The sequence below is a fragment of the Trichomycterus rosablanca genome, chromosome 13 (assembly GCF_030014385.1).
Source record: "Trichomycterus rosablanca isolate fTriRos1 chromosome 13, fTriRos1.hap1, whole genome shotgun sequence".
In the NCBI taxonomy this organism is placed as follows: Eukaryota; Metazoa; Chordata; class Actinopteri; order Siluriformes; family Trichomycteridae; genus Trichomycterus; species Trichomycterus rosablanca.
The window spans coordinates 32,838,413-33,054,500 of NC_086000.1; the positions used below are offsets into that span (position 1 = coordinate 32,838,413).

The 216,088-nt window shown below is 40.9% G+C and overlaps 1 protein-coding gene across 1 annotated transcript; it reads left to right on the plus strand.

The window, feature by feature from the left end:
• Window positions 1–17,871: 17,871 nt before the first annotated feature.
• On the plus strand, window positions 17,872–190,447 carry foxn3 (forkhead box N3). The gene is made up of 6 exons (XM_063007057.1): window positions 17,872–18,056; window positions 72,845–73,407; window positions 101,338–101,474; window positions 131,111–131,178; window positions 181,277–181,385; window positions 189,824–190,447. Exons 2-6 carry the CDS (start codon window positions 72,859–72,861, stop codon window positions 190,308–190,310), a joined length of 1,350 nt encoding a protein of 449 aa, XP_062863127.1. The 5' UTR covers window positions 17,872–18,056; window positions 72,845–72,858; the 3' UTR covers window positions 190,311–190,447.
• Window positions 190,448–216,088: the final 25,641 nt, after the last annotated feature.

Genomic DNA, 216,088 nt, shown 5'->3' on the forward strand with positions numbered 1-216,088 from the left:
AATCATAACTGGACAATGGAGCAGTAGAAGTAGGTGGTGTTGTTTACCCGGTAAAGAAATGGCACCAGGATGCACTATAAGAAGAAGGCAAACTGGTAAAGGCTGTGTGGTGCTCTGGGTTATGTTCTGCTGGGAAATGTTGGGTCCTGGAATTCATCTATACATTACTTTGACACATATCACATACATAAACATTGTTGCAGACCAAGTACATTCCTTCATTGCTGTGGTATTTCCTGATGCCAGTGGCTTCACTGATTAATGGGACCAGCAATGCATGAGCAAAACCCCAACCACACCAACGGAATCACCCTGCACATAACATAGATTTACAGGTGGTGTCTGCCCCAGAAAAGGGACGTCACCTGACACTGGGAGGTTTCTTCATGAGGCCTAAAACAGTGACACCAGATCAGTTTCCAGAAAAAGATAAGTATGCTAGTATTACACACAATCGAGAAGCCAGACTGAGAAGCAGCTGAAACAGCAGCTTGGTATTAGAGCTTCAGACAAACAGCAGTTTTGCCAACTGATTAGCTGCAAGTGTGAGAGTTAGAAACCGTGATATATAGAAAAACTCCCACCTGGAACAAATTAATGCTCTCAGGATGCAGGTAATTGTCAGTAAGAAGAAAGTGACACAATCATCTGCGCCTCTGTGTCCCCTTAGCTGGCCGAAATAGCAACACAGAAGACACGACTCTTAAGATGGCTTACTGTTGAGCTACTTTACAGCTGCCACATTACAGTTTGAACATTAAGGCTGATCAGTGTATAATATATTCACTCACTCATTCTATTAACAGCTTATCCAATTAGGGTCGCGGGGTTGGGGGGGGGGGTTGCTGGAGCCTATCCCAGCTCTTCAATGGGCACAAGGCACACAGTAACACCCTGGACAATTCAGTGTCTCCAATTAACCTGACTGCATGTTTTTGGACTGTGGGAGGGAACCGGAGCTCCCGGAGGAAACCCACACAGACACAGGGAGAACTTGTAAACTCCACACAAAAAGGACCTGGACCGCCCCGCCTGGGGATCCAACACAGGACCTTCTTGCTGTGAGGCGACAGTGCTACCCATCGAGCCACTGCGCTTCTCTGTACACTATATTATACAATATAAAACATAAATAAAGAGGGAACTGAGTGTTAACAGTAAAGAGCAATTATTAGGGTAAAATGTTTGTATGACAAACAGAGCTTAAGTTTAAGAATTGTGACAGGCGTAGGTGGAAGGGTCCAAAAAATGTTGGCTGGTTTTATGTATGTAGGTGGAAGTATGTGCCAGTCTTTGCCCTCTGGTTAGGAGCTCTTGCAGATTAAGCAAATGGGTGGCAGCTAAATATGACCAAATTAGAGGAGAAATTCAAACAATTTAGGGCAACATTATAACATATCAGTTCAGTTCTGTATTTAGATAGCTCAAAGGATGAAGAAATAACATATCGAAAATTAAATTTTATTAGTGAATAATGTATCAAATCAATTCCAATCTCTGCTGGGTAAAATTAGATCCCTGCTTACCACTGGAAAAAAACTCAGTTTATGTTCTTACCTGCTTAAACTTCAAATTTTAAATCAATATATTTTTTTCTTTTTTTTGGTCACCACAGCAGATTCTGGTCTGCATACCTGATTTGGCAGTTTTACACCAGATACCCTTCCTGACAGAATTCTCCTTATTTTGTCCAGACTTGGGACCAGCACTATGAGTGCACTGACTGATAAGTGCATCTTATAATGTGTAGGCTGCTCAGCAATAATACCCACTCCCCAAAGACATAGCCCTCACTGAGATTGGACAAATCTTAGCAGAAGTGGGCAAATGTGGTATATTGATGCACCACCTGTGCACATATTATATAAAATCCATAAAAGCCGAGATATGTTTTAATTGTTTATTATTCTACTGTATTTACATTCAAGGTCAGAGGAAAAACAACATATGTACAATTTTTAAATGGCTGTTTACATTTTCCATCTAAAAACACAAATCAAGAACACGCTTAAAAAATAAAATGATGCTTCATTGACGTGATTCTTATTCTATTAAATATTACATGCAAAGAATTTATACTAAGTGTAAATAAGCATTTATCTCAACACATGGCGGCATGCTTAGTTGAAAGGCCAGTGGCATGTAAGCAGCATGATGGAGGGGAGAGGGGCAGAAAAAAGTGGTTCATAATGCTGATCAATAATAAAGGATCAATGCTTTTGTGAGGGCTCATGCACTCTCATGGGATGCTCCTGGCTGGAGAACACGGAAGATGAAGTATCATGTTGGTAATCCTCTCTCACTATTTTCAGAAACGGCTTCAGTTGGAGACTTGCAGCACGCTGGCCTAGTGCTTATGGCTCACCATCAAAGGAAACAGTTTCTCTACTTTGGGCTCAGACGAGAATGAGTTTAAAGGAGAAATTTAAAGAAGCTAAAGAACCGGAAGAGTCCTGTCTGGTTAATGCCTCGTGCCCACGATATACGCAATGCTGGGAAATAGGAAAGACATGGCTTAAAGTGAGAATGATAATGTAATAGATACGAAAATGAACGAGTCAGCCCACTGCGGCCGGCTTATGGGAGCGTTTGGGTCATTTTGGCAAAGGAACAATCTTGGTAGATGGAAAATGTGATAAATATCTATTCATTTAGCTGTAGGCTATGAAAATCGACACGCGCAGTAGCACCAGTGCACAGGCTATGGCCCCAATAATGCCTGCTCTCAATATGATTTGCAGAAAATCAATGAGTGAAGCACATGATGACGATTCTTAGTGCATTGTCAGAGTTACATCACTGCATATTTTCTCTCTGCGTATTGAAAATATTAATACAGTAATTTGCTGCTGACATACTGAATGGATTATAGTGATAGTAAACATTCTGATGTTTAATGGCAAAGGAGAAAGAGTTTAGTTGCTATAGAGACAGCTCTGTTGGTGTGCACTCAGTGTCTCATCGTCTTATTTATTTATTTTGTTTAACCAGAGGCATCTCAGGTGGATGTGATTTTATGAGTGACTCTTCTAAGATGTTTCTCAGTAATTATAATAAACTGTACTGGTAATGTAGTGGGTTAGAATAGTTACACCTAAAACCTGAACCTAACTAAACTCTTTCTCCATATTATTCTGCTTATGAATATATTTATATTAGTAGTAGATTAGAGTAGATATAGTAGATATAGGTATAAAGATTACATGAGTATGATCTTGCTTATAACATACAAAACATTTGCTTAAAATAAAGCTAAAATCTATTAACAAGCCTAAAATGATTACAAAGGAAGTTAAGGTCGAGACTAAACCTACTTATTAAGAAGTGATCTTATTTTACTATTTAAGGTTATCAGTTTAAACCATATGGCCAAAAGTATCTGGACTCCCCTTTTTATCATTGCATAAAATCAAGGTGTATCAAATCAATTATATTAGAAAAAATTATATGCTTTCAAACTTTTCTGTTTGAAATAATAATGACAATAATATTAGTAATAATAGTAATGACAATAATATTAGTAATAATAGTAATGACAACAATATTAATAATAATAATGACAATAATATTAGTAATAATAATAATAATAATAATAATAATAATAATAATAATGGCAATAATATTAATAATAATAATGACAATAATTATAATAATAATAATAATATAATAAGAATTACAATAATATTATATTTATTATTATAACATTATTATTATTATGCTTTCCTTTTTTGTGCAGTAAAAATATTAACAACACCACCTGTAATTAATAACACTGTCATACTGGTTATGATTCTGACATCAGAACTGAATGTTAATACACCCTGTTACCCTGTTGTTGTTGCCATCAAATCACGGTTATGCTTCACCAGTTTTACCACAATCCATTAACTCAAGCCCTGCCATCACCCTGTGCCAAAATGCCAGTGGCAGGCAGGCTGTTGACATTGCAGCGCAATAGGTGACCAAAAGCTGTGTGTGTGGATCGAGTTGATGAAAGGCTCTGCACAAATGACCCACTTGGGCTTTAGTCAATTAGCTTGTTGTGGATCTGAACAAATAATGACATCGGCACTTTGTGGACATTCTGAGCATAGACAGAACAATGGATGGATTTGGCTGTGGTTCACATGGTCACATTGGGAGGTGGTTTGTTTAAGGATGCAAATGTTGCCAATTTGTTTTAAACCAAAAACTACTTGTTAATCAATAACGAGCAATCATAAAGAGTCCCATCAAAGTATAAAAACATCACTGAGTTTCATTTCAACAAACAGGAGGATGAACATAAACATCAGCAGAATCACTTCAGCATTCAGAATGTAGAATTCAGTAGCGATCAGGTCATCACAAGCACAAACTAAACATGCTAAATAAAAATAATACAGATACATTTAAGAGCTTGCTGACATTATTACTGTGGTTATTATAAAATAATAGAGTTTTACCTTCATACCTGGGTATGATACCAAGGTATTTATGCAAAATATTCACATCATTTTGAGCTCTCTGTTGTAGAGGGCTAGTATTTATTTATTTATTCATTTATCAGGATTTACATTCATGACAGAAACGGTAGTTACTTGTTCATCAGTTCACAAGTTTAATATGAAACATAGTCATGGACAGTGTAGTGTCTCCAATTCACCTCACTTACATGTCTTTGGACTGTGGGAGGAAATCGAAGCTCCAGGAGGAAACCCACGCAGACACAGAGAGAACATGCAAAATACACACATAAGGACCCGGACCACTCCACCTGGGAATCGAACCAAGGACCTTCTTGCTTTTTGCTACCCACTGAGCCACTGTGCCCCCCCTAAGAGAACTAGTATGTTTACAGTGCTGCACCACCTGAGTGCCGTAATAATGTACTGTATATGTTTGATTTTAAATTATACTTATCTGTAAATAAATATAAATTGTAATCATTTTTATGATACAATATGTTTTAAATGGAAATCATCTGAGTCATATCTCTAGCTGGAGCTCTGTAGCACTTTTTTCACTTTAGTCTATTTATTCTCACACAGTCTAGAAAAACATGGAAAGGATTTTGGCTTAAAGTTTAATTAGGGCAGAACCAAAATACATTTCAACCTTATAACAGTGGTAGCTCAGCAGTTAAGGTACTGGACTAGTAATCATGAGGTTGCCGGTTCAAGTCCCACCATTACCAAGTTGCCACTGTTGGGCCCCTGAGCAAGGCCCTTAACCCCCAATTGCTTGCAATGTATTCAGTGATAATTGTAAGTCTACTAAATGTCGTAAATGTAAATGTAACATAAGACATCCCATGCCTTTGAAGGTGGAGCTTAAGAAAATAACTGTGATTAAAATGAGATGTGTTCCAAACCACACCCTGCTGTAATGGTACATCTCCATGGTGCAATACCAATGGTATACTTTATAGTGTACACAGTGTAAAAAGCTTTGGAACATGGGTGGCACAGTGGCTCAGTGGGTAGCACTGTTGCCTCACAGCAAGAAGGTCCTGGGTTTGATCCCCAGGTGGGGCGGTCCGGGTCTTTCTGTGTGTAGTTTGCATGTTCTCCCCGTGTCTGCGTGGGTTTCCTCCCACTGTCCAAAAACATGCAAGTAAGGTTAATTGGAGATACAAAATTGTCCATGACTGTGTTTGACATTAAACTTGTGAACTGATGAATCTTGTGTAATGAGTAACTACCGTTTCTGTCATGAATGTAACCAAAGTGTAAAACTTGATGTTAAAATCCTAATAAACAAACAGACAAACTTTGGAACACAGCCAGGAAATCACTTACATGTAATCAGTTTTAATCTGCAGTAAAAAAAAATTATTTGCAAGGCTTAAGATTGGTGTTTACAATTAAGACCATACATCTGGAGTGAATGTATGCTAATAGAATTAATGATGAAGGAATTAGATTGGGCGTCAATTTAGATCATTCATGGATACAAAATTCCAGACAATGAGAGCTGCTCTACTTGTCCAAGTCAATTGTTTTCATGCTTGGAGCACGTAAATAGTACAATAGATATAACCCATTTAATTCATCCTGACTGACCGTGTGATTGGGTTCTAGCTGAAACACTATTGGCCTCATTGTGTACGGAAAGTTACCAATTAGGCACAGAAAACAATTAATCATTTCATTTATGTTGCAGCTAATAAAAACGCTGGAATGTATTAGTATGTTTTATGTGTTTATAATAATTGCTGTAATTAAAAACCAATTCTTAATTGGTGTATCTCTAGTTAAAGCTCAGTCGTGTCTTGGTCCTGACTGAAACAGTCTTGAGTACAACACTTCAAATTACACGACTATTAGAGATGTTGTTATGTTCATTTGGGTTGTGTTGTATGAATAGTGGCTGGAAATCATAGCTGGAAACATGAATTTTCTACTATTAATAATAGCTTATAACCACTCCAGCGATGTGTCATTACACCAGGGAACAACTAATTTCTGACAGTAGTTAATACAGCCTCTCCGCTGTCATACCTCTGGAACAATGAGCGCTGAGACAGGGTGTGGGACTGAGAAACTGATGGCTGTGAGACATTAGTTTTTCATTCTCTAAAAAGTGGCTTTTTTAATGAAAAAGAATCACACCGCGTTTTTATTGTTTGCATATGATATTAATACTGCGCTCTGTTCTGCTGGGTATTGTCATGAAAGCGACGGCCATTACACTGATTGATTCTTTTTGCTTGCAGATTCGGGGCTGTTTTAGATCCATCACTTATTTTTCCTGCTCTTTGCTCACATCCTCTCAGAGAGTGGGAACCGTCGGCACTGTTCTCCAGCAGTGTACCTCATTTAGTTCTGGGTGTCTATTAAAATCACAGACCTTAATAGATACAATAATTTGAATTGTCTTGAGACACATTCTGGATGTGATCTGGTGCTGCTTTCCTCCCTAAAAGAGCATTTTGGCTCATGGTAAGAGGCTAGTTACCCATCTATACGTCCCAGTGGGGGGATTCACAGCTAAAGATTTTAGCACTGATATCAATTATGGATGGGGAGAACATTATGTGTGCTTTCCTGGCTTGTTTTCTTAATAAAACAGTGATGTATGAGGATAAATATGTGAAGTTCCTGGCCTTGTAATACAAATGGTTTAGAGAGCATCTATTTATTCATAAGTTTAGATTTCAGTTTGCTTTTACTGGACTTTGCTGCATAATGTTACAGTGTCTTAAAAAGTATTTTCCCCCAAACTTCTTTTTCTACATGAAAGGTCACAACCTGGGATTTGAATTGATTTTTATATTATATTATATATAATATTTTTATATTATATTTTATATAATTAATATTACATCTTATTATAACAGCTCAGTGGAGGTTCAGCAGTTGCTTGTTTCATTAGAATGTTGAGGGTTTGAGCCTCACCGTAACAAGCTGCCACTCAGGCAAGACCCTTAACCTTCAGGTTTTTTTTAAGTACAAGTGTCTGCCAAAATGCAAACTGTAAATGTAATTTGTACGTTTTTATTTTAATTTATTTCAGCAATGAGCAGTTTCGGCCCATCCCTGTTCTTGGTGTACAGCAAATGTGAGAGATCTTTAAAAAAGTTAAGATCAGGACTCTGATTAGGCCACTCAATGACTATACTGTATATATATATACACACACAGATCAGCCATAGCATTAAAACCACCTCCTTGTTTCTACACACATTGTCCATTTTATCAGCTTCACTTCTTCACTTACCATATAGAAGCACTTTGTAGTTCTACAATTACTGACTGTAGTCCATCTGTTTCTTTACATACCTTTTTAACCTGCTTTCACCTTGCTCTTCAATGGTCAGGACCCCCACAGAGCAGGTAATATTTAGGTGGTGGATCATTCTCAGCAGTGACATTGACATGGTGGTGGTGTGTTACATTTACATTTTCAGCATTTAGCAAACGCTTTTATCCAAAGTGACTTACAGTACAGTTACAGTATACAATCTGAGCAATTGAGGGTTAAGGGCCTTGCTCAAGGGCCCAACAGCAGCAACTTGGCAGTGGTGAGGCTTGAACCAGTGACCTTTTGATTACTAGTCCAGTACCCTAACCACTAAGCTACGGCTTGTTAGTGTGTGTTGTGCTGGTATGAGTGGATCAGACACAGCAGCGCTGCTGGAGTTTTTAAATACCGTGTCCACTCACTGTCCACTCTATTAGAAACTCCTATCTAGTTGGTCCACCTTGTAGATGTTAAGTCAGAGATGATCGCTCATCTATTGCTGTTGTTTGAGTTGGTCATCTTCTAGACCATCATCAGTGGTCACAGGACGCTGCCCTCGGGGTGCTGTTGGCTGGATATAGTTTTGGTTGGTGGACTACTCTCAGTCCAGCGAGGACAGTGAGGTGTTAAAAAACTCCATCAGCATTGCTGTGTCTAATCCAGTCATACCAGGACAACACACACTAACACTATACCACCACTATATATTACAGAGGATGTTATTACTTTACTAACATGCCTTATTTGACTTATGCTTAATGTACTGTGTGTTTTGCTTCTTTGCTAAATTATCAAAATAATGGTCTTTTATTTTTCTTGATATTATTGATATTATTCACCACCACAAGGTTTGGACCCAAAGAGCAGACAGAATTGAAATTCAACATGTGAGAGCTTGTGTTACTTTAGTGCTTATGTGGATCGTCCTGAGCCGGATTGTGGGGCTCAGGGAGAAGTGAATGCGCTTCTCTCTACCCACTAAGCTACAGCAGTGGTAGTATTGAAAATATAATCTCTTGCCGAAGATTCTGTACACAAACACTAAATACTAGAAAGTATGGAGCACTCAGGTGCGATAGAGAGACACACTAGAGAGTTCTTCTAATACTGAATAAGCGATCAGGCTTCGGGAAAACCCGACAACGCTGACTGCAAACACGCATGTGTCAGTGGGCTTGGTTAGTAAATCTAACTTTAAGTGAACTCTAAGTGAACGTGAGCAGTTCCTGAATTCCCTCGGTAACACTGCTCACATTCCAAATTAATTTTGTGTTTCTACCATAAAGCACATCGGCTCAGTCAGTGGGAATCAAAGACTCAGCACTGTGTTGTTGTAAATGTACATTAATATAGTGCTGTGCCCAGGTGTTGTAAATATTGATTGATAAGCATGGTGATTTGTGGGAAATGTAGATATTTTGAACTACAGTGTGCCATTTGGTGCGTTTCATTTCCCGGAGGGTGTTACACCTCCCTGCATCTTTTCCATCAAAGCTTTTGGATAATCTTTCTACAAATAAATAAGCAAAAATCTTCTAGATTTCTTCATAGAACACATTTCAGCCACATTTTTACACTCACAAATTAAGTGAGCTGTGAATGTAGTGTAAAATTAAAGCTGTCCTACAATCACTAGGCATATAAACATAATTCACACTGTTTATAGATTAATTGGACCAAAACATTACCATGTGTTGAATGTGCAAGTAAACCAGACACAATAAAATTTAGAGATTGAGTTTAGAGATTGAATACTTTTAGTCACTCTGCATCCCGGGCTAATAATTCCAATTATTCCTAATGTTTAGATAATGCAGCTGACCTGCATGGCATTCTGTGCCTGTGCAGTTTCTTTAAAAACATCATTGCAGTTATCAGATTAGCGAATCTATTGTGTATGAATAGTAAAGGCTGGACAGTGATACAACAGTGGAGGTCATTAAATAAATGTTTTAGTTTATGTCACATATGACTCAAGCAATTGAAAAGTAAATCTGACCTACATCCGATAGCTCCTGCAGAAAATAGCTAAGGAAAAATCAGACCATCAGGCAGGTTGTGTGCAGTGTATCGGTCAAAGTGAGCATATCTGACCGTTTTCTATAACACTGGGCTTTAGCAAGTGTCATAGCATCTAAAATGCTTTTTTATCAGTCTGACAAAGTAAGAAGCATTTTGCAGTCTCATTCTGTAGTCTGGTAAAAGCTCAGAAAAGAAATCTGGACAGCCTGGGCAAAAATATGTTAACGGTTTCTCACAAAGTGTAATAAGTCTTTTAATTGCACCAGGCAGGACGTTTTATTGGAATCATGCTACATTAACTGCCTAATGCAAAATATTAAATAAAAGAGACATCCGTCTGTGCTTTATTTTTCAACTGCTTTCAAAATTATTAGAGAAAGGAGTGCAATTACCACTGTCACAATCAATGGAGTTTCTGGTGGGTCTGAAGAATTTAGGTTGTGCAGTGGTGGTTGTTGGTCTATTTATATAAAAGTGTTATTTCTTTACTAGTAAATATTGACATTTGTATGTTTCAGGGGGTAAAACAAAGTTCACAGTATCTACTGTCATGTGGTGGTGAGTGCCTCAAGATACTGTAACCCCTGACCTTGAGTTGAACCCAATTGCAGAAGGCATGAAATACACTTGAAAAATACATAAAATAAAATAAAATTAAACCAAACATGCAGCACGTAGCAGAACTTGAGATTAGAAAAGACCTTTCCAGTGGAGCAGATTCATGGATAAATAAGTACAGACTGAAAAATAAACAAAAAAGCATTGGGGTGCATCTTTGCCAGCTACTTAGTTCACCAGTGAGCTACAATCCAATAATTTGCCAGAGAAACACACAAAGCTGCCATGACACCACTGGACAAAGCACTAGTCCAGAATGGGTTCATGTAACAGCTACAGACAGGAAAAGCTGCCATGGTCCACCAACTCAGCTCCTGGAAACCAGAATAAAAAGTATGCCAGCAAAAAGTCCAGCAGAAGAAGCCAAGCGGGTCAAGTTTAACTATTAGCCCGGTATATTAACCAAACAAACAACAAACAGAACTAACAAACAAACAGACACACAAGGAGTCAGAAAATCAAAAGACCTAGCCTAGAGTCCAAAGCACACTCATGAAGAGCTATCCTAAATGTGAAGCAAGTAATGGTTGATTAAGCACAGAGAATGCTTTTGGATTTTGAGTTTTTGAAGAGAAGCCTTCAGTCCCTTGTTGGCCAGCATGGGCACAACAGCGCAGATGAGAATCCTACTGTACCCCCTTTCAAAGGAATGGCTCCTGATGTTCCAAATCCTATCCAAACACTACCATGAAATATCCTTACAGAAGCCAAGACCCAAGTATTTAGAGATGGGAGGGAGGGGATGGACCAAGTGCTTTTTGTATTTCTGTTAAATCCTGACCAACCAATTTCAGTCACACTGAGTGCCATGAACAACCATGTTGCTGCTACCTCAGGCCCCACTGACCAACCATGTTGCCGTCATCTTGGGTGCCATGACCAACCTGGTTGCCCTCACCCCTGGTACAGTGACCAACCTTGTTACCGTCCCCTCAGGTGCTGTGACCAACTGTGTTCCCATCATCTCAACCAAATCCATACAACATTTATGAAAAGTCATTTCTGAACACAGCCGGGCTTGATTTCAGCAGCAATGTAGAATTTGAAGTGGTTAGATTGTGTCACTTAAGTAAGGGTTGCAATGCCAAGGATCTAGGACTTCACAGAAACACAGTGAGAGCCATTACATCGAAATGGAGCATATTTGTAACAGTGGTGAATCTACCCAATAGTGGCAGGCAGGTTAAGTTTTCTCCTAGGACTCAGTAATAGCTCATTCATGAAGACACAAAAATGTAAAACATGTAATAATAACTCCCCAAACCTTTTTGGTAATATTCTATGTACACATGAATTAAAGTTGGAACATTTAGACATTAAGAATGTCATTATGTTCGTCCTAAAACAAGTAGACAATTTTATGGTGGTAGTGTAATGATGTTGAAGGAAGGGCTTTGTCAGGACCAGTCAGTAGTTACTTTAAAAAGCAGCAGGAACAACAGTTACACAATCAGTAATAAATTGCAGCAAAACCATCTCCACACCTAAAGCCCAGGCAAAAAATGGTTGTTTGTTTAATCGGCAGGAAGAACATTTCCACAATGATGTTTGGATACGTCTTCCGAGGTGGCACAGTGATGCAGATGGTAGACATGGGTTCTGGTGGCCTGGGCATGATCCATTTCTCCAGTTACTGTCTATGAGGTGTTTTCTGGATACTTTGGTTTTTTCAAACCTCTTAAAAACATGAATTATACCTACATTGCTCCTGGAAGTGAGGGAGTGAGTAAATTATATTCTGCAATGGATTGGTGCCCTGGGTGTATTTCTCTTTTCACCCACTGTTTCTGGGTGATGCTGAATGTATAACAACTCTAATTCTGATACTTCCAGTTAGTGCCAAATAAGTTAGTCAACCACTGTCTTTTTGTTTTTATTATCACTGAATACTTCTATAGCACTGTCGCCTCACAGCAAGAAGGTCCTGGGTTCGATCCCCAGGTGGGGAGGTCCGGGTCCTTTCTGTGTGGAGTTTGCATGTTCTCCCTGTGTGTAAAACATGCAGTCAGGTTCATTAGAGACACTGAATCGCCCTATAGGTGAATAGGTGTGTGTGTGTGTGTGTGTATGTGTGTCCGCCCTACCCGTCCAGGGTGTTACTTTGTGCCTGTGAGTGAGTGAGTGAATACTTCTATCCATTCTTGTAAATGACAATGTGACATACTGTATATTCTTACAAACAAAAAGTATCAATGGGTAATTGTTGTTTTTGGATTAGCTGGTTTTGACTGTTGAGTTTGAATTTCTCCTTTTTTTAGCCACATTGCATGAATCGTATCTCATCTAGCTCTGGATTACTTAGGAATTTAAAAGCTCTGACTGCTTGACATATTGATTTTGTGTTAGTTTTATAGCTAACTGTTACTAAACTGTTACTGAACACAATTATCTTTTCAAACTTAAAGTATACAGACTTAAATTGCTGTCACACTACTGACTTAGGTTAGCATATCAATGACCTAGCTCACTTCCTGAGAAATATGCACTTTTTTTAGTAACGCTCTGTGGGAGAAGAGCCCATGGGGTGAGGTTTTGGTGATGTTATGAAAACTCTCACCTAAATGGGGTCACAGCCATCTTCTTTCTCACGCTGCTGACTCTAAGACTATGGTATTATAAAGCCTGCTTGACTGTAGACAGGGTCACTTGTGTTCTAGCATGTTGGTTAATGATGACACATGGTACTTGCTTGGGTGGGATTTTTCATTACATTTGACTATCAAAACATCATTTAAAATAACTTGAATATCTGAAAAAGCACTAATAATGCTGTAAAAAAGTACATACGCACTCTTTTTGTGAACAATTGTTTTATTGTTTTTAAACTTATATGTTGACATACATGTTATCATGAACACATACGAACATAGAACAAACATTTAAAAACTCCATCAGCACATCAGTGTCTTATCCAATCATACCAGCACAACACACACTAACACACCACCACCATGTCATGGTCACTGCAGTGCTGAGAATCATCCACCACCTACATAATACCTGCTCTGTGGTGGTCCTGTGGGGGTCCTGACCATTGAAGAACAGGGTGAAGGCAAATTAAAAAAAGTATGTAGAGAAACAGATGGACTACAGTCAGTAATTGTAGAACTACAAAGTGCTTCTATATGGTAAGTGGAGCTGATAAAATGGATAGTGAGTGTAGAAACAAGGAGGTGGTTTTAATGTTATGGCTGATCGGTGTGTATGTCCTTGTTCTAACTTTTTGGAACTTCTTGCTATTTCAGAGATACTTTAACCCATCTGATTGGCCATAACAAGTCACTCAAGGTCTCTAAATTTACTGCATTCAACATGTGTACTACGTGTAACTACCATCAATCCAACCCATCTCCTTCTTCTTTTAGCTGTTCCCGTTAAGGGTGGCCACATAGTATCATTCATCTCCATCATACCAACCTCCTGCATTTCCACTCTCCTCCTCCTGTCTGGTGGTTCCATCCTCAGCATCTTCCTCCCAATAGAACTCTCATCCCTCCATCACCTGCCTAATTTTGTCTCCAAAACATCCTACCTGTGCTGTCTCTCTAATAAACTTGTTCCTAATCCTGCCCATCCTTGTCACTCCTAACAAGAATTGGAAAATTGTTATAAGTATGAGAGGAGCCCCCAAATAAATAAACAGCCTAAACTAGTGGGTGTATGGGAAAAATAATTAATAATTCGAAATAGAAGGATCATTTAATGACTTTTACAAGGACTGTTAAAAATCTCACCTACATCTCAGGTGACCCTGTATGGGTTTGTGAGCCCAAGACTGAGTGCTATTGCCATATCATATCACAGAAGCAGACTTCTCTCTCAAGGCCAGTCTTACTCAGCTAAAGTTACATTATAGCCCTTTTTTGTCTCAGTTTACACAAGTCTTGTTAGATGAAGACTGTTAAGATAAAGCTTTCTATTTTGAAGAAAATATCCATGTTTACTTCTCAGAGGGGGGTCCCTAATTGTGTAGGTGTCCCTAAACAAATTGTCTGATCTACCAAGACACATTTCAGTTCTGGGTGTGTGTTTCGTGTGAGACTGGAGTGTGTGTGTATGTAGAAGAAAAGCACTTATGGTTGGTAAAAGTGTAAAAGTGCACCCTGCTGAGGTGAGGAAGCGCACTGAGCCCCCAAGCGGATCGTATGATTGGAAACCTTCACCCTGAGTCTCCTGACAGATTCAGACAGCCCGAATTTCCCTCGTTTTAGCTCCCGCTCCTGTCTGTTGCTTGTGGTATTTATAGACTCGCTTGAAGTAGCTGCGCACTTCCTAATGGCTTCATCACTAATAATGATCCGCTGCTGCTTTTAAACCCTTTTGATTGGACAGAAAATATAATTTTAACAATGTAATGTAAAATTACAGACTCATTTACCCTCCAGGCCAGTTTTATTACTGGGCGTCAAAAATAACAGGAGCCCCAGTAAAACCTAATCCACACATTTAAACTGCATCCTGCCAAGAGTGTTGCACCCTTCAGCTCTTCCTGATTTATAGTTTATAAGAGCTGCACTGTTCTAGATGGATAGACAATTTGCTTGTATTTCTTGAATTTAGACACTTATGGCTATGATGGCTCAGTTAATTGTATTAGAACTGGGATTTTTATGTTCTCTTAATGCATTTGTCCTGTTTTCCGCCAACCAATCAGATCCAGTTACCCAGTTGTCTCTTTCCTCCACTGCTACAGACACCTACCCTGACATACACCATCCAACACATGTACAGTTGCCAACCACTCCTTTTTTCATCTTGCCAGAGTTGGGTTCACACAGAAAGCAGTACGGCATGCAGAGTGGCAAGCACTGCTCTCCATTATTCACCATCTCCTGGCATGGGCCTTTGACCGGTCAGCAGAGACCGCCAGTGCAGCAGTACTGAGGAATCCCTTTGACCATTGCTCCCAACAAACTCCCAACAACAGTCATGTCTGTGTATGATGGGCAATAACAGATCTAATACGTTTTTATTAAAGGTGACAATTTTTTTTGCAGAATTCTGGTTAAATTTTTATCTAAAAATGTATTATTAAAATTGTTTTCATTTCCCCAGTGGTCCCTTTATGAATGATATAATCAGGAGATTGGCTTAGCCATGCAAGTACATTTGCTTCTTTTAGAAAAGTCACTCAGGTGGGCGCTCAGGTGGTGCAGCGGGATATTCCGCTAGCACACCAGTGCCCAGATTCTGAACTCCTCGGTTGGAAACTCAGCGTTGCCACCGGTTGACTGAAAACCATCTAGCTGGCGTAATTGGCTGTGCCTGCAGCAGACACGTTTCTGCTAGGGCGGGATGACCGGAATATATGGGTGGGGGTCTTCAAACGTTGTGTAAGGACCCTGATTAGCAGATAGAAAGGCGCCTGTGTAGAATGCATGGGTGAAAAAGGGTTCCACTAAGGGCTGCACGTGGGTCGGAGGAGGCGTGAACAGCAATATACTCACCTCGACTGCAATCAGGGATCAACCAGCAGCAGAAGACAAATTTATTATGCTAAAATTGGGAGAAAATGGGAGAAAATGCATAAATAAAATAGAAAAAAAGAAAAGTCACTCAGTTGTTTTGCCCTGTATGATCTTTTTGAAACATCCAGATTTAATACCATACATGATGAGATTAAATTATTAATAATATGTCCTGGTACATCACAGTATTCATGTTTTTTGTTTATATTTTTCTGACGACATGTAATTCAACAGCAAAAAAGCATTTTCATATTATGATGCTCTCACCACCATACTTTACATGTAGCCATTTTACTTTTTAATCATAAAAAGCTAAATTATTACCAATGATTGGTAATATTTATGATTATGAATCATCTCAATGCTTATGACATTTTTAAATACATCTCTTTTAGCAGAGAAGTATTGCATGGGCTTTAGAAACATTCCATTACATTTACGGCATTTAGCAGACGCTTTTATCCAAAGTGACTTGCAGTACTGTGACAGTATATTGTCTAAGCAATAGAGGATAAAGGGCCTTGCTCAAGGACCCAACAGTGGTAACCTGACAGGGGTGAGGCTTAAACCAGCAAGCTTTGTATTACTTTGTGTTACTAGTCCAGTACCTTAACCACTAGGCTGCAACTGCCCTGCTACAAAGTCCCACTGTATTTTATGTTGTTCTAAAATTTTGTTCTTAATTTATAGCATGTTGTGAATTCCTGTTTTCTTTACCTGTCTAAAGTCGTTTTGTGCTTCCATGAACTTTCTTAATGAGGATTGTCAAGTGGTACTGACTAGGATGTTTATGGTGTTTGCTATTGCTTTGTAGCTTTTTTAAAAATGTAAGTGTTGGTTCATATTTTGTCCCTACTAATTTAGGGAGCTCCTTCGTCTTTACCAAGATTGGAAAACCATTTCCTGTCTTAAACAGATCCACCATCACAGCTGGTGTTTCGAATACATCATATCGAATCTCAGCTGTGCCATCCGGCTGGGCTGGGCGGCTGTATGAACAACGTTTGGCTGTTGTTCATCCAGGGAGGTAAATGCCGGATAGGGACCTCATAACTGATGCAATTTCGACCTCTGCTGACTGATTGATGGCGCCTGCACAGAGTAGAGGAATAATGCGATCAGGGTGTGTCTCTTCATGTACAGGGCTGATTCGCATGTGAACTCGCATCGTGCAGGTGAAAAAATGCAGTTGGCTACTGCACACGTGTCGGAGGGTGCGTGTGTCAGTTCGCTCTCCTCAGTCAGGGGCGGGGGTCAGCACCAGTAGAGAGGAAGCATAACGCAATTGGGTAAAAATTGGATGCGCTAAAAATCGGGAGAAAATGCATAAAAAAATAAAATAAAACCTACATATACCTACATTGCTCCTAGGAGTAAGTGATTGAAGGAGTAAGTGAATGATATTTTGCAATAAATTGGTGTCCTGTGCCAGGGGTATTTCTCCATTCACCCACTGTTTCTGGGTGCTGCTTTACCTATTGCAATACTAATACTAAATCATATTTTCGTCCCTAATCATTTAGGGAGCTATTTCGTTTTTACCATGATTGGAAAACCATGTTGTGTCTTGAACAGATCCACCATTCAGATCGTTTTCAGCATGACTTGGTATGACGACAGTGAGCCGGGCCTTATCGCATAAATAGTAAGTGCCCAAATTTAGTAACATTTCTTGTGCCAACATGAAAGCAAATTTTTGTAGTCATGTACCATCTAGTGGAAAGCCTTTTTAGAAGCAAAGGGGAATTTAAAATGTTCAACAAGCACACACAAGTGAAATGCTCAGGTGTCCAAATACTTGTGGCAGCACAGTAACAGAACTCTGCATTTGTTGCATATTATATACACTCATTTAATACTGACATCCTTACTGGTGTGCTGAGTGGTAGCTGAGGGTCACACATGGAACAATGGCATTCTTTCAGTGAAAACCAAGGAGCACTAGGACCAAGGGAGCTTCTGCTGCTGCTGCTACCCTCCTCGTCAGGCTCCCTTAGTTCCAGAGCTCAGTGAGACAGAGGAACAGAGTGCAGAGAGAGAAGGAGGGGGACAGGGTGAGAGCCAAAGAAGAGGGAGACCGAAAAGGAGCGAATGTTCAAGCCCACATTGGTTCCTGTTTCAATCCTGAATCTGAGTGCAATGGAGGGATTTACCAGTAGGATTTAATTTTGGAGCTGAAGCTCATGAGGAGGCAGCCTATCAGGAGAAGATCGGGATTCAAAGGTTTCTATTGTTGATTGTTGATTCTTGCTGTGATCTGTGGGCTCCCAGGGTTGCCCGGAGTCTGTCCGTGTGCTCTGTGTGTGTGCGTGCGTGTGTGTGTGTGTGTTTTGGTAGAAGCTTAATAGAGGAGCGTGGTAGGGACATGTGGTTCCTCTACAGGGTGAAATATTGTGACAGTGGAGAGCATGCAGGGACCGTGCTGCTATCACTGTGGGACAGAGGAGATAATAGACCCTGCATGTGTAAACAGTGAGGTCCACACCACTATTGTGAGGAACTGAACTGAGTGTGTCATGATCTTTCTCCTGCCCTGCCTTTTTTCTCTCTAGATTTCTCACTTTTTTGTAGATCATCTTCTTGGCAGGTTGTAGGGGTTGAGGGGTTGTGCACTGTTGACTGATTGTCAGTGTTCAGATCGGCGTGTTCAAGGTCAGCGTGTGCCCAACTTTGCTCTGACTTTTGTCAACAAATCAGTTTTCAGCAAACTCTGGGGCTGAAGACGTGTGGAAACTTGCAGAGAAGCAAGACCGCTGAACAAACTGCTCAACCAAAGTGCAAAATGTGCAGAGTGTACTCTTAAACCTCAGCAAAACGTCTTTGTGGTTGATTTGCACTTTCACTAGATCTTCTTGCTGGAAACAGAGTCATCCTCCTTCTCGGCAGGCTCTGCTTCTAATCAGCATCTTGTTTTTCTCATCAAGTTCTCAGCTTGATTGGTTTCTCTTACCAGAACCTTGTGTCTCGATCAGCTGTTAGTTATTGCGGTCAGACCGACTTGTTGGCCGACTCTGTTCTCCTTCAGGAGTTCTGCTTTTTTCTTCTGGTCTCTGCTTTCTTTCTGCTAATCCTGAGCGTGCTCTGTAACTAGTACCCAGCAGCATTAAGCGGCGTGCTCAGCCTGAGCCTGCCAGTGTTTGGCTCCAAAATCAAGTGCAGGAATGTGTGAATACACGACACGGCACACAGCATCAGTGCTTTAATACCGTCAGGGGTTTAACATCGTCAAGGCTCGACTTGTCCTTCTTCTTCTCACTCACTCACACTCTCTCTCTCTGTCTCTCTCTCTCTTTCTCAGTGGTTTGTTTCTCAGGCTCTCAAACACTGCAAGTTTTTTCCTGGAATCTGACATGCTGAGCTTGTGTTTTCCATTAAGTCTGGAAACAAAATAAAACAGCAATGTCCTTGTGGAAAAAGAGAGACAGTCTTTTTGGCATGGACGATCCTCTGGCTAAATTTAGGCTTGAAAAGTGCCACTTTTGAATCTGTTTGGAAAGTTCCATTGTGGACGCCTCTGGTCTCAGGGAGTTGTCCTCTTGGTCTGTTTATGCTTTTAGACTTTTTGTACCATGCTGCTTTGGTTAAAGCATGCATTTTCCCCAAAGTACCCCACCACCACCACCACCCCCGTTTCTATGGCCCCCTCATGCGGCCACTCTCGGCTGCCTATAGCGCCAGTTCTCCCCGCCTATGAGCATGCTCTCTCTGATTGGCTGATTCTGCAGAAGCACAGGAAGTTCAGGGTTTCTAATAACAACCCAGAGACACAGTTACCATAGAGACAAAGATAAGCCCCTCGTACTAAAAAAAAGTGGCTGCATGTCATCACACAAGCCCGCAGAAAGCCTGCTCACTCTCTCTCCCACTCTCTCTCTGTCTCTCTCTCTTGCATTCTCTTCCTCTCTCACTCGTTTTCTCCCCCTCTTGCATTCTGTCTCCTACTCCTGCCAGTTCTTCTATCAGCAGCTGTTAAAGCTTTACGAAGGTCAAATTCAAACAGCACTTTACACGAGTTTGAGCAACTTTTCTCACTCTGTGCTTGTTTTCAGTGCCGAGTTATAAACGGGCCTGAAGGCAGGTAAGCGCACTTGAGGCGTCTGGCTGCATGCAGCATCTGAAGAGTTTTATCTGGATTGTAAGGAGATGATCCATGCTAAAAATCTGTGAATGACTGTTTTTACCTGTATGTCAATACTCCAGCATTTTCTAACCTGATTTATAGCCAGTAGATCTGTAACACTGTTACCGTCGACAAGAATTTCAACTTGTCTTGTATCAGGAAAGGACCAGGACAAGTTTACTCACATCTCATAATACAAGCTCAGCTGTTATTCAAACTGGCTGCTTTTTAATGTGGAAAAGAATTGCTGGCAGAATTGCTGATGTAAAAAGGCCACTTAGATGCTGTTACCACAGCAACCTTGTAACCAAGTATCCTTTTCCATCAGCTAACTAGCTAACACAGCAGCCTACCAATTTTATATATATATATATATATATATATATATATATATATATATATATATATATATATATATATATTGTTTATGCATTTTCTCCCCCTTTTCTTCCTTTTAGCGCGTCCAATTGCCCGATTGCGTCATGCTTCCTCTCCACCAATGCCGATCCCTGCTCTGATTGAGGAGAACGAAGCTAACCCACGCCCCCTCCGACACATGGGCAGCATGCTGTATGCATCTTGTCACCTACACTTTGACGAGTGCAGTGCAGATCAGCACTGTGTACGGAGAGACACACCCTGACAGCACTCTTTTCCCGTCTCTGTGCAGGTGCCATCAGTCAGCCAGCAGAGGTCGTAAATGCATTAGTTATGAGAGGGAGACCTTATCTGGGTTAATATCCCACCCTTATCTGAACAACAGGCCAATCGTTGTTCATGCGGCTGCTTAGCCCAGCCGGCAGGCAGAGCTGAGACTTATATTTAATCTAACCATGGTCTGATTTAGACTTCTTGGTGACTGAGGTAAATGACAAACAAAACCAATTTCCAGTACAAGTCCATAACTTTGCATTTTCGTCAAGGTGTTTATAAAGCAGTCAGAACCAGAATGCTGCTAAACTTGAAGTTAGCCACCGCTAAAATACACAGCTTTAAATTTTCAGATAGAGCCTCATGCCTCCAAATTAGTTTGCCATTCCAAGCTGGTAAATTATGAAAGTTATAAAAGTTTAATGTGTTTAAACATCTGAAAGAAGATTAAGTTTTATCTTGTAAGACTGTCTGCATAAAACACTGGGCGCAAGGCAGGAATACCCTGGACAGAGAGCCAGTTCATCGCAGGGCTTCGGCCGACCCCCCCACTCAGACATATTCAATCATGTCGATAGCACCACTGAGATTCAAACCCAGATCTCAGAAGTAGTGAGCTAGTGTAATAGACCGCACCACCCGAACACTTACAGTATTTTTATTTCACATATTTGTCTCATCTGTCAGGCCTCAGGGACTAGAGTTGAACTTTAGCCAGCTGGATAAGACTGTTTATAATGGTGCTTTGTTTCTGATAAACAGATATAAATAAAATAATGCAGCCAACTTGCTTTATTTTTCTCTCTCGCTTTTCTCTCTCGCTTTTCTCTCTCATTCCCACGTTGGTCTCGTGTATTTTGCAAAGCACCAGCGATAAGTTCTTGGTGTGATTGTGGCATGAGCGCTAACAGTTTCAGTTTAAACTGCAGTTTCTGTTTTTGTTCATTTTCTCAGTAAAGCAAAATGTGTTAAAATTCCTGTTTGTGGTTTATTTATTTATACTTTGCAGATGTATAGAAGTAGGTGGAGGCTGAAAATCAGACGAGTTTTACTTGAACATGGTGCACCTTTTTACTCAGGGGTTATTTCTGTGATCTGAGGTAATGGGAGGCAGCGTGTAACACAGATACCAGTCACTGCACGTTAATTGATTTCAGAAGCCGAGTGCAGGCTCTTTAAAAGCCTTCCTGCTTCTCGGCTCAAGAGCGTTTGAAGGTCTCTGGCTCGTACACGCTGGGGTTTGGTGACCTGGTGCTTCTTCTCATCTTTTTACCTGCCGCGCTCATTCCTGAGTGGCTCTGCTCCCCTCGACCGCTGAGGAACGGGGGGCTGGATGTGAGCAGAAGAGAGGCAGTGCTTCGGTTAAAGGACTTCCTGTTGACGTGAGTGTTGTGCTATCAGAGGAAGGGCCTGTTGGCAGGAAATGTGTCAGACACTTGTTTTCTTAAAATGTGGAGGATGTGTTGGGTTACATCTTCATTCAAAACTGGTTTTGTAGACGTGTTGTAGGTAAAACCTTGACATTTTGAGCCCAGTCAGAGCTCGGCTGGTTTAGTCCAAGTTCCATTCCAACTTCCAACATCTACAATGTAACAAACATCCACAGTTTTTATATGCAAATATCAAAAAAATTCTCATGCAGAAACAGTCCATTATTTTTCCGATACGGTTGTCAGTGTGGTCTGATCAGCTCTTAAGCGTGTCAGTTTAAACCACGCTGAGTCTCTTTCAGGCCTGGATGCAGCTTCAGCTTCAGCTCCTGAGCTCTTTCACAGATTTGCATTTTGAGAGACGGCAAGCTTAAAGTTTCCCAGTCTCGGCTGGAATCGTTGCTGGTGCGTGCAGAAGAGAGGGCATTATGAAAGCGGGCAGGGGCGTCTGTCACAGTTCAGAGGTGAAAAGCAGATGAGAGGGAGGTCAACAGCACTTTTTATGAGCTTTTTATTTTGGGGCAGTGGAGTGTGGGACTGCTGCAGCTTGCCTGATTTTCTTTTGTCTGCTTCAGATCTTGTAACAACAGTCAGCAGCTTGTCAAGGACCTGGGTTACTTGGGTAAAAATTAAACAGCAAATCAAATCAAAGGGGAGGTTGTGTAGCTTTTTGAGATTCCTGAGATTGAGAGAGTGGTATCTATAACACCTTTACACCCATAAAGCTATTCACCTCACCTAGTTGACGTCACTACAGGGTTGCCAGGTTCAGAATTTTCCAGCCAAATTTATTTATGTGAGGATACTTTCTTTATTTGTATTATTCATTTATTTATATAATGTGGGATTTGTTTTAAAATTTCATTTCAGTTTTTTTACACAGTAGGCATTATTTGGCATAGTTTGTACCCACCTCAGAAATAAAAGGGCATTCATTATTAACATAAATAAAAGAGAAATAATAAAAGGAAACTTTGTCATAATTTGTCTTCAACTTCATTTTGTTTAAAAAATCCCATCAAGACCATCTTAAATGCAACAAACATCCCTCAGAACATAGTTTAGTCTATCATGAAGTGAAGAAAGTAAAACTGAAGCCACACTGCTTAGGTCAGTAATGCTTTTTATATTTTATGAATGATAAGATTACACATTAGAATGGCTACTGAGGCACCACCTGCCATTAAGACAGAGATGCAGAAGTCCGTACCTGCACCTAAAGGTGGCATTTATTAACTATATTCAAGATAGTAGGGACAGTGGTGCCCTAGTGGGTAGAGCTTCAGGCTACCAACTGAAAGGTTGGGAGTTCAAATCCCGGCTCTGCCCTGCAGCCACTGTTTGGCCCTTGAGCAAGGCCCTTAACCCTCTCTGCTCCAGGGGCATTGTACAATGGCTGACCCTGCGCTCTGACCCCAGCTTCCAACACAAGCTGGGATATGTGAAGACAGAATTTCGTTGTACTGTACATCTGTACATGTATATATGACAAATAAAGGCAAGATGTTTCCCAGAGAGACCTTTTAGAAGTCTTGAGAAGACTTGAGGTCTAATAAGGCTACAACTGACCGAAACTTATCAGCTTTTAAGCGATGTGTAGCGTACATTTTGCAAGCCACAAATGCCAGCTGATGCCATTCTAATTTTGCTCTATAGTAATAATCGCATCACGTTGTTTAGCATGCAGGTTTAGCAGCAGGGTCTGGTCAGGATTGATGGGAAAATAAATGGTGCAAAATGCTCCATCAGAAAGCTTAAATTGCCAATTTGTTTTTAGCAAGACAATAAGACAAAGCAAACACTGCTCGTATGACTGGTGTGGTCTATAATAAATCTCATCCTTGAGTGGTCCTGTCAAAGTCCTGACCCCATCAAACACCTCTTTAATGGCTCTCTTTTAAGAGCTTAAGATTTTGTGGACACCAACAACCATTAACTAATCTTGAGTGCTTGAGGAATTCTGTGAGGAGAAATGGGCCGGATTTGCTCCATTATGTGCAGAATAAAGGAAACTCATCAAATAATTGCATTACATTTGTAGCATTTAGCAGAAACGTATTATTCAAAGTACTGTGACAGTATACTGTCTAAGCAATTGAGGGTTAAGGACCTTCCTCAAGGACCCAACAGTGACAACCTGGCAGTGGTGGGGCTTGAACCATTGAACCACCACTTTCTATTACTAGTCTAGAACCTTAATCACCAGGCTACAACTGCCCTATTATCATCATCAAATAATACTACTAATAACCAAAGACCATGTGTTTGAAAAAATTAATTGCATTTACATGTTCTGCATTTAACAGATGCTTTTTATCCAAAGTGACTTACAGTACTGTGACAGTGTATTGTCTAAGCAATTGAGGGTTAAGGGCCTTGCTCAAGGGCCCAACAGTGATACCCTGGCAGTGATGGGGCTTGAACCAGTGATCTTTTGATTACTAGTCCAGTACCTTAACCGCTAGGCTACAACTGCTGAATTGCTGATAGTTCTTTATTTTTTGTATTTTTGGCCATTACTTGGAAGTGTGTGTCTGATTAGATCTAAATCCTAGACTGAATACTTTTAAGGCATTGTATTATAAAAATTCCCATTTGTTGTCACACAACTGGCGCTTTAAATCTGAATCTTTCAGCTCAGCGCCAAAGGTCCACAGTCATGCTGCATCCTGTGCCGCTGTATTGCGTGACTGAAAGCATGGCACGACGTTCTCTATCAAAATGAGGCCACACATCATCTCACTGTCTCTTCCTTCCTTTATCTTCCACCATTCCGCACTATGTCTCTCTTCCCTCAGTGACCTTCACGTTTTTTCTTCTGTCCTCGTGATTAAGTGTCTCAAAGGTGTGAGATGATAGAGGCTGCCTAATGAATGATAGACCCTTGACTGCTTCCCCTCTGGGAGACATATTAACTGCCTTAGCTAGAAGCCTCGTACCCACAGAAAGCCGTGGCGTAAGCTCTGCTCTTGTATTTCTCTCTGTAACTTCATTCAGCTGAATTTAAACCTCGTCGACCTGCTTCTCATATCTTATTTCATTCCTCTTCTGTTTCTTACTGCGTCCACATGCTAAAGTCTCCCTTTGTACATTCCTGCTGACTTTTTGGCAGCACTTGGGGGGAAAAACTAACCGTGCACATGATGTAACTCCAGCTGAGAAGAATTTAAAGTGCAGTTGATGCAAACCTGACCTGCTTCTCTGGTTTCATATGAGCTGGAGCACTTTTAAAAGCGCCGCAGTGACATGTGACCAGAGTAAAAAAGTGCTGTCCAAAAAAACACTCACACCCTGGGTAGTGTTGACATCATGATCCTTCACTAAGGTAGGGTGACCGTACGTTCTCTTTTTCCTGGACATGTCCTTTCTTTTAGACCTAAAAAAAACCGTCCAGCTGGGATTTTTAAATCACCAAAAATGCCCAGGATTCGGCTTTTGTAGTCTGGGTGAGCACTTTTTTCACTTTTCTCTTTAGGTCCTGTCTTCTCGCACTTTTCTTTAAAAATACCCGAACGCATATGAAAATTAACAGACGAATTACAGAAAAAAATCTGTGTTTGTGTCTCGGTTCGGGATTCTTGGTCAGAATGCATGACCTGCAAAGCTGACATGTACAGTACATGTCAATGTTAAATAAAGGCGCCAGTGGCGAAATAGCTCCACTGATAACCTGTTTTATTTGTTGTTTTTATGGTTTAGGGCCAAAGCTGAATGGAAGGAAATAAGATTATCTGACCATTAAGGCATTTGTTAGCTGTCTTGTTAAAAAGTAGCTGTTTATTTATTTAGGTTTTATAACATAGTTGCATGATTGATGCATTTGTCAAATATTTAAACCCTACTTTATACACATTACCATGGTGCCACCAGTTACATGAAATTACTTTGCCAATCCAAATCCCGGCACCCCCTGACCAAACCTTCGACCCAGTGCAGGTGTCTGTCTGACCATGCTGCCATCCTCCCAAGTGTCCTCTTTTTTGAAAACCAAAATGTGGTCACCCTAACTAAGGGTCGGATAGGTCTGATTTGCAGACCGGTCAGAAAGGTGTCAGGAAAAGTCAGACAACAGACTGTCTAATGCTCAGTGCCTTAATGTGGCTGGAACGTCGGACTTTATCACCATTTAAATGACATGAATGGTGCCATTGTATTCAAGACTGTTGTGTGTTTTGTGCTTCTCTGTTTTTTGACCTCCCACTGTAATGTTTGTGGCATAATTCCTATTTATATGGGCATAAAGAAGTGAGCTGTAGAAGATCGTAATTTTAACAGGGAAAGAGAAAACCATGGACGGAGCTCTTAATTATTATAGAATTAAGGTGTTTTGCATTCAGTGTCATTGTTGGAGGCGTTTAAAATCAAGCACCTACCCATGTAGTCTGTCTTTACAATAATTTTTAAAGGAATGGGTCATTTTAAAGAGTAACAACCATCAGCTGGCCATCACATTTAACTGTTATGAAACAGCCATTGCTGTACACATTTTTGGTGGGTGGTCTTAATGTTTTGGCTAATCAGTGTACAAATATGTAAACACTTGTCTGGAACACAAAACAACAGTATTCGATTGTGTTGTAAAACAGGCTGTACTGTTTACTTTGACCATGTCCTTCTTTAAATATCAAGGACATTTGGAGCTCTAGCACTACAGCCACAGCCGCTCTCCACTCCTGCTAGGACTCTTCAGGTAGATTTGCAGTCTGACAGGGTCTCGTCAGCAGTGTGTTTTGTGAATCGAGCAGACTATAGAAGAGGTTTATTAACAGCGCTGTTCCTCGTTCTACATTAAATTTCCCTCAGACCTGCTTCTCATTTGCTGGTACTCCCAGCAGAGTCGACGTCCTGATTGTCGAAGAAACCTGACAAGCGGAAACCGGTTCTGAATTCAGCCCCGGCTCATCTTCGCCGGCCGGAGCTCGTTCGGGAAGCTCGGGAGACTCGAGTCATTTCCATTTCCTTGCTCAGCCGGTCGTCGGTGTCATATTTCATTCATATTGCTTTCATTTTTGCTCCGTCAGAGAGGAGACAGGCTGACTGTCGAGTACATAAACAACTATATTTTACCTGGTGCTGGGCTCTCCTGAGTAAATGGCTCTTTGCCATTTCCGCTCCTGTGCCCTGTGCACTCATCTGTCTCTCACTCCCTCTCTCGCTTTTTCATTCTGTCTCAGGCTCTGCTATGCATCCACTGGGCTCTTGAGAAAGGCCCAAAAAGGCGCAAAAATGCGCAAGCATAGTCATTCTAGTGTTAACCCTGTCTGCTTCAGGGGCGCCGTACAATGACTGAATCTGCGCTCTGACTCCAGCTTCCAAACAAGCTGGGATATGTAGATGAATATATGACAAATAAATGCATCCTTCTTTATTCTATCTCATCTTTATGAAGTGCAGGGCAGTAGCCAATCCACCCTCCTCATGTGTTAAAGAGGTGGAAAGAAATTACAGACAGACTTGAGGCAAGACTCAGATTCCCAGTATTCATGTTTCCATGTGGCACCTATTTCACCAGCCGTGTCACCGTGCCAATCTCGACACATTGGGTCTGTTCGAAAACCTAGTGAGCTGCCTTGGTGCCTACTGCCTACCTAAGCAGCTGCCTCAGTAGAGCGGATTCTAATAAGACATTGAACTTATAAGGCAGATTATTTAGACGCACTATTTAAACAGCGATTATGTCACTGCATTTTTCACTTACTAAGCTAACATAGTTAGCCTCAAGCTATTCAACCAATGGGCTTGCTAGCATGCCAGGTAACATCTCCTTCTGTGTACCGAAAACAGTTAAATTGTCACTGACGAGCCTGAATTTGCAATAAATTACACTTGTGAAAGTTTATACAAATTAAAAATCAATTAGAATTTATTTACATTTGAAAAGAACTCAGTTGGTTGCTCTGAATTCATCCACCATATTTGAAATCTTTGGCAAGAAAAGTTGTGCCACACTAAATGCTGGGATTGCCTTCACCGCTAAGGAAGCATCAGATGCTCCCTCATTATTCAGTCAGATTATTGTTTCGAATTAAGGCACCTTAGTAGGCAGCATTTTAAGGCATCTAAGAATTCGGACAGCCCTCTTCTCGGGAGAGTGTAGGATGACGTAAAATGCATCTATGTAAAAAGATCACTAAGTTTTCGGACAGACCCTTCGTGCCCTCCTTTTTGCTTTTAACAAACATCATCACTAAGCCTCTCTATGAACTGAAGGGAAACACACTCACTAAATCTGACTGACATTTCTCCGCTCAAGCATTGATCCCATCCAGGACTAAACCCCCCATTGATTTACAGCTCAAGGACTTTGCTCAGAAAAAGTTATGTTTTATCACATTCAACACTGGGTTTTGTGTCAGACTTCTTTATTTATTTAGAAAGTGGAAATTTCTGCTGCCGGCATCCTCAAAGCTGTGCTACATTTTCGGCTTTTAATGTGCAAATCAGGCCGACGTACTGCACCCGCTCCGTACGCACACACACAATATCTGACTCTCTTCAGTTTAGCTCTCCTCAGTCCTCACGTTTCTTTTAGCATTTCTTGCCGAGTGGCCTCGGCCCTCTTGACCCGCATTCGCTGAATGGTTGTTCATTTATCTGGGAATGGCGATGGCTTTTTTGGCGGCCCTTCTGCAACGGCTGCTTTGTGAATGAGCTCATCAGATGGAGAGCGACCGAAGCTGACTCACTCGGTGCAGTTCGAGGCCACAGAGACGCGCCACTTATTAAAAACCCAGCGAGGAGGCAGTCTCCTGATGAGCCGAACTCCTCAAATTAGCCCTCTTCTGTGCCAACAGATAGACGTAATGCTCATGCGAATGGAACGGAATGGGAGATGGGAATTGTAGCGCAGCCGCATGCTGTTCACAGACCCCACCAACAGCTCTAATTTAAGTAACTGAAAGTCAGCAGTCTAGGAGTTGGAGCTAGTGTGTTTATAAAGAAGCAGAATGAGTTTTTTCCTGTACTGGCGACTGAATAAACTCAGGAGAAGAGGCTGGACACATGCTAATAAGGGACATGCGCAGTAAGCATGAGTCCACCAGACCATGAGCTTTTAGGAAATCTACTTCTAAAGTCATGAGCTTTATAATATTTGAAGTATGGAGTTACTTTTTCCCCTACCACCTCTCCTAACTGCTATAACAGTCTCCATTCTTCCAGGAAGGCTTTCCACAAGATTTAAAAATTTATGTGGAACATATTTAGACAAAAAGAGCATTGCTGGGTTTATGCTGGTTCCCAACTTTCCAATTAATCTCAAAAGTGTTAAGTAGTGTCTTAAGTCGGCGCTTTGTGAGCTTTGAGTTCCTCTACGTAAAACTCATCAAAACATGTCTTTGCACAATAGGAAAAGGTTTTCCCCAAACTGTTGCCACAAAGTTGAAAGCATATAATTTATTTGATATCATTGATTTCATTTATAGTTTTTATGAATTGTAACCTAGGGGGGAGGTATTTTGTCTGCTGTTTTATGAACTTTAACAAGGGTGGGAGAATGAAAGAAAACGTATGTGATAAAAGAAGAACATGTCAAAACCCTCACAGATATAACCAGAGAAAAAGACCAAGCCCAGGTTTTTTACATCCCTTAAGCTATCAGTTGTGCCACCATGCTGCTCCACTGCCATAACTGATAATCACTAATATCAATTAGTATTAATAATCATATTTCAGTGTGTTATTATCATGTCATTTAGTATACTTCATACTGCACAAACTGTATACTGCATACTGGTGCCCGTAATAGTATGCAGTATAGTATCGACAAAAGCAAACCATATTATGGGCACACAAACATGTAGGTTCTGCCCACTTTTGAAAGACTTTCCACCACTAGAGTTTAGCTCTTCTTTGAAGTCCAAAAAATGTCGGACCATTCAGTGGTTTTGAAAAGAAACAAAGAGAAAAGGGGGAGAAAGGCTGGAAAGCTTTTAAGAAGCTACCATTATATAAGCTACCATTATAGCTTTCAGTTTGGAACAGGACTTACTTTTTTGTATTACTTGTACTCAGACCGCTAAGAATAGCCTACCATAGGGCTGAATACTAGTAGCCTACTAGTAGTCTTTTTTAATGGATCGGAATGTAAAAACTGACCGTGTTGCTTGATGGGATGCAGTACCTCACAAAGATAGCTCTGGTCATGTACTGGAATATTTGGCTACAGTAGTACGTCATTTGGGTATCTTTTGCGTACTGAGAAAAATAATTTTGAATATGGTATACTGATTTGGGGCTCCATTAGTACGCGAGTAATATGAAGTTGTGAGACTTCATTAAATCTAAGCTTAGAATGCAAGTTTGATTAAACAAGCTTATAAAGCCTTATTAATTTGTGAGCATCCTAAGGGTAAACTGATGGGACTCCATTTACTGGGATATCAGTGGTTTAAATCCCAACAATGTTACAGCCACCTCTGAACTGGCTGAAAATCTCCTACATCTGTGATGTATTGATTCCGCAAAGTAAAAGTGACATATATAAACTATATCATAATACTGTAAATGTTCTCCTTTGTTCCTTGATTTGCTTTTGACATTTGTACCTATCAATATTAGTGTACACCAATCAGCCATAACATTAAAACCACCTCCTGTTTTCTACACACATTGTCCATTTTATCAGCTCCACTTACCATATAGTAGCACTTTGTAGTTTACAATTACTGACTGTAGTCCATCTATTTCTCTACATACCTTTTAATCCTGCTTTCACCCTGTTCTTCAATGGTCAGGACCCCCACAGGACTACCACAGAGCAGGTATTTTTTAGGTGGTGGATCATTCTCAGCACTGCTGTGACACTGACATGGTGGTGTGTTAGTGTGTGTTGTGCTGGTATGAGTGGATCAGACACAGCAGCGCTGCTGGAGTTTTTAAATACCGTGGTCCACTCACTGTTCACTCTATTAGACACTCCTACCTAGTTGGTCCACATTGTAGATGTAAAGTCAGAGACGATCGCTCATCTATTGCTGCTGTTTGAGTTGGTCATCTTCTAGACCTTCATCAGTGGTCACAGGACGCTGCCCATGGGGCGCTGTTGGCTGGATATTTTTGGTTGGTGGACTATTCTCAGTCCAGCAGTGACATTGAGATGTTTAAAAATTCCAGCAGCACTGCTGTGTCTTATCCACTCATACCAGCACAACACACACTAACACACCACCACCATGTCAGTGTCACTGCAGTGCTGAAAATGATCCACCACCTAAATAATACCTGCTCTGTGGTGGTCCTGTGGGACCATTGAAGAACAGGGTGAAAGCAGGCTAAAAAACTATGTAGAGAAACAGATGGAGTGTAGAAACAAGGAGATGATCATAATGTTATACCTGATCAATGTATAGCCGCATTTAACATTGTTCACCCTCAGGTTGTCAGGTTCTGCATTTGCTTTGGAAGGAAAATTTCACCCAGGCTGACAAGTGATCTCTGACAGGACGCAGAGTGACTCTGAAATCCCACTAATGACCCTAGTTATTCCTAGATTGTTTCTCTTCGCACTTTTGACAGCTCTTGACAGAAGCATCAAGCAGGACAGGAGGGTGATGCAGTAATTGCTGGGCTGGTTGCTATTGGTTACGTCTGTAAAGACCCGCAAATCGGTGACGTTTCTCTGTACAGCCGGACACAGGATAAGCTAGAGCTGCATAATTAATTGTATCTTAATCGGGAGCACAATTTTCAGCTTCCTTAATGAATGAAACATAATCGCTGGGATAATGGTGAGCACAGCTGCTATTTTAGCTGCTACCTGACTAACGTTTTTATTGACCCTGCCATATTAAATCACAAGCTCCTCGTTCCCCATTCAGCCTAAATTGCCTGAATGCCTGAACAGCGTTCGGCCTATTTAAAGAACCGCTGATTAAAATATGACATTCCTGTATGAGGCTGTCGGGTCATTCTGCGGACAACACGATCTTAAATGGTGAGAAAACACCAAATCTGTACAAATCTCTCCAAGAAAACTTAAGACTTCAATAAAAAATAATGTATTTAAACACAATAGATTCAGCTTTTTCTCATTAGAATTCCTGCATATAATTATGTGAACTCAGGTTTGCATAGATAGAGAAGCTAACAGATAATGAAGATTGAAAAGGAAATGTTATTACAGTTCTTTTTAACCTAAACTGAGACAAACCAAGTCATAAAGTAGCATATGTACCTTTGAATGCAACTTTTGATTGATAAATGATTCCTTTTGGCTGTTCCTGTTAGAGGCGGTACGGTGGCTCAGTGGGTAGCATTACAGCAAAAAAGATCCTGGGTTCAATCCCCAGGCAGGGCGGTCTGAGTCCTTTCTGTGCGGAGTTTGCATGTTCTCCCCGTGTCTGCGTGGGTTTCCTCCGAGAGCTCCGATTTCCTCACACAGTCCAAAAACATGCAGTCAAGTTAATTGGAGACACTGAATTGCCCTATAGGTGAATGGGTGTGTGTGTGTGTATCTGCCCTGTGATGGACTGGCGCCCCGTCCAGGGTGTTACTGTGTGCCTTGCGCCCATTGAAAAGCTGGGATAGGCTCCAGCACCCCCCGAGACCCTAACTGGATAAGCGGTTAAGAAAGTGAGTGAGTGAGTGAGTGTTCCTGTTAGGCGTCTCCACAGCAGATTCTGCATCTACATATTTGATTTGGCACAGTTTTTACATTGAATGCCTTTCCTGACACAGACGTTTTATTTATCCATGCTTGGGACCTGCACTAAGCATAACGCCATATGCCTTCTGTGTTTGTAGGGCAGTTGTAGCCTAGTGGTTAAGGTACTGGACTAGTAATTGAAAGATCGCTGGTTCAAGCCCCACCACTGCCAGGTTGCCACTGTTGGGCTCTTGAGCAAGGCCCTTAACCCTCAAAGTCACAGTACTGGGTGGAACTGGGTGTAAGTCGCTTTGGATAAAAGCGACTGCCAAAATAAAATAAAAAGCCGAAAATGTAATTGTAAATATTTTTGAGTCCAGTTTGGGATTCAAACCCCGGGAACACAGACACTGCCATCACCAGCAGTGTGGCTCATACAATTACACCACAAAGGCTTACAAATTAATAATTTGTATTGCTATAAACTGTGTGTAATTACAGGTTGAAGTGGTTGGGTAGCTAACAAACAATGTATCAGACTTGTGAAGACCTTATTCAGGCTCTCAGGTGGTGCAGGGATCTATAAAGCTAGCCCACCACCGGTGAGAACTGTATAGACAAGTAGAAGCTGAAGCAGATTCTGAGAAAGCTATATTTGTAAATATCTTATTATAGTTGCTTGTAGTGTATTCTCTGTGAAAACGCTGTAAAAATGTGGTAAATGTGATAAAGGCGAGTTGTTCGCGCTGGGCAATGATCCAAAGGGAGTGGAGCTATGCTGCTCGCTGTTGCTATGGAGTTATCAACAAGAGCAAACTTTGGGCCGGTGGTGGTGCGCCGACCCCAGTGTTTGCAGAAGATAAGTTAAAAGTGGCACAGGCTGTAGAGATCTGAGTGGCTGGGTGTAATAGAGAGAATAGAGTGAATGGAGTCAATAGAAAGAATAGAGAGGAGACGCTTCTCTGGCCGGCCTCGCACTGTTTGGAATGTGGAATTGTTTTCGCTCTCCAAACACAGTCTGTGCCAGGCCTGGACGTGCAAGTGCTCCCGACTGCTTTGTACTATTTTAACTCAATTATCAAAAGAAAACGACTGTGACACGGCCGGTGGGCCACTCTGTCCTGTAGGCTACTTGTGTGTGTGTGTGTGTGTGTGTGTGTGTGTGTGTGTTGTCAGGCTGTGAAAAAAAATTCAATTGGAAACGTAATTTTGTTTGAGAGAGAACTGATTAGTGGAGCTGTGTTTCACTTGGGACGGTTTATGGTGCAATAATGAAATGACATGAGTTAATTGTCATCTGACACAAAGATTAAACACGGCACTGAACCGTAAACTTCACCTCAGATTTCTGCTCGTGTACGTTCAGCTGTAACCTGTAACCTCTGTTGTATCGGATATGAAGCGCTGCAGAGCTGTTAGCTTGGTTATAAACCCTGTTGGAGGTTTACAGCCTGATTACAACCTCTAACCGCTGTTTTCCATCCAGTGGTTTGCAACATTTTAGGCAAATTTGTTTAGTCAGCAAATAAAAATACAAATCCTTTGTGTTTAAAAAAAGCTTCAATTAGGTGAAAATGGCTCATTCTTACAAATGTCTCCTGTCATGGTATTCTGGGAGGTAGTTGTTATTGATTCATTACATTTACATTTTCAGCATTTAGCAGATGCCTTTATGCATCTTACATTACAGTACAGTCTGAGCATCTGAGGGTTAAGGGCCTTGCTCAAGGACCCAACAGCAGAAACCTGGCAGTGGTAGGGTTCAACTAGCAACCTTCTGATTACTAGTCCAGTACCTTAACCACTAGGCTACAGCTTGACCACACTGAAAATATGTTTGACATTCATCAATAAGAATTTTAATCTGCTGTACTTTTAAATCTTTTAAAATCAATACTAACCACAAACCCTGAGATAAATAAATTTTAATTAAAACAATTAATTTTAATTTAAAATTTAACTGTAATATAATTCTCGCTTATTTTGCTTACATGATTAATCAGCAAGTAAATACAAACAAACTCTTTGTCATAATCTAAAAAAAAAACTTTAAATAAATTAATTTACTTACTGGAAATATTTTATTCAAATAAATTGTAATGTAAATTTAGATCCAGTTATTAATTATTTGCATTGTTTTTAATGTGCAGTACTATTTTTTCCTGCAGCCATTACAATTGTAATACTCATCAATAGAAGTACGTATATGTTTGTTGTAGATTTTAACTTACTAGTTAATTTTATTACATATTTTAATGAGTATGGAGACACCACTTCTGCTGTGAGTTTACATTACTGAACCAGCATCATGATATATTTAGCAATAACATCATTTAAAAGAAAATGAAATGGAAGCTTGCATGTGAAATGATGAAAATCATAAAAGGGTATTAATGTACTAATCTAATGCACAATTTGCACCATGTTTTCAGTTACCGTGGCAAGATTAAGGCTATGAGAAATAAATCCCTAGAGATCAACAAATTATCATACACTGTATGGCTAAAAGTATTTGGACACCTGACCATGAGTTTAATGGACAACCCCTTTTTAACAAATGGTATTAAAATACGTGACCTCAGCACTCAGGTGGCACAGTGGTAAAACACGCTAGCACACCAGAGCTGGCATTCGAACTCGTCGGTTGGAAACTCAGCTCTGATACCGGCAAGCTGGGCGCCTACATGAACAACGATTGGCTGTTGTTCTCGAGAGGTGCCAGACAGGACCTCATAACTGATGCAATTACGACCTCTATAGAGTGACCTATATGTCATCTTTTCAGCTATAACAACAGTCACTCTTTTCTGACCATTAGCTAGCCATGATAATAGCCAAAGCAGCTGAAATGGTGTTAAGTATTAAACGACAAACAAACAGACAAACTCTTTTCTGAAGGCTTCTCAAAACTTATGATGTATGGCTGTAGGAATTTGTACCCATTCAGTCTAAAGAGTGTTTGTATGACTGTGCACTGATGTTGGTCAAGAAAGCACCAACTTTCTTGCTGTTGAGTGGGGCTGAGGTTAGGACTCTGTACAGGCCACTAAAGTTTTTTAAACTGAGCTTTTTTTCCTGTTTTTATAGACCTTGCTTTGTTTACAGCTGGAACAGGAAAAGGCCTTCCCTGAATTGTTACTGCAAAGTTGGATGCATACAGTGTCATGTACATAATTGATTTATGACAGATGTTTGCAATTGCTGTGGCTGAAACACATGCATTTAAAAATTAGAAGGGGTGTCCAAATACTTTTGTCTATATACTGTATGAACCACATCCTGTCAGTTTAAAAGTTTTATTCCACTGTCACCTACAATCCAGCTGAAAAAAAAAAAAAAATTGCACCAAATTTGAACCCGACTTTAATTACTAATTATATTTCTTTCTCCTCTAATATAACAGGAGGTTTTACCACTCACACACATGCTGTCATTATTTGTGATACCGGAAAATACAGCACAGTCAGGTCATTAAATTATATTAAAATAATTGTTTTGCAACCATAAACCATGATTCTTGCACAAATAAAAACAAACATATGTTTGATGCTCCTTTAAAGGTTGCTGTAATTAAACACATGGCAAGCAGCTGAGTAAGACTGGTGTGTAAGGCTTGTTTTTTAATTAATTAATTTTTTATTTCAAGTCTTTATCAGGCTTGTACTCATTCTGCAGCTGTGTCTGACTGAGCTGAGGTGTGTGTATACACACCTGGCTGCTACTCCACCAGTAATCAGCACAGATTACAGTCTGCAATTAGTCTCCAAACAGCTTGTCTCATCATGCCAAGTCCAGAGCTCTTATCCCCTCTAAATCAGCCCTCACTTGGCTGGTAGAGCAGCTGCCAACTACAGGCCATCCCAGACATGTCAAGAGAGAAAAGAACCAAAGCCAGACACAATATGAAGACTTCAGATACCATATTGTTGTGTTCTTCTCCACAATGACCTGATGTCCTTTATATTTAGACTCATACATGTAGCGAGCTCCGTGAGTGCACGTGACTGTGTAAATCCAGCGCGGCTTATAGCTAGTTAATCTGTCCCAATCAAATAAAAGTAGTCTGTGATGATAAAGACTCCCCAGCTGCAGTGTATTCACCCTCAGCTGGAGACCAAGCTATATCGTTGCTAGGTAACTGTGTCAGAGGAGGATTGTGGGATTGCATGGCAATTGCATGCCCTAACAGGAAGGTATTAACACCGTGCACAGATCAGGCTGCCTTTTAGAGGTATGTATCAGATGCTGATCTGTGCCAGGCTCCAGCTGTGTCAAGGTACATGTTTGTTGTGGACATACTGTACACACACACACACACACACACACACACACACACACTATGTAGCCAAACGTTTGTGAACATCTGACAATAAGTCTGTTGGAAGTCCTATTTCAAAGCCTCGGGCATTAAGATGGAGTTGCCCACCATCCTCTTTGAGGCTATAACAGCTTTCTTCAGCTTTTACTTTCTATTTTTTCCAAGCTTTTGAAGTTTGTCTGCACCAATTCTTTAAAAAAAACATTTATGCATTTGTTAGTATTGGATGAGGTTGAGTTTAGATAGTCTGTCCTTTTCTGTAGTACTTTTTTGAGATCTTTGGAGCTTCCCTCTCCAACTTTGACCCCATGCTGCAGATGTTTAGATTTTTACCTTCACTGGATTTTTAAGATCAGAAGACTATCTATTCTGGAGGATACATCATAAAAATGTGGTTTAATGCCTTTAGCGTAGAGCAAGCTGACAGGGCATTGGCATACGTTAAACCTGGCGCTCTGAGATCCTGGTTTGAGTCTAAGCAGTGCTGTTTGCTGGCTGGTTGTCTACACAGTCATGATTGGCTTTTTCTGTAGGGTCCTTTTCCATGTGATGAATTGGAACTTTGTCCAGAGTATTCCTGCTTTGTGTTTAGTGTTTCTAATGGAACTGGACCTGAGGGTATTGGGAACCCAGGGTTTCTAAAAACGTACATTGTAACAAAACTACAGTTGCCTAGTGGGTAAAGCTGTGGAGTACCATCTGAAAGGGTTTGAATCCCTGATCCATTATGTAGCCACTGCTGGACTCTTGAGCAGGGACCTTAACTCTCTTGGCTCCAGTGGGGCCTTACATTTACATTTTTAGCATATAGTCTAAACAATTAAGGGTAAAGGGCCTTGCTCAAGGGCCCAACAGCAGCAACCTGGATCTGGTAGGGCTTGAACCTGTGAACTTCTGATTACTAGTCCAGTACCTTAACCACTAGGCTTACAATGGTTGACCCTGCGCTCTGACCCCAGCTTTAGCAGAAGTTTAAATTTCAGTATACTGTATGTATATGTGATGAGTAAAGGCATTCCATCTGCCCTAGTTTATCAATATTATGATTATTTTTATAAGCTTTTCATCAAGGATTTTTAATCTGAGTCCAGCTGTTAACACATTGTGGCTTTGTTTCCAATAAACTCAGGAGCAGACTGTTCCAATAATTAAAGCTTTTCTCAGCACTCTCAGGTTTTAAATCATGTTATTGGTTTGTGATGTTGTGTTACTTACTGTTTTCATGTTTTAAGGATTTTTATTTGATGGTATTTGCAGAATTTGTTTTAGTTTAAATTTAGATTAAATGTTCAGTGTGAATATAAACTGAAGCTCTTGGTCGGTGCCAATGATTTTATGCAGTGCACAACTTCTGCAGGACTGGCTGGTTTGATCATTTCATAACTATGCAGTCAACATTTTTGGTGCAAACATGCCAAGAGTCCATCCCATCTAGTAGGAGCAGCATTGTTGGCACTGCAGTCTCGACTTGCAGTCTTTAACCTCAAGAGGGTAAACAGGTTTCCGTCAGAACCACCTCGGGGTAAAACAACAGCAGATGTAGTTACAATGTGAAATTGTTAAGAGTCAAATGTCAGTTTTACAGAGAGTAGGTTTAGACTCCGGCACCCCTAATCATTACAGCATAACTAAAAGGGAGAGCGAGCAGGTAACAAGGTCAAAGTCTGTGCCTTTGACTATATATATATATATATATATATATACTGTATATATATATATATATATATATAGACTGTATATATATATATATATATAGACTGTATATATATATATATATATATTAATAGACTTGAACATAGAGACTGTGTCCGAGTCCCGGACAGAGGCAGAGAGGCAGGTGTACACGTTTCTAATAAAGTGACCAGTAAGTGTGCTTAGAAATCTGAAATGAATTTAGAGTTCTCTGTAGCAGGCACCCAGGTGGTGCAGCGGGACACTCCACTCCCCGAATTTGAACCTTAGCTCTGGTATCGGTCAGCTGAGCACCCACTAGCGGGCATAATTGCCAGTGCCTGCAGCAGACAAAATTGGCCATTAAAGTGGGAAAAGACCGGACTGAATGTGTCACAGCTTCAACGCTGTGCAGGGACCCTGGTTAATAGCCCGAGGCGCCTATGCAGAAAGTGGAGAAGCATTGAGGCAGGCAAAAATACCCTCATCAGACACAACCGGTGTATCCAGCAGCGGAGGACGATTTGGCTACGCTAAATTGGGAGAAAAACAGAGAAAATACATAAATAAAATAGCAAAAAATCAGTTCTCTGTGAAACAAACCTGCCTTGATGATGGCCTCCCTCATTTAAGCCTAGATTCTGTCTTTACTCTGGTGTAAAAAGGTGTGAGTTATCTTCAGAAGCAGGCTGTGTCTGTGTTTGATTCTGGATTAATTAAGAGCTGAAATTAACTTATCTAAAAACAATCACGTTTAATTACAGCCACTCTTAATCCCTGCACATGTTGTCATGTTGGGAAAGCAGTTGTTTGCTTGTTTATTAGCAGAGTTCGTGACATTTTCACCCAGGCTACGTGGAAGAGTTGGTTGTTTATGGAGCACCATTTGCATGCAATTTACGTAAACTGTTGACACGAGTATTTATAGTGTAATGGTGTTCACCTTTGCGCACATGCTAGTCATTTTCGGAACGACTCGTTTGCACGTGTTTAACCTTATCCGCGAATCAACAGCGACGGATTGTAGTTTAATTATACAGCGACATTCACAGCAGATGAAAATGTCTCTGTGTGTGTGTGTGTGTGTGTTTCTGAGTGTGTGATTTGATCTGTATAATGTAATAGTGAGGTGCAGGGTGTAGCTGCGTCTCTCCCCTCATTAACTGCTGTGTCCTTTGCTGTCGAACAGTATGACACGAGTGTACAGCTACTGGTATTTCATTAACACACTTGCAGACATTCCCTCACTTCTTCTTTGCGCAAACATAACCTCTCAATCATGTCGAGTCCATTATGTGTGCGTGACTGTCTGTGCAGTCTGAATGGCTGTTGCGAGTGCCCATTTCAAAGATGAGCCGGATGAATGAACGGAGATGCTTAATGGTGTCTTGCGCGTTTGTAGCGAGAGGGCCATTTTCTCTTCTGCTATCGAGGACACAGCTTTGATAAAAATAAACTCGTTTAGCTTCGTGTGGGTTTATAATGCACCTCCGTGAGGTAGCTGGACCTTGAGTTTTGTTTAGTTGCATCACATAGATTATGGCACAGCTGGCTGATGAACGAGCTTGTGAACGAGCTTACCTTGTGATGACTGACCTCCGAGACCCTTTTAACCTCTATTGCATAGATGCGTATAGATTTAGCTGACTGACTGTTACAGGATGAGCAGGTTTTGTGATTAGCAGAGAAAACCGATGGGGGGGTTGCTGTACACAAAATACGACAGGACAGAAGGTGGCATTATCAGTCGTGCGTGAACAAGCGCTCCTGATCCAGCAGCACTGATTAAAGATTAAGACTACTTCACAACCTCATCTAGTGGGATTGCTTTCTCAGCATCGAGCACTGATTCAGCTCCACGTCACGCTCCATGAGCACAGGAACTGTGGTATAAAATAGGGAGGACCTGAGTTACTCCCTCTCTCGGTCTCATTCGTAGTCCCTCGAGCTTCCGTCCTTTATTTATCTCCTTCTCTTTCCACCACTCTGAACTGGACTACCTGCAGGTTCCAGTCCACTTTGTGTGATAGCATCAGTCCCCACAGTGGGAGGCTTATCACTGAGCCACAGTGTTTATAACCATGCTTTGGATCAGTAAGACCGTGCTGACATATTTATCAGCCAAGCTCATAAAAAAGCCAGCGCACTTCCTTTTATTGACTCTGCCAAAATGCACCCTGGACATAGATCAAAGAGGGGCAACTGGCATTAATGCTCGCAAGATGGGTAGTGGCATGTATGGTGATCATTTTATTCACATTGTGTTGTTTCAAGCTGTCGTCTCCTTAGTCCAGTGTTAAGCAGTGGTCAGACCGTACATACATCTTTAATAACTGTCTCAACAGGGTAAAGAAACAATGATGACACAATGCTACTACTGGCATCACACACTTGCTCGGTCACATCTAGAAACAATCAGGACTTGATATTTTACCCACTTAGAGTTTGGATTTTCAGATGTAGTAGGAAACAAAGTACCCTGACCAACTCTACACCAGGGGCTCTTGTCAGGGGAGTCTAATGGTTAAGGTACTGGGCTAGTAATCAAAAGGTCGCTGGTTCAAGCCCTACCACTGCCAGGTTGCTCCTGTTGGGCCCTTGAGCAAGGCCCTTAACCCTCAATTGCTCAGACAGTGTACTGTCACAGTACTGTAAGTCTCTTTGGATAAAGGTGTCTGCTAAATGCAGAAAATGTAAATGTACATGGTATGGGGAGAACATTATATCGGACCCAGATATCAAAATGAAATTACATTTAAGCATACAATCTGAGGGTTAGGTGCTCTAGCTCCCTAGTCCACTGCTATTGCCTAACTGTGAGTCTACACAGACATGAATTGCTATGTCTGACAGAAGTGGTGAAGCCCTGCCATAAATTGACACCCTGTCCAGGGTATACTTGCATTATGCTTAGTGTTCCCAGTGAAAACAGACCTACAGCGACCCTGACCCGGATAACCCGGTTAAAAAATAAGTCAATAAATAAATAATCTGTGGATTAAGTACATTGCTAAATGGCCCAACTGTGTCTCTCAGGTAATCTCAGGATTTTAGCATAGCTGCACAGGGCTTTTTAGGGCTATGGAAGGTCCAGTCCCATTAAGAAACACTGGGCGCAAGGCAGGAATAACTTGGACATGGCAACAACCCCCAGCTTTGACATAGCCAAACATGTCTGTGTAGATGCCTGGCTGACCAGTAGCACCACTAAGATTCAAACCCAAATCTCAGCAGTGTAGGCTAGCATAATAGACTGTCACACTTATTAAAGCGAACTTTATTTGCGAATTTTTTAAAGAAAGTTGCAGACATTAATAAATTATAAGGCTGCATTACGCTCAGTGTTTCCCGCTGAAACCAGACCTGCAGCAACTCTGACCCAGATGACCTGGTTAATTAACAATAAATAAATAAAGAAAGAAATAATCTGTGGATTAAGTACATTGCTGAATGGAACAACTGTGGCTTTCAGGCAATCTCAGTATTACTGATCACAAGCTCAGCAGGATTTCAGCACAGCTGCACAGGACTAACTTGGGTGGGGACACTTTACCACAAAAACAAACAAAACAAGAAGCTGAATGAAAACCATTTTTATTCCCAGAAGACCTACAGCAGTTATACTTTTCTGGCGGCTCTGAGAGTTTACGTTGATGTTTCTCAGCATGTTGAACCAATAACATTTATGCATTTTCCTTACACTCCTCATCAAAAGATGATATATTTTAAACAGTTAAGGGCTTATGGGTCTTGCTTATGGGCCCAACAATGGCACTTTGTGTTGGAGCTTAAACCATCATTCTGTCTTTCAATATCCATTAACCTTAACTGCTGAGCCACAAGTGCTTTAGAAACTTGGTTTTTAATCAATGTTAAGTTGGATTCTGGTGTACGTTTAGTCCAAAAATAACATTAAAACCACCTCCTTGTTTCTACACTTACTGTCCATTTTATCAGCTCCACTTACCATACAGAAGCACTTTGTACTGTATTACTGACTGTAGTCTATCTGTTTCTCTACATGCTTTGTTAGCCCCCTTTCAGGACCCCCACAGGACCACTACAGAGCAGGTATTATTTGGGTCGTGGATCATTCTCAGCACTGCAGTGACACTGACATGGTGGTGGTGTGTTAGTGTGTGTTGTGCTGGTATGAGTGGATCACACACAGTAATGCTGATGGAGTTTTTAAACACCTCACTGTCACTGCTGGACTGAGAACAGTCCACCAACCAAAAAATATCCAGCCAACAGTGCCCTGTAGGCAGCATTCTGTGACCACTGATGAAGGTCTAGAAGATGACCAACTCAAACAGCAGCAATAGATGAGCGATCGTCTCTGACTTTACATCTACAGGGTGAACCAACTAGGTAGGCGTGCCACTGCAGTGCTGAGAATGATCCACCACCTAAATAATACCTGCTCTGTGGTGATCCTGTGGGGGTCCTGAGATTCAAACCCAACTCTCAGCAGTGTACACTATAATAGACCGTCCCACCTATTATTAAAGAACTTAAATTTTTTTCCCTCAATTTTCCTCCCAATCTAGTCGTATCCAATTACCCGATTGCACTACTGATGTTGACCTCCACTCTAACTGAGGAGAGCCGTGACTGACACACACCCCCTCCGACACGTGTGCAGTACCGACTGCATCTTTTTACCTGCACTAGGCGAGTTCACATGGGGATCAGCTTTGTGTACAGAGAGACACACCCTGATCCTCATTATCCTCCGTCTTTGTGCAGGTCTCTGTGCTGGATGGCAGAGCTGAGTTTCAAACCGACAAGTTTGATGAGATGTCAGCTCTGGTGTGCTAGCATGTTTTACCACCGTGCCACCTGAGCACCCAGTAAAATAACTTAATATCTGAACAGAGGAGTCAATCAAGGAAGGTTGCATTACTAAAATCATAAAGCTGCTTTCACATGCAGATCTCTCATAAACAAGTATTTTTTTACTTCAGCTGTATCAACATATCTGAGAAAATTGCTTATATTCTTAGAGTTATATAGTGCTTTTATTGTCACTAATCCGTGTAAAGTACTACATGCTAGCTAGGTAAATTATTAGCATCTGTCAGCTTATCCGCTTATGCTTAGCGCTCATATTTCCCAGTTGCCTAGTAACAGTTTTCTCAAGACTTTTACCACTGGAACAGCAAGTGTATTGTACGTTTACCTTCTCTTGTCAAAATCACAATTTCACAAGTTCCACCTGAACACACCATGGAACTCTGGGAGAAAATTAGAAACTCCTTATTGAACTTGTTTGTGCAGTGTTTCTGGCTCTGGTTCTTTCTGTTTAATAACGAGCACTCATTGCACCACAGGCAGTCAGACTGAAACAGTTCTAATCTGCACAGTGCGCTGGAGACACCGTCCTTACCTGTGTGGAACAATATTAATTGCTTGGTTACATGTTATTGTAGAGAGAGATGCTGGCTCCTCGCTTGCTGTTTATTAATAAAGTATTTTATTCACTGGCACGTTATGCTTATTTAAATTTCTTGTTTTCTGGAAAAGGGGACTCAGCAGCAGCTCCGGTTCTGGGCTGCTTTGCTTGGGGGGTGGGCAGTAAAACAAAAAGTTTTACATAAACATCATTTTGCATTTTTCTCAGCATTTTACCAACTTTTTAATGCCATCAACAAAAAATGTTTTTGGTTGAGCATGTAGCCACTGATGCACCACTGCTTTTACATCATCATCACATGAAAACCTTCTTCCCCTTCAAGCTTCTTTAAGTGGTTTGAAAAGGTGGAAATTAGATTACACTAAATCCAGACTATAAGATCTCTCTGTCACTCAGACACGACCAATTACTCCTCCTCCCACCCTCACCGACAAAAGTGCGAAAACTTTTTGAAGTTCCCACGCATATAAACATGGGAAAGCACTTTCTCACCATGGTTAGAACCTGTTGTAGACACACATGTGCAGGATAGAAGCTCTCGCTTTGTTTGCCCATATGCAGTTTGGGTGGCACGGTGGCTAAGTGGGTAGCACTGTCGCCTCACAGCAAGAAGGTCCTGGGTTTGATCCCCAGGTGGGGCGGTCCAGGTCTTTTCTGTGTGGAGTTTGCATGTTCTCCCCATGTCCACGTGGGCTTCCTCCGGGTGCTCCAGTTTCCTCCCACAGTCCAAAGACGTGCAAGTGTGGTGAATTGGAGATACAAAATTGTCCATGACTGTGTTTGGCATTAAAAACTTGTGAACTGATGAACCTTGTGTGTAATGAGTAACTACCGTTCCTGTCATGTATATAACCAAAGTGTAAAACATGACGTTAAAATCCTAATAAACGAATAAATAAACCGTATGCATTTTAGCAGCTTTTAAGTCCATGGTAATGTAAACCTTTTAAGACTCAGCATCTCCCTTTCACAGACTGCATTCAGCCCGTTGAATCAAATGAGTAAGGACCAGTGTCTTCATTTTCATTAAGTACCCGTATAATCCTCGAGGCTATGTAACTATGGATTTGGCTCCTAACTTGGTTTCCCTTGCTGCAAGTACGCAGCCAAATTCAATTTGGTGTCTCGTGGGTGCGCTTTCCCTAAACTGAGCTTCACAACAACAGGAACTTGTTCAATCATGCAGCCATTGTGAGACAGGACTACCTGTGTGGCTTTAGGGATGCATGTTTTTTTTTTTATTATTTATGAATGGCATGGAACACCAATATAAACCATACATTCGGGCCCTCAAAGAATGACTCTGTAACTGGTATTACATTTGGTTTCTATCTGTAGCTAGCTGTGTTAGTGAGTGTGAACTGAGTCGTAGTATTCATGATAAGAAGGATAATTTTGCTAGAAAGATAATAACACTCTGCTTACTGACCTTTAGTGAAATGTTAGAAATTTTCTTGGTCCCACTGAGGCATGATTCTGAATTAGATGGCTTGTTCACAACCAAGATACTACAGAAACTACAAGACCTAAAATAGGAATGTACACTATGGTAAAATCACTTTTGCTTTTTGACAAAAAAACAAATAAATAATAACTGTAATTTGAGTGAATACATTTTGTCATTCACCCTAACATTAAGCTCAAAGTTTTTAATTCCCCAAAAACTCCCTCGTGATCACTCCTTGTTGGCTGACAAAAATACCCTTATGTTAAGTATGTTTTTACCTGCCAGTGGAGTCTCACAGACAACCATGTTGTGTATGGAGACAGAAAGCAGAGGTCACAGCAACAATAAAACCCGTCAACCACCCTCCCTCAGGTACAGCCAGTTTGGACAGTTTTTAAACTGGAGAACTTAGGATCTTAGTAATGTGGGCTGGTGCCATCACAGTTAAACTTTGCTACCCCAATTGACACTGCTGACCAACAGCCCAACTGCTTTTCTGCAATAACACATTTTATTTCTACTCAGTAACAGAGTAGATCTAAAACAGAGGAAGTGCTAAATCAAGAAGTGTAAAGTCATGAGTTCGTAGAAAACTTCCTCACCGATTCCACACTTAGAAATTATTCTAAACAATAGACTGCTTTTTTGCAAGTTAGTCAACTGAGACAAGCAGAAACTCACAATGTACAAATGTTTGTGTGTTCTCAAACTTCTATTATTAATTCTTAAATGAGAAGTTAGTTTTAGTCACGGATGAAATGTTAAGTCATTGCTGATTGGATTTGTTTTGTTGACAAACTTATTATCCAGCCTTGTTCATGATTGTTTTGTGAAAGTACACAGACTGAAGGACTTTTAAGGGCTGTTCTCAAGTCACACCAATTTTCCCCACACATACTTCCAAAAAAAAATAAAAAATAAATAACAATATTTTTTTTTCATAGGAAGTCTGTCTAAGCATTTTTTTTTGCAATTATTCTTTTATCCATCTTCACATGCCACTTCATTGGTTAATAGTGGGAACACAGGCCACTCAGGTGGCGCAGCAGTAGAAACACATACTGGAACCAGAGGTGGGATCTCGGATACATCGTATCAAATCCCAGCTCTGCCTACCGGCTGAGCTGAGCAGCCACATGAACAACGGTTGGCCTGTTGTGCAGATATGGGCGGGACTAAGCAGGATGGGGTCTCTCTCTCTCGTGACTGGTGCAATTGCTGGCTGATTGATGGCGCCTGCACAGAGATGAGAAAAGAGTGCTCTCAGTGCTCTCCGTACACAATGCTGAGCTGCACTGCACTCATCAAAGTGCAGGTGATAAGATGCATACGGCATGCTGCCCACGTGTCGGATCGGCATTGGTGGAGAGGAAGCATGATGCAATGGGGCAATTGGACGCGCTAAAAAGGAGAAAAAGGGGAGAAAATGCATAAACTAATATATATATATACAGTGTATCACAAAAGTGAGTACACCCCTCATATTTCTGCAGATATTTAAGTATATCTTTTCCTGGGACAACACTGACAAAATGACACTTTGACACAATGAAAAGTAGTCTGTGTGCAGCTTATATAACAGTGTAAATTTATTCTTCCCTCAAAATAACTCAATATACAGCCATTAATGTCTAAACCACCGGCAACAAAAGTGAGTACACCCCTAAGAGACTACACCCCTAAATGTCCAAATTGAGCACTGCTTGTCTTTTTTCCTCCAAAATGTCATGTGACTCGTTAGTGTTACTAGGTCTCAGGTGTGCATAGGGAGCAGGTGTGTTCAATTTAGTAGTACAGCTCTCACACTCTCTCATACTGGTCACTGAAAGTTCCAACATGGCACCTCATGGCAAAGAACTCTCTGAGGATCTTAAAAGACGAATTGTTGCGCTACATGAAGATGGCCAAGGCTACAAGAAGATTGCCAACACCCTGAAACTGGGCTGCAGCACAGTGGCCAAGATCATCCAGCGTTTTAAAAGAGCAGGGTCCACTCAGAACAGACCTCGCGTTGGTCGTCCAAAGAAGCTGAGTGCACGTGCTCAGCGTCACATCCAACTGCTGTCTTTGAAAGATAGGCGCAGGAGTGCTGTCAGCATTGCTGCAGAGATTGAAAAGGTGGGGGGTCAGCCTGTCAGTGCTCAGACCATACGCCGCACACTACATCAAATTGGTCTGCATGGCTGTCACCCCAGAAGGAAGCCTCTTCTGAAGTCTCTACACAAGAAAGCCCGCAAACAGTTTGCTGAAGACATGTCAACAAAGGACATGGATTACTGGAACCATGTCCTATGGTCTGATGAGACCAAGATTAATTTGTTTGGTTCAGATGGTCTCAAGCATGTGTGGCGGCAATCAGGTGAGGAGTACAAAGATAAGTGTGTCATGCCTACAGTCAAGCATGGTGGTGGGAATGCCATGGTCTGGGGCTGCATGAGTGCAGCAGGTGTTGGGGAGTTACATTTCATTGAGGGACACATGAACTCCAATATGTACTGTGAAATACTGAAGCAGAGCATGATCCCCTCCCTCCGGAAACTGGGTCGCAGGGCAGTGTTCCAGCATGATAATGACCCCAAACACACCTCTAAGACGACCACTGCTTTATTGAAGAGGCTGAGGGTAAAAGTGATGGACTGGCCAAGCATGTCTCCAGACCTAAACCCAATGGAAACATCTTTGGGGCATCCTCAAGCGGAAGGTGGAGGAGCGCAAAGTCTCGAATATCCGCCAGCTCCGTGATGTCGTCATGGAGGAGTGGAAAAGCATTCCAGTGGCAACCTGTGAAGCTCTGGTAAACTCCATGCCCAGGAGAGTTAAGGCAGTTCTGGGAAATAATGGTGGCCACACAAAATATTGACACTTCAGGAACTTTCACTAAGGGGTGTACTCACTTTTGTTGCCGGTGGTTTAGACATTAATGGCTGTATATTGAGTTATTTTGAGGGAAGAATAAATTTACACTGTTATATAAGCTGCACACAGACTACTTTTCATTGTGTCAAAGTGTCATTTTGTCAGTGTTGTCCCATGAAAAGATATACTTAAATATCTGCAGAAATATGAGGGGTGTACTCACTTTTGTGATACACTGTATACATATATATATATACATATATATATATATATATATATATATACTGTATATATTAGTGGGAACACAGACACCCTAATGTCAAGAAATATGTGATAATATCTAGAATGTTTTGTTTTCTTCGGTATGTTTATAGCTTTTTATGTATGTATGTGTGTGAATGCATACATGGGAAAGCATTTTCTCATCATGGTTGGAACCTGTTATAGATGCTCTAACTGAACTTGGTTGTAATCTAAACACCAATAAATAAGACAGAAGCTCAATTACTCAGTAGAGGGTAATAAAGACACTTAACATGCTCATTATTTACAAAACCCCATCCTCGTCTTTGTCCTTCAAACCAGAGTCTTTCCTTTAATTCACTTCATTCATCTGAAAGTGGAGATCACAGAGCCTTTATTGTGCCTTATGTCCACATTGCCCTTGGCTTTACAAAACCTGCTCCCACAGCATGTTCTCATGTGCCTGAAGCCAGACAAGGACACCAGATAAACAGCAGCAGAGGTCAGGTCTTCTTTATAGAGTAGAAGACCTCACGTTCCAGCCTGACACTCCTGGAGGTGATTAGTTGTCTTAGTGAAAAAGAGCAAAGATTTGAGGTATTTTGGGTAGACAGTATGACAAAATGTTTGACATATTCAGAATAAACATAAAGCATAATTCTTGCTATTTTTTATTCATCTGTCTAATTAAATCTTTCACGTATTTACACATTGACAATCACAAATCTGAATATATGTTTTTATTAACTACTGCTATGTGAAGAATTAAGTCCTTAGTCGTTCTTGCTAAGCAAATTCCTACTGAGTTATACTAGCTGGCCACTTGTGTTTAGCACAACAGTCTCTCAAGGAATGATGATCACTAGCAGATTCACACAAATTCAATAATCAATCATTACAGAATTTCCCATGAAAGTATTTGGTGAAAAATACAATTATACATGCATAGCTTAATTAAATATAAAGAATATACACCGATCAGCCAATACATTAAAACCACCTCCTTGTTTCCACACTCACTGTCCATTTTATCAGCTCCACTTACCATATAGAAGCACTTTGTAGTTCTACAATTACTGACTGCAGTACATCTGTTTCTCTACATACTGTTTAGCCTGCTTTCACTCTGTTCTTCATTGGTCAGGACCCCCACAGGACCACCACAGAGCAGATATTATTTAGGTGGTGGATCATTCTCAGTACTGCAGTGACACTGACATGGTGGTGGTGTGTTAGTGTGTGTTGTGCTGGTATGAGTGGATCAGACACAGCAGCGCTGCTGGAGTTTTTAAATACCGTGTCCACTCACTGTCCACTCTATTGGACACTCCTACCTTGTTGGTCCACCTTGTAGATGTAAAGTCAGAGATGATCGCTCATCTATTGCTGCTGTTTGAGTTGGTCATCTTCTAGACCTTCATCAGTGGTCACAGGACGCTGCCCACGGGGTGCTGTTGGCTGGATATTTTTTGGTTGGTGGACTATTCTCAGTCCAGCAGTGACAGTGAGGTGTTTAAAAACTCTGCTGTGTCTGATCCACTCATACCAGCACAACACACACTAACACACCACCACCATGTCAGTGTCACTGCAGTGCTGAGAATGATCCACCACCCAAATAATACCTGCTCTGTAGAGGTCCTGTGGGGGTCCTGACCATTGAAGAACAGCATGAAAGTGGGATAACAAAGCATGTAGAGAAACAGATGGACAACAGTCAGTAATTGTAGAACTACAAAGTGCTTCTATACAGTAAGTGAAGCTGATAAAATGTACAGTGTGTGTAGAAACAAGGAGGTGGTTTTAATGTTATGGTTGATTGGTCTATATTAAACAGAAAAATAATAATATAATAAATATTAAAAAATAATATTCCTCATTAGTTCATACAATACTGCAAAGCAAGGTTTTGTATGTCTTGCAGCATTGGCTGATAAATAAAATGTCAATCAATGATTAATGCCTGAAATATATTGCTTTATTTTACATTTTTCCAATCCTTTTCAATATAATAAAGAAGAAATAAACAGTTGCACAGATTTTGGGGAAAAAAAGCTGCTGCAAAATCAAGCTATTCCACCAAAATCCCCAAAAGGCAGTAAGATCCTAAAGTGACCTGTGTAAAGTAGTGGAAACTGCTATAACACTTACAGTGTATCACAAAAGTGAGTACACCCCTCACATTTCTGCAAATATTTCATTATATCTTTTTATGGGACAACACTATAGACATGAAACTTGGATATAACTTAGAGTAGTCAGTGTACAGCTTGTATAGCAGTGTAGATTTACTGTCTTCTGAAAATAACTCAACACACAGCCATTAATGTCTAAATAGCTGGCAACATAAGTGAGTACACCCCACAGTGAACATGTCCAAATTGTGCCCAAATGTGTCGTTGTCCCTCCCTGGTGTCATGTGTCAAGGTCCCAGGTGTAAATGGGGAGCAGGGCTGTTAAATTTGGTGTTTTGGGTACAATTCTCTCATACTGGCCACTGGATATTCAACATGGCACCTCATGGCATAGAACTCTCTGAGAATGTGAGAAATAGAATTGTTGCTCTCCACAAAGATGGCCTGGGCTATAAGAAGATTGCTAACACCCTGAAACTGAGCTACAGCATGGTGGCCAAGGTCATACAGCGGTTTTCCAGGACAGGTTCCACTCGGAACAGGCTTCGCCAGGGTCGACCAAAGAAGTTGAGTCCACGTGTTCGGCGTCATATCCAGAGGTTGGCTTTAAAAAATAGACACATGAGTGCTGCCAGCATTGCTGCAGAGTTTGAAGACGTGGGAGGTCAGCCTGTCAGTGCTCAGACCATACGCCGCACACTGCATCAACTCGGTCTGCATGGTCGTCATCCCAGAAGGAAGCTGACGCACAAGAAAGCCCGCAAACAGTTTGCTGAAGACAAGCAGTCCAAGAACATGGATTACTGGAATGCCCTGTGGTCTGACGAGACCAAGATAAACTTGTTTGGCTCAGATGGTGTCCAGCATGTGTGGCGGCGCCCTGGTGAGAAGTACCAAGACAACTGTATCTTGCCTACAGTCAAGCATGGTGGTGGTAGCATCATGGTCTTGGGCTGCATGAGTGTTGCTGGCACTGGGGAGCTGCAGTTCATTGAGGGAAACATGAATTCCAACATGTACTGTGACATTCTGAAACAGAGCATGATCCCCTCCCTTCGAAAACTGGGCCTCATGGCAGTTTTCCAACAGGATAACGACCCCAAACACAACCTCCAAGATGACAACTGCCTTGCTGAGGAAGCTGAAGGTAAAGGTGATGGACTAAACCCAATTGTGCACCTGTGGCGCATCCTCAAGTGGAAGGTGGAGGAGTTCAAGGTGTCTAACATCCACCAGCTCCGTGATGTCATCATGGAGGAGTGGAAGAGGATTCCAGTAGCAACCTGTGCAGCTCTGGTGAATTCCATGCCCAGGAGGGTTAAGGCAGTGCTGGATAATAATGGTGGTCACACAAAATATTGACACTTTGGGCACAATTTGGACATGTTCACTGTGGGGTGTACTCACTTATGTTGCCAGCCATTTAGACATTAATGGCTGTGTGTTGAGTTATTTTCAGAAGACAGTAAATCTACACTGCTATACAAGTTGTACACTGACTACTCTAACTTATATCCAAGTTTTATTTCTATGGTGTTGTCCCATGAAAAGATATAATAAAATATTTGCAGAAATGTGAGGGGTGTACTCACTTTTGTGATACACTGTATATACATGACATATGTATACATTACCAGTGGGTATCATTTTACCAGCCACAATGGAAGCAGAACAAATACCACAGCACACTGGATAAAATAGATCCTTCTCAATCCCTCCTCCAGTAGACAAGGATCAGGATTTAGTAAACTGAAGCAATCATTATTCACTGTGCTTCAGATGCTTATTCAGAGTTTTATTTTAATTCCAGCACTTATGTTTGTTTTAGAAATTTGCTCGGAAAGCTGATTAATAAACTCACAAACTTTTTAATCTTATTCAAGTGTTAAAACAGACGTCTTATAAAATTCCCTTTTTTATGTTATTTTCATTTTCAAAATTTGGAGGTTAAGAAGCACAAAGGGAAACCTCTGTTACAGTTCAGTATGCGTATGGTGGTAATCGTAGATATGGACACTTACTCACTTTCTTAACCAATCAGGGTCACGAGGGGATGCAGGAGCCTATTCCAGCTTTTCAATGGGCACATGGCACACAGGAACACCCCGGACAGGGCGCCAGTCCATGGCAGGGCAGACACACATACATACACACACACACACCCAATCACCTAAAGGTCAATTCAGTGTCTCCAATTAACCTGACTGCATGTTTTTGGACTGTGGGAGGAAACCGGAGCTTCCGGAGGAAACCCACGTAGACACGGGGGGAACATGCAAACTTTTCACAGAAAGGACCCGGAACGTCCCGCCTGGGGATCAAACCCAGGACCTTCTCGCTGTGAGGCGACAGTGCTACCCACTGCCTGTAGATTTGGACAGAATAATGGAAACCTGTTAGAATATGTCATTATATAATCTAATGAAACAGCTTTACTTTACTTATCTTTCTAAAGAATTTCCAGATTGGTGTTGGCACAGCCTTTGAGAAAACTCAGCCTGTTCTTTAGGTGCTGAAGGAGCTTGATAACTACTTTTAACTTCCTATGAAACTTTATATCTTGAATTCCACAACATACAGTACTTGTTAAATGTGGTGTCAGTTCCTGTGGGTGAGTCGGTGACCTGCGGCCACTGGTTTTTTTTTTGCCTCTTTTTTGTCCATTGTGAAACAAAATTTCATGATTAAAAGACTGAAATTGTATCTTAAAGAGGTGCTTAATCTTTTATAGATGCCTTAATTATTTATTAGTTAATTTTTATAATAAGAGATGATGGAAAGCGGAGTCCTGTTATCTTATACCAAGCCTGTTATATTTTTATAAGAGGACAGTTCGACCGCACCCATCTCACTTAGGACTTGTTGTCAACATTAACAAACAAGAGGTTTTGCATACCCATAACTAAAACAAAACATTAAACATATTCAATTCATAAAGCTGTAAAGTCCCTTACCTCTATTACTGCCAGTATTTACTATTGTTAGCATGAGTTTTATTGTAACAAACCATTATTTCTATACATAATTGCTTCTACTCTTCTATATTATTGTTATAATTAATTATTTCTCATGAATACTTATTTAGCCTTTTCTTTGATATTGTCTCAACATGTTGTAGCTTCTATAAACAGAATTAAATTGATGCCCGAATCCAGAATTTCTTTCTTGTTAGTTTTCATTATCGTTAACATAAACCATTATGTTTTATTGTAATTAGAGTGGTACCTTGAAACTTAACAACACTTGGTTCTGGAAGTGGTGTTGAGTTCAAAAGCTGTTGAGTTTAAGTATTTTTTCCCATAAGGATGTATGAAAAACCTGTGAATGCGTTCAATGGTCCCATGAAACTGCATATATTTTAGGCTAATATTAAATAATGGGGTTGTTTTTGACACTTATACACTGAAAATAACACAAATATAATATAAAACACTGAAATACTTCTTAATTAGTGAAGAGAACTTATGAGTAGTAATAATTAAGAGAGATTTAGTGTTTCTATGTTGTTCTTTTAATACATTAAGTCACTTTTTTTTCTTTTTTTTTTACAATAAGAGTTTTAGACTCTCGGAGAAGCTGATTCTCACAATTTCTCAGAACTCCCGAGCTGTAACACAAGTTTAGAAGTGAAACAGTGAGAAAAATCCAGATTAATACAGATACATGTGAAGCTTTTTGATGGTAATTCCACACAAATGCAGATTCGTCTCATGTTTGCATGACGTTTTACCGCACCGCTCAATCCGAGCGCTGAACAACGCTGTTGAGTTTAAGTGAAACGTTGAGTTTAAGGGTACAAATTTCTCGACGAAGTGCATCCAGTTTCAAAGATTTTGAGTTTAGGGGACATTGAGTTACAAGGTACCACTGTATTACATTTAAACACTGACATGTTTCATTACTTGCATTGATTTAGAACTGTGATTAAACCCTTGAATGCAGTTACATTATTATTATTATTATTATTATTATATTGTGGCTATGCTATAATGTAATATAATGTATTGCCTAATTTATATAATTTAGTAAATTTTTCCAGCCATTTGTTCTTTGAATGCCATTTGCCCAGATCTAAAATGTGCAGGCATGTTTAGAAGCGAGCTTTTAGGATTTTATTATTCCATTTATTTAAAGGCTTTTCTTCAATTTGTACCATTTTGTTGGGAAGCGTTTACAATAAACGATGACAGATTGTGTGAAAGTGAGGGTAATAACTCGAAGCTTGGTGCAAAAATAATATTTTTAATACAATGTCAAAGACCAGCGAAAACGAGGACAAATGGTGCGATCCCCCGGGGTTCACGGGCGAAAGGATTAACGAAGCTTGTCACCCTGACCCAGTCGGCACCGTTACTATAGAAACGGACGCCCGGGCGCCTCTGGGTAACCGTGGTGACACCGTTGCCGCAGCAGCAAGCCTGCACCTCAACTCCTAGGCAACAGCAATCGGTGAGAAGAGCGCAGATTAGAACCTGAATCTGTAACAGTACAGGCGAGCTGTAACGAAGCGTAATGACGTCTACAGGGAGAGTCTATGCTCTTACACACATTAACATGTCTTTGTCTCAGTTGGAATGAGCACCGGGGTCCTGAAAGTAAAACTCAACTATAATCAGCTTACTGTATCACGCCAGATAAACCATGATTGCAGGGTCACGTCGTTATAATCCATGACTACACTGAGCACTGATAGGTTAGCAAGCTGTCATTACAGGGACTTATTAAAATCTTTCTTCCTGCTGAAACATCTTTAGAGAGGCTCTGTGGCACAGCAGGTAGTGTAGATGTTGCACAGCGATGTTGCACAGCGTGAATGGGTGCATTTTCTATAAACAGCCTTTAAACATGTAATCCCTTTCCAACCATTTAGTCCCTTTTTAATCATTCTAAGACTCTACAGAAGCCTTTGGACTCTGACTCGGTCTTGTTTTGGTATCAGTTGGAATGGGTCTTGGTGTAGGTTTCATCTCCACTGAAATGATCTTGGCAACACACGTGATATATATTATTTTTTTATTTGTACCTTGTTTTTAAAGCAGCGTTACTGATGCTGGCTGTATGCATGTGTGCTGTATGGTTCTCATATTCAGATAAGGGGGAACAGTGGGCATTTCCCAGCTCCAAAGCCTCTGGCGTCTCAGGCTTAGCCTGAGAATCAAGGCTGAGGGGTCTCAGGAAACAAGCTAAAATAAAAGAGAAGTCAAGCTCTGCCAAGCCCCCATTGAGGTCCCAGCTGTGTTCACTTTAGTTTCTGTCCCTTCTCACCTCATTCAGACCGAGCAATCTGAAGCACGCTCTGTGCTGCTCAAAAGTCAACAGTCATCCGAGCCTGCAGGAGAAACTTTGCGATGGATCATATTACCTTCTCAGATCCGGCTCTGTATGAAAGACCGTTGCCAGATCACTCAGCGGATCAATTTCCTACAAAACTCTTTTACAGTATCAGGTTGAAAAATGCAGTGTTTGAAAGACTCGTGGGAGAGAAGCAGAAAGTATGTGTGTGTTTGTCTTTTGATGTCATTTAGAGAAGTCATTTAGTCGGGATTTTTACTAAATGCTTCATGTGAGTCAGGTGTTTGGTTTGATTAAAGGCACTTGGTGAATTAATCAAGAGACAGATCATAAATCATCTCTGTGCACTCCAGCTTATAGTAACCCAACCTGCGGCTGTGGAAACTCTTACTCACCACTTGGATCTGAACATAACAGGACAAGAGAGAGAGAGTGCGAGCAAGCGAGAGAGAAACAGAGGATCTGAACTCAAAGTTGTTTTTTTTTGCTTCTCCTACCGTTTGATAGATAGATAGATAGATAGATAGATAGATAGATAGATAGATAGATAGATAGATAGATAGATAGATAGATAGATAGATAGATAGTGTTTGCTCTCTTTAATGTATGTTTGTTAACTACTATTAATCTTATTTGATGTAGATGTTGGAATAACCCAATGCAAATTGGTACGAAGGTCTCCTCTGTCATGCCAATACACCTCCTTAAATTGAAAATAAAAATGACAAAGGAGAGAGAGAGAAGTATGCTAACATTCTGCCATTTGTTATTGCTGGTAAGCCATTTTCTGTTCTGTCGGTTTTGAGATATAGGTTTTGACACAACTTTAGCTTTAACAGGGTTACATTATACCCTGTAGGGAGTCAAAAGTGGTGCTAACATTGTTTACGGACTCTTATTTTGAAATGTCGATTGGGAAGAATTTTACAGTTACAAGGTAAATTGCAAACACATTAAAGTGATTTAACTTCATGATGAGTCCAGCATGTTTGCACTTGAGGATTTCTTCGAGTTTGCAGGGTTTCTTAGAGTTTGTCTTTAATGCATCTTATAAAAGGAATGTGAACACTACTAGAAGTCCAACCCAGTTGTCTTTTAAATCAGTAAACTTCATTTGGAGTTAAATGAGGTGATTTTGGAGCTTAAACAAACTCTACTTACACCGATGATCCAAAACAATCCCTCTACATGCTTAATATGCTGTAAAAAACATCAGGACAATGACGCCACAAGACATCTAAAGGTACCAGGATGTTACCAGCAAGTCTTTTAACTTCTGTACTTTGTGAAGTCTACAGTCATATTGCACTTCTTGGTACTGTCTCTTCAGTAAGTCCACGTGATCTAGAACTATACAGGATTTGTGTGTGCATTGTAAGTGCTTTCAGTGGTGGACAGGAGTTAACATGCACACAGAAGGGTTTAAAGCATTGTTCCGCAATTGATCCGCAATTGTAGCCTCATTAGCTTTTTTGTTGGTCATTAATAACTTGAGGGCGGGTTGTGACTTGTCCATCCTCAGACCATTGTCAATGGGTACTCACCATGATTGCCTGTGAGCATTCCTTGCTGTTTTGGACATTTCAAGGTAACTAAGGTGTTTTTGCTGACCGTATCCGCTACATCCAGCATGTGAGCTCTGAGTAACTACCAGCAGCCCATCAGCAGAGGGGTTTGGTCCTGATGTTTAAGCTTATCGGTGTATATTTAAGCAATAGAACACTTGAGGTCGTGTGTTATCGCGAATAACATCACGGCTGTGACCAAATCACAGGCGTGATGTTATTCGCGATAACACACGACCTCAAGTGTTCTATTGCTTTTATACAACAGTTTATACAAAATAAAGAAAGAAAATAAATCAAAGAAGCCCTGAATTTCATAATAAATATGCTTTAATTTTGACAATACCTTCCGACAAAAAGTAGTTCCACAACGAATATAAACTTTAACACTACAAAGCAAACATCCCAAGTTGCAAAAACTCATTTCAGGGAGGTAAGAACAACAAGAAGAAAAAGGCAAGAACCTCCGAAGGGAAAAAAGAAATAAAAAACCTCTCGCACACACCAAAGGATTATGGGTGATAACAGAACTTTTAGGAGCTGCTAACTGGGCTATTAAGCTAACTGTTCACGTTACAAACACATTAATGTTCCCTACATAGTGCACTAGATTGTGTATCAGATCACGGACTAATGTTCCCTACATAGTGCACTAGATAGTGAATTAGACAATTGGTTATGTTCCCCACACAGTGCGCTAGATTGTGTATCAGATAACGGATTTAAAACGCGATCGGGAAAAAAGTCTGTGTCGCCTGCGTGCACGTTTGTGTGCATAAAGCTTGTCGTTACTGGCAACGCTTCAGCGGAGTAATACAGTTGTGGTGTGAAAAGGCCGTGCTGTTATCACAAATATCAGCACGGTTAGAACGCTTCTCAACCAATCAGATTGTAAGGTCGGAACTAACTGTTGTATAACAGTATGTAATCATAATCTCTAATGAGGAATTAGGATGTCATGTTAAATTACATTGAAGAACTTTGTACACCTCTAAATTAATCATGTAATTTGCTGTGTGTGACCCCATCTGCATCATGTGGGGTCCTGAGCCCAAGGATGTGAACCGCTGTGTTAAGTTTGTCAAATATACTATATAATATAATATAATAATTTAGGTTGTTGTGCATGCATTGTTTTTGTGGACATGATTTCTTTGGTAGATACACTTCCATAAAACACTTTTTAAGAAGTATTTGCAGTGGGTTTGGTGTGACCTTTTAATCATGCTAAACCAATTTCCTAAGTTTTGATTAATAAAGACTTTTTTTTATTTTGCACAATAAAAAAAGGCCACACCTGAACCTGTTGATATATTCTGTTCACATAGGAAGCAGTAGGAAGTGTAGTTAACGCTGCACAACAAAAGCCAGTGGCATGGAGAGGGAGAAGGCCTCAGGCAATCATCAGCCCAAAACGGATCCCAAAAGCCACGTCTTTCCTGTGTTTGTTTTTCCCATGTTAATGCCTGACATCACGGCTTTGTTTGCTGGCTGCAAGTGGCCGCAGCGTGTAGAAGACTGTCAGTTTCCTAAATAGCCGGCACTCATCACACTAGTTTACTGGGGCATGTGACATGTGACATCTATTGAGGTAGGATTTTGCATTGGTTACTCCCACTGCCTGAATTCTCACAGGTTAACGCGGGCTGGATGAGTCGAGGCTTGCTGAGAGGTTTGACGTAGACTCCTGAGTCTTCCTGCTCTCTGAAAGAAGAACGAGTTCTCGGCTTCTGTGGTGTTTGTACTAAATAATCTCCTGATTGAGTAAAAGAAAGGACTGACTCGCAGACAGGCTAATGAGATGCGTCTCAGTACAGGTAGACAGATTTTACCTTCTCTGGGTCACTTTTCTCTCTGTTAATGCTTTAGTAAGATGTTTTGAATGGTCAGGAGATAGCAATCCTGGGTTAAAGTAAACAGGAGCAGCCTATCCGACCTGTCAGTGCAGCGTTGTGGTTTGCGTCACTGCATTCCTCTGTTTGTTTATTCTGAACTCTGCTCGGTGCTGAAAGCCTCATGGCCGCATGCTCTTTCTGGTTTTCGCCAAAAAATAAAAACAGGAACACATCATTAGCTTCTACACTTGCAGACGAATGAAGTCTGAAGAAATAAAGAACGTGTTTATTAAGCGTGTCCTGGTTTGTGTGACTTTCTTCTGTCTGGTTTCCAGAAAACGATTTAACACCAATACAAACAGCTTGTTTGACTTAACTCTGATTATTACAACACAGCTCCCTTGTAGTGGATGACTTTGTAGCAACTGATAAAAATAGGCTGCATGTCCTGTTGATGGACAAAACACTTCTTTGGCAGGCACGTGGATGGCGTTATTAAGATGTCAAGGATGATTTAAAGATATGCTCACTAAACTAAAAGTCTCTTGTAATTAAATGTAAAAATTCACAGTGTACAAACAATTTTGGCACTTGATAATGTTTGTTCAGTTGGCTAGTAGTCCAGTATCAAAGGTTTCTGGCATGGCCTCTGGTCTCTTAGATCACAGACAGGTCCTAATCAGGGGAAGGACTACACAAGTCCTAATCAGGGGAAGGACTACACAGGTTGAACATAGTGTACAGCAAAAAAAACCAAATAATTCTGAGAAGCACAAGAAAAACTAATCTGTGGCAACATGGTGGCTCAGCATTTAGTTTCTCCTCTGCACAGATTATGGTCCTGGACACCTCACTTTTATTTACTGTCTGTGTGGAGTTTGAAGTGACTCTCTAAATTGCCCTCATGTGTGAGTGAGTAATTCAATAAGATCTGTGATGGCTTGTGATCGGTTGGTGTCCTGTTTATTGTGTATTATTGCTTTATGCTCAGTATTTTTGATAGGCTCTGGACCCCACGTAACCACGATCAGACTTGTTAGTGAAAAAAGATTAATAGAATAAGATGTAAAATAAAAAATAATAATAAAAACAGTGGGTGACATGGTGGTTAAGGACCTTGCTCAAGTGCCCAACTGTGGCAGCTTGGTGGTGGTGTGGCTTTAACAAGCAACCTTCTGAATACTAATCTAATACCTTAACCACTAAGCTTCCAAAGTGAACATAGTGGTTAACAGGATTACTCATGTTTTAAAAAAAAAAGTAACCAAACAATTTCAAAAACATAATGTGCTTTACCTGAACTGGTTATGCCTTAATACACATTGTTTTCATTTTTACCACATTGTTCTCTTCACATGCGAGACTTTCAGCCATGCAAGCTACATCCATGACAGGTGAACATGCACTGCAATCTGTGTGCTACACATTGTGTATCTATACTATACTGTGTGTAATGCACCAATTCGACATACAACTTAGTACTGTAGTATGTGATTTGATTTGGGACACAGCCACCATTGCTATTTAAAACTCTACTTTCAGTCCTAGCAAGACTTCATTCCCACCCTCCTGTTCTTTACTGTTTAACAATAAATAATGTTTTTAGGTGTCATTTGTATTGTAAATCCCTAGGTATTATTGCTTGGTAATATTAGGGCAAGCTGTAGCCTAGTGGTTAAGGTACTGGACTAGTAATGAAAAAAGGTCACTGGTTCAAACCCCACCATTGCCAGGTTGCTGCTGTTGGGCTCCTGAGCAAGACCCTTAACTCTCAATTGCTCAGACTGTATATTGTATTTGTAATGTAAGTCGCTTTGGATAAAAGCATCTGCTAAATGTCAAAAATGTTAAATGTAAATGTAAATTGCTCACCTAAACCATAATGCTGTTGTATTATCATTATAAACTAGAACCTCACGTTCCGTTTGGATCCGGTTTTTTTTTTATGTGCCATAAAAAGAAGCCCAGAGAACTCACTCTGTGCTATTTACACTCATAGCTGTTTTGGACAGACAAAAAAAGAAAATCAATGGATTCAGTAAATGTCACAGCAAGAAAGAGATCAGCATGTGAAGAACTTCCACCTTGTTTCTCTAAATATCTTGCTTGTGAATAAACACTTTAGTTTTGATTTGGCAGAAATAGCATGGTAGATACTTAAACTGCTGACTTTTACTTAAGTATAAAGTGTATACGTGCAGTTTAAAGATAACGCTGTGTTGTCCAGATATTTTTATATGCGGATAAAGGCACAATATTAAAAGCACACAGCACCGCTTTATCTCAAAAAGCACAAACAACAGTCGAACAGCCCTCTGTAACGTGGTAGATTTACTTCACAATACTCCAGAAGTGTGCTAATTAATATCTTGATAATCAGCCTCCCTCACACAGACCTCAGACTTCAGCACAAACAAATGTTTTAGGGAGGCAGATGGTGTTTGGGCTGCTAACAGAACGTCATGCTTAATTACCCACTCTCAAATCCAGAGCGCGCCTGCGTTCTGGCCGGCCCAGAGCCTTTTCATTGCCATCTACAGGCTGTTGGTAAGCACTTTTTTGTGGCATTAACAGAGGAAGCGCAGCGGCCATAAATAAAGTTTGTTGTCGACAGTTTATATACAGGCTCTTTCACAGCAGTCCTGTTTGTGCAGTGATGTGTGGGTGCTTTCTCTTGTTCTCGGCTTTTCTCTGCAGAAAGACTCTGTGGTGTCGGTGCTTTTAGTGCAAGTGGACAGATTCACTTTTTCAACTCAGTTTTTGAAGGTTGGCCTCAAGGCTTGTTACGGTTTAATGGTTATTGGGTTCTTTGTGATTTAAGATATGACCCTCGCCACACCTTTAGGTTTTTTGAGATGTGGATTCAAATGTATATAAACATAAAACTATCAATTATTTGCTGTTAGTTCCTTTAACACAATGATCTACATACACCAATTAGCCATAACATTAAAACCACCTCCTTGTTTCTACACTCACTGTCCATTTTATCAGCTTCACTTACCACATAGAAGCACTTTGTAGTTCTACAATTACTGACTGTAGTCCATCTGTTTCTCTGCATGCTTTGTTATCCCCCTTTCATGCTGTTCTTCAATGGTCAGGACTTTCCCAGTGGTGGATGATTCTCAGTACTGCAGTGACACTGACATGGTGGTGGTGTGTTAGTGTGTGTTGTGCTGGTATGAGTGGATCAGACACAGCAGCACTGATGGAGTTTTTAAACACCTCTCTGTCACTGCTGGACTGAGAATAGTCCACCAACCAAAAACATTCAGCCAACAGCGCCCCGTGGGCAGCCTCCTGTGACCACTGATGAAGGTCTAGAAGATGACCAACTCAAACAGCAGCAATAGATGAGCGATCGTCTCTGACTTCACATCTACAAGGTGGACCAACTAAGTAGGAGTGTCTAACAGTAATTGTAGAACTACAAAGTGCTTCTATATGGTAAGTGGAGCTGATAAAATGGACAGTGAGTGTAGAAATAAGGAGGTGCTCTTAATGTCATGGCTGATCAGTGTATAAAAATAGATTAAAGAGTCTAAAGGTCACCTACCTGTTAGATCGTACTAACCTTTAATTACCTATAAACTGCTAGCTCTATTTAAATTACATTCATCTGCCTACACTATCAATAAGTATGTGGCCGAGTCAAAATTCTGACTTGCATCCTATTGAGATGCTTAAACAGGCAGTTCATTTTGGAAAACCTCCCAATGCAGTTGAATTAAACAATTTTGGGCCAAAATTTCTCCATTGTGATGTAAAAGACTCGAGTTATCACACTCGTTTGCAGTTGTTACTTCCAAGGGTGGCAGAACCTATTAACAGGTTTAAAGGAGCCATTTCACATGGTTAATATACAGTTTGAATGAATCTTTATTTTCAGTAAATTGAATAATCACTTAAAAGCTGCATTTTGTGTTTTCTTGTGTTAACTTTATCTTGCACTTTTTTTTAATAAGTGCAAGTTCTAAAACATTTATATTTAATTTACAAAAAGTAGCAAAAATAAAAGAAATCGAGTGAGGGGTAAATACTTTTTCACAGTACTGTGTAAGGTGGGTAAATTGTCATAAAGAATTGCACTCGTTCAGCAACAACTCTCAGACTGTGGCATTTAATCAGTGCTAGATTGGTATTTGGGTGTACAATGTGTGAAAAGAACACACAACCCACACCATTACACCACCACCAGACTGTAAGTTCATACAAGACAAGACATTGGTTTACACCCTCAAGATCAATTTTTGACTTTACCAACAGTGGTAGCCTAGTGGGTAGAGGACAGTGGCAGGTCGGGCAGGGTGTCTTCTCATTGCCGTTGTGATAAGTGATCTTCGGGACTGATCCAAATTCCTACACAAGTGGGGAAGAGTTGTCACATGGAGCTTAGCGTGGCTCTCCATACACAATACGGCTCTTTGAAGGAACCAAACACTGACCCCAAGACTGGTTTGTTGGTTCGTTTGTTTATTAGGATTTTGACGTCATGTTTTACACTTTGGTTACATTCATGACAGGACGGGTAGTTACTCATTACACAAGATTTTAACATTTCACAAGATTACTGCTTCTGTTTTGTTTAAGTACTGTTTTATATTTTTATATATATATTTGTGTATAGTACTTTTATTGTTTGCTGTTTTTTCTTGCACTGAGAAGGGGGGGGGGTTGTATTCCAATTCCAATTTCGTTGTGCAAGTGTACAAGTACAATGTGCAATGACAATAAAGGATTCGTATTATATCAAACACAGTCATGGACAATTTAGTATCTCCAATTCACCTCATTGCATGTCTTTGGACTATGGGAGGAAACCGGAGCACCCGGAGGAAACCCAAACCCAGGACCTTCATGATAGATAAATAGGGATTTTTTTTTTACAAGTAATTTTAATATAAACAAATAAATTGTTTAATTAATGTCCTGATGGGCAGAGTTACACAGTCCAGGTTCAGATCCTTTCCAGGATTTTGTTCCAACTCCCTCATTTGGCAATTAGTGCGAGCCAGCAGGTAGAATTAATTAGTAAAATCAACAGGATGATAGAAAATTCTGGCAAAACCATTTGTCACACAAAATCCCTCATCTGGGAACCTGCCCAATTGGTACAAAATATATCTTTTACTTTTGAAGTCTAAATTTTCTTTCCTCTGCTAATGAGAAATTGATTTAAAGAACACGCAGCACAAAGAGTGAAAGAGTTTGTTTGACAAATGTTTTAGTGATTTAATAGGTCTGCTAATGGTGAAAACTACTGCCAGTACTAGACATGATAAATCAGTTGTTTAGTTAACAACACGTTTAAACAAAAAAATTATTTGTGCAGTGTCATGTGACAGGATTCTTACACTACTCTACTCATTTTATTTATTAGTATTTTAACGTCATGTTTTACACTTTTGGTTACATTAATGACAGAAACGGTAGAAAGGACCCGGACCGCCCCACCTGGGGATTGAACCCAGGACCTTCTTGCTGTGAGGCGACAGTGCTACCCACCTAGCCATCGTGCCGTCCCACTAAAAACTTTGAGATTTCATTATTGCAGCAACAGATTTTTCAAACATGAAATGTATTTATAAGCATGTTATTAGTTGTGGTCGCACTGTGGAATAAATTTTCTCTCTCTGGGTTCTGGGTTCTTTTTATCCTGAACGTTCTATAATGTATGTTCACTTAATCTGGTTGACAACTGCACCTACACATAAACTGGCTCACCAATTCACTTGTACTGTTTAGTCAGAGATCTATTTCTTTTGACATGAGCAATATTTATTTTGTGTTGATAGTTTTATATATTAACATTAAATAAAGCAGGTTCATAATTACATTATGGCAAATAAAAAGCCTCATAAAAGCTCTACTAATGTACTCTAATTTACTGATGACTGATAATCATGTTGTGATATTTACAGTTATGACATTAAAATGCTTTTATAAGGCATTAAGAAGACATCAAGCAGACATTAATACAAAGTGACTTACAATTCTGACAAAATACTAGATGAATAGAATAAATAGAAAGCCTTTACTTGTCACATATACATATACAGGTGCACACTCACTCACTTTCTTAACCACTTATCCAATTAGGGTCACGGGTGGGGGGGGGGGGGTGCTGGAGCCTATCCCAGCTTTTCAATGGGCGCAAGGCACACAGTAACACTGTCTTCATAGGTGTCATTACTTATTACATAACTTTTGTCCGCACTGTGCCTTTGTGCACAATTCAAGTATAAAGACATGATTAGATGAGTCTGATTAACAGAAACTCCAATGGCTTGCTCAGAGCCCTGTCCTCAACCCCAGTGGGCACCTTTGGGATCAAAATGAACATCAGTTTCAAGTCCAACATCATTGCATTACCTCATTGATGCCCTTTTGTCTGTGGGCAAAAACTCTCACATACAAGAACGAAGGCTTTTATAGCTGCAAAAGAGGACCAATCTCATAGTCTTGGCAAGTGCCTGTTGGAATGGGATGTCCAACAGGCACTTGGTCAGGTGTCCACATACTTGTGGCTATATGGCGTAAATGAGACTCATAAGATAAAATGCAGCAGCAGTAATTTAACACAATAATCAAATAAAAATAATCAGCATTAAGAAATAGTTGACTGGTAATCAGAAGAGTATTGTAGTCGTTGTAATTGTGTATTTATTGGATTTTTAATCTGTCTGATAAGTAACAAGTTAATTTTATTTCTGTCAGGGTGCTGCTGAACAGTCTCCTGGAATTTCTGATGAATTTTTGTGCACCTGGTCTTTGATGGTGTGTTTCTAAAGGATTTGTAGCATTTTCCAGACTATTATAGTGAGGATAAAAAAATCTTGATAATGGCTAGCAATCTGCCATCCTCTTCTCCTCTGAAACTGACTTCAGACAGTCTAGTTCTCATATAATGACAGGGGTGGATTTCTTGTGATTCACCTACATCAATACCCACCCAGTCAACAGCGTCCACTCACAATTCCATTCTGCACAGTAGCGGAACTGTCCAACACCACCACAGATACCACTTTAATCTTGTATCATAAGATGGATGGGATTCCTTTACTTATTTTCACACTGATTTTTCTTCTGGTAAGGTCACTTAAAGCATGATTTTGTGATGTGGACGGAAACTGGAAACACCAGAAGAAAACCTGTGGGGACAAAATGAGAACATGCAAAACTACTTAAAGACTAACTAGGGGCAAGGATTAATCCCAGGACCCATGTTTGCTGTGATATAACTTGTTACATGCCACAGCAGATGTTGCATAAGGTCTTGAGGTGTCACATTTTACATCCCATTATAGAATAAAATGATTAGAACGCCTTTACTCAGCAGACACCGACCAGGCATACCATTATGACCACTGACAGGTGAACTGAACACTGATTATCTCTTCATCACGACACCTGTTAGTGGGTGGGATATATTAGGTAGCAAGTGAACATTTAATCCTCAAAGCAGGAAAAATGGAGAAGCGTGAGGATTTGAGCGAGTTTGACAAGGGCCAAACTGTGATGGCTAGACGACTGGGTCAGAACATCTCCAAAACTGCAGCTCTTGTGGGGTGTTCCCAGTCTGCAGTGGTCAGTATCTATCAAAAGTGGTCCAGGGAAGGAACAGTCGTAAACCGGCGACAGGGTCATGGGCAGCCAAGGCTCACTGATGCATGTGGGGAGCGAAGGCTGGCTTGTGTGGTCCGATCCAACAGACGAGCTACTGTAGCTCAAATTGCTGAAGAAGTTAATGCTGGTTCTGATAGAAAGGTGTCAGAATACACAGAGCATCACAGTTTGTTGTGTGTGGGGCTGCAAAAAGGGGACAAACACAATGTTAGGAAGGTGGTCATAATGTTATGCCTGGTCGGTGTATATACATATACAGATGTACAGTACAATTAAACAAAATTCTTGCTTCGCATATCTCAGCTTGTTTGGAAGCGGGGGTCAGAGCGCAGGGTCAGTCGCTGTAGTCCAAAGCTCTACCCACTAGGTTACCACTGTCCTAATTATTATATAACTATAATACTATAATATAGTACTATATTACTAACTATAATTATATTACAGTTTGTAGCTGTTATAGGCTGTATTATGTAACTTCAGGGCTGGAACTACCTCACTCACTCAGATGGATTTGCATCTTCAAATTGTCCCTAACTTTAAGTTAGTGTGACTGAATAAATTAATATGATCCCTTAAAAAGGACTGGTGTCCATCTCAAGTCTTCCCGCCTTGCACCCTATGTTCCGAAGATAGTTTTTTGGACCCACTGCAATCCTGATCATGATAAAGTGTTCACTGAGGATGAGTGATTTGTTTTATCAAACATTTCGGAGATGTTTGTCATCCCTAATCATTGCAACACATGACAACATGACAGCTGCCATAACATTATGACACGATTGTGACATGGTTGTGGCATGGTCATGCCAGAGTTATAATTTAGGGTTAGCGCAAACTGTTAGCAACAAATGTTATTGTTATTGCAAGTGTTAAATGACAAATACAAAGTGTCATCAGCGGTTTGCTTTGAAGTAGGAAATTTAGTCAAGAACAATTCTCCGAGTCTTTCGGAATGCAGTTGGTGGTAAATTAGGCACAAACAGAGCCCGGCGTTGTCATAGCAACGGCACAATTAAATTACTTTCCTGTCAGTTGTAATATAACGCTCAGTGCGGAGACTCGCGAGACTGTAACTCCCCACCGGAGGCGACGCTACACCAGTTCTCCTCACTGGAAAGATGCAAAGCATTGATTTATCCTAAACGATTCCAGTTACGTGTTGCACCTCAGTCTGACGGTACAGAGCTCACCGTCTGAATAAAGTGTGTTTTGATTCTAGATTGCCAATGTGCAGGCATGAATTGAAAACTTCTTTGAGCAGTTTTCTACAATCAAGCCAAGCCTTTGTTTTCTGGTTTATTCTTTGCTTAGCGGCGTGCTCGATCACTTTCATTACAATAGAAAAGCCAGGTCTGGATTCTGTGAATAAAGCTTGCTTAAGTCGCAATAGATTTTTATTGTTAGCTTATCTCAGTGTTTCCTGTGAGTACTTTGTCTCCTATTGTAAACCTGTAGATAGTTGTGAACCAACCTACATAAACATGCAGAGCTGAAAAAGAAAGTGAAAGGCGAGGAGGAAAAGTAAAATAGACAGTTAGAGAAGAGATAAAAAAACAGCATGTGTTTACAAGGCGGCTGCACATAGCTCAGATTGATCACTGTCACCCAGTCACAGAGGATTTAGAAGGTCACGGACTCTTTCTGCTGTTGTATTCTTATCGTGTGATTTTGGATTTGATTGAACTCCCATTGCTAGTGGCCCGGTGGACTCGGCCATGTCAGAAAGAAATGGATCGCTGTGATGGTACTGATGATAAAAATCTTCTGGAGTTACATGGGGATTTGCCTTGGACGTATTTCAGCGCTGATTGAGCTTGTAAATATGTCTCATTTAGTCATTTGGCAGATATTGTTATCCAAAGAGTGCAAACGTACAAACCGCTTCAGTAATCTAGAAGCGTTCATTACTTCGATTATCTAATATATTTAATGTGACTTAATGTGAAGTAATAAAGTGGGCTAGTGTGTAAGTAATAAATATGAGTAATGAAGTGGACGTAACTGTGTAAACAATAAATACAAGCGAACACAAGTTCAGAGAGAAGTTTTGCTCAACTTAGAAGTCTCAGGAGCAACTAAAAATATCGGTGGAAAGCCTGGAGCTTCTATTTTCCATTATTAATAACAACAGTAGGAGGTTCTTAGCTGTCCTGCAAATCAGAGCAAAGCCAAAATCACAATATTTATTGAGGGGGTTACCCCCCCCTCCCTACACTAAAAATGATAAATAAACATATTCCATTCACTAGCTTTGGAACCTCGCAATGTTCAATTTATGTCTACACCCTTGAAACTGAAAAACTAAAACCGACACTGAAACCACTTTAAGCTTTTGTTTTTTTTAACATTAAGTGTTTTGAATGTGTTGTAAAAGTTGCACTTTCACCCATTACTACTGTGTTTTTACCACTCCCCCCCCTCCCCCTCAGGCTTAATAGAGACATAAGAACCTCTGACTGTTTTCATGAACTATAAATACTGTATGTCATTTGGACACAAAACTTACACTAGCCCACTACCGCTGGGTCCCAGGGTTCAAATCCACAGCAGTGCTATCAGCTGGTTGTGTTACAGACATGATTGGCTATGTCTGGGGAGGGGGGTGGCTAAGGCCTCTTAATGGATTGTGTCCTGTCTGGGGTGTCTTACTGTGTTGCTCCCAGTGATTCCTGGGAAATTAGACCCACCACAAACCTAACCAGGATAAATCAATGGTAAAACACAGAAATGCAAAACACAAAGCCAGCTGTTGTAGCTCATTAATAATTGGAAGGTTGCTGGTTTAAGCTACACAACTGCCACATTGTCAGTGTTGGGCGCTTAAGTCATGCCCTTGACCCTCAGCTGCTTGGATTGTACTTGGTCACTGTTGTAAAATGCTTTGAATAAAAGCGTCCAATAAATGCCATGAATGTAAAATGTAAATACAGTGGTACCTTGAAACTCAACGTCAGTTGGTTCTTGGAGTGGCACTGAGTTTAAAAGGCGTTGAGTTTAAGGTATTCTTTCCCATAAGGATGTATTGGAAGCCTGTTAATGCGTTTGATGGTCCCGTGGAACTGCATGTAAAATAATGGGGTTGTTTTTGACACTTATACACAAGAAAAACGATAAAATACAGTTAAAAATTAATAAAAAAAATTGAGTTTCAAAGATTTTGAGTTTAGGGGACGTTGAGTTACGAGGTACCGCTGTAGATATAAATTGAAAGGTTAATTTAGATAATAACAGTGAAAGAATTGTTATAAAAATGTTTTAGCGGAGGCTTTTAAGAATTGAGAGAGAATAAAGTGCTTTATCTGAGGGGAATCAGTGCTGAACTGTGTATGGTTTATAAGAATATATGTTTATACTGTATGTGTGAAAAGCAACACTTAGGGCTGTAAAAGTCATCATTACGACTGGTGTAAAAAGCAGAATCTGGAAACACTGCTGATTGATTGTACCGTGTTTCACACATTAGATCCACAGTCAGTGTATGTACCAGTAAAAATGATCTTTGTGGGCATGTCTGGGTGCTCCTCATTCCTAAGATGTGTAAGTAAACTGGTTCTGTTACTGGCTTTTGTGTTGCTGAGAAGGCAGTGAGCTCAGATTCTTGCTGCCTCCACATAACATCATCACACTGGAATTTCAGTCATGCTTAACTTCTTTATGATTGATCTATAAATCTCTCCAGCACGACTAGCCATTGTGACTCACTTTCTTGTGTGTGTGTGTGTGTGTGTATTTCTGTCTGTTAGCTTATTTAAAACTAGTCTTACTTAGGATTAATGTGCCCTGATCCTGGACTTCTTTCTTTTGCTTTCGTAAGTCCAAATTATTGAGTTTTGTGGGGTCACCATAATTATTGTATAAATAAATATTTGTTTTATAGAACTATTGTAACTTGCTGTGACAACTGTTTTTGAAACGCACTTTCGGACTGCTGTTGTACTGGGTCTCCAGCATGCTACCAATTCTACATGGAAGTAACAGTTAGAAATTTGTTTAGAAAAATAGATGTTTAATTAATGATCCAGGCATATTTTTTTATTAAAAAGTTATTATTATATGACTATATGACATATTATATGACTTAATTTCATTATATGATTTCATAAAATACACTTTATACTACTAGGTAACACTTTTAGCACAGTTGATGCTTATTTCTCACTTTTTAGTCTTGGCCTTGTTTTGGTTTTGACCATTAAAAGTCTTGGGTTTTTAGTGGTAAAGGTCTGGTTTGTGGTTCTGGCTTGGTTGTTATGAGTCTAGTTTGTGTAAAGCTTGGTTGGTATGGTTCTAGTTATTGTTCTAGTTTGTGCTTTGGGTTTGGTTGGTATGGTTCTAGTTTTTGTGTTAGGATTGTTTAGTATTGTTCTAGTTTGTGCTTGATCGGGTTTGGGTTTGATTGGCATGGGTCTGTTTTTTTGTGTTGGGCTTTGTTGGTAAGGGAGTAGTTTGTGTCTTGAGCTTGGTTGGTTTTGGTCTGGCTTGTGTCCTGGGTTTTATTGGTTTTGGTCTGGTTTGTGTCTTGGGCCTGGTTGGTATGGGTCTAGTTTGTGTCTTGGGCCTGGATGGTATGGGTCTAGTTTGTGTCTTGGGCCTGGTTGGTATGGGTCTAGTTTGTGTCCTGGGTTTTATTGGTTTTGGTCTGGCTTGTGTCCTGGGTTTAAAACCAATAGTAAAAACATTTATTTTTTGTTACTGTTATACTTTCATAAAAGGACCAGATGGTGTAACAAGTTAAAATGCTGGACATTCTGTTAAATTCTGTGCACAGTGAAAGTCTATTAAAATGGTTGGTTGGACTTGTTCTTTAAATAACATGTTTTTATAATGAATTTAAATCTGCAAGCTGGTCAAAGTGTGGATGGACAATAACTGGAATATTTAACACAGTATTGAAGACGTGTTATTATAAAATATTACATCCTGTCATGTTTCAGTATGCACTGTACACTGAAAGTAACACTGAAAGAGGAAGGGTGGGTGCATTTAGTGGTGTGAGTGTTAATACATGAGTTTGTGATGCTGTCACATATGTTTTTATTGTCATTTTCAGACACCAAACTTGCAGCACATTAGAGTACTTTACATGTTTCCGTGTGAAGTATGTCGTTTTCAGTTCCTGTTAGTTAAAGCATTGAATTCTTAAAATTCTTAACCTATTACCTTTTCAGCTCAAATTTGGTAAAAGTCAGTGGGAAACATGGAGATCAGTGTTTTCAGTTCAAAAGCATCTTAAAGAAGTCAGGTACTTCATTACAGGCCAGCACAGATCTAGTTCTAGGATGATCTCCTAGGAAACTCCAGCAAAGCAGCCCTGATGTGGTTGAAAGTGATGTTCATAGATGAATCATATCCAATGTGCCAAACTTAAAAGACCTTTTTAAAAAGGTCTTATGAAAAACCCCTATGAAAAAAACATGAAACATTTATTAGAAATCAAAGGAGCAGTAAGACTTGTGGTCTAATGACACTAATAAAACTAGTGTGAAACTTTTTGACTGAAATTATCGGAGGCATCTGTGGTGTAAACCAAATGAGATCAATAACACCATCTTTACTGTAAAATATGGTGGTGGTAGCATCATGTTATGGAGGTTTTTAGCAGCAGGGACCAGCAATTTGGCCAGGACTTTTAAATTAAAACCTGCTTAATTATGCAAAATTATGGGTTTTTTTTGTTAATTAAAGCATTTAGGTAAATAAACTCTGATATTGTGATATATTGTACATCATGCATGACTACATACCATTAGCTGTGTTAGATAAAATTTAGCCGACCAAAGTTCTAAAGCATTTTATTTTTATTTTGTCTCTTCTACAGGAGCCTTGGTCTAAATGGGTCCAGTCATGCCTCCCAGCAAGAAGCCGGAAGCTTCCGGGGTGAGCGTGGCAAGTGGCCTAAGTCAGCTGTACCAAGTGGGCTCAATCACGCGGGCACTCTGTGAGGCAGAGGAGCTGGAATTGGCGCTGCCCGTGCCAGCCATCAAACTGGAGAAAGTGGGTGGCGAGGATGAAGAGCTGACAAACCTTAACTGGCTGCATGAAAGCAAGAACTTGCTGACCAGCTTCGGTGACCCCGTGCTGAGGAGCGTGAGCCCGGTGCAGGAGCACGACGACGACCCGCCGCCCTCGCCCGCCACGTCCGACCTTGCCTACGACGCCAAGCACAACCCTAACTGCAAGCCACCCTACTCCTTCAGCTGCCTCATCTTTATGGCTATCGAGGACGCGCCCAACAAGAGGCTTCCAGTCAAGGACATTTACAACTGGATCCTCGAGCACTTCCCATATTTTGCCAACGCACCCACCGGGTGGAAGAACTCAGTCAGGCACAACCTCTCGCTCAATAAGTGTTTTAAAAAAGTGGACAAAGACAGGAGTCAGGTAAGAAAGCTTTCAGTACTTAGACTCAGCACATTATTTTTTACAACGGTGTGGGAGGTACAGAAATACTGAATTCTGGGACTTCCAAAGTCTAGTCCTATCTCCTATCTCCTAAAGACTTTTTACTGAGGTGTGGTCAATTTGAAAATGGTACAAACAGTTGAATAGAGGAAAATACATTAAAGTGTCAGATGAGTCAGATAAAATAAATATTTATTTATTTATTAGGATTTTAATGTCATGTTTTACACTTTGGTTACATTCATGACAGAAACGGTAGTTACTTGTTACACAAGATTCATCAGTTTAAGTCTTTAATTTCAAACACAGTCATGGACAATTTTGTATCTTTAGTTCACCTCACCTGCATCTTCAGTTCACCTCACGTCTTTGGATTGTGGGAGGAAACCCTCACAGAAAACTCCACACAGAAAGGACCTGACCACTCCACCTGGGGATCGAATCCAGGACCTTCTTGCAGTGAGGCGACAGTGCTGCCCACTAAGCCACTGTGCCACCTGATAAAATAAATAAATGTTAATATACTGTATAAAGTGAATTAATTTGCTTTGACTCATTTTCTTTGACCTTTTTAAGTGCAACCTTGGCTGGTGTGTTTGTAAAAAATGTATTACATTAATTTTGTCACTCCAAATACATTTTTGAATGTTTGATTTTATTTATGAAGCTGCCAGGGTGGCAGAGTGGCTCGGTGAGTAGCGCTGTCGCCTCACAGCAAGAAGGTCCTGGGTTCAAATCACAGTTGGAGCGATGCAGGTCCTTTCTGTGTGGAGTTTGCATGTTCTCTCCGTGTCTGTGTGGGTTTTCTCCGGGAGCTCCGGTTTCCTCCCACAGTCCAAAGACATGCAAGTGAGGTGAATTGGAGATACAAAATTGTCCATGACTGTGTAATGAGTCACCTGTCCTGTCATAAATGTAACCATGTGTAAACATGACGTTAAAATTCTAATAAACAAACAAACAAATGTCGATCCTGACTCTTGACCATCCGTTGAATAGTGTTTCTCCAGAACAACCTGACACTGTTTGAGTCTTTAGGCAATCTAATGGCTCATTTACAGTTCTTTATTTACAAAGCATATGGGGTGGCACAGTGTCTCGGTGGGTAGCACTGTCACCTTACAGCCAGAAGGTCCTGGGTTTGATCCCCAAATGGAGCGGTCCGGGTCCTTTCTGTGTGGAGTTTGCATGTTCTCTCCGTGTCTGTGTGGGTTTCCTCCGGGAGCTCCAGTTTCCTCCAACAGTCCAAAGACGTGCAAGTGAGGTGAATTAGAGATACAAAATTGTCCATGACTGTGTTTGACATTAAAAACTTGAACTGATGAATCTTGTGTAACGAGTAACTAAAGTGTTTAAAACATTATATTAAATTCTTATAAAATAAAATATAAAGCTGCTAAAATTCCTACATTTCAAGTTTGGTTTAGCTACAATGCTATTTTATAGCTAAATTGCTATCTAAACCACTAGAGCAAACCATTTCTCGTAAAACCTCCTTTTTTCAGTCCATTTAACGTTGCAGATAACAAGTTTCTGGTGTGACTGAGACTGAATTTGACACTTTCCACTGATGTTTTCTCACATTGTGTCACTGCCTCTGTGAAAGCAAGGTTGGTATTGCACTGGAACGCTGGAGCTAACGTTGCTAACAGAAATTGTGTTTCTTTAAAATGATATGTAATTCCATTTTTGGCCAAATTTTAATTTAATAACTTTAGTCATATTCTTAGTTATTATTTTAAGTCTGTCAGTGCTTGTTGATCAGATCTTATTTCTGATGAAGCTCTTAGAGAAGATAAAATACATTAATTAGGACTCATTAGGTTCATTGAGCAATTTAGCCAATATCAACTTAGTAAGTATGTATGCCTTTAAGTGTGTGTGTAAGTGTATGTTGATGACTTGTATCTGCTTGCCAGTCAGAACAGTAAAGCCGTTCCGTGTGACTCTCACACTGCCATCTGGTCTGCGGCTGTGGTGCAATGATTTTTTTTGTGTATAGGTCTCCATAGAAACAGCTTTACAGTTGACACAGAGAGTAAGATGTTGCTGTAGCAACAGAGAAACTGCTGTGTGTGAAGGTGTGTGTGTAGGTGTGTGTGTCTCTGTGTCTGTGTATGTAGACACAAACATGTGTGTAATTGTGTATGTACTGTATGTGTGTAATATTGTGTTTGTGCAAGTTTTCTGGGGGAGTAATTGTGTGTGTGTGTGTGTGTGTGTAGACATGCATGCGTGGGGGAGTAATTGTGTATGTGTGTGTAGACATGCATGTGTGGGGGAGTAATTGTGTGTGTAGACATGCATGTGTGGGGGAGAAATTGTGTGTGTAGACATGCATGTGTGGGGGAGAAATTGTGTGTGTAGACATGCATGTGTGGGGGAGAAATTGTGTGTGTGTCGACATGCATGTGTGGGGGAGTAATTGTGTGTGTAGACATGCATGTGTGGGAGAGTAATTGTGTGTGTGTGTAGACATACGTGTGTGGGCAGTAATTGTGTGTGTAGACATGCATGTGTGGGGGAGTAATTGTGTGTGTAGACATGCATGTGTGGGGGAGTAATTGTGTGTGTAGACATGCATGTGTGGGGGAGAAATTGTGTGTGTGTCGACATGCATGTGTGGGGGAGTAATTGTGTGTGTAGACATGCATGTGTGGGAGAGTAATTGTGTGTGTGTGTAGACATACGTGTGTGGGGAGTAATTGTGTGTGTAGACATGCATGTGTGGGGGAGTAATTGTGTGTGTAGACATGCATGTGTGGGGGAGTAATTGTGTGTGTGTGTAGACATGCATGCGTGGGGGAGTAATTGTGTATGTGTGTGTAGACATGCATGCGTGGGGGAGTAATTGTGTGTGTAGACATGCATGTGTGGGGGAGTAATTGTGTGTGTAGACATGCATGTGTGGGGGAGTAATTGTGTATGTGTGTGTAGACATGCATGTGTGGGGGAGAAATTGTGTGTGTAGACATGCATGTGTGGGGGAGTAATTGTGTGTGTGTGTAGACATGCATGCGTGGGGGAGTAATTGTGTGTGTGTGTAGACATGCATGTGTCGGGGAGTAATTGTGTGTGTAGACATGCATGTGTGGGGGAGTAATTGTGTGTGTGTGTAGACATGCATGCGTGGGGGAGTAATTGTGTATGTGTGTGTAGACATGCATGTGTGGGGGAGTAATTGTGTGTGTAGACATGCATGTGTGGGGGAGTAATTGTGTGTGTGTGTGTGTGTGTGTAGACATGCATGTGTGGGGGAGAAATTGTGTGTGTGTGTGTAGACATGCATGCGTGGGGGAGTAATTGTGTGTGTGTGTAGACATGCATGTGTGGGGGAGTAATTGTGTATGTGTGTGTAGACATGCATGTGTTGGGGAGTAATTGTGTGTGTAGACATGCATGTGTGGGGGAGTAATTGTGTGTGTGTGTGTGTAGACATGCATGTGTGGGGGAGTAATTGTGTGTGTGTGTGTAGACATGCATGTTTAGGGAAGTATGTGTGTGTCTGTGTGTGTAATTGTGTGTGTGTGTGTGTAATTGTGTATGTAGACATGCATGTTTGGGGAGTATGTGTGTTACTTTGTGTATGAATATGTGTGTAATTATGTGTGTAGACATGCATGTTTGGGGGAGTATGTGTGTACTTGTATGTGTGTGTAAGTAGGTGTGTAATTGTGTGTGTGTAAGTATGTGTGTAATTATGTGTGTGAGTATGTGTGTAATTGTGTGTGTGTGTGTGTGTGTGTGTGTGGACATGTATGTTTTGGGGAGTTTATGTGTGAGTATGTGTGTAATTGTGTGTGTAAGTTTTTGTGTAATTGTGTGTGTGTGTGTGTAAGTATGTGTGTAATTATGTGTGTGAGTATGTGTGTAATTGTGTGTGTAATTGTGTGTGTGTGTGTGTGTGTGTGTAAGTATGTGTGTAATTGTGTGTGTAGACATGTATGTTTTGGGGAGTATGTGTGTGTTCCAGTGGGGTGTGAATATTTGTGTGTGCATGTGAGAGTGTGACTGTGTGCTGTGTAAGTGTTTTGCTTTCATGTCTGTGTGTCTTCATACATGCATCTGTGTGTGTGTGTGTGTGTGTGTGTAAGTGTGTGTGTGTGTGTGTGTGCGTGTGTGTGCGTGTGTGTGGTGTTAATCTGGTGGTAATAGAGCAGTCATGTTTAGGCAGTAGGGTGGGCTAGAAGCCTCTGCCCCTCACCCAAAATATCACATCAGGCTTGATCTGTGTAACCCTGTTAACCCCTCACTGTTATCTGGCAACACACACACACACACACACACACCCTTCATTTATCACTTCCACAGAGGCCCTTTACTTGAAACAAGCGCTTATGACATCCTATTATTTCCTCAAGCATTATTTCACATTCCCTCACAATCAGCCTGGAGTCAACAGCACAGAATTATAGGATATAATAATATACACAACCACAAACCAGAAAAAGTTGGGACAGTATGGAAAATGTAAAAAATATATTTATTACAAAAAAGATATTTATTTCATTACAGACAGGATGAACCTTAGATATTTCATGTTTTGTCTGGTCAGCTTCATTTTATTTGTTAATAAACATAGATTCCTGCATTTCAGGCCTTTCCTCTATTGGGGACAGGTCAGGACTGCAGGCAGGCCACTCCAGTACCCGTACCCTCTTCTTCCGCAGCCATGCCTTTGTAATGTGTGCAGCATGTAGTTTTAAATTGTTTGTTGAAAAATGAATGGACGTCCCTGGAAAAGACGACGTCTTGAAGGCAGCACATGTTGCTCTAAGATCTCAATGTACTTTTCTGCATTAATGCTGCCATCACAGAAGTGTAAATGACCTTTGCCAAGGGCACTGACACAGTCCCATACCATGACAGTCCCTGACTTGTTGCTGATAACAGTCTTGATGGTCTGTTAGTCTTTGATCTGGAGCACTTGGCGTCCATTTTTCAAAAAAAAAAAAGACCTGGAATGCTGATTCATCTGACCACAATATACGTTTCCACTGTGTGATGGTCCATCCTAGATGCCTTTGAGCCCAGAGAAGTCAGATTATATTGTTTTACCCAATGTTTCTTGTAAAGCTCCAGATTCTTTACCTCTACACTGGATAGTATGGTATCCTGACCATGCAAATGAACTTTTCAAGCTCTAGGTAATATATATATATATATATATATATATCAGTGGCGGCTGCTGGTCTTTCAAAGAGGGGAAGCTCATTGTCGGTTTACATCATAAAATTTGTCAATTTATTTATATATAAATTCTACCCTCTGTTCCTTTTCAAGAAAATGGCCTGAAATGGGTTGCAGTTTGTCTTCTGACTTCACTCGCAAAATCCGCGATGGGACGGAAGCTCTCAGTGATAGCTGTCAATCAAAACGGGATTCAGCCTTTTGACTGATCCTCCAATCATCTTGCGGAAGCTCAGCGTCCAGACCCGCCCACAGCTCATTCACCTCCAGAGACGCTCAGCGTCTGGGGGCGGGACAAAATCGTAGCATTTATCCAATGAGCGGCGATGAAAAAAAAGCTCAGCGTCCAAACCCGCCCACAGCTCCATTCACCCCCAGAGACCCTCAGCTTCTGCGGGCAAATGCATTGACGCTCCGGGAATGTATGAGAAGTTCGAGTCAGTCGATTTGTGATAAGTAGCTGATTCTGAACGAACTCGTCTTCAAGATGAACGTGTTCTAACGCATTTGTAGTCAATAAAATGTTACACAACTGTACATATTTGACCATTTAATTTTTGACATTTTAGGGGAAGCTGAGCTTCCCTTGCAGTCTTAGAGAAATCGCCACTGATATATACTGTATATATACAGTATATAGTATATGTGTGTGTGTGTATACACACCGATCGTCATAACATTAAAACCACCTCCTTGTTTCTACACACATTGTCCATTTTATCAGCTCCACTTACCATGTAGAAGAGCACTTCGTAGTTCTACAATTACTGACTGTAGTCCATCTGTTTCTTTGCATGCTTTGTAAGCCCCCTTTTATGCTGTCCTTCAATGGTCAGGACTCTCCCAGGACCACTACAGAGCAGGTATTATTTGGGTGTTGGATCATTCTCAGCACTGCAGTGACACTGACATGGTGGTGGTGTGTGAGTGTGTGTTGTGCTGGTATGACTTTAAACACCTCACTGTCACTGCTGGACTGAGAATAGTCCACCAACCAAAAATATATCCAGCCAACAGCGCCCCATGGGCAGCGTCCTGTGACCACTGATGAAGGTCTAGAAGATGACCAACTCAAACAGCAGCAATAGATGAGCGATCGTCTCTGACTTTACATCTACAAGGTGGACCAACTAGGTAGGAGTGTCCAATAGAGTGGACAGTGAGTGGACACAGTATTTAAAAACTCCCGCAGCACTGCTGTGTCTGATCCACTCATACCAGCACAACACACACTAACACACCACCACCATGTCAGTGTCACGGCAGTGCTAAGAATGATCCACCACCTAAATAATACCTGCTCTGTGGTGATCCTGTGGGGGTCCTGACCATTGAAGAACAGGGTGAAAGCAGGTTAAAAAGGTATGTTGAAAAACAGATGGAACAACAGTCAGTAATTGTAGAACTACAAAGTGCTTCTATATGGTAAGTGGAGCTGATAACATGGTCAGTGAGTGTAGAAACAAGAAGGTGGTTTTAATGATATGGCTGATCAGTGTATATATATATTTAAAAGACACTAAGCAGGTCTCAGCTGATTTATTAAGCTTTAAATTTGGCCAAACAATTGCTCTAGGATTAAACCATGTACACCCTTAATAAGTTCTCAGAGGATCCTTACAGCTTTTTTTTTCTTAAATGATAAGTGGTTTGCTTTTGTGTCCCAGTGCTGGTAACGGTACCTGTATTTTGACTGATTAGTTATAAACCACTGCGGACATATCATTGAAGATAATGCATGAATGCAGCAGGATTATTTCCATAGACTTCTGATAAATGGTGCAGCAAGATCTTCCCTCATCCTGCCCGTACCTTACAGAAAGGTTTTAATGAGACATTGTTTGAAATGAAATATTCTGGAAGGTCACATGTATGCTTTTTGACTTCTTATTTTTGCCTCATCCACGTGGCCTCATTGGCCTCCTTTATTAATGAGACGCACTAAGTCTGTTTTAATTTCAGACTCACGGCGGATGTATTATGTATTCATGCGCTGCTCTTCATATCGAAGCAGTGAGTGGCAAATTAAAAAAGCAAAATAAAAGAGTAACTAAGTAAACATTTGATGGAGGCACAGGTCTCCAGGGCCTGCCGAGCTACGCTGCCTAATTAGTTTTCTCCAAGATGAGATGAGATTGAGAGACGTGGGACTTTTTTGCGTCTCCTACAGAATCACTTCACCGCTCTTTCACGAATGTTTGCCGATAATTTAAGTGTTGGCTTTTCATCTGGCTGGTGTTTCACGCCTTGTTCTGAAGTCCTGATGGTGGAATGAGATTGATCAGGTTGATGTTGCGTGTTTCCATGGCTCTGTTATGAGCACAGTGTAAACTTGGCACCTGAGCACTGGAGTTTTATGGGTAGATCAGGTGCTCTTGTGGACCTTGTAGAGACACCCTCACCTACAGGCAAATACTAATGTGTGTTTACGCCACATCTCTGACAAAGCGGCTGATTCATACTGCTGTTCCAGTGTTGTTACGGTCACCACAGTAACTGAGTTTAAAGTAGCAGGCTCAGGATCAGCGCTGTCTCCATCTGTGTGATGTATAAATACATGACCACCTGACCTCCTTTTTTGACATTACAAACTAAAACTATGGGCATTTATATAGTGTCACCTCCCACACTGTCATTCTGCAGCTATAACAGCCTCCAATCTTGTAGCTGATACTTTTATCCAAAGCGACTTGGATGACCAACTGTGACCAATTAGGGGTTAAGGATCTTGCTCAAGGGTCCTACAGTGGCAACCTGGCACTCTCATGTTCTTTGTGTCCGAATGGGTTTCTTGTAAGTACTTTAGTCTCTCCCACCATCCAAAAAATTTAAAAATGTGAATTGTCCACTCAACCCACTAGGGTACCACTGTCCAAGCTATAGTGTTCTTGGTGTCTGGATTCAAACTTGGCCTTATGTCACGGTCTGTAAGGAGTTTGGCATGTTTTCTCTGTCTGTGTGGGTTTCCTCTGCGAATTCTCCTCCCCCAAAATTGTACTGGACTGTCTTCTCTAAATTGCCCCTTGGTATGGGTAAATAAGTGAATAGGTAGATGTAATGCCATGAATTAGACTGGCACCCTATTTTGAATTGGATTCCTTTCCTGCTGGTAGTATTTCCTGGGTGTAGTTATTAAACCCAGTGTAAACCTGCTTGGGATGAGGCAGCTTATAAAGTAACTACGTATAAATAAATAAATGAAAATTGACCTTTTGTACATGTATGTATATTTTAGGTAGCTTTTCAAACCCTGCAGAGTTGGTCAAATGTATTCCTTTTATAAAAACTACAACATCATCGTCTCTGTCAAATCATATCAGTGTTTTGTTAGAACAGACAAGACAAGATGTGCTTTTATCCGTCCTCTTGTTTGATGGACAGCTAATAACATCCTTCTGTTGTTAAAACCAATAAACCCTTCAGGCTTTCCAACGTTTTATTTGGACGGCTCTTCGAAACATCTCTGAAGAAGCATAAACCAGACAAACTCAGTTCTGAACCACATCGGTCTGTTAGAGCTCAATGACGACCTCTGATGAGGCCCAGCTGTTAAGTAGCTTGGCATTTTTTCGCGCCGCAGTGATGTGTGTGATCAGACTTTGAGAGGCGAGTGGAGGGAGGGGTCTGGGGGACGGTCTCAGCGGACAGTTGGTAGCCCCCCTCATACTTTGGGTTATTGCGGGTCACTCAGCGAGGTTGAACATGCTGACAGCGCAGCCCCGGCTGATCGATCCTGCACAAGCTGCTCTCCTCCATCTTTATGTGTCAGCAGCTTCAGCTCTCCTTCTATTTTGCTCTTTATTGCCTACAGTGTAAAGTTCAAACCATCATGCGGATCGGCATAAAACTCTAATTACTTCCAAGCGTGTGCCTAAGCAGACATTTCTAGAAAGGCATGCGTCAGGTCAGTGCTGATTAGTCCAGCCTTTTGCAACCCGCTCTTTATCCACTGCATCTGTACAGTATTGGTCATTACCATGGACATGCATTTCATGTTTTTTTGAGAATGGAATAGATCAGCTTGTTTACTGGATGCTACGTACACTGTATGGCCAAAAGTAGGTGGACACCTGACCGTAAGCTGAGAGGACATCTCATTTCAAAACCATTGTGCATTAATATGGAGCTGCCTCCATTTTTACTCATAATGACCCCCACCTCTCTGGTAAAGGTAAGACCAAGGCCCTGCATGGTGTCCTGTCCGGGGTGTGTTTATGCATTGCACCCAGTGATTCCAGGAAAACCAAGCTCACCACGACCCTGACCAGGATAAATTATTATTTCAGCCACAAAATTGCTAACAGGTGTAAAAAAATCAATTATATAAAGGAAATTATATGCCTCCAACTTTGCAGCAACAGTTTAGGGAAGGCTCTTTTCCTGTTCCAGCATGACTGTACACCTGTATACAAAACAAGCTCTATGGCCTGTACAGAGCCCTAACCCCAGCCCCACTGACCAGCTCGATCGACACCAGTGCCTTACAAATGCTCTTTTTACAGAATTGGCACAAATGCCCATAGATATACTTTAAAGTCTTGTGAAAAGCCTTCTCAGAAGAATGGCTGTTGAAAAGATTACATAGAGGACACTCTGTTTTAAGGCAGTTGTAGCCTAGCGGTTAAGGTACTGGACTGGTAACCGAAAAGTCGCTGGTTCAAGCCCCACCACTGCCAGTTTGGCACTGTTGGGCCCTTGAGCAAGGCCCTTAACCCTCAATTACTTAGACAATATACTGTCACAGAAAATGTAAATGTAAATGTTAATAGTATTTGTTGTGTCCAACAAGCTCATGGTCAGATGTAACAAATGCTGTGGGATTTTTTAATACATTCCAGCTGGTCAGTGGGGTTTAAGATGCAATTCACAATAGCGGGAGACTTTGACATGCTGGAGTATTTTGCAGTTTTGTGTTTAAAGATGAGTTTGGCAAGTCTATAAAATATTACCAGAAAAATAAACAAATAAAATTAAGACCACAGTTTGTTGCAATGAATACACACACACACACACACACACACACACACTTCCCAATTATATACTGTTTATGGTAATTTAGTTATTCAACAACTGTCATAAGACATCCATTATAAAAGAGTTTTAAGTCAGTACAGAAAACAAGTGGAATTGAACGTCAGCTGTATTTACTCATAGTATTTTGTAAACTGCTTTGCTCAATATGTTAATTAATAATCTAGATCTTAGTAAATTTGAACCCTATTAGTCAGAATTGGGAGATTAAAGAAAGAAGTCAAATGTTTGAAGTCACATTGTTCTTTTTAGTTGTATTGTTAGTGGTATTGTATTGTCATTGGTAATATTGGCTGTTTTTTTTATAGATTTCTGTTCTGTTTTGTAAGCAGTAATTGATATGATTTGTCCATTCTATGTGACAGCAGGAATTAGCGATTAGAAGCCCGGCCTATCAGACAGTCACTGAAAGAACCGACAGCAAGGGTGCTGATGAAGGGAAAATTACACTTAATACCACCATGATAGAATGTACAATTGAGCAATTATGGAGATCACTTGGCTTGTCTGATGCTCAGTCTGTCACAGACTTTTAAATGTGACACGCGGGGTTTTGATGTGACAGAGCGATGTGGCTGAATATCGGTTTTGCATTCTAGGCTGTCCGTATGAAAAGAGTCCATCATTTACTGGTCTGAATTTAAAGATCAGGAGTCGTCTGAAATGAATGCTTGACACGTAAGACTGAATAATCATTTCATTTTTGACATCCTAATACTTTAGTCATAGCTTACTAATTCAGATAGCACATCAACATTGACAATTTATTTGATCATACTGGCGAGCAGATCGTTTGCTATTTAAAATACATCAATGCCATTTATATTCATTGTCAATGCAATGATGATAATACATTGTATTACCAAAAGTTTGTAGACAGCCCTCAGAATTACTGCGTTTAGGTATTTTGGCCACACCCATTACTAACAAGTGTTAGTAAACAAAAATAAATTATATGCTCTCTGACATTTTTACTCTTTGGTGTAGGTCCTTTCCTGTTCCAGTGTGACTGTGTCCCAGTCTACAAAGCAATATCCATAGAGACAAGTTTGGCATGGCAAAACTTCAACAGCCCACGCAGAGCCCTGACATGAACCCCACTAAATATCTTTAGAAAAAGTGAAATGTTAATTGCAAACCAGGCTTTCCTGTCTGCCATCACTGTCTGATTCACAAATGTTTTTTTAACTGTTAATTGAGTACAAATTTACACATACACACTGTGAAAAAAGGGGGGAAAAGCCTTTTCAACAAATGGAGGCTGTTATAGCTACAAAGAAAGGACCAACCAACCAAATAGTAATGCCCATGCTTTTTGAAAAAGACAAACAACCTCATTTCCAGGTCAACATACTGTACCTTAGCTCAACATACTGTACCTTAGCTCAACATACTGTACCTTACCTCAACATACTGTACCTTACCATAGCTCAACATACTGTACCTTACCTTAGCTCAACATACTGTACCTTACCTAAACATACTGTACCTTACCTCAACATACTGTACCTTAGCTCAACATACTGTACCTTACCTCAGCATACTGTACCTTAGCTCAACATACTGTACCTTAGCTCAACATACTGTACCTTACCTCAACATACTGTACCTTACCTCAACATACTGTACCTTAGCTCAACATACTGTACCTTACCTCAACATACTGTACCTTACCTCAACATACTGTACCTTACCTCAACATACTGTACCTTACCTCAACATACTGTACCTTAGCTCAACATACTGTACCTTACCTCAACATACTGTACCTTACCTCAACATACTGTACCTTACCTCAACATACTGTACCTTAGCTCAACATACTGTACCTTACCTCAGCATACTGTACCTTAGCTCAACATACTGTACCTTACCTCAACATACTGTACCTTACCTCAACATACTGTACCTTACCTTACCTCAACATACTGTACCTTACCTCAGCATACTGTACCTTACCTCAACATACTGTACCTTACCTCAGCATACTGTACCTTACCTCAACATACTGTACCTTACCTCAACATACTGTACCTTACCTTACCTCAACATACTGTACCTTACCTTACCTCAACATACTGTACCTTACCTCAACATACTGTACCTTACCTCAACATACTGTACCTTACCTCAGCATACTGTACCTTACCTCAACATACTGTACCTTACCTCAACATACTGTACCTTACCTCAACATACTGTACCTTACCTCAGCATACTGTACCTTACCTCAGCATACTGTACCTTAGCTCAACATACTGTACCTTACCTCAACATACTGTACCTTACCTCAACATACTGTACCTTACCTCAACATACTGTACCTTACCTTACCTCAACATACTGTACCTTACCTCAGCATACTGTACCTTACCTCAACATACTGTACCTTACCTCAACATACTGTACCTTACCTCAGCATACTGTACCTTACCTCAGCATACTGTACCTTACCTCAACATACTGTACCTTACCTCAACATACTGTACCTTACCTCAACATACTGTACCTTACCTCAGCATACTGTACCTTACCTCAACATACTGTACCTTACCTCAGCATACTGTACCTTACCTCAGCATACTGTACCTTACCTCAACATACTGTACCTTACCTCAACATACTGTACCTTACCTCAACATACTGTACCTTAGCTCAACATACTGTACCTTACCTCAACATACTGTACCTTAGCTCAACATACTGTACCTTACCTCAACATACTGTACCTTACCTCAACATACTGTACCTTAGCTCAACATACTGTACCTTACCTCAGCATACTGTACCTTACCTCAACATACTGTACCTTACCTCAACATACTGTACCTTACCTTACCTCAACATACTGTACCTTAGCTCAACATACTGTACCTTACCTCAACATACTGTACCTTACCTCAACATACTGTACCTTACCTTACCTCAACATACTGTACCTTAGCTCAACATACTGTACCTTACCTCAGCATACTGTACCTTACCTCAACATACTGTACCTTACCTCAGCATACTGTACCTTACCTCAGCATACTGTACCTTACCTCAACATACTGTACCTTAGCTCAACATACTGTACCTTACCTCAGCATACTGTACCTTAGCTCAACATACTGTACCTTACCTCAACATACTGTACCTTACCTCAACATACTGTACCTTAGCTCAACATACTGTACCTTACCTTACCTCAACATACTGTACCTTAGCTCAACATACTGTACCTTAGCTCAACATACTGTACCTTAGCTCAACATACTGTACCTTACCTCAACATACTGTACCTTACCTCAGCATACTGTACCTTACCTCAACATACTGTACCTTACCTCAACATACTGTACCTTACCTCAGCATACTGTACCTTACCTCAACATACTGTACCTTACCTCAACATACTGTACCTTACCTCAGCATACTGTACCTTACCTCAACATACTGTACCTTAGCTCAACATACTGTACCTTACCTCAGCATACTGTACCTTAGGTCATATAGTTTTAACTCAATAATCTGTTATGATTATTGATTAAACTATAAATACCAGCTGGTAAACTGATCTAACTTTGTAATTGTGGAGGTGATCCTGTGCATGTAGCTTATCTAAAACTACCATAATTACAGTGATGGCTCAGTGGTTGGAGTACTGGATAATTGATTTAAAAGATAAGGGTGTAAGCCTTACCATTGCTGAGCTAAAATATTTGTACCTTCAGCCTGAGTTGCAAGCATAACCCCAGAACCAAAGACCTCCGCATCCTTCTTGCGAAACTAAGTTCGCGAGCGTTGCACAAAACCGAACGCGCCTTCGCGAGCTTACAAGCTGGCAAACTTCTAGCCGTTTTGTTTTTCCTGCCGCATCTGCTCCACAGCTGCAAGTGACGCTGTGACATTTATGATGTTAAGTTCCATGACTACCGAAAAACGATGGCTGTGTTCAAAATCGCATAGTTAAACTGTATGGCTGAAAACAGGAACATTTACTAACATATGCTTCCTGTACGCAAAGATAAATTCATTAAAAGATTAGAATGTTTGATATAAAACGTAAACCTACACACGTCTGGGTGTTTTAAAATAGTGCAATTTTGGGTTTTGGACATATAGATCCTATAATAACCCAGAATCCTGACATTAAAAATTTTTTTCATGTTATTTTTATTTTTAATGTTTTTAGTTATTTTGTTATTAAGCATTAATTTAGTGGCTTATATATAAAGCACACACATTATACATCTCAACTGTTACCCTTGAGTTTAAATAAATAAATAAAAAACACACACAGGTGTATTCAGCCCAACATTCGGCTCAAGGGATTTAACAATAGCTCAGGATTTGTTGCTTTTCTGCGTGATATGTCTTTTTTATTTTTATACTTTAGCATGGGAATTGGAGGCACATTACCTCAGCAGAAATAGTGCTACTCTCATTAGGTTGGCCTTTCAGAGACACCGTACTCAGCATAACCACTTTATTCTCACACTGACGCTAAAAAACACTATTATGCAATGAAGAGGTCATTTGAGTTGCTGTGTATCCAATATGAGTGAATTTGGTTACCCAGTACGTTCTCTCTCAAATCTCTCACAGTGAAATTGAAAGCCTCGTTTGTTGTAGAGCTTTTTTACGTAGTAGAAGAAGAAACCTGTGTGATGGAGTTGACTCAGAAATGCAGTTCAGAAGCTCTCCTCGTGGCTCTTGGCGTATGCTGAGCTCGTGGGGGAGGCCATATTGCTTGGGTATAATCGCAGCATGCGGCGAGTGTGTCAGAACAAACATGGTTTGCGAATGCCAAGCGAGACCATAGAGGCTTGTGAGTGTGTGATTTAGCGGGACTGCATCTCAGCGGGCACGGAACGGGCATGCACCCACACAACCACGCACGCACACACATACTGGTACTGACTCATATGCCGTCCTGGGCATCCTTCCGGGACAGGCAGTGCAGAGGAAGCAGGCCTTGTCTCCGTTTATTAAGTCATCGCTTACTTTTGTGTCCCTGCCGTACTCAGGATGACTGAGGTCTCTGAAAGGAAATTCTCTTTCGTTAGGATTTGATTTAGCAGGTAATTACAAACATCTGTATTTATTCTGCCCTCTTTTATTTCTGATCTTTAATCCTGGAACAAATTCAGCAAATAAACAGAATCATCTGAACCAAGTCACGCAACCATGCTCAGGTCAATCTTTCCCCAAACTTACAGCCCCCTTCACATTTATAGGCATTTTTTAAGAAATTCATCCTTTGGTGAATTTGGTGAAAAAAAATCAGTTGAATTAAAGTTATTCAGAGAAAAAAGTCCCTCATCCAGAAATAGTTGTATTTAACGCTTTAACAAAATCACTTGATCCATTATTATTGGTTCCCCTGCATTTAATACTTCATACAACCTCCCACTGCTAATGCTAATTGCAGCTAATCACTATGTAGTCTTTTTATATAACATTTCATTAATTGTATTAATACAGTGCAGAGAATTTGAGAACATTATTCTTTTCAGATGCTCTCCTGATTTTCTCCTGAGTTCTAGGTTCTCTCTTGGGCCCTCTACTCTTTTAGCTCATCCCACAGGTTTTGTATGGGGTTTAGATCAGGGGACTAAACTGGCCATGACACAGGCTTGTGCACTAAACCACATCTGTGTTTATCTGAACATAAGTTTTGGATCATTGTCCTGCTCCAGTGGCGATCCATTGACGGCCCATTTTTAATTTCTTGATAAAGGTAAATAGATTTCACTTACATACACTAACGTGTCCTGGTATTTCATGATGTCCTTGCTGCCATGTACAATAACATTGGTCAAGGCATCTGGAAACGTCTACTTAAACTAGAGTAAGGTAATGTTCACCATGAAAGTACCTTTGTAAGTCGATCTGGATAAGAACGTCTGCTAAATGCTGAAAATGGAAATTGGAAAAAAAGCCCTAAAACATAACAGACTGTTCTTGACAGTTGGCATCATTTTTTGTGGTCACCTTTCTTTTAACACCAAACACAGCTTGACTGTTGCCAAAATGCTCAGATTTTGTTTCATCTGACCATAGAACATCCAGTTCCAGTCAAAGTCCCAGCAGCATTTAACAAACTCCAGGTCCTTAAGTTTGTAGTTAGATGACAGGAAAGTTTTTTCCCCTGCAAGCCTTCCAAATAATCTGTTGGCAGTGAGCTAGTGTCTGTTGCTAGTTTTTTTCTGAATCTCTCCAACTATCCCTTGGACTTTTGCCTCTCTTACCATCTTCTGCACTGTATGTGGGGCAAAACAAACTTGAGTCCTGGTACAGGCAAGTTTAGTGCCATATCCCTGATATCCATGTGTCACATGACCCTTGGATTGAGTTCTAATATGTGTTCACTTGGCACCTCATTAGGATCGACCAACCTCCCCACTTCCTATCAAATCTGTAAGTGCAAACACAGACACATTCTTCTTCAGATGCACATGATTTTATAAGTTTTAGTAATGGCCAAACAAACACACACACACACACACACACACACACAAACACACACATACACATGCAGACTATAGTCAAGTTATAATAATGACGTAACAGTCATTGTTGCTGTATTTTAGTACACTTGTATATCAGTACTTTAGCCTGGACTACACAGTCAGGACTTTTACATTCATGGTATTAAGCAGCCTTGGTCAGGAGATCAACAGTGGCGAACTTGCAGTAGTAGGGCTCAAACCAGTAACATTTTTCCCTCAATATGTCAATGCACCACACTTTGTTGACTCATCTCACTGTGATTTAAAAAAGAGAGAGTACTGGCTAGTTATTCACCTTTGGATTCTAGCATTGTAGCAGTTGGAACTTGTAAATTATATTATGGTGGATGTTTTACTTTTGTATTACAGTTGCTGCCAATATTCTTGCTATTGCTATAACTGACCGGCGACGCAAGAAGGTCCTGGGTTCGATCCCCAGGTGGGACGGTCCGGGTCCTTTCTGTGTGGAGTTTGCATGTTCTCCCCGTGTCTGCGTTGGTTTCCTCCGGGTGCTCCGGTTTCCTCCCACAGTCCAAAGACATGCAAGTGAGGTGAATTGGAGATACAAAATTGTCCATGACTGTGTTCAATATAATCTTGTGAACTGATGAACCTTGTTTAATGAGTAACCACCGTTCCTGTCATGAATGTAACCAAAGTGTAAAACATGACGTTAAAATCCCAATAAACAAACAAACTATAATTGACCCTTATAAGCTTAAACCATGTTAAGCCTGGAATCGTTACCCCCAACACGACCCTTCAGTAAGCAGGGAATGTTTGAACTGTCTGACCTTGCTGATTGGTTGTACAAGTGCATTGTTTACTAACACCATTCAATAAATTGTTGTTCAATGTCAGGCCAGTGTGCAATCAGCATGTCTCTGCTAAAACCTCCATTTATTTAGGCTCAACACAACTCCGCGGTCAGAGCCGCATAGTAAAAGAAACGAACATGATGAGTAACCTAGCTAGTTATTAGCTGTTGATTACTAGAGGGCTTTGGAGACCCAGACACTGAGACTGTCTGATTTATCAGTGTTGTGGTTGAGTCGTTATAGATTGCTATTTCAAGAAACACATAATAGTCCTAATTTAGTGAATCAGTGCTTTGTCTAATTGATATGATGAATTGCTGACCGTCAAGGGCAGACAACAAAGCATAACTCGATCAGGTCTGAAGGGCTTCCTCTGTAGGGATAATTGCAAAATATGGAAAAACTAAAAATAGCGATTTTTACACACAGCAATATTAACTGCTTTATGATGAGACTGCCAAAAATCCAACTTTTGGACACATTCATTTGGCATGCCGATAATACCCAGGCCTTCATTTTGCACGGGCGCTGATAGGATTAGCTGGGTTGGTTATGATGGAGCCCACAGTTCTTAGTGAAAATGAACGATCCTTCTGCCAAGACTATCAAACCGCCTTTATACACTCTGCTATTTCCTGTTGCCTAGGAAACCAACGTAATCCACGTATTTCTCTCTTCCGTCGTCTCTGTCTTACCTCAGCACTTCGCTCTCGTCTATCTTTTTTTCCTCTCTGATTGGAGACTCTATTGACTCGTGCCATTGAGTCGGGCTTCAAACCCGCTCAGCAGCTGTCAGGAGATGAAAATAAATAAGAGGGAAAGTTCTCTAAAACCTATTGATTTTTCCTGATTACAGAACATTTAGAAATTTAGACCAGCACAGGCGAGTCAACGGGAGGCAAATATGAAGAATCTGATGCCTCAGATGTCGTTGATATCTCACACTTCGAGGACGGCTGTGTCTCTGTTTGAAGTTTGATAACTTGGCTATATACAAACATATAAACACATAATAAGAATGTGAGTACAATGAAAGCTTTTATTGATTAATAGTTGATTTGCTTTTTTAAAATTCACTACAAATCAGGCTACCTCAATTTTGCCTACATTTCCATCTGGGACGGCACGATGGGTAGCAATGTTGCCTCACAGCAAGGAGGTCCTGGGTTCGATTCCCAGGTGAAGCGGTCCGGGTCCTTTCCGTGTGGAGTTTGCATGTTCTCCCCGTGTCTGCGTGGGTTTCCTCCAGGAGTTCCGGTTTCCTCCCACACTCCAAAGACGTGTAAGTGAGGTGAACTGGAGACACAAAATTGTCCATGACTGTGTCTGTGTCTGTAACCAAAGTGTGTAAAACATGACGTTAAAAATTCTAATAAATACCGCTCAGGTGGCACAGCAGTAAAAACACACTAGAGCTGGGGTCTCGAATACATCGTATCGAATCTCAGATCTGCCATCCGTCTGGGCTGAGCGGCCACATGAACAACCATTGGCCTGTTGTTCATATAGGGGTGGGATATTAAAAAGCCAGAAAGGGACCCTCTCATATCTGATGCAACTACGACCTCTGCTGGCTGATTGATGGCGCCTGCACAGAGGCGGTGAAAGAGTGTGTTGATCAGGGTGTGTCTCTCCGTACACAAGTCTGATTCGCATATATGCACTTGCCTACTGTGGGTGACAAAATGCATACGACTGCTGCCCACTTGTCGGAGGGGGCATGGGTTAGCTTCATTCTCCTCAAATCAGAGCAGGGGTCAGCATTAGTGGAGAGAAAGCATGACGCAATCGAGCAATTAGACGCGCTAAAAAAGTCGGGAGAAAAAGGGGAGAAAATGCATAAACCAGTGGGTATCACTGTCACTTTACTGCAAGATAGGCCTGGGTTAAATTCCCTGTGTGGGCTAGGGTCCTTTCTGTGTGGAGTTTGCATGTTCTTCCTGTGTCTGTGTGGTTTTTCTTCCGGGTGCTCCAGTTTCCTCCCACAGTCCAAAGACATGCAGTCAGGCTAGTTGGATCTACTATAAATTACCCCAACTGTAAATGTGTGTGTGAATGTGTGTGTGTGTGTGTGTGTGTGTGTGTTTGCGTTGTGATGGACTGCTGACCTGTCTGGGGTGTTTCCAGCCTTTTGCCCAGTGAATCAGATCCACTGTGACTAGCGATGTAACAATGCACCACAAGACAGTTTAAAATCGGTGCACATGTGCCACGATTCGAATCGGTTATTCATTTAAGATAAATCGATATTTACTGTAAACAGCAGAGGGCACTGACGCTGTTCACCTCGCCTGGTTGACGGCACTTCACAAAGTTGCCAGGTTCGGAATTTTCCAGTCAAATTTATTTATGTGAGAATACTTTATTAATTTGTATTATTCATTTATTATTCATTTATTTATATAATGTTGGCTTTGTTTTAAAATTTCATTTCAGTTTTTTTACACAATAAACATTATTTGGCATAGTTTGTACCTACCTCAGAAATAAAAGGGCATTCATTATTTACATAAATAAAAGATAAGCAGCAATACAGTATTTTGTTTTATTTATTTTTTAAGAGAAATAATAAAAGCAAACTTTGTCATAATTTGTCTTCAAATTCATTTTGTTTAAAAAAATCGGGAAAAAATTGTATTGTGAACCCAGTATTGTGAACCGTATTGCATCGTGGGTAGAGTGTATCGTTACATCCCTAACTGTGACCCTGACCAGGATAAAGTGGTGGCAAAATGGACCATAAATAAATGAATTAATGAATGAATGATTTCTCTAGGGCTTGTTTTTCTCAGTTTATAATGTTTTGGTAATTAGAATCGATTGCCATTATTTGATTGTGAATATTTTCCTCCGATCCCAGGAGATGAACATGCATGTGTCGATTCCTCCAGCCTTCAGTAAAAAATGAGGATAATTGTTTTATAAAAAAAATAAAAGATTTTGAATAGTTTAATGGAGAACACACACTATATTTTGTTATTTTATTGAAAGGACCGTGTAAATCCAACAGTTTTAAAATGTAATCAGTGATGTTACTGTGTGTGTATCAAGCAAAGAGGGACTTCACTTTAAAGAATTCATGTTATATATATATATATATATATATATATATATATATATATATATATATATATATATATATATATATATACTGTATATATACTGTATATATACCGATCAGGCATAACATTAAAACCACCTCCTTGTTTCTACACTTACTGTCCATTTTATCAGCTCCACTGTAGTCTATCTGTTTCTCTGCATGCTTTGTTTCCACCCTTTCATGCTGTTCTTCAATGGTCAGGACCACCACAGAGCAGGTATTATTTAGGTGGTGGATCATTCTCAGCACTGCAGTGACACTGACATGGTGGTGGTGTGTTAGTGTGTGTTGTGCTGGTATGAGTGGATCAGACACAGCAATGCTGATGGAATTTTTAAACACCTCACTGTCACTGCTGGACTGAGAGTAGTCCACCAACCAAATATATCCAGCCAACAGCACCCCGTGGGCAGCGTCCTGTGACCACTGATGAAGGTCTTGAAGATGACCAACTCAAACAGCAGCAATAGATGAGCGATCGTCTCTGACTTTACATCTACAAGGTGGACCAACTAGGTAGGAGTGTCTAATAGGGTGGACAGTGAGTGGACATGGTATTTAAAAAACTCCAGCAGCATTGCTGTGTCTGATCCACTCACACCAGCACAACACACACTAACACACCACCACCATGTCATTGTCACTGCAGTGTAGAGAATGATCAGCCACCTAAATAATACCTGCACTGTGGTGGTCCTGTGGGGGTCCTGACCATAGAAGAACAGGGTGAAAGCAGGTTAAAAAGGTATGTAGAGAAACAGATGGACTACAGTCAGTAACTGTAGAACTACAAAGTGCTTCTATATGGTAAGTGGAGCTGATAAAATAGACAGTGAGTGTAGAAACAAGGAGGTGGTTTTAATGTTATGGCTGATCAGTGTATATGTTTTTTGTAAACGGTTTAATTAAAAAAGGTAATAAAAATAAAGCATGCTTGAATTACACAGCCTTTTCTATTACTGAGAAATTGTCAAACATAACTGTCTACCATTGACACTGACCATGCCATGTGATTTCCCATGTTCATACTAATCAGATTATTGATTGCCGTCCTTGTGCTTTGTGGATAGTAGTAGTCATTCTAAAAGGAACCACTTTCATCAGATTAGCAGCGCTCCAACAGATTTATGATGTGGCCGGCCAGGATCATTCTGTATTGATTTACAGCGACTCTTCAGGAAGCATCTGCACTCGTAATCCTTTTCATTTATTCAAGCATTCTCTTAATTTGTCACCACTTTATAAGTAATAACTTCATTGGTGGTCCGATGGTGGTCTCTTTTCATTAATTGACAGGATCTAGAGGCAGACCGATAATGCATAGCAACAGGATGGGGATTTAGCATAACCATTGTCTGTGTTTTTTTACAGAATGATTTCTGTTTGTTCCCAGCAGGTCCGTTCTGGTAAAATGTGATGTACATTTACCTGTACATCAGCCAAAACCTTTTATTAAAAAATACATAACCTGCGTTACCTAACCTATATAAGCTATCAGAAATGTAAACTAGTAAAAGTGATTTGTCCTGTGGTGGACTGATGTACATGGAATAGGACAGGATACAGTTTGTACATTTCCTATGTTCAGGCATACATTATTATATGGCTGATCAGAGGTAAAATGCTGTGGAAAAAAAAGACCTTAATACCTAATTAACTATTAAATTATTTTTTCTTTTAATAAAAGAAAATGAGACAATTTGAACTTGAGTTTTAAATTAGTTAATTCATTAGAGTCCGATTTATTTAACATTCATGTTATCCATGTAAAAAGTAATTGCTCGCTTTATAACTATTTATACCACCTTTGACAGCAATGACTGCAACTAAACACTTTCTATAATTTAATATTATTCTAATTCTTATGAATTAATTAATTTATTATTAATTCACATTGCTGTGAAGGAATTAGGCCACTTTCATTTTGTTTTTTATCAGAACTCCATCAGCGCTGCTGTGTCTGACCCACTCATACCAGCACAACACACACTAACACACCACCACCATGTCAGTGTCACGGCAGTGCTGAGAATGATCCATCACCCAAATAATACCTACTCTGTGGGGGTCCTGATCATTGAAGAACAGCATGAAAGGGGGCTAACAAAGCATGCAGAGAAACAGATGGACTACAGTCAGTAAGGAGGTGGTTTTAATGTTATGGCTGATTGCTGTATTTTATTACAGTTTTCTTTCAATAAACAGATCTGGAATAATTTTTATTATTTAGTTTAGTCGTGGGCTCGGATGCATGATTTTCCGTTTTAAACAGGAAATTGTGAAGTACTGATTTGGGTAGTAGGTGTGTAACTTCGTCTTTACGAGGGTGACATTATTTAAGTTGCACAGTCATGAACCAGTAACAAGATATTGAAATCATTATTTAAGGATGAAGCACTGTAAAAGCTTTCCACCCAGAATAAATCTAAGCTTTGGCTTTTTTAGCCAGCCTGATATTTTTCTCTGCCAACTTTCTTATATTTTTTTTCTTTTGGCTGGTTCTGTACTTAGGGCTTGTCACAGTGAATCTGTTCCACATGCTTGCTTCAGCACAGATTTTATGTCGAGTGCCATTACTAACTCTACCTTCCTGTTTTTATCCGGGCTTGGGACAGGCACTTAGAGTGCACTGACAAGTGCAACATCTCCCGATGGCTAGGCTGTTTGGCTACCCACCTCCCCCCTCAGACGTTAGCCAGTCATGTCCACACAGATGCCCAACTGGCTGATAGCACCACTGAGACTTACTTACATAAAACCATCAAATGAAATATTTGAATGTTTGGCGGCTATTTAATAAGTCATTAAAAATGTAATATTAATTAAGATTCTGCTACTGCTCTCACATTTATTTGTACCTGTAATCAATGCAAACAGGTACATTATTTATTAGCTTGCTGACTGCCACCAACCTGCCTCCCTGATTTACAGGGTTGCACGTCTTGTTCAGATTTATTTTACCTTCATGCTAACTGTGCTATTGTTGTGAAATTCTTTGTAATATTTGTTTACTTACATTTATATTTACATTTTCAACCTTTAGCAGACGCTTTTATCCGAAACGAATTTCCCTACAAACAACAGTCTAAGAATAGAAATGGGCTGAAAACCTGTTAGAACAAAAAAATAGGTAGAATTTCTATATGATCCTATATAAAATTAGTATGTGCATGGTAGTTCTCGGCTTAGGGGCCTCTTAAGTACAGAGGTGATGAAGGTCTTTAGTCGTCTTTTGAAGATGATGAGAGACTCCGATGTTCAAACAGACAGGGGAAGTTTGTTCCACCACTTGGGTGCAGGTACAGAGAATAGCCTAGATGCTGATGCGTGTCTTCCTTGAGTTCTGGGTGGAGTATCAAGACAAGTGAGACTTGTGGCTCGGAGGTTGCGTGGTACAGAACAGGGTTTGATGAGTTCTGTAAGGTAGATTGGAGATGGTTCATTTTTGGCTTTGTAAGGAAGGTTTATTATTTTAAACTAAATGTGGGCAACTATAGGAAGCCAGTGAAGAGAGCACCAGTGGGTTGATGTGGCAGCAGGAGGGTGATGTGGCAGCAGTGGGCTGATGTGGTAGCAGTAGGGAGATATGGCAGCAGTAGGGTGATGTGGTAGCAGTGGACTGGTGTGGCAGTAGTGGAGTGATGTGGTAGCAGTAGGGAGATGTTGCAGCAATAGGGTGATGTGGCAGGGTGATGCAGCAACAGTGGGGTGATGTGGCAGCAGTGAGGCTATATACAGTGGAATGGAAATGTAACAGTAAGCTAACAAACTTCAAATAGAGAATTGTGCATTGGAGAAATTGAAGTGATTATTATTTCAAGTAGTAGGGTAAGGTGCTTATGTGTGCAGGAGATTATGGCATGATATATACAGATGATACAAATGTACAGCAAGTGTGTTAAAGTGCTAAAATAGGGTGGTCAGTATTAATGCTCATGGTTTTTATAAGCAATATTAAAGAAGCTTCTGCTCAGATGTTCACCTAATTTTACTGTTTAGTGCAAATATGTGCAGTTTGGGATGCAACATGGTAAATGTTCCAGTTTTTAAAATGTATAAATATCAGATCTTAGTATTCTTTAGTTCTGGGATCTGTTTATTTTTACGCATAAAAAGGTCATAAATTCACACGGGCTGCTTGAAAACACAGGCTTTTTAGTCTGGCTGACATTGAATCAAAGGGTAAAATGCAGATTTTTGTTCCAACAGTCAGCAATAAATGTGCATCATAAAACAGATCCTTTAATTATCAACATGCAAACATCAGTCAAGAGCGAAAGCCCTCAATTTTCTTCTTTGTGAATTTATAATCAATACAATGCACAGCGTTTCCCAACCCTATTCTCACTAGATCCTTATGAGAGAGACACGCTGACGCTTTTCTGTTTGAAATCAGACCTGTCTGCAAAATTAATTTGTCTCTCAAGTACATCTTTTCCGTCTCCTTTTAGAAAGCGCTGACTCTGTCAGACAGCTCGGTACAGTGTGCAATTGTTCTTTAGATGTATTTGGGATCTTTTGTGACTCCTTAAATCTGAGTCCTTGGAGAATTTTTTGCAAGGTGGTCACTTCATTCAGCTAATGAATAAAAAAAGAAAGAGAGGGAAGCCATATTTAGATGTGCTTAATATACACTGATCAGCCATAACATTAAAACCACCTCCTTGTTTCTATACTCACTGTCCATTTTACTGGCTTCACTTACCATATAGAAGCACTTTGTAGTTCTACAATTACTACATTTATTTCTCTACATACCTTTTTAGTCTGCTCTCACCCTGTTCTTCAATGGTCAGGACCCCCACAGAGCAGGTATTATTTAGGTGGTGGATGACAGTGTTAGTGTGTGTTGTGCTGGTATGAGTGGATCAGACACAGCAGTGCTGCTGGAGTTTTTAAATATCCATTCACTGTCCACTCCTAGACACTCCTACCTAGTTGGTCCACCTTGTAGATGTAAAGTCAGAGACGATCGTTCATCTACTGCTGCTGTTTGAGTTGGTCATCTTCTAGACCTTCATCGGTGGTCACAGGACGCTGCCCACTGGGTGATGTTGGCTGGATATATTTGGTTGGTGGACTATTGTCAGTCCAGCAGTGACAGTGAGGTGTTTAAAAACTCGATCAGTGCTGCTGTGTCTGATCAACTCATACCAGCACAACACACACTAACACACCACCACCATGTCAGTGTCACTGCAGTGCTGAGAATGATTCACCACCCAAATAATACCTGCTCTGTGGTGGTCCTGGGAGAGTCCTGACCATTAAAGAACAGCATGAATGGGGGCTAACAAAGCATGCAGAGAAACAGATGGACTACAGTCAGTAATTGTAGAACTACAGAGTGCTTCTATATGGTAAGTGGAGCTGATAAAATGGACAATAAGTGTAGAAACAAGGAGATGGTTTTAATGTTATGGCTGATCGGTGTAGATGATATTTTAGCTTATTTTCACTTGAAAATGATCAAAACATGAAATTTGACCAAGTATTTCTCAACTTTTTCATAAGTGGAGTTCTTATGTATCTGTCTCATGTTATGATATGTCAGTTACTGACAGGACTGTTAAAGGGGAAATGAGGACCAGTCACATGTGGCAGTTTCATTTCAGAAAAAGTCACTTAATGCCAGATCTTTTAAACCATCACTAAAAAAACCCTAGAGTAACTAGACCCGTGTCGTCACTGGTCTGTTTCAAGCAAAATAAAATGTAAACTTTTTTCTCCAGACTGCTTTTTTTCTGTTTTCTTTTTTATTTATTTATTTTTATGCATTTTTTTCCATTTTCTCCCAATTTAATGTAGTCAATTTGTCTTCCGCTGCTGAGGGATCCCTAATTGCGAAAGGAACCCTTTTTCACCTATGCACTCTGCACAGGCGCCTTCAAACAGCGTTTGAAGACTCCGCTCTCATAGTCTGGTCATCCTGCCCTATCAAAACCATATCTGCTGAAGGCACTGCCAATTATGCCCGCTAGATGAAATCCAGCCGACCGGTGGCAAAGCCGAGTTTCGAACCGAGAGTTCAGAATCTCGGCACTGGTGTGCTAGTGGAGACTGCTTTTTTTACTTATATATTTGGACCTTTTAGTTTAATCTACTACTGTGATTCTTGCGATTCAGACACTGTTCTTTTGGATGCCGTCCATTTTTTTTCTGGCCTTTTCTCATAAATAGTGATGAGTAATAAACAGTAGGAGTAAACCTAATTAGTCATTTCTAATCCAATATTTTAATTCCTCTGCTGCTTGCATAATCCCCATGCTGAGTGAGCTGTAGCACATATAGAGGGTCACACTATGCTCTGCATGTTCCTCCACTACACGTGTCTCGACCAGACAACACACGCGAGACAGATGAATTAAACATATTTTAACAAATAGGTTAAATGTTTAAGATTTTTAATCATTTTTAACATTACTTTTAAGATATCTAAAAGATGGCCGCTCAGGTGGCGCAGCGGTAAAAACACATGCTAGTGCACCAGAGCTGGGATCTCAAATACATCATATCGAATCTCAGCTCTGCCATCCGGCTTGACTGAGCGGCCACATGAACAACGATTGGTCTGTTGTTCATATAGGGGTGGGGAATTAAGCCGGATAGGGTCTCCTCATAACTGATGCAACTACGACCTCTGCTGGCTGATTGATGGCGCCTGCACAGAGGCGGGGAAAGAGTGCGGATCAGGGTGTGTCTCTCGGTACACGGTGCTGAGTGTGGATCAGGGTGTGTAGGTGACAAAATGCATACGCCTGCTGCCCACGTGTCGGAGAGAGCGTGGGTTAGCTTTGTTCTCCTCAATCAGAGCCGGGGTCGGCATTAGTAGAGAGAAAGCATGACACAATCAGGTAATTGGACGTGCTAAAGTCGGGAGAAAATGGGAGGAAATGCATAAACAAGAATATATATATATATAAAAAGAAGTTCAAACTCCCTGCAGTGATGGGATAGCGTAATAGACTACTGCACCACCCGAGTGCCCAAAATAAATGGAAGTGCACTGATATTTATGAGTGCAAACAAGCTGAACGTTTCCTTGGACTACTAGTTCACTTGAGCCATCTAGACATGCATTATATGAAAGAATCTGGCTGCATTTGGCCCCTGGGCCAATTGATATCAGTATATGAGAGTTATGGTTATCGAGCCTGGAAAACGTAAAACCTTGACCGCTACTGTGCTCACAAATCTTTAGCCTCTTGTCTTGCCTGAAGTGGTTACTCTGAACTGACTGGTGCTGTTTGTACTTTTCCTTCCTTTGCAGAGTATCGGGAAAGGCTCCCTGTGGTGCATAGACCCAGAATACAGACACAATCTCATCCAGGGGCTGAAGAAGACGCCTTATCATCCCTACTCCCAAGTGTTCACCACACCTCCCACTTCTCCTCAGGCATATCAAAGGTAAGCAAGTGCCTCGGCAGAGATATTGATCCTCATACCTCTGCTCTTCACTCGCTCTCTCGTCCATTGTCTTGCTCTCTCTTATGTGTGCTAACGGTCTCTGTTAGCTGTGGCATGTTCAGGTACAGAAGGGCTGAGCAGATCTGTCAGAGAGGCCCGGAGCCGGGCTGGCGAGCCTATGCCTTTCCCGCTCTGTTTCATTTAGCTTGAGCGAACACGTCTGCGCGCTCACAGCTACTCAAGTGTGCAAGACAGAATAATTGCTTTACTGTAAAACCTAAACTTGGTTCCCCCGAGTGCGTTAATGTGTGCAAGTGCCTATCCAACCCAGCTGTGCGATTACTTTTTTAACGTAAACCGCTGTACCCTGTGGTTACTCAGATGATTTTGTTTTTGTTATGTGAGTATTATTATTATGACTGTATCAGTTGTGGTTTGACAGAATGGCTTGCGACATATTTCTAGCACTCCTGTGCATTCACACTTAATCCAGCTATTGTATTTATTTAATTACTCAGTACTTAACACATCCACTGTGACATGAAACAAATATTCATCCCTTGATCCATTTGTTGTTTTGAAACCTAGGATTTGTAGCAAGTAAAAATACAAAAACTTTAAATTCTGCCAGGGACATTCAGTGTAAATTTTAGGTATGTTGGGTTGGGCAGCATGGTGGCTAAATGGGTAGCACTGGCACCTCACAGCAAGAAGGTCCTGGGTTTGATCCCCAGGTGGGGCGGTCCAGGTCCTTTCTGTGTGGAGTTTGCATGTTCTCCCCGTGTCTGCGTGGGTTTCCTCCGGGTGCTCCGGTTTCCTCCCACAGTCCAAAGACATGCAAGTGAGGTGAACTGGAGATACAAAATTGTCTGTGACTGTGTTTGATATTAAACTTGTGAACTGATGAACCTTGTGTAATAAGTCACTACTTTTCCTGTCATGAATATAACCAAAGTGTAAAATGTGACATTAAAATCCTAATAAACAAACAAACATGTTGGGTCATTGTCAAGACAAACATACCTCCCAGTCTAAGCCTGCTTAACTCTTTTAGATTTGCAGGCATTTTAATGAATGACCTTCTTTGATCCTTTGTGACTTGGGTGATTTGGTTCTGACCTAGGCAGTGTGGCTAGAGCTTCACATTTTCTCCACATCTTTATGATGGACTAAACTGAGCTTAAATGGTTGTTTGCATTTTTTTTTCTTCAACCTACTGCACCTCCAGGATGAGATTCCTTACTTGTTAGAAATGCACCTTTGACTTTGATTCATTATATCCTGTATAAAGTTATTACTAATGTTTAAATCAGAAGTTACTAAGACTTTGGAACCATGATCCACAAGTGGAGAAATTCTGGAACAGTGGTGAATTTTTCCAGGAGTGGCCCAAGAACGCATCAACAGCTCATCCAGGAGGTCACAAACGAACCCAGAAAAACATCTAAAGAACAGGCCTCAGTTATGGTCAATGTACATGATTCCACAATTAGAAAGATTCTGGGCAAAAATGGCATCCGCTACAACCAAAAAGAACACAAGGACTCAGCTCACATTTGCAGAAAAAGATCTAGATGACCTTCAACACTTTGGGGACTGATGAGTCAAATGTGGAATTTTTTAGAAGCCATGAGTAACATCTGGTGTAAAGCTAACAAGAACATCATACCAAAAGTTGAATATGATGGTGGTAGTGGGATGGTCTGGGGCAGCTTTTGATTTGAGAGGTAAAATGGAATTTGTGTAAGGAGATAAAATGAGTTTAGGTTTAAGACATGTTGAGAAGTTAAGAAAGTGAAATTATGCCGCTCAGGTGGCGCAGTGGTAAAACACACTAGCACACCAGAGCTGGGATTTGAAATACATCGTATCGAATCTCAGCTCTGCCATCCGACTGGACTGGTGTGGCTTTATGAACAACATTTGGCTGTTGTTCATAAAGGGTGAGAGCCAGAGAGGGACCTCATAACTGATGCAATTACAACCTCTGCTGGCTGACTGATGGCGTCTGCACAAGGCCGACTGGCATATGAACCCGACTCGTGCAAGTTGAAAAAATGCAGTCTGGTACTGAACACGTATCAGAGGGGGCGTGTGTCAGTTCACTCTCCTCAGTCAGGGGTGGGGGTCAGCACCAGTAGAAAGGAAGCATAACACAATTGGGTACAATTTGGAAAAAGGTAGAAAATGCAGGAAAAAAAATTGTGAAAGTGAAATTATGTTTGAGGAAGTAAACATGGTGGATTTGTGTTACGGGTTGGGTGTTTGGAAGGTACAAATAGTGGGTTTAGGAGGTATAATGGAGTCATTTTAAGGATTTTTGGGATGAGTTGAAGTTTGGAAGGTAGAGTAGAGTTTGTGTAGGAGGGGGTTTATGTTTAGGAGGTGGATCACAGTTTATGTAAATGTAAATGTATGGTGGTAGGATGGAGATTGTGTAGAAGGGGTTTAGGTTCAGGAGGTGGATCACAGTTTATGTATGGTGGTAGGATGAAGATTGTATAGAAGGGGTTTAGGTTTAGGAGGTGGATCACAGTTTATGTATGGTGGTAGAATGGAGATTGTGTAGAAGGGGTTTAGGTTTAGGAGGTGGATCACAGTTTATGTATGGTGGTAGGATGAAGATTGTATAGAAGGGTTTTAGGTTTAGGAGGTGGATCACAGTTTATGTATGGTGGTAGGATGGAGATTGTGTAGAAGGGGTTTAGGTTCTTTAGGTGGATCACAGTTTATGTATGGTGGTAGGATGGCGATTGTGTAGAAGGGGTTTAGGTTTAGGAGGTGGATCACAGTTTATGTATGGTGATAGAATGGAGATTGTGTAGAAGGGGTTTAGGTTCTTGAGGTGGATCACAGTTTATGTATGGTGGTAAGATGGCGATTGTGTAGAAGGGGTTTAGGTTTAGGAGGTGGATCCCAGTTTATGTATGGTGGTAGAATGGAGATTGTGTAGAAGGGGTTTAGGTTCTTGAGGTGGATCACAGTTTATGTATGGTGGTAGGATGGCGATTGTGTAGAAGGGGTTTAGGTTTAGGAGGTGGATCACAGTTTATGTATGGTGGTAGGATGGCGATTGTGTAGAAGGGGTTTAGGTTTAGGAGGTGGATTACAGTTTATGTATGGTGGTAGGATGGCGATTGTGTAGAAGGGGTTTAGGTTTAGGAGGTGGATCACAGTTTATGTATGGTGGTAGGATGGAGATTGTGTAGAAGGGGTTTAGGTTCTTGAGGTGGATCACAGTTTATGTATGGTGATAGGATGGCGATTGTGTAGAAGGGGTTTAGGTTTAGGAGGTGGATCACAGTTTATGTATGGTGGTAGGATGGAGATTGTGTAGAAGGGGTTTAGGTTCTTTAGGTGGATCACAGTTTATGTATGGTGATAGGATGGCGATTGTGTAGAAGGGGTTTAGGTTCAGGAGGTGGATCACAGTTTATGTATGGTGGTAGGATGGAGATTGTATAGAAGGGGTTTAGGTTTAGGAGGTAGATCACAATTTATGTATGGTGGTAGGATGAAGATTGTATAGAAGGGGTTTAGGTTTAGGAGGTGGATCACAGTTTATGTATGGTGGTAGAATGGAGTTTGTGTAGGAGGGGTTTAGGTTTAGGAGGTAGATCACAGTTTATGTATGGTGGTAGGATGAAGATTGTATAGAAGGGGTTTAGGTTTAGGAGGTGGATCACAGTTTATGTATGGTGGTAGAATGGAGTTTGTGTAGGAGGGGGTTTAGGTTTAGGAGGTAGATCACAGTTTATGTATGGTGGTAGGATGAAGATTGTATAGAAGGGGTTTAGGTTTAGGAGGTGGATCACAGTTTATGTATGGTGGTAGAATGGAGTTTGTGTAGGAGGGGGTTTAGGTTTAGGAGGTAGATCACAGTTTATGTATGGTGGTAGAATGGAGTTTGTGTAGAAGGGGTTTAGGTTTAGGAGGTGGATCACAGTTTATGTATGGTGGTAGAATGGAGTTTGTGTAGAAGGGGTTTAGGTTTAGGAGGTGGATCACAGTTTATGTATGGTGGTAGAATGGAGTTTGTGTAGAAGGGGTTTAGGTTTAGGAGGTAGATCACAGTTTATGTATGGTGGTAGGATGGAGATTGTGTAGAAGGGGTTTAGGTTTAGGAGGTGGATCACAGTTTATGTATGGTGGTAGGATGAAGATTGTATAGAAGGGGTTTAGGTTCAGGAGGTGGATCACAGTTTATGTATGGTGGTAGGATGGAGATTGTGTAGAAGGGGTTTAGGTTTAGGAGGTGGATCACAGTTTTTGTATGGTGGTAGGATGAAGATTGTATAGAAGAAGTTTAGGTTTAGGAGGTGGATCACAGTTTATGTATGGTGGTAGAATGGAGTTTGTGTAGGAGGGGGTTTAGGTTTAGGAGGTAGATCACAGTTTATGTATGGTGGTAGGATGGAGATTGTGTAGAAGGGGTTTAGGTTTAGGAGGTAGATCACAGTTTATGTATGGTGGTAGGATGGAGATTGTGTAGAAGGGGCTTAGGTTTAAGAGGTGGATCACAGTTTATGTATGGTGGTAGAATGGAGATTGTGTAGAAGGGGTTTAGGTTTAGGAGGTAGATCACAGTTTATGTATGGTGGTAGGATGGAGATTGTGTAGAAGGGGTTTAGGTTTAGGAGGTAGATCACAGTTTATGTATGGTGGTAGGATGGAGATTGTGTAGAAGGGGTTTAGGTTTAGGAGGTAGATCACAGTTTATGTATGGTGGTAGGATGGAGATTGTGTAGAAGGGGTTTAGGTTTAGGAGGTAGATCACAGTTTATGTATGGTGGTAGGATGGATATTGTGTAGAAGGGGTTTAGGTTTAGGAGGTGGATCACAGTTTATGTATGGTGGTAGGATGAAGATTGTATAGAAGAAGTTTAGGTTTAGGAGGTGGATCACAGTTTATGTATGGTGGTAGAATGGAGTTTGTGTAGGAGGGGGTTTAGGTTTAGGAGGTAGATCACAGTTTATGTATGGTGGTAGGATGGAGATTGTGTAGAAGGGGTTTAGGTTTAGGAGGTAGATCACAGTTTATGTATGGTGGTAGGATGGAGATTGTGTAGAAGGGGCTTAGGTTTAAGAGGTGGATCACAGTTTATGTATGGTGGTAGAATGGAGATTGTGTAGAAGGGGTTTAGGTTTAGGAGGTAGATCACAGTTTATGTATGGTGGTAGGATGGAGATTGTGTAGAAGGGGTTTAGGTTTAGGAGGTAGATCACAGTTTATGTATGGTGGTAGGATGGAGATTGTGTATAAGGGGTTTAGGTTTAGGAGGTAGATCACAGTTTATGTATGGTGGTAGGATGGATATTGTGTAGAAGGGGTTTAGGTTTAGGAGGTAGATCACAGTTTATGTATGGTGGTAGGATGGAGATTGTGTAGAAGGGGTTTAGGTTTAAGAGGTGGATCACAGTTTATGTATGGTGGTAGAATGGAGATTGTGTAGAAGGGGTTTAGGTTTAGGAGGTAGATCACAGTTTATGTATGGTGGTAGGATGGAGATTGTGTAGAAGGGGTTTAGGTTTAGGAGGTGGATCACATTTTATGTATGGTGGTAGAATGGAGTTTGTGTAGGAGGGGGTTTAGGTTTAGGAGGTAGATCACAGTTTATGTATGGTGGTAGGATGGAGATTGTGTAGAAGGGGTTTAGGTTTAGGAGGTAGATCACAGTTTATGTATGGTGGTAGGATGGAGATTGTGTAGAAGGGGTTTAGGTTTAAGAGGTGGATCACAGTTTATGTATGGTGGTAGAATGGAGATTGTGTAGAAGGGGTTTAGGTTTAGGAGGTAGATCAGAATCAGAATCAGAATCAGAATCAGAATCAGAATCAGAATCTTTTTATTCGCCAAGTAGCAGATGTACAAGGAATTTCTTTTGGTGCAGGTGTCAACATACATACAAGTTAAATAGTAAAAGGTAAACTATATCTAGATCACAGTTTATGTATGGTGGTAGGATGGAGATTGTGTAGAAGGGGTTTAGGTTTAGGAGGTAGATCACAGTTTATGTATGGTGGTAGGATGGAGATTGTGTAGAAGGGGTTTATGTTTAGGAGGTAGATCACAGTTTATGTATGGTGGTAGAATGGAGATTGTGTAGAAGGGGTTTAGGTTCTTGAGGTGGATCACAGTTTATGTATGGTGGTAGGATGAAGATTGTATAGAAGAAGTTTAAGTTTAGGAGGTGGATCACAGTTTATGTATGGTGGTAGGATGGAGTTTGTGTAGGAGGGGGTTTAGGTTTAGGAGGTAGATCACAGTTTATGTATGGTGGTAGGATGGAGATTGTGTAGAAGGGGTTTAGGTTTAGGAGGTAGATCACAGTTTATGTATGGTGGTAGGATGGAGATTGTGTAGAAGGGGTTTAGGTTTAAGAAGTGGATCACAGTTTATGTATGGTGGTAGAATGGAGATTGTGTAGAAGGGGTTCAGGTTTAGGAGGTAGATCACAGTTTATGTATGGTGGTAGGATGGAGATTGTGTAGAAGGGGTTTAGGTTTAGGAGGTAGATCACAGTTTATGTATGGTGGTAGGATGGAGATTGTGTAGAAGGGGTTTAGGTTTAGGAGGTAGATCACAGTTTATGTATGGTGGTAGGATGAAGATTGTATAGAAGAAGTTTAAGTTTAGGAGGTGGATTACAGTTTATGTATGGTGGTAGAATGGAGTTTGTGTAGGAGGGGGTTTAGGTTTAGGAGGTAGATCACAGTTTATGTATGGTGGTAGGATGGAGATTGTGTAGAAGGGGTTTAGGTTTAGGAGGTGGATCACAGTTTATGTATGGTGGTAGGATGGAGATTGTGTAGAAGGGGTTTAGGTTTAAGAGGTGGATCACAGTTTATGTATGGTGGTAGAATGGAGATTGTGTAGAAGGGGTTTAGGTTTAGGAGGTAGATCACAGTTTATGTATGGTGGTAGGATGGAGATTGTGTAGAAGGGGTTTAGGTTTAGGAGGTAGATCACAGTTTATGTATGGTGGTAGGATGGAGATTGTGTAGAAGGGGTTTAGGTTTAGGAGGTAGATCACAGTTTATGTATGGTGGTAGGATGGAGATTGTGTAGAAGGGGTTTAGGTTTAGGAGGTGGATCACAGTTTATGTATGGTGGTAGAATGGAGATTGTGTAGAAGGGGTTTAGGTTTAGGAGGTAGATCACAGTTTATGTATGGTGGTAGGATGGAGATTGTGTAGAAGGGGTTTAGGTTTAGGAGGTAGATCACAGTTTATGTATGGTGGTAGGATGGAGATTGTGTAGAAGGGGTTTAGGTTTAGGAGGTAGATCACAGTTTATGTATGGTGGTAGAATGGAGATTGTGTAGAAGGGGTTTAGGTTTAGGAGGTAGATCACAGTTTATGTATGGTGGTAGAATGGAGATTGTATAGAAGGGGTTTAGGTTTAGGAGGTAGATCACAGTTTATGTATGGTGGTAGAATGGAGATTGTGTAGAAGGGGTTTAGGTTTAGGAGGTAGATCACAGTTTATGTATGGTGGTAGAATGGAGATTGTATAGAAGGGGTTTAGGTTTAGGAGGTGGATCACAGTTTATGTATGGTGGTAGGATGGAGATTGTATAGAAGGGGTTTAGGTTTAGGAGGTAGATCACAGTTTATGTATGGTGGTAGGATGGAGATTGTGTAGAAAGTAAAATGTGTTTGTCTTTGTGAAAGGAAGTAGGAGGAACTTATGAGTTAAAACCTTTGGGTGAGAAAATGGATTTCTAACTGATGTTTTTGTTTATTATCCCACCACTTTAGTTTCTTTCATGCTGCTCCACTTTTCACTAATCAGAATTTTAAAAAAGCCCCAGCGTCGACTCACTGCTGCGACTTCAATGCAAAACTCCTCATAATTCCAGGAAAACTCTAGACAAAGCCAAACTCAATGAGGTCAGCTATTAAAAAGTTACTACCTAAGCGCACTTGTGGAAGACGCTCAGCTACACATTCTGCTTAACATGCAGCAAAAACAGCTTTCTCCTCATATTAAAGATTTTTAGTAAATTCCCAGTGGTAATATGAAGCTTACATGATGTTCAGAAGCTAAAGTACATGTTCATAAAATCAGATGACATGTTTCTTAGAGCTTGTTTGTGATGGGATCTCTGTTGCTGTGGTTGTGAATGTCATTTAGCAGCTATGCTGAAAGAGCAAATTATTTCCATATCCTCATTAATCCTGGGTTTGTTTGGGGTTTTTTATTCATTTAAACTCAATCTGCTGCATTTATAATGTATGAGCGAATACCACAGACAATGATGTCAGCACTATTCCCTGTAAAATCACATAAAGCTGTTTATAATCAGTTATATGGAAGTGAGTAGAAGTTGAAGGGTCGTGGTTTTAACAATTTATAACCCTTTATGTAAAACACATTTGTGTAAAGCAGTTAAATCAAGTCCAGTCCATTGCAGGGCACTGCACACACATACACACACCAATTTACCTATAGGGCAATTCAGTGTCTCCAATTAACTTGACTGCATGTTTTTGAACTGTGGGAGGAAACCGGAGCTCCCGGAGGAAACCCACGCAGCCACGGGGAGAACATGCAAACTCCACACAGAAAGGACCCGGACTGCCCCGCCTGGGGTTTGAACCCAGGACCTTCTTGCTGTGATGCGACAGTGCTACCCCCCAGTCACCGTGCCGCCCTGGTCTACATCTGATTTCTCCTTTAGAAGAGGATTATTTTTCTGGCAGGAGAATTTGCATTTACTTTTAACATAGTAAAATTTACATGATCCCCGGGCGGGACGTTCCGGGTCCTTTCTGTGTGGAGTTTGCATGTTCTCCCCGTGTCTGCGTGGGTTTCCTCCAGGAGCGCCGGTTTTTTCCCACAGTTCAAAAACATGCAGTCAGGTTAACTGGAGACACTGAATTGCCCTATAAGTGAACGGGTGTGTGTTTGTGTGTATGTGTGTCTGCCCTGCAATGGACTGACGTGTTACTGTGTGCCTTGCGGCCATTGAAAAGCTGGGATAGGCTCCAGCTTTTAACACTTATTAACACTTTGACTCTAGTGTATGTCCAGGTTTGCTTAATACAAGCAGACTAGCCAGGTCGCTGGTCAGTAACACATAGGGCATCTGGGCTTGTAACATTTACTGTGACTATACCAGTAAAAAGATGTTTAATTTCATTTTTATGTCTTTTAAAATTGATTTCTATTTTTTTCAGGACTAAAACTTTACACTTGTTTTTAATAATAAACAACACACTGTATACCCTGTGAATAAATATTACTTTACAACACTGGAAAAATATAATGTGCAATTATCTTTACGACTTTTTGCATTTATCTAGGAAGTTATTAAATGATTGTGTGTACTTTTGTGTACAGTTGTGTGTGTACGTGCACACAGCCTGCGCGAGGACACATGGGGGCTTGGCTTCCTCTTCTGCTCTCAGGCCAGATGGTGGATCGGCATGGAGCAGCGAGTAATAAAGTGTTTATCTGGCCACTGCGGCTTGCAGGAAGCAGAATGGAGCTTTTTATAGCGGGACACGCAAATGAGCTGAGTCACCCGCGGCCACTTTGTGCTCAGGTTTAAATGAACCCTGGGTTTAGTTTTTAATGCTAAAAATCACAGCAATCAAAGCGTCCACACACACGGATGATCAGGTAATATACACGGGGAGTTCAACCGTGGCTGTGGTACTATAGAGGTGTTGAGCCACACCAGCAGCTCTAGTCCAAGGGCAGCTGTAGCCTAGCGGTCAAGGTACTGGACCAGTAATCAGAAGGTTGCCTGTTCAAGCCCCACCACTGCCAGGTTGCCACTGTTGGGCCCTTAAGCAAGTCCCTCTAAGGGCCTTTAAGCAAAGCCCTCTGAGGGCAGCTGTAGCCTAGCAGTCAAGGTACTGGACCATTAATCAGAAGGTTGCCTGTTCAAGCCCCACCACTGCCAGGTTGCCACTGTTGGGCCCTTAAGCTAGTCCCTCTAAGGGCCCTTAAGCAAAGCCCTCTAAGGGCAGCTGTAGCCTAGCAGTCAAGGTACTGGACCAGTAATCAGAAGGTTGCCTGTTCAAGCCCCACCACTGTCAGGTTACCACTGTTGGGCCCTTAAGCAAGTCCCTCTAAGGGCCCTTAAGCAAAGCCCTCTAAGGGCAGCTGTAGCCTAGCGGTCAAGGTACTGGACCAGTAATCAGAAGGTTGCCTGTTCAAGCCCCACCACTGTCAAGTTGCCACTGTTGGGCCCTTAAGCAAGGCCCTCTAAGGGCAGCTGTAGCCTAACAGTCAAGGTACTGGACCAGTAATCAAAAAGTGTGGAAGTATAAGACGGTCCCAGCCGAGCCACATTCCTCAACACGCTAACTGTACAGCATCAGAGACCGAGTGAGGAAGAGCAGGTGGAACAGCCGGTCCTCCCGAGTCCCGCCACACAAGTTTGCCCTTGTAGGGTTACGAGCGTGCTGGTCGCCACGGCAACAGGCACGCCTCCATGGTAACACATCTTGCCGGAGACAGGTGCAGTTGCATCACGAGGCTATTTGTTGCCTGGCAAAAGGACAGGCCATTAGCGCGGGAGAGAAATACGCCATCGCCCTGGCAACACGCAACTCTCCATGGCAACGCTGCATGGCTTTCAGCCTATTTTGGGGGGATTTTTCTGTACCTGCTTTCTTCGGTCTTCGTCAAAGAAAAAAGTGCACGCGTGCGTGAATTATCCGAGATGACAAGCGGAGGTCCGGTAGCTTCAGGAGATTAATTTTAAATGGGACTTTGTGAATTGAAAGTGCAGGAATAAAGAAAACAAGTGCACTAAGGCAGCCGGGTTTGTTTTGCCTGGCTGTCCGTTCTGTCCTCCAGGCAAAAATGAAAGATAAAAGAAACAGACCAAGAAATCATCGTTGGTGGAGTCGAAAAGCTCTGTCCTGTTGTACTTGTGTATTGTTTTGGCATAGACCTCCCCGTGTGTGTGTGTGTGTGTGTGTGTGTGTGTGTGTGTGTGTGTGTGTGTTTGTTTGTGTATCTTAGACTCAGTAAAGCACAGTAAATTGATCTTGTAATTTACTGAGTCTAAGATACACAAACACTGTGTTTGCTGCAAGTGGTATGGGATCATGAATGCTGAAAAGGTTTTCATTTTTCATGCTACTCCTTTTGAAAAGCGTCTGTTTGGGAATGGGTTTATTTTTTTACCATAATTATGATCCCAAGCACACTGCTAATGCAGTGAAATCATAATTGGAGTAAAAAAAGCACTAGCAGTCATGGACTGGCCTCCACAGAGTCCAGATCTAAATATTAAATTGCGAATAAATTATAAAAAGAAAACGTATTACTAAAACATATAATGTTACACATCATCAAACTATTTAATAGTAACGCCAAACGGTTAAATAAATGAAGTCATTAATATCGAGTTGTTAGCCAGTGCATGAAAATGTAGAATTGTGAAAACTGCTGATGAATTGTGGTTATCTAAAATAATCCTGATTAGCCCAAATCATTGTGAAACTTTTCATTAGATTGTGGAATAACTGTAACACGCTGACCTCATATTAAACAGGACAGTCTAAAGTCCAGCCTGTTAAATACATCCTGATTTTATCTTTCCTTTGACATCTCTTATATAATACTTTATATGTAGAGTATTTTTGCTTTGTACTGTTAATTCTGAAAAGCTGGGTGTTTGTGATTAAATACTAGAACTACTAGTAATACTAGTAATAGGTTTATAACATAGTAATACTAGTAAGAGGATTATAACAGTGTCTTATCACATCTCTCCTCCCCTCCTTTGTCCTCTTCCCTTATCTCGTCCTTTGCTTTTTTTTTGCTTTTCTACTCCTCTTCTTTACTGTTTTCCTTGATCTCTCTTATCTCCTCTTGTCCCTTTTCTCTTTTTAATCTCCTTTTTTCTTCTCCTTTTCACGTCTTCTTTCTCTTAGCGTTTTTGTCCTTCTTTCTTAACTCTCAGTTCATTTATTTCTGTCTTATCCTTCATGTCATCTTTGTTTCTCAGTATTTTATTCCTATATTTTATTTACATATTTTTTTATTTATTTTATTTATTTTCTTCTGTCTCTCTTGGTGAAGGACACAGTTCTCACATGAGCTCAGCATCTGCAGACGAATTGACCTACACAGATCACATTTCACGTCTCCATAAACGCTAAAAAGATCTATTATTTTGTATTTAGTTTCAGAACTGTGAAAGTGAAAAAGACTTTTGGTTTAGCATTTACAGAATTAAACTTGGCACTGGATTAGTTGTTTCCTTTGAAAAACTCTTTGGCTGAATGGGAGGTTATACTTTCTTCTGGGCACATTGGAGAAAGTGTAATGGCTCTTTTGTGGGTGCGGGTATGCACTGAATGGGCACGGATGGGATCATTTTTCTGTACATTTATTGTTCTTTGGGGCTGATTTGTTCTTTTGGAAGGCTGCCTTGTTTTCTTGTGAAAGACTCATGGAAAATACTCCAGCTGCCTTCCATGAACTCAATTACTCTCAGAGACACACACGGTCTTAGCTTTGGTCTTGCTGTATTTCAGATGCCTGCACTTGCTTCGGTGAACTTTAAAGGCCCAGATACTTATTTAAGAACACGCTCTTTCTAAATGAGTTTTAGAGATACCTTTGTTATCGTTATGCAAAGGTCGAACTCATTGTAATTAGGAAATTAGGGAATAAATACAGTTCATTTAGACAATTTGTTCTCTGACCTAGAATATAGTTAAGACACAACCAAGCTTCGCCCTGTGTTAAAAATTAGTTTCTTAAGTTTCACTCAAATTAACTGTTTAATTGACTTATTGTTACACCAAGTAAGTCTTTATAATCATTGTGTAATAGTTTGTGCTTGTGTTTTAAATTCAAATCTTTGCATTTGAATTTAATTTTTGTTCTAAATTAAAAAAAATAAAAGTTTAAACAGTTCGCTCAGGTGGCACAGCGGTAAAATATGCTAGCACATCAGAGCTGGGATTTCGAATACATCGTATCGAATCTCAGCTCTGCCATCGGGCTGGGCTGGACGGCCACATGAACAACGTTTGGCTGTTGTTCATCCAGGGAGGGAGCCAGATAGGGACCTCATATCTAATGCATTTATGACCTCTGCTGGCTGATTGATGGCATCTGCACAGAGTCGGGGAATAATGCGATCAGGGTGTGGCTCTCCGTGCACAAAGCTGATCCACATATGAACTCGCCTCGTGCAGGTGAAAAGATGCAGTCGGCTACTGCACATGTGTCGGAGGGGGCGTGTGTCAGTTCACTCTCCTCAATTGGGGCGGGGGTCAGCACCAAGTAGAGAGGAAGCATAACGCAATTGGGTAAAAATTTGACGCACTAAAAATTGGGAGAAAAAGGGAGAAAATGCATTAAAAAAGTTTAAAACACTTTTAAACACAAACTTCAGTATCATGCTTGTTTTGGTAAGGTTTTGGCTATTTTTATTTGAAATCCACTGGGATACCATCCATAGTTAAAAATTGTGCACAGAGACAAAGCTAATCAGCATAATAATAATTAGAAAAAGAAAAAGAAGAGGAATTTTGAATTTAGTGCCTTTCACATACCCAAGGACGCTTCGTTTTACAATACATTAAGAGGTGAAATAACAGCTTTTAATTTTTTGTTTTGAACTTTTGTTTGTCTGATTTTTTCTTTCTTTATGCTTGTATGATCATTCCGAACTTTTTCTGGAGTTTTTTGCAAGTTTGCTAGTTTTTCTTGCCTCTTTGTTGGTTGCTCTGTGTTTGTGCTTCCAGTTTTTCCTCTCTTTCTGTTGTGAGCTCACTTCTCCTGGTCTTGCACTTTTGACTACTTCTTTGTTGGTGTGCAGCATAATTACAGTCAAAAAAGAAATTGTGAGGAAGTGAATACAATACATGAAATTTGTTCATTATTTATTAAAATACACATTGAAATGGTAGAAAATTAGATTTCATGTCAGTAGTAGATGAGGTTGGTCAGAGTATGCAAGATCTAACAGGGCAGCAGAGTGGCTTAGTGGGTAGCACTGTCGCCTTAAAGCGAGAAGGTTCTGGGTTTGAGTCCAAGGTGGAGCAGTCCAGGTCCTTTCTGTGTGAAATGTGCATGTTCTCCCTGTGTCTGTCTTGGGTTTGAGTCCCAGGTGCAGCGATCCGGGTCCTTTCTGTGTGAAAAGTGCATGTTCTGCCCAAGTCTGTGTGGGTTTCCTCCGGGAGTGCCGGTTTCCTCCCACAGTCCAAAGACATTCAAGTGAGGTGAATTAGAGGTACAAAATTGTCCATTGGGCGGCACGGTGGCTAAGTAAGTAGCACTGTTCCCTCACAGCAAGAAGGTCCTGGGTTCGATCCCCAGGTGGGGCGGTCCGGGTCCTTTCTGTGTGGAGTTTGCATGTTCTCCCCGTGTCTGTGTGGGTTTCCTCCGGGTGCTCCGGTTTCCTCCCACAGTACAAAGACATGCAAGTGAGGTGAATTGGAGATACAAAATTGTCCAGTGTGTGTGTTCGATATAACCTTGTGACCTGATGAACCTTGTGTAATGAGTAAAATCCTAATAAACAAGCAAACAAAATTGTCCATGACTGTGTTTGACATCCAACTTGAACTGATAAATCATGGGTGACCTGTAACTACCTGAATAGAACTAAAGTGTAAAACATGATTTTAAAATCCTAATAAAACAAAACCAAATCTCTTTACTAATATCTTTACTGCCCAGAGAACCTTTAAGAACAATGTCAATGATCTCACTGGAAAAAACTACGTCACTAATTAAAACAAAATTAAACTGGAAAAAGAACCAGCACGTGTCCCCCCAAAAAGCAAAAGTAACTGCCTTTTGCTTGGAAATGAATTTATAAAATTTCTGATCCTGGTCTTGCTCAGGAGTAAAGGCGAGCAGCTTCTCTGGAGCTGTTTGCATTAACAGACCCAGTGCGCAGGGCAGCAAGTGTTAAAAACAGCCTGGGCGTCGACCCAGCAAGAGTTCTGCCAGTTGCACATGTAGTTCAGATGGAAAAGCGAAGCTGAGGAATGCTTCTTCCCTCGAGTCCGGCGGTTGGTTAACACTTTCTCAGACATTACGTTGCTCATAGATGTCTCCTGTAGCCCCGCACGAAGGTGTGACTCATTGTCAGATTGAATTTTGGTTAGAAAGGTATTCTGTGTGGACCAGAGTGGAACATCTTCAGCAGCTGTGGGATGTGCATGTAGACGGCATGCTCAGATTGTCTTTTCTTCTGCCAACAATAGCTCTGTTATATCTGTAAGCCCAGACAGGGATTTCATTACTGGCTGTTTCATTGTTCTGCTCTCTAAATGTGTTAAATTTTACTGTCAAAACCAAGGGCCAAATAATTGCAGTTCCAGAACCCATTCAGCTTTATGATGTTTATAGCATGGTGGGAGCGTAATAACAATAAAGAGCTGTTTGCCTTTTTTTGTCCTTGCAGCTGATTAAAAAAAGAGCCTGGGTCGTCTATCCTGAGGTATGCGGTGACTATGGCAACACATACCGTAGATGTAACCTGATGCAAAGCATATGTGGTACAAACAGCGCTGGAACTTCTGAAAGCTTGGTGTGTGTGTGTGTGTGTGTGTGTAGCTGAAGTCAAAAGTTCTAGGGGACGTATTTTATGATAGTCCTGGGATTTTAATCACTTCTATTGTTTATCTGTTTGTGACTGTTTTTTTATGGCAGACTTTAAGCCCAAGGCTACATAAAACTCATTTGACTGTGGACAGTTTTCCCAGGTTTTTTTTTGGCAAGAAACCATGAAACCACTAATGATGTGGGCACAAAAGATCACCAGCTACCATCATTTCCATGCAGATATTCTAAAAACTCACAATAAACTTATTTTTTTTACTTTGTTCCAATCATTTGGTTACAGAAAAAGATCAGTTGCAGTTGAAGTCAAAAGTTCTAAGGGACATATTTCATGATAGTCCTGGGATTTTAACTATTTCTTCTTTTTTTATTTTCTGTGATTATTATTATTTATTTTTTTTGGCAAACTTCAAACCCAAGGCAACATAACTTGAGCAACTCATTTGACTGTAGACAGTTTTCCCAGTTTCAGCATAATTTATTTCATAGAAGGCCTGCTTTTGGTTATTCTTGAATTGTTTTTGATGACCTGGACAAATTTACTTTAAGCATAAAGGTTTTTGGGCAAGAAACCAAGAAATCAAGAAAACATTAATTATGTGGACACAGAGAAATCACCAGCTACAATCATTTTCATGCAGATATTCTGAAACCCAAAATAAACTTATTAAATAACCCAAATTCATGGCATTTTAAGTATGTTCCAATGTTTAGTCACAGAAAAAGAATCAGTGGCAGAAATTAATAAAATTCCAATTAAAATGTGTGTGTGAGTGTGTAGCTGAAGTCAAAAAGTATTTCATGATAGTTCCGAGATTTGTATCACTTCTTCTACTGTTTATTTTCTGTGATTAATTTTTATGGCATTTTTAAGCCCAAGGCAACATAAAACTCACTTGACTGTGGACAGTCTTCCCAGTTTCAGCATCATTTATTTTATACAAGACCTGTTGTTAGTAATTCTTGAATTATATATGATCACCTGGATGAATTTACTTTGAGCATAAAGTGAAGTTCGGGATTTCTGTGCAGAAACCAAGAAATCAAGAAACCACTAATTATGTGGACAGCAAAAAATCACCAGCTACAATCACTTTCATGTAGATATTCTAAAAACCCACAATAACCTTATTAAATAACTCAAATTCTTGATATTTTTATCAGTATTTTCCAACCATTTGGTTACAGAAAAAGATCAGTTGCAGAAATCAATAAAATTCAGTGATTACAAAATTCCAATTAAAATGTGTGTGTGTGTGTGTGTGTGTGTGTGTGTGTGTGTGTGTGTGTGTGTGTGTGTGTGTGTGGAGCTTACGTTAAAAGTTTTAGGGAATGTATTTCATTATAGTCCTAAGATTTTAATCACTTTCTCTACTGTTTATTTTCTGTGATAGATTTTCTTTTTATGGCAGACTTTAAGCCCAAGGCAACATAAAACTTACTTGACTGTGGACAGTTTTCCCAGAGTCAGCATCATTTATTTCATAGAAGCTCTGTTTTTGGTAATTCTTGAATTATATTTGATCACCTAGATGAATTTACTTTGAGCATAAAGTGAAGTTTGGGATTTCTGTGCAGAAACCAAGAAAATCAAGAAACCATTAATTATGTGGACAGCAAAAAATCACCAGCTACAATCACTTTCATGTAGATATTCTAAAAACCCACAATACATCTACAAAACAACTTAAATTCTTGATATTTCAGGATAGTCCTGGGATTTTAATCATTTCTTCTACTGTCTATTTTTTTGTGATTGATTTTCTTTTCATGGCAGACTTGAAGCCCAATGTAAAACTCACTTGACTGTGGACAGTTTTCCCAGTTTCAGCATCATTTATTTCACAGAAGATCTGTTTTGGGTAATTCTTGAATTATTTTTAATTACCTGGGCAAATTTACTTTGAGCATAAAGTGAAGTTTGGGTTTTTTGGGCAAGAAACCAAGAAATCAAGAAACCATTAATTATGTGGACAGCAAAAAAATCACCAACAACTTAAATTCTTGATATTTTATCAGTATGTTCCAATCTACGGCTACAGAAAAAGATCAGTTGCAGAAATCAATAAAATTCAATTATTCCAAAATTCCAATTAAAATTGTGTGTGTGTGTGTGCGTGCGTACGTGCGTGCGTGTGTAGCTGAAGTTAAAAGTTCTAGGGGACATATTTCACGATAGTCCTGGGATTTTAATAATTTCTTCTACTGTTTATATGTGATTGATTTTTTTATGGCAGACTTGAAGCCCAACGTAAAACCCGTTCATCATTGCTGTAATTACTTTGTCAGTAATTCTTGAATCATATTTGATTGACACGAATTTAGGCATAAAGTGAAGTTTGGGGGGGTTTTGTTAGCAAGAAACTAAGAAATCAAGAAAATCAAGAAACCACTAATTACGTGGGCACAGCTACAATCATTTCCATGTAGATATTCTGACCCACAATAAACTTATTAAATATCTCAAATTCTTGATATTGTTAAATATGTTCCAATTATTTAGTAACAGAAAAAAGATCAGTTGCATAAATCAATGAAATGCAATGATTCCAAAATTCCAATTAAAATGTGTGTGTGTGTGTGTACCCATACCTGGCTTGCCATGACCTTCTCATCTAAAAAAAATCAAAACAATATTATTATCTGTCTCAAACTTATTGGGCTGAGTGACAAATTAAAGGAAAACATAAATACTAGCCTTAGTCACATCTTGTGTTGTTCTGACCAACCAAAAACATGCAAGAAGGTGGATTGACTGATGATTCATTTGACCATATCACACAGTTTACAGATTTCACATTAGATCAGTACAGACTGTTTTTGCACCTGCCACTTTAATCTAAAATCAAGGTCACCTGAGCACGCTCAGCATTCTTTCCATGCCACAGAGCATCTTATTGCTAACATCTGCACCGGTTCTACCTCCAGTTATTTTCTCAGCCATTTTCTTTACATGTCACCGTTCTGTATATAATACAGCACCACACATTTTCACAATGAAGGTAAATCCAACGGTAGTACAAGAATGTAAAAGTTGGGAGATGTTTTAGTTGCTAGGCGACTAGTATGCTAATGAAGATGCTGGTCTCGAGCTGCATCTGAGCAGTGCTGAGATTTGTTTTAATCACTCTCGGTGAGAAAGAAGAAGAAATCAAGCAGACATTCTGATGAACGCTGTAATTAAAGTATCTATAAAGTAGAGGAGAGGCTCCATTATCCCTCACTAAATTATTAGGAAGTGACAGGTCAGATCTGGGTTGGTGGCAGGGTGGGTGGTTAAGATCGGAGAGAAGACATGAGCAGTTGGTGCAAAGTACCTGGCTGCTGGGCAACAGTGCTAACGGCAATGAAAATGTATAATTTATTTCTTCTGTGATACGAGGAGGTGGTTATAATGTTATGGCTGATGGCTGAAGTAAAATTTATAATAAAAATGGAATCAGTATGAATTTTAAAGCTTTTATAAATATTTTATATTTTTGTTATCCATTTTGCACTTTAAATACAAATTAAATAATTTTTTTTAATATATTTTATCCAATTAAATCTGAGCTTTTTTTTTTTTTACAATTTATATATTGCTGTATCTTGCAGCTTTTTCCCTTTAAAAGCAATTTTTGAAAAATTCTCACTTTTGTCTAAAGTTTCAAGCACACCTGAAGATTATTCAAAATTAAACACAACAAATTATATTCATATAAATCATTTCTTTACAAAAACCAAAAGAAGTGATAAGCTAGGAGTCAACCCAAACAAAATGTCATGTATGTGTGAAGTAGTGTAAACAAACAGGCTGCTCCAGCATAATTACTTCCTCTTGTTTATGGTTGCGGTGGATCTGGTACTATCCAAAAACACGGGGCACAAGCCAGGAAAACACCCTGGACAGGACACCAGTTCATGAAAGAACAACACTCACAAATTCACTCTCTTATTCACACGTAGGGGTAATCTAAAACAGATATATTTTATACTGGCATGATTTTGGAGGTTGGAGAAAACCAGAGTACCTGAAGGAAATGTCAAAATTCATACATACACTTCATACATACCGACTGTTTAAGGGAAAAAAAGATGATCTGAATTCTTGAAACTGATTTGCAACTGAGCAATAAAACTGTGATAAATGCAGATTTTTATTTAAAAATAAAGTATTTAATTAAATGAAACATAAATAAATGACAGTGTTTATTATTTTCACTCCGGCACTGAGATTCTTTTTTTAGAAACAATAAAAGCAGTTTACCCTGCTGCATCTTGCTGTGCTGTTGTTACTGTAAACACATCCTGCTGGGTCCATGACCATTTTCAGTGAGCTATTTCTGCTTATGAATCAGGATTTTTTTTTTTTTTTGCTTCCTGTCATAATGGGGGAATAAATAATCTTACTTTGAAATTACGTTGGCTCTATTATCACCACATGTACTCAGTCTGCTACCTCTCAAAACCTCATTTATGCTTTATTTTTTCTACAACAGTACACACTACCTGTCAAAAGTTAAAGAACACCTCGTCATGAGAGGGATTATTTTCAGGATAATTTACATTTTTGAATAATAGTATTTCAGTGACCCAGAAAAATCAAAAACACCCTTTAACTGAGATTCATGTTTTGTGTGTTGTAGCCTAGTGGCTAAGGTGCTGGACTAGTAACCGAAAGGTTGCTTGTACAAGCCCCATCACTGCCAGGTTACCACTGTTGAGCCCTTGAGCAAGGCCCTTAACCCTCAATTGCTTAGACTGTATACTGTGACAGTACTGTATATGGTTTTGAATAAAAAAGTGTCTGCTAAATGCTGAAAAAATTTATATTTAAAGTTTTATTTATGCCATACAGCTGTTGGTTCGAAACTCGGCGTTACCACTGGTCGGCTGGGTGCCATGTAGCAGGTAATTGGTAGTGCCTGCAGCAGACACTAATTGGCTACTGTGTCTGCTATGGGGTGAGATGACTAGACTATGTGTGGGTGGGGTCTTCAAACGCTGTGCAAGGACCCTGATTAGCAGATAGAGGCGCCTGTGCAGAAGCATGGGTGAAAAAGAAAGGGTCCACTAGGGACTGCACACAGGTTGGAGGAGGCATGAGCAGGAAATATACCTTCCTTTAATGCAATCAGGGATCCCCAGCAGTGAAAGACTGATTGACTATGCTAAATCAAGAGAAAAATGGCAGAAAATGCATAAATAAATAGAAAAAAAAAAACACAACACACTCAGATTCATAATTTTATTTAATATGGAACCTCCCATTTTAAAATATATACTCTTGTTAGCTCCTCTATAACAGCTATAAAGTTAATTCATTAATAAAGTACAAGCAATGTCTCAAACTGTATGCTAAATATGTAAAAACAATGATAGATCAGGTACCATGATTGTATGATTTTAAATTGGGCAGTCCGGTGGCTCAGTGGGTAGCACTGTCACCTCACAGCAAGAAGGTCCTGGATTCAATTCCCAGGTGGAGCACTCTGGGTCCTTTCTGTGTGGAGTTTGCATGTTCTCCCTGTGTCTGTGTGGGTTTCCTTCGGGAGTTCCGGTTTCCTCCCACAGTCCAAAGACGTGCGGTGAGGTGAACTGGAGATACAAAATTGTCCACGACTGTGTTTGAAATTAAAATATTTGTACTGATTAATCTTCTGTAACCAATAATTACCTGTCCTGTCATGAATGTGACCAAAGTGTGTAAAACATAATGTTAAAATCCTAATAAATAAATGAATATGATTTCAAATCACACCCCCTGTCAACCACCCAATCAACCCCAACTGTCACTGAGCTGCACAAACTGTAAACACGTCACATCTAAAGCAAGGCTTTTAAATTCTTTGGGTAGACGAAAGCACTCAAAATTTCACATATTTGCCTTTGTTGCACTTATTTTCAATGAGTTAATATACCGTAAGAAGATTAGAAAGAGGAAAATCACAGTGCCAATGCCTGCCAGTGTTAGTGGTGCCACAGACCCTGCTGGGAATGCAAGGATGGCGAAACACACTGCGTGAGAAAAACAGCCAGTCTGGTCAAGCAAACACTTCTCTATAATCACGCTGGTGATACCTCAACATCTGCAGTCAATCCCAGGGTGCAAAAAACACCTCTCGCAAAGCATCAAACAAATTGACCTTATTTCCTGTAGGAGACAAAAAGAACTAGTTACTTTTTACAGATTATGAAACTGAGTCTGTTACATTCTTCTGAACTGCCGTCCAGATTTTTAGGATGGTTGGATGTGCACTTGGATAGATGAACAAAGACGCTTGTTCATTGATTCTTCAAAACAGAAGTGTTTAAACTTTTCACGCTGGACTGAAAAGACTGAGTATTGATTAAGAATGAAGCTTCAACTTAAGCAAGGGATTTACTCACCTGAGGCTGAGATAGAGCATCAGGATTAGGGAGATGCTGCTTAAATGTTTGACAGTGGTTAGATTTTCCAGTACCGAATTGTGACAATTGGTAAGAATCTTGTTATACAGACGTGCCAGATGTAATCATGCACCTAGGATATTAGATAATGAATCTAATTGCAGGAAACAAAAACTAACCAAAAGAATAACCTAATAAACTGTAACATGTTCACCTGGTGTAGAGATCAGCAAGGACATGTGTTGCAGAATCATACCAACCTGCTATTATAATAGAATAGAATGTCTTTATTTGTCATACATACATATACAGACGTACAGTACAATGAAATTCTTTCTTTGTGTATCCCAGCTTGTTTGGGAGATGGGGTCAGAGCGCAGGGTCAGCCATTGTACGGCGCCCCTGGAGCAGAGAGGGTTAAGGTGGCTGTATGGCAGAGCTGGGATTCGAACTCTCAACCTTTCAGTTGATAGCCCAAAGCTCTACCCACTAGGCTACCACTGTCCCATCATACAGTCTCTGTTTGGGAGTGCCCTTTACATACCGGCTATGTATTTATATACTGGCCTCGTTATGGTTGACTCACTGACATTGTGCTATATGGTGTTTACGCCTTTTGACACCTGCAGGCTCTGCAAGGTTGGTACTTTTGTTTTCACCCATTCATAAGCTGGTATTCTGTGATCAACTTTCAGAGGAACTCGGCCAGTGCCCACAGATAGAGCTACACTGGACACAGACTGCATTAGTGATGGAGTGGCTGCTCTGCTCCTTTTAAATTTCCACCCGGGGTTCCTCTGTTTTTTATGTCATTTTTTCAAAAACGTGAGTTATCATATGCTGGTGGACTGAGTAGCTAATGTTGTGATAACTTTTTTGTGTTATCTTTTTCCTTTTATCTAATCTTCCTACTTTCCTCAGCGGCCATACACTGCACTGGGGGCTTATGGCTGATGCCCCTGATGAATGAGCGTATGGTCTGAGTTTTTTGACATTCAACAGGAACAGCGTAGGCTTATGTCCTACAAACATTCCTTTTGTTCTGGGCAGGCATGTGTAACATGTGGAAACTACACTTATGCATCAATCTGCAACATCCCCCCACACATACACCTGCCATACAGTGGAGACATGGCAGGTTGGGACATTACATACAAATATTGAACCTACATGTGATACCTAGACTACATCTTTTTAGGTAGATTCAGAGGAGAACTAGTCAAGTCACATTTCTCATGTATTACAACAAAATTGCAGCATAATGGAAGTGCGCTCTTAGGTGCTAGACTGTCCTGTCTGCAGTTCAGACATTTTTGAGCATTATACAGCATCAGTGGCACCATATGGTTGTGCAGCTGAAGACTTGCATAATAGAACAATGGCAAACAATTTGCTTTAAAATAGCATCAATGGTTGCCTTTAGTCACATATTAAAAAAAAGAAAATGTGATTAACACATTGGCTTAGGGCAGTTGTAGCCTAGCGGTTAAGGAACTGTACTAGAAATCAAAAGGTTGCTGGTTCAAGCCCCTTTACAGGTTGCCACTGTTGGACCTTTGAGCAATATACAGTCACAATACTGTAAGTTGCTCTGTATAAAAGCGTCTGGTAAATGCCAGAAATGTAAATGTAATGCTTAGCTAGTAGAGTGTGTGCTGAACATCAACATGTTTTCTGAGGTCCAGGGTTCGATCCTTGCTTCCATTCACTATCTGTAAAGAGTTTCTGATGTTCTTCTAATGTCCAGGTACAGTTTTCTTTCACTTCCAAAAAACATGAAAAGGATGAACTGGCTACTTTTAATTGACCCTAGGTCAGGTCCCTAGGGTTGTGTATGGGTGTGTGTCCTGTCCATGGTGTGTTTCTGCCTTGCTTTAAATGTTTGTGACCCTAAAATAGACAAAGCAGTTATTGAAAATTTAATTATATGTTCAAAAGAAAGTTAATTCTGGAAAATCTTGGAAAGACCCTTTTTATTTCAGTATGACTGTGCCACTGTGCACAAAGCACAAAGGTTTGAAAAGCTTGATGTGGAGGAACTCCAGTATTCTGCACAGAGCCCTGATGTCAACCCCACTAAACCTGAATGTGCTGCATCTGTGTATTAATGTTCATGGTTTTAGAATGTGTTTTCCACCAAGCTCATGATCAGGTGTATACATACTTTAGGCTGTATAGTTTAAATTTTGTTGTTAATCCCTAAAACAAAATTCTTCTTGTTTTAATTTCCATAGCTTAAAGTTCCTGATATAGCTATGTATAGCTATAATGCTTATTTATGGCAAAATTATTAAATAAACCACAATGGCAAATCTTTCCAAAGTGAACGGTTTTATTAACAGTTTGATGAGGACTAACTCCATTTTATCGCCCATGTGTTCAGTTGTAATGTTTTGGTGTCCAATTTGTTAGCCATATAATGTTTGTCTGTTGTCTTTATGTCTGTGTTTGTACAGTGGTGGAAAAAAATTCAGCCTTCCTGTTCTATTTCCATAGCTTGTGTAATAACCAACCAAAAACCTACTGTTTTAACAACAATAACCTCTCCATAGTCCCAGAAGTTTGTTTTTAGTGGCTCTCTGAAGCACTTTAGGTAAAGAATAAACCAGGATTATAGCAGTCTGTTATTTTAACCCAGTTTTATTGAAACTGCACATTGCTCAACCTTGTTTTGAGCTACTTTACAAACACTGCATGTGAAACGTGTTATTTTCCTGCTGGATTGAAGCGCTGAGGGCTGACTCAGTCCTGCTGAACGTTGAGTTCATTTCAGTACAATAGTGTGACCAGTGCAGGCTGTAATTCAGTCTGAAGAGCGTCCCACTGTGCAGCCTTATGCCTCGCTCCTGAAGCCCAACGTCGGCAAGCTTGTCATTTTAGCAAGTAAAAGCAATGATTAACACTGCTAAGGGTCCATTTAGAAATATAATATAACAACTACCTTCCTCTGTGATCACGTCTAAACACTGCATATCACTTTATGGGAATAAATGTGGCTTTTTTTTACTACGACTAAGACTCAGACTGTTTGTTATATGTTTGTTTTTATTTTGTCACATGGCTTGTCACACCGGTACACAACACTACATAGCCAAAAATATGTGGACAAGCATTTTGAGTAGTGCATTTACATTTTCAGCATTTAGAAGACGCTTTTATCCAAAGCAACATACATCACTGTGACAGTATATAGTCTTAGCAACTGAGGGTTAAGGGCCTTGCTCAAGGGCCCAACAGTGGCAACCTGTCAGTTGTGGGGCTTGAACCAGCGACCTTCTGATTACTAGTCCAGTACCCTAACCGCTAGGCTACAACTGCCCTATTGGCTGTTTCTGTCTTATTTATTGCTTTCAGGTGCAGAATCATACACAAGTGCAATGCCCATGGATAAAAACTTGCAGCAGGTATTAAATTCATATCCTGTAAACTAAAAAAAAATGGTCAACTATTATTGTAAAGTGAACATGTCTAGGCACAGCGACATGTCGTCCATAAAAGCACAAGCCCACAGACCAGGACCAGTAACTGCTTAAGCACATCAGCCCAGGATCTGTTCACACTTAGCTTTCTAGGTGGGTTTTCCATCGCCACGCTGTCACAAGCAAGATTATCATGCACAGTGGTGTAAAACACATCATCATAAAACACAGTGTCTGGACGTGCGGATGCCGGGAGAATAATGCATTCAATAATACGTCGGCTGCTGTAGTGCCAGCCTTTTAGAATGGCAGAGGAGAAAAAGTAACCTGAGCTTATCTGGTCATTTGGACCCCTTTGTTTCAGTGACAGAAAATCTTGCACTAGCAGCCAGTGACATTTAAAAATGTAAAAAAAAATGTTAAAAAGCGTGTTGTTCCTTGTTTGTGGCAAAAGTTTGGAAAAGTCATTACCTGAATAATGTCCTGTGCACAAGGTAGAATCCATAAAAAATAGTATGCTGAGTTGAGCGTGAAAAAGAAATTGACTGACCTCCATAAAACCCGGATCTCAGCCCCATCTAGCAGCTTTGGAATGAATTGAAACTCAGACTGTGACCTCACTAATGCTGCAATCGCACCATGATTTAGCATGTCAGTTTTTAAAATTGAGTTTATGGCAAAAACCGATGCCAATTTCCAGTGTGAATAACATTTAACATTTAAACCAGGCAAAATTTCATAGAGTTTAAGTATGTGAAAGGTTTTCCTGCAAACTATCGTCTGTGACCAATAGTGCAACTGCTTTGCTCTGTTTATCTTTGGAGTGGTGCTGCCTGCTTCTCATAACAAAAATTGGCAAAAGCATTTACTGCAACAGTGCAATGAGATTCAATACAATAACCTGACTACAAACTATTCAATAAAATATTATGAAAACTATTTACAGTAGAACACACACACACACACACACACACACACACACACACACACACGTGTGTGCAGCATGTGGTTTTGCATTGTCTTGCTGAAAAATGCATGGACGTCCCTGGAAAAGATGATGCAACATATGTTGCTCTAAGATCTCAATATACTTTTTTTTCTACATTAATGCTGCCATCACAGAAGTGCAAATGACCTTTGCCAAGTTTTTTTTGCGAAATGCTGATTGCTGGTCCATCCTAGATGCCTCCGAGCCCAGAGGAGTCGACGTCACTTCTGGACATGGTTAACATAAGGCTTCTTTTTTGCACAGTAAAGTTTTAAGTGGCATTTGTGCAGTAACTCTGTATTGTAGAGCTTGACAAAAGTTTGCCAAAGTAATCCCTCACCCATGTGGTTATTTCAGCTATTGTTGGCGATTCTTGATGTGGCGCCGTCTGAGGGATCGAAGATCACGAGTGTTCAGCTTAAGCGTGCGCCCTTGGCCTTTACACACTGAAATTCCTCCTGATACCTTGAGTTGTTTAATGATATTATGCAATGTAGTGGGTAAATTATGCAAATCCCTTCCAATCTTTCTTTGAGGTTCATTGTAACCCTAGATTTTAACCCATACTAGATCTTGGGAGCACATCACCCCAACTTTAAAACACCTACATTGGCTTCCAGTACAATACAGAATACAATATAAACTGTTGGTGCTGGTTTTTAGATCTCTAGGCCTCGCACCTTCATATCTTGGAAGTCTGCTAACATCATACTCTCCAGCTCGGTCTCTTCGCTCTTCCACCCGGCATCTGTTAAATGTTCCCCCCTCTAAATTACGTACAATTGGTGATAGGGCATTCAGTGTCGCAGGCCCCAAGTTGTGGAATATTCTCCCTCTTGAGCTACGTGCCTGCTCATTTGCAGCTGTGTTCAAAACCCGTCTCAAAACTCATCTTTTCCAGCTGGCTTTTGGGTGACTCAGAACTGTGCCACATGTTTGGTGTTTTCCATGTTTGTAAATGTGTATTTTATTTATAATTTTGCTTAGATTTTCTTTATTTTTATTGTACAGTTTCCTTGGGTGTCATGAAAGGTCCTCTGATCATCTTTGCTCATCAAAGACTCAGCCTTACCTGGATGCTGCTTTTGTACCAAACCATGATTACAATCACCTGTTGACATCACCTGTTTGGAATCACATCATTATTTAGTGTTTTCACCTCATTACTAGCCCTAAATTGCCCCCGTCCCAACTTTTTTTGGAATGTGTTGCAGGCCTGAAATGCAGGAATGGATGTAAAAAAGTTGAGCAGACAAAACATAAAATATCTTGAGTTTAGACTGCAATCAAAAAAAGTAAATGTAAGGAACACTGTGTTTTTATTTTATTTGCATTTTCCCTACTGTCCCAATTTTTTCTGATTTGGGGTTGTACTGTATATATATATACAGTATATATATATATATATATATATATACAGTGTATCACAAAAGTGAGTACACCCCTCACATTTCTGCAAATATTTCATTATATCTTTTTATGGGACAACACTATAGACATGAAACTTGGATATAACTTAGAGTAGTCAGTGTACAACTTGTATAGCAGTATAGATTTACTGTCTTCTGAAAATAACTCAACACACAGCCATTAATGTCTAAATAGCTGGCAACATAAGTGAGTACACCCCACAGTGAACATGTCCAAATTGTGCCCAAATGTGTCGTTGTCCCTCCCTGGTGTCATGTGTCAAGGTCCCAGGTGTAAATGGGGAGCAGGGCTGTTAAATTTGGTGTTTTGGGTACAATTCTCTCATACTGGCCACTGGATATTCAACATGGCACCTGATGGCAAAGAACTCTCTGAGGATGTGAGAAATAGAATTGTTGCTCTCCACAAAGATGGCCTGGGCTATAAGAAGATTGCTAACACCCTGAAACTGAGCTACAGCACGGTGGCCAAGGTCATACAGCGGTTTTCCAGGACAGGTTCCACTCGGAACAGGCTTCGCCAGGGTCGACCAAAGAAGTTGAGTCCACGTGTTCGGCGTCATATCCAGAGGTTGGCTTTAAAAAATAGACACATGAGTGCTGCCAGCATTGCTGCAGAGGTTGAAGACGTGGGAGGTCAGCCTGTCAGTGCTCAGACCATACGCCGCACACTGCATCAACTCGGTCTGCATGGTCGTCATCCCAGAAGGAAGCTGACGCACAAGAAAGCCAGCAAACAGTTTGCTGAAGACAAGCAGTCCAAGAACATGGATTACTGGAATGCCCTGTGGTCTGACGAGACCAAGATAAACTTGTTTGGCTCAGATGGTGTCCAGCATGTGTGGCGGCGCCCTGGTGAGAAGTACCAAGACAACTGTATCTTGCCTACAGTCAAGCATGGTGGTGGTAGCATCATGGTCTTGGGCTGCATGAGTGTTGCTGGCACTGGGGAGCTGCAGTTCATTGAGGGAAACATGAATTCCAACATGTACTGTGACATTCTGAAACAGAGCATGATCCCCTCCCTTCGAAAACTGGGCCTCATGGCAGTTTTCCAACAGGATAACGACCCCAAACACAACCTCCAAGATGACAACTGCCTTGCTGAGGAAGCTGAAGGTAAAGGTGATGGACTAAACCCAATTGAGCACCTGTGGCGCATCCTCAAGTGGAAGGTGGAGGAGTTCAAGGTGTCTAACATCCACCAGCTCCGTGATGTCATCATGGAGGAGTGGAAGAGGATTCCAGTAGCAACCTGTGCAGCTCTGGTGAACTCCATGCCCAGGAGGGTTAAGGCAGTGCTGGATAATAATGGTGGTCACACAAAATATTGACACTTTGGGCACAATTTGGACATGTTCACTGTGGGGTGTACTCACTTATGTTGCCAGCCATTTAGACATTAATGGCTGTGTGTTGAGTTATTTTCAGAAGACAGTAAATCTAAACTGCTATACAAGTTGTACACTGACTACTCTAAGTTATATCCAAGTTTCATGTCTATAGTGTTGTCCCATGAAAAGATATAATGAAATATTTGCAGAAATGTGAGGGGTGTACTCACTTTTGTGATACACTGTATATATATATATATATATATATATATATATATATATATATATATATATGTATATACCTGTATATATATATATATATACAGTATATCCAGGTACACAAATCCACAAAGTTGAGTCAGTTCATCTACACACAAAGTTTGGTGTGGGGATATGTTTCGTCACTCATCCAAGTGACTTCCCCAGTCAAAAGAAGCATTCTTACTAGTGGTCTGAGACTTAAGATACTCCCTGTACATCCACTTATGCAATTACATACAGTACATTATGTTTACATTTCATCTCTTTTCTCTTTTTCAGCGTGTCCAGTCCTCCAATTTGGCCAGGGAATCACTTCTACAGAAAAAACAAGGGGGTCCTCCTACCAGGTACTGTGAATCAACCTTCTTCCTCTCTTTTTCACACACAAAGGCTGATTTGGTTCTGCGAAATCCAAACCTGTATTTCTGATTCACTTCAAAGAGCCGAAAACAAGGAATCTCAGTTTTATTTGCACGGTCTTTAGACAAGCTCGAACAAAACAAAGGGCTCACATTCACGCACCTGGCTGCCTCATAGAGGAATCAGTGCAGAGGGTGCGTGTTATGTTTGTTCTGGATTTAAAAGAAGCCTCTCCAAATCCGAATCCATTTTTCCTGCCTGCTTTTTAATTTGGTTTTTGAATTTACATAGTCGTCTCCTTCTGTTACTGTAATCCAGCCGAATTTCTCTTTTTTCTGTGTTTAACTCAGAGCTATCAGTAGCATTCAGAGGGGGATTAGGTTTAAACCAGCGCTTTGCTTTTGTCATTGACCAGTTGGTCTGTATTCTGAGCTCCAGTCATCCTAGAGAGAAACACAGAAAGCAGATCACTTCTGTAGAGAAAAAATAAAGCACATGAGTCATGAGAGCTCAGAGCCTCGGCTTTGTTTTACAAAAGTTAATCAAGTATCTGGACTTTTATTTAAGTCACCACAACCTTTATAAAACTTTTTTATGTTATTCATTTAAGTTTGCTGGCTGGTCAGAATGTACAACTAATATATTTCTTATTATAATAGTATATATACTGTATATATATATATATACCGTATATATATACAGTGTATCACAAAAGTGAGTACACCCCTCACATTTCTGCAAATATTTTATTATATCTTTTCATGGGACAACACTATAGAAATAAAACTTGGATATAACTTAGAGTAGTCAGTGTACAACTTGTATAGCAGTGTAGATTTACTGTCTTCTGAAAATAACTCAACACACAGCCATTAATGTCTAAATAGCTGGCAACATAAGTGAGTACACCCCACAGTGAACATGTCCAAATTGTGCCCAAATGTGTCAATATTTTGTGTGACCACCATTATTATCCAGCACTGCCTTAACCCTCCTGGGCATGGAATTCACCAGAGCTGCACAGGTTGCTACTGGAATCCTCTTCCACTCCTCCATGATGACATCACGGAGCTGGTGGATGTTAGACACCTTGAACTCCTCCACCTTCCACTTGAGGATGCGCCACAGGTGCTCAATTGGGTTTAGTCCATCACCTTTACCTTCAGCTTCCTCAGCAAGGCAGTTGTCATCTTGGAGGTTGTGTTTGGGGTCGTTATCCTGTTGGAAAACTGCCATGAGGCCCAGTTTTCGAAGGGAGGGGATCATGCTCTGTTTCAGAATGTCACAGTACATGTTGGAATTCATGTTTCCCTCAATGAACTGCAGCTCCCCAGTGCCAGCAACACTCATGCAGCCCAAGACCATGATGCTACCACCACCATGCTTGACTGTAGGCAAGATACAGTTGTCTTGGTACTTCTCACCAGGGCGCCGCCACACATGCTGGACACCATCTGAGCCAAACAAGTTTATCTTGGTCTCGTCAGACCACAGGGCATTCCAGTAATCCATGTTCTTGGACTGCTTGTCTTCAGCAAACTGTTTGCGGGCTTTCTTGTGCGTCAGCTTCCTTCTGGGATGACGACCATGCAGACCGAGTTGATGCAGTGTGCGGTGTATGGTCTGAGCACTGACAGGCTGACCTCCCACGTCTTCAACCTCTGCAGCAATGCTGGCAGCACTCATGTGTCTATTTTTTTAAAGCCAACCTCTGGATATGACGCCGAACACGTGGACTCAACTTCTTTGGTCGACCCTGGCGAAGCCTGTTCCGAGTGGAACCTGTCCTGGAAAACCGCTGTATGGCCTTGGCCACCATGCTGTAGCTCAGTTTCAGGGTGTTAGCAATCTTCTTATAGCCCAGGCCATCTTTGTGGAGAGCAACAATTCTATTTCTCACATCCTCAGAGAGTTCTTTGCCATGAGGTGCCATGTTGAATATCCAGTGGCCAGTATGAGAGAATTGTACCCAAAACACCAAATTTAACAGCCCTGCTCCCCATTTACACCTGGGACCTTGACACATGACACCAGGGAGGGACAACGACACATTTGGGCACAATTTGGACATGTTCACTGTGGGGTGTACTCACTTATGTTGCCAGCTATTTAGACATTAATGGCTGTGTGTTGAGTTATTTTCAGAAGACAGTAAATCTACACTGCTATACAAGTTGTACACTGACTACTCTAAGTTATATCCAAGTTTCATGTCTATAGTGTTGTCCCATGAAAAGATATAATGAAATATGAGGGGTGTACTCACTTTTGTGATACACTGTATATACAGTATATACAGTGTATCACAAAAGTGAGTACACCCCTCACATTTCTGCAAATATTTCATTATATCTTTTCATGGGACAACACTTTTGTTAAATTTGGTGTTTTGGGTACAATTCTCTCATACTGGCCACTGGATATTCAACATGGCACCTCATGGCAAAGAACTCTCTGAGGATGTGAGAAATACAATTGCTGCTCTCCACAAAGATGGCCTGGGCTATAAGAAGATTGCTAACACCCTGAAACTGAGCTACAGCATGGTGGCCAAGGTGATACAGCGGTTTTCCAGGACAGGTTCCACTCGGAACAGGCTTCGCCAGGGTCGACCAAAGAAGTTGAGTCCACGTGTTCGGCGTCATATCCAGAGGTTGGCTTTAAAAAATAGACACATGAGTGCTGCCAGCATTGCTGCAGAGGTTGAAGACGTGGGAGGTCAGCCTGTCAGTGCTCAGACCATACGCCGCACACTGCATCAACTCGGTCTGCATGGTCATCATCCCAGAAGGAAGCTGACGCACAAGAAAGCCCGCAAACAGTTTGCTGAAGACAAGCAGTCCAAGAACATGGATTACTGGAATGCCCTGTGGTCTGACGAGACCAAGATAAACTTGTTTGGCTCAGATGGTGTCCAGCATGTGTGGCGGCGCCCTGGTGAGAAGTACCAAGACAACTGTATCTTGCCTACAGTCAAGCATGGTGGTGGTAGCATCATGGTCTTGGGCTGCATGAGTGTTGCTGGCACTGGGGAGCTGCAGTTCATTGAGGGAAACATGAATTCCAACATGTACTGTGACATTCTGAAACAGAGCATGATCCCCTCCCTTCGAAAACTGGGCCTCATGGCAGTTTTCCAACAGGATAACGACCCCAAACACAACCTCCAAGATGACAACTGCCTTGCTGAGGAAGCTGAAGGTAAAGGTGATGGACTAAACCCAATTGAGCACCTGTGGCGCATCCTCAAGTGGAAGGTGGAGGAGTTCAAGGTGTCTAACATCCACCAGCTCCGTGATGTCATCATGGAGGAGTGGAAGAGGATTCCAGTAGCAACCTGTGCAGCTCTGGTGAATTCCATGCCCAGGAGGGTTAAGGCAGTGTTGGATAATAATGGTGGTCACACAAAATATTGACACATTTGGGCACAATTTGGACATGTTCACTGTGGGGTGTACTCACTTATGTTGCCAGCTATTTAGACATTAATGGCTGTGTGTTGAGTTGTTTTCAAAAGACAGTAAATCTACACTGCTATACAAGTTGTACACTGACTACTCTAAGTTATATCCAAGTTTTATTTCTATAGTGTTGTCCCATGAAAAGATATAATAAAATATTTGCAGAAATGTGAGGGGTGTACTCACTTTTGTGATACACTGTATATTTACACCGCTCAGCCATAACATTAAAACCACCTCCTTGTTTCTTCAGCTCTACTTACCATATAGAAGCACTTTGTAGTTCTACAATTACTGACTGTAGTCCATCTGTTTCTCTACATACTTTTTTAATCTGCTTTCACCCTGTTCTTCAATGGTCAGGACCCCCACAGGACCCCCACAGAGCAGGTATTATTTAGGTGGTGAATCATTCTCAGCACTGCAGTGACACTGACATGGTGATGGTGTGTTAGTGTGTGTTGTGCTGGTATGAGTGGATCAGACACAGCAGTGCTGCTGGACTTAAATACTGTGTCCACTCACTGTCCACTCTATTAGACACTCCTACCTAGTTGGTCCACCTTGTAGATGTAAAGTCAGAGACGATCGCTCATCTATTGCTGCTGTTTGAGTCGGTCATCTTCTAGACCTTCATCAGTGGTCACAGGATGCTGCCCACAGGGCGCTGTTGGCTGATACTTTTGTTTGGTGGACTATTCTCAGTCCAGCAATGACAGTGAGGTGTTTAAAAACTTCATCAGCGCTGCTGTATCTGATCCACTCATACCAGCACAACACACACTAACACACCCCCACCATGTCAGTGTCACTGCAGTGCTGAGATTGATTCACCACCTAAATAATACCTGCTCTGTGGTGGTCCTGTGGGGGTCCTGACCATTGAAGAACAGCATGAAAGGGGGATAACAAAGCATGCAGAGAAACAGATGGTCTACAGTCAGTAACTACAGAACTACAAAGTGCTTCTATATGGTAGTTGGAGCTGATAACATGGAGAGTGAGTGTGGAAACAAGGAGGTGGTTTTAATGTTATGGCCGACCGGTGTGTGTGTATATATATATATATATATATATATATATATATATATATATATATATATATATATATATATAGGCTTATTATAATAGTTGGTATTTCAAAAATCTGATTTGATTTTTCTTTAATTTGTTAAAGCACATTTGTAAGCACAACTCATTATCTGGCAGTTTGAGTGCAGTTTAAGACATGCAGACTCACATGCAAACAAATTTTATATATTAAAATTTGAAAATCAGAATGAATTCACAAATTGCAACTTTTAAATCTCTTGAAAAGTACTAACTGCTGGCTCATGTTATTAACATCACACTATCAAACACAGATCAGGCAAAAAACATTGACAATTTGTAGAGCAAAGCACATCCAATAGGTGCTGACTGATTCAGATTTAACACCCTTACCCTTAAGATCAAGTCAGCTTTATTTTTATAGCATGGCGGCACAGTGGCTTTGTGGGTAGCACCGTCGCCTCATAGTGAGAAGGTCCTGGGTTTGATTTCCAGGTTGGGTCTGAGTCATTTCTGTGTGGAGTTTGCATGTTCTCCCGGTGTCTGGGAGCTCCAGTTTCCTCCCACAGTCCAAAGACGTGCAAGTGAGGTGAATTGGAGATACAAAATTGGCCGTGACTGTGTTTGACATTAAACTTGAACTGATGAATCTTGTGAAACCAGTAACTACCTGTCTTGTCATGAATTAAAACAAAGTGTAAAACATGACCTTAAAATTAGTGTGTGGCTCTCCATACACAAAGCTGATCTGCATATATACTCACCTCGTGCAGGTGAAAAGAGGCAGTCGGTACTGCCCATGTGTCAGAGGGGGCGTGCGTCAGTTGCGAAGCTTCTCAGTCAGCAGTGGAGGGTTGTATCGATAGAGGTGAAGGTAATTGGATACGACTAGATTTTGGTGGAGAAAATTCGGGGGGAAATCTGAGAAAAAGAGAAAAAAAAAGCACATTAGAAAACCATACTGACTATAAAAAAAAGAAAGGAAATCACTTGCCTACATTATTTGTTTTATAGGAAGTCTTAAAACATTTAACATATAATTAATATGCACTCCTGTATTGCTGGTTTGTTTGTTTTTAATTAAGTCAGTATATGAGGTAATAATTACTGACCTGAATTGATTCTGGTCACCTAATGTTTTCATCTCTGCTTTTCTAATAGAGTTTCTATTTCTATTCTGTGAGTGAAGTGTTTTCAGACGTCCTCAAGTCTCGATTTTCTCTTGTTTGATTCCATCCACTGTTGTTTTGGTCGTTGTCTCTGGGATTTAATTAACCTGCTGGCATTTTACAGTGGCTAATAGATCATCTGTGTCAGTGCTGAAGGAGATTTTTACTGTGATTGAACAGTGTGTGTTAGCCGTGCTGTTTGACAGCTCGTGCTTATTTTAATTTACGTCTAATAACACGACGTGAAACGACTTCGCTTTGCCAGCTTTCATTTTAAAGACGAATTAGGGTAGAAAAGTGGGTCGTAGTCATGCACCTTTTTTTCTTACCATTCTGCGTATCATTCTGCTGGCATCTCTCGCACACACTTTGAATAATTCAGCCTTCGTGACACACTCGTGGGAACGCTACCTTTAGAGAGTTGCAGAGAGGCGCCCGTGCAGGCGTCGGCTTGCTCGCTGTAATTGGTAGTTAGCAGAGTGTTTTGTAAACTCCTTTGTGGCTGTGATATTATACGGAGCGCGGGGAGGCGACCGTGGCCCAGGATGCACCTGTAACGTCTGCCACGTGCGTAGGAGGGCCATCTGCTGGGTGCAAGCACTTAGCATGCACATGCTAACACACCTCTGTATGCAAAGCTCAAAGAGTTAAGCTTAGCCCCCTGAGCCTTCACTTTTATCTGCCTCCAAAGCCCAGCCGCTGCACACCCATTATCTATTATCCATTCTTCTAATTAAGTAAGCGCAAAGATGCTAGCTTGTTGTAATTAGCATAGATTTTGTGAAGTGTCTCAGTGAGTAATTCATTAGCACAAACCTGTTATTTCTTCTTCTTTGTTTTTTTTTTCCTCTTTGTGACAGGGTGCAGGGAAACATTTGGTACAGATCACAGACAGAGAGCTTCAAAGCTGTCTGCTTAATGCTAAAAACAATGCATTAGAAAATTCTGCTAGGAAAAGTGCACTGCTGTGTCACTCAGTGTCAGTTAGAAGCAGAGTAGGTAATAGCAGGCGGAGAATCAACTACCCGACGTGACAAACTTGACATTTGTACAGTGGAAGGCTGGAATAAGGCCAGAGAAAATAGTAAACAAAGACAATAAAATAGCTCCAATTTACACAATTTTCCACTTATCCCAATAGCAGTCAAACAGCCAAGACAGCGAAGTTTGGTGCCCAGATTTTTCTCTTTAGTTTCTGGCACCGTGAGGCTAATACATGAAGCTTACGGATAAAGGCCATTTATCACACACATAAATCCATGTACCCTAAACCACATTTTGTACCTAGAAGGAATCCAAGCAGACACAGCAGAATATGAAAAACTCCTCACAGACAGTGACCAGAAGCAAAGCTTAGACTTTGGTCCCCAAAACCTTTGCAACACACACTCCTTTTGTTTTGTTGCACTCATTTTCAGCCCCCCAACCTCAATACAGAGGTACCTTGTAATACCTTGTGTTTTTTAAATTTAATTTCAAATTAACAATAAACAGCGCTAGGCTTGAGCGGTGCGGTGAAACATCATAAAAGTGTGCGTATGAGACGAATAACAATCAAATCCACTCTGTCGCTTCTCATGTGAGAGTAACAGGCAAGGTCGCCATGCCACTGAAGCACAGGTGTAAACCTATGACTTCAACTGCTGGCTAAAAGGCCACGAACAAAAGAGAAATGACAAAGTAAAAGGTGGCCAAAATAACAGAAACAAATAAAACAAAAGGAGCCGACTAAAAATGCAAAAAGGTGAAAGAACAGATAGACAAGTGCATTAGGGGAGTATGGAATATCACACTCTACATGCTCACCCAGAAAAAAATGAATGTCCCATAGGAACATAGGCCTAAGCGATCCCCAGAGAACATCAGAAAACCCAGGTGGCCATGTGGTTTATGTTCTCACCTCTTAAGAGCACTGGCAATAAACCTCCAGTAAAATACAAAACCAAAGAGGAAAGTGGGAGTTATTAACACTAGCTAGCTATGGTCCAGCATATTATAGTATTATCAGAAAAAGACAAAAAAGAGAGAAAAAGAGAAGCATCCATCTATGGTGCCCTCATACCACTTCTGGAGGCAGCTTGCCCATCCACAGCGGTTGCACTTTGATGGCTTAGGCATCGCAACATTGACTGAGAATGTTGGCATGTGAACCAGCGGAAACAAAAGTACCGACCTCACAGAGCATTTACGTGGCGAAAAGAAATGGATACCATACAGCACAATCCCAATGAGCCAGCAAAACCGGTATATAAAAGGCTGTTCCAGCTGCAGCAAATTAACTCCATACCATAATGGCATAGCAGGTGGGCATCATTCTGCGAACGATGGCCACTGCCAATCTTCACAGCAGCTGGACCTGTTATACAGCCTCACACAAAATTCTGATGCTCTTAAAAACAAAAATGTTAACCATTAAGGGATCATTTACTTACTTCAAATATCACTAAAATGCTGCCTGTATATTTTCTTTTGGTGCTACGGATACCAAAAAGCTTATGTGGTATTTCTCACATTCAATAGCATTTGGAATACAGATAAGGCTGGTTAGTAAAATGCATCAGCCTGTTAAAGCTTGAGTGCTAGAAATGGCAGGGATTTACCCCAAAATGGCTGAGGGGGCGACTGACAAATGAGCAGTTTATTATTTATTCAGAGGTGCTTCATTTCCTCTATCAGTCATGTATCACTTTCAGTCACTCTCGGATTCTCTTACTCTGCAGGTACAGCGAGAGATAATGTACACGATATTATATCTCAGGGATAGGAAGCTGGGTGTTATTTATAGGGTCTGTTGTGGGTTTTTGAAGAGATTGTGTGTCATTTATGATTTAAGAAAATAGCAGGGGTTTGTTTAGAGCTGTGTATTGGAAAAAAGACCTTTAGTGTCTCTGGAGACTGCCAGTCATTTCACTCTAGAGTATACGGAGCATTAAAATGATTTATAATGGCTTTGCTCTGGAGTCTAATAAATTACACAAGTTGGAGAAACTGGGGAAAATTGGAATGACTCTAACATGTTTTTCTTATCGTGATTTAGTTAGCGCTGGGTCATTTGTGAGCGCTGAATATTGACCAGTTGCCCCATGCAGTAACACTAAATGTGAGAGTTATAGCCCGTCCTCATTATATTTTAATGGAGTTTGTGGAGTGTACCAGCAACCAGTGGAAATCATTGTGTAAGATTTAGACACACCAGTGGTAATCATGTCAGTGAAATTACTGAAGAAATTACTGGCTGCAAAATGAGCTATAATTTTGCCTTTTAAAAATCTGCACGGTCAGAACATTTAAACAGTTTTAATTTGAGATGTTTGAGTAATATTAGAAAAAAGGAAACTCCCAGTGAAGTCAGCCTGCCATGTTATCGAAAACCAGTTTTATTTTTTTTGTTTTCATTAAATCCAAAAAGGTTGAAAAATGAAATGCCGAAACCTGAACTGGGCTTTTAACAGCATCACTGAAAATAAAAGCTTTTTTCTGCTGGCATCATGTCATGCATGTTTTACATGCATCCTTTAGTAAATGTTTATTTATTTATTTATTATTAGGATTGTGCCATCATGTTTTACACTTTGGTTACATTCATGACAGAAACGGTAGTTACTCATTACACAAGATTCATCAGTTCACAAGTTTAATGTCAAACACAGTCATGGACAATTTTGTATCTCTAATTAACCTCACTTGCACATCTTTGGACTGCCAGAGAAAACTCATGCAGACACGGGGAGAACATGCAAACTCCACACAGAAAGGACCCCGACCATCCCACCTGGGGATCGAACCCAGGACCTTCTTGCTGTGAGGCGACAATACTACCCACTGAGCCACCGTGCCGCCCCTTTAGCAAATGTCTTACTCACTCACTGTCTTAACCGCTTATCCATTTATGGATTTTCAATGGGCGCAAGGCACATAGTAACATCCTGGACGGGGCGCCAGTCAATCGCAGGGCAGACACACATACACACCCACACACACATACACCCATTCATTTATAGGGCAATTCAGTGTCTTCAATTAACCTGACTGCATGTTTTTGGACTGTGGGAGGAAACCGGAGCTCCTGGAGGAAGCCCACGCAGATACAGGGAGAACATGCAAACTCTGCACAGAAAGGACCCGGACTGCCCCACCTGGGGATCGAACCCAGGACCTTCTTGCTGTTAGGTGACAGTGCTACCCGCCCCTTTAGTAAATGTTTATTTATTTATTAGGATTTGTAACATCAGGTTTTACACACTGTGGTTACATCAATGACAGGAACAGTAGTTACTCATTACACAAAATTCATCAGTTCACAAGTTTAATATCAAACACAATCATGGACAATTTTGTATCTCTAGTTAACCTCACTTACACATCTTTGGACTGTCGGAGGAAACCCACGCGGACACGGGGAGAACATGCAAACTCCACACAGAAAGGACCCAGACCGCCCCACCTGGGGATTAAACCCAGGACCTTCTTGCTGTGAGGCAACAGTACTACCCACTGAGCCACCATGCCGCCCCTTTAGTAAATGCATTATTATATAAACATTTATTTTATAATGTGTGTCTATGTTTTATTAATCAACAATGAGTATAACCTGTTAGTCACATTTAGTTTGTTTTGTTAATAAGCCATATTTGTATTTGTTGTACGCAAATGTTTGAACACCCTGGTCAAATTCCAAGTTTTGTTGATTTTGCGCGAGGGTTCAAAGTTCAGTTCTCAGGGAACAACCCTCTGCACCATTGTTTATTGATTTTTTTTATTAACTATGATAAATTCAGCAGATAAATAGATACTGTTCATTAGAGAAAAAAACTGTATTTGTAATAGGGAGGGTTGCAAGAATTAAAAGAAAACTCAAGCCGAAGATATTTAATCAAGGGTAGAACAAGCCACTAGCAAAAAAAGACACATTCACAGTTAAATACAGTGAAAAAAAACAAAAAAACAAAAACAAAGTAACCAATAAAAGAGACAAGAACATTATTAGCCACGACGGAGAAAGTGGACAGAGCAGGGATAGCGCAGAACTGAGAACTAGATGTCAGGCTGCTTTGGCCATCCGCGACGACTCAGTTCTCAAAAAAAGGAAAAACATTGCACAAGTGGAACCCCCACACACCAACTGGCTTAATTCATGCATAATGTGGATTTACAGGCGGGGTCCTCTTTGAAAAAGGTATGTCCCACTGCCTTGGAAGTAATCCACTCTTTCATGGTGCTGTGAAGCCCAAAAATGCTGCCCAGAAAGCTTTAGTATGCAAGCATGGCACACAAGCAGAAACCTGACTGTACTGAGCAGCCCAGTGTCACGTTTCAGTAAAAAAGCAGAAGTGCCAACAAAGGAGCTGGCAAGTGTAAGAAGGAGAAACCGTGATATATAGAAAAACTTCCACCTGTAACGAATTAACACTAAACACTAAATAGTTGCAGGTGATGGTCAGTTAAGCAAAAGTTACATCAATAATCTGCACCTCTGTGCCCCCTCTGCTGGCCAAAATGGCAACATGAAGGACACGACTATCTAATTCATTCAGCCTCTGCCACCGCTGAATAAATCAACAATACATTGACTTTGATTTGTAGTGTCTATGGGACTTTACATTAGACCATATTTTATTTTCAGTAACTATTTTGTCCGGCACCAGCCAAAACACTAGTGTAAAGGCAGAAATGAACCCTGGAAAACATGCTCCGTCACACACTCAACCAATGCACTCACAAATGTTTCAAGGATTTAGAAAAGGGTAAAACCTTGCTTGGTCTGCTAAATCTCAGTTTTTCTCTCTGACGTGTAAATTGAAGGGTCGGAATCTGTTGTACACTGCTTGAATTCATGAGGCCAGTGTGCAGTCGATCAACAGTTTAGGCGTTGTAATGGTGTGAGGAATGGTTTCTTGGCAAACATTGGGCACTTAAAACCAGTCAAGCAGTGTTTGAATGCCATAGCATATCTGAGTATTATTGCTGACCATATGCATCCTTTAATTAATGTTTGATAATGGCTACTGACCGTTTCATAATGTGCCAAATGTTATAAAGCATGCATTATCCTAAAGTGGTTCCATGAGTGGGACGAGTTTAATGTAGTTCATAGACCTCCCCAGTCACTAGATCTAAATTTAATAGAGGGTCACTGTGATGTAATAAAATGTACATGTACATTTATAAAATCTACAGTAATTGTATGATGTGGTTATACAAAAATAAACCAAAAGCTCAAAGGAATCATTTTAATACTTTGAAGAATCAATTCCACAAAGTACTGATGCTGTTCTGAGGCAAATCTGTGTCAAACTCTGTAGGTACTGTGTTCCCATTTATTTATAAAATACTTCAATTATATAAAGGAATTCATATGCTTTCAACATTACAGCAATAGTTTAGGGAAGGTCCTTTCTTGTTCCAGCCTGACTGTGCCCCTGTGCACAAAGCAAGCAGAAGGACATGAAGAAAAGCTTGGTTTAAGGAAACTCCAGTAGCCTCCACAGAGTCCTGACCTCAGCCCAACTCAACAGCTCTGGATTAAACTGGAGCTTCAATCAAAGCTTTCTTGACCAACACCAGTGCTCAGCCATACAGATTTTGACTGAATAGGCACAAATTCCCACAGATATACTTGTTAGAAACCTTCTCAGAATAGTGGCTAATGTTATAGCTACAAAGATCACTCTACAGGTCGCTATTTCAACAGCTTTTGTTTTTAACAAAGGATGTCCAAAAAGCTCATGGTCAGGTGTCCAAAAGTTTTTGCCCATATATTGTATAATTTAAAAAAGTCTACAATTTGTGTGAGGTTACATTTCAAGAATTAAAAGCCCACTTGAATTGTCAACAAAGAATTCGGCAACACAGTGGTGATGGAGCAAATTAATGCTCAATGAGAGGCAGAGACTGTCGGTTTAAGGAACCAATACAATGAGTCATCTATGCCTCCATGCCTTGAGCCAGCCATTACTGGCACGGTAGGTGCGCATGACACTGTAACCCAGGTTTCTCTGCCCTGCCAAGCTATGTATACCGTAGGATGGATGGATGGATGGATGGATGGATGGATGGATGGATGGATGGATGGATGGATGGATGGATGGATGGATGGATGGATGGATGGATGGATAGATAGATAGATAGATAGATAGATAGATAGATAGATAGATAGATAGATAGATAGATAGATACTCTACTGATCTTGAAGGAAATTAAAAATGTGATGTAGGTGTGCTTGTTGCGAAATTACATTTAAGGTGTAAAATTTCAAAACTGTTGCACTGGAATTACCTGCTTAAATTCTGTGACGAGTCAAAATAATGACTAAATAAATCTATATGACTACATAAAAAAATACTAATTAAAAAAACATAATAAAATCATATATTTAAAGTAGATGCACAGTTGTATCTATAACATTTATACAATAAAAGAATCCTTGTTTCTGACGAGTTCTGAGTTCTGAGTTTCTGAGTTTTTATTCCTGATAACAGAACAGTACCAAGTCCAGTCAAAAACTTAATCACAGTTCTACGTAGGTCAATACACCTGACCAACTGTAATTGTGTTGGAGTGCAATCGTTACAAACAAACATAAATGACAGTGCCGTTAAATCCATATTTACGTTTCGCTATTAAACAGATGAACAAAAATAAGAAACAAATGTAAAAGACTTCAAACCAAAGTCTTTTTTTAATTGGAAAGCTCAAAAGCACAAAACTTGTCGGGAATGGAGATGAAAAATGAATATGAATATAAAATAGGAATCTTGAAGAAAGTTGGTAAGTGTGTGTGTGTGTGTGTGTGTGTGTATGTGTGTGTGTTGGGGGGATGGGGGGTGTTCAACACACTAACAGAATTACATTAAAATTTTTCTTTAGGAAAATAAACCAGGACTTAGTAACAGACTCTACTACATCCACTGAACTCAGTGGTGATTATAGCAAACCTAGGTTTATGTAAAATGTACCATTTATTTTTATACATTAGACTAACATTAATGCTACTAATATGAACAAATTAACGGTGAATGCTAATTAAGCAGAATTAAATTAATTAGGCAACAGTGTGTGAAAAAAGCAGTATTATGAAGCTGTTGATGCTTCACCACAGCGACTATGTAAAACACGGTTGAGCTGAGATAAAATGTTTTCCTAATAAAAAACAACACGTTCTCAGTGGGCCCAGTGGGCTCTGTGCAGGGATACCTTATACAGGATGCCCCCCGACTTCAAACAGACATAGTCAGTCATGTTAATTATTGAATATCAGCAAAGTTTATGGAACATCATCTTTTATTTAATGCAATAACATGAAATAACAGTAGTGTAATAACAGCAGAGCTTGTGTCTACTTTATTCTTATTTTTACTATGTTCTCTCTTAATCAGTCCTATTCTTCATCTGAAACACACACACACACACACACACACACACACCATCACTGTTCTGTGCCGTTGCAGTACAAGCTAAGCACCTCTCACCTCTCAGCTCAGTTTCCAGCAGGTCGGGATTGATTTGGGGATTGTGGAGGCCCTTTTCACACTCCATGAAAAGTGATCCAAATAAACCACCTCTTTCTTCTTTCTCTTTCTTTTCCCCCGACCCTTTATGCTTAGGACTGCCTTGCACTTTTCAAGCCTGTTGGAAAACCTTGTCTTGCATGGAAATGGTAAAACAGCTCACACTAACCAGAGTTTGGGTAATTAGAACCACAAAAAGAAACAAACAGCTTGTCATCAAAGCTTCCCGCAGGTACTGTTTTTAAGACACTTTGAGACCCAGTTGTCCAGCTATAAAGATTTGGCTCTTATCAAAGTCACACAGGTCTGTATGTTGCCCATGTCTACTTTATACATGTGTATATCTCTGCCTGTTATATGCATTATTGCTACAAAATAAGGATGTGCATTTTGGGTTGACACAAATTGCAGATAATGCTGAGCTCATGTTAGCTGGTTACGATTAATTGAAAGTCCAGCTCTCCTTAAACTGCACTTCAAAAGCATTCTGTACCTTATTAAGCCTGATTCACTTTAGCTGGGTAGGTGGCGCTGGTCTTTATGCCCGCTTGTTTGTCTGTGTATCTCTTTGTTTGTGCGTTAGGCTGCTATGCCAGGCTGAAGGCAGATTTGACAACTTGTCCAGCTTTGCCCACTGGACCTTTTCCCAGCTTGCGAGTACTTGTTCTTGTCTATTGTTGGCGACATTGCTGAGTGTAGCTGTCACAAGAGAACCGTTCTGGTTGCAAGCTGCCTCCAGAGGTGGTGTGGTGGCATTTCCTGCAGGCAGCTATTACGAGAGACTACATTTTTGATGTATTATAATGTTTTTTTTATTATTATTATTGTACTTATGTTCATTACCTGTGTTTTGAGTTTTCTTTTCTCATTTTTTTTTTTTTTTTGGGAGCTTGGGTTGTTACTCTCTGGTGGATCAAATAGCTGGCAAAAGTGGCAATCCAGCGGACTGATATTTCTTCTCCAGCCTGTTTCCGTCTTTTTTGGGTTTTTGGGTGATTGCTGATTTTAGTACCAGCCTTTTCTGCTTTTCCCTGCCCATTACTGGGAGTCGTATTGCTCCTGTGATGTGTTTTAACCTGCCTGGCTGTGGGGCTTGAACAAGCAACCTTCTGATCACTAGTCCAGCACCTTAACAGCTGAGCTTCACATGTGAACAACCTTGGGAGACCAATGACTACGACTGGCAGTGGTGGAGCTTAAACTGGCAAACTGGCAAAATTGAGGGGTCAATTGCAGGTCAGACCTTCTCTTTCTCATGTGCTCATTTAACTGAATAGGCACAAATTCCCAACAAAACAAAATATTGTGGAAAGCCTTGAAATGAAGTCTGTAGGGTTTCATATTAATGCCCACAGTTTTAAACTATATATAGCTTCTGTTTTTCCCTGAACACACATCACACGTCTGTGAAACTGAATTAAATTATATTTTTTTTATATAAATGCTACAGTGACATAAGAATCATGTTGTGTTTTTATTTCTCATTTCAAGTGAACAAGCACCTCCTTGTCTCAAAGGAGTAATTAAACTGTGTGTCACTATCAAAAACGTCTAAATTGGGAACACAATTTCTTATCTGCGTTGCTTCGTGTCTGGTGTTTAACATGAGTTGAAATGAATAAAGAAATGTACTGGAGATCGAGGTGTGTCTGGTTTATTTAATTATAACATAAATCTGATGTCTTTGTTCTAGCTCGCTTGTTTAATTTAATTTATATGAGAAAGCTACTTAGCTAGCGTGTGTTAAAAGCTGTAAGCTTCAAAGGATTTAAACTTAATTGTAATATTTATTATTAAATGATAAATGCTCTTTATTTAAATCTGTACGATATGGTGCTGTGAACACTTACTGCCAAAACAGTCTTTGTAAGTACACTGTATGGCCAAAAGGGCAGTTGTAGCCTAGTGGTTAAGGTACTGGACTAGTAATGAAAAGGTTGCTGTTTCAAGCCCCACCACTGCCAGGTGACCACTGTTGGGCCCTTGAGCAAGGCCCTTAACCCTCAATTGCTTAGACACTATACTGTCACAGCACTGTAAGTGCTGTCTTTGGAAGACGTTTCCATCTGAGCCATTAGTAGCCTCCTCTGCTCTGCACTGACTCGCTGAATTGAACCAGGAAGCATTAAAGCATAGCAACTCAGACCCCATGCTCAGAAGAAAATTATTTTAAAATTAGTTCCATATTCCAGCAGTAAAACGAAGCACGCAGGGTCTGAGAAGCAAGGCACAATTTTAACTCTGTGTTAGGAGAAAATGTCCACAGAAGCACCTGTTTCTAATTTTAGTTTTAAATCCAGCCTAGATACTCTAAGTTTTTGTAGCACTTTATCTATCAAAGCCTGGTGTCTGGTGTCAATGCCTTTTCCCATCAGTTCATGATCCTAACATTATTTTTATTGCCTTTTATAGCATTAATAGCACACCTCAGTTGCTCAGAATGACTGAGTAACAGTCATAAACCAGAGCTCAAGACGTTTTCTCTCATCTTAGACTTTTCTGTAACTTAATAATTTAATTGCTGTTCGTCAGTCGTAGTCATTGGTCTCTCAAGGTTGTTTATATGTGAAGTTCAGCGTTAAGGTACTAGACCAGTTATCAGAAGGTTGCTGCCAAGTTGTCACAGTTGGACCCCTGAGCAATTTTTAACCCTCACTCAAATTGTATAAGGCAGTTGTAGCTTAGCTGTGCCAGGTTACTGCTGTTAGGCCCTTGAGCAAGGCCCTTAACCCTCAATTGCTCAGACTGTATTTTAGGGCAGAATAACTCAGAGGTGTATTTTAGAGCGGGGTAACTCAGAGGTTATGGTTACTGAATTGTAATCAGAAGGTTGCCAGTTCGAGCTCCACCACTGCCAGTTGTAGTCACTGGTCTCTCAAGGTTGTTCACATGTGAAGCGCAGCGGTTAAGGTACTGGACTAGTGATCAGAAAGTTGCTTGTTCAAGCCCCACAGCTGCCAAGTTGCCACAGTTGGACCCCTGAGCAACCTTTAACCCTCACTCAAATTGTATAAGGCAGTTGTAGCCTAGCTGGTTCAAGTCCCACCACTGCCAGGTTGCTGCTGTTGGGCCCTTGAACGAGTCTCTCAAGGTTGTTCACATGTATAGCTCAGCGGTTAAGGTACTGGAATAGTGATGAAAAGGTTGCCGGTTCAAGCTCCACAGCTGCCAAGTTGTCACAGTTGGATCCCTGAGCAACGTTTAACCCTCACTCAAATTGTATAAGGCAGTTGTAGCCTAGTGGTGCCAGGTTGCTGCTCTTTAAAGTTTTCACTCTTATTCTGCCGCTGTCGGGCAGCACGGTGGCTCGGTGGGTAGCACTGTCGCCTCACAGCAAGAAGGTCCTGGGTCCGATTCCCAGGTAAAGTGATCCTGTCTGTGTGGAGTTTGCATGTTCTCCCCCTGTCTGCTTGGGGGACAGTGGTAGCTCGGTGGTTAAGGTACTGGACTAGTAATCAGAAGGTTGCAGGTTCAAGCCTTACCACCGCCAAGTTGGCCTTTAACCCTCAATTGCTTGGAACTGTATTCGGTCATAATTGTAAATCACTTTGGATAGAAGCATCTGCTAAATGCTACAAATGTAAATGTAAATGTTTCCTCCGGAAGCTCCGGTTTCCTCCCACAGTCAGGTGAATTGGAAATACAAAATTGTCCATTTGTCCACTTGAAATGATGAATCTTGTGTAACCAGTAACTACCTGTCCTGTCATGAATGTAACCAAAGTGTGTAAAACATGACGTTAAAATCCTACATAAATAAATAAATATTGTGCCTTTATCCCAACTTTTTTGGAGTGTGTTACAGGCATCATATAAATATTTTAAAAAAATGTGTTTCTATTTACAGAACATAATGAAGTTTATCAGTAAAACCACTGGAATTTTTTTTTTCAATGGATTCAATAGAATTTACAAATTACAGATTGCATTTTACAAAATGTTCAACTTTCCTGGAAATGGGGTTTGTACAAGGGATCTTCAAAAAGTTTCCGCACTTTTATATTTTGGTTGGAAGTGGTGAGGGTGGGAGGAGTAGTAATTGGTCGTGTCTGAGAGACGCTTATAGTCCGGATTTAGAGCCATCTGATTTCCATCTTTTTGGACGCTCGAAGAAGCTTTAAGGGGAAGAAGATTTTCATGTGATGATGATGTGAAAGCAGCGCTGCATCGGTGACTACAAGCTCAACCAAAAACATTTTTGCTGATGACAAAAAGTTGGTATGACGCTGTTTAAAAAAGTGTGTAAACTTTTTGAAGAAGCCTCATATTATGGTGAAGTGTAGAGGATTCAAAAAAAATCTACACAAGTTTCAGTAAACAGAGAGAGAATATTTATTGATACATACAAGCATTTTTGATTATGCAAGTTAACATCATTTCCATGTTCACTGTTATTCAACCCCCACAAGCAACTAATTATAAATAAATAAAAACAAGCATGAAAATTCAATCAGCCTGTTTGAAGAGATCATTTTTACTGAACTATTCATATATTTTTTTTCTCCCCTGATGAATGGCCTGATTACACACAAATAAAATTTAATTCCTTTATTTGTCATATAAACATCGATCAGGCATAACATTATGACCACCTCCTTGTTTTTACACTCACTGTCCATGTTATTAGCTCCACTTACCATATAGAAACACTTTGTAGTTCCACAATTACTAACTTTCTGCATAATTTTTTAGCCTGCTTTCATGCTGTTCTCTGAACTTGTCATCTCACAGCTTCTCCTCAATGCTGTGGACTGTCAGTAGATATAAGTGACACTTAGTGTATCATCTGTGAATGGGCTCTTCTTTCATCTCACGCTACCCTAACACAAAAAGCGATAAGACACCAAAACACCAAACGAGCAATGAGAATAAGCGCGCCAGTTTGAGCAGCTTTCTCCTCGGACCAGTGCACGTCCTTGGAGTCTGATTCCGGCGTTCACACAGTCCCGAGATCAATCTTCCGTCTGTGTCTCAGATATCAGCGGCAAGAAATGATAAATGGGCTTTTGCCGGAGCTGTTGTGCTACTGTTGATTCAAATCACCGTCTAACCTGAAACCCATTTCCGAGTGAGCGAGCGAGGAGCTGAGATAGGATAAAAAAGGAGGGAGCGAACACACAGTAGGGAGCGCAGATAGGATAAAGTATGTTGTCGAGGAAATGACATCATCTGGCTTCTCTGGAGGTGGGCGGAAGGCATTTTCCGAAGCATCTTCGTCTCTGTCCTCCTTTCTTCCCCCTCCGCTTGCTTGATGGCTTTGAAGTTCCAGTGTGAGTCAGATGGGTGACTAAGAAGTCACATTGAATGTCTGCATCTTGCTCGCAGCTCTTTTCTGTTGGATTTAACAGGGTCCCCACAGATAGCCTCATAACAGGCGCGGGGGCAGTGATTGGGTCCGTCGGAGTTTCTGGGAGCGAGACATTTCATGACAGTAATTCTATATGGGCGTAGTCGATTTAAAGAATATATTGGCTGTTTCCTCCTGACCTGTACATCTGAATCGTGACAGACTGCCTGCAGGGTTGGTTTCCATCTACAGGCCAGCACGCTCTCTTCACATCTACGTAGCGTTTATTCATGTCTGACTCAAACGACAAATCTGTGTTTTCTTTGAGGCTAGTGTGGATGTTAAGATGAACTGGCAGAAAGTGAGGGATAAAGCATAAACAGATCTTCTACTTGATCTTTCAACTAAAATCGTGTTCTGGTCGGCCGCTCTTGTCTGCTTTGTTTTCCCTCCTTCATCTCGGACACGCCAGACGTGGGTGTAGCGTCTTGTAGAGAAAATTGAAATTGTCAAGCGGCTTGGCTTATGCTAATTGCTTTGCAGAACGCGTAGGGCTTGCTAGTAGCTGCTTTTGTAAAGCTGAAGGCCTGCTGTTTAAGCAGTGCCGTCCTTCTGTCCGGCTGCTTTATTTAGGCCGTGTGGACGTTTTTTCAGATTGGAGACGAACTGTACATCTGTCAGATGGTGTTGAGCTTAATCATGTTGATTAGATGAAAATGCTGGACTCAGACTGTGGACAGACTAAACAATGAAACCAGACTCTCCATAAGCTGAGCAATATAACAATATGACATTATTATTGTGATAAATTACACCATAATGTTCATAATATTACCAAACCCCTTTGAGCTTTTGTTATTCCCACCACCTACACCACGATTGCCTAGAAGTTCTCACTTATAAGTGGTTCTTGCTGTGATTGGACAATTAAAAGGGCAAATATCCAGCGAAAGACATTTACAATAAGGATACGAAAGTGACTAACATATCCCCAGTGTGTCTCAGGTTTCGTTCCTTTTCTGTGGTCTCATTAGTGAGGTAAATAACTATATATGTAAACTGACCAGGCATAACATTATGACCACTGACAGGTGAAGTGAATAACACTGATTATCTCTGTTAGTGGGGGGGATATATAAGGCAGCAAGTGAACATTTTATCCTCAAAGTTGATGTTAGGAGCAGGAAAAATTGGCGAGCGTGAGGATTTGAGCGAGTTTGACAAGGGCCAAATTGTGATGACTGTTCCCGGTCTTCAGTGGTCACTACCTTTCAAAAGTGGTCCAAAGAAAGAACAGTGGTAAACCGGCAACATGGGCGGCCAAGTCTCATTGATGCACGTGGAAAATGAAGGCTGGCCCATCCAACAGACGAGCTACTGTAGCTCAGTTTGCTGAAGAAGTTAATGCTGGTTCTGATAGAAAGATGTCAGAATACACAGAGCATCGCAGGTTGTTGTGTATGGGGCTGCATAGCCGCAGACCAGTCAGTTAGGAAGGTGGTCATAATGTTATGTTTGATTGGTCTATATTTGATTGGTGAATGAGGATTTGGCAAAAACAATCAAGACAGATGAGACTTTCTTAGGATTAGTACAAATACAATTAGCATTTTTGTTCACACCATGTATTTTTAGTTTGATTACTCTGTCAGCAGTTTAGGCTCTAAATCCACTCTCATAACTGAGAGATATTTGTACTCAGGTGTATCAATCAAAGTTTTAAAATGTGCTTTAAGCTGATCATAAGCAGCACAGAATAAGACAGAATTGTATAAAAAAAAATTACACCCTACTGATTTTTTCACCTGTTGTACTAAGGCGCAAAAAAACCATGAAAAATAATTAAATTTGTCCATGTTGTGGAACACTTAACTCTCATGCGAAAATGTCATTGCCCTCATACACCCAGTAACTGGTTTTGCCACCTTCAGAAGCAACAACTGCAACCAAATGCTTCTACCTGACTGAGAGTCTCATAAAAACATGAGGCTGCCACTTGAAGATTAGAAACCTGAAGGTAGAAATAGGCCAGAGCAAAGAGCCCAGAGGGGATTCCTCATAACTGCTGCAGTTACGACCTCTGCTGGCTGATCGATGGCACCTGCACAATGAGACGGGGAATAATGGAGATCGGTACGTGATTCTCTGTGCGTGATTCGGATCACCATATGAAACTGCTTCACAGGTGATAAGAAGCTGTCAGCTACTACACGTGTCAGTGTGATAGTCATGGTCCTCCTCGGTCAGGAGTAGAGGTCTGCGGCAGTAGAGACGGAAATAAAAATCAGGTAATTGGATATGACTAGATTGGTAGAAAATCTGAGGGAAAATGCATTCATTCATTTAATCATTCATTGACTGTTTTACCACCACTTTATCCTGTTTAGTTTTGCAATGTGTCAGATTCACTGGGTGAGAAGTAGGAAACAACCTGGAATGGTTCCCAGTCCATCACAGGGCAAACACGCTCTCACATCCGCTCATACAAGGGGCAATTTCTTATCTTTAATTGATGAAAGCACCTGGAAGAAAACCCACACTGACACGAGGAGAACATGCAAACTCCACACAGAAAAGACCCAGACCAATCCACTTGGGAATCAAACCCAGCCCCTTTTTGCTCTGAGGTGACAGTGCTAACCACCGAGCCACTGTGCTGCCCAAATTAAGAAAAAATGGCCTTACTGGACTAGTAATCAAAAGTTCGCTAGTTCAAGCCCCACCACTGTTAGGCACTTAAGCAAGGCCCTTAACCCTCAATTGCTTAGACAGTATAGTGTAACAGTACTGTAAGTCGTTTGCTAAATGCTGAAAATATATTCATGAATAAAATAAAATATAAAAAAATAATTACACAAAAAATATAAATTAATTAATTAAACGATATAAATAAATAAATACAAAAAATTAATCAACTAAAAATATAAAGGAATTAATTAAACAGCATAAGTAAATAAATACAAAAAATAAATAAACTAAAAATATAAATAAATTAATTAAAAACATAAATTAATGAATATTTAAATAAATAAATAAATAATTAAATAAATACATATAAAAAATAAAAGGATTAATGCAGTCCCAAACTTCAGAAGAACAAAATATCTTTGTACATATTGTGTAGCCTTCGTATTATTGGATGATATTCTTTTATTTCACCCTTCCTGAAGGTTCTTGTAATAACTCTGAGGAAAGGCAAAGTGGCTGAGTGGAGTGAAACTGGTTTCAGGGTCACAGTGGCGTCGGATATGAACACTTTCCCCTGATCTGAGTTCAGCACTTCAGCTCCGGTCCCGGAGTTCGCTCTGGCCTCGGGCTGCCTTTAGGAGTCATTCGTTTAGCATAGGTCCATCTGTTTGGAGCGCTGTGCTCTGGTCTGTTCTGCTTGATGCCTTTCCTCTCTTTTCCCCTTGCTCTATCCTTCTTTCTTCCCCAGTTACTTCTATAAATAGCTTCTGAAGTCAGAGGCTAGGCATTACAGTATCACATCGGCTCCCTGTGCAAAGTCAGGAGAGGAGGGTGGGACGCGCGGTTCCGTGTGATCCTGTCGGAACGTAGGTTTGACTTTGGCAGTACGGTCGAAGGATATGGGCACATATATGTGGGTGTATCAGGGGTCAGTGAATTTCAGTTCATGCGAAAGAGCCACAAAGCGAGCCGTGTGCGTACTTCCTCCCCCGCCCCGGCTCTGGTTTCTATTACCGGCAGTAAACGGCGCAGAGCCGAGCACTTTGCTCGCTTCTCAAATGCGGTGTTAAGTTTCCTGCTTTAGCTCCAGCTCATGCCTCGTACGCCGCTCCGGAGGAGGTGGAATGCGAAAGGTTGCCATGGTGACAGCAAAGCCCCAGTCGTGGCGAGGCGGTGGGAGCGCAAGGAGGCAAGATGGGCGACGCTTTCAGATCACAGCAACAATGGAGACAGAAACTTACCAGGCTTTGTTAAAAGGCTCTCAATTATTCATCCAGCACTCAGACAGCACAAAGCCCATTTTAGAACGAGAAAAAGAAAGACAAGAAAGAACAAGAGAGTGGGATGAGAGAGAGAGAGAGAGAGAGAGAGAGAGAGAGAGAGATTATATGTGTTTTTACAGTATTAAGCACCAAACAGGAAACTATTTGTCTATTTATAACAGGCGGGTAACCAGAACTGGATTCAACTTCTTTTTTTATCTAGCGCTGATCAGCTTTACATTTTGGGACTTTGCATATTTAGAAATTGCCCCCATACAGCATATCATCTTATACACCGATCAGCCATAATGTTAAAATCACCTCCTTGTTTTTACACACATTGTCCATTTTATCAGCTCCACTTACCATAAAGGAGCACTTTGTAGTTCTACAATTACTGACTGTAGTCCATCTGTTTCTCTACATGCTTTGTTAGCCCCCATTCATGCTGTTCTTCAATGGTCAGGACCCCCACAGGACCACCACAGAGCAGGTATTATTTAGGTGGTGGATCATTCTCAGCACTGAAGTGACACTGACATGGTGGTGGTGTGTTAGTGTGTGTTGTGCTGGTATGAGTGGATCAGACACAGCAATGCTGATGGAGTTTTTAAACACCTCACTATTACTGCTGGACTGAGAATAGTCCACCAACCAAAAATAACCAGCCAACAGCGCCCTGTGGTCTAAAAGATGACCAACTCAAACAGCAGCAATAGATGAGCGATCGTCTCTGACTTTACATCTACAAGATGGACCAACTAGTTAGGAGTGTCTAATAGAGTGGACAGTGAGTGGACACAGTATTTTAAAACTCTGTCAGCATTGCTGTGTCTGATAAGTGCCTATTGGTTATTTATGGATTGAACAATACTGTTTCTGAATGGCCCAGTTTTACTCATCTGATATGTAAACATTTATTCACTATAAATCACTAAGATACACTGGAATTTTTAATGCATTTTAATGCCCCGACACTCGCACGAGGTGAGTTCATATGCGAATCAGCCTTGTGTACGGAGAGCCACACCCTGATCAACGCATTATTCCCCGACTCTGTGCAGGCGCCATCGATCAGCCAGCAGAGGTTGTAACTGCATCAGTTATGTGGAGTCCCTATCCGGCTCCCACCCTGTATGAACAACAGTCTGTTGTTGTTCATGTAGCCACCCAGCCCAGCCGGATGGCAGAGCTGAGTTTCGAACCGACGAGTTTGAAATGTCAGCTCTGGTGTGCTAGCATGTTTTACCGCTGCACCACCTGAGCGGCACCTTTTTGTTTTTTAACCCACATGTCAAACCTCTTTTTTGGCTCATTTGTTTACATGTTTTGTATTTTGGATGCCTGGTCTGCAGATAGCACAGCTGAGATTTGAATCTGGATCTCAGCAGTGACGGGCTACCGTAATAGACTGCTAAACCACCCAAGCACCCTAATTATAATTCATTCTTGTTCGTTTTTTTATTAATCTTATATATATACAGTGTATCACAAAAGTGAGTACACCCCTCACATTTCTGCAAATATTTCATTATATCTTTTCATGGGACAACACTATAGACATGAAACTTGGATATAACTTAGAGTAGTCAGTGTACAGCTTGTATAGCAGTGTAGATTTACTGTCTTCTGAAAATAACTCAACACACAGCCATTAATGTCTAAATGGCTGGCAACATAAGTGAGTACACCCCACAGCGAACATGTCCAAATTGTGCCCAAAGTGTCAATATTTTGTGTGACCACCATTATTATCCAGCACTGCCTTAACCCTCCTGGGCATGGAATTCACCAGAGCTGCACAGGTTGCTACTGGAATCCTCTTCCACTCCTCCATGATGACATCACGGAGCTGGTGGATGTTAGACACCTTGAACTCCTCCACCTTCCACTTGAGGATGCGCCACAGGTGCTCAATTGGGTTTAGTCCATCACCTTTACCTTCAGCTTCCTCAGCAAGGCAGTTGTCATCTTGGAGGTTGTGTTTGGGGTCGTTATCCTGTTGGAAAACTGCCATGAGGCCCAGTTTTCGAAGGGAGGGGATCATGCTCTGTTTCAGAATGTCACAGTACATGTTGGAATTCATGTTTCCCTCAATGAACTGCAGCTCCCCAGTGCCAGCAACACTCATGCAGCCCAAGACCATGATGCTACCACCACCATGCTTGACTGTAGGCAAGATACAGTTGTCTTGGTACTTCTCACCAGGGTGCCGCCACACATGCTGGACACCATCTGAGCCAAACAAGTTTATCTTGGTCTCGTCAGACCACAGGGCATTCCAGTAATCCATGTTCTTGGACTGCTTGTCTTCAGCAAACTGTTTGCGGGCTTTCTTGTGCGTCAGCTTCCTTCTGGGATGACGACCATGCAGACCGAGTTGATGCAGTGTGCGGCGTATGGTCTGAGCACTGACAGGCTGACCTCCCACGTCTTCAACCTCTGCAGCAATGCTGGCAGCACTCATGTGTCTATTTTTTAAAGCCAACCTCTGGATATGACGCCGAACACGTGGACTCAACTTCTTTGGTCGACCCTGGCGAAGCCTGTTCCGAGTGGAACCTGTCCTGGAAAACCGCTGTATGACCTTGGCCACCATGCTGTAGCTCAGTTTCAGGGTGTTAGCAATCTTCTTATAGCCCAGGCCATCTTTGTGGAGAGCAACAATTCTATTTCTCACATCCTCAGAGAGTTCTTTGCCATGAGGTGCCATGTTGAATATCCAGTGGCCAGTATGAGAGAATTGTACCCAAAACACCAAATTTAACAGCCCTGCTCCCCATTTACACCTGGGACCTTGACACATGACACCAGGGAGGGACAACGACACATTTGGGCACAATTTGGACATGTTCACTGTGGGGTGTACTCACTTATGTTGCCAGCTATTTAGACATTAATGGCTGTGTGTTGAGTTATTTTCAGAAGACAGTAAATCTACTCTGCTATACAAGTTGTACACTGACTACTCTAAGTTATATCCAAGTTTCATGTCTATAGTGTTGTCCCATGAAAAGATATAATGAAATATTTGCAGAAATGTGAGGGGTGTACTCACTTTTGTGATACACTGTATATATGTGTGTGTGTGTGTGTGTGTGTGTGTGTGTGTGTGTGTGTGTGTGTGTGTGTGTTTTTCTCCCATTTTCTCCCAATTTAGTGTACTCAATTTTTCTTACACTGCTAGAGATCCCCGATTTTTTGCTGTTCATGCCTCCTCTGACCCCCGCACAGCCCTTAACGGAACCCTTTTCCACACATGCCCTCTGCACAGGTGCCTCTATCTGCCAATCAGGGTCCTTACACAGCGTTTGAAGAACCCGCCCACATATTCTAGTCATCCCTCCCTGCAGGCACTACCAATTATGCCCACTAGATGGCGCCCAGCCGACTGGTGGCAACGCCAAGTTTCGAACCGAGGAGTTCAGAATCTCGGCGCTGGTGTGCTAGCGGAATATCCTGCTGCACCACCTGAGCGCTTATTAATCTATTTGTCTGATTTTTTTTTTTTATCACAGTGGGTATAGTGTGTATAGTACTGGTTCAGTGTCTTGTCTTTTTTCTTTTCACATTATAACATCCCATAACTGATGCACAATCGGAAATCTTTTATCTCCAGGTTTTGTCTGGATACTCGTACTCCTCCACACTCATACTTTTAAAATGCAGTGCAGAGATGTGGAGAGGTTAAAATATCCATGTGGTCCGAGTGCAGAGTTTTCTGCCCTGTTTACATATATTAACACGATCAAATCTCTGAGAAAGCACTGTGTAGTCTTGCTGGGTGCAGCTATTGCCTTATGCCTGCTGAAACAATACACTTATTTCTTTCCATCCACTTGTGTGTGTGTGTGTGTGTGTGTGTGTGTGTGTGCGCGCGCGCGCGCGTGTTAGAAGTGTTTGAGCTTGTGGTGGAGGTGGAGTGGAGTAAAATTGATCTGACTGCTAGGTGGCCTTGTTACCGGTGACAGTGCAGGATTCATTTAGCAGCTAATGTGGCGGCTGTAAGCCCCTAATCTCCCAGCATTCCATTAGGTCTTTAGGAGTGCCATGTCTGCAGCAGGCACCGGTGAGAAATCACAGGCACTGCTTTGAATTCTACTATGCAATGGAACCCACATAAACACATTTTTTTTTCCACTCAGGCTCTGAGGTGACTTGCTATATATGTGAATACTATTTTAAAAAAGAATATTTTATAAAGAGGAAAGTTCTTACTGGTGTTAGCTTACTTTAGCATTGTGTTCCAACTGGACACTCATCCACCCACTGTACATAGGTACAAGTTTTGCTGTATAACTACAATGACAATAAAGTCTTAATAATAAAGACATTGTTTGAAGAATTTGGTGTGTCAGAACTCCACTGGCCTGCACAGGATCCTAACACTAATCTCACTAAACCCCTTTTTAGGGTGTACGATTGTAAGCTGGGCCTTCACATGTAACATCACTGCCTGACCTTACAAACGGGGCAGCACGGTGTCTAAGTGGGTGGCACTGTCACCTCACAGCAAGAAGGTCCTGGGTTTGATCCCCAGGTGGAGCGGTCCGGGTCCTTTCTGTGTGGAGTTTGCATGTTCTCCACATGTCCGTGTGGGTTTCCTCCAGGTGCTCCGGTTTCCTCCCAGGTGAATTGGAGACACTAAATTGTCCAAGACTGTGTTCGATATAACCCTGTGAACTGATTGAACCTTTATAATGAGTAACTATCGTTTCTGTCATGAATGTAACCAAAGTGTTAAACATGACGTTAAAATCCTAATAAACAAACAAACCTTACAAACGCTCTTTTAAAAGTTAGGCCAAATTTTGTTAAAAGCTTTCCAAAAATAGTAGAGACTGAGGGCGCCCAGGTGGCGCAGCGGGATACTCATACTCTGCTAGCACACCAGCACCGAGATTCTGAACTCCTCGTTTTGAAAATCGGCTTTTCCACCAGTCGGCTGGGCGCCATCTAGCAGGCATAATTGACAGTGCCTTCAGGGAAGGATAACCGGACTATGTGGGCGGGGTCTTCAAACGCTGTGTAAGGACCCTGATTGGCGGATAGAAGCACCTGTTCAGAATGCGTGGGTGGAAAAGGGTTCCGTTAAGGGCTGCACGCAGGTCGGAGAAGGCGTGAGCGGTAATATACACTCCTCAACTGCAAAAAATCGGGGCTCCCCCAGCGGCAGAAGACAAATTAACTACACTAAAATGGAAGAAAAATGTATAAAATATAATAATAATAATAAATAGTAGAGACTGTATAACCACTGCTGAAAGTGTATGAATCAATTCATAACCTATGTCAAGGGGGTCAAATTTTTTAACACAGGATGGTCTAGGAGAAAAAAGGGTTGAGAACTGCTGGAACTGTACTTGAGGGATTAAACTCCTGGAGCACTTGGGTGGCACAGCAGTCTAACACGCCAGCCCATCACTGCTGGGATCTCGAGCTCTCGAGTTCAAATCGCAGCTCTGCTATTGGCCAGCCAGGCACTGGCTATGTCTAAGAGCAGGCAGGCCAAGAGGATTCCTTATTGCTGCTGCAATTGTGGCCTCTGCTGGCTCATTTATAGTGGAGGGAAAAGGTGGTCAGCATGTGCATCTCTGTACATGATACTGATGTGTGACCCCACCTAGTTCACACATGTTGGAGGGGGTGTGTGTTAGGTACGGCCCTCCTTGGTCATGGTAGGGGTCTGCAGCAGTGAGGTGTGGTACAAAGAGGTGACAGGGAGAAAAAGGGAAAAAATCATAATAATAATAATAATAATAATAATGTCATGTCAAGGGGGTCCCAGTTTTTTAACACAGGGTGGTCTTAGTGAAAAAAGGGCTGACAACTGCTGGAACTGTACTAGAGGGATAAAACTCTGATCACTGCTGAGATATCGAGCTCTCGAGTCTAAATCACAGCTCTACTATCGGCCGGCCATGCACTGGCTATGTCTGAGAGTGGGCGGGTTAAAGGGAATTTTCATTGTACTGCAATTGCAGCCTTTGCTGGCTCATTTATGATAGAGAAAAAAGGAGATCGATCAGCATGTGAATCTCTGTACATGATACTGATGTGTGACCCCACCTAGTTCAGGTAAAGAAAATCAGTTGGCTTCTTTACACATGTTGGAGTTAGCTACTGCCTTCCTTGGTCAGGGTAGGGAAAAAGGGCTGACAACCACTGAAACTGCACTAGAGAGATAAAACTCAGAGCGCTTGAGTTCAAATCACAGCTCTGCTATTGGCCGGCCAGGCACTGGCTATGTCTGAGAGTGGGCGGACCAAGAGGATTCCTTATTGCTGCTGCAATTGCGGCTTCTGCTGGCTGGTTTATGGTAAAGAAAAATAGAGGTCAGTGTATGAATCTCTGTACATAATACTGATTCCTGTGTGACCCCACCAGTGCAGGTGAGAAAAAAAAGCAGTTGGCTGCTTTATGTTGCCCTACTGCCCTTCTTGGTCAGGGTAGGAGTCTGCAGCGGTAAGGTATGGTACAAATGGGTGATTGGGAGAAAAAAAACGGGAGAAATGCATAATAATAATATAAGGATAAAAATCAGATCCATCATCTTCATCAGGTGATCAGTTGAAAAAACACTTGACTCTAAAGGACCCAGACCATGCTGTACGTCTGTCTAAAAGCATCTGCACTCATTACAATTCTTTACTTATTAAATTAGGGATCTGTACATGTAATAACTGAATGTAGGGACTCTTACCTTCCTGTCATCCCTGTCTGTGTTGGGCTGAATACAGAGTCTGCTGCTGTGTTAATGCACACGGTGTATTTTGGGAAAGCGTGTGATTAATAGAACAATTAACCAGAGTCATTATTGTAAACAAATGAATCCCTGTTCACATCATTAAAAACTAGTAATTGACCTTTTGCAGTATTTTGGTTTTTTTTTTTCCTGATCACTAGACAATTTATTTCTGCCAAACTTCTTCTTCTTCTGTCTTTCATCTTATTCTTATTATTATTGTTGTTTTTTGTTATTCTCCAGTTTAGTCTAACCCTCCAAAAATATACCAGTGGGTTAACTACTGTGAGTGTGACTGAGTAAGTGAGTGAGTAATAGTGGTAGTATTTCTATTATTAATATTATTATTATAATTATTAGGGACAGTGTTAGCCTAATGGGTAGGACCTTGAGCTATCAACTGAAAGTCACAGCCATGCAGCCACTTTTGGCCCTTAAGCAAGGCCCTTAACCCTCTCTGCTCCAGGGGCGCCGTACAATGGCTGACCCTGCGCTCTGACCCTGGCTTTCAAACAAGCTGGGATATGCGAAGAAATAATTTTATTGTACTGTACATGTGTACATGTATAAAAGACAAATAAAGGCATTCTGTTCTATATTATATTATTATCATAATTATTATTATTGTGGCACTCTGGTGGCATAGCAGTTGATTATGCTAACCCACTAATACTAGGACCCAGGGTTTAAGTACCAAGCAATGCTTTTGGCCAGTCTATATAACAAATAAAGGCATTTTATTCTATTCTATACAAGATAGGCTATGTCTAAGGGGGCTAGCCAAGGCTCGTGATGGATTGGCATCTTGTCTGTGTGATTGCATTGCTTACAATGACTTGGGAGAAACCAAAGCCAACTTAACCCTGAAAAGGATAAAATGGTGGTAAAATATTAAATGAATTATTATTATTATTATTATTATTATTATTATTATTGCTGTTTTTATTATTATTAATATTATTATCATTATCATTATTATTATCATTATTAATATTATTATTATTATCATTATTATTATCATTATTATTATTATTATTATTATTAGTAGTAGTAGTAGTAGTAGTAGTAGTAGTATTTTTATTGTTGTTGATGTTTTTGTTGTCATTGTTGCTGTTGTTGTTGAACAAGGAATAATTTGTGTCTGCTCTAATGGATTAAGAGACTCGTGCTTTATCTACGCTGTGCTGAGTATTTATTTGGTTGAGTACCTGTTGTTTTTTTTTCTGTCGCTTAAAAGGCTTCACAGACTGCTGCTGTTGCACATTAATTTTTCAAGTGCTGTTAATTTAGCTCTCATAAAGGCGCACCAAAGACCTGTCTGATGCCTCGGCTGAAATGAAAGCTCAGGTTTCCGCTCTGTGAATAACAGATTTTATCTCGCATGTGTTTTATCATCACTGGAGCACATTTGTCATGATTGTGGAATCAAAGGTGCCTTCTTATACCCTGTTTGACTGATGTTAGTAAGATGTGACTTGTTTTTTGAGGGCCAGCTCAGCGCTGGGTGACACTGGGACATGCATGTTGGTTCCCCTTCAGTTAACCCTGGAACAGTCTGTAGGGATGGAGGAGTCAGGAGGGAGATCTGCACTTCTTGAACTCATCCAAGCAGAACATGGGCAGAATGTCCCGATGTCTGCAATCGTAGCATTATACACGACTGTAAAAAAGGTGTAAAATTCTTCAGTCCCTAAGGAGGTCACCTCGCTCTGTTTCTCTTTTTACATCATCATAGTTCTAGTGCGGGTTCAGTGGAATGGTAAAGCTTTGAACCTGTCTCTGCTCCCCCTAGTTTATGAGCATTACATTACATTATCTGCATTTAGCAGACGCCTTTATTCCAAAGTGGCTTACAGTACAGCTACAGTATACAGTCTGAGCAATTGAGGGTTAAGGGCCTTGGTCAATTGCCCAACAGCAGCAACCTGGCAGTGGTGGGACTTGAACCAGTGACCTTCTGATTACTAGTCCTTGTACATTATTATATGATAATCTGTTTACTTATTAATTCATTCTTACATATTCAGCAAAAGGTCCTAATCCATGTCTGATCCAAGAGAAATGTGTTCAAAACAACACAGTAAGAATTAAACCCTGGACATTGTGTCAGAATGTCAAACATTTCCACGGAGGGTCAATTCAGAGCATTTGGGTCGGGTAAGAACATCCCATACAGACTAGAACCCAAAATGATGATCAAACTCAGCTCCCCACAGGACACTGAAGATGTGTAGCTCTTATTCATAACCATTCATTCATTTTCACAGACTACTTCAATCTGGTCAGGGTTCAACACTGAATCTTAAGCAGGTTTACACCATGGACAAGGTGCCAGTTCTTTGCAGTGGGACCTCACTTACATACACTGATCAGCCATAACATTAAAACCACCTCCTTGTTTCTACACTCGCTGTCCATTTTATCAGCTCCACTGGTGTATGTGAACCACTTTTGCTGGCCAGGGATCAGCTTTTCCGAATGGAAAATGCAGAACATGTGTAGGTTAGGCACCGGTGGAATGGATTACTGTCTAATGGCTCATATCTTTATTATATCACAGTCTCAAAAGGCTTAGATTTTAGTAATCCTCAAGGAAAGTCTCAAATCTTTCATTCTGTTCTGCTCTAATGATGTCTTTTATAGTAAGAAAGGGATCTAAAGATGGTCGGCTTTTTTTTACTAATCAAAGAAGTTTAAAGTGATGCCACATTGTTGGATCTAATAAGAGACAGGGGAGCTAAGCAAAATGGTTGATCCAAAAGACATGTTCTATTCATTTATTCATCTTTATTAACCTCTTTATTGTGGTGGGTCTGAAGTCTTTCCTCTGAACTTCACACACAATGAGAAGATACGCCCTGGACAAAGCACTAATCCACAGCAGAGCATCACACACTCAGTTATTCCAAGTTTTAAGATTTTAAGTTTTTAAGAGGTAGGAGAAAACAAAAGTTCCCAAATTAAACTCACATTCACATAAGAGAAACATAAATCAATTTCAGGTCACCAGAACACCGGAGCTGTGCAGCACCAACACAACTTAATACGCAGCCATGCATGTGATGAGGTATTGATGTAAGTAGTGCTAAACCATTTTACATACTGTGCTTAGATCTTCTTTAGTTTGTATAGTGTCAGTATGCACAACATGGCTAGAAGTATGTGTACTGACCATGTACTACAACCCCAAATCAGAAAAAGTTGGGACAGCATGGACAATGCAAATAATATAAAAACACAGAGTTTCTTACATTTACTTTGACTTTTATTTGATTGCAGACAGGATGAACCTGATATATTTCATGTTTTGCCTGGTCAACTTTATTTCATTTATTAATAAACACATTTCAAATAAAGTTGGGGCAGTAAAGCATTTACCACTTTGTAATGTTGCCATTCCTTTTCACCATGCTTAAAAGACATTTTGGCACCGAGGAGACCAAGTGATTTAGTGTTTTAGCTTTCATTTTTTTCCATTTTTCCTGCAAACACGTCTTAAGATGTGCAACAGTACGGGGTCGTTGTCGCATTTTTCATTTCAAAATTCTCCACACATTTTCAATTGGGGACAGGTCAGGACTGCAGACAGGCCAGTCCAGTACCCGTACCCTCTTCATCCACAGCAATGTCTTTGTAATGTGTGCAGCATGTGGTTTTGCATTGTCTTGTTGAAAAATGAATGGACGTCCCTGGAAAAGATGACGTTTTGAAGGCAGCATATGTTACTCTACGATCTCAATGTGCTGTTTTGCATTAATGCTGCCTTCACAGAAAGGTTAATAACCTTTGCCAAGGACACTGACACACCCCATACCATGACAGACCCTGGCTTTTGGACTTGTCGCTGATAACAGTCTGGATGGTCCTTTTTGTCTTTGGTCCGGAGCACATGGCGTTTATTTTTTCCAAAACAGACCTGGAATGGTGATTCATCTGACCACAATACACATTTCCACTGTGTGATGGTCCATCCTAAATGCCTCAGAGCCCAGAGAAGTCGACGCCGCTTCTGGACATTGTTAACATAAGGCTTCTTATTTGCACAGTAAAGTTTTAAGTGGCATTTGTGCAGTAACTCTGTATTGTAGAGCTTGATAAAGGTTTGCTTTTTGAAGCATGTCCACAAGATTTTGTCTCAAGAAATGTGAACATTTGTAAGGTCAGACGCTCATGCTGGACGAGAAGGCCAGGCTTGCAAACACAGTGTTTCAATTTCTTTTAAAGGTGATCAGTGTGATTAAGGTGTGTTCTCCATGCAGGCCGCTGTAGTTGCTTCAGTAGCTTCAATAGTTGCTACACCCGGTGGAAACCCACATGGTCACAGGTCAAACATGGAATCTCCACACAAAAAGAATCCTGAAGAATCAAACCCAGGCCCTTCTGGCTGTGAAGTGACACTTTGCCACCATGCCACCCTACTAACTAAACAGTAAAGTATTAAATAATTGTAAACACTACATCCATGCAGGCCGCTGTAGTTGCTTCACATCAAACTTGTGCAAACCAGTGACCACGTTAGAAGCATTTCAGGCTCTGAAATGGTATGACTTGTGTTTGTGTATATACTGTATGTCTTTATGTTGTCAGGTCTATTGTGTTTCCAGGTTAAGAGGCTCATTGTAATTTCATTGTATGCAAATGTGCTAACAATGACAATAAAGTCTAAGTCTTTTTATATCATTTGATTGTGTGTGCCTGTCAGTAATGGTTCTGGCTGAATCACCTGAACTTTATAATTAGGAGGGGTGTCTGTATACTGTTGGACATAGTTTGTGTGAATGTCTGAGATGTTGGCATAAATTAATTTAATATAAATAGATAAATAGATAAATATATCTTTATAATCAATACCTTTAGTAATGACAGCAATCATAGTGACGGAAAAGGGCGGCACGGTGGCTCGGTGGGTAGCACTGTCGCCTCACAGCAAGAAGGTCCTGGGTTCAATTCCCAAGTGGAATGGTCGGGTCCTTTCTGTGTGGAATTTGCATGTTTCCTTTAGTTGCTCCGGGTTCCTCCCACAGTCCAAAGACGTGCAAGTGAGGTAAATTGGAGATACAAAATTGTCCATGACTGTGTTTGATATTGAAGTTGTAAAATAAATAATAAATAAATAGGGACAAAAATCCTAACTAGTCAAAGTAGGTTAAACATTTTTAGACATCACAGTGATCAAAAGTGATCAAATGGCTCGTGGTAAAATAAGATGACCATTAACCCTGCACCTTATGCTTAGTGCACATGTGATTTTAAGCCTTTATTTTGTAGAGAAGTACAGTTCAGTGAATTCCCATCATGAGTGCTTGTATTTTGTGCACCACTCACCGTTCAATAATTTTGGCTCTGATATTTTTCCAAACGTTGGACATTTTTGCTGATTAAGCATGCCTTTAGCTCCCTGGAATTAAGCTGCAAACCCAACGATTACAAACAGCCAATGAGAGAGTAAGAAAAGCTAAATATAAGCTTATAAAACAAAAAGAATTAGTATGAGGAGTGTAAAACCGGCTGGATGCATTAAATATTTAAACAGTATTTGGACTGGTGCCCTGGTGTTTCTGCCCTGTGCCCAGTGTTTGTGTTTCTTTTTATTTCACTGCACCTCAGATCAGGATGAAACAGTTACAGCTAGTTACTTTACCCGAGGTTTCTCTTCAGGCAGTGAGGCAGAGATGAAGAGTTTATGTGGAAGTAAAGGTTTTTACAGGTGTCATTGTGGTGCAGATTGCTGTGGTGCAGCATAGTTTTAGGTACTGGTTTAAATTCTTACTTTCTGCAGGTACATTTTGCGAATTCTCCTCATGTCCAAAGGTAAATTTGGGTGAATCTGTGGGTGGGTTCAAAAACCTAGTAAGCTGCCTTGCTGTCATCGACTTATAAGTCAGGTTGTTCAAACGCAGTGATTCCATCAGTTTCCCCTTGCTAAGCTAACACAGTTAGCATCATGCTATTCAAACCAATGGGATGAGGTGGCACAACGCGCTAGCATGTCAACTAACATCTCCCATCGTTTTCCGAAAACGGTTAAATTAGCTGACAAGCCCGTATTTGCAAATAAACAACACTTGTGCACCTTTATACAAATAAAAAATCAATAATAATTTATTTACATTTGAAAATAACTCCACCATATTTTTTTTTGTGAGAAAAATTGTGCCGCACTGAATGCTGGGATTGCCTTCACCGTTAAGGCAGCATCGGATGCTCCCTTGTTATTCTGTTAAAATGACCAATGAAAATTAACCAATGAGTTTCATTTTATTAACCATTGATAGACAGTTCCAATTTTGCATGTGAGCAAAACAGAGGCAATATTATTTTTAAATAAAAGCAAAACTGGAACTGACTCATCACACACTAATGGCCGAGTCTGGCTGTGTGTGTGTTTTTAAACACACACCTTTCCTGTTGTCTGAATACAGACACACACAGTGATGATCCGCTTTCTGGTTTTGCTTTACAAAAGGGCTGTTTGACCCTTGCTGAAAGGAAGTTGGTTTAAAAGCACAGTGAATATAATGTAAAATATTAATGTTGGTTTAATACCAAACTTAAGTTCTATATAAAACATCCAGCTTAGCTAGAAATATAACAAGCAGCACATAAACACCAGCTATGTAGCACCATTTCAATACTAAACCTTCATTCATTCCTGGTTTGTTTTACCACCTCTTTATCCTGGTCATTGTTGCGATAGGTCTGATTCACTGGGCAGAAGGTAGTAACATACATACATACATACACACACACACACACACACACACACACACATTTACAGACACTTACACTTAGGGCATTATTACATTTACATTTTTCGGCATTTATCCAAAGCGACTTACAGTACTTATATTGTACTGTGACTTACATTCTGTGACAGCATACTAAGCAATTGAGGGTTAAGGGCCTTTCTTAAGGGCCCAACAGCAGCAACCTGGCAGGAGTGGGGCTTGACCTTCTAAATACACTAGGCTACAACATTATTAGTAGCTCCAGTTGGCCTGACTGCATTTCTTTTTTTTCTATTTTGTTTATGCATTTTTTCCTAATTTAGCATAGTCAATTTGTCTTCCACTACTGGGGATCCCTGATTGCAGTTGAGGAGGGTATGTTGCTGCTCACGCCGCCTCCGGAACCCTTTTTCACCTATACACTCTGCACAGCCACCTCTATCCGCCAACCAGGGCACATCGTTACACATCATTTGAAAACCCCACCCACACAGTCCGGTCCGTGTCTGCTGCAGGCATTGCCAATTATGCCCGCTAGATGGCGCCCAGTCGACCGGTGGCAACACCAAGTTTTGAACCGAGGAGTTCAGAATCTCGGCACTGGTGTTCTAGCGGAATATCCCGCTGCACCACCTGGGCGCCCTGTGACTGCATTTCTTTGGACCTGTAAGAGGAAACCAGAGCACCCAGTGGAAACCCACAAATTCAGGGCAAACTTGCAAACTCCTTATGAAAAGAGTGTGGGAAATCAAACCCTGGCCCTTCTGGCTGTGAGGTAACAGCGCTACCCACTTTGCTACCATGCTGCCCTACTAACTAAATAGTGAAGTATTAAAGAATTCTAAACACTACTAATGTATGTTGGATTGGATTTTAATATTAATATTTTTTACATTTTCAATATGTACTATGATTGCTACTCGCCAACCCTAAATCCTGTCGAAATTGATATATATAAATGTGCACTGTTAAATGATGTTGGCTATTACGGGGAAGCTGGTCAGATGAAGGCATGGCTGGCCACTGTACCTCTCGCTTTCCCTTCCCTATGAGAGACGTATCCTTTGGCTGCGTACGCTTTTTTTTTAATTCTGCGTAATGTTATCATTCATCACATTGAAATATTTCAGCTGAAAAACGATTTTACTCCCAATCCAATCTGCAGCCTATCGTTCATCCGGGAAAAGAATTAAACTAAATGCATGGGCCCAACAGCAGGTGCCAGATTTGCAGAGTGCTGAGCATTTGTCATATGTACACCATTTCCTTTCTCTTTTTTTATTCTCTCTCTTTCTCTCTCTTGTTTTAAATGGAAGTCTTCCACAGAGGACACTGTAGAGGAGAAATGAGCTTTGTGTGTGTGTGTGTGTGTGTGTGTGTGTGTGTGTGTGTGTGTGTGTGTGTGTGTGTGTAAATGCAGAATGCATGTGTGTTCCTGACACTTCCCAATTTCGTGACACTGCCATTAATTCGAGTGGCGGTTCACGTGAACTGGATCAGATATTCATGGCCCAGCAGAATGTGCGGTCCCTCCTGGTGCTGATCTCAGACCAGGCAGAGCAGCTCGGATCTCCAGCTGTGGAGAACGATGGGAGCAGCTGGGAGCAGCTGGGAGCAGTGAGCCACCCCACTGCCAAAAATTCAACCGCAAGAAGACAGAAATAGAGAGAAATGAGTTGTTGTTTCTTCATTTTGGTTTTCTGTCATTTATTTTGTCACTGGTTTGCCGTTCCTTTGCATATCTGACAGTGATCCCATTTTTTTCCCAGTTTGCATAGTGATAATGTGGTTTCAGAGACAGACTCTTTGACTCCTGCTGAGAGAAAATGTGTTTAAAGTCACAGCGAATGACATGTAAAATACTAATGTTTGTACAATATTAAACTTGAGTGATGTGTTTAACATCTAGCGACGTTTGAAGTGTGATAGAAAAATGAAAAGGCACTGATGTAACACCAGATATATTTGCTGAATTTGTAGATATATTAAAGGCCCTTCATTATTATTAGTTAAATTTAAGTCAAATTTATTTATATAGCGCTTTTTACAATGAACATTGTCTCAAAGCAACTTTACAGAATCTAGGAACCAGACTCAGCAGGGACCCATCCTTCTTGGGTAGCCTGGAGGACCACCATAGGCATTTATATTGGGATATGTAGTACAGATCCTAAAACTAACCCTGCACTCACACTAACCGCGACATGACAAAGTGGCTGGATGTCATTCATATTCAATAAGAGCTGGTGATGAACATTGATGACGTAAAGTGGGCGCAGTATGCAGATTAGCAGCGTAGCAATGTGGTGATTACCAATAGGAATTAAGCATTGAGCGGTATGTGCTTTATCTCTGCCACCACGATTCACTACACAGGGATGAAATTTACACACAGGCAATTTCCCTTTAAGATTTTTTCAGGTTGCATAGCGGTTAAACACACTGGCACCCCAGAGCTGACATCTTGAACTTTTGTTTTCGAATCTCAGCTCTGCTACCACCAGGCTGGGCACCTAAACAAACAATATTGACGCAGGGAGAGAGCCTGAAAGAATTCCTCATAACTGATGCAATTGCAACCTCTGCTGGTTGATTAATGGAGCTTGCACAGAGACAGTGGATAATGGTATCAGGGTGTGACTCTCTGCACACAAAGCTGATCCACGTATGAACTCGACTCGTGCAGGTGAAAAGATGCAGTCGGTACTGCACATGTGTCGGAGGGGGCGTGTGTTAGTTGCGGCTCTCTTCAGTCAGGAGTGGAAGTCAACATCAGTAGTAAAAGTTTGTCTTTTCATTTGTGGTAATAACTGGGTGGGAAGGAATCTGATTCGTGGTCAAATTGTTTTTCTGTACGCTTTGTAAATAGTAGCCAAAGAAGTACGTTGTTCTGCCTGGTATTTGCTTGGCATCAGTAACAACATGGCAAGCAGAGTTCAGCTCGAGTTCAGAAACACCCACAGGTGATGAAAGATCCTTCATTTGGTTAACAAGAGGATAAAAGTTGTTGCCGGTGTAAACGCGGGGTAAGACTTGTGAAGCTCTGAACTTTATGTGCACAGAGAACCATTTACATGAACAAAAATGAGTATAGTTGTGTTTACCACAGTTAAAGTTATCCACAATATTATACCCAACTTTTATCTAAAAGACTTACAACTGTGAGCGTGTACAACCCAAGTACAGTTCAACTGGCAAAACAGTGGCAACCTGGCAAATGTGGGGCTTAAATGAGCAGCTTTTATTATGCATTTTCTCCCCATTTTCCTCCCGATTTAGAGCACTCAATTTTGTCTTCTGCTGCTGAGGGATACCCGATTGCATCCGAGGAGAGCACGTTGCTGTCACGCCTCTTCCGACATGTGCACAGCCCTCCTCTTCTCGCCCCTGCATTCTGCACCGATCCACCGATTAGGGTTTTTACACAGCGTATGAAGACCCAACACACATAGTCCGGTCCCCGCCCACAGATACGGTGGCCAATTAGTATCTGCTGCCAATTATGCCAGCCAGATGGTGCCCAGCCGACCGATGGCAACACCGAGGTTAAAACAGAGGTGTTCAGAATCTTGGTACTGGTGTGCTAGCGGAATATCCCGCTGCGCCACCTGGGCGCCAAATGAGCAGCTTTTAAATTGCTAGTCCAGAACCCAAACCGCTGATCTACCCTTGCCCCTTGATGCACAGTAAGTTACTGAATGTGTGAGTCTGGTGCCCTGTATTGGGTTGGCACCCCATCCAGAGTGTATTTATCCCAAATACCCATTGTTGTATATGAAGCAGTGAATTAAAATGAGTGAATGTTTTAATCAAATTAAGGAAAAAATTCACAATAAATATGCTGCTGGTTTCCAGTGTGTTCGTAAAAGCGTCACAGAAATGTACAAGCGCTCCGGCCCTTCTGCATGCATTGTTGCGTCTGGTGTATGATGGTTTAGGATTCCCGCTTTACATCCAAAAGACAAGTAAAAAAATAAAATAAATAATTGTATGCTGCATTTTGTGTCACAAGACAAACAATAAAGTACACAATATGGTCAAAAGTATTTGGACACCTGACCATGAGCTTGTTCGATATCCCATTTCGAGTGACCTCTGTGTGATCATTTCAGCTCTAACAACAGAGAGTCGAAAGAGCATTTGTATGGCTGGGCACTGATGTTGGTCAATAAAGTCTTTTTTATATATATATTTTTCTCCCTTTTTCTCCCTTCTCCCAATGCCGATCCCTGCTCTGATTGAGGAGAACGAAGCTAACCCACGCCCCCTCCGACACGTGGGCAGCATGCCATATGCATTTTATCACCTACACTTTGATGAGTGCAGTGCAGCTCAGCATTGTGTATGGAGAGACACAATGACCCTGACATCACTCTTTTCTCATCTCTGTGCAGGCACCATCAATCAGCCAGCAGAGGTTGTAACTGCACCAGTCATGGGAGAGAGACCCTATACGGCTTAGTCCCACCCATATCTGAACATCAGGCCAAATGTTGTTCATGTGGCCGTTCAGCCATAGACGGCAGGCAGAGCTGAGATTCGATACGATGCATTCGAGATCCCAGCTCTGGTTCCAGCGTGTGATTTTTTACCGCTCTGCCACCTGAGCAGCCCTTGGTCAAAAAAGTGTTAACTGATATTCCAGTTCATTCCAAATGTGTTCAGTGGGGCTGAGGTCAGGATTCTGGAGTTTCTTTAAACTGAGCTTTTCTTCATGTCTTTATAGAGCTTGCTTTGTTCACAGAGGTACAGTCATGCTGGAAAAGGAATGGGCCTTCCCTAAACTTGCTGCAAAGTGGGAAGGCTTTACACACCTGTTAGCAATTGTTGTGACTAAAAACATGCATTCAAAAATGAGAAGGGGTGTCCCAATACTTTTGTCCATACAGTGTATTTTGTGTTTGCTGAGATTTGAAAATAATACCAGTCATTCTTGATGAATCAATCCGTCATTTTCCCAAAACGTAGATTTTTTTCCACCTGTTCCTGTTTTTGTTTAGATATGTGAGTGTCATTTTAAATAAAAGGAGGCTCCACGCGGTGCAGGCTTCCTCAGGTGTGAACGTTTCAGCATGATATCTCGCCAGATTGCAATATACAGCTATGTTGATCTTTCTTTTACTGGCATATAAAAAAGCATCATGGCCTAAAGGCATGCTCTTATCTACACACAGACGCCATAAACAAACAGCGCCCTCCCTCAGTCACTCACGCTGCTCTAAGCATGCCCTTTGACCTCCACTTATGAGAAAAGAAGCGTGTCAGCCAACTCAAACATATGGAAGAGGCTGGAGGCCAAGGTGGCCAGTTCCTAAAAGAGGAACCCTGCCGCTCGGCTTTTGTTTAGACAGGAGCTCACTGTATGGAGCCAGCCGTGCGTGTCATAGGCCCAGATGTAGAAGCACCACTGCCGCCAGCTCCTGGTTTTTATTGTGAGAAAACAAAAGCCGAGAGCACTCCCAAACTCCTCTCTGAAAAGATACTGACTCCATTAAAGAGACAATTTAAGAGCCTTTCTGACCCAGTGCAGAGATCTACTAAGCAGGCCAGTTTGTCTAGTGTAGTTTGTCTTAGAAAGCAAGCATGTCACTATTTGACCAAAAGTGTGTGGGCACGCCGCTCAGGTGGCGCAGCGGTAAAAAAAAGCTAGCACACCAGAGCTGGGATTTCGAATACATCGTATCAAATCTCAGCTCTGCCATCCGGCTGGGCTGGATGGCTACATGAACAACGATTGGACCAGGGTTCCTCATAATTGGTGCAATTACGACCTCTGCTGGCTGATCAGGATGTGTCTCTCCATGCACAACGCTGATCCGCATATGAACTCACCTCGTGCAGGTGAAAAGAGGCAGTCAGTACTGCACACGTGACGGAAGGGGGGTGTGTCAGTTGCGAAGCTCCTCAGTCAGCAGTGGAGGGTTGTAGTAGAGGTGTAGCGTAATGCAATCAGGGTGATTGGATACAACTAGATTAGGGGAGAAAATTGGGGAGGGTGGGGTTTGGAGAAAAAGAGAGTAAAAAAGTATGTGGACACCTGACCACGAGCTTGTTAGACATCTCATTCCCGAACCATAGACGTCCATTCTTACTGGTGCTGCTTCAGCATTTAGTTTTCTTACATTTGTACTTTTTTGGCATTTAACAGGCGCTTTCATTCAAAGCATCTTACAGTACTGTGACAGTATATTGTCTAAGCAAATGGGGGTTAAGGACCTTGCTCAAGGGCCCAACAGTGGCAGCCTGGCAGTGGTGGAGCTTGAACTAGCGACCTTTCGGTTACTAGTCAGTACCTTAACCACCTTAACCACTAGGCTACAACTGAACCTGTGATGGCAGAATTAAGACCTTAGACATGAAAAGAGCCGAAGTAAAATGTTTTCTGTCTCTGTACATTAGATTGATCCTATGAAGACTATTTTTAAGGCTATAAGCCTTGGACATTAACACACTTGGGAGAAAGAATATATAGAGATAGATCTCAGGCCTGTGGCACCACTTCACTTCATGCACTCTGCGTGGGTCCGGTGAGAGAACCAGGGCACCTACCCACAGGCTCTGTTCATATAGAGAGCATTCCCCCTCTCTGTAGTGAACATCAGCCCTTTCATTCACTGTCGAGTAGCGAAACCTCGCTGGGTTCTCAGTGTGTGTTTGTATAAAAGTCATTGACTTGTAGCCTTCTGCTACTATATGTAATACAGTATTATTGGAAGGCAATACTTCTGAGTGCCACCACTTCAGCCACCACCATTCATCGTGTCTGTAAAAGCAAATTTAGCTCTTCAGAAACCTTGACACAGGTCCAGATGTCACTTTTTGGCTGTCAGTGAGCATCTGTAGCCGACAAAGGATGGATTTTTACGGATGGATAAGGTAACAGAAACCAATAGTAGTGTATAAATATGAAATATGAAGGACGTAGGAGTAGCAACATGTACTTTCAGAACAGTTTTTTATTCTTTGAACGCTGCAATATAATCCAAGCATCATTTTAATGCAGTTATCCCAGAATACAAATCTTCGCAGTTTTAAAAGATGAAGAACATGAAGATCTACTTCACAGTCTACATTTCAGACCTTTACAAATGGTTTGCTGGAGTAAAGAAAGGCCATGTAATGAGCTTGAGATCATCTTGGTGTTCATTATGGCTCTTGTCATCTTGAAATATGGGGATAATGTATACAGGAAAGAGTGTATGCATCATAGCTTACCCCCTTTGTCTCCTGTCTGTAGGCTAGAAGACCATTCAAAATAATCACTACTTGTAATCATTTTCAGGAGATGACTGCCTATAGCATTGTGAACACCTTACTAAGCTTAATAGCTGGCTTAATATGTTCTTTGAGGGACAAATGTGTCTATTTTCCAAACATAAAGCCATGCAGTTGATCAAGCAATATTATTTTTTCATTCCTTAGGGCTTGAGGTTTTGTGCCTCCACCACCATTTTATGACTCTTAGATCAGTAGTCTTTGGTCTAAATGCTTGTCATGAATCTCAATTCAAGTGCAGTTTTTGTTGTGGCACACAGCTTTAGGATTCTGGGTTTCATGCTGAGCTTTGTTGTCTCATGTCATTGGTTTCCTCCAGGTCAGTCTTAAAATATTGGTTGGTGGGTGTTTTCTCACTATGCACCAAGTGTTTCTGGTATAAGGTCTAGAATCACTGTAATCCTAACGTGATTCATCAGAAAGCGCCAACAATGGGTACGTGAGCATGGACCACTGAGCAATGGAAGAAGGTGGCCTGGTCTGATGAATCACATTTTCTTTTACATCACGTGGATGGCCGTGTGTGTGTGTGTGTGTGTGTGTGTTGCTTACCTGGGGAACACATGGCACCAGGGTGCACTATGGGAAGAAGGCAAGCCGCGGGAGGCAGTGTAATGCTTTAAACAATGTTCTGCTGGGAAACCTTGGGTCCTGCCATCCATGTGGATGTTACTTTGACACGTACCACCTACCTAAGCATTGTTGCAGACCATGTTTACCCTTTCATGGAAACTGTATTCCCTGATGGCTGTGGCCTCTTTCAGCAGGATGATGCGCCCTGCCACAAAGCAAAAATGCTTCAAGAATGGTTTGAGGAGCCCAACAACGAGTTTGAGGTGTTGACTTGGCCTCCAAATTCCCCAGATCTCAAACCAATATAGGAACTGTTAGATGCGCTGATCAAACAAGTCTGATCCATGGAGGCCCCACCTCGCAACTTAAAGGAGTTAAAGGATCTGCTGCTAATATCTTGGTGCCAGATACCACAGCACACCTTCAGGGGTCTAGTGGAGTCCATGCCTTGACGGGTCCATGCCTTGGCAGCTAAAGGGTGACTAACACTGTTTACTACTAATACTGATACTGTTTATCATATGTGCATGTTTAGCACTTTTGAGGACCTCAGTGCTGCATTTTTGTATATTTTCTCAGTTCTAGGTCCTTGGTTCAAATCGGTCAAACATCCTCCACTGGTGCAGTTGGCTAAGGGATGGACATTGCCTTTGGTTTCTTGTTCTTTCAAATGCCTGTTTAGCTCAACATAAACTGCTAAAGACAGAGCAAGCTCATTACCCATTTGCTTTGCCAGCCCATCCAGACTAATAAGAACTGAGCTGCATCCCTCCGTCACTTCACATCATGCGCTTGTGTAGTTGCAGCGCTGCTCCACCTTTCCGAGGGGCAGAAGGGGCCAAACCAGCACAGCTGTTCTCTTCAACCCTGCACGTTAGGCTCAGTCTGAAAGTATGGCATATACAGCGTTTCCAAGGCAACAGCGCTCCGAAAATGGGTACAGGAATGCACTGGAATCAGAGCAGATAGTTGTTTTCCTCTTTTTCATTACATCCACCATCTGCCTTCCATCAGAGGCTTTTCCAGGACCGAGTGAAATGATGCCCTGTCCAAGAGTCAGTCTGGAACAGAAACTGTCAAGTCTTTTTTAAATCGACTTTCTTCTATTCCTGCTCTGTGCACTGAAACCTGTAGTTTTACTGATGAAGACTGATGCCAGAGTAACGAATCAGTTCAGATTATAATGGACAGCATTTAGTCACTCGCTCTCTAGTTTTGCGGGGCCAGTCATGATCTGTAATGAGATAACCATCGTCCATCCCCAAGCTTAAATTCAATTTCTAGTTTAGATTTTCATGACTGTGACTTCCAATTGTTTTAACATATATTCACTCTAGCTGTACAATCCCAGATGTGATCAGCACCATTATTTATCTTTATGTCCTGCACAGAAATTTTGTTTATCAAAAATAATATATTTATTTTTACTTTACATAATGTTGTACATACATTTACACTTAATCGCATATTATCTGGATATTTATTTTTACCTATGTGAGCTTACATCTATTGTTTAGGTGGCACGGTGGTTAAGTGGGTAGCACTGTCGCCTCACAGCAAGAAGGTCCTGGGTTCGATCCCCAGGTGGGGCGGTCCGGGTCCTTTCTGTGTGGAGTTTGCATGTTCTCCCCGTGTCTGCGTGGGTTTCCTCCCACAGTTCAAAGACATGCAGGTGAGGTGAATTTGAGATACTAAATTGTCCATGACTGTGTTCAGTATAACCTTGTGAACTGATGAACCTTGTGTAATGAGTAACTACCGTTCCTGTTAGGAATGTAACCAAAGTGTAAAACATGACGTTAAAATCCAATTTTAAGAGACATTTATACAACACGCACTGGTGATCATATGAGCTACGTAGTGTGGAACTATATCATTAGTAGGAAACAGATTATACATTTTATTTAGTACACTAAGGTGTGGTTCAAATCGCAAAGAGATTGGAGGAGATTACACCCTACATAAATCAAATGGCCATCTGAATAGGACTCACAAACCAAAAACAAATTTCACAAAATATGCCTTACCATATACACCCAAGCCAAGATACGACCAGCGGATAGACCAAGTGATTCTCTCCAGATGCCGTATCTGCTACTAACATGACTGACACACCTGTACCTAATGAGGGGTGACCACAACCCCTTTCCCCCTCTACAGCTGTAAGCCACATACCCCTGACCATCAAACGTCTCGTCAATACAAACCACACACTGCTGCTTATATATCAAAATATGTTTTATATTTTTTTCCTCACTTTACATTTACTCAGTACTGCATACTGGCCAACAACACACTTTTGGTCTTTTGGTCTTGTCCCATCGAAAGGTCCAAAAAATCTATTTATCCAATTGTGGTGGGTACTCTATCCTGGTTGTGGTGGGTACAATTTATCGGGCGATAAGTAGAAAACACCCTGGACAGGTCACCAGTCCATCACACACACACACACACACACACACACACACACCTAGGCAATTTAAGTGTTGATTTTAGTAGCCTCAGTTAATTCAGTTAAGACTGCATGTCTTGGACTGTGGGATGAAACCGGAGTTCCTGCAGGAAACCCACACAGACATGGGGAGAACATGCAAACTTCACTCAGAAAGGACCCAGAATGCTCCACCTGGGAATTGAACCCAGGACATTCTTGCTGTGAAATGACAGTGATACCCACGTCATTTTAATATGTACTTGTATATAGCTGAAATGATAATAAAGCCTGTTAAATCTTGAGTCCATGTGGACCACAAACATTTGACCACTCAGAAGAGAAAGGGATGCTCACATTGCTCATCAATTAAGCACTTGTTTAGCATTCAGGTAATTTCTGGATGTTGCAGGAAAAATTCAAACAGGAGCCTGTCATTGAATTTTAAGGTTAATTTAAAATCTACAGCGAGATCCAGCCGTTTCCTCTAGACATTACCTGTAAATACCAGCGCACAGATGAACTTGAGACGGTCTTTTGCATTTTATAGACGCAGATATACAGTGTATCACAAAAGTGAGTACACCCCTCACATTTCTGCAAATATTTCATTATATCTTTTCATGGGACAACACTATAGACATGAAACTTGGATATAACTTAGAGTAGTCAGTGTACAGCTTGTATAGCAGTGTAGATTTACTGTCTACTGAAAACAACTCAACACACAGCCATTAATGTCTAAATAGCTGGCAACATAAGTGAGTACACCCCACAGTGAACATGTCCAAATTGTGCCCAAATGTGTCGTTGTCCCTCCCTGGTGTCATGTGTCAGGGTCCCAGGTGTAAATGGGGAGCAGGGCTGTTAAATTTGGTGTTTTGGGTACAATTCTCTCATACTGGCCACTGGATATTCAAAATGGCACCTCATGGCAAAGAACTCTCTGAGGATGTGAGAAATAGAATTGTTGCTCTCCACAAAGATGGCCTGGGCTATAAGAAGATTGCTAACACCCTGAAACTGAGCTACAGCATGGTGGCCAAGGTCATACAGCGGTTTTCCAGGACAGGTTCCACTCGGAAGAGGCTTCGCCAGGGTCGACCAAAGAAGTTGAGTCCACGTGTTCGGCGTCATATCCAGAGGTTGGCTTTAAAAAATAGACACATGAGTGCTGCCAGCATCGCTGCAGAGGTTGAAGACGTGGGAGGTCAGCCTGTCAGTGCTCAGACCATACGCCGCACACTGCATCAACTCGGTCTGCATGGTCGTCATCCCAGAAGGAAGCTGACGCACAAGAAAGCCCGCAAACAGTTTGCTGAAGACAAGCAGTCCAAGAACATGGATTACTGGAATGCCCTGTGGTCTGACGAGACCAAGATAAACTTGTTTGGCTCAGATGGTGTCCAGCATGTGTGGCGGCGCCCTGGTGAGAAGTACCAAGACAACTGTATCTTGCCTACAGTCAAGCATGGTGGTGGTAGCATCATGGTCTTGGGCTGCATGAGTGTTGCTGGCACTGGGGAGCTGCAGTTCATTGAGGGAAACATGAATTCCAACATGTACTGTGACATTCTGAAACAGAGCATGATTCCCTCCCTTCGAAAACTGGGCCTCATGGCAGTTTTCCAACAGGATAACGACCCCAAACACAACCTCCAAGATGACAACTGCCTTGCTGAGGAAGCTGAAGGTAAAGGTGATGGACTAAACCCAATTGAGCACCTGTGGCGCATCCTCAAGTGGAAGGTGGAGGAGTTCAAGGTGTCTAACATCCACCAGCTCCGTGATGTCATCATGGAGGAGTGGAAGAGGATTCCAGTAGCAACCTGTGCAGCTCTGGTGAATTCCATGCCCAGGAGGGTTAAGGCAGTGCTGGATAATAATGGTGGTCACACAAAATATTGACTCTTTGGGCACAATTTGGACATGTTCACTGTGGGGTGTACTCACTTATGTTGCCAGCCATTTAGACATTAATGGCTGTGTGTTGAGTTATTTTCAGAAAACAGTAAATCTACACTGCTATACAAGCTGTACACTGACTACTCTAAGTTATATCCAAGTTTTATTTCTATAGTGTTGTCCCATGAAAAGATATAATAAAATATTTGCAGAAATGTGAGGGGTGTACTCACTTTTGTGATACACTGTAGATGCCGCTGTCTCCGTGATGCGTTTGAGTCATCCTGAGACGTTCATGCTGTGCGAGTAAATGCTGAAAGCAATAATCCTGTGGGACACCATCAGTCAGATATCTGTACTCAATTCAAAGAGTCTGACACCAAACTTTGCACAAATCAAACTCTGCTGGTCTCCTGTGGGTCTCACTGGTCTTTTTTTGTACTTCTGTACTTGGTTTACATTTTCTTCCTCTCTATTTTTGTTGTTTTATTTCTCAAAGATGTGAGAAATGTTTTGCAGTTTTAATGAAGTTATTTGAGTGTATTTTTAGAATGGGAAGTTGGAAAATTTAAATAAAATATTTTTTTCTTCTGTTTCTCTGTTGCTAATGTGTTCTTGATGTGCAAAGCAAGAAATGAAAGTATTTTTAAGCGCATGCACTAATGGTGTTGAAATTATTTGGGCTGTTTAAGCCGTAATGATTAAATGTGGAACTGTAGCTTTAAAAAAAATCAATATTTTTCTCATCTGCTGATCTTCCTGTTGAATGCATTACTATGTCTGGTGCATCTGTTTATGACTTGCATTCATCATATTGCCATCTGTGATTGCTGTTGAATCACATGCACCCACATGTTGTGCTGTTTGTATAGGATGGTAGTGGTTGTGGGCGGGGATGCTCATATGTGTGTGTGGATGTGTGTATGTTTGTGTAGGTGAGTGTGTGAATGTAAACTCTGACATGTAGGACATTAATGACCGTTTTCTCCTTTTCTCCTTTGCAGTCCCTCAGGGAGTGATCCGGAATGGAGCTTGTATGGTGAGCCCTGGCCTCTTCCCTGGAATACGACCCCTCGCTATCAATCCTATAGGCAGCAGAGCGGCCGCCGTCAGGTTAGTCCTACCATCCACCAATCATCATTGGCTTATACACTATATAGCCAAAAGTATGTGAACACTCCTACTGATTATGGAGTGAAGGTGTTTTATTTAGAAAAGGTTCTTCCAGTCCCAAGCGGCAGAGGAATTATGGTGGGGAATTAGAAGAGATTCCATTGGGACAGCAATGAAAGAAAAAATATTTAATGTTAATTAAATTATTACTATTAATTTAAAATAAATAATTAATAGGGAAAAATTGTGATTTTGTGAATTATGATTAAATACCATACAAAACATACAATGAGAATCCTAAGTTTATTTATGTGCTGTAGGTATTCTTCAAATTAAGTGTTACCAAGTAAATTTTACCCATTAATTGTTTGTTAACATATCTAAAGAAAAGTGTATTTACGGTGGGTTAGACTGATTTTTACAGTCACTTTACATTTAAATTTTCAGCATTTAGCAGACGCCTTTATTCAAAGCGACTTACACTACAGTATACAATCTGAGCAATTAAGGGTTAAGGGCGTGGCTCAGGGGCTCAACAGCAGCAATCTGGCAGTGGTGGGGCTTGAACCAGCAACCTATTTAAATTGTGCCAAGTATAGCAGCAGAATTACCATATTCAGCAGAACATGGATGGTGGTAGCTCAGTGGTTAAGCTGCTGGACTGGTCATCATAAGGTTGCCGATTCAAGCCCCACCGTTGCCATTGTTATATTCAGTGATAAGTACTATATAAGTTGAATAAAAGTGTCTTCTAAATGCCAAAAATGTGAATGTAAATGTAAACATTAACACGGTTGGTAGTCTAGATGCTCCAGAAGCTATATGGAACTGAGCATCTTGGCCTGAACCCTGCACTGTCTATTAGGAGTTAAGCATAGTCTTCCCATGTCCAGCCCTCTTAAAAACAATGCTTACTGTTAATACACAATAAATCCAAATATAGCAGAATCCTAAATATAGCAGAGTAACAACTAAGATCAAATATCATTTTAGTTAAACCATCTACACATTATTTAATCAAAATGTGGTAACATGGCCGCTCAGGTGGTGCAGCGGTAAAATACACTAGCACACCAGACCTGGGATTTCGAATACATCGTACTGAATCTCAGCTCTGCCATCCAGCTGGGCTGGGTGGCTACATGAACAACGATCGGACCAAAGTTCCTCATAACTGGTGCAATTACGACCTCTGCTGGCTGATTGATGGCGCCCGTGCAGAGTTGGGGAATAATGCTGATCAGGGTGTGGCTCTTCGTGCACAAGGCTAATCCACATATGAACTCGCCTCGTGCAGGTGAAAAGAGGCAGTCGGTACTGCACACGTGCCTGAGGGAGCGTGTGTCAGTTGTAAAGCTCCTCTGTCAGCAGTGGAGGGTTGTATTGGTGTAGAGGAATACAATTGGTGCAATCAGGGTAATTGGATATGACTAGATTAGAGAGGGCAGTGATAGCTCAGTGCTTAAGGTACTGGACTAGTAAACAGAAGGTTGCCGGTTCAAGCCCCACCACCACCAAGTTGCCACTGTTGGGTCCCTGAGCAAGGCCCTTAACCCTCAACTGCTCATCGTGTTCAGCTCATTGTGTAAGTCGCTTTGGATAAAAAGCGTCGGCTAAATGCTGAAAATGTAAATGTAAAATGAGAGAAAACTGGGGGGAAAATTGAAAAAAAAAATGTGATAACGGCTCCTAGTCAGTCAAAAAGCCGAAGTAGATAGATTAGAATGTGAAAATTGATTGACTGATTGATTGATTAATGGATTTGTTTGTTTATTTTGTGGTTGTTTTATTGTTTACAGGAACTGAGTTAGCTTAGAAGGTTGATCAAAAGGTTGCTGGTTTAAGCCTCACCCTGCCAATTTGGCCTTCGGGCAAACAATTGCTTGCACTGTATTCATTCACAATAGTAAATTGCTTTGGATAAAAGCGCCTCCTAAATGGTGTGAGAATCAATCAATAAATGAACCTTTGATGCTAAATCCTACTGTCTGCTTTACACTTTAAGTGAAGCTCCACATTTCATCCACCAGGTTCTGATACATTAGCTTTTTTTCCCTAGACACAATATGTGATGTGATAAATAATAAATAGCATAAAGTAAGCATTTCCTGAGTAGCGTGAGTGGACTCTTTCATCGAGTAAAACATTCATAAGCCGGGTGTCCGAGGCAGGTCCTGAGTGCAGCCCCCACACGGACATCACACAGATGTTTTGATGGTCTTGTCCATCCATCAAGCAAAGATCAGCAGTTTGTGTTTAAATGGATTGTGGTTGTAAAGTGGAGCGGTTTGATACGTGTTATTCTGAGCGAGAGAAGCCGTCAGAGCTGCCAGCTGAAACAGGTCTATAGAGAGACAGGTGTGGACAGGCTGAGTGTGGGTATGTACGTATAGGTGTGTGTGTGTGCATGTGTGTGTGTGTGTCTGCCTCGGGGCCTTGAGGTGTGCACCCTTTTTTACCAGAAACCTAATCTTTGGGTATTCCATTGTAACATTTGTGAGAAACCGTCACACACTTTAATGTGTAACCTCAATGCGTGACACACAAGACCCCCAACATTCACACCCACTCTTACATTTAAAATGGTACCTATGTTGTTAACACACTGACTGACGGTGTGAAGTGACTGACACTGCATTTAGGCATTAATTATTGAGCCTGTTTGCGCTGCGGCTATAATTCATGAGCCATAAATGCAGAACCAAGACAGGATGTGGAAACACTCCTTTGGTTTATTTTCTCCATCCAGCTCATGGGGAAATTTAATGTTTATGGCTGAAGCTGCAGGAAAGCAAAACTGCAGGCTGGATTACTGCAGGACTGCTGCAGGACCTGCAGGTCTTCATGCGACAGTGTGGAACATCATTAAAAATCTTCAATCTGTTTCCCTCATTGTATTAAAATACTGTTTATTTATTTATTAATATATTGTCACTAGCCCGTTCATACTAGACCACTGTTCAGGGTCACGATCTAACGCCACCCCAAAACCTAAGGCAGGAATACCATAAACCATCTCAATGCATCTGTGGGCATTGCACAATCACATACAGTATATCCTCATTTACATTTTCAGCATTTAGCAGACGCTTTTATCCAAAGCAGCTTACAGAATATAGTCTAAGCCCTTGAGGGTTAAGGGCTTTGCTCAAGGGCCCAGCAGTGGCAACCTGGCAGTGGTGGGGTTTGAACCAACAACCCAGTAATTAGCAGATGCTTTTTTATCCGTAGGGACTTACAGTTGGAATACCGAATACAACTTATCAGTGCCTATCAGTGGCAATTTGTTGGCGGTGGGGCTTGAACCAGCAACCTTCTGATTGCTAGTCTAGTTCCCTAACCACTGAGCTACCACTGCTCTACTAATTTACTACTAGGTATAATTCAGCCAGTCCATCCTGAGCATGTTTTAAAGGTGTGAAAGAATCCAGTGTTTCCAGAGAAAACCCATGAGCACACAGAGAGAACATCCTAAACTCCTCAAAGACAAAACACTGAGTGAGAGAAAGGATTAAACCCGGCTCCCAAGGATCCGTGCTGGTTTGCAGTATCCACTCTATCAGCTGTGCCACCAAGCTGCCTGTCTTAAATATATAATTATAATACTTTTGAGTTTTTAAATATTTATTAACCTCCTGTGAATCTTGTACTGCTTGCAGCCAGTCCGAGAGCGCCCATCGCCATGTCCTCTGTCATTTCAAACTGGTTTTAAAGCTGAATATGTGTAATAATTGCTCTCCGGGCTGAGTTTCTTGCTCCAGGAATGGCTCTAAATTAAGTTAAGCTCTAAATTAGCACTGACACATTGATGTAGTTATGACTGGGCTACATGCACAGGAAACTCCATGTGTTTAAGATGAAGAAACTACACTTATTTTCTCTACTCACAACTACTGGCAAATATTACTGTAAAAACATTTATAGTTTATCATTTAGATTTTGGCATTTACAGCATTCAGCTGATGCTTTTATCCAAAGCAACTTGGACCTGTGACCATGTACAATCTAATGCCTAGTTCACACTACACGATTTTTGCCCTGATTTTCGCTCACCGACTGGTCAGCGCTAGACTTGCTGGCTCGGGAGCAACTCGGCGTTCGCTCGGCGATCGAAACTCAGCTCTCAATCGCTATGTGTGGACTGCTCAACGGCTCGATCGATTTTACAGTATTTCTGACCTTATCGTTCTCTACAAAACATAACACCAATGTTGCATTGCAAAAAATATGTATTAACCTCCAACTCACTATAGAACAATCCAAGCCAAATCCACTCAGGTTCATTTATTTTTTCTCCTTGATTTTACACTGCACATCAGCGCACAAACTTTGTGAAAAGCCACACCAACTTGAAAGACTCCCGATTACAAGAGATCCAGTTGTGTAGTGTGAACTGTACAGTGACCTGACTACCTGGAAAGTCGTGTAGTGTGAACTTGGCATAAGCAGTGGAGAGTAAAGGGCCTCACTTAAGGGACCAACAGTGGCAACCTAGCGGTAGTAGGGCTTGAACCAGAGGTCTTTAGATTACTAGTCTAGTACCTTAACTGCTAATCATGGTCATTTAGAAAGAAATTGGGATCAGTTGTAATTAATTTAAATGTTCATTGTGTTTGTCATTTTATTTAATATAAACTTTAGCTATTTAACCACTTTCGCTTTCGCTTTATCATCCTATTTGTGAAGACAGCTCCCTCCTTGTGCATTTGCTGCTGTAACACGACTCATTTGCCAAAATTACAAAACAATTACAGTCGGTCTAGCCAAAGACACATAACTGTGGGATAATTAAAGACAGTTTAGTGCGCGTTTACATCGACAGCATTTAGCAGGCATTGTTTATCCAAAGTTACTGACAGTTACAGTGGTCAAATTCAACGTAATCAAGGGTTAATGGCCTTGATTAAGTTTGTTTGTTTATTAGGATTTTAAAGTCATGTTTTACACTCTTTGGTTACATTCATGACAGGACCGGTAGTTACTCATTACACAAGATTCATCAGTTCACAAAGTTATATCAAACACAGTCATGGACAATTTTGTATCTTTAATTCACCTCACCTGCATGTCTTTGGACTGTGGGAGGAAACCAGAGCACCCGGAGGAAACCCACACAGACACGGGAAGAACATGCAAACTCCACACAGAAAGGACCCGGACCGCCCCACCTGGGGATCGAACCCAGGACCTTCTTGCTGTGAGGCCACCTTGATTAAGGGCTTATCAGTGGCATTTTGTTGGTGATGGGGCTTGAACCAGCAACCTTTTGATTACTAGTCCAGTTGGGCGGCACGGTGGCTCAGTAAGTAGCACTGTAGCCTCACAGCAAGAAGGTCCGGGGTTCGATCCCCAGTTTGGGTCCCTTCTGTGTGGAGTTTGCATGTTCTTTCTGTGTCTGTGTGGGTTTCCTTCAGGAGCTCCGGTTTCCTCCCACAGTCCAAAAACATGCAAATGAGGTGAATTGGAGATACAAAATTGTCCATGACTGTGTTTGATATTAAAACTTGTGAGCTGATAAATCTTGTGTAATGAGCAACAACCGTTTCTGTCATAAATGTGACCAAAATGTAAAACGTGACGTTAAAATCCTAATAAACAAACATAAACTAGTCCAGTTCTCTAACCGCTGAGCTAGCACTGCTCTGTGCAAATTGGACAATGTGGTCAGAAAATCATTTTATCAGTGTAATGCTGCACTTTGTTGACGAGAGCCATAAATGAAAACAAATGTGTCCCTTTGCCATTTCTTCTCTTTGCCTGTATTACTTCTTCATTAAAACCAGGCCATTTTGTAATCCACCTCCATTAATTAGTTTCATAATGGTGTTGTTGGGCAACTGAAGAGGTACTTCAAAGCTGAAGTGCATTTCAAAGCCAGACGAGAGAAATGAGAAGTGCTTAATTTCATTAGCTCATGACTCACTGTGGACTCCCTGCTAAAAAGGCTTAAAACAGCATTTGCCTGTTACCAGCACTAATGCCATTATGTGTAATGGTTGATTAGCTCAACCAGTACGAGATTAGCACCAAACCAGCACTAACCAAAATGAATCAGACTGTGCCAGCATGCAATTTATGTGCTATGTGTTGTAGTGTTCACTTTTTTACTGGTCATTTTATTTTTACTGGTCAAGATTATTTATTTTATTCCCCCCCCCCCCCCCCCCCCCCAATCTAGTCGTGTCCAATTACCCTGATTGCGTCCTCTATACTGATTCGATCCTTCACCACTGACTGAGGACGCCTCTCAACTGACATATACGCCCGCTCCGGCACATACAGTCAGTACAGATAGTACATTTTTCACCTGCAAAAGTCGAGTTCATACACTTGACGGGCACTGTGCACGGAGGGCCACACCCCCATCAGCATTATTCCTCAGCCCTGTGCAGGCGCCATAAGTCAGCCAGCAGGGGCCGCAGTTGCACCAGTTATGAGGACCTATGATCCGACTTTCTTACCCTCTAACCCTGAACAACAGCCAATCGTTGTTCATGCTGCCACCCAGCCCAGTCTGAAAGGCAGTCAAGTTTATTTTTATAAGTTAAATAAAACATCATTTGTATCAAACCATCAGTGTTAAACATTAAAAATTAAAAAGAAAAAAAACAATAAAACTTCCTGTGTAGGTAGGATGTTTAGGAGACAAGGTTATGGAGGGAAGATTAAGATGGTTTGGGCATGTGCAGAGGAGGGATGAGAGGTGCAGTGCCCTGCAAAAGTATTCACCCCCCTTGACATTTTTCATGTTTTGTTGGCTCACAACCTGGAATTAAAATGGATTGTTTAAGGGTTTGCATAATTTCATTTACAGAACATGCCTACAACTTTGAAGGTGTGAATTTTTTTTATTGTGAAGCAAACAGCAAATAGGACAAAATAACAGAAAACTTCAATGTGCATAAGTATTCACCCCCCCTAATGTCAGTACTTTGTAGAGCCACCTTTTGCAGCAATTATAGCTGCAAGTCTGTATGAGCTTGCCACATCTAGCTACTGGGATTTTTGCCCATTCCTTAAGGCAAAACTGCTCCAGCTCCTGGGTTTGATCCCTAGATGGGGCGGTCCAGGTCCTTTCTGTGTGTAGTTTGCATGTTCTCCCTGTGTCTGTGTGGGTTTCCTCTAGGAGCTCCGGTTTCCTCCCACAGTCCAAAAACATGCAAATGAGGGGAATTAGAGATACAAAATTGTCCATGACTGTGTTTGATATTAAAACTAGTAATCTGATAAATCTTGTGTAACGAGTAACTACCATTTCTGTCATGAATGTAAAACATGACGTTAAAGTCAGCTCCTTTAAGTTGTATGGTTTCTGCTGGTGAACAGCAATCTTCAAGTCTGACCACAGATTCTCAATCGGATTGAGGTCTGGGCTTTGACTATGCCATTCCAACACATTTAAATTCTTCCTCTTAAACCAATTAAGTGTTGCTTTTGCAGTATGCTTAGGGTCATTGTCCTGCTGGAAGGTGAACCCCAGTCCCAGTCTCAAATCACTGGCAGACTGAAACAGGTTTTGATCAAGAATATCCCTGTTTTAGCACCATCCATCTTTCCCTTGATTCTGACCAGTTTCCCAGTCCCTGCTGGTGAGAAACATCCCCACAGCATGATGCTGCTGCCACCATGTTTCACTGTGGAGATGGTGTTCTTGGGGTGATAAGATTGTGTTGGGTTTGCGCCAGACATAGCGTTTTCCTTGGTGGCCAAAAAGTTCAATTTCCCACCTGCCTTTTGGCATACTCATTTTCTTTTCTTATTTTTGTCTTTAAGTAATAATTTTTTTCTTGCCACTTTTTTTTCTCGCTCTGTGGGCTCTGATACTCCAATCTTTGCTGTGGAACTCTGCAGCTCCTTCAGGGTTACCTTTGGTCTCTGTGCTGCCTCTCTGATTAATGCCCTCCTTGCCCGGTCCGTGAGTTGTGGTGGGCGGCCCCCTCTTGGCAGGTGGTACCATGTTCTTTCCATTTGATTATATGACTTGATAGTGGATCATCAAAGATTTGGATATTTTTTTATAACCCAACCCTGACTTCTGTACTTCTTAACAACTTTGTCCCTGACTTGTTTGGAGAGCTTCTTGGTCTTCATGGTGTTGTTTGGTTAGTGGTGCCTCTTGCTTAGTGGTGTTACAGCCTTTGGGGGCTTTAAATTACAGGTTGTAATGTAACAAAATAGGTAAAAAGCCAAGGGGGTTGAATACTTTTGCAAGGCACTGTATATTGGGAGAAGGGTGCTGAGGAGAAGATAAAGGCCAAAAGGAAGATTTATGGATGCGATGAGGGAGGACAAGCAGATGGTCGAGGTGACAGAGGAGGATGTTCAAGACAGGGCAAGATGGAGATGAACTTGTTAGTGGTTTTATATAGACATACTGTACAAGTGTGTGTTTTCACTTTGCCACAACATTTCTCACCACAATGTATCTTTTTTTATAGGTCAGTGTTAGCCAGCTGCAGGATCCACGGTGAAAGTGGGCCGTCTTGCAACTCCCAGATGGTCAGCAGCGACCCCAAGGAGGACCACAACTACAGCTTCGGCAAATCTTCCAGCTCGACACCTGAAAAAACACAGCTAGATGGTGAAGTGCCCGAACTCAACATACACGACGCTCCCGCCGACGTGGACGAGGACGACAAGACCAAGATCAAGAAAGAGCCCAAAGAGTGGGCAGTGGACGCTCTGGCCCTGGCGCAGCACACTAAATGGCATCATTTAACAAAGGCCAAACAGAAAGTGGCCAGTGACATGCTGCCGTTAAAAAAGAGGCGCACGGAGAAGCCTCCAGAAAGTGATGACGAGGAGATGAAGGAGGCGGCGGGCTCTCTGCTCCACCTGGCTGGTGTCAGAGCCTGTTTGAACAATATCACCAACCGGACGGCCAAGGGCCAGAAAGAGCAAAAAGAGTCCATGAAAACTAATTGACTGTGTTTTGAGAAAGAAAAAAAACATCACTTTTAATAGAATTTACTATTTTTTTCCAGGACATCAGGTGAATTCTACTGATTTGTGGCAATATTAACAATTACATTGTTTTGCTATCTTTATAAGTAAAGTTATTGAGGGTTCCTTATTTTCTTTTTTATGTTCTTTTATTTTAAAGGAGATTAAAGCCATAGATAAATTTAGCTAATTCAGTAATGGGGTTTAATTTGGCTTAAATGAATATTAAAATTGTTCAGCAACAAAAAAAAAGAAGAATTTAAACGATTTTTCACTTCACCCAGATGTAGTCAATCAAACAAGACATCTGTAGTGCTGGATGTGGAGTTCTTTAGTTTATAGTAACTCTATGTGCTACTGAGTCCCGCAGTTTCTGCTCTGTTAAAATTTCTTCCCCTCCTGCACTAAACCAGCGTTATTAGTATCACATCCCATCCAAATTTTTCCAAAAACTTTTAAGTGCTTGAACTTCAGAGGTTAATGACTTGACTACTTTACGTTTTACATTTATGGCAAGTCAGTGAGGCTGAAATGAACATCAATTGCTAAAAAAAAATACTTTAAAGCCATTTGGAATAAATTATTCCATTTGGTTACTGACATTAGGATTTGCCACAGTTGATCATTGGCACAGGTTTTATGTCTGATGCCTTTTTTTTGCTTCTCCACTTTGGATTTGCTCCTCCACTTTCTGTACAGGCACCCTGGGCAACCAGGGTCCTTATGCAGCATTGATAAACCCCACTCCTTAATGCGGTCTTTCCCACCCCAGCAGACTGGAGGTCAGTTTTGTCTGCTGCAGACATTAGCCAATTGTGCCTGCTAGAGGGCGCCCAGCCAACCGGTAGCAGAGCCGAGATTTAAACCCGCAAGCTCAGAATCTTGACACTGGTGTGCCAGCACTTCACCACCTGGGCACCCATCTCATGCCCTTTTTAATGCGCCCTTTTATTTGTCCATGCTTGGGACCAGCACTAAGGGTGCACTGATATATGTCCCAACAATGCCTAGGTCTATGATATGCCAGGCACCTTCTGTATTTGTGACCCCAGCACAGTATCTGAACCCACAGGCACCCACAGAGTCCTACCAGTATGCTTCAACAGCTCACTACAATAACAGCCAATTTGAACTTCTTCAAAACATACTTAAAGCCTAAAGTTATTGGAGCCTAGAGGGTTAAGGGCCTTGCTCAAGGGCCCAACAGTGGCTACCCACTAGTCTACCACTGTCCCACTGTCCCTATATATTGTTTTTATCTCAAGTAAAAACATCACAAAGAATATTGGAAGTGTTAAGCCTGGAGTACATCGGCTGTTCCCATCAAAAATGACAGTCGTGAAGTAATCGTGACCGACCCATAAAAGTAACCACCTTTTCTCTCTTCAGATTGAAAGAACTGTAAGAAATGGATCAGTTCTGCTTCCAAATGCCGTTCTTAGGACTGTTCCCTTTCAGATAGACTGCACCAACAGTAAATATTTAACCAATTGTGTTGGATTAAAGTATATCTCTAGAGCTCGCCAGTGTACACAACCTGATTTTTAGTAACCTGGCATTCAATCTAGCAGTGGTGTTGCGTAATCACAAAAGTGACCAGAAGTTTCAAATGATAGCTTGTAATCTGCAAGAAGGTGGAGAAACTGTTAGTGAAGCAATGGAAGATATGCAACAGTTGAGAAAAGTTTAATCTTATTAATCCTTGTATTTAATCCTTGTAGATATGTTCTCCTATGGAGAAGACAATAATACATTTACTGCTTTAAATAAATATGGGTGTGTGTGGATTGAGACACAACACATGTGAATAGAAGTCAACGTGTTGTTCCCAAGTAACCAGCTAATCACTGTAAAATATCGGATTTACAGTAAATACAGGTTGTTTTCATTATAAATGAACTAAAGTTTGAGAGGGTTACACAAATCAAAAACTGGACTAGTAATCAGAAGGTTCAAGTCCCACAGCAGCCAAGTTGCCCCTGTTAAACCCCTGATCCTTAATAGCTCAAATTATATTCAGTCATAATTGTGAGTCGCTTTAAATAAAAGCCTCTGCTACATGCCATAAATGTAAGGTAAACTTGGTATTTTGTTCTGCTCATGTTTAAGTGAAGAGCTTTAAAACTGAAAATTGAGGCGCCCAGGTGGTGCCTGGGCGCCCAGGTGGTGCCTGGGATTTTCCGCTAGCACACCAGCACAGAGTTTCTGAACTCCTCGGTTCGAAACTCGGTGTTGCCACCGGTTGGCTGGGCACCATCTAATGGGCATAATTGGCAGTGCCTGCAGCAGATACTAACTGGCCACTGTATCTGCAGGGTGGCGAGAAAATGCACCAAAAAAAACCCCTGAAAATTGATTAGTGATTTTTTACAAAGCCTATTATTATTTTCTTTTTCATAATCTGGCAAACCGGTTAATCAAGTTACATTATCAACTAGTAAACAGCATTTGACCTAAACATGGGGAAAATCCCTGCATGTGTGAACATGCTCAAATGTGATCAATAATAAATTCTAAACCAGAAAATCTTTAATGAGACTTCTCTTACCTGTTAGAGTTACATTAGTCTTGTAGCTACACTGTCTTTCTTTGCTGATTGACTACATTTAGGGGTGTAAATTATTATAATAGTTTTTGGTAAAACCATCCCTTTGAAGTTATTGAGACAAACAAAAACCTCTCCCGTAGGCTTTTGGTGGCATAATTAGTGAGAAATTATGTAATCAGTAGCCGTCATTTATTAAACATCCTGTAGAGTGTTCAGTGTTTAATGTGCAGCTACATACGGCAAAGCGTCAGGACGGCAGGACTGGGTGAAGGTGGTGGTGTAGTTGGTTGGCCAGTAGTGGTGAATCAGGACTAGTGCGTTTCTTTAAATCACAGTGTGACTGCACTTGTTGTTCTGACAGCTAATCGGATCCAGTGGCACTGCCCTCAGCTTATCTGTGTTGGGTTATTGTAGCGGGTGAACATCAGTCCTGTACAAAGACTAAGCCATAAGCCTTTATTAAAGTGCTTTTTGGAGGAAGGGTATACTATATAAGGATGGATGACAAAGGAAAACCTGACATCAAGTGCATAGATTCTTGAACGTTACTGTAGGGAGGGAGGAAACACGATTTTTCTGAAGATGTTCTCTCAATTGGTGTTTTTCATAATGGTGGTGGAATCTCCGTTCAACACATTGGTCCAAAATCTCCCATTAGTGTTTAACTGGGTTAAGATGAAGTGACTGCAAAGGTAGTAGTTACAATAACAATAATGTCATACGGGAACACATCACTGCCATCAAGAAAAAAATGCTCCATTATACAAATAATGCCTAGTTCACACTACACAATTTTTGCCCTGATTTTTGCTCGCAGACTGGTCGGCACTAGATTTGCCGGCTCGGGAGCAACTCGGTGTTCGCTTGGTGATCGAAACTCGGCTCTCAATCGCTATGTGTGAACTACTCAAAAACTCGATCCGAGCGGCTTGCTGAGCTCTAGGTGACTGAAGAAATATATCTAGCTTGTCAAATATCTGGATCTGAGTCGCACGACTGCCAATGAGTGCTATGTCGAACAGCCAATGAGAACGCAAGATACGGTGTGAGGGGAAACGCAGGGGAGGAATGTAAACAGGTGGGACAGGGGCATAATATAGTTTATATTAGAATACATCAACACACACAAGTTTTACAGTATTTCCGATTTTATCGTTCTCTACAAAACAAAACACCAACATTGTGTTGCAAAAAATATTTATTAACCTCCAACTCACTATAGAACAATCCATGCTGTTCGCGTAGCCAAATCCACTCAGATTCATTTATTTTTTCTCCTTGATTTTACGCTGCACATCAGCGCACAAACTTTGATCGCTCGCTACTTGTTGATGTGCATTTTTGGACGTGGTATCATTAAACCACTCATCACTTCTTGTGTTTGTTTTTGTGACAAAACCTAGTTTGGGAGACCAGAGAAGCTCGCCTGCAATTCCAGTTGGTGATAGATGGTGTAGTGTGAAACCACCTATCGCCGATCAGTCGTGTAGTGTGAAAGCCACACCTACTTAAAGTACTCCTGATTACAAGAGATCCAGTTGTGTAGTGTGAACTGTACAGCGACCTGACGACGTGGAAAGTCGTGTAGTGAACATGGCATAAGGTGATCAGTCAGATTAACCTCTAAATAAAGCAAAACCATTGGAGCAAAATGCCTTCCAAAATGTAGAGGTACAGCATTCATGGCTGTACACTTCTTTTGCTTTACATCACACACGCCCCTTCTTGTCGAGAATCTAAAACACCATTAAACAGTCTTTTAAACAGAAGAGTCTTGAGCACTTGTTGTGTTTCTCCACACATTTATTTGGGATTTTCCATTCATTTGTGACCCGCTGTGATAACCTTGTGTATTTAAAATGTTATAATTACCCATATTCTTCAAAAAGCAATCAAAACTAGTGATATTGCCTCAGTGAAGAAGAGTAGTAGTGATATTTCCCTTTGTGGCACAATAAAATTGTTGCTACTAAACCTGCCAATTGTAATTTAGTGATAAAATAATGAAACAACTGTGGAAAAAAATGTGGGTTTGTTTTTAAGATTGAGTTTTATTTGTTTTCTTTTATATACATTTTTAATTGTATTTTTTTTCTAATCCTCATAATGTATAAGCAATTTCATCCAGTCAGGATAACACTGTATAAACGTTACACTAGACTTTTTTCCTTTCTTAATTTAAGCAATGTAGCCAGCAGGATTTTTTCCAAATCGTGTTGCATGGGTTCTTGTAAAGAAGAAGAAAATCTTTTTTTTTTATTTTAAAGAGTTCATGTAAGGTAAATAATGTATTTAGCATGAAGCATGAATTATTTTCATATAAATATAGATCCTAGAGAACAAAAAAGACACCGCCTCTAATTTCTATGCCCACAGGCCTAAAGTCACGTTTGTTGTTTTACAGCTTCGGTTTCTTTTTATTGTTTTTGTTTTAATTTGTTTTGTTTTGTTTCTTTTGTCTTAATTTGAACTGATTGTTCTCATCATATAAAGCAGGCATTTACAGACTAACCTTCTTCAGGGACAAACGCTGACTGTTGGGCAACACTCTGTGCAATATGGGGACTTCACGTTTTTGAGTAGGGTTCTTAGCCCTTCTCTCTACTCTCTCCATCAGTTTCAGTGGTGATGTGTGTGTGTGTGTGTGTGTGTGTGTGTGTGTGTGTGTGTGTGTGTGTGTTTGTGTGCGTGTGTACATTAGCACTTGGCACGTTTGGTGCTCGTCTTGCTTAGGAGAAGTTGGTAGTGAGTGTCAGCCCTCCGCCTCTCCCCAGCTTTGTACCCGCTTTTCTTCCATGACGTGCTCAATACGGCAATGATTTTGGGGGTCTTCCATTTCTACAACACGGGTCTTTGGTCTGAACACACAGCTTAATAGACAGCACAGTAATAAACACTCTCAATGCTTCGTTCACCGTGTAGCACTGTTTCAGGTACATGACCAGTATTAAAACCACATGCACACACTCATCTAGCCAGATTATCTTGGTATATCGTGGTCGTGGTAGAATGGCATCAACTCTGTGACGTTCTGTTTGGAATGAGCTGCAGTGGCTTATTGAACTAGTAATAAGAAAGTTCTGTGATACGATGCATTCAGATAGCGGTTGGGAATTTGCAAATGGCAAGATTGCAGCGAACCCTATTGTTAACATGGACATATGCTAACACTGCTAAAAAGTTAACAAATAAGATCCTGAAACAGCGTGTAGCCATTTATCATGAGAACAAAGAACCTATAATGAGCAGTAATAGTAAAAAAATTTTATAAATAGTCTTTGTGATGCAAAAACTATTTAGTTAAAATTGATTGCACTGCAGCCTTGGTAGGAATCTTTATACAAGCTGTAAAAGTAGACAATTGGTGGACCCTCATAATTCAGAAGATGCCAGATGTACTTTAATGATAAAGGGTATAAGTATGAGTTAAAGAGGATGAAAGAAAGGATGTAAAAAAGAGACGGTTGAAATGAAATACGCCTAGGACAGAGAGACACACTGATAGAGAGGGTGCTACACAGCAACATGGTTCCTAGGTATCTGGGTTCATTCTTTGCCTTTGATCACTGTTTTGGGTTTCCCTGGGTAGTCCGGCTTCTTCCCAACTCCCGAAAACACACAAAAGGAGGATTGGCAGCTGTAAATGACCACCAGTCATTCATTCACTCATTAATTTTCTTATCCGCTTATCAAATTAGGGTCGTGGGGGATGCTGGAGCCTATCCCAGCTTTTCAATGGGAGCAAGGCACACAGTAACACCCTGGACGGGACGCCAGTCCATCGCAGGGCAGACACACACATACACATTCACTTATAAGGCAATTCAGTGTCTCCAATTGACCTGGCTGCATGTTTTTGGCCTGGGGATCGAACCCAGGACCTTCTTGCTGTAAGGCGACAGTGCTACCCACTAAGCCACCATGCCGCCCCCAGGCGTTAGTAAGTGATTAAATGTGCGCAAGTGTTGCAATTCTGACCAGTATAAATATACAAATAAATGACACCTTCACAGGAACTGAATCGAGGGCCTTTTTTCTGGAACCTTCATTAAAAAGACTTGAAAATAAAGTGAATTTGCCAATCCAAACTGCCCTTAGGTGTGAGTGAGTGTGAAGGAATGAATGACTTTGTTGGAAATGCTTTGCTTGTGTTGAATTATACTTCTCCAGATGTTAAAAGTGAACTGGCTAAAGAGAAATCGTAGGTGTTTATCGGGAAATCATGAGCTGTTAGGCTTGTTGGCGCAGCAATTCACTACCGACTTTTGAAACGTATCGAGACGTGTGTTCTTATTACAAGATCTTGGCTCTGTAAGACTACATGCACATGAACAGTGAAAGTCTGTGCTAGCAGGGCATGATATTGCATGTTTTACTAAATTACATCAGATTGCACTTTTATTCATTCAAATTAACATTCTTACCTTGTGGGTTTGTGGTGCCAAAGCACGTAACAGCTTTACACACAGCGAAACGGCCAATTCATACAGTACTTGATAATCCAACACAAACCTGTAGCATTTCTTTTAATTATTCATGTATAATATAACATCTTAATCATATCTGTTTTTTGTCACATTATTGGCTGTAAATTGCTCATTGAGGTGTTGTTCATATCATACGATTGTTCTCACGGGGGTCTCGGTCCACGTCTATAGTGTGTTTATCATTAGTGAGTCTCCTTGTGATCTGTACATGTTGGCATGCCTGTTCTGATCATGTGTGTTTATTGAAATCCTCCGTGCACCCTCATTATTAACCTCGAATGGAAATCTCCACAGAGCCTGCTTCAGTTTTATGTTCTCACAGTTCTAAAAAAAACATGAGGGATACCAGCAGCAGCAGAAAGCAGAAAGACGGCTCCACCATTGATTCAGGCTTATTTCGATAAGATAAAAAGGGTACGTAACTTTTTTTTTGACGTTCTTCCGACAAAAAACAAAAGAAAGAGCCTGAAAAAAGTGACGGAATGAAAAGGCGAGTGAAGGTGCATCAGAAAGCATTAACCCAAGGCAGGCAAATAACAGTCAATAACGTGGTCTTCTCATTTTCTTGTGTTTGGTCATTGTTTGTTTTTAAAAGATTTATGTTGTTTACTGCCATTTTTTTATTCTTTATTTTGATAAGTGGCTTTTTTTCTTTTAAGTGAGAGAATAATTATTGGAGTCTTATTTTTTTTGCTCTGAATTTTGAGGTCTGATGGCATGTGCACCCAGCTAAAGTGTCAATATGGAGGCGAACTTGCACTCTGTATTTCCTTGTTGTGTAATCATATTGCCAAAGACAAGATCATCAATATGTAAATATCACTTTGTTCATCACTATGAAAAGAAAGGTTTCTTTTTATTTTGTGTTTGTTTGTTTTTCCCGACCTGCCATCGAGTTTCTGTGCTGTATTGTCTTCCAGTTGCAATAAAGAAAAAGAGTTGCAAAGGTGAACTTTGACTTGCTTTTGCTTTTTTCCACTTCAGCTGAAGCTTTTTTTCCAATATTACTTACAAGTGAATTGAGGGTAATGAGCCTTGCGTACGTGTACGACGGCGGCCTTTTGACTCATGGTTTAAGCTCTTCTCTGCTGATCTTTAATACATCAATAAACAACTTCATAAACTAAAAGATAATGATTTATGTAACATACATTTAATTCCAATGCAGTGTTAAACAAAATTAAACAACTAGCGCAGAGGTGTCAAACTCATTTTCACTGAGGGCCACATCTGCATTATGGTGGCCCTCAAAGGGCCGATTGTAGCGTATCCTGCTGTGATTGCAGTCTGCCTTAAATATTTACTTGGAGGCTAAATTCTGTGTTTGGTGTCAAAATGCCAAATTTATACTGTATATTTATAATGTATATCTATATTTATATTGTACTTCTTTACCACAGACACGGCCTCATAATACAAGAGACATAACAGTTTTTCTTTTTGAAGCACAAACCTGTATTCACTATCGCATCTTCCATTAAATTTCCTCCTTCTGCTTCAATTTTCTCTTCTTGTACACTTTGGGATTATTTGTAAATATTTCTCAACATCACTTGTTGGAAAACCACCTCAGTTAAACGCTGATGTGGAAACACTGCCATCTAGTGGCGGGATGCGTTCACTTTGCGGGTAACAAAATCGGCATGCATTGTGGGAGATACAGTTTATGTACAATTTTACAGTGTATTTTAAGACAGTCATGAGTTTTTTAAGCTCTCGCGGGCCACATAAAATGATGTGGCGGGCTGGATTTGGAGTTTGACACGTAAACTAGTGGATTCTCATAATTCAGAAGATGTCAGAGGTACTTTCATAGAAAAAAGATATTATTATAAGTTAAATGGGATGTAAGAAAGGATGTAAAAAGGAGACTGTTTAAATAAAATACACCTAGGACAGAGAGGCACACTGATAGAGCGAGAGCTCCAGAGCAACATGGTTCCTAGGTACCTGGGTTCATTCGTTGCCTTTGATCACTGTATTGGGTTTTCAATACATAGACAGCTCTAAATTACCACCAGTCGTCAGTAAGTGATTAAATGTGCGTGAGTGCAATTCTGACCAGTAAAAATAAACGAATACACCTTCACAGGAACTGAATCGAGGGCCTTTTTTTCTGTAACCTTCATTAAAGTAAATTTGAACCATTACACCATCTTTAAAACATCAATAAATACAGGTAATAACTTCATAGACTAAATGATAATTAACATTTCATTCTAATGCACTGTTAAATAAAGTTTTTAAAAACATTGTTCATTTTATTTCATTTCATTTCATTCTAGGCACTCAGGTGGCACAGTGGTCTATAGCCCGCTAAGATCAGGGTTTGAAAGTCACCGGTGCTATTGTTTTGCCCAGGCGTCTACACAGGGGAGGGCTGGCCAAAGCTGTGTGATGGATTGGTGCCCTGTCCAGAGTATTCCTGTTTTGCGGCCAGTGTTTCCCAGTACACATTTTATTTACATTCATTTTATACACATTTAACACAGAGACAGTTATTGCCAGGGTTTCTCTATCTAAAATCGTCCCACACATGCCTTCATTAGAAAGACTTGAAAATAAAATGAATTTGAACTATTACACCATCTTTAAAACATCAATGAATACAGGCAAGAACTTCATAAACTAAATGATAATTATAAATTTAACACACATACTGCCAGGGTCTCTCCATCTAAAACCGGCCCACACATGCCTGCTGCTTGTCTGACATTGTACTTGCTTCCCTTTCTTCACCTTGCAAGCGGTGAGCCTTTAAAATCTTGCCATATTCAGGTTGCTGGATGTGAATACCATCCTCAGGCCTGGCTCCAGGAGTTAGTCCCAGTAACCCAAAGTTAGGCATGGTTCATTTAATCTGCTGCTAATAGGATCACGCTTTGTTGTTTTACCTTGGGCTTGTTTAGTTTTGGTGGTGGATGGTGACATACGTAGCTCTGGGTTTCAGTGAATATCAGTATTTACAAAGTAGCTTCACCGGTGGCAAAAAATTAGTTTTTTCTTGTCAGGTGTTGGAATTATTCTTTACGATAAGATAAGGAGCTCTGCCATTATGGACTACTCCACTGTAAAAATGCTGCTGCTAGAAATCAAGAAGGGCCAGCTAAAGAGTTCTGAACATCTCACAGTTTCTGGTACATCCCAGAGGATGATAGCCAAGGATCAGATTTAGGAATTATCTGAATTAATATAGACTGAATGGCCTAATTAATGTGGACACCTGACCAGCTATGCCAGCCTCTATTCTTTGTTTCAAGATTTTAGTGTGTGATTTTATAACCCCAAATCTAAAAAAGTTGGGACAGTATGAACACTGAATAATAAAACACAGAGTTTGTATTACTTTGTAATGTTGCCATTCCTTGTCATAGCACTTTAAGACATTTTGCACAGAGGATACCAAGTGATTAAATGTTTCAGGTGTTATTTTGTCCTAACATTATCGTTGTCGCTATTTTGTTTCCAAATTCTCCACACATTTCTTACTGGGTTAGGACTGGGACAGGACTCCAGGCAGACCCGTATTATTATTATTATGATTATTATGATGATTATTATCATCGTTATCATCATAATGGGTGGCACGGTGGCACGGTGGGTCAGTGGGTAGCACTTTCGCCTCACAGCAAGAAGGTCCTGGGTTTGATTCCCAGGTGGAGCATTCCAGGTCCTTTCTGTGTGGGTTTCCTCCTGGAGCTCTGGTTTCCTCCCACAGTCCGAAGACGGGCAAGTGAGGTGAACTGGAGATACAAAATTGTCCATGACTGTGTTTGATATTAAAGACTTGCACTAATCAACATTGCGTAACCAGTAACTACCGTTCCTGTCATGAATGTAACCAAGGTGTAAAACATGACGTTAAAATCATAATCATAATCATAAACAACATATATAATAATAATATTAAGTTGCTATGGCTAAACAGACTCACAGCTCTGATCCTCACTCGGTGCTGATGACCGTGTTAAACATTTATTTTTAGTTTAGCTCTGACACAGGTATGCTTGTTTACAGCCTCTACATAATTCATAGTTATGTTCAGGAAGGCTTTGTTTGAAGGTAGAGGCTGGTTCTTAATTAAAGAGGGTGAGTCTGGAAACGCTACACAAACCTCGTCCCTGTACAACCCCACCACGCCCAGGCTTGTGACTGGGTTGCTATGCAACTGCTGCCAAAAAATGTACAAGAAGCAAACAGACTTGAGCACACACTTCATCTATTTTACACAGCTATTTTACTGTTTATAGAACTGGTGCAGCGATTACACGCTTTCTGTACGCTGTTAGTTTCAAAGCAGATAAACACCTAGCGTGAAAACGTTTGTGGCCTACTTTAATGTGAGCATTAAATGTGGTGTGGCGCTGACCTTAAAAGATATTTACCGCAAATATCACCGTGGCAGTCAAAACCCTGCTTCATTTGTTCAGTAAATGTTTGGTTCTGAGTCTCCCAAGGGAACCGACGCACAGCGCCAGACTCACACAAGACATATTGCATGGTTTCGTTGCCAAGGAAACAAACAGCGTTGACTCGCATACCGATACACACTCAACATTGTTAAGGAGTCATTTTTCATCTGCAAACTGCCCTGTTAATTGCTAAAGTACTTGCCGAGCATACTAACATACAAAACAGTACACTCTCCCACACTTACTCTCAGTGTTTGGGTGTGGGCACGATCACTAGCGCCCACCATTCAGCGCTAACACCTTCTCTGTAATCAGGATCTAATTTTTTCCCCGTTTATTCCAGTTTCCAAGGCAGCAGGAATCGACTGTTCCACAGCGGCACAAATCAGTAAGCGCTCCCCCTATCAGTGAGCACGGCGGGAGCTGATAAGCGTCCAAAATCCGCCACACAGTGCCTTTAATTTGGCCCGCCGTCCTTGTAAGTCAGAAACAAACATGAGGGTATTATGGCAGATCTGCCGCATTAAGGTCCGAGCCTTTTACGATCACATTTGCAAGTCTATACGTCTGGCACTAATCTGCCTGATTTGCATGAAATCACAGGTTGGGGATTTAAGTGGAAATCCTTCAGAATGCTTGATGTAGCGGCCGCCGGGCACTTAGAGGTTTGGTCCTGGTCTTTCTTCTTGCTCAGCTTCTTAACCCTAGAGAACCAGTTTTCTTGGCCTAATCCCTTAACAGTAGCGACAGAGTTAGCAGCTCTGTCATACTGAGAGAGCCACAGTTACAACGAGCAGAGCCGGCCTGTCCACTGGCCTGGATGGGTGAGTGCCTGAGACTCTGCTGTAATGACAGCGCTCATATGTGGTGCTTTGGGACAGTGGTAGCCTAGTGGGTAGAGCTTTGGGCTATCAACCAGAAGATTGTTGGTTCAAATCCAGGCTCTGCTATGCAGCCACTGTTGGGTCCTTGAGCAAGGCCCTTAACCCTGTCTGCTCCAGAGGCACCGTAAGATGGCTGACCCTGCGCTCTGACCCTAGCTTCCAAAACAAGCTGAGGTATGTGAAGAAAGAATTTCATTGTACTGTACACCTGTATATGTATAGTATATGACAAATAAAATATATCTTCTTCTTCTTCTTTATTGCCTTTGTCCCACTGTATAAAGCAATGCTAAGTTAATGCTAAATAATTTGAGCAATGTAGACAATTTATGTCAAAAGTCTGCACAGATGTATGTCATGACAGACTTTTTATGTGCCAGTGACTGGAACACATACTTCCACTTTTGAGAATTTGAGTTCTCTAATAAGTTTATTGTCTGGTTTCTGTTTTTGTATCCAAAGCATCTTAAAATTGTGATGGATAGATTAAGGGCACATTCATATGAGAAAGGGCAAAACTGCGAGTGGCGCAAATCAGTGGTGAGCGGTGCGGTAAAACATCATCAAAGTGTGAATATAAGAAGAATCTGCATTTGTGTGAAATAACCATCAAATCTACTTTGAAAGCTCCACATACATCTTTGTTTAATGAATGAATGAATCCTTTATTGTCATTGCACATTGTACAACAAAATTGAAGTACAACCCCCCCCCCCCCCCTCCGGTGCAAAAAAAAAACAACAACAAGCAAACAATATTAGCACTATATACAAATCAACGTTCAAACACTCAAACAAAACAAAAGCAATTGCACATGTACCACTGAAGTGGTATTTGAAATTTTAAAATATGAAATTTTTCAAATTGCACATTGGTCCATTTGTTTTATTTTTAAACTTGTGTTACAGCTCGGGCAGCTGAGAAATTGTGAGCTTTTCCAAAAGTGTCTAAAGTGCTTATTGTTAAAAAAAAGCTTAACGTGGCTTAATGTACTAAAAGAAAAACACAGGAACACAAAACCTCTCTTGATTATTAATGCTCATAAGTTCTCCCCACTAATTGAATTCCTTGCTCATTGTTTTAATATATTAAGTCATGTTAAGTGTTGTTTGTATGGCCTGATTCACTTTTACCACATCATATCAAACAGTTCGTCTTATTGGAGATTCTTTAAAAAGGTCAGAGGCAAACCTGGTCAAAGTTTAATCAGGTGAACTTTGAGTGGCGTGGCAAGTGCAAAAATCATGAGCCCAACGTGGCAAAAGTGCGTGGTGCTTGCCGCTCAGGAAAGCGCAGTGGCAAGTTAAACACAAATCGCAGAAGCAGTTGTACCACTTCTCATGTGAATGCGCCCTAAGAGTTAATTGAGAGTTAAGTGCCTTGCTCAGGGGCCCAACTGTAGCTACTTGGCAGTGATGAGGCTTGAACCAGTGACATTCCAATCAATGGTCCAGTACCTTAACTGCTGAGCTCATTGCCCATCAGCTGTACCGCTGGTATTTCGTTTAGCTTCTGTAGCCGTTCATTGTAGACAAAATTCCTGGCTGACTTGTTTACTTGTTTGTTTTTTCTTTTCCACTCAGGACACAATGAAAAGTGAACTGGAAGCCAGAGCGGCATGAATCACACTAACAAATCCGTGTGTGTATGAGAAGGGAGGAAAAGTGAGAGAATGAGAGGGAGAACGCGTGCAGGTAATGAATTTGACATTTTCCATGCAGGCTGTGCTGACGATGCAGGTGGAAATGCCAGCCTGAATGATTCCTATTTCTCGCCGCTCGTAGCACGCCCGAGCAAAAGTCTCCACACCGGCCTCTGCGCAGCACTTTGTATGAGCCAGATGCTGGGACTGGCCCATTTCGCTCTTTCTCGTTCTCTCTCTCTCCTCTTACAAATGAGTCTGCAGTAAAATTAATGTCCTGTAACGGCTGCTGCTAACTGCAGGTACCCCCATTTCTTTTCTCTGTGCTGCTAATGCCCTTGATCTTTCATTAGGAGTTGTACCTAAAGCACCTGAGGGGGACCGATGCTGTTCCTCACTCCTGACTGCCCTCCATCTCTCTCTCTCACTCTCTCTCGCTCGCTCGCTCTCTGTGTTTCGTTTAGCTCCCAAATGGACCAGAAGGCTGAAATATGGACAAAAATGAAATGTCGCTGTGGGTTCAGTTTGTTCCACTTTGTTCCCATTTTCTGTAAAGTAATATATAAAGCGTCTTTCAGAATAGTTTCCATCTACTGCATCTGTAGTGTGTGTAATCGCTATGGAATCTCATTTTATCATGGTGTGATTTACACCACAACCCTGCTATTCTGACACCCACCAGTCAAAATCCTAATCCTGATTTTTGATTTTTAAAATCCATGGTCACATCAGGAGCTTCATCCATCATTCACATCAGTTTGATAAACTGGGGTACGGTTAGGTTGGTACTGGGAGTGTAACAAATGGGCTAAGACGTGACAAGTGGGGCGGACACACACGCAGAGATGTTTCTAAGATTTATTTTAAACAATAGACAAGAAACAAAACAGGATTGAACAAGACAAGACACTAAAACAGGACCTATGCTAAAGCTAACCTAAATGCTAATGCTAATCGCTAAGCTAATGTTAATCTAAACACACAAGAACAAAGCTAAAGCTAAAACTAAATTGCTAAATAAACACACATGCAACCTGACTTAACTACACTAGACCCTACGCTAAGAATGCTAAACCTAAACATAACCTAGACTAAGACAAGTCATAAACTAAACAAGACTTAAACAAGAAGCATGAGCAAACTAATAAGGGCATGAACTAGACAAGAGCGTAAACTAGACAAGAGAATTCCAAACCTGACCAAAAGAACACGAGCTAGGACGCAAACCAAAATGACAAAAGCAAAATAGTCTCCACTGACTGATCCACAGCTGCCTTCTTATATGCCACGGGCACATTACCCGAGATAAGGTGCAGCTTTTCTCAGACCAATCACAATGAGGGGGGTCTAACATGTGCTCCCGAAGAGGTGGGCGTGGCAGGTTCCAGGAGCACACAGAGGCTTGATTCGTGACAGGAAGATTTTAGCTGGAAAGCTGTGGTCTTCCATGATTGTGCATTTTGCCATGAATTACAACTTTAAATTTGGCTACCTTAGAAATAATGATTCAATTTTGGATTTGCTAGTAGCTTCAATTGAATGTAAAAGAGGAAGAGCTGTAATATTGGCCAGCAATAAGATGGGTAAATACAGTTAAAGAAACAGTAAACGAGCCTGACTAGCCAATAGCACCACAGAGATTCGAACACAGAGCTCAGCAGTGGTGTGTTAGCATAATAGATCACAGCTCTAGTGCTTGCAAATCTCCATTGGACAGTATGTGGAGGTGGAAATCAAAACTAACAATGAATTCATCAGAAATATGCACAAGATTTATTAAATCAGCTCTCAGATTAAACCTCATAACATCTCATAACGTCTCAGATTGGGATTCGGTGCTGGTTTGTACTCAGTGCGAAGGGGTTTGTAGGATGTAAATACATACGCAGGGCAGCGATGCATTACTGTGATCTGGGATGCTTGTTTATTGACAGTTTAATATTGAATTAGTTCCTTGACTACACTTAATCAATCAAACCTGAGCTGTTTAACTTGTGCTGCATTAATATTACCTGCTGTGCCACAGCGCCACCCTAAAAGTACAAACATTAAGTGTGTTCGACATTTTAGGATCCAGACTGTAATCACTGTGGTGCACAACAACTACTACAACTTTTACTTTTACTTCTACCTTCTCTACTTCTACACAACAACTACTACTACAACTTTTACTTCTATCTCCTCTACTTCTACTACTACTATCACTGCTGCTCCTACTACTACAACAACTACTACAATTACTACTCCTAGTACTACTTCCTCCTCTACCACTACAACTATTAATGCTACCTCCTCTACCACTACAACTAGTACCAATACAACTACTACTATTACTACTTTTGCTACTACCTTTTTTGTTCTACAAGTAGTGCTACTACCACTATTAACACTACTACTGCCACCACTACTACTACTATTACTACTCCTAGTACTACTTCCTCCTCTACCACTACAACTATTAATGCTACCTCCTCTACCACTACAACTAGTACCAATACAACTATTACTTCTACTATTAGTACTTTTACTACTACCTCCTTTTCTTCTAGAAGTATTGCTACTACCACTACTAACACTACTACTACCACCACTACTACTACTACTACTATTACTACTCCTAGTACTACTACCTCCTCTACCACTACAACTATTAATACTAGCCCCTGTACAACTACAACTACTACCACAATTACTATTACTACTACCACTTTAACTACTACCCCCTTTTCTTTTGGAACTTCTACTACTACTACTGCTTTTGGTACTCCTACTACTACTTGTACTACTACTACTGCTACTACTTGTACTACTACAACTACTTCTGCTGCTTTTGGTACTCTTACTACTACTTGTACTACTACTACTGCTACTACTTGTACTACTACAACTACTTCTGCTGCTTTTGGTACTACTACTACTACTACTTGTACTACTACTACTGCTACTACTTGTACTACTACAACTACTTCTGCTGCTTTTGGTACTACTACTTGTACTACTACTACTGCTACTACTTGTACTACTACAACTACTTCTGCTGCTTTTGGTACTACTACTACTGCTACTACTTGTACTATTACTGCTGCTACTACTTATACTACTACAAATACTACTAGTACTACTACTTTTACTACTTCTTATTAAAACTCTACTACCATTCACCCTTGCAGAAGCATGCAGAAGATTGCTTTTTAGCTGTTTTATAACGCCCCTATTTATGAATGAGGCAGGGAATGGGCGAAATGTGCATCAATTTCATCTGTTGTTTCTAGGTGCTACCTGTCCCACATTGACATGAACAGTGCTGTTGTTAGACATCAATTGATTTTAAAGCATTTTTATCTGTAACAGCCTCATCCTACCCACTACTACCCAATAACTTTAATTATAAATGAGATTTTAGTCAACAAGCTTTCAATCAATGTTTCTCAATTTAGAAAAACCTTGTCCATGATATTGAATCATATGTTAAAGTTTTCCTTTACCAGAAGGAGGTTTATCTCATGTAAACTCATGTCTCAGTGTTGTTCATGTACAGGTTTTTTACATATTTACTGTACATTATCTGATCTCAATGCCAAATCTTCAATGCCACAGAACTGCACAGTTAATCTATTTTATTGTTATGTACTCCTATTCATCCACTTGGTTTAACAGGAAGTTAGCTATACTGGGTAAAATGTGTGAAACCTATAATGCCAGGGTCAGGTGTGATAGCAGAGGCTGATGGGTAAACACTTTACGATATTGATCAGGCTCGGCTCACAGCAGCAATCAAGCCGAGTCTATTATTAGTCCCTTCCTTGTACTGTCGGGCCACCTGCTGACAGAAAAGGGGGCATTGATTTGCCAGGACTTAATTGAGAACTTATTTGGAGAATTAATGTGTGTTGGTGCACAGCTGCAGTTATGACGATCCACAGCACCATTATAAAATCAGGCCGTTTGACGGATTCATTTGGGCCTGTTTACAGATGCAGATCTATCGCTGCAATCTCATTTAGTCAGACAGATTTACTCTCCCTCCATGGCCAGCTGCGTTTATCTGAGTTTTATAACACTTGGGGGGTGGCAGTGCGAGCCCTGCTGGATTAGAAATATGCACAAGACTTATTAAATCAGCTCTCAAATTAAACCTCACAAGAGATGGGTCATAATGTCTCAGTTAGTGCTGGCGGCGGATTGGGATTCGGTGCTGGTTTGTACTCAGTGCGGATGGGTTTGGAGGATGTAAATATATATGCAGGGCAGCGGTGCATTACTGTGATCTGGGATGCTTGTCTAATGACAGTTTAAAACTAAATCAGTGCCTGAGTTAGTCAATAATCTGTTTATCATACTGCCACCGAGGACAAACCGTGGTTATTTATTTATTCATTCATTATCTATTTTTTTTTACCACTGCTTTATCCTGGTCAGGGTCACAGTGGGTACAATTAACTGGGTGAAAGGTAAGAAACACCCTTGACTGCATGTCTTTATATTGTGGAGGGAAACCAGAGCTCCCGGAGGAAACCCACACAGACACTTCACACAGAAAGCACCCAGACCACGCCACCTGAAAATCAAACCCAGGACCTTCTTGCTGTGACAGTGCTACCCACCATGAAACCCTGGTAATTCATTCATTCATTTATTTATTGCTCATTTTTCTCAGTAAATGAAACTTAAATGATACTTAAAATTACTTAATGTTAGTCATTGATATTAGACCCAAGTAAACTGTTCTTCAGTGGTCAGGACCCCCACAGGACCACTACAGAGCAGGTATTATTTGGGTGGTGGATCATTTTCAGCACTGCAGTGACACTGACATGGTGGGGGTGTGTTAGTGTGTGTTGTACTGGTACGAGTGGATAAGACACAGCAGCACTGCTGGAGTTTTTAAACACCTCACTATTACTGCTGGAGAATAGTCCACCAACCAAAAATAACCAGCCAACAGCGCCCTGTGGTCTAAAAGATGACCAACTCAAACAGCAGCAATAGATGAGCGATCGTCTCTGACTTTACATCTACAAGGTGGACCAAGTAGGTAGGAGTGTCTAATAGAGTGGTCAGTGAGTGGACACGGTATTTAGAAAACTACAGCGCTGCTGTGTCTGATCCACTCATACCAGCACAACACACACTAACACACCACCACCATGTCATTGTCACTGCAGTGCTGAGAATGATCCCCCACCTAAATAATACCTGCTCTGTGGTGGTCCTGTGGGGGTCCTGACCATTGAAGAACAGGGTGAAAGCAGGTTAAAAAAAAAGCATGCAGAGAAACAGATGGACTACAGTCAGTAATTGTAGAACTACAAAGTGCTTCTATATGGTAAGTGGAGCTGATAAAATGGACAGTGAGTGTAGAAACAAGGAGGTGGTTTTAATGTTATGGCTGATCGGTTTTTTATCAAGATATTGTTTTGTTCCATATAAACTCATTATTTAACTGGCAATACAGCTCTGCCTTTGTCATGCCAGTAAAGCACACGCAGGAGAGAGATGGGCAGAAAGAGAACAAATAAGGAGCTTTGCCTTTGGGTCTTTTAACTGTGTCTAAACTAGGTTAACCATGGGGGTAAATAATAGGCATGTGGAACAGTAGGATGGATGAGTGAATGTTAATGATGATGAGGGTTGTTCTTCTGACCTTCACCTTCACTGATGTGCAGCATGAATCTGCTTAAAGGCATTCAGGTCCTTTCATCCATCTGTATGCCAAAAGCTCTTACATCACAATACACTGAGCTTCTCTCTGTCCTACAGAAATAATGTGGAGAATAAAGCACGACAGGAGCAGTGTGGAGTCGGGATGCGTGCTGGACCAGTTAGAGTTCTTTAGTGCTGACAGTTTGACGGCGAGTCCAGATGTCCTTTGGGCTGAAGCCTGGACAGTGTGAGTTTAGTTTCGGGTTGGAGGGGGGTTGAATTTGGAGGGAGGTCGGCTAAGGGGAGGACATTCACCAGCTGGCCTTAGCAACAGTGCTAAAGAGAGAGGGTGCAGGCGTCACAGGCGGTTAGGCAACATGCTAACTCATGCAGTCAGGGCAGGGACAAAGAGTGAGAGGATATGTAATGGGACTCAAAGAACCCAAGAGGGGTATTCAATCCTCTCTTAAACACACACACACACATGCACACACACACACACACACACACACAACTTTGATATAGAAACTCCTGTTAAAAATAAAGCCCCTTTTACCATGGCATAATCCATTTTCCATATTATTCTTCTCTTAGAGAGGTCTGAGTCTTTGAAAATATGACAGGAAATATTCAAAATATTTAGTGGGCATTTTCTCCTCCTCAAATCTCTGGAGGCAGCCAGCTGAGTTAACATCTCACACAAACCACTGTGTTAAGTAATGAACCCTGATTCCATCAAAGTGTTTTAAACCTTATTAAAATGTATCGATGCAGTAAACAACTTGCCTAACATGCAATTACTTAATTGCTCTTCTCGTAGGAAGATGAGATGTCACAACATGCTGTGTGCGTTAGAAACTCATTTAATGATCCGCTTCACTAACTGCTTCATTTCAATCAGGGTCGCGGTGGGTCCGGCACCATTTAAAAACACTAGGTCCAAAACACCCTGAACAGCTGTTTAATTCAGCACAGGGCGACACATACTAACACGCTTACAACTAAGGGAGCCAATTCACCATATGCATGTTTTTAGTACGTGGGAGGAAACCTGAGTGCCCAGAGGAAACCCATGCAGACATGAGGAGACATAGGGAGATGCCAAACTTCTTACAGACAGTGAACAGAAGAGAGGATCTAACCTAAAACATGTAGGGAAAAGCTTCTGTCTGATTACGATTGAAGAGAAGTTTGACATGTTCTCCTTACAGTATGAGGTTCCCTCTTTGTACTCCAGTTTCCTCCCAACTTTGAAAATGTACAAACCAAGAAATGACAGTAGCCTAGCGGTTAAGGTACTGGACTAGTAATCAAAAGGTATTTGGTTCAAGCCCCACCACTGCCAGGTTATCACTGCTGGGTCCTTGAGCAAGGCCCTTAACCCTCAATTGCTTAGACAATATACTGTCACAGTACTGTTAGTTGCTTTGGATAAAGGCTTTTGCTACATTTACATTTACATTTTTGACATTTAGCAGATGCCTTTATCCAAAGCGACTTACATTACAGTATACAGTCTGAGAGGGTTAAGGGCCTTGCTCAAGGGTCCAACAGCAGCAACCTGGCAGTGGCGGGGCTTGAACCAGCAACCTTTGGATTACTAGCCCAGTACCTTAACCACTAGGCTACAGCTTTGCTTTCTGCTAAAATGCCAAGAAATGTAAATCAAGGGTTGATAGCAGTGATGGGGCTTAAACCAGCAAACATCTGTTTATTACATTTTACATTTTTACATTTTCGGCATTTAGCAGACGCTTTTATCCAAAGCGACTTACAATTATGACTGAACACGATTTTTGAGCAGTTGAGGGTTAAGGGCCTTGCTCAGGGGCTCAACAGTGGCAACTTGGCAGTGGTGGGGCTTGAACAGGCAACCTTCTGATTACTAGTCCAGTACCTTAACCACTGAGCTATCACTGCCAACCACTGAGCTATCACTCATTAGTCCAGGGCTCTAACTACTGAGCTACGACTGCAAAATGTGATAAACATTTGTCATCACCTTCAGATCATCACCTGGTCGTTATCTATAATCACACAGGCTACATTTCTAGTCTTTTAAGATTATACAGTAGCTACCCTACATTAAGCAGTGCCAACTTATTAACTAACCCAGCATAACAGCAGCAAACTCTGCCTTAAAGGGCAAAACCTACCCTCATATTGTCAAGACTGCGCCATCTTCTAGGATTTTATTTTGATGAAAGGTACATCATTTACAAAACATTCATAACTTCAGTGACCAAACTCCTTATTAGCTCCATAAAATAAATCTTACATTTACAGTCTTTCTTTATTATGTTTTTAAACATAATTGCTTGTTTGACCTCTTATTCCAAATCAGTGTGGTTATGACAGCTAACACTCTTTTGGAAAGGCTTTTATTTTGAAGTATGTCTGTGGTAATTTGTGCTTATTCTGTTATTCAGGCACTGATGTTGCACAAGAAGGCCTGGCTTGCAAGCGGCATTTCAGTTCATTCCAGTGTTTAGTAAGGTTAAAGACAGAGCTCTGGGAAAGCCTGGAGTTCTTATACACCAAACTTGTAAAACCAGCTTTTGTGCATGATGGAACAGGAAAGGGTTTTTTAAAATGTTGGAAGCATATACAATCTGGAAGCATATACAAGTCTCATTAATAATAAGAAGGGCTGCCCCATACATTTTGCCACATATTGTACCTCATGTAAAGCAATAAGGCAATAAGTTGGTGCATTAAATAATGAGGTAGCTAGTCCACTAACATTGGGATCTAGGGTTTGAATCCCAAGTCTGGGTCTAGATACAGACATGATTAACTATGTCTGAGGGAAGAAAGCATGGTCGAGGCCCTGAGAAGGATTGGCATCCTGTTCAGCGTGTGTTGCTGTATTGTGCTCAGTGATTCTGTGCAAGCTGGTCCAACAGTGACCCTGACCAGGAAAACGCAGCCAAGATCAAAGACAATGAAGGAATACATGATAATAATAATAATTCAGTAAAAAAAAAAAATAATAATAATAATGAACATTTACATTTTTGGCATTTAGCAGACGCTTTATATCCAAAGCGACTTACAGTATACAGTCTAAGCATCTGCGGGTTAAGGGCCTTGCTCAAGGGCCCAACAGTGGCAATCTGGCAGTGGTAGGGTTTATACCAGCAACCTTATAATTACTAGTCCAGCTGCCCCAAAGTGAGTAAAACGCCAATGACCCAGCAAATGATTGACGTTTGGCATTAAAAACCAGTATAAACTAACAACCAGCTAATGCAGGAAGGTGTAAGCGACTAAAGTGAGTTAGTAGGAGAATGCATGACCAGGATAATGTAGTTATTAAAAATTAATGGATAAATAAATAAACGAATTAATTATTATATGGGGTTAATTGTATGTAACATTGTGACTTCATTAATAAATCTGTTTATAAACCAGGCGCTGAGAACAGCTGGAAATAGTGTATTGTTTTAAATATCTGTGTCCTCCACTGACTGAGGAAGCACAGTCATGCAAGAGAAGATTTTCTAAACCTTCATCTTTACTCAATTAAGCACATTAATGTAATGATGTGACATATTACTATTAAAGGACATTTTATTATGATTGTGTGTACAAAGCTCTACCAGCAGATGGCGCACCACACACACACACACACACACACACACACACACACCACACCACACCACACACACACACACACACACACACACACACACACAGATCCAGCTGAATGCAGGGAAAAACTTGAATCTCTGCAGGACGGTGGACCTCCAGGACCCGGGGTCAGTAACATCAGTACCAGTCACATGTGGAACTACTTAAGGCGCACTTAACACTTCTCGGCTTTACTCAGCAGCAGGTGTAAAAGGGTTGCCAGATCAATTACAATCATGCATTTGATCTCATAAATTATTGTTTGGAACCATTCCTTCCAGGACATTAAATCCTTTTTTTTAGAACTGTAGCATGACCAGGGAATGTGCATATCAACCATCCTGGACAAAGTGCAAGGATGATAATTTAGAGCTGCCTATAAAACCCCCTGTATGTTTTTTTTTTTTTATTGTTTACACACTTGGCAAGAATCAAATCCAGATCCTTTAGGAACATATCTATATGGACACCTGACCATAAGCTTGTTGAATATCCAATTTCAAAAACAAATGTTAATAAAAGTGTGATCTCCCATGTGATCCTTTCAGCTACAACAACAGACACTCTTCTAAGTGGCCTTCACACAAGACTTTAAAGTATGTCTGTGGCAATTTCTTGGTCAAGAAAGCCTAAATTGATGTTTCAGTTCATTCCAAAGCTGTTTAGTGGGGTTGATGTCAGGGCTCTGGAATTTTTTTAAACAATCATCAACTTTTGTGGTCCACATAATGTTGGAAGGCATACCAAACAGTGTTTTTCCACTTCCTTAAAACAAGTGCAAATTTTCATGAATCCTCTTATTTCAAATGTCTGGAGGGACTGACAGCATGTAAGTTTATTTGTTTATTAGAATTTTAGCATCATGTTTTACACTTTGGTCACATTCATGACAGGAACGGTAGTTACTCATTACACAAAATTTATCAGTTCACAAGTTTACATTGAACACAGTCATGGACAATTTTGTGTCTCTAACTCACCTCACTTGCACGTCTTTGGACTGTGGGAGGAAACTGGAGCACCCAGAGTAAACCCATGCGGACACGGGGAGAACATGCAAACTCCACACAGAAAGGACCCGGACCGCCCCACCTGGGGATCAAACCCAGGACCTTCTTTCTGTGAGGCGACAGTGCTACCCACCAAGCCACCGTGCCGCCCCAGCATGTAAGTAAATGAACAGTAATCATGCATTACAATTTGCAGAAGTTTGTTTCCTGTAAAGCAGGGGTACATCAGTGTGGGTCTTAACCTCAACTGACCTGACTGCATGCATTTCTCTGTAGAATTGTATATCATTTTAAATAACTGAACAGGTGAAATTAGGTGTGCTTGTGCTTTGTTGGTATGAAAACATACAGCCAACTCATCCTTGGGCTGGGAGTGTAAACTAATTTTTACTTTCAGAATTAACCATGGACATTCAAACATTTGCATAGAACTGTAGATACTTTTACGTATATAGTACATTTTACACTGTCTATAATACTAATCTACATGTACTGTATCCACAAGCCTAATTTTATGCATTGTTCTTTTTAAAGAAAGAGCACCTTTGCAAAGAAATCCTTGCAAAATGAGACAGCAAGGAAGACCAAATGTGCCTAATGACTATGATAAAGTTAGCATAGCTAACCTTAAAATCTGTTTTCCTTGTCTATCCAGTGTTTATTCAGCAGCTCATTGTACTTGTAACTCACTGTAGCTGTAGCTTTACGATATTGCAGGAGGACCCTGCAGCTGTAGGACATTAATTTCAGGTAAAGTTAAGATCTGTTTTAACACAGCAAAGTGTAGTACATGCATTTCTCTGTCACTGGAGTAAAGGCTAAAGGGAGTGGCATTGATGATATGTGAGATTCCCATGTACAAGCCAAGCAATTAGGAGGCCTTGCTCAAGGGCCCAACAGTGGCAGACTGGTAGTGGTGGGGCTTGCCCTTCCGACTACTAGTCCAGTTCCTTGACCACTGAGCTTCCACTACCCTGTAAGAATGTAGGCTGTTTATTTTATTTTCATCTACTGCTTTATCCTGGTCAGGGTCAAGTCAGGTCTGGTTCCACCTGGATACACTGGGTGCAAAGCAGAAATACTCTGGTCAGGGGGTCCCCCCAGTGTCTCACTAAAATATGACTGAAATTTAGCCTTGCTTAAAGGCAATTTATCAAATAAAACAGAAAATGCTGCATTTGGGTGGCACAGCTGGGTTTTAGCATTGATGATATGTGATATTTTGCAAATTATTTAGTGACGGAATGCAAAATACTTACGGGGAAATGCTTTTTTTGCGAGGAAATGCAAAATGTTTGTGAGGGAACACAATGCCATTATATATTTGATCTCACTCAGCGGTGACTCAGTGGGTAGCACTGTCTCCTCACAGCAAGAAGATCCTGGGTTCGATCCCCAGGTGGGGTGATCTGTGTCCTTTCTGTGTGGAGTTTGCATGTTCTCCCCGTGTCTGCGTGGGTTTCCTCCGGATGCTCCGGTTTCCTCCCACAGTCCAAAGACG

Bases quoted from the DNA above. Each gene is read 5' to 3' on its own strand.
- foxn3 (XM_063007057.1), top strand. From the start codon at position 72,859: ATGGGTCCAGTCATGCCTCCCAGCAAGAAGCCGGAAGCTTCCGGGGTG. The intron at 73,408-101,337 runs GTAAGAAAGCTT...CTTCCTTTGCAG, and splicing joins TGGACAAAGACAGGAGTCAG to AGTATCGGGAAAGGCTCCCT. The intron at 181,386-189,823 runs GTTAGTCCTACC...CTTTTTTTATAG, and splicing joins AGCAGAGCGGCCGCCGTCAG to GTCAGTGTTAGCCAGCTGCA.